Source organism: Arvicola amphibius, chromosome 11, assembly GCF_903992535.2.
Source record: "Arvicola amphibius chromosome 11, mArvAmp1.2, whole genome shotgun sequence".
NCBI classification, from domain to species: Eukaryota; Metazoa; Chordata; class Mammalia; order Rodentia; family Cricetidae; genus Arvicola; species Arvicola amphibius.
The window spans coordinates 15292308-15580665 of NC_052057.2; the positions used below are offsets into that span (position 1 = coordinate 15292308).

General features: G+C 42.8%; 3 protein-coding genes across 10 annotated transcripts in view; 2 read left to right on the forward strand and 1 right to left on the reverse strand.

Moving 5' to 3' along the window:
• The first annotated feature begins 27244 nt into the window (after positions 1-27244).
• On the forward strand, positions 27245-219482 carry Veph1 (ventricular zone expressed PH domain containing 1). Of its 7 annotated transcripts, none has more exons than XM_038347916.1 (15): positions 27245-27567; positions 38994-39276; positions 49688-49903; positions 59207-59381; positions 82654-82820; positions 87254-87379; positions 92419-92628; positions 113207-113427; positions 129092-129298; positions 130194-130591; positions 154335-154474; positions 157861-157995; positions 187661-187778; positions 211066-211202; positions 215064-219482. In XM_038347916.1, the coding sequence occupies exons 2-15, from the start codon at positions 39124-39126 to the stop codon at positions 215298-215300; spliced, it is 2640 nt and encodes an 879-aa protein (XP_038203844.1). In that variant the 5' UTR covers positions 27245-27567; positions 38994-39123; the 3' UTR covers positions 215301-219482. The 7 variants fall into 7 exon arrangements, with proteins under 7 accessions (XP_038203844.1, XP_038203846.1, XP_038203843.1 ...); XM_038347915.1 differs by having other exon boundaries at positions 27246-27567; positions 129089-129298; XM_038347918.1 differs by lacking the exon at positions 49688-49903 and having other exon boundaries at positions 129089-129298.
• On the reverse strand, positions 71546-76738 carry Ptx3 (pentraxin 3). Its single transcript, XM_038347923.1, has 3 exons — positions 76609-76738; positions 75716-76117; positions 71546-72159 (listed from the first exon to the last, which is right to left on the reverse strand). Exons 1-3 carry the CDS (start codon positions 76736-76738, stop codon positions 71546-71548), a joined length of 1146 nt encoding a protein of 381 aa, XP_038203851.1.
• A 68298-nt stretch (positions 219483-287780) lies between the features above and the next one.
• Positions 287781-288358, forward strand: part of Ccnl1 (cyclin L1) — a 12458-nt gene continuing 11880 nt past the window's right edge. For both annotated transcript variants that reach the window (XR_005287391.1, XM_038347398.1), the window contains exon 1: positions 287781-288188. Coding sequence is in view for 1 of the 2 variants with exons in the window: in XM_038347398.1 (XP_038203326.1) it covers positions 287877-288188 (312 nt within the window). In the remaining variant the exon portion in view is untranslated. The remainder of the gene's footprint in view (positions 288189-288358) is intronic.

The following is a 288358-nucleotide window of genomic DNA, read 5'->3' on the forward strand; positions in this document are numbered from 1 at the left end:
ATCCCCCAAGTGCATGAAAAATTAACTAACAAGTTTTGTATCTTGATCAGTTTAATGAGCGAGAAGTCGCTGAACAAGAGTGTCAAATTGTACAGTCTGGCAAGGGGGCAGACGAGTGTCTTAGAACACGGGCAGGGCCAGAGCTAGCATTTGTGGGTTTCAGAATAGAAATCCTGAAAACTCACTGTTGGATAAAGCTGATTGGTATTAAGATGCTGTCCAGCCTGTGTCCAGCAGGATGTGATGCTATGTGGAGCCTTCTGATGCAAATGAAACATTGATTCTCTGTTTCAGGCTTCGCTGGCTCTTAATAGACTCAGCCATGCGAGTGGAAGGGCCTGCCAGTGGCATCATAGACACATGTGGCACTAAAAGCCAGTGGCAGCCTTCGGGAAATACCCAAGCCATCTGACCTTGAAAAGAATGAAGGAAAGAAAAGGATGGGGGTGGGGGAGGAAAGAAAGGCTTCTTTAATCAAACACTGTAAGAAATGCCCCATGCCACTGAGAAGGAATCAGGACTTAATAAACCAAGAATGCCCAAGCTGGAGAGTTGACTAAAGAATATAAATCAATTAAGCCCAAGAGGCAGATGATCACAGATGAGATGTGCAAATTGGATTGTCACAGAAGTCTGCTGTCCCCCTGCTATTGACAAGATGCTGATGGGGAGGTTGACAGCCCACTCTGAATACAGCCACACATGTCCCAGTGGCTTGGCCCATGTACAAGCGGGGACTGGGTACCAGTTGGTAACTCCGTTCAGCTGCTTTCTCTGAGCTGCCCGGCTGGCACTGCAGCTGCGGGAATGCTGCGTTCCCAGGGCATACATTTCCCCACCTTTCAGAGGGAGCCCGGCAATACAAACGATGGCAGTCCCAGACAAAGGCCACAAGCAGACCCAAAAGGGAATGATCTGAAGACAAAGGGGAAGATTGGCAGGCTGGGGAGTGCCGAGGCCGGAGCTGGCTGCCGGCTGCCTTGCCATTCAGTGTTCACTATTGGAGGGCAGGGAACAGGGGGTTTTTGTTTATTTATTTGTTTTGGTTTTGTGTGCATTTATTTATTTATTTATTTATTTATTTATTTATTTATTTATTTTTACTTTCGTCATTCTAATTTTGAGCAGATTCTCTCAAGTTAAATGAGAATGGCTTTGGGTTAAACACGGGACATGAAGAGACTTGACTTTGACGGGCATTCACAGTCCAAGTCTATTTTCAGGAATATTTGATGAACTAGGAATAATGCATCGCACCCCCAACTTCATGAGTATTTCTTTAAGGTTAAGAGAGTAAAACTGAACCAAAAGGACATTAAGAAAAGGTTCTCTATATCTGGCAACACGTATAGTGAATGCATTTGTTGACATTTATCAAGGGGCTTCAAATAACAGCAGCAAAAAAAAAAAAAAAAAATGAAAACCGGGACTAGAATATTTGGATCTGAAAATCTCTACAGTTGAGTCTGTGCACCTATCCTGTATGTGTGTGTATATTGAGATCGAACATTTTAAGCAGAACATGGAGGAATAAAGTGAGAGAGAGAATGGCCATAAGAGAAAGGCCTCAAAATGTGTCTTACATTTCACTCCCCATTTGTCCCATGAGCTGAGAAACGTTGGCCAACATAAGGTCAGGAAGTGAAAACTTCCAGGGTTAATACCTATTATCTTCATACTGCATTTTTAATGTGTGACATATTCTGTCACTCATTGCTGCCATCACGACTAGAGCTAGATTTCTGTGGCACCCTGCAAACCTCCACAGATCTCCCTCTAACGTCAAGAAGAAAGCATTTATTTTAAAAGTCACACTGGAGCAGCAAAGAGCTTGTCACTGGTCTTAGTTCCTCAGCAAACACTGAGATAGGAAATGAGAAACCTGGACTAGCAAGTGCCCTGGGCATGAACAGTCATCAAGCAACCATTGCGAAGCCATAGAAGGGTTTGGATTGCCAAAGCTAGTGTTCAGTTAGGAAAATCTCGATTATATTTGTTGTAAGATTTCATTGCAAAGGATACATATGGAGCACATGCAACTATGCATACATGTATCATATATACACATATATGTACTGCTATTTGTATGTATGCTTAGCTGCTACACCTGAGGTTACTGATATTTTAACTACCATCTGAGTGTCATGGCCCCCAGTCTGCACCCTGCCTGCCCAGATCACCGCATGTTCTCATGTTTAATGTTACAAGTGGTTTCTATTATGTTTCCTGGTGTCATGGAAAGCACTTCCCAGCACACAAGCCAAGAGCTGCCACTGTATGTCCTAAGACTTGCTTCTGCCTGCTTCGATCACAGTACTACCTTGCTTTCAAAGCACTCTGACCAATATACATTCTTGATAGCCACTAAAATGAAGTAACTGGCAAAAAAAAAAAAAAAAAGCAAGCCGCATATGAAAACACCAGTGTATCAGAAAGCTTGAATGAAGACCAAAATAATTTGGAGATTAGGACATGATCAAGGGTAGAGAATTTCAATATTGTAAGGATGTTATTTCTTCCAAAATTATCTGTTAGTTTTATACCATCGCAATAAAAAATTTAGATATTAAAGAAAAAGATCAAGCAAGTTGGCCTATGGACTATGTAAATAAGATGATGTGGCGATGGTGCCAGAGGAGGTTCTAATCCAAAAGAACCAAGCATGGAGCCAGGAACGGAGCATTCCCTGGAAGACACTGGCATGGGTGGAAATGGCGGTGCAGGTAGAGGAGACAAACCCTGAAGTAGATGGTTTTCTGACTAGTGTCGACAATCTAAAGAAATATAAGATAGAACCCTACAACACACCACACATAATTTTGTATAAATTGAAGACTTAAAATAGAAAATGCAAAGCTTAACCATGTCTAGAAGTCAGCAAAGAGAATGCATTTCTGATTTCTGTGTAGGGAAGGATTTCTTAAGAAAAAGAAAATGCAGACTAAAGGAAAAGATTGAGAGTTTTGTCTACCTTAAATCAATGTATCAAAGTACATTGAAAAACATCATGAAAAAGATATATGATCCAAGGCACAAAGTTGAATCACATGTTTGAATCCAACATACTTACACTTGAATGTATTTATTTGGGAAAGAATTCATAAAAAAATATTTGTTTGAAGACCTTTTTGAGGGCTGGAGACATCTCTCAGTTGGTGAAGTGTCCCAGTACAAAACACAGTTCTCCTCAAAGGGGATGAGATATATCCTGAAGTCAAGTGTGAGGGACCATGCTGGGAATATGGGTTGAGGTTAATCCAGTGTCTTAGTTTTTTTCTTGTTGTATGAAATACTCCAACCAAAGCAACTTAAGGGAGAACAGGCTTACTTTGGCTCAGAGTCCAAAGGTAAAGTCTATCACGGTAACAAAGCCACAGCAGCGAGCACTAGAGGAAGCTGGACCCATTGCAAGCACGGACAAGAAACAGGGAAAGAAGAATGCGATGCTCAGCTTTTTCTCTCTATGCTCTACAGACCTGGGTCCCCACTGAGTAGGCGATACTGCTCCCAGGGGGCAGATTTTCCCATCTCAATCATTCAGCCAAGACGATCCTCTTCAGGACGACCAGAGGCCAGGTGATTCTATGTCTCCTAAAACTGATGGCTGAGATGAACCGTCACATCCAAGTTCCCTGTTCCAACGTGGTGGTCCTTTCATGGGGATTTTTATGGTCATAGGACAAAGTCAAAATCGGCATACTTTTCCAACGCACTGATGGATACATCCGGTGGGCTGTGTCTCAGATGCTAGCTGACAACGTTCTCAGCTCTGGGATTGATGGAGACGTGTTCATAGATTCCAAAGGGTTTACCTAACAGTCACAATGTGTCAGGTCACACACTGAACTGGACAGCCAATGGTCATTAAAGGAAAATAGAGAAAGTCCAAGAGAATACATACTTAAGCTATGAAGCAGCAGCGTTCTAACGTCCTCCCGCCCCCCAGACCGTTGCTGTTGTAATCAGCAGATGCATCTTCTCTCTGGGAACTTTGGTTCACCTACCAAGGACCCGCAAATCTCATCACCACCTATCAGAAGTCCATCGACTTTGCCTTCATACACCATCTTGGGCTACGGGAGACTCTGGTTCATTGTTGATTTTAAAAACTCTTTTCAATTCAACAAGAAAAAGGTAAACAACCATGTGGAAGAGTAAGAAAAATACTGAATTTTCACCTTGCAGAGCAAAGCTTTAAGTGACAAATACATGTTAAAAGATGCTTATATGTGTTACCTTTATCATTGTTGGGACAAAGTAACTGACAACAGCTTCTTAAGTGTTTTTGTCTCACCGTTTGAAGGTACAGTTCGTCGTAGCGAGGAAGCCCTGGTGGCTGGCGTGTGGAGCAGCTGGCAAGATTTTGTTCCTGGTCAGGAAGCAGAGCGAGATGAACGCTGCTGCCTTCTCATTTTCATTCAGTCTGGAATCTCAGCGTGTAGATGGTGATGCCCACGTTCAGCGCGAGTCTTGCTTGCTCAGGTAAGCCTTCCTGAACATTCTCACAAATACAGAGTTGTGCTTCTGTGGGGGGTTCTAATCCTGCTGCTTGACTGTAGAGGGTAAGCAATTACCATGCTCACCTTTGATGCGACGAATTGGCATTTCCAAATAGGGCAAGAGCTAGAGAGAAAGGTCGCCGGGAAAAGCGCTTGCCGGGCAAGCATGAGGACCTGGGTTTGATCCTCAGCACCCGTGTAGAAAGTCAGGCTCAGCAGCGGGTGTCTGTCATCCTGACACTGAGAGAACAAAGACAGGTGGGTCTGGGACCCTCATTGGCCCTCTAGCCTTGCTGAGATAGCGATGAGCCCCAGGTTCAGTTAAAGATCTTGCCTCAAGAAACGAGATGGAGAACACTAGAAAAAAAACACCCAATGTTAACCTCGACATTCCCTCCTCCCCACACACACACAGTGGGAGAAGAATCGGGACAGGGAAATGGGAAGAGATCAGAGGATGGGGGTGGGAGAGAGAATTTTATACTCAGTAGACTGGAAAAACTAAAAAGTTAAATAATATTCACTGTGTTTGATGAAGTCAGCTAATGAACTACGACCCATTTTGCAAGGGAAAATCTAAACCAGGCCAATTACTTTGGAATGTAGGTACCTTTTGCTAGTGTGTGGCACCCATATCTCCTATGAATTTAACAATCCCAGTGCCAAGTATAGACCCCATGTCAGACTTTGTGCACATGTGACCCAGGAGAAGGTGGGTGAGCATGCCCAGAGCAGTCTCTCTTTAACAGGAAAATGGCAGCAAGTCGGATTGCTATAGATGGACTAGTAACTAAAGCAGAAGGGGACACACAACAGACACCACATAGCTGCAGCAAGAAAAGCAGTTAGGGGTCCTTGAATGAACCCCAAAGATAAAATGTTGAGCTGGGCACAAGTCAGAGAGTCACAGAATATACTATCTTATCACATTTATATCAACATTTGAAAACACATGAACTAATCAGACGACTGCAGAGACCAGGAACCCATAAAGGAAAGAAAGAGAATAAATGTATACAACAGTCGAAATAGCATGCTATTTCCATGCAGGAGAGACACACATCCCAACTGCGGCCAATGTCCGTTTCCTGGACTGAGTAGTTAACCATTATGAAGATTATTTTACATGCACTTGCATATGAATGAATGTCTGGCATATAGTACTCACAACTAACAGGAAAAAAAATGGAAATTCTACAAGGAAAAATGGCAAACGTTTAAAAAGGTCATTTGATTGACCAAACTAAGGGTCACTGTTGACTAGGATGAAAAAGCAGCTTCAAGTGTGGTGCTGAAAGTCCCCTTCGCTGCTTGGAGCAGCGGTGCAGAGGCGAACAGTTGACACCTGGAAAATAATACTCACTTAATAAATCTGCTGAAAGAGAGAGAGGAAGAAAGCCTTCGAAAGGGCTGGTGGGGCTAGCTGCTCTGCGCTTGCAGATAATTGGTTCTGCACAATAAACAGACTCCTTGCTGTTTGGAAGGAGTTCATGGCTGTCATGACCAAGGGAGAGCACCGTTCTCCTGTGGAATATGGCCTGTTGTGTCTTCCCATGACTAATGTCTGCCCCGACAGCTACAGCACACCGCTGAAAACTGCTTGTCAGACATCAGCCACTCAGTTGTGTGATTATGGATTTTTTTTTCCTGATACAGCAATCATTACTACTTTTGTGGCATGAGAGAAGCTGCCTCATAGCATTTAACCTAATCCAAACGTATGGAAACTAGCCTAGCTGTCTGAGACTTAGACCTCAAAGGGCTTTCCCCCCTGAAGTCAGGACAGGAAGGCGGGCGCTGAGCACGGGACTGAGCTCTGATGGATTATGGCACGTTTGCTTCGCACTGGAATGGATCCTGTAGGTAAATAATCCAATATGTTGACTGCGTGCCTCGGTCTGTGTTTTTCATTAATTTTAAGTTGAATAAATAGGAAAGTATAATATATTTCATTTTTATGTTTTCTTTTATTTTTGAGATTGTGACATAATTACACCATCCCCTCCTTCTTTTCCGACCTCCAAACCCTCCCATAAACCCCTCCTTGCTCTCTTTCAAATTTGAGGCAACTGTCTTCATTAATTATTGATACCTGCTTATTAAAGTACAAAATGATGATTAAAAACCCTATTACACATCACACAGTTTTAAGAAACAAGAGTCTAATGTAATCCGGAAGCTTCTTCTGAAAATTCATTTTCACTATGTGTGTGTGTGTGATTGCATATACAACTTTGGGTGTTTCTCCTCAAGTACTATCTCCCATATTTGAGTCGTGATTTCTCACTTAACTGGAACTCATTAAGTAGTCTGGGCTGCCTGGGTTAGCCAGCCCCAGAGGTCCATCTGTCTCCACCTCCCCGGCATTAAGATTGAAAAGGTGTGCCACTGTGCCTAGCAATTTTTCTTTTCCATTGTGGGTTCTGAGGATTGACCACAGGTCACGGCGTTTGCAAGCCAAGTACTTTACAGAATGAGCTCTGTCCCAAGTCCCCATCTTCACTTTCTCTGCTCAGGAGAAGTAATTTTGTTTAGATCTTCCTATTGTTTTTGTTTTCTCAGTTATCTATTTGCACAGATTTTTAAACACTGAATACTTTGGGACACACTCTTTGTTCATGTAAATACAACCATGCAGCCTCCTCCTGCTGTCCCTTGGTTTTACTTTTTCCTCAGCTGTCTTTGGAGATAGAACCACTCTGTGGACAGCGAGACCTTCATTCATTCATGTTCATTGGCTAGTCCTACAACCCCAATGTATGAATAGCACATTACATGAGACCCTTCCTTAACAGGGGTACTTAGGTTCTTTCTAGCTGGCCCTTATTGCAACAGTGAATTTGGGGATGTGGTGTGTGTGTGTGTGTGTGTGTGTGTGTGTGTGTGTGTTCCTTTCCATGGACAACTTCCTCCAGGGCTTGGCATGGAGTTGTTGGTTTACCTGACAGTTGCAACTTCATTGGGCATTCTGAATTATTTGCTGAATCATTCCATTCATTTCCAGTCCACCAGAATTGACCGAAAGTCCCCTTTGCTCCATACCTTCATCCCCTTTTTAACCCCTCTTATGAACTAGCAGGCACCCCACCCTTTGATGTGTCTGATGTCAACCATACTTGAAGTAACTGTTAACTATGATTTTGTCCTTCTACACCCCACATACTGAGAACCAAGTACACCCACAATTAGAGGTTAGTACCCATGTTGAGTTGGGGCACGGTCTTACTTATCAAAGAGCAGGGCTTACAAAGGCAGATGTCTGCTCCCCAGTAAGCTCATGATGGATGACTATAAGCGGAAAATCATGATGTTAGCAGTAGAGGAGAAATATTACATTTGGCACTATTGGGAAATCACCCAAGTTGTGTGGGTTTCTGACTTTATAACTACAAGATATTCGGATAAAAGCACACTTACTTAAGGTGATATACGAATTCACAATCCAAGGGGAAGGCCTCATAAAACTAGCATAACATTAAATACATCTTACAAGAGGAGCATTTAACTTGGCAAGATTAACAAAATAAAACACATGGGTTAGATTTCCCTTAAAATACACGGCGGAATAAAACGTGCTCAGCAAAATATTCTTCGGCGTTTGCCAAACTAGAAACATCTGAAAATAACCTAAGAGCTTTCCTCAGACCACAGTCCGCCTCCGGCTCTGTCTGCCACCTAATTAAGTGTTGTTTTAATAATGAAGTGCATCAGGGGTGGGGGTTGCATCCAGCCTACTGAGCCACTCATTTTGAGTTAGGATAAAGATAATAGTATTGACATGAAAAAAAAATGCTTGATTTCATGGTCTTGACTTCTTAGCATTCATTTCATATCAGCCTTACTAGCTAATCAGACTCTTATATTTGAATGCTTGATCATTAGAGAGCGGCACTATTAGGAGGCGTGGCCTTATTGGGGTAGGTGTGGCCTTGTCGGAAGAAGTGCTTCAGGGAGGGTGGGCTTTGGGGTTTCAGAAGCTCAATCCAGACCCAGTGTCTCTCTCTTCCTGCTACCTGGAGAGTCAGATGTAGAACTCCTAAGTTTTCCAGCACCATGTCTGCCTGTGTGCTGCCATGCTCCCCACCATAATAACAATGGTAGTAGTACCGATTAGGCAGCAAGAAACTTGTTTAAAAGTTATACCTAGAGCCGGGCAGTGGTGGCGCACGCCTTTAATCCCAGCACTCGGGAGGCAGAGGCAGGCGGATCTCTGTGAGTTCGAGGCCAGCCTGGTCTACAAGAGCTAGTTCCAGGACAGGCTCTCAAAAAAAGCTGCAGAGAAACCCTGTCTCGAAAAACCAAAAAAAAAAAAAAAAAAAAAAAAGTTATACCTAGTACTGGCAAAAATGGGGAAAGGACACACGTCTATGCTGTTGACATAAATGTAAGCACTAGATCCTGGGAAGGACACAGTTTATTTGTCAAACCTCGGGAGAGGGGTTCCCTTTGATCCAGATCTTCAACGGATAGGACTTGGCCGTAAGGATATTGGTTACAGAGTTTTCAGCCTCACATAGTGACACAGGAAAGGGGAAATCCTGCGCCTCCAGAGCTGTTTACCACGACTTGAGGCGGCACGCTGTGAGGGTTTATGGCCTTGCCCCACCTCCAGTTCACCAGCTCTGTTTTCTGTGTGGGACTGGACATGTGGCCGCTCAGCTTCCTGCTCTGGCTGCCTGCTGCCCATGCCCCCATCACCATTATGGGCTCTTCCTCTGGAACCACAGCCAAAATAAACTCATGCTTCCATACATTGCTTTTGATCAGGATGTTTCATCATAGCAACAAAAAGTAACTAGTAATCTGCGTGGCATAGCGGGGTTGGGTGGGAAGGGCGGGCTTCGGCCGGGCTGTCTGGGTTCGCACCCTGATATTTACTAGCCATGTAACTTTGGGCAGTGTTCTTAATTTTTATTCCTTAAATATTTGATGTTTTCAACAGGGTGAAGATTTTAATGGTGCCTGTTTCATAAAGTAGTTAGGATCCTTTGGGGTAATATTTATATGCTTCTTGGAATTATGGCTGGTATGTAGTAAGTGCTGCATGAGTGTTTGTTAAATACACATCAAGAAGAATATCTTTGTGAGTGCTTCCTAGCACACAGTAGCAGGGACTTGTCTACCATTCACACCTAGGAGGGGAATTCTGGGTAGTCAGATATGAAAAACTTCCACTTTATAAAACCCTGGGAAATTTTACTTCAAAATAATAGCACCATTTGGTATAGTCATAAGAAGGACATTTTTCCTTTTTGTCTCACATCCGACTACATTTTTTGAAATGACTTGATTTCCTTTATGGGTAGAGGAACGTGGTCCCTTCTGTGTTCATGAGCCTTTAGGGGTAAGTGATAAGATTAAATGTATTCTAAATTCTGAATATATTTATAAATTATCTTACATGTCAAGTCAAATTTGATTTACTGTCTTGGGAGGTTTGGAGAGATGGCTCAGCCGTTAAGAACACTTTCTGCTCTCAAAGAGGACATGAGTTTGATTCCCAGCACCCACAGGTGATTCAAAACCATACTAATTACAGTTCGGGGGGGTATAAGTACAGATATACATGCAGGCAAAGCACTCATACACATAAAATAAAATAAAAAACAATTTTTAAAAGCTTTCAGTCTTTTCACAATCACACACACACACAATATTCTTTTTTCTTACTGATTTGAGGTAGCATTTTTGCACATTTTTAGATCCCAAGGTTCTGTCAATAACCTATGTTTTAATAGTATTTAGATTGTATGGCAGTCTTAGCTAATGAAAAAGTTATCTTCTATTTTGTAAAACCTTGAGTAATATATTCACATAGTTTAAAAAATTTAAATATGTAAGTTAGAAGGTCCAAAAAGTACAGAGTTATCTAGTCATGACCGCACCCTTCTCCCACCTGCTTGTGTCTGCTTGGCCCTCAGTCATAAGAAGCGGACACCGGTCAAAACCTTCTTAGCTCAAACATAAGCAAATACAGATGTGCAGATCTTACCCCTCCTGTTTAGACTTATGTACATGTGAAAGGATGTACATGTGCCTGCATACCATTAATAAAGTGTTATTTCTCTCTTAATAGTGTCATAAATTTTTTGATAGAGATAGGTGGACCTCAAGTTATTTAATCACAAAAATGTTTTAAATTGCAATTCAAAATTTTAAATAAATAAATAATACAGAATCAGTATGGTTAGTCAGTTTTTTAGAGTTGGGGGAGAGTTCTTTTTTAGATTGGGAGTTTTAATTTAATTAAAACATAATTATAACATTTCTCCTACCTTTATTCTATCTCTCTCATCTCCACTCTCCTCATCCTTCCAAAGTCATGGGCTTCTCTACTTTAACCATATTACATATACATATACGTATACGTATACGTATAGAGTAAACATGCAAGTGACGGAGTCCTTGGGGTGTTGCCTATGTGTGTATGTTTCCGGTTGACCATTGGTGTTAGATAACCAACCCTCATCGTTAGGGAAGACTAATTCTCCCCCTCTCAGCAGTTGCTAATTGCTTGTGGCTCTTCCTCTAGGGGTGGCCTGGTAAGATTTTTCCCATCTGTTTAGGGTATCAGTTGTTGTTGAAATTGTTTGGGTTTTGTTAAAGCAACTATATTGTTGAGATTTTTGTGGGTGTAGCTTCCCTGTCATAGCTAGAAGGCACAATCCAACAGCAGATTTCCTGGTCCTCCAACTCTTACAATCTTTCCACCCCCTTTTCCACATTCCTTGAGCCTTAGTTGTAATACTTGTGTTATAGATGTTTGTAGCATAAATTCTCATTGGTCTTCATAATAAAAACCCAGAGTCAGTTATAGGGGATAATGCTGAAAGATCAGAGGAGTAGAGCAATCACACATTAGAGTTCTTACCTCTACCAATGCTCAGACCAAAGGGGAGATCCTTTCTCTACAAAACCTCAGGCTGCATGCTCGGACTGTATCCTCAGACTGACTGCATCCTCAGACTACATACTGTGATCTAACAAATAAGGCTTGCCTGAAGATCAGAGCACAGAGATAAGCCACTAGTTAGTCATAGAGGCCAAGGGTGTAGCACACACCTTTAATCCCAGCACTTGGGAGGCAGAGGCAGACTGATCTCCATGAGTTCAAGGCCACCCTGGGCTACACAAGATTGATCCAGTCTACAAGAGAAACAGAGCCAGGTAGTGATGGCTCACACCTTTAATCCCAATACTTGGAAGTCATACAACTTTAATCCCAGCACTAGGAAGGTGGAGACAGGAAAGGATATGGCTAGGCAGAGAGAGGAGTATAAGGTGGGAAGAGACAGGAGCTCATTGCATTCAGTCTGAGGACAGGATCACCCCTTTGTTCTGAGCATTGGTAGAGGTAGGAACTCTCTAGTGCGTGGCTGCTCTTCTTCTCTGATCCTTCAGCTTTCACCCCCTGATAGCTGACTCCAAGTTTTTATTATTAAGACCAATTAGAAGTCAGGCTACAGATGTTCCCACTGAGGATGGGCACTCCACAGTTAGTTGTTCTCTGCCCTCTGTTAGTACACAGTTGTGTTCTTCTATGATGGTTTCCTTCTGCTACAAACAGAAGCTCCTCTGATGAGAGGTGAGAGCTGCACATAACAATGGGCATAAGGTTATACATGTTAGGGTGCAGTTAGGGATGATACTGGCTTAGGAAACAGGCAGATGTAGGTTCTCTTCTAATCCAGGACCTCACTAGCCATGCTCATGCAGCTGACAAGGTTTCTGGTAGCAAGGATGATTTCCCTCCTACTAAGAGGACCTTGAGCCCAATCAGACAGCTGTTGTTCACTGCTAAAACATAAGCACTGTTCTTTGAAAAATTTTCATCCTTCAGGGAATTTATCTGTTTCATTTAAATTGTCAATTTTGTTGTTGCTGTTGCTGTTGTTTTTCAAGACAGGGTTTCTCTGCGAAGCTTTGGAGCCTGTCCTGGCACCCGCTCTATAGACAAGGCTATCCTTGAACTCACAGAGATCCGCCTGCCTCTGCCTCCTGAGTACTGAGATGATGTGAGCCCACAAGATTATATAGTAAAAATATAGCTGGCAGACCACTAGACAAACTCACAGGAGTGTATACTCTATACGAGGACACCGATTTGTAGAGCTTTGCGAACACTTGTCTTTCGGATAGTCACTGTCAGTTCTGTAGAAATCTTGTAAAATCATGACTGACGTGTCTCCCTTCCGTAATGGGATTCATCCCAAAATATGCCATTAGTGTATTCTTTAAACATGACCTTTCCTGTACTGGCAACTGGATGACTTTTCCAATACCGTGGAGTCCTGGTGTGAAAACATCCACTCAGCCAAACCTTTGTTGTCATAGTCAAACCTAAGTAAGCTAGTCCTCCACAACTATACTTATTGACAGGACTTTTTGACAAGAAAGGAACCCTCAGAGCAGGAGGCATTGAGCAGAGAGACAATATGTCTGCTCATACTGATAAACAGGTCTGGGTGGCCCTGAATTCTCTAACAGCAGACTCAGGAAGGTGTAATCTATTGGCCTTTTCTCTACCCTAACCAGCTATTAGTATTCTGTATTTACCCTTCACCTTAGTGTCAATTAACATACGATCATAGACCAGGAGATTAACTATTTATGCCTTTACCCCTAGAGACACAGATTTGGGTTGCTAAACCAGCCCCAGAGAAAGAAATTCCTTCTCACCTGGGTGCAGCCGGACACCCTGGTAGAGTTGGAAGCCAAGTCTCCAAAGAATTTCCCTTTAACTCAGCTAGCTAGACACTCATGCAAATCAAGCACTTTTGTCTTTCTCCCAGGCCTGCGGGTTACTATGGTTACCAGGGAAGGAAGTGGAAGTGCTCAGAAAGTGCAATAACACTGCTGTGATTTTCTGCAAGTGTTAATCACAAACTTCTAGCTTAATTAGTTACAGTTGAGGAAGTTGTCAACACACAAAAAGTTCTTTTTAGAATTTTGTATTTGTTTAAAGTCCCATTCTTAATTAATCCTCCCAGTGCTGGGAGTTTTACAGCCACGTCCCTTCTGAGACATATGGTGCCTCCTTTACCTGTGTTTATGTGAAATGTTTATTCTGTGAAATGCATACTTGTTAACTGATGAGCTGGAATCCATGTGGGATGGGTATAGCAGCAAGGAAGAACAGCAAAAGAACAGCACGTAACACTAAAAGAGGAAACATCAAGAGAGCATTAGAGGATCTCTGAGTTCAAGGCCAGCCTGGTCTACAAGAGCTAGTTCCAGGACAGGCTCTAGAAACTACAGGGAAACCCTGTCTCGAAAAACCAAAAGAGAAAGAGAGAGAGAGAGAGAGAGAGAGAGAGAGAGAGAGAGAGAGAGAGAGAGAGAGAGAGAGAGAGAGAGAGAGAGAGAGCATTAGAAAGAGCACAGAAAGAATAAATGAGGCATGGTAAAAAGATTGATTTATGTGGGCTAATTTATTTTATTTACCCTCAGATATCTTAGCCAGTTTTTGCCTGCTATAGCTATCCTTCTGAATCTAGAAAGGTTTAGTGGGGTTTATCATAAACCTCAATACTGGGATGAAAGGCATGTGCCACCACTGCCCAGTTAAGTTGTCAAATTTATTAATAAAAATTTTCTAAAATTTTCTGATGTTTTGGTTGTAAGCCTAATCTTTAAGAGCATAGTTATCTCTCCAATACATAAGGCATTGGTTATACAGAGTCATATTTTTGCTTCCTTATCACCCACAGTTCTCATGATTACACTCTTCCTAGACCCTAGAAATAGCTATTATTTCAGCATGAATTTTCAAGGTTGTTTTAAAATCCATATAAAAGAAAAAACTTGGGGGCTGGAGAGATGGCTCAGTGGTTAAGAGCACTGGCTGCTCTTTCAGAGGTCCTGAGTTCAATTCCCAGCAACCACATGGTGGCTCACAACCATCTGTAATGAGATCTGGCGCCCTCTTCTGGCGTGCGGGCATACATGGACACAGAACGTTGTATACATAATAAATAAATAAAACTTTTAAAAAAAGAAAAAGAAAAGAAAAAACTTGTATATCTATGTCTTGCTTCTCTTACATAATATAAATTCCTACAGCTGTACTTACCTTGTAGAACAAAATAGTGTTTTATTCTTCTTTAGGACTGACTAATATTTCACCATATACATAAATCACATTTTCTTCAACCACTTATCTGTTTATAGGCACCCAGGATGACTCCTTATCTTAGCTATGGATTTCAGTAATAGAGACATTTTGAACATACTAATTCTTCCAGTCACAGTCATGTGTCCAGCTCTTCATGGGTATGCTAGGGATATAAACTGAGGTCCTCATGCTTGTGTAGAAAACACTGTATAAACTGAGCTGCCTCAGATCCCCAGAACTTATTTTATGAAGCAAGAACTCTGAAGGACTGTCTCACCTTCTTTAGGCAATTTCAGCAGTCATTTTTCTATGGGCCCTGAATGTCCAGCTCATACAGTATACTGTCAAGCAGTCCAGGCAAGAGCTGTTTATTGCCCAAAAGGCTTAAAAACTCCATAAGAAGCCTCTTTGATGCCATCATCCTCTTGAAGTAGATTGGTGCTGCTAGGAGCAGATGTGTCTCATTGTCATGAAAAGTTTAAGTTTTTAAAACATTTTCAAGGCCATATCCTGTAGGTCTTTGAAGTGTTGAAGATTATCTATCTGACTAAAATATATCTCTGTATATCTAGAAAACCTAACTAACATGACTTCAAGTATACCAATGTAAAGTATTCATCTCTATATATCATATCCACCTTTAAGTGAAAACAAATATATATCAACAATAATTTTGGGAATTTGGGCAGTTTTCTCCAAGCTATTTCCTGCTGTTTATTAGGTGAAGTATTTTTAAGGTTCACGATGATCTTTGTGGGGGGGCTTGTTCCATCAAACCACATTAGTCTGGAATTAATCCACAGGTTCTCATCTTCTGTGGAAACAAAAGCAGAACATCTTTTCCAAAATAAAATATCCTTAGACTCAAATTTTGAAGTCAACATAACTTAAAATATATATGTTAGTTTAGCTTAGCAATCCATATAATGAAATGTCTCTCTGTGCTTAGCTTATTTATGGTCAAAAATTCAAAGAAAACGCAATAATATATATAATCCAGATACTTTGTGATTTTCCATCTTTTACGTGCTTTCTTTTTTACTCTGTACTCTTTTATATTCTGCTCTCTCCTAAGCCTATGTACATTTTTAGGTTTATTTCTGCTTGTCTTTATTGCATATCTGTAATCATTTTCTGACCAGGAATGCTTTTTTTTAATGCTAAGTGGGCATGGCTAGGACCAACTCCGTGGCCCTGCCTGTTTGCTCTGCCTAGTCCAACATGGCAGAGGCAAGTTCACCAGCTCTGTGAGCCATGCACACCACCCCAGCACCAGGAATGCAGCAGATCTATATAGCCATAAGCAGCTAGTAGCACACTGCTCACAAACCCCACTTTAGTGCAGGACTTCCCAAAACAGCCAGAGACATTTGTGCCACCAGCACAAACCAGAAAGCCAGTTCTTACAGAAACCATGCAGTTTTTGCTACTAACACTAAGTCAAGAAGCCTTCTCTTAAAAGGAGGTGCGCAAACAGAGCCCACTCAAGAAAAAGCTGCTACCAAGAAGCTTAAGTCTGTTCTTTTGTGTCTAGAATTCTTTCCCAAACTCTCTCAGGTTTTATGTGAATGTAGTTGGCCCACGTTGACACCATTTGCAAACAGAGACTGCTCAGTCCTTTCCCAGCAGCCCAGACTAGAATAATCTCACAGAAACTATATTAATTATTACACTGTTTGGCCTATTAGCTCAGACTTCTTATTAACTAACTCTTACATCTTAAATTAACCCATTTCTATTCATCTGTGTATCACCACAAGGCTGTGGCTTACCAGTAAAAGTTCTGAGCATCTGTCTCCTTCAGCAGCTACATGGCATCTCTTTGACTCTGCCTACTCTCTCTCTCTCTCTCTCTCTCTCTCTATATATATATATATATACACACACACACACACACATATATATATATATATAAATATATATATATAAATATATATATATATATATATATATATATATATATATATTCCAGTCTGACTATATTCTGCCCTGCCATAAGCTGAGGCAGTTTCTTTATTAAAACATTCACAGCATACAAAGGGGAATCCCACATCATTCAATGATTCAATATTTCTTACAAACTATGTTGTTCCATCTCTATATGTGCAATTTCTGATGTTTTCTCCCATTGATTTTTAGTTTCAGTGCACTGTGATCATACAGTATACAGTACATGATTTCAAATTTTTTAATTTGCTTACTTGATTTGTGACTCAATTTATGGTCTATTCTAGAGGAAGCTTCATGTGCTGATGAATGAATGAGTATATATTCTGTGAGTGTTGAATGGCATAGTATATAAGTTTCTAAGTCTACTTAGATTTTGTGCCCCAGGACCAGGGAAGAAACCAGAGCCATATGTTAGATGCATGATTATTTTCAATAATAGCACTCACACGAAACATATGTGGGTCATGCCCCTGGTCTCAAAGGAAGGGCTCCCCACTTCTCAAAGGTTGTTGCCTCAATTCATCTTTGTGTTACAATGTTTGTTCTCCATAATAACAGGCCATTCTCTTTCTTGCCCAGATAATGTTATCTTGAATTTAATTCAGAATATTGTGTGGCCTCTTTAAAAGTAATTTTACTATATGTGGTGGTTTCCTCAAGATAATGGGGCCTAATGTATTCAAATGACCTTTGCATATATTAAAGGAGTCGATCTAAATGGATTTTCCATGACTTGCTCTTTTCACTCAGTATTATGATTTTAATATTAACATAAGTTAATGTGTATTCTTAGCCAGTTTGTGTCAGAGTCACTGTATCCAGCCACATCCAGTTCATAAAATACCCCACTGCTAAGTCAGTGCACTGGAATGTGGTGGGGGACCCCTAAAGGTGGGACTAGGTAAGGTGCCCTGAACCCTAGAAGACTCTAAATTCAGGCAGTCGGTCCTTTCTTTACTCAAGGTAGCTCCTGGCTTTGGCACCATGGGTGCTGGCTGGAAAAGGGTATAAATTCCATTTCAAAAACTAGGTGCCATGAAGAGTTTAGGTTAGTTATTTAATAGGCTGCAAGGCCGAAAGAACTACGAAAAGTTTGTTTCACCTTGATGGCCAGTATCCACGCTGACACCTTGTTCTCTTCTTCTACCCGACTCCTCTGTTGGCTGCAGGACCTGGGTGGCAGGTGCTAGGATATTTTGTTTCTCTCCCTGTGCTGTTGTCTCCTCTCTGGATGTCACAAGGTTTCTACTCTCCTCCCGTTGATTCCCAGTCTTCTCTGGAATCATCCATCTTTACACTCAGCTGCACTACCTACAGCTGTAGGTCTTCTTGGAGAAGCAGGCAACTGTGGCTGTCTCCATTATCATCTTGAAGAGCTTTTCATTGCAGGTTTCTCTTTCTATTGACCTAAGGAGAGAGCTGTGCACTCTTTTATCCCTGATGTTGGTCATTTGTGGCTTCTCTCTGATTTTCCAAACTGTCTGCCAAGCAACTTTTTCCTAGCAAAAGTAAATCCTTTTGACTCCAGGGAGCAACTGAAAGATGCAGTTTCTGCCTTCTAAAGATTGTGTTTGTGTGTGCACATGTGTGTGCACGTGCGTGTGTGGAAGCCGGAGGTTAACCTCAGGCGTTGTCAACCTTATTCCTGAGACACTGCCTCCTATTTGTCCCTGGTCTCACTGTTCACGGGAGCTTCTTGGCCAGTTGCTCCAGGATTCTGTCACTACCTCCCTAGTTCCGTGATTACAACTGTGCTCCATCTCAGCTGGTTTTTCCCACAGGTTGTAGGAAACTAGTCCACAGCAAGCACCAATATAAACCAAAGTCTGCGTTCCAGAAGGAACTGTGAGAAAAACAGAGGCAGAGGGGGGGAAGGGGAGGAGAGAAAGAAGGAAAGGGAAAGAAAGAGAGGAGGGAGGAAGAGAGAGAGAGAAAGAGAGAGAGAGAGAGAGAGAGAGAGAGAGAGAGAGAGAGAGTGAGAGTCATGTGTATGGTAACTATTCACCTGCCATAAACCAGAAGCAGAGAAACCAGGCTAAAACCTGAGCAGAGCAGGCTAAGACCCCCCACTAGAGGCCCTACTCACCACCACCTCCTACAGGCTCCAAGGCTTTCAAAACAGTTCCACCAGCTGGGGACCAAGCTGCCCAAATGCAGAAAGATTGTGGCGACCTTCCAGATTAAAAGCCAAAGCAGGAGCAAAACAATGGCCCTCGAGGGGAAGTCTCCTGAGACAGAGGCAGCAGCAAGGGCAGGGGCCTCCTGGGAACAGAGAAGACATTTGTACGCTTTAGCGTAGCCAGAGCAGAGCTACCAAAAGCAAGAGCGATAGGAGACAGCGTGGCGAAGGGGAAGCTGCAGCAGACGGGGTTTTACAGATCACTGACTGGACCTCGGGCATGTGTGGAGGCTGGAGGTCAGCCTCAGGTGTTGCCATGGCAGGGGAAGTCAGTTGTGCATGATAATTTAATAGGATCATTCAGAAGCACCCAGGCGCGTCAACCCTTTGACACTGCAACACAGCTTTTCACCTATAATTCATGCTTGAGAATCATGTCGTTGAGTTAAAAAAAAAAAACTGTAGGGATGAAGAAATGGCTCAGCTATTAAGAATACTTGCTGCTCTTGCAGAGGACCCAAGTTTGGTTCCCAGAACCCACAATGAGAAGCTTACGATCACCTGCAAACCTAGAAACCAGCTCCTAGAAACCTCACACTCTCTCTATCCCCAGGTATGTGCGCATTCGTGCACAGAAATATATACATACCCACAACTTCTTCATTCAAAATAAACCTCTTAAAAGTCACAAAACAAAATGCTGTGAGTGAGCTTACTATTGTTCACTGGGCTGCAATGTGAATATTGGATATGATTCTAAGTATCCTTGGCAGCATGTGGCTACCAAGGATCCTGCAAGAGAATGATCAAGTAAGTGTGTTGGCTGAGCCGAGTTCACACCTAGAAACAGTGCTAGAGATTCTTTCTAGTGAGGGAGGAATTTTCTCTGGGTGTCTATAGGAATGAAATGCCCTTGATTTCTTGTTAGCTTTTGATGAGACCACCCTTAGCTCCTAGAGACCACTCCTAGTTCCTTGTGCAATGTGCCTTTCCGCAGGGACAATTGTGTCTCTGGACCAGAAAGGATGACTTTGAGACTGGGTCTGGCAGCAGGATGGTGTCTCAGATAGAATGATGTTCTAGCCTCCTGACAATGCTCTCTGTGTTAGAAGCAAGTCAGAATCCCCACAGTACTCTACTACTCTAGAGCATGCATCTCTGAGCATCTCTGAGCTTCACTTTAGAAACTATCAGTCCTAGGTCATAAGCAATATTAAGCATCTAAAATAGAGAGACCTTGTGAAAAGCCCTGTCTCGAAATGCCGGTGGGGCAAGAACAGAGAGGAGTATAGGGTGATCCTCTGATTGCCTGGTAAATCGACAGGCTTTTCACACAGAGGAAAATGACTTAAAGTGAGTGAGTCTTCTCCAGCTGGGTAGTAAATGGGATTGCCTTTGCCATTATGTATCTGTTTTTTTATTATTTAGAGTTTTTTCATTTATTTTACATACTGACCACAGTTTACACTTCCTCCTCTCCTTCTGCCCCCCCCACCTCCCATCTACCCACCCTCCCTCACATCCACTTCTCTATCTCCTTTCAGAAAGGGGAGGGCCTCCCATGGGCATCAACAAAGCGTTAGCCATCATTTATAAAAGTAGTTCGTATTATAGTGAAACAAACTAAGTAATGGTTTTATTCCCCAATTCTTAAAAAGCTTAGCCGGCACAGTCTGATCCCCATGCAATTTTGCTAAGCTAAAATGGAGTCTCTGAATATTTTTGCATTTCTGTGACTATAATGTACTCTACCTGCACTGAGAGATTGAACACAGAAATGCTGTACTTGAGGCCGGGCGGTGGTGGCGCACGCCTTTAATCCCAGCACTCGGGAGGCAGAGGCAGGCAGATCTCTGAGTTCTTGAGCCTGGTCTACAAGAGCTAGTTCCAGGACAGGCTCTAGAAACTACAGGGAAACCCTGTCTCGAAAAACCAAAAAAAAAAAAAAAAAATGGTATACTTGACAAAATATAAAAATAAACAAATAAAAAACAAGCTTAATCAGACCAGCGTGGTGGCATATGCCTGTAATCCTATTACTTGTCCTGCTGAAGCAAGAGGATCTCCTTGAGTTCAAGGCAAACCTGAGCTATATAGAGTTCTAGGCTAGTTTGGACTTTACAGTGAGACACTGTCTCTCTCCCACCTAAAGAGTAAAATTATACATAGACAATATTCACTGAGGAATTCTTGATGCTTATATGTACCTCACCAACCTAAGGTTAACTTAGCATTTACCTGGTTTTGTTCGTTTGCTTGTTTTTGTTTGGTTGGGTCTGGAGCTTTGTTTATGTTTTTTTTTCTTTTTGGTTTTTGTTGTTGTTTTTATTTTGGTGGTTTTTTTGTGAAGAAAATATCTTCTTGCTTTATGGTTTAGAGATAATGTTTTTGTTTGTTTTTCAAGTTATACGAGAGTCGAGGGAAGAGCAGAGACATACAAACTGTAAAACCAAACTGATTGCTAAAAACCATGCATAGAAGACTCATGATTGGATCCATTTGGGTTCACACCAGGCACTGGCATCCGAGTCAGGGAGGTTCCATGGAAGTATCAAAGAAGTGAACACGTTGAGGAAAAGCTAATTTGAAAGAGCTGATGTAAGGTCCGCTGAAAGGCTGCATTCCTTTCAAAGCCTTTCCTCTCTGACAGATTGTCAATGAAGGACCATGGCTGTCATCAAGGGACATGTTGTCCCAAATGTGTCCTGGTGAATCTATGGGTCTACTAATGCTCAATGTGTGTTCTCTCAAGAGTCTGCCTGAAAACCCAGCCAGGATGACTCTGTTAGGCAGACTTCCCCCCCCCCCCCAACCACCAATGGAAATAGCAGAAAAGCTAAACCAAAATCACTATCTGACAAGAGCAATATGACTTAGTATCTTCTTGTCATGGAAACCTGCAACAAAGATAATTCCCGCTGAGATCAAACATTTACCTTCGTTCTCTGAATGACTCAGAAGGGTCTATATGTCTTCCCTAAATTAGTCTCTCTTATCAGGGCAATGCGGTTGTCGAGATCAAAGGGCCCATCTTCTGTATGGGCATCAACGCCACCCCCAGTATATGGTTTCCCAAGGGAAGACTGAATGCGATTTTGACTAGACTAACGGGAAAAAGTCATCCACACTCAGTGTGGCTTTTGTATACATGGCAATGACAAAGACATACAATATCTTTGGTTGTGTACCTTACACCTCACTTTCCTCCTCTGCTCTGCCCCAGTGCGCTCACCCTTCTGGCTGAAAGCTCTAGAAAGACGCAGAGATATTCTATGTAGGCAAACCAAACCACAGATCAATAAAGAGAGAAAGCCCTTTTCATACCTTTCAGGAGGGAGAGGAGCCTCCACATGTACCAGTCCTCTGGGCACCACCAATTAATTTATGCATTAGAGGTTTTGAAGTGCATTCTCCTTAAAAGAGAGCGATCTACAGAGACATGGGGCAGCTTGTAAAGAATCCCCTACGCAGTAAGCCTGAACGACAGCTCCGTATTTGGCAGGTAAAGAAAATGAGCTAGCAGTTTCAATGGACACAAGAAAAAGCCCCGACTGGCTTAGAGAATCCCTAGGGCGAGTAGGGATGCTCCAGTCAGTTGCTCAGTGCTTCGGTAGCAATGCTGCTAACGGAGTGGGATGGCTGCTCCTTCGGACGCATTGTGCTTGCTATGTGGTATTTTTCCCCTATGATACTTAGCTAAATACCATCTCATCCCACGACCCCCATCTCTCCCCATCCCTTTCCCCTATGTCATTATGAAAGCCCCACATCTGATATTCATCTAAAACTTCCTTGATTCTTTAATGCGAGTTATTCATTAACAAAACCTAAATGACTGGTTGGTGGCAAATCCAATTCTTTCACACTCCAAACACGCTCAGAGAAGCGGCTGTAAATCTACCAAAGGCATAAGGGAAGCTTTGTGCCGACGGTTAGATCTCAACAGAAGTTCAGAAAAGGGAGAAAAGTTATTCATTCGCCGGATACCACTCTACCACTCGGTGAGTCCCTGGGAGGGACTTTAGTGCAGAGCCAGTTTGACAAGCACACAGGGAGGTGCCAACAGCCACCGACAGGACAGGCAGGCGCTTCGGGGCTGCCTCTGAGCATGGTCCTGGGTCCCAGCTGAAGTGCTCTAAGGACCGAGCCTTTGCCTTCTGTTGCCCGCACCTGCCAGGGTCCTGTATTAGGAGGTATGCCTGTCTTCTCGCCTGTCCTTTTGTTCGGCAGAAACAAAAGCTAACCAAAGCGAAGGCCAGAAACTGCAGGGAGGCAGGAACAGAGGGGCTGGGGAAGCAGGGCAGAGGGAAACTTCCAAGGGCTGGCTGGCTACGCAGACAAAGTGCAGTTAGGAGCTCTGTGTGTGCACATTTTAATCTTTAGGGTATGAACATCCACTTTTCTGTGGGTGATTAAAACATGTCTCTAAGCGCCTAGGGCCAGAGAACCGTGCTAGATTCCTAGTGTGTACATTACTGTTTTACCCCATAGCTATGGTCTCCTTGCCACACATTCAAACCTTAGGGAGCCTTTCGCAATGAGCAGAGGAACCGTCCCTGCTATTACTTTTGCAGAAAGCTAAGAAGCATCATTCCAGTCAGTAGGTTGGACACTCATGGGTGCTGTTCATCATTGGTGCTGTGTGTATCTTACAAATCATGATCTAATCTAGCCACTTCTTTGTTCTTTCAAATGCACGTTTAAATCAGCATAATGATCAACAATTTGGTTCCATGTAATCCTTTTCTTAAATATTGTAAAGACAGGAAATTATTTGTTCAGTAACTGTAATACTGGGAATTTAAATGAAACAATCATATGTTCAACACTGAGTGTTCCTCATGGTTTGAGAGTTTGGACATGCTTCCTGGAAAAAATAAACCATGCAGAATTTGAATTCGGAATTTTAAAACCAAGATATATGTTGTTCTAGAGAAAATATGACCTGCCAAGTCAGAAGCTCCAGGTGAAAATTGATACACTATGAATCCATCCTGAATGACCACAAGGTTTTCGACTTTAAAATGTTTTTTGCTTGCCTCTCATTGCCCATAAAGGGAGATGTTTCCACTTTTCCACTTGTGTTCAAAACTTTCAATCTGTATTTAAAATGACATGCTTGATCTTTTGTCTAAAAAGATGACAAAACTTACATATGTTTGTTCTTATAATATGCTGGCTACAAATTCGGACTTACAAATTTTGGCAAAAACAAAGCAAAACAAAAAAAAACCCTGAGGTCCGGTTCTCTCAGAACTGTTTGGGATAAGCTAGCATTGGAGGCTTCTGGTCCAAGTGAAATGTAGCTATGGGCCACAGCAAAGGGACCCAGAGCTGCCCAGGGAACAATAGCCATCTGTGGGAAGGGCTGAAATATATTCCGGCGATTCCCATGGGAACGCCTGCAGACTTTTCACACTGTGTGGAAAAGATGTTCCCTCAAAAGAATCCTTAATCCTTTCTTTCAAGAGAAAAATCTATCTGGGAAATTTATTCCAAGTTTCTTAGCATCCAAAAGGGCCCAAGTGAGTCAGTAGGCATTTTAAATTCAGGTAAATTAAATAAAAATGTTTTGAGGCAGAATCATGTTGCTCAGAATATAAACCTTGCTGTTCCAGAATTTTCTGGAATAGGAAATCAGGCCTATTCTAACCTGAGTTGTAAGGTAGAAGCTTGAATTCCTCGGGACAAATCGGCTTCCTGAGCATTATGGTTGTCTAAATTGTCTCCTAAAGAACTTTCTGTGTTTGGCAGACACTGCCCCAGTAGTAGAGAGACTGAGTCCTGTGGTTACTTTCATAGAGCAGAATCTACAGACCCGTGAGTGAGTAAATTATTAATGTATTTATAAGTGAACAATGAGTATAGGTCACCTTGAAAAGTCACCAAGAATGTACCTGGCTCTCTGGAATGGCATTCCCTTCTGCCTGGTGAAAAAGAGAGTACATATTATACTAATATGGAAAACACAGGTGTTCAGGTTACCCAGCCATTAAAAAAATCTAAAATACATTGCACCGTAGTCTGTCTCTGGTCTGTAAACAAAACTACTGTTATTATTAAGCCATGGTGGAGGTAAGAAGACCATAGTACAGCTACTTCTCCAAGAAATAAGAGTTGCCCTCAAATCCATAGGGATCCAGTTAAGTTAGTAAAATTTGTGTGATACAAATGGATTATATCCAGATTTAAGACTGGGGAAAAGTATATATATATATATATATATATATATATATATATATAAAACATCAGCAACCATAACAACAACAAAAACCCTAAGTATCTTTACACTAAGAACTGAATTTAGTTAATAGTATTATTTGATATGTAAAAGGTATGTCATAATAAGGAGTTAATCTGTAAGAACAAGGAGTTATCTGTAAGAATAAAAATGCCCAAGATCTGGAGGGATAGAGTTTTAATTCACCTACTCAGGGGCCGAGGCAGAGATATCACAAGTTCAAGACCAACCTGGCTACAGTGCATTCAAAGCCAAGCTGAACATTTTCATGAGAGTAAAAAGATCGCTGAACGGTACAGTGCTGGCCTGACCTACATGAGGCTTCGGGCTTCATTTCTAGTACCGGAGAAACAGAAGTACCTTGTCGAAAAGACAAGGTTGATGCTACTTTTGTTTTATACAGCCTCAAAGAGGCTAATTCCCTGCCCGAGTCTGCACTGCAGCATGGCATAGCTGAGACTGAAGATGGGGTGTCTCTGGGTCCCCACACTCATATGACTGCCTCTCTTGCTGCTGTCTATGGGATGTCAAGTTCCAAACCCTACATGCTTCAAACATTTAAGAACACTGAAAAAAATTTAAGGATTTCAAAATCAACAATCAAGAGAGTGAAGTCTGTAGGACTCTACTCGAGTCCACCCAATTGGGAGACTTCACAGTCATCTTCTAAACTGGAAAATTACTAAGAAAGGATACACTTTGGGGACAAGGGCTGGCATCTCCATTTTATCAAGGAATCTATATGTGGACAGTTCTGCCCGTGAGGACAGTGAAAAAATATGATAGAATGCTGATGTGGGATTCCCCTCTGTATGCTGTGAATATGTTTTATTACCATTGGTTAATAAAAGAGCTCTTTCAGCCAATGGCTTAGCAGAGCACAGCCAGGAGAGAAATCTGAACATATATATATATATATATATATATATATATATATATATATATATGTGTGTGTGTGTGTGTGTGTGTGTGTGTGTGTGTGTGTGTGTGTTATATAATATATATATGTTATATATATACATACATATATATATTATATATATATAATATATATATATAATATATATATATATATATAGAGAGAGAGAGAGAGAGAGAGAGAGTAGGTGGAGTCAGGGGGATGCCATGTAGCTGGATAGACGCCCAGACCCTTTACCGGCAAGCCACAACCTCGTAGCAATACACAGATTAATAGAAATGGGTTAATTCAAGATTTAAGAGCTTGGCCAAGCAGCGTTGTTATTAATATAGTTTCTGTGTGGTCTGAGTGGCCAAGAAGCAAACGAACAGTCTCTGCTTACAGAACGCCAAGTGTCTGTCTGGTGCGATTTATGGCACTATTTCCTCAGAATGTTGTTTGTAGCCCTCGACCTCCCTTTGTGGGAAGCAACTCCAGGGGACTTGGTGTCTGTATCTTTGTCATCCCAAAGATAGGCTTACCTGCAGGAGAGCCGCCTTCATGATCCCACCGGAGGTGGATTAAAAGAATACAGTTCATTTTTTTTTTTTTTTTTTTTTTTAGTTTTAAATGTGTGCCCAGTTGTTTAAACAATTCAGAGGCTGGGTATAGTGCACACATATTTAATCCCAGCACTAAGAAGGCAGAGGTACTCTGTGAGTACAAGGCCAAGCTGGACTACATAAGAAGTCTGGTCTAGGCCAGCCAAGACTTAGATCACACACACACACACACACACACACACACACACACACACACACGAGAGTTTAAGATGTCAGCAGATTAAGCAAGATAAGCGTTTTCCTGGCTCTTGTAGCAATACTTAAAAATACAATCCATAATATTTTATCCATGTAGATCAGGGGTTCTCAACCTGTGGGTGTCGACCCGCTTGGGAGTCAAATGACCTTTTCACAGGGGTCACATTATCAAATATCCTGCACATTAGATACTTACATTATGACTCATAACAGTAGCAAAATTATGGTTATGAAGTCGCAACGAGAATAGTTTTGTGATTGGGGTCACCACAGTAGGAGGAACTGTATTAAAGGGTAGAAACATTAGGAAGGTTGAGAACCGCTGAATGTAGATGATCATGAAGAACTTTGTAAACAGTGGAAAATGAAGGTTTCAGGGAGCGAGTTTTGTTCAGTCCGCTAGCTACTCCCTACATCCTTAAACTTGCTAGAGGACTGGCGAGAAGACCATTTCCCCCAGGCAGTGACTCTACCCAGACAAGGCTGGGTGTTTTGAACTCGCGTGTCTCACTGGGGAGGTGTTTTGAAACTCGTGTGTTCCGCTGGGCCGCGGCCATCCCATCACCTGCTCCAACCTGGCCTGCCTACCAGACCGGCTTCCTGCGTGGCTTCCCCACCCCCACCCAATCTCGGAAGGGAAAGTGTAGATTTCCACGAACACAGGGCGTTCTGTCTTCTCGGTCGGCCACGGCTCGCCCTTCCTGGAGCTGCCTTTGTGCTTGGAGGTAGCTCGCCCTGCGAGCCAGTCACCTGACCCGTCCCGGGAGCAGCCGGTGGCTTCCGCCACATTCCGAGAATTCCTCCTCGCCGCTCCGGAGGGTGGACAGCTGCGGGTTCTCTGAGCTGCGCTGACGCTGACCGTCCGCCTCCCGCTAGAAGCTTTCGGCCAGTGACAGCAAGTGAGCCTTGGAGGAGTAGCACGCAGGTAAACTGAGTTTGCGGGGACAGCTGCGACTCCTGAAATGGGCCGCTCCACACAGAATCATTCCTCTTTTTGTCCCGCTTGTTTTTTTTTTTTTTTTTTTTTGAAAGTTAACTTGTCAACCAACTGGTACCTCCTCAAAAACAAACAAATTTAAAACTAATGAAAGAGCGTAGGTCCCAAGATAGGTTCCCTAAGCCATCGAGGGGAGCAAATGAAGAGAAATGGAAAAAGCAGAGTTAAAAAGACGATTTATAAAACAGATCTCTTCTTGGTTTTGCGTCACCTCAGGCACGGCATTTAAAGAAATGAATGGGCGCTGCTCTCTACCCACCTGCAAGGCTAGTGGGGGTACTGAGAAGTGTCTAGCCCAGAGCTTAGCGCACAGAAGGGACTTGTGTATGCACACATATGCACACGCGTGTTTCATGCGTGCGCATATGTGCCTACGGTGCATGTACATATATGCATATATCTGCTACACAGTACTACAGTTTCTAGAAAGGTAAGTAGTACAGGTGAGGCAGATTCGACCAGGCTCAGGCCATGGGTTCAGCTTCGGTTACAAAATAAACAAGCAAGAGAAACCAGACATCTAAGCAAAACATTGACCAGAAAATAAATAAATGCTTTGCCAAATCCTAACTCAGAAAAAAAAAAAAGACAAAAAAAAAAAAACAAAACAACAAAAAACCCTTCAGTGAAGGGATGGGGAGGCAGCTCAGTCATAATTAACAAGTATGGTAATGCAACCAGAGTGGAACACTCCTTCCTTTGTGAGGGGAATGGGAAGCAGCTCCAACTATGTGTGCTGTCTGTGACTCTATGTGTGGTATCTATGACTGACTTCCAAAGGTCCTGGAAGTGCTTTGTGCCTGGAGACCTATAGATTTCTGTTCTAGCTCCGCAACTGTTCTTGGGGCATCCGAGCTCCTGCTTATCTTTATCTCTTAGCGTCAGGTTTTCATCGCATGGCTTCTCCTAATCACATGACTCAAAACTTGAGAAACACTCAGAATAACGCTCGAACACGGCAGACACCAGCTCCTGGTTCTGTAGGGAGAAAGACGGGGGTTTTATTTCTTGCCTATCGTGTCTGACACCCTTTATCAAAAGACAGGCAAAGGAGGGAGTATTAGATCACCGTTCTATGTAATACAAGAGCTTTCAAGTTGAAGACCCATAAACTCAGAGTGAACTGTTCATTTTTCAAACTTAGGCTCAGTGATGCTCATATAAAGAGCCACATGGAAGTCTGACTGGACGGAAAGGGCCTGATATAACACCAGCAGGCTGACTGGGGAAGCCCAGCAAGGGCTTTCTCTTCAGAGCTTTCTTCACTCCTCTGTGCAGCATGCCTTCTTGGTTACGGGACACAGAAAGTTTTACCATCGGGGAAGCTATGGTAGAGAATGCCAAACCTGGCGCCAACACAGAAAGGCAAGAGAAGACTGGAATGTTGTTCCTTGCCTTTGGGGTTTGCCTTGCGGAAAGGGGTTCTGGTTTCAGAGATCTACCCTAGAGAAGAGAGATTCTAGTTTCTGTGCCTTGCTTTTTCCACGGGGAGGGGGAGGAGAAAAGGAATCAAGGAGGACACAAAGTCATGGTAAAACTTTACTCCAGGCAGCTTCTAGCACCTTCATTTGGGGGTATTATTTTTTTAATCCCAATAGTCTCCTTTAACAAAGGGATCTTTTACACATCATCAACTTTGATCTTTAATATAGCCTGGTAGAATAGTCCCCTTTTTGTAGATGACACAAGGAAAAGTATGCACCTGTGGTCCTACAACAGCCTAGCCAAGAATCCCATCCTCACATAAAAAAGCATCCCTGGCTCTGAGATTAGCACATGCATGTTGAGTGAAATCTGTAAACATCTTGGTGCCCAAAATGATGCTGCTCAAATGCCATTTCCTCTACTGAGCTTTTAGTATAGTCTGCTAAAGGAGGCCTGCCTTTGACCCCCTCACTCTTTCTGGCGGAGGCTTTCTCTAGATCGTCTCCACAGAGCGGACTATTGAGGTCCATCGCCATTTTAAGGAGGAAGGGCTTCTTTCAGCTTACAGCTCCGGGAACACAGTCGAGTATGGCATCAGGAACAGGGGGCAGCAGGTCACGTGGCATGTAGAGGCAGGAAACAGGTTGCTCCGTTGTATTCAGTATGGAACCCCAGCTCAAGGAGTGGGGCCACCCAGATAGAAAATGGGTCGTCTCACCTCGGCTGATCTAGTCTGGGTAATTCCTCAAAGATGTACCCAGAGATTAGTTTCCACGGTGGGTTTCAGTCCCATCAACCTGGTAATCAGTACAAACATCATGGTGCTCAAAATGTTTTCACATGAAGGGGACTTAAGAAGAGTATATCAAGTCGGAAGCACGCCTGTGAGGCTCCAGCACAGGCATCGTGTAGAGTGTAATGGAGCTCAGGGAACCACCACCCTGGGTGCTCCTCTCCATAGGATGTACTTCTGCCCCCTTTCAGATCCCATCTCTGATGTGTCTGTGGCAGCCCAGTCTCTCTATGATGTGCAGACATTGTCTAATGTCTAGAGAAAAAAACTTATTTCTATCTATAATGGATTCAGTAAAAATGCTGTGTGTGGACCCCCAAGTGGTGGCAGTGGGAATGGAGGAAGGCAGAAGCAGCCTCCTGGGGGAGAGAAAAGGGACTGGGGCTGGAGGCTGAAGATCAGCTTGCCTTGGTGGTTGGGGGAGGGAGTGGGCGTGGCTTGTCTCTTAAAGGGACAGAGCAGACCATTACACTATCCCCGTCTATGTTTCTGGCTATTATTTTGTGGAGATTATCTCTTGATATATCTGCAACTGGAAAAAGGATATGTTAAAAGAGAACTAACCTTTTAAGATATTGCAGGTCACTCATTTTTCCAGGGGGCATACTATTTTGGGATACACTCACTCTGCCCTTCCCCTTCCCCTCAAAGTTTCTCCACCACTCCTTATAAATTCCAGAGCTCCTCTTTCTTCTGATTGTCCTGCTCCCTGGCTCTTCTGAACTCCAGGGTATCAATGAGCAAGGATGCAGGAGGGAAGATGCAGTCGTGTTTCTACTCCCTCGCTCTGCCCACACCTTCATTCCCAAATGTTAGCATTATTCTAGAGCAGTGGGTCTCCACCTTCCTAATGATGGGACCCTTTAATACTGTTCCTCATGTTGTGATGACCCCCAACCATAAAATTATTTTCATTGCTACTTCATAACCGTAATTTTGCTACTGTTATGAATCATAATATAAATACTGGTGTTTTGTGATTGTCTTAGGTGACCCCTGTGAAAGGGTCATTCATCCTCAATGGGGTCAAGACCCACAAGTTGAGAATCGCCGCTTTAGGAGAGTTGTTCCTAATAGTGGCCGTATATTTACTTGGCACCAACTCGACTTCTCTGTGTTCAATGAGTTGTGTGGGTGGTGTCTTCAGCAATGGGACCTTGCTGTCAATCTGTGGAGAGCAACCTATTACCTCAGCAACAGCCTGGGTCGTTTGGGAATTCCCATGGGACTACTTTGGCAAATATCTCGATTAGATATAACCCAACCTTGGTACTGGAAGCCTCATTTGGTGACAAGACAGTCAGGTGGGACTCTGTCTCCCTCATTATTTGGGCGATATCATTTATATAGCCTTCATATTTATACACATTTTAAAAAGTTTCTTCTATATTAGGTTGCCATACTGCCCCTCAATGCCCCTTAATTTTAACTACCTCTCACCGTATTCCTTCCCTCAATCCCCTCTCTTCTCCTTTCCCCCAATTTATCCTCCTACACAGCCCCCCATCCATCCACAATTACCTATTTTATTTCCCGTTCCTAACAAGATCTATCTGTACCCTCTAGTCCCTTCCTCTGTACCTAGCCTCTTATAGTACTATGGGTTGCAGCTTTATTATCATTGATTTAATAGCTCATATCCACATATAAGCAAATATACACTGTATTTGTCCTTCTGGTTCTGGGCTATATCACCCAGAATGAACTTTTCTAGTTCCATCCATTTGCCATTAAAATTTCACAATATCACTTTTAAATGGTATTTTTAAATACTCCATTGTGTAAATGTCCATTTTCTTTACCCATTCTTCTGTTGAGGGATACTTAGGTTGTTTCCAGTTTCTGGCTACTGTGAATAGAGCAACGATGAACATAGCTGAGTAAGTGACTTTGTTGTAGGATGAATCCTTTGGGCATATGCCCAAAAGTGGTATAGCTGGATCTTCACATAGATCAATCCCCATCTTCCTGGGGAACCAACACACTAATTTCCATAGTAGCTGTATAAGTTAGCATGCCCACCAGCAATGGACGAGTGTTCCCCTTACTCCATATTCTCCCCTGCATGGGCTGTCACTTGTGTTCTGACAGGCGTTAGATGAAATCTCAAAGAACTTTTGATGCGCATTTCCCTGGTAGCTAAGGATGTTGAAATTGATTTAAGTGTTTCTCAGCCATTTGAGCTTCCTCTATTGAGAATTTTCTCTTTGGATCCGTACCCCATTTTTAACTGGATTATTTGTTTCTTGTTATCTAGTTTCTTAATTTCTTTATATATTTTGAATATTAACTCTCTGTCTTAGGGTTTCTATTGCTGTGAAGAGACATCACGACCATGACAACTCTTTTAAGGAAATCATTGAATTGAGGTGGTGACTTACAGCCTCAGAGGTCCAGGCCATTATCATCATGATGGGGAGCATGGTGCCATGCAGGCGGACATGGTACTGTCTACACCTTGCTGGCAACAGAAAGTGGTCTGTCTCACTGGGAGTAGCTTGAGTACAGGAGACCTCAAAGCCCACTCCTATAGTGACACACTTCCTTTCACAAAACCACGCTTACTCCAACAAAGCCCATCCTCTAAAGTGTCCCTCCCTTTGGGTGCCATTTTCTTTCAAACCACCACACCCTCTATCGTGTGTGCAGTTGTTTGAAACAAAGCAAAATAACAGCAAAACCTGTTTCTATTTTATAGGAGGCTGCTGCTTTGTCCAGCTGATGGTGTTCTTTCGCATGAAGAAGTTTCATGAGGTCCCATTTATTAACTGTTGATATCAGTGCCTGAACTAATGGGGTTCTGTTCAGAAAATATTCTCCTTTGCCAATGAGTTCAAGGCTATGCCCCACTTTCTTTTCCACCGGGTTCTGTGTGTTTTGTTTTACAATATTAAGGTCTTTCATCCATTTGGAGTTGAGTTTCTGCGCAGGGTGAAAAGTATGGTTGTATTTGGATTCTTCTACACGCAGCCATCCGGTTTGACCAGCACCATTTTGTTGAAGACGCTGTCTTTTTTCCAGTGTTCATTTCTGAGTTCTTTATCAAAGATTAGGTGTTTATAGGTTCGGAATTGTGTCTGGGTATTCAATTCTATTTTGTTGATCAATATGTCAATTTTATGCCCATACCATGCTGTTTTCATTATTATAGCTTCGTAGCACAGCTTAAAATTGGGAATGGTGATGTCTTTAGCAGTTCTTTTATTATTCAGGATTGTTTCAGCTATTCTGGGTTTTCTTTTCATTTTTTTTTCTTTGTTGCTGTTGTTTTTGTTTTATCTTCTTTTTGTTTGTATGTTGTATGTGTGTTTCCATACAAAGCTGAAAATACAAAGCTGAAATAGTGGAGAATTGTGTTGGGACTTTGATGAGGATTTCATTAAATGTAGATTGCCTTTGGTAGGATGGCCATTTTTGCTAAGTTAATCCTACTGATCCATGAGCCTGGGAGATCGTTCCATCTTCTGATATCTTCTTTAATTGCTTTCTTCAAAGACTTGAAGTTTTTATATAAGTCTCACTTTCTTGGTATTACCCCAAAACTGTATTATTTGAGGCCATTGTGAAAGATGTTTTCTTTATTTCTTTCTCAGTCCATTTGTCATTTGTATATAGAAGGGTTACTGATTTTTATGAGTTAATTTTATATTCAGTTACTGTACTAAAGTGTTTGTCAACTATAGGAGTTCTCTGGTGGAATTTTTAGGGTTATTTATGCATACTATCATATCATCCACAAATAAAGATACTTTGATGTCTTCCTTTCCAGTTGGTAGCCCCTTGATCTCCTTCAGTTGACTTATTGCTCTAGCTAAGACTTCAAGTACTATATTAAATAGTTATGGAGTATACAAACATGTCTGTTCCTGATTTTAGTGGAATTGCTTTTTCTCTCCATTTAAATTGATGCTAGCTATGAGCTTGCTGTAAACTGTCTTATTATGCTGAGGCATATCCTTTGCATCCCTAATCTCCTCCAGACTTCTCCCTTAAAGAGGGATTGAAAATTTTTGTTAAAAGCCTTTTCTGCTTCTATTGAGATGATCATATGCTTTTGGCCTTTCGGTTTTTTATATATGGTGGAATACCTTGATAAATTTTCATATATTGAATCATTCCTGCATATCTTGATTGAAACCTATTTGATCATGGTGGATGGTCTTTTTGATGTGTTCTTTTATTAGGTTTGCAAGTACTTTATTGAATATTTTTGCATCTGTGTTCATAAAGGAAATAGGTCTATACCTCTTTTTTGTTGGGTCTTTATGTGGTTTGGATATCAGGGTAACTGTGATCTCATAAAAATGAATTAGGAAATGTTTATTCTGAGTTTTTGTGGAATAAATTGAAAAATATTGGCATTTACTCATCTTTGAAACCTTGGTAGATTTCTGCATGAAAACCATCTGGCTCTGGGCATTTTTGTTTTATTTTTGTTGGGAGACTTTGAATGATTGCTTTTATTTCACTCGGGGTTATAGATCTGTTTAAATTGCTTATCTAATCTTGATTTCACTTTGGTGAGAGAGATGCATTGAAAAAGATATCCTGCCGGGCGGTGGTGGCGCACGCCTTTAATCCCAGCACTCGGGAGGCAGAGGCAGGCGGATCTCTGTGAGTTCGAGGCCAGCCTGGTCTACAAGAGCTAGTTCCAGGACAGGCTCTAAAAAAGCTGCAGAGAAACCCTGTCTCGAAAAACCAAAAAAAGAAAAAAAAAAGAAAAAAAAAGATATCCTTTAGATCTTCCAATTTGATAGATTATAGATTTTTTTTTTAAAGCAAGTACTTATGATTCTCTGGATTTCCACAGTGTCTGTTGTTGTGCCTCCCCTTTCATTTCTGGTTTTGTTAATTTGTATATTCTCGCTCTGCCTTTTAGTTAGGGCTTGTCAATTTTACTGATTTTTCTCAAGAATCAACTCTTCATTTCATTGATTCTTTGTATTGGTTTTTTGTTGTTGTTCACCTAGAAGTCTGATTATTTATTACCATCTACTCCTCTTGGATGTGATTTTGTTGCTGTTGTTCTGGAGCTTTTAGATATGTAGTTAAGTTGCTATAAATCTCTCCAGTTGTTTTACGTAGGCACTTACTGCTGTGACCTTGCCTTTTAAGTTTGGGTATGATGTGTACTCATTTCTATTCCATTCTACAGAGTCTTTGATTTCTGTCTTGACCATGTTTTATTCAGTAGAAAGTTGTTCCGTTTCATGATTTTGTAAGCTTTCTGCTGTTGATCTCCAGTTTTAGCACTTGGTGGTCTGATAGGATGCAGGGAGTTATTCCAATTTTCTTGTATCTGTTGAGACTTGGTTTGTGTCTGAGTGTATTGTCAGTTTTGGAGGCAGTTCCATTATGTGTTGAGAAGAAGGTCTATTCTTTTGTGTTTGGGTGAAATGTTCTGTAAATGACTATTAGGTCCATTTGTTTATAACATCAGTTAGCTCCAGCATTTTTCTGTTTAGTTTTAGTCTGGATGACCTGTCTATTGGCAAGACTGAGGTACTGAAGTCTCCCACTATCAATGTGTGAGGGTAAATATGTCATTTAAGCTGTATGAGTATTTCTTTTAAAACCTTGGGTGCCCTTGTGTTTGGAGCATAGATGTTTACATTAGTCAAGGTTATGAGAGAGAGGAGGGGGGATTTGTTAGAATGACTTACACTCTGTGGTCCAGCTAATACAAAAATGGCTACCTATTGACAGAAGGTCGAAGAATCCAGTAACTATTCAGTCCACTAAGATGGCTGTCTTCAAGCTGGTCTTCAGTATATGCTTGAATCCTGGAAAGTAGGATATAATGCCAGTGACAGATGGATTTGCTAGTGAGAGCATGAGCAAGCAGGATAAGAGCTAGGTTTGCTTCTTCCAAGGGTCTATATAGGCTTCCAGCAGAAGGTATAGCCCAGATTAGAGGTGGGTCTTCCCACCTCAAAATATCTGAATTAAAGATACAGCTTCCCACCTCAAAGATCCAGATTAGAAGTGGATCTTCCAACTTCAAATGACTTAGTTATGCAAAAATCCCTCACATGTGTGTGCAGTCATTTGGGGGGTTTCAGCTAATTATAAATTTATTCAAGTTAACAATAAAACTAGTCATCTCAGTGTTACTTGGTCTTTTCCTCTTGATATTACTAATATTCTTTTTTCCTCTGTATGTTTAATGTTTGGAATATCTTTCCCGGTCCAGCCTATTTGGTTTTCTGTAAGCTTCTTGTACCTTGATAGGCCTTTCCTTCTTTAAGTTAGGGAAATTTTTTTTCTATGCTTTTGTTGAAAATATTTTCTCTGCCTTTGACCTGTGTTTCTTCTCCTTCCTTTATTTCTATTGTTCTTAGAGTTGGTGTTTTCATAGTGTCACAGATTTCCTGGATGTTTTATGTCACAGTTCTTTGACCAGAGCATCCATTTCTCCCATTGTATCTTCAGTGCCTGAAATTCCCTCTTCCATCTCTCATAGTCTGTTGGTGAAGCTTGCTTCTTTGTTTTCCATACAAGTTCCTAAACTTTTCATTTCTAGATTTCTCTCAGTTTGGGTTTTCTTTATTGATCTCTTCCCACTTTCAGGTCTTGAACGGTTTCATTCATTTCCTTTCAACTGTTGTTTGTGTTTTTATAGACTTCTCTGGGGAATTTATTCATTTCCTTTTTAAAATATCATATTCATAAAGCCTGTCTTAAGATATTTCTTGTGTGCTTCAGCTATGTCAGATTCTTCAGGGCCTGCTCTGGCAGGATTGCTGGATTCTAGTGAAGACATGTTGTCCTAACTGTTATTGATTGTGCCAGACACTGGAGTCTGGGCATCGGGGGTAGGGAAGATTGTAATTCTAGGTGCTGATATCTGGTCTTGGTTTTGTAGGTGGGACATTTTGTTCCTTGGTTTCTATTGCCCTCTCTGGTCCTTAGGAGAGTGTAGTGGCTGTATGTTGCCTGGCAGAAAATTCTTCTGGGGTCCTCATAGGTGTGGTTACTGGGGGTTCAAGGTAAAATATCTTTCTGGGTGTTGGGAACTGACATTTCAGAATGGGGATAGGTTGGGGTGGGCTGAGGGTGTTCACAGGAGCGAAGAAAGCAGGATACTCCAGCAGGACCTGTTTAGTTAGTCCCCTGGGAACGGGGTCAGAGAGTGAGGAGAGGCCAGAACAGAAGGTCTTCTGTAGAGCTGGGGGTGCTGGGGGTAAGGCTGAGGAATTGGGCTTGGAGAAATGGAAGGAGAGATGAAGATTTTCAGTTAGCCTACCTGCTCACCTCATCCGAGTATCCTGTGGGTTCTCAGGAGTGCCTGCTGGAGTAGGGGCTGGGACAAAGCAAATAGTTTAGAGAGGGAGGTGGAGAGAAGAATAATTATAGGATCTACACAGGAGAGGAGGGAAGAGGGGAAGGGACGCTACAGCAGTGTTCTGTGGCAGGGCTGGGGATGAGGCTGGGGCACTGGGGTTGAAGGAACAGGAGAAGTGATGATCTACAGTTAGCCTACCTGCTTCCCTGAAGCAGTTGGGGAGGGGTGGGGGGTTTAGGAGGGAAACATCTGTGTAGTCCATTGCAGATGAAGGCTCTTAGAAGTGGGGCTTGGTGCTTATCAGGTGGTCTGCTGTAGTGCTCAAGATGAGACTGGGGGATTGGATTTGGAGGAACTGATGGAGAGGTGGGGATCTGGTGTGTTAGTCTACCCGTTTCCCTGGCCAGAGGGAAAGCTGGAAGATAGTATAAAAAATTGTACATCAACAGAGTTATAATGCCATTGAAATTAAAAATGGCCCGTGAATAACTGAAATACCGCATATAGATTGACCTGAACATCCTGTGAACGGTTCGGCTTGTGTCTAGATGCCACAGTAAACAGAGAGTAAGGCTCTTGAACTTAAAGGCTGCATACAGCATAGAGAAGTGTTCCCATAACAGTAGTTCCCAGGGGAGATCTGAGAGTATCCCAGGGACCATTGGGTCCTCTTTCTTCTCCCTCTCATTCCAGGGAACTCATTTGCACTGGAATAATGGCCAGAATCACCCACTGCTCTTGTTAAGTCACTATGGGCTCTTATTCTCTGAGAAAGTGACTGCATTTATAAATTGCTGGCATGCATGAAGGGGTTGCACTTCACTGCAGATGGTGGTGAAAATCCGCTCATCCCAAAACAGGAGATTCGCCCCATAGCGGCTCCTAAGGGACTTTGGGGAAGTCATCAAACACCCCTGGCCTCCAAAGGACAGCTAAAGTATCTGGTAATGCAAACACTCTGTAATTTCATTAGCTTCAGAAGGGAACTGAAGAGAATAACCAGGTACCCAACTTGTCCCCTTGCTCTATTCTCTGTGAACTGTTACGTGGTGGAGAAGTGACACGAAACTATATTAATCCAGCTGAGTAACAGAGGGAAGCTACCTGATCCCAAAGACCTTCCTGTTTAGCCTGCGCTGCAGTGCTATCGTGTTCAATGTCAGCACTCAAGTTCAACTTCAGTAGAAACCTTCCTGACCCACATACCGAGGCCAAGCCCTTTATCTCATTGCTATTTGGCTGGAGAGCGCACAGGCTTGAAGTGGGGAGATAACTTTGTAGACGGAAGCAAGGGGGGATTTCTGTTGCCACATAGCTGGCTCATGCAGCCAAGAGAGAGAACTCATTTCTGTGTCAGGTTCTGGAGGAAGGGGCACCAGGCATGGGTTCTGAAAGGTGTTTCCTATGCTGTCCTCCATTGCGCTTGATTCCCGTGGGCTCTGCTTGCCGAGAATCTAGCCAGCTCTAGACTCGTTCCCTGCTCTTTCACTTCTTTCCCTCCCTCGTGGAGCAAAGCGGGGTGGGGGTGTAGGAAAGGCACACCAGGGGAATGTGTGTGAGTCTTGTGTTGCTCTTTCAAAGCTTCCAATTAAAGTCTGCAGAAACCTGATACTTTCTGAAAGAAAGATTTTTCTGAGATAAAAAGAAAAATAAAGAAAGAGCTCCTTCAAATACCACCGAACAAGAGCTAATTACTCTATGAACGTGTTTCCAATTCTCCTCCCCCCCATTTCCCTCTCCCTCTGCTTTTCCCTCCCCTCCCTGCCCCCCCCCCCACCAAGGTCACACTCTGAGCTCACACCCTCTGCCACTCTGGCACTGTCTACACCCTGTCACTTGTTCCCCTTACAGAGACTGCCAAGGGAGACCCCAAAGTCTGAAGAACAAAGGCCCTTCCTGGGATATGAAGTGTACCTACTGCAACATGGTTGTCTCTCTCTAGCCCTGAGCTGAACATGGCCCTGGGTCCACAGAAAGCCAAATGATCCAACCCACAATGCATCAGCTTTTCAGACTGGTTTTGGGACAAAAGGATCTCTCCAGAGCTGGGGACCTCTTCTCTTTAGATGATGCTGAGATTGAAGACAGCCTGACGGAAGCTTTGGAGCAGATTAAAGTCATTAGCTCATCTTTGGTGAGTAAATTGCTCGGTAGAACAGACCTCTCGGGTGGCCCGTCTCAGAGCCAAAGACTATATGCCTCCCAGCAAAGGGAAGGGGAAAGGCCAGTGGTTTGTGGAATGTGAGGTTTAATTGGTATCTTAGAAAAATAAAACCGAACAAGCCATTATCTTAGGCCAGCTTTCGCCCACTCACAGAGACCCGAATGCTGGAAATGGAAACGAGAGTGGAAGTCTCACAAATGGATTCTTTGGGGGCTATTTTTACATCCTTGAAATGTCACGGAGAAGAGGGGTGGCAACAAATTTAAGGAAAGCAGACCTGCCAAGCTGCACAACTACATCAGCAAACAAAGCAGGGTGGCGGCGGCTGAATAATGAAGGAAGGCAGGTGACACCTCTGGCACACTGGTAATCCGAGACACGGACTGCCGGGGCGCTGCTGCCAGAAATGACAGTCGCCCAGGGCCTGATGATGCTGGTTCTGTTTACTTATGCATCGCCTCGCTCTCTGTAAAAAAAAAAAAAAAAAAAAAAAAAAAAAAAAAAAAAAAAAAAAATCTTTTCTTTGCTTCATTTTCTACCCTCCAGTCTCCATTTAATTCAACTCTGCGATTAGTCCCAAATATGGGCACATACCTTTAAGATCCCAATCGAGCCCTCCCCCCTCCTTTGTTTTGCCTCCGTGTCAAAATCATACATTCTGAAAATGCGTCCAAAAGTAGAGATGTGTGCAATACCTGGTGTGGCTTGGTATTGACCTTCTTGGTTGGGCTCGGACCTTCCTTGAGATTAGTCCTACTTCAAAGACCTCGGACTAAATGCCTGTCATGCCCACATGCTCACAACTCAATAATGTTTGCCCACGCTTAAGCACTGACACCCCTTGGGAGGGAGACGGTGTGGGGTTCGCGACATTGACATGTAGCAGACTCTTCCGTGAGGCTTTTGAAAGGAGCACCGACAAGCCTCAAGGCTTGCTCCACACGCCTGTCATCATATTCATTTGCCCTTCACTCTTTTTTTAAGATATATTTATTCATGTATTTTGTGTGTATGAGTGCTCTATCTTCACACACACTCAAAGAAGGAATCTGATCCCGTTACAGATGGTTGTGAGCCATCATGTGGTTGCTGGGAATTGAACTAGGGTCCTCTGGGAGAGCAGTCAAATGCTTAACCACTGAGCCATCTCTCCAGCCCCTGCTCTTTACTCTTTTAATGTACTAATCCCCCCACTAGCCAATGGGTCATTTCCCTAACATTCTTCTTTGACAGCAATCACTTGTTCATACTTTTCCCAGACCATTAATCAACTTCATCTGACTCAAAACATAGAGTATTGCAAGCACATTTTCACTCTCTGGGTAGTGTTTCTGTGCTGTTTTTGTCCAGTCCTCGTTCACTCTTCTAGAAATAAACTGGCTGAATATGTCATTGCTTTTTGCCTTCCTTGGAAAAACAAACCTACTCAGACTAAGGTCCCGAAAGCCTGTGCTGTTTCCAGCAGAGGTCACTAGTAGCCTATGCTTTCCTTGATTTCCTTCAACCCGCCCTACACATAGATGTCAGATGAAGGACTTTAGGACCGGGCCTGTTATATGTCTCCACTGGTTCAGTGAGGGTGTGACTTGAGTCTAGCAGCACTCTAGTGAACATCCCACCGAGCTGACAGTTCCCAGCTCTTCTTTGTTAACTTCTGTCTCATTGACTCCCTCTACCCATCTCCAAGGAGCAGAAGTAACATGGCGACTTACTGTTTACATGTGTCAAGCTTAGGGGAACTGGTGCCAGTCACCCTTCCCTTGCCTTTCCTGTTAGTCTGCTGTGCCATCTTGGCTGACTTGCCTATTGCCTGTGTTAAATACATTCTCATGATATGGTCCAGGTCTCCCTTGCAGAACCTGGACCTGTCTTGATGACACTGGACCACAGTAATTAATTCTTATTCTCAATTCTTCAAGAATAGAACTAGAAGTTTCCTTCTGAACTGCCTTTTCCCACATCTTTCCGGCACTGATCTCTTTTTTAAGACTCTGGACAAATGGCCACTTCTGCTTGCTCAATAGTGGGGCTGGGAATGCTGTTCTTATGTTATTCTGCCCTCTTAGACTTCTCCTTGTTAACTGTTGTCTCTGTGTCACAAGGCTCTTTGATGGGGCTCTCAGCAAAGCTCCTACCATGGATTGCTCCTACTCTGCTCCCAACAGAAGGATGGGAAAGAGCAAGATCCTTCATCTAAGCTTAGCATTTGGAATTTAGTCCCCCAGTAGTTCTGAGAAAGAAATCAGCAGGGAGCGATTTATCTTGTTGTTAGCAGCCTGAACAGGTAGTACTTGGTTCTATGTTCTCTAAAGCTGTGTCTGTCATGTTCCCTCTTTCTTCTGAAGTTAGGTACTTCCCACTTTGCTTTCAATTATGTGCACCACCACCAATACCAACACCACCACCACCACCATCATCATCCTTTTATGATTATCCAGACTTACACTGCTGCTTAAGACTCAAGAATCTTGACAAAGACCCAGCTCTTCCAACAACTGTTGGAAGATCTGTAATCTTCCGACCTCCAAGCACGCGTGTGAGCTATTTAGATTAGGTTCATTGAGCATGTCTGTGAGGAACTGGCTTGATCAGATGGATTGATGTGGGACAGACCCACCCTAATAATGCTTGTCACCGTTCCCTGGGCTTGGGTTCCCAACTACAAAAAAAAGAAGAAAGCTAGCAGAGCTCACATGTTCATTGTTTTCTCCTTCCCAACTTTGGATACAGCTGGATGACGCTGCTTCAAGTTCCTCCCACCAGAACCCCTCAGCCATGACAAACAGTGCCCTGGAACTGTAAATCAAATTAAACCCTTCTCCCTTAAGTTGCTTTTGCCAGAGGTTTAATCACAGTTACAGGAAAAGGCCCTAAGACATAGCCCTAAGACATACCTCCTTTTACCCAGAAGAAATCCTACTATTCAAATATTTTACTCATTCTTTGTTCTAGTCTCTGTTCTCAGCCATTGAGATCCGGCCTCAGTTCCTATGAGAAAAACCTTCAAACATCTGAAAAACAATTGTCAGGTCTCACCTATGGCTTCTCTTTCCAGCTAAGTATTTTTAGTATCTGTGGGTTTTTCCTATGATAAGGAAGGTGTCTATGTCAGGGAATGGTTCTACCCCTTCACATCCTGCTTAAAACCCGTAACTCTATGGTCAGCAAAACACATTTTTGTATGTATTATGTAGGGAGAGCTATACAAATTGTGCTATCTAAATACAACTTTGATATAAATTACAATAATCATTTATCTATTTATAATAAAATGATAAGTCATACGTCATCATTTGGGGTTGTTCTGCCCAAGTTTCTGCTCTGGCTTTTAGAGAAGGGATATTATTATTATTGGTTATATTCCACCCTCCCCTATTGCTGCCATATCCTAACCTCACTTCCGGGGGCGGGGGGGGGGGGACATCCAGCTCACCTTCACAGTCTCTTCCTGACTGTGTCGCCAAGAGGCCCCTCCTGAGCTCGCTAATCCCATCCATACAAATAGACCTCATTGATTTCATTCTCTGTAGTAGTTATTGTTGTTGTTTGCTTTGTGGCCCACCACCCAGCTTCCAAATAAACACATGAGAAGACTGATTCTTACTTATAAATGCCCAGCCTTAGCCTGGCCTGTTTCTAGCCAGCTTTTCTAACTAAAATTATCCCATTTCTCTTTAACTGCATTTTGCTTCTGGACTTTTTATCCTTCTTTATCTTTTATATCTTTCTTTCCTTCTGATGCTATGGCTGGCTCTGTGCCTAGGTGGCTGGCCCCTGGCATCCTCCTTTGCATCTCCTTTTCTTCCTTCTCTTGTTCTTCTTCCTAGATTTCTCCTCCTATTTATTTTCTTTGCCTGGCAGCCCCACCTATGCCTCTCATGCCTAGATGTTGGCTATTCATCTCTTTATTAGACCAATCAGGTGTTTCAGACAGGCACAGCTTCACAGAGTTAAACAAATGCAACATAAAAGAATGTAACACATCTTTGCATCATTAAACAAATATTCCAGAGCATAAATGAATGTAACACATCTTAAACTAAGAATTCACAACAATTCTCAAAGAGAAATCTTGTGTCCAAGTTCTTGGAGAATACCTCATTGTAGCTCCAAGCACTACCTACGTTCTCAACTGGAATTTCTAGATCCCTGCTTGGGATCATCTTAATTTATTATTGTGATTTATCACGGTTTATACTTGGGCCAGTTGCTCAGAGCCATTGCAAATGCTCATCAGATAAAGTGCTCTGCTCCTAAAATACCATTTTAATAGCAATAGCACACGTTTTCCCATTTATCCTGGGACATTCTAAGACTTTCGGGGTGGTTCAAATCTTATAGCCAGGTCATTTCTTAAGTGGCTTCCATTACATTTAAACCATTGCAAGCACTGTCTTGTGTTCAGACCCTTGTGCTACGAAAACCTGCCTCTTAGACATCATGATTCTGTCAAATATACCTAGCTATCACTCCAAGCATTGTCAGATCAGAGCATCTGCCAGGCAGCCTCAGTTTCTTCCCCTAGAGTTATCAGTCCTTACTGGATTCCAGTCCCCAGTTGGTGGCTAACCAGCCCTAAGTAGATTCCAATCCCCAGTTGGTGGCTAAGCAACCCTTACTGGATTCCAGTCCCCAGTTGGTGGCCGCTTTCCCTACCAATTAGCATATTGCTGTCAACCACTTTGCTTCCTGTTTCTCTTTGAACTCCCCATTGGAATTTCCCACTAAGTTCCCAAACATGCCTTTAATTTTGTCTTTTTATTCCAAATCCTTTCCAGACTACCTTTATAATTAGCTTTCTTTCTTATTAACTTAGCTTTCTTTTCAGATAACTTAAAGTGAGATCATCTCTTTATCCAGTCATCTACTTTTCAGTACCTTCTTGCTCCATGCCCAACGCACCTTCCAGCTCTCTTGAATATTTTAAAACAAAATATTGGGCACACAATATCACCTCATCTAAAATCTTAGACACCTACAAAAATGGTGCGTCTGTATCACCCCACCCCAGACCCCACAGGGCTCAGGAAGAGAGGGGGAAAGATTGTAAGAACCAGGGGTCAGGAAGAATGAGAGCAAAACATCGTCTTGTGGACGTGACCAATCCCTGGGCTCATGAGTTCACAGCAGCTATGATCACCTGCACAAGACCAGTGAAAAGCAAGCCAGTCAACATGAGGAAGGGAGGGGTTCTTAAGCCCCTGACCCTAGCTGAGGAGCTATCTGCAGCTATTGGCTTCTGGGAGAGGGAGACTCAGTTTTTCTTTAAGGGTGCGGTCCCCGGTAGTCCAACCATGCTCCAGTGGCTGGCCCCCACCCATGAGTATGTTGACACCACAGATTCGTCTTAATGATTTTTTAACCTTGATTCATTTTATTATTTATGGTTGTGTATGTTTTGCCTGCATGTATGTGTAACACATGCATGTCCGGTGACTTCAGAGGTAAGAAGACATTAGATGCCTGTGACTCAATTATAGAGGGTTGTAAATCACCCTATGAGTACACGGAATTGCACTTGGGTCCTCTGCAACAGAAACAAGAGGTCTTAACGCTGAGACAAATTACCAGTCCTCAATATGAAGTTATTTTTTTAAAAAAACAATTAAAAATGATAACACAAATTTGGGAGCTGGTGAAGAGGTAAGGATGAGTCTGGGAGAAGTTGGGGGAGACGGAGGAAGTGAAGTGAATATGATCCAAACACAGTGTATTCTAAACGTTGATTAAATATTATATTTAGAAAAAACATAACAATAAAACCGGGAGAGAGAGAGAGAGAGAGAGAGAGAGAGAGAGAGAGAGAGAGAGAGAGAGAGAGAGAGAGAGAGAGAGAAGGAAAGGGAAGAAGGAAGAATTTGGCACAATTGAAATGCTTGCATATATTTCTTTCTAATACAATTCCTTAGCCCCATAAGCTAACCTGTAGTTGGACTGTGGTACTCAATCATGTATTTTTAAGTTCTATATTAGAAATGCTTGACTTAAACATTATTAGTAGAAAGTTTTAAACTTTTATATAAGATTTAAAACCTAGAAAAAAAATTTAAAGTTCTTTGGTGTGTATCACAATATCTGAAATAGATAGATCTCTAAAACCTGTTGTTTCTCTTTATACTGAGAACCTTCAAAGTTTATAAAAACTAGAAAAAAATTAAACTTCATATAAATGCTTTCCTAGCTTTGATGCTGTTTTTAATTTATCCAGCTTGGCACATGCAGTCTCATTTATGTAGTGAATTTTATATGAACATACCACTATTCATTCATTCATTCTTTTGGATTGACCCTCACTACTCAAGTAGTGCTATAGTAAACATTATTGCCATTGATTATTTTGGCGAACATGCACTTCTCAGGTTTTCAGCATGAAGTAAATCAACTGGTGTTAGATTATCTTTGTACGTCCAGTATTATAATCTGCACCAAAGTGCTTTCTAATGTGCAAGGTGTATGACGGCTCCGATTGCTTTCTTCATTAGTTCCCGCATCTATCAAACGTTAAAACCTCTTTTAAATAAGTTTAATGAAGCAGTGTGCAAATGCTAGTTAAATCAGCAACTCCTCATTTGCAAGTGAGGGCAACTATTTTTCATCTGCTCATGTGCCATTCACCTCTTGGGTTTATATAAAGTACTGTTTCTAGTTATTTACTTGCTTTCTCTTTTAATGTGAGGAAGGGTACTGAGGCAGGGCCATACTTTACAGAGTAAGGCTGGCCTAGCCCGGTCTATGTAGTTCAAGTATACTTGAACTAGATTGTGATGTCACAGCCTCTCAGGTTCAAGATTGCAGGTGTGCAGCACCACACCTGCCGCCCCCACCCCCCCCAGGTATTTAATGTCCTTTTCAGTTCTTAGACTGAGTCTTTGTCATTTATCATGTTGTCCGTCTAGTAGTCCAGGAGGAAGTGGGTCCCTTACTGCATAAGCCTGGTAAGACAAGTGTACCCCAAATTGCTCTAGTTTGTTGTTATTCTCTAAGAGTTTTACGTTTAGATACTCATGTTTTGTGAATGCAGTCTGGAAATTCTTTGTATCCATAAACTAATTTGAAAAAATAAAAATAAGAGCACCACAATGGCACCACAATGGCACCACAATGTTTTCTTTTCTGAAGATACAGCCTTACCACCCACTTACTTCAGACTTCTTTAATATCTTCAAAACAAAATTGTGTGGTTTTCTTCTCCTAAGTTTCTCCTCCTGCACATATGTCTGTGCAACACTTTCATGCCTGGTGCTCATGATGGAGAGAGGGGAGCACTGCCTTCTCTGGAACGCAGGTTGTGGGCTCGCACATGCATTCTGGGTACTGAACCCGCTAGAGCCCTGCCCAATAGTATGCATCATCTTCTAAATTAAAGCGCTACATATCCTTAGCTAGGGCTAAAGATGACATTCTTTTTTTTAAAGCCTTTTCTACTTTTTTTTTCCAGGTGAATAAAGCACAATCACTTTATTTGTTATTGGGTGTGTGTGACGGACGTGGGAGGAGTGTGCATGCCGGAGCATGTGTGAAAGGCAGAGGGCAACTTTTTATAATCCGTTCTCTCCTTCCACTTTACGTGAATCCCGGGGATGAACCCAGGTCATTAGTTCATCAAGTGATTTACCGTTTAGCCATCTCTTGAGTCCCTTAATACAACTTATTTTTAGTGATTTTATATCCATCAAACTTAATCAACTATCCTATAATTCTGACAATCTATCTGTGTACATTTCATCATTTGTGAGGGGTGGAGCCAAGTTAAGAGCACTGGCTGCTTTTCCTGAAGGCCCAGGTTCAGGTCCCAGCACCCATGTGGTAGCCCACAACCATCCATGACTCCAATTCCAGAGAATGCAGTGCCTTCCTCTGGCCTCCATGAGCACCAGGCATAGAAGTGTTGCACAAACAATACATGCAGGCAAACTATTCACACACATAAAAAAATTAAAAATAAATTATGTTTAAAATGCAGTTAAAGGATTCACACACAAAGAAGGTGGATGGTTTTTGAGTTGCTGAGGATGACATTGTAAAAACACAGGCACTGGGAACATGTTTCCACTGGAGAAGGGAACTGGGGGCTGAAGGACAGGGCTAACACAGCTTAGGGGGCTCTGCTCTGCAGTGCCAACCTTGTTTTCTCCATCTCTAATATCATAGCTATGCCTTATCTTTGAAATTAATAAAAATTTTTAACTGAATGGCTCACTCATTAACAGCACTTGTTCTTCCAGAAGACTGAGGTTTAAATTCCAGCTCCCATGTGGCAGATTATAGCTATCTATAACTCCAGATTTAGGAGATCTGATACCCTCTCTGTCCTCTTCGGGCACTTGTGTGTTGCACAGATGTACATGCATGCAGAGCACCCACAAACATAAAATAGAAATAAAACTTTTTAAAGATTTAAATCCAAAAATTTAAATAATTTAAGTTTCTAATTTTAGAAGGAAAATGTTGGTGGATTTTTTTTTGTCCCTCCAGCCATCTCTCAAATCATGACACAGAGACTTACTATAAATTATGAAAGCTTGGTCAATTACTTAGCCTTGGTTCTAACTAGCTCTTATAACTTAAATTAACCCATTTTTATTAATTTATGTCTTGCCACGTGGCTTGTGGCTGTTACCTCTCCTCCTATACCTACTACTTTCTCTGCATCTGACTAGCAACCCTGTCTTCTTCCTAGCGTTCTCTCTGCCCTGAAAATCCTGCCTAGCTACTGGCCATTCATCTTTTTATTAAGCCAACCAGAGTGACACATCTTCACAGTGCACAAAAATTATTCCACAATGTTTCCTCTTTTTTTCTAAATAAAAAGGAAAGGTTTTAACTCTGACATTATAAAACTATATACAATAAGAACAACTGTCAAGCAAGAGTTACATTTACAATGTCCGACCTATTTCCATTTGCAAACTTGGAGAAAGTGCTGTATTATTTATCCTACCTTAGTCCAAAGTTTTATACTGAAACCATTTCTGTCATAACTTGTATTACCCTCCTGACTGTTCAGCTTTTTATTAAACCCACCAGAGTGACACATCTTCATAGTATACAAAAAGATTACTATACAACAGGGAAAAAATACACAACTCAAAAGCTTGATTGATTTAACTGTCTAAACTCAGCTTTGAAAAGGAACGATGAAGCATGTGCAGACTTACAGCTCCAGTGTTGCCTTAATATCCTTAGTAGGAAAAATATATTGTTCCAGAGGAGGATCAAAAAGAAAATGAAGTCAACTGAGGAAAAATAGACTTGACACTCTTTGCCCCATTCCCAATGGATGAAAAACAAATGGCCAATAAACACACGGAGATATGTATCCTTACTTTGATTCAAGAAAGTGCCTAACACCAAACAGTAATGAGATACTGTTTTCCACTGATCAAATTAGTAAAAATTAAAAATACTTTGTTCCTGCAAAAGCGCAATGAAGATATTAAATTTCCACCCAGACAACTGGAGTTTAAATTAGTGAGGTCTTTCTGGAAGGTCATTTAGTAGTTTGTAGTGGGAGCCTCAAAATTATTTCTGTCCTTTGCTCCAGAAAATTGCTCTTTCTGGAGGAAAAAAAAATCTGGGTTACAGGTGATTACAGTGTAGATATAGGTCTGAGATGTTTATTGACCTCATTATAACAGTAAAAACTGTGTTAGGAGGGAGAATTCCCACTCGACCAACGGAGCGGGGTGGTGCGGGCCTCTGGATGCTCACCTACTTCTGGTTGCCTGCCCTGTGAGACTCCCATGGTGGTGTTTAGTCAGACCCGGTTTCCAAGCAAACCAATAAAGCATTTTCGCTGTGCACATTTGTGGGGTTTTTTTTCACATTTAAAAATTTTCAGGGATCCTATTCTTCCTTGGTAAAGATGAGGACGTGCCTGTGCCTGGGAGGTAATTAAGACAGGAAGATGGAAGGAAATTTGAGTGGGGAAAACTAGCCCGGGTTTTGTTACTTCTTTGATTTGAAGAGGAAGAAATGAAACACTGTGTTCTACTGGAGTCTGGGAAAGAGCTAATAAGGGAACATTACAAAGTAAAGTGGATTTTTTTCTCATACACTTGACTAAAAAACCATCACTGAAAAAAGTAACTTCTGTCTTGGAGGGACTTGAAACTGAAATGGCCTGAAGAGTCACCTGCTGGCACATTAATGATCCAGCTCCTCTGGCCAGCTGTCACCCTCCATTTTATTACTGACAGCAGGGGCTTGGATGTAGGTTCTGCCTCTTCCACAAGAGGAAGGCCCACCGCAAAAGGCTTTGCAGCCTCACTCCTTAGCACACAGCAACACACAGCATTTCAAAACAACTCCCTACGTAGCTTCCTTTTCAAGGACAACTTTCTCTAGTGCTTGTTAACTTGAAGGTTTTCTTTCTGAATAGGATTACCAAACTAACAATAATGACCAGGCAGTGGTTGAAATCTGTATCACAAGGATCACGACGGCCATCAGAGAGACGGAATCCATTGAAAAGCATGCCAGGGCCCTGGTGGGGCTGTGGGATTCCTGCTTGGAGCACAACCTGAGACCTGCAGGGAAAGACGAAGATACGCCACATGCAAAAATCGCATCTGATATCATGAGCTGCATCTTGCAGGTATGTTGCTGCGCCAGCAGCAGGCAATGTGATACGGAGTTGGCAGCTTACGGTGAACACATGATGTCTCTGAACTGAGAGGCAATTTTTGTGCCTCTTAGATACTGTAAAAAGACACCATAACCCCAGATAGAGTAAACCAGCAGGTGGCTCTCTCATAAACTGAGAAAAATACTACTGAGTTCCTGCTGTGTCCCTGTGAGCTATACTGTAAAGAATGCAAAATAATACCTCAACAAGCATGAAAGCATGCTTGGGGAGGTCAAAGGAGGATAGGGGGCGCTCTTCTCCCTCACTCTCTCGAGACAGGGTCTCTCAGTGAACCCGAAGATCAGTGTTGCAGGCACATTCAGCGATGCTCAGCTCTGTATGTGGGTGCTAGGGGTTTGAACCCAGGCCCTCACGCTTGCACAGCCAACGCTTCTGCCTGCTGAGTTGTCTCTCCAGCCTGTCTAACTCACTTGAGGTCTATTTTCCTGTGTGCTGTGAATACCCATCTGTTCTACATGTGAGAGATTGGCAGGTCCGTGTCTTCCTTTACATCTCTGCTTTGCCCCTTGTAAATTAAGAGCAACAACACCTACTGTCTGAAACTATGGGACGTGGAGGGAACGGGGCATGTGCAGCGCTTACTTTGAACAATTGCAGTTCAGTCAGCAATCAGGAAACATGGCAGTCCGTAGCTAGCAAATAAATCCACAGTCTTGTAGGCCAACAGAAACAAGGTCCCAGATAACTCCCACCAGGACACAAACACATTAAAACCTTATGCTACAGACCGGTGATGGTGGATGAACATGAAGAAGGACCTTCATTACAAAAACTCTCTAGAGGTGCTCTCGACATGATGTGGAGCACCAAATTCAAACCACAACTTACTCAGAACCAGGAGATTCCTCTGACCAAGTTACTAGATGGATTCAGTCATTTCCCATCTCCTGGAGAACCCCTGAAAGAGAGATAAACAAGACATTTTGCTTTCTAAAATAAATACGAACTTGGAGAGGGCGGATGAGGATGAAAACGTGACCCAGGGGTATTATAACTATTGGCGTCACCAATATACTAGAATGAAACTCTAAAGAACTGAGAGTACCTGATTCTAACCTCATCGTACGAGTCGGGGCAATCACTTTTCCTCAACTGCTTGCTTGTAGACCCAATGCCACATGTCAGTCAGCTTCGCATTATCTGTTCTCTCCTCTCAGCTAACACTATGGGAGGACCTATGAAGAGGGAAATAATAAAAGATGTCTGACAAGGAGAACAAAGGGGGCTAGAAAGAATCCATGAATCAGGAAGCGAGTATTTTTCTGCATTGTAAAAGGGCCTAATGTCTAGCCTCATTGCTTGCACACACACTGCTCGTGTAGGCTTCCCCAGTCAGTACCCTGTGAAGACTTTGAGAAACAGGACCCAGGATGGCCCAGCATTTCCTTCAGAATTCTTATGGGGGAAACTGGTTGTATAAAGTTAGAAGGGTCCTCAACAAGCAATCCCCTATTTTTTATCCTTAGGGTGATCTTGTACAAATTAACATTTTTGTGTCTTTATTGCTTCGTCTATTAAGTACACATGATAGGAGTAATTTCCTTGTGGCTTTGTTATGATGAATAAATGACCAGATGGCAAGAAGAAAAATACTCAGGAAGTAAGTAAGAAATGCCGCATGGCCATTAACTCCAGTTGATATTATCATCTGCAGGAGGCCATTCGATACCATGCGATATGCTCTTCTTACTGTTATTTGCCTGTGTGTGTTTTCTGCGGAAGCAAGTGAGAGTGGTTGACCGTAGGCGCCTCCCTCCAGGGCTCTGCACTTTATTTACTGAAGCAGGATCTCTTGATGAAACCAGAGCTAACCAGCTTGCCCCTGTCTCCACCTCCAAGTGCTAGGATCGTAGGCAGGCCGCCACACCTACCTAGCTTTCACGTGGGTCTGATGAGCCCTCAGTAGGGTCCTCACACTTGTGTGGCAAATGATTTACCCACTCAGCCATTATCCAACCCACCATTCAACCCTTTGCAACAAGCTGTTAATTCAGTAATGACACCCATTGGTGATCGTTTGCCTGTCTCTATTCTCCACAAATTATATTTTGTTTTGTTTTTCCATTGAGGTAGTCCCAGCACCTACAATAGCACTTGGCAAACAGTAGGAACTCAGGTAATATCTACTGAATGATGTATTATTTGGGTTCAGGGGCAGTAATGATCCTGTGGTTTCCTTAGCAACTAGACTTCTCTCTAGTGGGCTTCTGGATGTGGTTCTGGGACAGGAGGATGGAGACAATCACCAGACCTGCTCCCTTCTCTCACCTTTCAAGAAACCCACTGGGAAAACCAGATGACGTGTCAATTAGACTTCTAGAGAGCTCCACTGGTAAGAATCAAGCATTCTCCCTGTCTGCTTGATGAGGCTGCATGAACATCCAAGAAGCCCTATTTTAATAGATGAAGTTGAACATCTCTTGAGATTGTTACTTTTCTATGGCTCCAATTGGATTCAATCCCCGGGGGGAGGGCAGAGGAGCCTCTCTGTTCCTGTCACCTGAGATCTGTATCTCGTCACTTTGCTATATCCGTTCCAATTTTAAACCCCTCAGAAAGGTTCCCAGAGTGCATTTTCAAAAGGGGAGTTTCTACCAAGAGCTCAAATGGTGCTAATCAAGTTGAGAAATGAAACCCTTGGCATCGTGGAACAAGGCCCTCTTGTTCGGCGTCTCCAGTGAGGGGTAGCAGTCCTCAGGTGTAGCTTTATTTCCACACTGCCCTGCCCTCCGTTTGTTCCCTGAGCTTGGAACTTGTAAGATAATACTCACACCAGCCCGCTCCCATCTATGCGGAGGGCCAGGCTCTGTCGCAGGCTGCGGCGTTATCAGCGGCTCTTAACGCTGTTTATTTCTTGTCGAATGGTGACCACAGGACTTTTTTTTTCTGCCTGTATCCCATTAGCCGCCCTGTGATCCAAATAGCTCTAAAGATAAAATGCCTTGCTGTGCCCAGTTCTACTGCATTAGATGCCTTTGAAGGGAAAGCTCAGTGCTGGGGCAGAGTTGTTTGTTATCTGGTAGGTCCCTGGGATTCTTCTTTTTCAAAGTCACGCTGGCCTCTAGCCCCTTGCTCACATCCTGTTGTCGTCAGCAGTGCCTGTGGCTTTTGATATGGTAGGGGCTGTCTAGACACTGTTTTGAGCCGGAGTGCTTTTGGTGGTGATCGCTTAGAATTTAGATGAACTGTTTGCTCTTTGCTTAATGTTTTACTTCTTGTTTCATTTGACAGATTTCCAAATTATATGAGTGGGGAGAAGACAGAAAAATTGAGTGTGTCGGAGTTTGCTTTGTTTTTTAGTGATGAAATGATATGCCTGAGGGGAGGGTGTTGTGCTTTTGTGCTGCATCCACACTTCAGAGGCATCCAGAACTGTTCTAAAAAGAAGACAATCTGATTGGCTCAGAAGGCCCACTCTTTCGGTGTTCCTGCCAAGGGCTAGCTCACTCCAGAGCTTAAAACAGAAACTAATGATTTCCATCCATCTGATCCCTCCCTGTGTCTGTCTGTGCTCACCGTTAGCAAGTGCCACTTCCTGTTGCCACCGCCTTTAGTTTTTTTTTTTATGTTTAAATGTGCTTGAGACCATAGCGCACACCTTTAGTCCAGCATTGGGGAGGATGAGGCAGGCACATCCATGTGAGCTTGAGGTCAGCATGGTCTAGATAGTGAGTTCAAGGGCAGCCAGAGCTACATAGTGAGACTCCATCTGAAAAAATAAATAAAAAATTTAAAAGTGCCTGAAGATCTATTCCTCTAGTAGAAGGAATATACCTCTCTACTTTCAAGTTATTCTTGACAGAAAGACTTAGTGTGGAAAAAGTATCTTTGACATGGAGTTCCTTTTGGAATGTTCCCAATGCTAGGGCTTTGACCAGTCATTATAGGGACAAGTTTAACTGTTGAAAGTTTAGCTGTCAGAAGCTTCCATGTGATGGAGAGATTGGGTGGCTATAAACAGAGCCCATGACAAGACTGGGGGTTGGGGTAACATCCAGTGCTATATGGAAGTAACTTGAATGTGAATTCAAAGAAGCAGCCAATGTAGCATAATTGAGAAAAGTGGGGGAAGTCAGTTAACCTTGCTGAACCCCACAGTCTGGAGTGTGTCGGCAAAAGGAAGATGGATCACTCTTTTGGTATGCGTACTCAAGTGTTACTTGGAACAAGTATTAGAGACTGAATGTGGTGGATGGAATGTTCTGGTCATCACAGATGGTTATAGAATAAGCGTGTTATTTTAAGCAGGTTCAACCATGGTCTTGATGGGATAGATCTCAAATTTTCTCAGAGCTCACCTGATCTTGTGCTGTTGAGTGAAGACTCTGGTTTCTGGCCTGTCTTCTTTGTACCTTGATATTGTGAAAGGGATGTTCTGATCTGACCAAAGAGAGTCTCCCACTGTAAATGAGTCCCTTGGCTTCACTATTACATGTCAGTCTTCTAGAAATCTCTTGGTGTGAGTTGACCTTAGTAGATTCTAGCAATTATATGTATATTTTGAGTGCCAGGCCTGGGAGAGAAGAGGAGCCTGTCTTCCAAGGAAGCCTCATAACCTACCACATCAGCAATGGCCAGTCCAATCAGGCCCGTATATACGTGCTAGAGGAGGAGACATGGATCAAGATATTCAGATAAGCCATGAGAGGTCTCAAGGCAGGCCATGGTCCTGATCTATCTGGAAAATTGATGAAAAACAGGAATGAGTTAAAACACATCAGGCATTTTGTTTGTTTGTTTGTGCCTGGTCACTAGGCAACTAGGAACGCTTAAGCAAGAGGTATTTAATTAGCTTGTTTACAGGAATGGAGATGGGCTAAGCACACCTGATATCACGGAGCCCAAATATTAACAGGACCTGACTTTGCCCTGATTGCCTCTCTGACCCCATGCTTCCTCAAGTTTCATTCAGTTTTTTTTCCTGTTTACTGGGGGTCACATGATATTGACACCCATAAACTCTTAACACCTTGAATCCAGCAGGAAAATTACAATCACTGAGCCCTTCAAAGAATCTGTAATTAAATTTGGTGAAGCACTTATTCCTGAATCATCATTTGAACCAGGGAAATGTGGTTCGCTGTCAGGCTGAGACACTCAATCACTCTTGAGACCAAGGGTAGAAATGTCTTCAGCAGAAAACCTGGAAAGCTCCTCAAAGAGGAATAATGTAGAATCTCAGAAGAAGAAGAGCAGGAGCGTGTGCAGGCTCAGTGAGGCTGAGACCTGGAAGAAGAAGGGAAACCATAGCAATTACATTTTCCATCAAATAGGGAGCAGTAGGGACTCAACACCCAGATAGGAGTGTTCCAAAGTCATTGCTCCCAACTCACCGAGTGTCTCAGCTACCCCAGAACATCGCCTTTAGGGGCTCACACACTCAGTGTGAACAGGCGACTCCTCCTCCTGGCATGGACACTGTCGTTAACGTGCTGTTGACTGTCTTGGAGCCACCACTGCACGTCACGGTCATTCACAATATCCTAAAGCGGGTTGCGCATAGAATATCCGGTCCTGTGCTGACACCAAGTTTTAGTCCACATAAGAACTATCTGAAGACTAGATGTGAGAACTTTGCCTCTTTCAGAGACAAAGTCTTACCTTGATGACACCTTGTGGATGGTCCCAGGCCAAAATGAACTTTAACGAAGTGAGCAAGTCTTCATGTGTTCAGTCAATTTCTTTATCCTTGCTGGCGAAGCATCTGCTCAGGTCCTTTGTCTACATTCTCCTTCGGATGTGTCCTTTCTTCTTTCTGATTTGTTTGTATGTGTATTTTCTGGTACTGGTTAGACCTTTGTTGAATACATAGATCACACATATGTGTCCTTTGGATTATTTTTTTTATTCTCTTAGAATATTACCGGATTAGAAGTCCTTATCCACTTTACAGTCCCGGTTTTCTTTTTTTATTTTTATGATGATATTTTAGTTAGATATGAGGAATTGCTCACTGACCCAAAACCACTGGGAACACATCAAATATGTTCTTTTTCCACTTTTACTTTGCTTTTTACTATTAGATATGCAAATTGCCTGGAATTTATTTTTGTTTTGGTTGGCATAAGAGCCAAAATACTTTTCTCCCACCAAGTGTCCTTTTTGACCTAACTGCCCCATATCTACGATGTCTTGATGTTATTCTGAGTCCCTGTTTATCAGTGGTAATCTTGGCCTCATGTTCCTTCTTTGGTCTGTATTATTATAGGGTTTGTTAATATTCCATACTGTCTAAGGAAATAACTTTCCCTTTAAGCTACTGAGGATGCTTCAAGAATGAAAGTGATCCAGGCTTAGCACTGTTCTAGTAAGGATGCAGGCTCAGCTGCAATAACAAAGACCTAAGCAGAACAGTCAGTTAAACTACACAGGACATTTTTGTCTCTCATCGAACCATGAGATGAGATGAGATGTGGAAGCTGCTCTTTTCTCTGTTCTACATAGAGTTTGTAACTCACAGTCATAGACAACTGCTTCAGTCCTTGGTACCAAGTCCTGTTCCACCTAAATTTAAAGGGGAAAATAACTTAAAAAGCAAGTCACATCATGCTAATAGTAGCCTAAAGGTTGAACACAATAAACCTTTTTTATCTCATTGTCCAAAGCTTTGCATGTGGTCACATCTGATTGCAAAGAAGGTGGAAAATTCTGTCTGCAATCATGCGGCTGTCCCCAACAGAAACCCAGAAACTGATTACTAAAGAAAAAAGAAGTACACATTTACTGATGGAGAGGTAGAAGTTGCTATTCCATTACCCTTGCCCACTATCCCCGGCTTCCCTTCAGTGACCATAATCTGATCAGCTTGAACCTAGACGGTTACTCAGTGCGTGCCCTATTTGGAGGGTAGCCATTACTTCTCTCCAAGGTCACTGGTCCTTGAGCAGCCTGGGAAGTCTTCTTCTACCAGTCAGTTGATATTGTGTCTGCCCTGAGACCTATTTATCAGAGACTGCTCAGTGGGAAAATGTGATGACAGTCAGTGTTACAAATATCTGGAGAGTTGGGTGACATCTCTGTGATCAGCCAGCAAGAGGGTGACGAAGCCCAGAGTGGAATCCAGAGTCTGTTTTCTGTCTCCTGCCCTTTCTAACACATTGTGTTTGCAGGGACTACCACCACCATGCATCTATACTATCTTCTTTCTTCCTACATACTCCCTGCTTGTGTTTGTGTGCTATATGCATGTGTACATGTTTGTGTGTGTCTACATTTGTATGTCCGTGTGGGCATCTGCATGTAGAGGCCAGAGGTTGACGTTGAGTGTCTTCCTCTGTTGCTGTGCCCTTAATTTTTGAGACAGGGCCTCTCACTGTCCATGAATCTCACCAATTTGACAGGACTAACAGACAATAAGCCCCAGGGATCCTCTTGTGTCTGCCTTCCCAGTGCTGGGATTACAGGCACATGCCACCATGTCTGCCCTGTTTACATGGGTGGTTGTCAATGGCCATCTCTCAGCCTAATCACATTTTATTCATTTGTTATTCAGTCTGCCATGTTGACTGTGGGTCTACCCTAAGCCCAGAACGCTGCTGGAAGTGGTAGGAAGCATAACCTATGGTTGGAATGACAAGTACCTTTCACACAATATAGCAATATGAACTCAGCTCCCAAACACATTGTATATAAAACAGTTCTGCCTGGAGCAAACCTAAGTGGTTGGGATGGTGGTCATGAATATATACAATTTATCGATAATTGTTTCCTAATTAGTCAATACCCTTAAAGTGAGCCACAGAATAAAGAAGAGAGGATTATTTTAGAATCTAGAATGCCTTTGGGCTTTAGTCTTATATTTATATATATATATATATTTTTTTTTTTTTTTGGTTTTTCGAGACAGGGTTTCTCTGTGGCTTTGGAGCCTGTCCTGGAACTAGCTCTTGTAGACCAGGCGGGTCTCGAACTCACAGAAATCCGCCTGCCTCTGCCTCCCGAGTGCTGGGATTAAAGGCGTGCGCCACCATCGCCCGGCTAATATTTATTTATTTATTATGTATACAATATTCTGTCTGTGTGTATGCCTGAAGGCCAGAAGAGGGCACCAGACCCCATTACAGATGGTTGTGAGCCACCATGTGGTTGCTGGGAATTGAACTCAGGACCTTTGGAAGAGCAGGCAATGCTCTTAACCTCTGAGCCATCTCTCCAGCCCCTTTAATTTTTCTTTTGAATATCATTAGCTAAAATTTCAGCACATATCATGGACACATAGTAGCTGTCCATAGACCTGAGTGGGCTGTGCTTCAGTCAGTTCCTGTAATGTGTCATGATGTCAAGGCAACCAGTGTTCCCTGCCCCTTGGGCTTCTGTCACTGGTCCTGCCAAGCTTTAAATATTAGCACTTGTCCTATGTAAATGTTTTTGGCACCCATCTTCTGCTCTCCTTCAATCCCCTTCCAGTCAGAGGATGTCAAGAAAGACCTCTAGAGGAATGGATGCTTCAGCTGGGGCTGAAGTGATGAGGTCACCTATTGATATGAGATCACCTTTTTAAACTATGCTCGTGAGAACGTGTAAAATCTGCATTTTGTCTTCTAGCTAACTACACGTTCCACAGCTATCCACTTCCTTTCATACTGCTGAAAATGAGATGAGTTCTGTCTTTTTATGAGTCAATAGCATTCATGTGTAAATACTGTTTTCTGCATCTGGCCATCCTTGATTGATTCTCAAAGACAAACATCAAGCTTGTCAACATCCCTTCGATTGTTTTTCTCAAATATACATCTGATGATCTGTACCTCCCCTCATCCCCCGATGGTTTCAACCTCTTCAGCCTCCCTGGATGCCCAGGCCCATTGGCCTTCCCAGTTCCTGCCAATTTTCCTACACATAACACTACAGCCACACTGAATTACGCACAGCGTCCTAGGTTCACTGAGTTCTCCATTGTGCCTTCACAGTGGCTCTTTCTTCTCCAGCCTTTACCTCACCATCACCCAGCTACCCCAATCCATCCCTTCAGTTCCCACTAAGGCACCCCATTCCTCTAGAAGTCCTTCTTTACACCTCCAGGCTGGGTGGGTGCTCCTTAGCTCCCTGTACCTCACAGGTCATACCCCCAGCTAATGCTACCAACTACCCTTAAGTCTTCCTATAAGACCAGGGGGTTATGCATGCTGTGGAAACAGGGCAGGGCTTGTGTTTTCACAGCTGATATCTAGGAGTCCAGCAAATATTTCTGAGGTGATTGGATAGCAAATGAACGATGAGTTACTTGTTTGTTCCCTTCTTATATCTCCTCAGAATTACAACCGGACCCCTGTGATGGTCTTAGCTGTCCCCATTGCAGTGAAATTCCTCCACAGAGGCAGCAAGGAGCTGTGTAGGAACATGTCCAACTACCTGTCCCTGGCTGCCATCACCAAGGCAGATCTCCTGGCTGATCACACCGAGGGGATAATAAAAAGCATTCTCCAAGGTACAGTGCAAGAACTGGGCTGGGGATGGGTTTAGCAGGAACTCAGTGAATTGCTCACGGCTCCTGGGAGTGAGGCCTAACATGCAGAGGGGAGAGTTAGGCTTGGTTTGGTTTGGTTTGGTTTGGTTTGGTTTTCTTTGCTGTGCTGATAGTTTACTCCCAACCATGCCAAAATGCCTCCTGGCCCAACTGAGCAAGTTTCTTTACCTGGCGAATGAAGTATTTAGATTCTCTGAGAAAGTATGAGCTTCCTGCCAATCCTATGATTCTCAGTCCAGAGAGCTGTGTAGCCCACAGTTCCCATCGAAGTGTCCAATTCCCGGCCGAGGAGAGCTCATTCTGCAATAGGTTTTTCAGTGGTTGATGGAAACGCACCTTTCCTTTCATTTCCAAAAGTAAGAAGTATCTTTGGCTATATAAAATACACAGAGCTAGGCACGGTGGCACACACCTTCAATGGCAGCACTTGGGAGGCAGAGGCAGGGGGATCTCTGTGAGTTCAAGGACAGCTGGAGCTACATGGTGAGATTTTGTTTTTAAAGAAAAAAATTCAAAACAAAAGATAAAATACACAGGAAGATATGTGATGACTTCTCTAACTCAAATGTGACTTGAAACTAATTTACAAGTGTATTAAATACCACCTAAATAAATAAATAGATAGATAAATAAATAAGGACATCTTTATTCTTACATTATTTGAATCAAAGAACTCAAACTAGTCCACACATATGTCCTTTTTTCAGCAAAGGAATAGAGGGCAGGCTCCTATCTATCTGAAACTTTGTTTTACTTTTTAATTTTTTTTAAAAAAATAGTATTTCAGGTCAGAGGACACTATATCTAATGCCTTGATATGCATCCAAATAGTCCCAGTTCTCATTGATAAAAATGCATGAGGTCCACAGGCATTTCTGCCCAAAGATTGTTTCTTCAGACCCCACAGACTCAACTTCTTGCAGAGTGCTCCTCTACTCCTAGTCTGAGGGTTTCTTGACATCTCTGAGGATGTCCTAAATGTGCTCTGTGCCCGGCATCCCCAGGTTGGTTCACAGTCTAAGTCCTTTTGACCCAGCTTCCCATCTTAGCACACTGTGCTAGCATTCTCCTCTTGACTCTGCTCCCAGCAGGGTCCACACAAAGGCTCTGTGACACCCTGTCAGAATGGTGGCCTCTGCCCTCAGGTGCCTCCTCCCCTGAAGCTTCAGGAACTTAGAGTTCCACGTGGCAGCTTCTGGCAGTAGAACAGCAATCTTTTCCCCTGATGTTATGCCTTGATTACATCTTGGTAGACATGCCCAAAGCAGGCTGCTTATTTCAGGTACCATAGGTTGTTCTTCTGTGTTTGCAATAAGAGAGGGAGTACACTCTTCCCAGATGTTTGGCTCAGCTATAGACCTCTCGCCCAGATGAGCAAGGCAAGAGGTTCAATCCCCATTGCTGAACAAATAAAATAATAATATAAAAGACAAAGCATTCTCTCTTCTTTCCTGAAATCAGAAACCAACTGTCCCCCTCTGCATACCCCTTGGCCCATGCCATCTTCTCACACCCCCCACCCCACCCTTTTGCACCCCATTCTTAGAATGCCTATGGCCTGCCAAGGACAAAGGTTTTGCCCCACCTCAAGCTCAAATATCAGAGACTCCTAAGGAGACTCCTGGTCAGTCTATCCCACAGTCTGCCAGATGCCCAGATATGTCTGACCACTCGGGACAGGTAGGTGTGTTGCTCAGCCTGGGCTTCTCGGTAAAGATTTGCCACTAGTAATGTGAGTCAGTGGTTTTGTTCCTCATTTCCCTTGGCCACAGGGATCAAATTGCTAATTTTACTTCACATATGATTGATTTTGATGCAAGTCCAGAAATGCAGTCCATCTTTTATTTTTGCCACTTTGAAAACATTTTTTGGAAAAAAAATTTCATAGGAAATACAAATGCACCAAGCATTGTAAAACTATGTGAAGTGGATTTGTGAGCAATAGCTTTATATAAAAGAATGAATCCTCTCTTTAAGGCTGCCAGGAGTTTAGCTCATAATTTTGAGGCTTTTAGAATGTTACTTCAATGACAAAGAGATCTTTGAAACACAAAATCAACTCTAAAATCACTGCAAGCATTTGAAATAAACAAATGATTTGGCTTATTTGATCTGGCACTCTGAAAATGGCCGTAGACTCGGGAGTAACTTGACCTGTGAATGGCTGCGTCTGCGTAGCGAGGGTTTTGATTCGGAGGACTGTCATGACTATAAAGCCCCATCCACAGCGCATGTGGGTTGCAGAGCAGAAAGGATTCTGAGTAGTGAGTTCTTTGCTCTGCAAGTCTTCATTTGATGCTCCCAGTGAGCCGCTTTAGTGAACTCCCTGGGGGTCTTTCTTCATTACATGTAGTTTCTTCTCAACGTCAGGCTGTTGTCTTTGATCTGCGACTGTCTTCTTTGATCTGTAGTATCCTGATCTTTAGACTGTTGTCTTTGATCCGTGACTGTCTTCTTTGATCTGTAGTATCCTGATCTTTAGACTGTTGTCTTTGATCCGTGACTGTCTTCTTTGATCTGAAGTATCCTAATCGTCATTCTCCTGGACTTCGACTCTTACGGAAGGTTAGTGGTCACCTGTTCAATGACAATACTTACAATAACATTATAATAATAAAGTCAGACAATTTTCATGTCAAATGTCGAATTAATCCATTTGTATGAATTAGATCAGCATCACTCATGAGAACTGCAAAGCGGAAATCCTATTATTCCGTTTCACTGGGCAGTAACACTTTAAGTAACAAAAACCTTGGTATAAATGATGGAGAGGATAAAGAAAAGGAGGAGGAGAAAGAAGAGAAGAGGAGGAGAATGGAGATGACAAAGAAGGGGGAGAGGAGGAGGAGAAAGGAATAGGAGAAGAAGAGGGGAGGAGAAACAGGGAGAGGGCAAGGAAGAAAAGAAGTAGGAGGAGGAAGAGGAGGATGAAAAAAAGAGAAATGAAGAGAAAAAAGAAAAAGGAGGGAGGGGAGGAAGAGGGAGAAGGAGGAAGAGAGAAAGAAAGAGAAGGAGTGGGAAGAAGAGGAACAACTCCTTGCTGACACATGAATGGTCCATTGGTGGATTCTTCCCATTGACTTGACGTGGGCCTCAGAGGTGGCCCTGAAAGCTGTGGCTAAGCATCCTTCTGCTGTGTTGCTTTGCCGTTATGTCCCAGAGCATGGGCCTACATACTGTCTGGCTCACATCATTGTGAATACAAATTACACAAAGTCCATATCCAATCTGATTTTCTGTTTTCAACCCAACTCTGGCAACCTGACTGTTTTCTGAACTGACATGTCATACTTGCAGGGAGATACCGAATATCAGTTGTCTGCTGAGACCCCGAGCTACCCCAGAAAAGGAGGTGGCAATGGACTGCCCCAGAACCACATGAGTGGGGAGTTAGGAAGGACTGGGTCTCAGAAAATCTGCTGTGCCAATAAACAGGGCTTTGTGGAAGCCACAAATGCCCACCCTGTCATTTTGCACACAAGTAGCTGACTAGAATTAAATGCTAGCCATTTCACCCCAAAGCAACCTCTGCCGTTGAATCCCAGCTCCACTGAATATTGGTTGTACTTGTATTTTTCTGAGCACCCGCTTTCTTACTGTGTAAATTGAGACATCCGAACAATGGCATAACACCACAGCCTAGTTTGACCTCAGTAAATATGAGCTAAGATGGTGATGGTAACAATTATGACAGCCTGCCTCTATTTGAGTATTTTAATGCCAGGACATAGATGTACTGTTTCTGGTGAAAACTCACATCTTGCGGGCCTATTTGGTTCTTTTGGTGAATTAGATGTTCTTTCCCTGTGTCCTTCCACTTTTGGGTAAAGCCTTCCTCTTGGGCCTCGTCAGTGTGATGAGCTTTCAAAGACAGAGCAGCGTTTCACATGGCTCCTCATGTTTGTACCCTTGTTTTTGTCCCCAGTCATAACAAGCAGTTTCCCTTCTAGTTCACAGACTCAGCCAAAGATGACTTAATTCTGAGTCATTCTGCAAGATGCACCCTGGTCCCTTCCATGTGGCCTGACCTCTTGATTCTCCCTGGTTCTCCTGTCAGCACCGAGCAGTGTATGGCTCATGGCGGAGTGTAATGGTCTGAACTGTCTCTGTCCGGACTAAGTGGATGTCTCTCCCTGCTTAAAAGCTTAATGCAGTCTTAAGATGGAGTTGTTTCTTTTCCTCGGCCAGTCACACAGCCACGTCTTTATTCCTACTGATCTCATCTTCTGCTGTGTCTTCAAAGGTTTTCTTTGTTAAACACACGCACACGCACACGTGCACACATGCATGCAAATTATTTTGTATATTCAGCAATTTCTGCTGTGTTCTGGGTTTTAAGTCTTTCAAGCATCACATAGTGCTTATGTTTTTAACTATTTACTGCTCCCCCATGTGATTCAGCTCAATGCTTTTCTAGGCCAAGGCTTATAAAATATGTTTCTTGCATCTCGATGTGTCTGCAGTTCTTCCAAGGACATTGTCAACTATAAATTTCTTGGACAGTGTCACTCTTTCTTCAAAGTACCAACTCAGATTACCCTCTGAGGTCTAAGGCCTTGTTGTGCCAGTGCTGTCTACCCTTAGATTTGGCTCATCTAATCCATTAATCCTATTTTTCAAAACTGTATTATATATTACAAATCAAATTCCTCATACATGTTTATAATTTAACTCTGAGAAACTATATGAAATGGGGTTGTATATTTACCCCTAAAGGAAAATGTTTGGATATTTCTAAGCCGAGCGTTACAGTTTTTCCTTATTACTCGGTAGATATGTAATGTTTAATTAAATTTAAATGCAAAATTAATTTTCTTCAGGTTGTTTAGATCCCACCTACCTGTTTTGTATCCTATGAATACTTGAAATGAGAAGGAAAATTATAAAAAGGTTCTTTTTTTGGAAGAACTAAAAGTAGAGAGTTTTCGCTGATTGGGCATAGAACAAGCAAACTTGAATACTGGGAAATCAGTCACACTAGTGTTTTTAAGTGAACCACCAGTAAAACCCTGTCCCACTTAGCTTTGTTGGAAAATTTTAACAAATATTACAATGAATAGATCATTAGAATCTTACATTGATTTTTCAGAAAATTGAAAAGGAAGTATATGTTCCACAAACCAACACCAGACAAAGTCATCATCAGAAATGAAAACACACATTCGTCTTAGTCATAGACATAGATGTACACATCACAAATAAACACACTGTAAACACTGTAGGAAAATGACTCTAGTGATGTTTAAGGAAACTGCACAGCATTTACTGAGGGCAGACTTGATCTCAGATTCTTACCTACTGACTCATATACATGTTCCTCTGTGTATTTTATGAGGGAAGAACTGTTGCCATCCCATTTTATAAAATGCATAATGACCCAGTTGGATTTATTCCAGGAATACAAAATAGTTTCCTATTTGAATTACCCCATAGTAAAAACTGAGCGGGGAAGATATCATGCTATTAGTGTAAGTGTCTTATAAGATTAAAAACAAATCAAACTAGAAAATTTTGAGAACTCCCTTAACTTGATCAGGGGGGTATATTTATGTATCTGATTGTGAATGAGTAGAAGCATGCCTTTAAGCTCAGGAAAGAGACAAAGAGACTTGTGTATCATTTCTTTTTACCATGGCACTGAAAAGTGTAGCCTAGACACCAAAATAAATTATAATACTTATCATATAGTCATAAGTGAATGAAAAATATTATATATAATATGATTTGTGCACAACATATAGGAAATTATGTATATATGCCTTTTGAGAATAAAATACAGATCTCTTTGAAAGTACTCAAATGAAGCATAGACATGTGAGGATGCTATACCATCTTTATGGGTGGGAGACACTGGTGTAGCAAAAACGCGATTTTCAATAAATTTCGTGAAATTTTGACAAAATACCAAAGGAAAGTTTGATGAAAGGTGACAATCTGATTTTAAAATTTACAAGTCAGATGAAGCAGTTCCGCAGGAGAACATGACCATGACATCATAGTAATTACTGCTGCCTATAAAAAGATAAAAGTGGTCCTGCAGCAGATCGAGAGGGTGAGAACAAACCTAGGCAACATGGAAATCGAGGGTGTGGTGGGAAGTCTCTGCAACAGAGAAGAGATGAATATTTAGTGAATGTTGCCGAAATAATCGCCCATATCAAAGCACACAGAGATTAATTTCAGACAGAATAAAGACCTAAATGTAGAGTGTGAAAGTTAGTGAAACTGTCGTCTGTCTGTCTGTCTGTCTGTCTCTAGCTCTCTTTTAATGGCTGGGCATCTCTCTAGGGATTACGAACCTCTGTGAATGGATATGGTTCTGCATCCGATATTTTAATATGAACCTGGTACATTGCAGATGCTCAATTAGAGATGGGAAGGATGACACTCGTGACAGGAAGAGGAGTCACGGTGACCAGCGTGCTGAGCGCTGTGCGGGCTGTAGGGTTTTATCTCATTAAGCTCCGTCGGCCACGTGTGGCACATAAAATCCCTGCCATAATACATGGGGAGTCAACTTTCTCTCTCCATTTGTCCGAGACAGCTCAGCATTTAGTGGTTTGGATTCCTGTGTCACGTAGGGAAAGAAATGAGGTAAATTTATCATAATTAGCTGGACAGCCTTTTCCAGGCTGTTGCCAGCAAGTCAGAAAGGAATCTGGACTCTTGCTGAGGCAACACTTTATTCTCTCAAAGATTTTCTACTTAAGTTTCAAATCATTTGAGGTCGTTTTGTGACTTCTGCAAGGGGACGGTATGAAAGGTCTGTGGGCGGAGGCGGGTATTTCCGTCCTTACCTCTGGTTTGGAGAGGGCAGGACAACAGCGCATGCAGATTTAATGGCAGGGACGGGAGCAGCGTGACAGAGTTACAAGTCAACATTTGCAAAGGACTTCCTCTGGGACCCACAACTAACCACGCAAAGTTGAAGACACTCGTTTTATAGGCCTTCTAGAATACATCTTCTGCTTCATGGGTGAAAGATAAGGTAACTCACACTGCTCTGAGCACCGGTTGTGCTTCCGTCTTCTGATCCTGGGCAAGCAGCATGGTCCACTTTCATGGCACAGAACAAGTCTAGAGGATTATTCACAACAAGATTCTGAAGTTGCATAATCTAAAATCACACATGGTGCAACTTAGACAGAAAGTAAATTCACCTTCCGGTGACACGCTCGTCTTCATTTTTAATCCAAGGACCTTGCATTGACTGTTTTTCTTTATTATAATTTAGTCTAGGTTCATTTTGTAGCTGCCCTTTGTTATAATAAGAGCATTCCTAATTAGATGTGTGTGTGTGTGTGTGTGTGTGTGTGTGTGTGTGTGAGAGAGAGAGAGAGAGAGAGAGAGAGAGAGAGAGAGAGAGAGAGAGAGAGGAAGCTTGCTGTATAACCACAAGGACCTGATTTTGGATCCCAGCTCACATATAACAAGCAGACCATGGTCTTTACTCACCTGTAACCTCAGCAGTGTGTGGAGCAGAGAGAGGAGAGAGACTCTCTGAGGCTCGACGGCTGCTAGCCTAGCAGGATAAATTAATAAATGCAAGCTTCATGTTCACACAGAGACAACCCTTATCAAAGGAGAAAGGCAGAGGATGATAAAAGAGAATACCCAATGCCTTCCTCTAGCCTCTACGCATGCACATAGATGCAAGCACCTGCACACACACACACACACACACACACACACACACGCATGCATACACATACACACGCACACACCGCTCACACATGCAAAACCCATGACATCATTTTGCTAAAGGAAAGGTTCTAAGTTTACTATCTCACACACTATTAGGGGAAAGTTGCTAGCCCTACTTCTCACAAGTAGCAAGGTTAACCATAGACATTACTAGATGCTTGTTGCACACACATTTTCATCCTAGTGACCCAAGTCACCTTTGCACAATTATTCTTGTCTTAGTTTCTAATCCAAGGAAGGGTATTCAGTGTTTCTTTATGATTTTTGTAGACATTCTTTGTCTGAATAAGATATCACTAATTTTCCATGATCCCAAGCAGACCGATTTTTACTATGGAAGGAATAAAGTCTCATCCTCTAAATTGAAGTCCTATTACAAATATTCAACCTGAATGTTGACAGGAGTAGTAAAGGATTAGCTATAACATGGTAAGAAGTCAATCCAATCATGGTTTGAGAAATAGAGAGGCCTCCGGAGAGAAAAGGACTTCCCTGTGGCTGTCGGGGCTGGTCCCAGTGTGCTTGTACCTTCCTTGTTTCACCGGCAGGTGTTGCTGTGGGGTAAAGGAAACCTGCACAGCCTGGATGTCTGCGTGCTAATCTTGAAATACCAGCCACAATGTGGAGGAGTCTCTTTGTTACAGTACTGTTCCATTGCTTATTTATGTTTTAGCACATGGGAATAACATCGGGGAATATCTTAAGACATATCTTATTTCAAAAGTGATTTGATGAGGCAGAAAACACTTTTATGTATGATATCTGCTTAGGGATTTTATTTTGTTTATATAATTTGAGATGTGTGGAGATTAGTTGAGTGTGTCTCCTAATTAGTAAGCTAGTATTTGGTGGTGCCAGAGTTTAAACACTGGGTTTCTGGCCTGAAGCCCTTGCAAGCTTTTTTTTTACACATCAGATTGATCAAGCTGCAAGGATAAATAATCTGATACCTTCATATTTATAAATCCCAAGAATACTATAAATCAATACGCACAATTGCTTCAACCAAGGCATTTGCATTTAGGAATTCTGCCTCTTGACTGGCTAAAAAACAATCAAATATTCTGGAAATATTTGATCCTGGTATGTGTCTCAAATAAAGCACTCCCTAATATGTGAATAGAGAAGAAATTAAATAAAAGTTAATCATAAGATCTTCCGGTTTGTCAGTCTTGTTCCCACTAGTGTGAAGTCAATTAAGTGCTAAACTCTAAACCCAAACTCTGACATCCTATAATAGATACTTAAAAATTAAACGTTCTAAATATAAAGTTCTTAATGCTTAAAGGTCAATTGTTGCTGTGATAGGCAAGGAAAACATCAACTATGCTTTGTTCGTGTACACAAAATGTCACCCTACTAATCATATATAAATACACACTAGAGTGACCAACTGTACCAGTTTGCCCAGGAACATGGAAACTTTGAAAAAGCCAGAACAGGTCCAGGAAACTTATTCACTCCACTTTATACCAGTAATAATACTAACCATATATAGATCATATTATGTATTACTGACACATGTGTTTGCATCCTAATGACCTCAGCCACCTTGTACAATTATTCTTTTTTTTTTTTTTTTTTTTGGTTTTTAGAGCCTGTCCTGGAACTAGCTCTTGTAGACCAGGCTGGCCTCGAACTCACAGAGATCCGCCTGCCTCTGCCTCCCGAGTGCTGGGATTAAAGGCGTGCGCCACCACCGCCCGACTCCACCTTGTACAATTATTATGCTACACTGTCACGTGATAACACTCTCAATAACAACATGGTGGACAGAACCATGTGCCACAGTGCTGAACCATGCCAGCAAGCTGGTATTTCTTCAGGGATATTTGATTTCAGTTCTGCAAACTGCTTATTTCTTCTTGCTGATACCCTTACATTCTGAAATTCCTTAAGTATTGGTAGTTAGTTTTTTAGCTAGTGTCCTGGGAATTTGTAAAAAAGAAAACAAAATTCATCTGCACACTGAGAATTTGGAAGAAAATAAAGTGCATTGTCTTTTTAATTTGTTTTTCCTAATTACTGAACCTGGATTAGATTGTGATAACTAATAATGGATTTTAAAAGATTAGCGTATTTTTTTCTGGTGTCAAAGAAGTCCAGGGGAAAGCAGTCCAGAGTTGGCTTCACAATTCCCAGAAACCTCAGCTTCTTCAATATGATTGCTCTAAATCTCATGCTGTAATATAGTTGCTGAAATTCTAGCCACTATTACCACATTCGAAACAGACAAAAACTAGACAACTATTACCACATTGGAAACAGACAAAAACTAGATAGAGAAATCACATAGATTGTGTACAAGAAGTAGTTTATCACCGACCAGAGCTTGGTAAAGTAATGCTGAGAAACACTGGTGTCTTTGTTGCTGTGGATACCACTAATGCTGGAGTTCTGTTACTTCAGAAAAGAGTTAAAGTTGAGATAAGAGAAGAATCAAAAGTCCTTGTATTAATACCCATCCAGTCTCACTTAGCAGATGAAATGTCTCCATTTATAACCCCATGACATCTTTGTTCTCTTCTGCTTGTTTCTTCATTGCCCTCAGTCACAGCTGATTTGGTCAGCATTGACATCCCAAGATACATACTTACTAATCAAATGCTCTTGATAGAAGATAATTAATACATAAAAGCCAGTTTTTGCGATAATAGACAAGGAAAACAGCAACTTGCTTTGTTCATGTACACAAAATGTCACTATGCTAATCCCATATAAATGCTTATTAGAATAACCAGTTAATATTGTCAGCATATGGGTTTGTATTTATCTTGGCCCATACATCTTCTGAGGTGTTTGAAGGGATTTAATTTGTGCAGGCACATGGCTAACTCTCTAAGGGTTGGGTCTAGTATTGCTACCAGATGAGAATTCAGTTAGATAGAAACTACCTAGATAGGACTTAGTATGGGGCCAATGTATCAGAAATGTTGAGTTGTATAATTCTCGAGACTGGAAGACTCACAGGCTCATAGGCCTAACTTTATAGATTTCAAGACCTGGATGAAGCATATGATTCCATGAGCCACCTTCAAACCTTTTAGACTCATGGAGCGGTTTCTAAAAGACCCTGGGTTTGCGTTCCTATCTTTTATGGAGAAGACCAAGGCAAATACGTAAGGAAGCTCAGCTAGAGAGCTACAGAGACGGAGGCCTAACCAGGACTGCTGGAAGTGCAGGGTTGGCTGGCTTTTCCCTTGTAAGGAAGAAGGTGAATAGGCCTTCCTTCTGTTCCAGATTCATGGCTCTTTGATAGTCCTACCATGTGTGTCCCACAGGTGGCCCATAGGCCATACCCACCCCAGCAGATCCATGAATGCACCAAATTCCAACTTACTTAAAGCATGATGAACGCTTTCATTTTTCCATTTTTTTTCTGATAACTTGATTGTTCAACTCTTCACTATGAATTTGGTAGATGACAGCTCTATGTGGCAATGTCAAGAGCTGATGCATGTGTCTTGCTGTCATGTATATGTGGCCTGTCAACCTGGAGAAGTCAAATAATACATGGATGTCTGTGTCGCGATGGGGTAGAAAATTGCACAAGCTCATGGATTCGTTAAATCATTTCTTTCTCAGTTCTGTAGCTGGAAAAAAACTAAAACCTGGATAGATGAATACATTTAGCATTTCTTACAATCTTTGGGACACCAAAGCTTACGGCAGCAGTAGAGTTCGCTTCTAAGCAATGTTAACAATTGCTGCTTTCATAGCAGTCTCTGAAAGCGACTTGCCTACTCCAGATAAAAATAAAATAGGAAAAAAAAACGTGGATTTGCTTCAAAGCAGCTCTTAAACTTCATTAGAGGGTGACACGGGATAGCTTTATAAAATATTTTATTTACAGTAGAGTTTTACAAAAATAAAATTAATACAAACCCATTTCACAATATAAGTTACACAGCTGTCTCTCCCACATGGAACACCAGATGCTAACACGCAGGCTACATTTATGTTTGTTAATAAGTCACTTTGTGGTATAAATATGTTCTTCTTGCCCCCCCCCCCTTGTCACAGGGTACGCCATAAGGAATGAGCAGAGGGCAACAGAGCTTGTTTTGTGATTCTTCCAGCATAAAAAAAATGTCTCTGGCCAAAACAAAATTAACCAAAGCAAAGGAACACAATTGTCCTTCTGTTCAGAGTCCAGTCCTCCTCAGTGATCTGAGGATATCTCTGACAGAGGCAGACATTAATCTGAAGGCACCACAAGCAGAAGGCTTAGTAACAATGTCCCCAAGCCTTCTCCTTGGACTGTTTATTCAGTATTTTGCCAAGATAAATAAAGACAATCTCAAGTCTCTCCTTCATTAGTCTCAAGTGTTCTTAATACGCACCGGAGATTTTAGGCTTTCCCGAGAGGCCTACATTTAAAGTGTGAGTCTCCTTTGGCTTCAAGTAGAGTTTCACAACACTTAGGAAACATACTGAGCTCCTCCGTGTGGCTGGATTTCGGTAACCCCCCACCCGACGACGTTTCCCCTGATGTGGCAAGACTCGGCTCCTCCACTCTCCCGTATCTCCTCCTCACTGAGAACGCGATCCCAGATATTGAAGCCTGTGATTCTTCCAGAAAATGCTAATGTTTCATCAAAGCCCCCACCTACACAGCAGCCATTCTTTTCCTGGCCAATCTGTAGGATTCCACCCTCGGGGACAGGGTGACTCGTGGCCATCTCCTCAGTGGTGGCCACGAGCTCCCCGTTTACCCATAAGGACATGCTCCCCTGCTCTGAACTCCAGGTGCCACAGAGGTGGGTCCACGTCCCCAGGGAAACCACAGCGTCTGCAGCCAGCTTATTCTCTTTTCCACCCACCACAAACACTAGGGACTGGGAGCTGAGGTACAGCTGGATCTCGTAGGGGTTCCACTTTGTGCCATAAGAAAACAGGATGGTTTTGTTTAATACATCCGTGGCTTTAACCCAAATGCAAGCGCTAAAAGATTCAAGCTTCATTGGTCTCACAGGATGCACGCTTCCAAAAATCTTCTTGGACCGCATTGGGAATAAAATTGCTGTTTCACAACCTGGAGTAGCAAGAAAGAACACGAGAAAAAAAGTTCTGATTCATTCGGTTATTTGGTATTTGGTTATGCTAACGTAAGCATGTTAGCTATACTATAAAACTATATACATTAGTGTGTTATGACTTGCGGGACCTCTAGTTTGATCTCTACAGAGCAAGGAGGATAAAAGTGAGGAAGAGTTACTTGGCTTATTCAAAGAAATAACCCAATAAAAGAGTTTGCAAACAGAAAGGAAGCGCCAACTCAACCCACAAATACCAAAAACCATGGTGAATAACCATTCCCTTCCAATCCGATTCTCAGTTTTACTGGCTTTTATTAAAATGTCAAATCACAATGAGTTGGCTTCAGAAGATTTTATTCTCTGCGAGGATTTAAAATCCACCCCATTTCCTTCTTATTTTTGCTGTGATCCTAAAACAATAAACCTATGAAACTTAAAAGACATAGCTCATTCTAGGCAGTTGTTATTAGCATGTCTTTTAGAATAGCAATGTCACCAGGGAATACATTTTCATGTACCATATGATCTTGGATATTGGTAGCTTTGCAGAGTTTACAGAAAACTGCTCTGTTCTTTTACTACTATTATTACTGACCTTTTCAAATAAGGCTTTAAGTAGCCTAAGCTGACCTTAACGTGGGCAGATAGCTAGCAATAATTTCGAACTTCTGCTTCTCCTGTCTCCACCTCCGAGGGACTGAATTCATTGGTGCACATCACCAGGGCCGACTTGCAGAGTGCCCTTGACCAGAAGCACAGCATACAAGGATGACGAATGTTTATCAAGTGCTCGTTGTGTCTCAGACGGTGTTCTAATCAATTTCTTCATCGTCTTAATGCATCCTCCTACTTGCTCTTAAAGTCCCTCTATTCCCACTTCATAGGGATACAACTGAGGCAAGAAGTAACTTACCTATGTTTCTAGAGCTGATACATTCGTAAACTCAGGCTTTAGTTTGGCTAATCTGTTTACAGAGGCCAACACATTCTATTGTCTGTTACTAGAAGCCCTGGATTCCGAGTAATTAACTGCTAGTGGGTATGATCCAGCCTTTTATGAAGGCTATAATATCACCAGGCTTTAGTGTTGTCTATATTTAAAGTGTGCAGGGTGGGGCTGTCTTCTCCAAGTCTGTAAATTAAAGTACATAAGTACTCAAATCCAGGCGGGGCAAGGATTTGCATTAAAACTTAGTTACACCACTATAGAAAACCGTTTAAAAGGAGGGATTCTTCCAAAAGATTTGGTTACAGATTGTTTCTGCTGAGACCATCCAGAAGACAGGGACATTTTGCCACAGGATGAGGACACACCTGCTCTCACCTCCGCTGATCTCAAGGCCATATCGGCAGCTAAGATGTAGATGTGAGGACCTGGGAAAGGCTGAAGCCTTGACCAGGTGGGTTCTGCTTCATGTTATATCTGAAAACACTACAGTAGGCTGGATTTTCATGCTGTAATTACCCAAAGGACATGGTGTGAGATGGCTAGTCAACCCCTCAAGCACTTAAGACTAACTGCTGAATCAACAGAACATATGGGCATTCAATGTTCTGTAAAGTGCAGCAAATTCTGGCTCTGTCCAGGAAACACCAAGCTAACATAGACCATATCTTTTAGTAATAGTCAAAGAAACTTTTGAAATGTAGGAAAATTGTAGAAGAGCAATAAACAATAGCAATGCCCCCAATTAATAGCATCAGATGAACATTCTAAGCATCCATAAAAAAGAATTTTAAATGAAGCATTTTCAAGGTGGAATTATTGCTCTAGCTTCAACAATGAAATCAAATAATGGTTGTGGAAACCAAAGATAACCATTTGTGTACATTTGAAATCCCCTGGCCTCTGTAAGTTTAAGTAAAGTACTGTTCAAGAAGGCACCCGCTACAATCTAATTATCTGCCTTCCTGTTTAAATAAGGTCAGGAAGTGAGGATTGCATTCCACGGCTACCCATGACTATGTCTGGGAGACCCAGAATCCCTGTAGGCTGCGGCAGCTACTTGGGTTCATGCTGCAGAGTAATATGTAGGCAGATTTTGTGGAATTCTTTTTATGAAACAGTGATTGAGTCTCCTGGGACCCCTTTGAAATGTCAGAAACTCTCTCATGAAATGGCTTTTAGCTAATAAGACTTTGTAATTATATTATCAAAGACCAAGTGAAATGAAAACCAGGTTCTTAGGAGGCAGACCACAGCATGATTAGGAACCCTCTGAGAGCCAAGTTGGCAGGACAGCAAGGGAGGGCAAATCAAAGCCCCTGTGTGAAAGTGTTATTGGGTATAACAGACATCAACAGTTTAGAATTGGGAAGTGTATACATCCCTCCTCTGGCATAGGTGAGGATACAAATTAGAGGAATTCTTTCTGGGGTGTGTGTGTGGGGGATACATTGTATGTACATGACTTTACCCAATTTGCAAAACAGCCATGTGTTTAAAGTTGTCGAAGAATTACCACATTCAAAGTTTACTTCAGATTTGACTTTATGCTTTTTCTCCGAAGACCTACTTGGGTTTAAGACCGTAAGCCTCCATACTGACAAACAGTCCTCAAATATTTGGGAAGGTTCTGCAGAGGAATGGACCTTGTCCTGGATTGTCCTTCCTCCTACCTCGTTCAATAAGCTTCGTTTCCTTGGAAATACGGGATAGGTTGACATTGTTTCTGAGACTCATGAGAAGCCCAAGGGATATTTTTCTACCTAAGACACTAATTTCTAGAATAAGCCACAATATATCGCTGCCTCCTCAGAAATTTGACTTTAGGAGCGTGTTCCTGGGCTCCAAGGTTCTGTTTTCTTAACTTTAGAAGTGTGCCGTTGGGGGCCCTACACAATTGGGGATTTTATGGAGTGTGGGCTTTGACAAGTTGCACAATCTGTACAGCCAAGTTCTTGTGTGGCCCTGGGGTCTAGACGGAGGTCATCTACACCCCTGATTCCTGTTCCTGACTTTACAGGATTTATTTCAAAGCCCACACCCCTTGACCTTCACTGTGCAACTGAATGGGCTGAGGAAACCCTGGCGGAATTCTGCTGACTCTGCAGGAGATCCAATTAGGCTCTAGTCTGCTCAGAGGAAGCAGAGGGGGAGGAGTCGGTATAGAGAGGCTGGGAAAGTCGCTGAAGTAAGCCCTGGCCCTGAAATAGTGTGGGAAATCAGAGCTCGCCTAAAGAGAGCGACAGGGTAAAATTAGAAGACGTGGAAATCCCTAACGGAGGGACTCGGGGCAGCAAGTAGGGCCGTAGTTAAACACCTGCCAGTGGAGCTTCTCTAATATCTGGTCGGATCCTGTAACAGGGACCTCTGACGTCTACTTCCAGATTGACGGTTAAATCCACGCTTTCTTTTGCTTCCTCGGGTTGAGAAACACTTTTCAGAGGCAATGTGTTTGTCTTGTGTGGTGTGTCTGAGCTCTGTGAGCGTGCATACGAAAATTTCCAGGGCTCTGAGTTTGAGGGTCCTCACTAAGGCGTGCCTGATGTGATTAAGTGTCGCGGACTCTAGGGACAAAGCCGATGGTGGGTTCCGTGCCCGGCACTTACCTGCTGGCAGCCAGCGGCGGGCGACCCAGCTCTGCACCGCGCTCAGGTCGGCACGCGTCCGCTGCAGTTCCTCCAGCACTGCGCCCAGGCCAGGCACTGCCGCTTGGGGCCGCCGCGCCTCCGCATCCTCCAGGCGTGCCAGCCTGCGGCTCGCATCGCGGCTCTCCTGCAGCAGCGGCTCCAGGGCCCGCGCCAGCCTGGCGTCCGCAGGGCCCCCGGCAGCACATGGCCTCGCCATGCCGCCTGCCAGCCGGCCCAGATCCGCCCGCAGCCGCTGCAGCTCGCCTCGGAGGACGTCGTCGGTAGCCTGCAGCAGCATGCCCTCCCGCATCTGCGAGTTCTCCAGCATGATGAACAGCTTGTCCCACTCCGAGTGCTCTTGGCGGCAATCGCATGGCGTGGCTAGAGCGCGGGACACACACAACGTTACCAGCCTGCCCCAGCCGGTGGGTTGCACCCTCAGTCACCCCAAGTTTCAGCCTGTCCCCAGCAAACCTCCTCCTTCTGAAAACACCGAGCGAGCGTGTTAACTCAAAAATGACACAGGACACAGCAACCTTTTTTTTTTTTTTTTTTTTTTTTAAACGGGAAAAGTTTAACCTAACTCTGGGGAATTGCCATTCATGTAGCTAAAAACAGTTAAAGAACAGTGATTTCATACGCTCTAATTCAATATATATGTTGCAAAAATAATTTAAAACCTCTGGCTTCTCTCAGGTAGTCCTCACTTTTACAAAACAAAGTATGATTTTAACTTGTTTCATTGGCTACTAAGTATATGTATGTCACTTTACACACACACACACACACACACACACACACACACACACACCCGCTGCCCCAAATGTGGGTTGTGTAGTTGGGGTGAGCTGAGAAAGTTTAAATGAACTTACGGTCCTCGGTGGGATGAAGTCCGTTGTCTATTTCGTTGTCCAGATTCACGTACATGAGCTCATAATCGTCAGAGGTCTCAGCCAACACTGCAGACCAGAAAGCACAAAGCAGAATAGCAGGGAGATGCATTGCGGGAGAGATGGAGTTCGCTATGCAGCTGCCTTAGGGGAAGAAGCCAGGCTCTTCAGTGAGCCGAATTTGAGCCCCGGAGAGATAGAGAGAGGCTGGAGAGAAAGCCCTTAATAAAGGCTCCAAAGCCTGAACCGGGATGCATGAGTAATGCTGGTGGCACAGCGCGAGGGAGTTCCCCTGGATTTGGGGGAGGGGGTTGGGTGGGAGGGCAAGGGAGCCGAAGAAGAGATTGCACAATGTTAAACCACAAAGGTCCACACTGAAGGCAGATTAATTAGGGGAGGGGGGAGGGAAGCAGGACTTCGCTGGTCCCCATGAAGTTTAGCTGCTGTAACCTGAATTGGTAGCACTGTGGGGGGTGGGGAACCCAGAGGTGCGAGGCAAATGTTCATTTTGGCACTTTGTGTGAGCTTTGATTGTTCCCTCACCCCTTAAGTTAGAGAAAACTCTTTTCACTTTCCTTTTGGACACTTTCTCAAGTCCGAGGTATTGGAAATGATTCTGTGACTTCACGATAACCTGACACATGAAGAACTTCTGTGACTCTAGGCGTCAAATCCGTCCTGGCTCCCTTGTCTTTACTCCTCTGGAGTTGCAACTAACAAACACAGTACAACTAAGTAAACCTCTAAAAAAATGGGTAACTGGGAGCTGGCTTCACGAGCTTGGGTGTTCTATTTTATATATATACATAATATATATATATATATATAATCTAGCATTGGGTGGAAGTGTCCAATAAAACTCAAAGGCAAAGATCCTGTTTTAAATTTAAATTAGGAACGACTGGTGTGTGTGTGTGTGTGTGTGTGTGTGTGTGTGTGTGTGTGAGGGGGGGGGGAGAACTGGAAGTTCTACCTGTGCTAAATACCTAGATACGCGTTGATGTCATAAGAATAATGATTTAAAACTTAAAGTATTCAGATGACTCTAAATAAAAGCAACAATGTGCAGTGGCCAAAGATCTAGAAGGAGAAAAACCTGGAGGGTCAGCTCCTGAGCTGATATCACTCCCCAGTCCCATGGTGGGGGTGGTTATCAATAACAGCCATCCAAACCAACCAACCATGAGGGTGAGGGGACCCTCAAGTCAGGCCTCTCAGACGACCACCTTTTGGATTTCCATGGGTAAACTCCTATTTCTGCCCCTTGCATGGCTTTCCCTGACTGAGGACCACAAGACCCCTAAGAGTTTGTAAGAAGAGGCTTGCCCTCTTACATCTGGAATGCACATGCATATACCAACCACCACCGTAAAAGTGAATTCACAGCTAAACATATCTAGACATCTGAGGGAATAGTACATCATCAATAACAATCAACAAAAAGTCAAAAGGCATTAAGTCCCTGCTTGAGAGCTTCACTTATTTGAAGTAGCAGCTAAAAACAAGTTATGTTTGAAACCATCCTTAAGGCCTACGAGAAAGAAATGGCAATATGAGACAATAAAATATTGTTTAAAGGGCAATGTAGAAAGCTCATTCAGTAAAGAGCTTCTCTCTTAAGGAGGTAGACATGAATTGGTTTTCCAGAATCTACATCTAAAAGCCTGGTGTGGTGATGCAGGCAGAGTCCTAAGCCAGTGCCAGGGAGAGGGTGCCTGGGACTTCCTGTCTGACAGCTAAAGCCTACTGGGCAAGTTAAGGCCAATGAGAGACCCTGGCTCCAAAATCGGTGTGGAACAGCTGGATAAAAATGCTTACCTTACCTGTCAAAGGACCAGGCTTCAGTTCCGAGGACCCACAGCAGTCAGCTTACAACCATCTGTTCCAGTTCCAGGAGACCCTATGTCCTTTGACCTCCTCAAGTACATGTGATACACATAAATTTATGTTGACTCACATAAAGACATAAAAATAGGTGAATCTTTTTTTAAAAAAATGTATTGGATGATTGTAATTATATCAGACGTTGACTTCCAAGGTGTCTACATACAAACATGTACCTACAGAAATATACATCCACAGGAATGTACACACTCAAAAGGCTGTTGAGGGAAAAAGCTATTTTAAAGAACTATTAGTGATTCCCATAATTCTTTTTTTAAAAAAAATATTTATTTATTATGTATACAATATTCTCTCTGTATGTCTACAGGCCAGAAGAGGGCACCAGACCTCATTACGAATGGTTGTGAGCCACCATGTGGTTGCCAGGAACTGAACTCAGGACCTTTGGAAGAGCAGGCAATGCTCTTAAGCACTGAGCCATCTCTCCAGCCCCAAATTCTTTATAAAGATCAGGCAGGAATGGGTAAAATGGCAATTTAGGCAAAGGTTAAGGAAATGAATTTAAAAGACAGATAAATGTCTTAGTAGAAACAAAAACTGTGAATGGCCAAATGGCAGGACAGGAAGTGACCTGCTGCAAAACTGTGTGTATGTGTGTCACAAGCAATCAAGAAAACGAGACTGGAAACAAAACCTGAGATGTAATCTCACACTCCATCAAATTCGCAAAAGGCAAGGAGAGCCGTGAAGGCCCAGCATAGCAAGGATGTGGGCAGCAGATGCCCTCACGAAGCTGATGGGAGTGTAAGCTCTTACAAGCCTGGACCAGGCACAAAAATGGACCCCAGAAGCTGTTCGTGTTCCAGTCCTTGTAACCTGTGAACATGCGCTATATCACTGCATTCCAGATGGAATGAAAGTCACTACAGAAAAAAATAAGGAAACAACCCTAGGTTATTTAGGTTGGCTCTGTAACCAAGGGGTTCCTAAAAGTCAGAGAGGATTGCAAGTGAGATGGGCCATTGGGTAAAACCTCCTGCTACGCTAGTCTGATGGCTTGGGTTCGGTCCTTGGAGCACGAGGTGGAGGGACAGAATCAACTCTTGAAGGTTGTGTGCTCCAACCTCCAAGTACATGTTTGACCCTTTGGAGGGTCAAACGATCCTTTCACAGAAGTTACCTAAGACAATCAGAAAACACAGATATTTACATTATGATTCGTAACGGTAGCAAAATTAGAATTATAAAGTAACAATGAAAGTTAATTTTGTGGGTGTGTGTTATAGGAGGTTGCTAGTTTGTTTTCCGCTGCTCAGCCCCAAAATAATCATACAGAAACCTTATTATTTGCAATACTGTTTGGCCAATAGTTTAAGCATAGTTCTTGGCTAACTCATATTTTAAATTAACCCATTTCCATTCATCTGTGTATTGCCACGAGGCTGTGGTTTACCAGGTATAGTTTCGGCATTTGTCTCTGGTGGGGCTACATGGCTTCTTCCTGACTTCGCCTTCTTTCTCCCAGCCTTCAGTATAGTTTTCCCCACCTGGCAACATGAGGAACTGTATTAAAGGGTCTCAGCATTAGAATGGCAGAAAACTACTGCTCTAGAAGATAGAACAACCAAAGAAATGGTTCTGGAGAGCCTTCAAGGACCATTGCAGCCTTGCCTTCAGCTTCAGCACTGTGATCAACATGCCAGGCTTTGGAAAATGGAAGATAGCAAATCTGAGTAATTTCAGGCCTTTTCCTGATGATTTCTGGAGAAAATGATGTCTTTCAGCCACAGAGAAGTTAAATCAGTGCCCCTGGGGAGAAGAGCCAGTAGGAAGAATCAAGATACAAGGTCAATTTAAATGAAACCCAGCATAATGTTGAACAGAGCAAAATGGCTTGCCCTGGATTCTGTAGATAATGAACCAATTCATGTAAAATTATAAAGCAGGCAGACAGCTGTAAGACGCTGGTGGAGGCACACATGTAAATGAGCTATAAAAACATTCCAACAATGAAAAGTACTAACTTCAGGGTGATGGTTGCCTCCAAGGAGGAAAAGCAAGTGGTCAGGAAGCACTGTGGCACAAGGTAAAGTTTGGTGAAGCTGGGTGACGGGCACACCATTGCTCCTTTCATTATTTATGCCTACCCGAGGGCTGGAAATACTTAGTATTAAAAAGAATATATAAACCTCCGAGTAAAAATTTTTACAGGATTTCTACATCCAGGTTTCTTTATCAGTTCCTAACTAAAAAGAAAATAAATTATTTTGCACTTACTTTTGTGTTTATTTTATTGAAACTGAAGTCAGTGAAAATGACTAATTTAGGGATTTCCCCTCCAAAGAACCCAGAACCTTTGTTGGAGCCAGTGCTAAAAAGTCATGCAACAGTTTCTGTCCCAGATTCTAAATTTTCCCACCAGCTGACCAGTGTGCATCCACAGCTAAGTTCTATGACCTAAGGGGTTGTCCATCAAGTACTTATTGAATTAGAATTTCCTGCATTTAAGGAGAAGCTATATAAATATTAATAAACAGAAATAAAAAATAAATTGTTTGGTGTCAAAATAGTGATGGGGACAATTTATTTTTAAAACATTATTTTATTATTTAATGTATACAGATGTTTTGTCTGCAATCGCGTGCCAGATGCCCGTGGAAGCCAGAAGAGGGTGTCGGGTCTTCTGTGACTGGAGTTATGGGTGGTTGTGAGCTACCATGCGGGTGCTGGGATTCAAACCCCAGTTCTCTGAAAGGGCAGCCAGTGCTCTTAGATGCTGAGCCATCTCTCTATCCCGGGAAAAACTTCTTTATGCTTTAGCTTTTAGTTTCAGTTTGAGATGAGGTCCTGCTGTATAGCCCAAGCTTGTCTCGGACTCATTTTATAGGCCAGAATGGGCTCAAACTTGTGGTCATCCCCCTGTCTCAGTCTCCCAAGTACTGAAGACAGGCACCATCAAGCCTGGCCCTTACAAATTCTTTTAAAACTTAAAAGCATTTCCAGAATCTTTTGTTCTGTAGACACGTTGCTAAGATATGTTTGAAACTACTTCTATGAAAAATCAGTTCCCAATGCAAGTACATTTTTGTCCATTCTGACTGAACATAAATACGGATATTGTAGAAACCCAAGCTCTCTTTCCTTAACGTTCATAATGAAATGACTTTTGTGTGTTAGCATATCCCCACCAGTTACTGAAGATTTGTATGTGTGTAGTTTCTGCTTGTTTGATTCTTTCTGTGTATATTTTCTGGGAATAAAGCTAACATAAGTAAACCACAAACTGGGTTGGGGTGAGTGTGGCCGTTTGGAGAATGCTTGCCTGGCATGCATAAGGTTCAACCCCAGCACTAATGCTGCAACACAAATTATAAATAGAACCAAGAAAATGTTCTTCTAGAAACCAAATCCTCCGAGACACTTAAATAAGTGCTTGACAGCATTTTGAGAGGGGACTCCATAACAGAAAGTGATAAGCAGCTGTTTCCCGCGTGTCATTGCGGTGAAGCCCCTACAGCTCATGAAATATTTTTTTTCTTCGGGTTTTGCCATTTTGAATCTGGTTGTCACACACGCCTTTGAGGCAAATCACGTGTGACAGACAGGCTGAGTGCAAATTCCCCTTGAAATAGTGCAGAAATTGAGGGTTTAAATTTGCATTGCTACCTTTTAAACTCTTCGTAAAAAAAAAATCAGGCATAGTTTCCATATGTTCATTGTCTGAACCAGGCCTCCCAGCCCTCAGGAATGCGAACGCATTCCTTTCTGCATTTTTTGGGGGGTTCAGCTTCACTTAGGTTCATGCTCCTAACACGGCTCACTTTTCATTTCAATAGCATCCAAGTGTTACTTCTCATCAGGAATTTTTTATCGGAACTGTCTCCTTGGGGTGTGGTCTGGTTGCTGTCAAGTGTGCCTCTAATCCCCATGAAGCATTACTCAGGGAAAAAAATTTCCTTAGCTAATAATGCCGGTCATATCGTAAAATACTCCCTTGTGAAATCAATCGGAATTGTGCTTTAGTGACTAAGTTTCACAGAGAAGCCACTCTGTTAATTTTAATAGAACATTTGGCTGTTGACCCTACTGCTTAAGTGCCCAGATTGTTACATTGACAAGGATGTCATTTCTATGACTCTGAGGTTGATAAGGTCGCTGTTGCCTTTCTTGTTCCCTCAATAGGAAATGTCATGCTGTTGAGGGTGTTACCTGCTGTGTATGAAAAGCAGCCTCAACCGATCAACAGACACCTGGCAGAACTCCTGGCCTTGATGTCTCAATTGGAGCAGACAGAACAGTATCATCTACTCCGGCTTTTGCACGCAGCAGCAAAGAAGAGAGATGTGGAGGTAGAATGTGCATTGCGTCTGCTTGATAAACTCGGTGTATGCTCCGCACTGTGTGATAGCCCACACAGCCAGAGAGACTTTTGGATAATCTGAGCAGTATTAATGTGCTTAGGGTTTCCTTGCACATACATATATAAGCAAAAGCATCTGTCTGTTTTTAATATGTGTGTACAAGAGGTGTGTGTGTGTGGGGGGGTGATGTTGGTTCACACTGCCATGAGGATTGTCATCCGTCCTAGGGACTCAGAAAAGCCAGGGGCACAGTTCTAATTTGTATTTTAAAAATGCTTGAAACTGGGGGCTGGAGAGATGGCTCAGAGGTTAAGAGCATTGCCTGCTCTTCTAAAGGTCCTGAGTTCAATTCCCAGCAACCACATGGTGGCTCACAACCATCTGTAATGGGGTCTAGTGCCCTCTTCTGGCCTGCAGGCATACACACAGACAGAATATTGTATACATAATAAATAAATAAACAAAAAAATGCTTGAAACTGGAGGACAGATGGTCTAAGTTGGCAAATACCAGTACTCTAGCACAAGAGATCACATAGGATGTGTGAATTCTCTCTTCCCTCCCCTCTTCCTTTGGTTTAAGTCTTCAGCAGGGTGACTGGTGCATGTCCGTAGCGAAAGGGAAATCTCCTTCACCCATTCTACCCATTCAAATATTATTCTCACCTAAAAATATATTCAAAGACACCCTGAAATGTTTACCAAGCATCTGGGCACCTTGCGGTCCAATCAAATGGACACACAATTGGCCATCACAGTTACACTGATAAAAAGCAACCAGCATGAATCTACAGCCATTGCAGGGCAACTTCAGTGCAATCTCATGTGTGCACACAGTTCTCAGAATCTATATTCTCACAAGCAGGGCCAAGAGAAAGATTTGCACATGAGTTGACTCATGAGTAAACGTGCCCAGCGTGGGAACCAAAGGTCACTCTCTGGATAGCAAATCAGTTGTCGTTCTTTATATCCAAGTAGCACACTGATATATTGGATACTTGTAATTAGCAAACCACAGTGGTTTCGGTGCTGAAAGGAACTTATAGGCAACATGATAGAAAATAAATAAACAGCAACAACAACAAAAAACTTACATGGAGCTTGGTCTAAAAGACCAAATTATGAGAATGAAATTATATCCCTCTCTTTTTCCATTTCTCAGATAGAAATCAGCTGCTGTGAGGGGAAGGTGGTTGATGGAGATCTCAGAGGGTTATGGATTCTGCCTTGGGAGAAGATGGTACAGTGAAGAACTCTCATGGGAACAGCATCCAGGCTAGAGCCTTAGAAATACATAGTCTGTGCTGCGGGGAACAGAGGGACAATGAATAGGGCTCTAGGAAAAGGAGCAGGGTTAGTAGTTACTAAACTCTAAGTACAGCCTTCATGTGATGCCCCAGGACAGAGACCAGGAAGCTGGCCTTTTCCTCAGTTGTAGGCGCGTAGATCTCTGTTCATTAGATCAGGCTGTTACCACAGGGATCAGATCACAAACTAAAGAACAAGGTCAGAGGCTTGGCAGAGGACTGGGAACTGTCTGATGCCTGTGTGTGGCTTCGCTTTTGTCCTTGGGATAATACTAACAACAGTATGATATTACTATAAATAATTTATTATTATTGTTATAACTTATTGATTGTTATTATTGCTAGTTTCTCTCTTCTAGTCTACTCTAAACTCTTTAAAGACCATAGGGCATGTTGACATATTCACAATTAGTCCCTGACTTCATGCTGGGCAGGAGTAGGGGTTTAATAGGAACTGAAGAGATAGCTTAGCAGGTAAAGCGCTTGTTGAATAAGCATGAGGACCTGAGTTCAATCCCCAGCATCTATAGGAAAAGCCAAGTATAGCAGTGCATGCTTGCAATACCTGTACTGAGAAGGCAGAAACCAAAAAGCCCTGGGGCTCACTGGCCAGTCTTCTTTGTTCAATCCTCAAACCCCAGGTCCCAGTGAGTGACCCTGTCTCAACAAAGAGCGCCAACCACTCCTAGAGAACAACACCTGATGATGACCTCTGGTCTAAGCACACACATGCATGCGAACATACAAGAACATGAACCCTCATGCACATATGCACACACCAAAGTGGTTAGATTAGAGACTATTGAACGAATGAATAAGAAACCAAAGGAAGTAGAAGCCTTAATAAAGCAGGACAGTGGTGGTATGGTCTCTAAAGGGGAAAACACGACTCAAGAGAGCCATGATCCAGAGGAGTAAAGGACTTGAGAAGGGAACTGGGCCTGGATTTGGCAATCTGGACTCACCAGCGACCCCACAGAATCAATGTGTGTGGAGCTGTGGTGAGTGGAGGCAGATTCTTATTGCGGGCTGCATGTAGAAGGAAAAGTTAGGAAGTGACTGTGTGAGTATGGACTGCCAGCTCAGGAAATCCAAAGAGAACAGAAGGATGAATAACACAGCAAGGATGCAGAGATGGAAGGCGTGAGAGGAAGTACGAACAAGATACCCGGGAACCTTGGGCTGTGTAGTCCAGATCGCAAGTGCACAAGTCAATTTCAGCAAAGCTGCAGGGCAGAAAGGCTGGGGAACAGGACTATCATCGATGGGTGAAAAGCACAGCTATGGGGTCAGGGGGCCACCTAATAGCAGGCCCATTCAAGGGACCCAAAGCTCTGCTTTATTTGTGACTGTCACTGCTTTCGGTAAACAGTATAAATTCAGTGATTTCGAACCACACAGATGGGCTTGGGGTTTTTCAGGCCAAAGTCCAAAGTGGGTCATCACGGCTGATTCCCTCTATGGGCTCTAGGAATGAGGCTGTTCCCTTGCCTTTTCTGGCTTCCAGGGCCGATTGTGTTTCCAGACACATGATCCACATCACTCTTGCCTCTCCTTTTCTCTCCATATCTTCTCAGACATTGGTCGGTCCACTGTCTCCTGTATACCCATATAATTCCATTGAGACCACCCATATAATTCAAGAGAATATCCTCATCTCAAGATCACACCAGCAGAGTTGATCACCTCTGGTTCTTTTTGCCACATAAGGTAGCATACTCACTGGCTACCATAAGAAAGGGCATATGCATCCTCTATAGGAAGTCATTGCCATGATTACCAGGGATGGAGCTGGGGCGGAGGTGTTTAGAAGATAGGGAAACTTGGGTGACTAAAAGACTAAACATGGGATTAAAGGCAGTGGTGGCACATGCCTTTAATCCCAGCACTCGGGAGGCAGAGGCAGGCAGATTTTTATGAGTTCGAGGCCAGCTTAATGTTGGTCACAACCAACAGAGGATCCCAGGGCTGGCTTAGCACCTGGTATACAGTAGTGCTTTCATGGCTATTTGTACATGGAGGAGTTAAAGCAAGTCCCTTAGTTTGCAGACAGCTTCATCATTTAAATGGTCCTTTTCACATAGAGTATCTCGCTTAATCCTATAAATTACTCTATGATGTGTTAATGTTCCTCCATCTTACTTTGATCCAAACAGATGCTCTGGGGGAGTTAACTTGCTTGATATCACACAGCTGCTGAAGCACAAGAAAGGCCCAGAGTTTTGAAGCCAGGCTGTCTGAGTTGTACCTCCTTCTTCTCTTGGCCTGAGAGGCTTTCCCTTGGAGAAGGGTACAGAGGAGGATGGTTTCCTCACTCCTGGTCACAGTGGACAAAGGGTGCTAAGAGTGGATGAGCTCACTTACACACCAAGAGCCACTGGCTGGGTGGTATGCAGCCATTCCCTTATTTCATCCCACACAGGGGGATTTTTATAGTTTATAGATGGAAAAGCAAAATTTTGATCATTCACCGTGATGTGGAGCGGCTTGGTAAGGTGACGTTTTACATGGGCTTCATCCCAATCAGCCCCTCCAGCCTTCATCGGCACAAGCTCCGATCTCCCTCTCCAAGTCACAGTCAAACTGCTCTCCCACATACAGATGATCTGAACCGACACTCGTCTGGTTCCAAAGCTTCACTGATAAAGCCAAGCTGTAACGTAAGTCTGATATGCTTCCATCTACGAAATCTTTTGACACTAAATAAATATGAAAAAAAAAATGAGTCTGGAGGCCCATGATGGAAGCAGATGGAGTTCCAGAGGATTCGGCAGAATATGTGGGAAAGACGGCAAGGGATAGAAGTGAATTGATTGAGGAACAAGCTCTAGATGAGGCCACAGGATCTGAGTGTGGACCCTAGAATGAAGAGTAGCAGGCCTGGGAGGCACTGAGAGTGACTGAGTGGCCTTCACTGTCCCCAGATTTTAACCGCTAGAAGAGGGTGTGAGAGAGAGCTGCCCAGCCCAGCTGCTCCCACGCCTGCTCATCCTGTGAAAGCGGCCCCTCTACCTGCCCCTTCATTATTCTCTATGGTTCCCTTAGAAACGACGCTGCCATAGACAGGAACAAACAGAATGCCCACTTCACCTCCTTTCATATGTCTGCTCCTTAGACGGTGTCCCGGGGCCATGATCCTGGAGAGAGGGTTTTCAGAGATGCCTGGAAAGAACAGCAACCAGAAATGCAAACTGCATTTCAACTCAGTTCTGATCCATTTCCTTCCGGACAAAATGAGCAGGTGAACATGGAAAGGTGCAATTTTGCAGCTCAAGCTTGTCATGTGTTACCTGGAGGATATGATAGTTCGGGTCTAAGATGTCCCCCACATGCGCCTACGCTGGAACTCGGCGCTGTTTCAGAATGTGGCAGATATAGACCGCTAAGGACAGACTTTGGGGGGCTCCATCTGCTTCATGGTCTTCCATGATGTGAGAACCCCCAACAGGGATCGAGCCCCACAAGTCATGCTCTCCACGCCATGATATTCTGAAAGCCTTGAAACCACGAGCTAAAACATATCCTTCCCGGCTCAAGCTGCTTCTTTTGGTGTTCTCATTGAAGAAGAGTATCTAAAAACAACATTTATTAGCGATATCCCTAATCAGCGCAGTCACCTGTGAGGTTTCCTGGGTTTCTGTTTGATTGATTGCTTGGGCTTGTCCTGTTTGCTGAATGCTGAGGTTCTGATCACCTACACTTTGTGACCAGTGAGAACATGATTCTCAGGTCCGGTGAGTATAGGCCCATGAAAAACTATTTCTCAGACCATTATATAGCTCGGAGATAAAGTGTTTCCCTTGTTAACCCTTCCCTCCCTGTAAAAGCAGCCCCTTTGAAGACTCTCATTCAAGTCCATATAGAGGCAGACAATTTCTCTACACAAAGCTGATGGTCCATGAGGTCTCAGCATCCACACATCTGTAAGCTCTAAGATACAGATGGCTGGCACATCTCTCCTTCGTCGTTGACATTGGGCACCGTTCTTTACAGGACACTGTTCTTCGCAGAGAGGAAAGCAGTTCCTGGCTGGTGACTCATGGTCAGCGTCCCCAGGGGAATGTCAGGAATCATTTATAGGAAAAGTCTGTGCGGTCAGTTTCCCGAGTTGCCTTTATAAGAATAAAGTCGGTGTTTTCCTGGCTGCCGTGGGACATCCAGCAGTCTAGCTAGCAAACAGAACATAATTTATTAATGTGTATGCATACATGTTATTAGCCCCAGGCATGGGCTTCTGGCCCCAGGCATGGAGAGATGAGTGACAGAGTGTCAAGTGGAACTCTCCCTCCTCAGTGTTCAGGCCCAGAGGAGCTGCGTTTGCGGTCTGCTCCTGAAAGGAGAGTCATTTCCTGGGTTTCACACAACAGAGGAGAACATTCCTCTCCTCCTGCCAAATCTTACAGCACCTAACACATCATCGGCCAGGCCAGTCGCCAGGCCCACAATGCTCAGGGGTCACTTTGCATAAATACTTGCAGTCATTTACAAAACATGGGCGGTGGGATATATATAGTCTATCCAGGGGCAGCCTACACAGCAGAACCTGTTTGCCAGGATCTCGGTGTGCAGTAAATAAGTAATAAACAAAAAAATGACAAGCATTTCTGTAGATTCATGGAAATTAATGAAGTCTTGATGCTAATTAAGTTAGCTAAAATAGAAATATTGCCCAGGGATGAATTTAAGTGGTAACACACACACACACACACACACACACACACACACACACACACACACAGAGACACACACACACACACACACACTTTCCCTTTTTATTTTACACACAGGTCCTGAAATGTCATTTACTACCATCCAAGCAGGGCCTAATTTTCCCATGACTGTATTCTTAAGGTGCCTTGGCTTTGGGGATTTGGGAGAGGTAGCTATAGAATTTCAACTCTGCAATGAGGCTGACATTATGAACTGCTATGTGGGATACAAAGAGAAGAACCAAAGAACCCCCAAGGCTGAGATTCTACCCTGGCTGTTTCCTTTGCAGAGTTCCGTCAAAGCCCCCCCCCCCAACTTGAATTCTATTTTAACCCCATCCCCCACTAAGCACAGCCCAGGGCACTAGGGCCTTGAAATTTTTCTGGATACCTTCGACCTGCCTCTGATGTTTCTTCGGGACAAACTCATGTCAGCACAAGTTTCTCCAAGAGTATGAGGGACTATGGCCCTGCTGAGTCCTTTGCTGGCTTATCTTGCCAGAAAATCATAACTTGGGAATTGAGAAAGAGAAATGGGGTTATTTACAGTTTGGGCCAGGAAAAAAAAAAAAGAGGAAAAATTCTTACTTTTTTCCACCTTTCCTATTGTCGTCGACAATTTATTAGCGGGCAAAGTGGAACAAAAGCCAGAAAGTGCACGTAAGTGGGTTTAGCTGTGAGACAAGCTGTCAGAACTGGGAGGGATTTTCCTGAGGGGGATAGCCTCATGGAAAGAGGGCTTCAAGCTATTCGTATTATTAACATATTTTCTGGAGAAATTTTAATTTTTAAGGGTCCTTGTGACACTGTTAAGTGACCTCATATTCCTGAGAAGTGGCTTAAATAAACCGGAGATAGCCACAGGCAGAACGAAGCAAGGGCAGGAAGAAAAGAGAGGGGGGTGAGGTCATCTCTTCCCTGCTTCCTCTGCACAGGTCACAGACTGCAGGTCAAAATCAAGCCTCGCAGGTTGTTACAAGGCTCGTTTATCAGGTAGGAGGGTTACAGAGTGCTGCTGCGTATTCGGACGTACAATGTGCAGGATCCTCTTGGTGTCCTAGTCCCGGGTCCTCTGTCTGTAGAATGGGCAGCAGAGAAAGTCAAATGTCAAAGCAGAGGCTTCCTCCTGTCACCCGCTGAAGCAGTTGGTACCAGGGAGCTTGGCCACGGGGGAAAAGGAAGCAGAAACACCCTGAAGTGATCACCCTGCAAAGCCACAGTGTGGACTTCGGGCCTTGGGCCTTGAGGGAGTCTTTGAAAGTCCCTAGGAGAAGCTTGCTGTCATCAGATTGGGGTTTTAGGAAAAGGTACCCTGGAGGCAGTGAAAAGACTAACCAGAAGGGACAAAAGAGGCCACTGGGGAATTATTCCAGTGGTCTGGGACAAGAGGGTGAGAGCCACGTCAGCTTCCTCTCTGCCTGCCATCTGCACTGTCTCTGTGACTCTCAGCAGACATAGGACCCGCTCTCAGACATGAAGTCAACCCAACAGGGTGGCACTGGAGACGTGGGTGGGCCCTGCGTGTAGAAAATAAAATTCCTCCTGCCAGGGCATCACTTTGTTTGCAGTGTGTGGGACAAACTTCGAAACATCTTTCTTTTCTCTCACCATCATAATAAACTTCGTATAACAGGAATTCACAGTGAAATACTCAACTTTTGTTTCATGTTTAAAGTCGTCACTGCTGTTTATAGTACTCAAGAGGCCTCTACTTTCTGGGTCTTCTATGGAGTCATCTGTCCCCCTAATGGAGTTGAGAATTCATTTGCCTGGTGTCTGCCTGCCTGCTTCTCTCTCTCTCTCTCTCTCTCTCTCTCTCTCTCTCTCTCTCTCTCTCTCGCTCGCTCGCTCGCTCTCTCGCTCTCTCGCTCTCTCTCTCTCTCTGTCTTCTTTTCTCCTTCTGTCCTTCCCCCATTTCTTTATTTTCCTTTTTGTCTTTGTCTTCATGGAAGAACGGACGGATACAGCATAGCCATGTGAGGCTTGGGCTAGTGGCTGGGGTTTATACTAAAGCTATAAATTGGCCTGTGAAGAACCATGTGTCACAGAGACTTCTGTTCCAGGAGCAGGACCTCAAGAGCAAGGGCTAGAAAATGGAATTTTCTGCAAGGGCCAGGAAATGTGTGAGCATTTTTTTCATTTCCAAATGCCTCAGGTCAGATACGTTGCCCTGACCCAAGCAGTTGGCTGACATTTTTGCTGGATGTGCCAGGGACCTCTCACGGCGTCTCCTGAAGGATGTGCAATCCCTCCCCCAGCGCACAGGCAGCATTTATAGAACTGCAGATGTGTGACTTGCCAGGAGCTAGCCATGCTCTCTCTTCCCAAAGTACTTAAATGGCTATGAAGTTTCAATCTATATGTAGGATGATTTTAGTTATCTCAAGACTACCCTTGGTTTGTTCCTTTTCAAATTCTATATATGCATCCCCTTCCATATCTGTGTGTACTAGTGACTTCATTTCACAGAAAGTCACATTTTTAATGAGAAATTTTGAATTCTTGTCTTCATAAAGCAATGGGAATGTGGGGAATGATGGAGGACTCCCATTGGCTAATAAAGAAACTGCCTGGCCCATTTGATTGGCCAGCCCTTAGGTGGGTGGAGTAGACAGAACAGGAAGAAGGAAGTGAGGTAGATGGCTCAGTCAGATGCCACGCCTCTCCTAAGTTAGTCAGACTGCCGTGCCTCTCCTCAGAGAGATGCCAGACACGATGAAGCTCCAGCCCAAGATGGACGTACGCTAGAATCTTTCCGGTAGGACACCACTTCGTGGTGCTACACAGATTATTAGAAATGGGTTAAAGCAAGTTGTGAGTAAGAGGCTGAAACTAATGAGCCAGGCAGTGTTTAAAAGAATACAGTTTCCATGTAATTATTTCAGGTAAAGCTAACCAAGAGGGAGCCGGGCGGGACGAAAAGCAGGCCTGCCCGCCGAGCTCCACACTACAGGGGAAGATCATTTTGCTTAAAATGATTATACCTTATGATGACATTCTCTGGTAGAACTAGAGATTTGGAACAAGTGAGGAGCTTTCCTGCTTCTTTGTCTCTACTATGAAGCATTTCTAAGTGGGAGTCTCCTAAACCAGAGGCTTTAGTAAAAGTCAACAAAGGTCTCTTCCTCACTGGCCGTCCTTCTGCTGCAGCTCCAGTGGTTGGGGAAGAGGGATGCAGTATCCCTGTAACACGTCAAAGCTTGGCTTGGGCATCAGCGACATGAGAACTTTGTGGGCTTCACTTTCCATAGCAGAGCATGACTTCAAAGAAAAGCACTCAGGGGCAGGTGGTTTATTGTCCATTTTAGATTCCAAAGTCTGGAGATTTGCCGTGAGATTAATAATCCCAGGATGTGTTGTCTCTCTGGTTTAATACTTAATATGTTGCCGTCCTTATGCCTGTAATCCCAGCTCTCAGGAAGCTGAGGCAGGAGGAATGTTTTAAGATGACTACAGACTATGTTACGTATGAGATTGTTACACAAAATTTTCTTTTGAAAGTGATTCTGCGTAGACTAACTCTTCTCTTTGTCTTTTCTTTCTCCTTTCTTCCTCTCCTCTCCCCTTGCAGGTGGTTCAGAAATGTGTTCCTTTCCTCGTCAGGCATTTGAAGGATTCAACCCACAATGACTTCATCCTAAACATCCTCATAGAGATAGCAGGCTATGAACCACTGGCTTTGAGCAATTTTCTACCAATGCTGAAAGAGATTGGGGAGAGATTTCCCTACCTCGCTGGACAAATAGCAAGGATCTTTGGTGCTGTTGGACATGTGGATGAAGTAAGTTTGGTCTCTCTCTCTCTCTCTCTCTCTCTCTCTCTCTCTCTCTCTCTCTCTCTCTCTGTCTCTCTCTGTCTCTCTCTCTTCTTCTTCTTCCTTCCTTCCCTCCCTTCCTCCCTCACTCCTTCTCTCCCTTCCTCCTTCCTTCGTTCCTACCTTTCTATCTCCCTGAGTTATTTAGAAACATCTCTAACCTCTGAAGTTGTCCATGACTTCTTTGAGCTTCCATTTCTCTTTTAAAACTTTTTGTGTCACCAGGGTCTCTGAATCAAGGTAGCAAGAGTCTGTGGAAAGTTCCAGAATTAAGAATTTCATTGCTAGTGTGTCCCTTGAGGTAGAAGAAGAATTAAAATGGAAGACTCTTTTTTTTTTTAGCATATTTAAGACCACCGTGTAATGCAACAGTCTTTAGCAGGGCTCCATCACATGATCTGCTACAGCCGTGCTTAGCCCAGGAGACTGAGAGCAGAGTTAGGTCTCGGAGACAACCTGAGAGCCCATAGCTATCATCAAAGAACACTCTGAGCACTCTGGGAGAGATAAATAAATGTTTGTGGATGTTTAAAAGTTCTAGTGTAAATATTTGCACAAGGGAGTCTGGAAAGTGCAGTGGGACACCATCAGGGGTTGTGGGCATTAAACCAAGAAAGTACATCTAGCAGTTTTCAAAGGCCAGGCATGTGAGGGCACATAGACATTGTGTGTCTCTGCTGATTTTACATAAGGATGCAGAGAAAGTCAATATATAATGGAGGAGGTTTCCACTTAGCAAACTTACATACAACTATCAATTAAATAAATGTAAAATTGCCCAGTATTTTTAAGGAATCTCATAGTTCATCTAAATTTAGTGCCTTAGTTCGGTATAAGATCAAGTTAAAAGTCAGAGAGAGCCTAGAGAGATGGCTTAGTTACTAAGAACACAGGCTATTCTTCCAGAAGACCCAGGTTAGATTCCCAGCACCCACATGGCTGCTCAGAAACATCTATAACTCCAGGTCCAGGGCTTCTGGCTCCTTCTTCTGACTGCATCCCCTGACCTTGTACTTCATTGGAAGCACCAAAAATTATTTAAAAATCTTACCATTCCAAAGCCCTTTATTAGCTTTAAATTGGGGATTTTAACAGTCTAAAGTTCATGTGTCTTAGCGCTGAATGTGAGTGAATTTGTTCTTCCCCATCAAGAAAAGCTTGTAGCGCAACACTGTCAGAGGCTAGAGCCAAGCAGCTGGGTTTATCCGCCTGTGCATTTCTAGCCAGGCTCTATGGAGTGAAACAAGGCATTTCACTGAGGCCCGTGGAGAGTCAGCATGAGGGCCGACATCCAGTGCAGCATCCTGGTTACCTATAAGACTGCAATCCACAGGGAGAAGCAAAAGCTTTGCTCTAAACACCTCTACTGCTCTGTGTGGAGGACTCAGGACATGGGAAACTGGTGGAATGTGGGACTAAATGAGGCATGAGATGACGGCGGGTTTTCTCTATAATGCAGCCATGTGACCTCTGTAAGTCCTGGTCCTTTGAGCCTCTCCTTTATCCTATATTTGATCTTATTTAAAAATTAAATTAATTAGAATTTTTCTCCTTGACACCCAAGCAAACATTCTAGTGATGTTCGGGGCTTCAGCGTATCAGGAATTCAAAAGATTATAGAAACACAGAAATTTCAAACCAAGTTCTGGATCTTGTTCCAAACTTTGAGATATACAAACTGGAGCTGAGTGGAGGGAGCCTCCTGTTAACTGAGTCCCAGAAACAGCATCCTGAGAGTATATGTCGTCATCAGCCTGAGATGGCCAACACATAGAGTCAAGTGTTATTAATTGGCTCATGTCTCCCCTTCCGTGTCTGCATGAAGCCAGGCATAAGATCTGTAGATGACTGCCGGGAAGCAGACCAGATGTGATTGTCTGTGAACTCAGGGCCCATCTGGGTAGGCAAACTGTTTCAGCAGCTTGGTAGCAGCATCCCAATTTTGCCATCTGTATTGACCAGCATGGGAAAGCTGTATGCGTAGAACAAAACACAAAATCCCACAAAGCCTGTTTCCTCTACTCCACAAAGTTAACTCAGAAATCATTTTTGTCTAGATTGAAAAAGGAGTCAAGCTAAATTGCTGTGTTGTGCTTGGGTCATCCTGGGATGCCACGTAATGACTGGTAGGCAATTTCCAAGCACGTACTTGCACCTGAAGCACAATTACTTCCCTGAGAGTTCGAATGGAAAAGGCCAAAGGGCGGAGAAACATGCTTCTGGGACAGCCCTGTTCCATCCAGTAAAGGTCCTATCAGTTCTCTGGGTTCTCTATCAATTGGGGATTTACCCTGCTCTTTGGGGATGCTCATTTGAAGTGAATACACACCACAAGAAACAGTAATTTAATAGGCTCATCCTAACGTAGCACATATGTATGCACATATATATATATATGTACTTATGTATATATATATATATATATATGTATATGTATATATATTCTTTCTCAATGAGGAGATTGAAATGCTTTGCCCCCTAACACCAGACATAACTTCCTAATGACTTCTCGGGGGTCCTACCCCTTGGTGACTTTCAATGGCAACAGCAAAATGGCAACATTAGCAGCATCCTTGCTCAGCCCATGTGGAGAAGGCCAGGGAGGGGGCTTTTGCCCACTCTAATGCGTCTCTCGTGGCGCTATCTGCTTTATTCCCAAAGAGACTGTGGTCCTACTTCTCTTCTCTAGGCTCATCCGCTATTATAGGAAACTATGAGAATATTTGTCTGGGCTCAGCCCACCTCTGCCTTCACCCCTACTTTTCTCCTTTCTCCTGACTTTCCTTCTACTTGGAATTTTAATACTTCCCTGAACACATCTGCTTCAGCATGCATCATGATCTTTACACCCCGTTCTGACCAGATAGTGGTTCCCCCTTCTCCTCCTTACCTTGCCTACCCTAGAGCAAATGCTGTCCCTGGTGTGAATTCTTGCGCGCTTCCTTGAGAAAGTGAGTCACCAGGAGTCTGTACTCCCATAAGGCTTGGGCTGCACCTCGCACCGACTAGCTGTGCCAGGTCAGTTTCTCCTCCCGCATCTGAAATTCCAGAGAATCTGAGTCGCCTCCTGATGAAACACTCTGATCAAAAGGAACTGGGGGAGGAAAGGGGTTAGGTTCTACTCTTCCGGGTCACAACTCATTATTAAGCCAGGGCAGGAACTCCAGGTGGAAACTTATAGTCAGGAATCAAGTAACAGTGCTACCTTCTGGATGGCTTTCTGGCTTACAGGCCCTGCTAGTTTCTTATATAACCAAGTCCAGCTCTCTAGGTTTGGTACCACACACAGTGGGCTGGGCCCTCCTCACCAGTTAATAATCAAGACAATCCCCATCTGATAGGTACAATTACTCAATGGAGCACTTTTTATAGAAGATTCTAGGCTAATTAGGAAAACACCTGAATTCACTTGTGGCCAAAAAACTTAATGAACACTCAGGAGTACTATTAATTAATAACTTGAATGCTGGATTCTTATTTGACAATTTTGTTTGATCACATCACCCTCTAATTCTTCTAAGGGGCATAGTTATAACAAGAGAGGAAAATAATCAAATCACACTGTATCATACACACACACACACATACATATATGTGTATGTTATATATATGCAAACATCAAAAAGTAAGGAGAGGGTTGGGGTAATAGCACAATGTTTAGCATACACGTGATGCACACGGCCCTAGGTTCAATCTCTTGTAATATAGTGATTGATTAAATAAATGAATCAATTAAAGACAGAGGAGGATAAGATACTAATATTTTACAATTTATCTCTGGTATCCAACAAGTGAAAAATGACAAAGAGAAGACCAACATCCAGAAAGCATGTGATGGGGACTTGACCATCTATGATACCAAAGGCCCCTGCTTCCCTGATAGGGGACCTAAATGAAAGATATTTCTGAATGGATCATGAAAATGAGTGGCCAAGAGCCCCAGACTGAAAAGTCTCAGAAGTACAGCTTCAGTAGGGTCCATTCATCTCTCTAGACAATGGGATGGCCACCAGCAAAGATGTCTCACGAATGAGCTTGCTTACTATGGGGTCATCTGCACAGTATCACAATGGCGACCAAAAGCATGGGATCTCATGCCACCCAGCTTTGCTCTCCATCCTAATTCGGTCACCTACGAGCCATGTGGCCTTGGGGTAGTTAATACACACTTTCCTCATCTGCAGGTTGGGAATCAGTGATATTCATCATCTTACACATTTGTTGTGAGTCTGATGAGTTAAAGTGTAAATCCACGGTGTTTAGAAAATAGCAAATAACCAAGAGATGTCAGCACTTTCTGACTGTCCTTGTTGTCTGCTCCTTGTTCATCGGGTTTGTTTGTAGACAGACTGGGCCTAAGAATGAAATTAGGGAAGACAGCAACCATCTAAGTGGCTGGCTTTGCCCTAGGTTCTGCAGTGCTGAATGGATGTGCATATGTGGGTCAGGTCAGAATATAGGTGAAGAGAATTAGAACCAAGCCACCCCAGAGACACCTGCAGGCATCATCAAAGATGTAGGGCAGAGCCAATTACAGTCACCTTTTTGAACAAACAACCGCTCTGTGCAGTGTCTGCTGTATATTGGTATATATAACAATTGACATCGTTCCTGGGAGAAATAAGGGTAACAGGAATTTAAGGGCCTATTTCGTGAGTTTTGCCTTTCGTTCTTGGGACGCTGCAATCATGCTGCTTTCTATAAATGGCAGGTGGTTCCAGCCCCCCACCTGCAAAAACCACTCAGCAGGTTCACAGCAACTTTTATCTTTAAACTCTCATTAGTGAGATGTGAAGGGGGATAAATTGAATCCAAAGTGGGGTGGAGTTCTTGTTCGTAGAGGATAAAAACCGAACGTTGTTCTAGTTTCAAAGGCTTTTGTTTCTTTGTTTGTTTTCGTTTTCTTCCTCATTGGAGTCTTGTCCATGCAATGGATCTCAACACATTTTTAGGGTGTCAAGGTCATCACAGCTCTCTTTTCTAACTAGTAAGCATGGAAAGGATTCCTTCAGAAACCACTTTTTTTTAGAAAGCAACTTGAATCTGTGGGTTCTCTCCACCTATCTAAGTCTTAGATCAATAGACTAAAGGTGTTTTTCTTCACCAGACACATCCTCATTAAAGCCTGGTCTCCTCGGAACGCTGACTCAACATGTGGCATGTCCTCTGAGCCCCTCCCAAACCTAGGAAGCAGCTGTCCTATGCATAAAAACAAAGGTGAAGTGATCTCACAGCCAGAGGAAGGATGCTATGGCCACTTGTTTTCCTGAGCTGTCCGCCACCAGGCTGCACCTGCGAAGAGTTAAGGGGCATGCCCCAGAGTGCAGTCCCTGCCATTATGGGTGTTAGGTCCTGTGCCATCTGTCCTGCTTTCCTAACTGGCTTGAATATGCTGGCCAAGCAATAGAATATGTTTATTACATCCTCTCTGGGCTTAGAGTCATGGACACTCTTCAAATCGAGATATGATACCCATTTTGCCCGGGTTGCATTTCTGTGACATCCGGTGGCCCTACAGAGTTTCAGGAGGGAGAGGAAAATGATGACAAAGGCCCTTGAGAGCCAGATTAGTGTTCTCATCCGGGCTGCTGTAAAGCATCCTGCAGAGCAGAGGTGGCCATTGCGGACACCTTCAGTATTCAAATCAAGACCGAAGAATCTGAGGGGTGTGGTTTTCAACTAGAGGAAGGTGCTGCAGCTAGGAACCTTAGCTTCGCCAGGGATAATGAATTTAATTAAAAGAAGTAGGCTGTTTAAATTTAGAATTTAATTGTTGGTTGGTGCCAGCTGCGTGCTATCCAATTTTACAAAACTATCATCAGTTGAAGAAGATATTTGTTATTCTAAAATGAAAATAACCTTTCTTCCTTCCTTCCTTCCTTCCTTCCTTCCTTCCTTTTCATTTTTCCTGAAGATTTAACCTAACTCCATGCTTGGTAGGTGTTAAGTCAGGGTGCTCTAGAGAAACAGGACTGAGAGAAAAAAAATATATGTGTTCTACAAATATATATGCGCATATATTATATACACATGCACCATACATATATTTTATATGTTTTACAAATATATGCACATGTTATATACACTATACATATAGTATATACACATATACACGTGTATATATGTGTGTATATATATACATATACACACACACACACACACACACACACACACATATATATAAAATGGTCCACCTATTCCCACAATGGCTGTCTCCTAATAGGTAGTCCAAGAATCTAGTAGTTGTTCAATCCACATGGCTAGACATCTCAGCTGGTCTTCAGTGTATGCTAAGATTCCAGAGAAGTAGGCTGTAATGTTAGTGAAGGCATGGGTTTAGCCAGTGAGATCAGGGCAAGCAGGCAGACAGCCAGCACTCCCACCTACCATGGCCTTCATATAGGCTGCCTCCAGAAAGGGTGGCTCAGATTTAAGGTTCAGTTTTCTATCACAGAAGATTTGGATTCAGGGTGGGTCTTCCCACTTCGAACAAGTCAGTCAAGAAAAATCCCTCTTAGGCGTGTCTAGCCACTTGGGTTTAGTTAATTCCTGATGTAGTCAAGTTGACAACCAAGAATAACCACCACCCTAGGTAAACATTCATAGCTCCAGCCTCTGAACACGACTATTATATCTATATTATGAAGAGAACTCATGGTATTGATAATACTAAGTAAACTTGTAGCAGTGTGTAAAAATATTTGTACATATATATGTGTATTATATATTAGACTTTAAAAATAAAAGTGATGCTATTTCTTACTCCCTATTCCGAGGGGTGCAGACAGAGCTGCTGACTGTGCAGGTGATGGAAACCTCGAAAGAAGAGACACAAAGTCCCTGCCCTAGGCCAGTTCATAGGGAATGGGGCAAGAGAGGCATAGACAGAAATCTGGAATTTAATTTGGTACTTTTGCTTTGAAGTTTGTACTGGACAAGGAAAGACAGAGTAACCCCACATGGGGGCTTGGGGAGTTTGTAAGAAGACAAGGTTATGGAGAAAGGGGAAGAAAACGTGCACTGGAAAGCATAGTATGTACAAAAGCACTGGCTGCTGAAAGACCCTGAATGTTCTGGAACCCTGAAGAGTTTCCCTGGCCTGGGGGATGGGATAAATAATGGTCAGGAGGGAGAGAGTTGGGCCGGGGCAGTGGATGGAAGCCAGCTTGTGACAACCCCCCATTAATCAGCAGACCTGTCCTGTGTCCTCTCTCCACTCTGCCCAGGTGATTTGGAACAGTATATTACCTCTGTCCAGAGTATAAACAAGTAAGCCTACATTCCTCCCAGCTCCCAGGGCTGGAGAGTCAGGGAAAGGGCAAACAGTCCTCACAAACAGTTACAAATGTGTCTAGAAAGAAATGATTTCTAAAGTGACAGAGCCACACTAGCAGGGTCTGTTTCAGTGTAACTAACCAATGCCGTTTTAAAGGTTATCCTCTAGGACAGCATTAAAATGCATAGGAACCCGGGGTGGGGAGACCAAGTGTTGCTTACAAAGGACTTTATGAACACTATCACACTCCTGCTCTGAAGAAAGCACTGAACAGTACGAAGTTAAAGAAGATTCTACCCTGTTTTGAGAGGGAGTGGCTTTCTCGATTCCCTTAGGAAGTGTATCTCAGGGGGCGAAATAGTGATGAGTTGGCCCTTCCCAGATAATGTTTTTACAATTCCTTAGTCTGCCTTCCTGCCTGTATAATGGAAGACGGTGTTCTTAATTAACCACCTCAGGGAATATAAATGAGATTTCCCCAGTGCTGGAGTTTTCATTTTGATTTTTAAAATAGCATTTGGTAAATCATATTTCAAGCAAGATCTGGAAGCATTCATAAACCTCCAAGCAGCTTTTTTACATGCAGAATGTGCTGTGTGATAAAAAGTGTTATTAGATTTGTACTCTCAAAATATATGAGGGCACTCGAGAGTAGAGTCTGCTGAAAATCTGCGGCGATGCTGTTCTGAACTGGCATTTACATTTCATCCTTCCTTATTTCTCAAAAAATTTGAGCCTGAATTTATTCCGTTGTGTGTTGAGAAATTGGTACTGGTTCACCAGGTTCCAACGAAAGCCTCGTAAGGAAAGACATACCTTGCAGTTGGCTGACACATGAAATGTTCGCATGCTATTTAAATCATGATATGGTCCAGGATGACTGAGCATACATAGATAAGATACAAGAAGTCACAGGGAAGATTTAAGAAATCAGGTGGAAAGTCTCATTTCTTCACATTAGTTTATTTCTTGTTAAGGAACAGACAAATGGGAGCTGGAGAAATGGCTCAGAGGTTAAGAGCACTGGTTGCTCCTCCAGAGGTCCTGAGTTCAATTCTCAGCTCTCACTAAGTGACTCACGACCAGTTCTTTTTTTGTTTGTTTGTTTTGTTTTTTTGTTTGTTTGTTTGTTTTTTCGAGACAGGGTTTCTCTGCAGCTTTAGAGCCTGTCCTGGAACTAGCTCTTGTAGACCAGGCTGGTCTCGAACTCACAGAGATCCACCTGCCTCTGCCTCCCGAGTGCTGGGATTAAAGGCGTGCGCCACCACCGCCCGGCTCACGACCAATTCTATAATGAGATCTGATGCCCTCTTCCTGCCTGCAAGCATACATGCAGGCAGAATACTGTATATGTAATAAACAAATAAATCTTTTTAAAAAAAGAAATAGATAAATAATGGAGCAATTACTTTTACAGTTTTTGAGATGGATGGAAAGTCAGTGTTTCCCAGGAATTGGAAGCGGAATGGGGAAATTTCCCCCAGGTTTAGAGCTGTGTGGATCCTACTGGTTAAACTGTTAACAGTTCATTCACACCAGAGAAGGGAGTAATTCTCTGTGTCCCATTACTGCGAAGTCTGTTCACTATGATCAACTTGAAGGGTTTTGAATCATCCTGGAGACAAACCCTGGGTGTGTCTGGGCGGTATTATCTAGGCGAGTGTAGGCAGGGAAGACCCACCTAAATGTGATGGGTCTATTTCCAGAGACTGGGTCCTTGGGCTGAATGAAAGCGAGAAAGCAGATTGAGCGCAAATGTTAGTCACTCTCTGCTTCCTGATTGAGGACACAATGTGAGCAGCTGCCTCCTGCTCTTGCCTCCACAACGTTCCTGCCCTGAGAGGACCTATTCCCCGGAACTGCAAGCCCAAACAAACTCTTCTTTAAGTTGTCTTTGTGGGGCACTTCGTAACAGCGGGAAGGCAGGATATAAAGACACCTTATAGAACTGACTTGGCAGATCTCCAGAGCAGGATATACTTGTGCATCTCTCTTTTCCCAGAATTCCTTCCACTACTTCTGTGTCCGAGGGCAAGCTTCCTTCACTAGAAGGCAGGACTCTGTGCTGCTATCCCACTTGGCCTCCCTTTTCTCATCCAAAACAACACCTCCCGGCCCTTTTTTTTTTTTTTTCTATGCCAACTACTTTTTCCTGCCAGTTGCCTTAGCGCTGTAATAGATAGACTATCACAGGCTGGTTAATTTACAATTAACAGAAACTATTGACTCATGGGTCTAGAAGCTAGGAAGCCCAAGAGGCAAAGGTGATTCCTTAGCAAACAGTCTAAAGAGGAACGACAAACAGAGCATCAAAGAGACAAATGGATGTCAAATGATTCCTTCTGTAAGTAACCATTTCCCAGATAATGGCATCACCGTTCCATGGATGGGAGCAGAACCTAACCTCACAGCCTCATCCCCTCCGACAGGTCTCATGCCTTCAAACTTTAAAAGCTATTAAAATGGCAATTGCATTTCAACACACTTTTAGGAGATAAACATTCAAAACATCGGGGCCACCAACTCCTCTCCTTCATGACTGGAAAACACAGATTATACAGCAGGGGCGGAGGGATGATGTGGGAAACAGCAACAGTACAGATGTTTCCTGAAGGCGACAGTTTGCCTCCTCTGTCTTAGGAAGTGAGAAGGAGCACAGAGAGGAGGTGCACGGTCTTTAGTGTTCCTCACAGTAAACACATCGGGGACCGCAGGTACAGGGGTGACTCTGCTCATCCTTGGTGAAGTGATGAGATTAAACACTGCATCCATTGAAGATCTCGGTGCAATGGAACATAGCTTTACCCCACTGCCAAAAGTTTAACATAAAGGTGGTACATAGAAAGCCGTCTGGAAAGCAGTTGTTTGCTTTGGAAGAGAGCTCTTTAAGCCTTTTCCTCCTGGGGTATCGGAGCTACCTTCATGGCTCCATCCTATCAGCTGCAGTTTACTCTCATCTCTCCATCCTTCCATTCATACCCTGCTTAATTCAGTTAGGGCATCTCACCGTGAAAACACAGTTGCTATGAGGCGGGAAACCAAACAAAATTCCTAAACTAAAGCAGACATACTTACATGGATGATGGGCAAGAAGCCAGGATTACAACTGGTGGCGGCGGGGGACGGGGGGGGGGGGGGGGGGATTTGGCTTTTCCATCTCATTCTTGTCTGTAAGCAATAAAAGAGTACTCACCAAATCTTCTAGCGTCTACCTGGAAAGTTACATCCCAACTATTACTGGTAGGATAGCCTGGCTGTTTGTTTTGAAATAAGTACAAAGATAACTAGGTCCCTCGTGTCTCATTATTTAATGGGAACAGTGCATCCTGTGATGAGCTAATTGTGGAAAGTTTTGTTGTAACTGACACAGTTTAACTGAGTTACATTTTTACCGCGTAGTTGCTTGCTTTCCTTGATGAACAAAACCCACATATTTCTTTGACTTAAGAAAACTTTGAAGTACAAGCACGTTTTTCCCTCTCTATCTCTCTCTCTCTCTCTCTCTCTCTCTCTCTCTCTCTCTCTCTCTCCCCTCTCCATCTTTTCTTTCCTTCTTTCCTCTCTTTCTTCTTTTTTTTCCTTTGGATCTACAACAGCATCTTGCCTCCACATGGTTCCCATGATTACTTAATTTCTCTCACTCTTGTTTTGCACCCTCATTTGCCCAGCAGATCCTTGAGGGATTAAAATTGGCCTGTAGCTTTGAGTCCACCAGAAGCTTTTCGGTGCTGTGTCCCCAATGGTCTTTCAGACAGTGTTTCATTAAAGCAAAAGCAATAGTGGACCCATTGTTCAGGATAATCAATGAGAGGTCATTTACATGAGGGGACCCTGTGCTGTGATAGAAGAAACGCTGGCCTGGTTGAACCCATTCTGGGTCTGCACAAAAGGTCTACCTTTCAGAGGCTAAATTCCCAAGCCCCCAGTTTTTAGAGCGCAAATCTCAACTATAGAACGCTTAAATCTTTTATCAATCAAAACATTATGTTTGAAGCTCTAATTAGATGACCTTCTCTAAGGTTTAAGATCTGTAATCATTTAGAGGAGTCAAAGGAATGAAAAGATATTTGTGAATAGACTCCCACCCAACAAGTAGGAGGAGGGTTTTTTCTTTAACAAAAACATGGCCATATCGAGTTCTAGTTGAGGAAAAATAACAATAAATTGGAAAGAGTTACTTGGTGACAGACTATATTCTTGTTTCTTTTTAAAACTCAATCAAAACAAAGACTTAATTTATACAATTACATTATTCTTTGAAATCTCCCAGGCATGTAGTCAAGCTACCTTTCATTTTAAACCCCAAATCATTTTTGTTCAAACAACTTTTTGAGAAAGACTTCATAAGTCCCAGGCTTAAATATATCTAGCCATAATTGCTTTAAAAATGACTTGGTTGATTTTGTTTCCTGAGAGGGTGGAATTCAGCTTAGTATTCTATGCCAAATGCACAGAGTTGAACATGGTCCAATTAGCTTTCATTTTTGCCTTGTGACAAAATTTGAGGTTCATACAAAACAAAGGATGCATCTGTTCTCATCAGCTATTTTTTAACTTTTGTTCCTGAAATTTATGTTCAAAATTGTTTTGCCCAGACAGCATTTTATGCTAGGCATGATTTATTACTCTTTATGTGCTCCAGAAATCATGTTCCTACAGTCATGCAAAACCTGACTCACAAGTAGTAAACATAGACATGTCTTTCTTTTACATTGACTGTGCGATTTTTGAAACCATTAAAATGTTTCTAATTCCTAATGCAATTTTATTTAACAGTGAGTAGAATTTTTGATCACCCCAAGGGAATATATAAGGGAATCCAGTCCTCAAAGTCATTTTCTTTTCATGGCCTAGTGCCACATTTCTCTCATCTGTGTGTGTGTGTGTGTGTGTGTGTGTGTGTGTGTGTGTGTGTGTGTGTGCTCACACATGCATATGTATGTTTGACTTCCTGTTTACTGTATCACTGACGTATATTGCTAACTGCTCTCTAGGGTCCCAAAGTGCAAAGGGGCTGTGATAGACCTTAAAGAGGAAACCCAAATGTTAGATAAAAATCACTCTGCCATAGGTTACACAGCTGTTGACAATGAGTTCAATTTTAAAAATCAATTACCACTGTTAAATAAGATGTTTTTACAACAAACATATAACAGTAAAATGTCTTGTCTTTAGATGAAATATCACAATACAATAACACAAGCTTATGTAGTATTCAGTTGATAGAAATTCCGTTAATCAGAAGCTTGTAGGTACCTAGCCCTCTGTTTCCCTAAAAGAAAGACATTACTGCTCTCCAATTTAGCATTTATGATGACTTCATAGAACAGAGAGCTCTCATGAGTGAGAAAGAATTCTGTATGATACATACATAAACATCTGTGATACATATAATATATACATAGATGTGTTAGATACAGGCACATATATCTGGACAGAAAGAGATATATAACATGACACATCATATTCTACCTACAATGACTTCTGTTAAGCAAGAACCCACTGAGCTCACAAACCCCCATCCCAAGTTGAGGTGCTGCTTTTCTTATTCTTATTATTATTATTAGTAGTAGTAGTATTAAATTTATCTTTTTGAAACAATCTTTTCTCATTTTCTATACTTATCCCAGTTCTCACTCTCTCCCCTCCTTCTGTGCCCCCACACAAAGCCCCCCATCCACTCCTCAGAGAGGGTCAGTCTTCCCAAGGGGAGTCAACAAAGTCTGTCACATCACTTGGATGCAGGACCAAGGCCCTCCCCTCTATATCTAGGCTGAGCAAGATATCCCTCCAAAAAGAGTGGGCTCCAAAATGTCAGTTCAAACACTAGGTATAAATCCTGGTCCCACTGCCAGTGGCCCCACAGACTGCCCAAGTCACACAGCTGTCACCCACATTCAGTGGGCCTAGTTAGGTCCTATGCAGGTTCCCCCACTATTAGTCCAGAGTCAGTGAGCTCCCACTAGCTGGGGTCAGTTGTCTCTGTGGGGATCCCCATTATGGTTATGACCCCTTTGCTCATATTATCGCCCCTCCCTCCTTTGGACTGGTCTTCAGAAGCTCGACCCAGTGCTTAGCTGTGGATTTCTGCCTTTCTTTCCATCAGTTATTGGATGAAGGTTCTATGATGACAATTAAGGTAGTCAGTTATCAAGCTGATTACAAAGGAAGGCCAATTCGGGCATCCTCTCCACTATTGCTTATGGTCTTAACTGAGGTCATCCTTGTGGATTCCTGGGAATTTCCCTAGTGCCATATTTCTTGCTAGCCCCATAATGACTCCTTCAATCAAGATAGCTCTTTCCTTTCTCTCCCTCTCTGTCCTTCCCCATCTCGAGCATCCCATTGCCTCATGTTCTCCTCCTCCCTCTCCTTCTCCCCTCCCATTCCCCTTCCATCCTCCCTTCTCCCCTTTTCCCCCACACTCCCAATTTTCTCAGGAGATCTTGTTTTGTTCCCTTTCCCAGGGGATCCATGTACGTCTGTCTCTCTTAGGGTTCTGCTTATTACCTAGCTTCTCTGGGATCATGGACTGTAGGCTCATTATCCTTTGCTTAATGTTTGGTATCCACTTATGAGTGAGTATATACCATGTTTGTCTTTCTGGGTCTGGGTTACCTCACTTGGGATGGTATTTTTTTTTTTAATTTAATTTAATTTTTTTTAGTTCCATCTATTTGCATGCAAATTTTAAGTTCTCTCTCTCTTTTTTTTTTACTACTGAGTAGTACCAAGTTGAGGTGCCTTTAACAACTGATGGCTCTGGGGGAACAAGAGGACCAGTTTTCTTTAAGGATGAGGGTCGATCCTGCTCCAGTGAATGCCAGCCACTCCACACGGAGTATTTGCACAGCACAAATTATTCCCTGTAGGCTACTTTTGAAAAAGAAAGCATGATGCTGGGAGAAATCGGGGGTGGGAAGTAGATCTGGGACAAGTTGAAGGTAGAAATGGGACATGGATATGGTCAAAATACATCATATGAATGTATGGAATTCTCGACGAATCAATAACGTATACATCTTTAAAAAAAAAATCACCGAGCTGAAGTAGAAGTACTTTGCTATTTCCCCACAGACTGCAGACTTAGATGATAGGTATGGTTTGTGCATTTGAAATATCTTCCAGGGGCTCGTTTTTAGTGCTTGATCCACCTGGCAGCACTATTTTGACACTGATGGAGCCTTTAGGAGGTAGGAGCTAGGCAGGCTGGAGAAGGACAGCAGGGTAGGCCGTTGGCACTTGTGCCTGGTGCTGGGTCCAGCCTGTGCTCATTGTTTTCTGTCTGCAGCTGTGATTGGAGTCATCCTAGCTGCCTGTCTCTCGAACGAATTCCATCACGCTTTTCCTTCTGAACTAAAACTTCAGAAACCAAGTCAAAATAAACCTTTCCTTGGCCCACACCTTTAATCCCAACACTTGGCAGGAGAGGTACACAGATCTCTGTGAGTTTAATGTCAGCCTGGTCTACATAGTGAGTTCCAGGCCAGCCAGGGATACAAAGTTAGACCCTGGCAAAAAAAACGAAAAAAAAGAAAAAAAAAAGAAAAGAAAAAAAGAAAAGAAAAGAAGAAAAAGTAATTAAATAAATAACAAACCTTCCCTCCATTACATTGTTTCTATTTAGATAGTAAAGTAACAAAATTATCAAGTGTCCTTATTTGCTCATGACCAGAGCTAGCTTTCCATCACTAAAACAAAGGACTTAAAGCAGTCAGTTTACAAGGAGAAAAAATTAATTTTGCTTCTAGTTGGGAGGTTCTGTCCATCAACAGTTGTGTCTGCTGCTTTGGCCCTGTGTTAAGGCAGAACATCAGGCTGGTAGATGTTAGAAAAGCAAAGCTGCTTTTGTGTCATGAGCCAAGGAGAACAGAGAAAGATAAATGGACCAGAGACGCCTTTTCCCTTAGCAGGTCAATCGCAGTGTCTAGTAAGTCCCATTTCCTAAGGATTTCATGCTTCCCACAGTTGCCGCTCTTGGGGGCCAAGTTTTAGGACTGGGTTTTGGGATAATGGTCAGCATCTGAATTGAGAAATCTTCTACAGCAAAGACATTTTAGTGTTAAAACCTGAAAACCTTTGGGGACAAACAGAAAACGTTGGGTTCTCAGAGCCAAAGAATTGGGATGGGAAGAGGGGCCAGTACAAATTCTTCCAGCTCTACATCTGGAGTTAAATGTCTTAGCTTCTTAGGGATGCCATTACATGGCATCGTTAAGGACACTGTCATGTAATGGCATCCCTAAGAAGCTAAACACAAGGTCACCCTTGGGCCTCTAAGCATTCCTAAGCAGCATTTTGGATCACCTGGTGAAGTTCCATTGAGAAAGCATTGGCTACACTCTCCTCTACACTACAGTATAATGGTCCTCGCTGCGGTCCCCTTAGTCTACAGGAAGCCTCAAAGAATTGACCTGTGTTTAAATAAATAATGGCAGACAGCGGATATGCAGTGGATAAAGTGATTATTCAAACAACCGAGTTGATTATTTTTATTCCTCCTTTAGACAATGGTAAAAGTTATAAAAGAGGAAAAAGCCAAATACACAAATTTCTAAGTTTCAAATGCCCAAATTTCAGAGCTGCACCCACCAATTCTGATGAAATTGACTAGAAACTGGGAAACGGGAGTCTTCTGGACATTAAATTTGTCCTAATGATATCTCAGACGATTCCAATATACAAGAAGGACAGTGTTGAGGAAGGATCTCTGGAAGGCTGTAGGTCCCATGAGGAAGGACCCTGTGATCCCCTGGCAATTCTTGCTGTGGACACAGGAGAGAAAGCAGTAAGGAAAACTGCTCTGACTTGGCTTTCCTCGGCCCTGGAAACTGGAAACATTCGAACTCCGGAATCAGTCAGCTTTTGACTCAGTAGCAGCTTTGCCCCACCTGTGACTCTGACCAGTGTAATCTCGGTCTTTATTGTCCTTTAGGTACTAATATCCTCATTCTGATAGCCCATTTTATAAATGTAAGTGAACTTTGGGTAACTGTGCCCATCGCCTGGCACATACTGAATGACTACATGGAGTCGAGGAAACCATTCTCAGAACTAAGTCACCACTTTTTCTGTCATTTTCATATTTAAATTCTATCATCTTGATAAGAGATAATAGAAAAGATTTATGAGATAAGAGTTACCACACACACACACACTTGTGCGCACGCGCGCGCGCACACACACACACACATTTAAATTGGTAACACTGATTACAAACAAACAATACAGTCAGTGCAATTTTGCCACATAATCTAGTTCATAGATCAGCAAATTGCTGCCTGTGGCCAAATCCAGTTACATTCAGTCAATGGTATTGTCAATGACTGTTTCTCAAAAACAGAATCCAATGGCTCACTGGGTTAAAAATATTTCCCATCTGCTCCTTACAGAAAATGTTGCCAATGATGACTCTAATTCATCAGTTCTCAGTGTGACCCATGGCTTCTTAGGTCTGTTCGAGGGACCTGTGGTGGGAGAGGTATTTTCACAGTAACACAGCGTTCCTAAGACATTGTCTATTGGGTCTACTGGGTTGACGTCTGCACTCATAGCACAAAGCAAGAGTTTGCAAAACCTCTAGTGATTACCACAAATCAGGACGGTGGCACCAGATTGTATTGACAGTTAGGGGACCGGGGGAAGAGCCAGTTTTCACTTAACTAGGAATTTCTCAGTCTGACACCATCGACGCTTTGGGCTAGATGACCCTTAGCTGGGGGCTATCCTGTGTGCTACGTGATGTTTGACAGCATCTCTGGCCTTTTCCCACTGGATTCTGCCATTCCGCCCTTCCAGCCCCTCAATTATGACAACCCAAAATGTCCCCAGACATTCTCCAAAGGTTCCCCCCTAGCAAACATTCCTCTACTGACTTTCGAGACCCCACCTCCCCATCCTCACAAGGACTCTCTTAGCTTGATGAAACAGTAGAAATAGCTGGTTTTATTAGTACCTCCACCCTGAAGGTTCTTCGTGCTCGGTGTTAATTAGAAATGGGTATTTAAGTATGCATCAGAAATTCTGAGCCAATATCCACCTTTGTCTTTCCAGATCATCTGAATAACTCTTTCGAGGAGTGTTTTTTACTTAAGATAATGGCTTCTAAAGAGCCCGTGGTTATTGCATTTGAATGAGTTGGTAAACGTTAGCTGGAGAGGGGAGGAATGAAGTGAGCTTTCTGCTTTCAGCAAAGCTACAGCTATGACCATAGTTCCCCTGGACGCCTATGAGAGACTGGCTCTAATGTCCCCACATGTTGTGTTTGGGAAGCAAAATGTCCCCCATTGCCTCTTGTTTTTGAATGCTTGGTCCTCGTAATGGTTGTTCTTGCTTGTAAACTTGACCACATCTGGAATTAACTAAAGCTCAAATGACTGGGCACACCTGTGAGAGATTTTTTTTTTTTCGTAATTAAATCATTTGAAGTGGATAGACCCTCTTCTAATCCAGATCTTTGGGGTAGGAAGACAAACGTTTAAATCTGGACCACTCTTTCTGCTGGCAGCCTATGTAAAAGACCTGGAAGATGGGTTCATTCTCTTTGCCTGCTTGCTCTCACTTTCTCTTGCAAGTCTATTCCTTCACAGACATTAGAGTATACTTCTTCATAATTCTAGCATATACCGAAGGGCCCTGTTATGATAGAGTTCAGTCATCAAGCCTAGATGTCTGAACAACTACTAGATTCTTGAACATTCTGTTAATAGGCAGCCATTGTTAGATTAGTTATACCACAACCTCTAAGTGCCAGGAAGAGATGCTGTCTGGAGCTTTTTATCAGGCCCTACAGGTGAATCACAGAAGAGACCTTTGGGATTTTAGAACAAGGTTCTACCATCATCTGCAGGCAGATAGGATAGTTCTTGGCTTGCTATTGGGCCTTCGGAGAAACTGAACACTTGACAACGAGTCACCAAGATACCGTGTGAGCCGAGCCGCCTATCAGGAGCTGGCTGTTCTCTGACCTGCCGAGCCATAAAGTAGGATGTGCACAGCAGCAATCCATTATCAAATGAAGTGGTATATATGCGATCAGGCCCAGCAGGTCCTGAAGGCACAAGCAAGTCACATGAAGAATTTTCACAAATGCCTAGGGTTTTTACTCTTGTTGACAATGCATCTGCTGCCAAACATGTACCTATAGCCTCATTAAAGCATTCTCTAGGATTGGTTGAAAGGAAAAGAAGTCAAGGGTCTAATTTACTGCTAATTGCACATGGCGCAGACAACACCCAGAAGTGGACAACTGCAGCATTACAATCCTTTTCTGGGACACCCCTGAAAGACACCAGTGAAGGGGACCCTCACAGTGGACAGAACCTCTGGCTGAAGTCACAGTCATACATTTTTTCAAAGGAGAAATGGCCAGATGTGTGATTGATCCCTGATTCATGGGCTGTAGTCAATGGATTTGATGGACAGTCAGGGAGCTGTTGGAAGAGCATGGTTGGAAAACTGGTGAGAAAGACATTTGGGGAAGAAGTATTTGAAAAGATCTTTCTTTTTAAATCTCTTTGGGCAAAGGGAGTGAAGTTACTTGTGTCCCACATAGATGCTCATCCAAAGGTGACTGTAGTTAAGGAAGAGTCCCATAGACAAGTAGATAGGATGGCCTCTTCTATGGACAGTTGAGGTGGTTTGAAAGAAAATAGGCCCCCAAGGAAGTGCTGGGAGATGTGACCTTGTGCAGCAGATGTGGTCTCATTAGAGGAAATACGTCACTGTGGAGGCAGGCTTTGAGATCTCATATTCTACCCAGTGTCTCAGACCACTGCATGTTGCCTGTGAGTCAAGATGTAAGAACCCTCAGCCATAGCCAGTGAGGTCAAAATAGTGAGAGACGCTGAGGATATGGGGCTCAGAGCATGGCAGTCTGTCCTCGGTTTCTTCCCCATAAAGTGACGGCAGGCACGTTCCTTACCTCCCAGTGTCATTCAGGGAGTCCCATGGGTACTGAAGAGCATATGGGATAGCCTTGACACATGGCCTAACTGTCCACATGGACTTGTGTCTGAGTGAACAGCAAGCAGCCCACATGATGACACACAGGTGCCGCTGACCCCTACCCGGCTGCAGGAAGACAGCGTGCAGGCTGTGGTCACTAAGCCTCAGAGACAAAATACTTTGGAGCCGAGAAAGAAATCAGAATTCCATAACCCCATTCTTGCCCTAACATTTTACTTTTTGTCCAGAATCACATCTGTTACCCCTGTGAGGAACCTGGATGTGCTCCAAGGTTTCAGAACAAACGATGTGGGCTTGGTGCGGACTCATATGCGGGGTCTCAAGCAGTTAGGATTTTTCTTGTTCCCGAAATGTGATTAATTTCCCCTTCAGCTCGGTTTGGCTGCCAGAGGATCATTCAAAATGAGGCTGGTTTCAGCAAACATCCACACTGTCGCCTTCCCCATCAGGAAGATGAATGCTTCTGAGAAAAGAATGTTCCGGTTTTGTAGGATGAGAAAGGTTTCGAAGGGAGGCGCGGGTGGAGAGAGAATCCCTGGGTCAATCCAGGGCCTCACGCAGGCTACAAAACTGTTTGAGCAGCTGATCTACATCTGCAGCCCGGGAAATCCTCTCCACAGAACCACAGGGACACTTAGGTATTTGTGGAATGACTTTTTAGGATGCTAAGGCAGACTCTGATTCTGAGGCCGAAGAGCGTGCATGAAGTTTGAAGTCACACTGTCAGTGATACAAACAGCAAATAAAATGTCACCTCCCGTTTGGCCTGGCTGCTAGAGCTCCCTGCAACCCTGTATCAAGCAGGATGAATTTCACTCTAATTGTTACTAAGGTTTTTGAACATGCTGGGTTTTGATTGAATTTGAATGTTACTTTCTCTCTAGGATGTGCCCAGTGTACTTTTTAATATTAATTTCCCAAGCTCCCCTCTTCCTGCTTTGTTTCTCTTTTGTGGCACGTGTCTCCATCCAACGTACTATGTATTTCGCGTGGGTATTTTGTTCACTCTGTCTGCTTCATCGTTTCAGTAGGTTTTCACCTGTTTGCTTTTGTGTTGTGATCTTAACTTCTAAGAGAAGCCTGGCATGTGACGAAGCTCCCCCACTTCTATATTCTGGCTCTAAGTCGGGGGTAGACATTGTCCCTGTCATGCACTGTGTCTCATGAATTCACACAGATGTGACGTCTTCAAAAGCGCCTGTATTATTAACCTCGCCCATATTTATTGGAAGGGATCTAGCTCATGGAACTTTGATGCTGTACTGTCCTACAGACTTGTATTGGTCTCATTGTCGTTGGCAGGAAAGAGCCAGGAGCTGCCTCAGCTACCTGGTGAGCCAGCTGGCTAACATGGAGCACTCCTTTCACCATATTCTCCTGATGGAAATTAAGAGCATCACGGATGCCTTCTCCTCCATCCTGGGCCCTCACAGCCGGGACATCTTCCGGATGAGCAACAGCTTCACCAACATCGCCAAGCTGCTCTCCCGACAACTGGAAAACAGCAAGGCTGGGAATGGCAGGTATCTATAGCACCCAAACAGAACCAAAGTTATGAGAAAGAAAGAGGATGCAGTACAAAGGGCAATGCCAAGTGGTGCTCATTTATGTATTCAATAAGCATTTGATGCTTGTTTATTCTGAGCCAGGGATTTAAGCAGAGGGATAGAGGTCACTGTCTGGTAGATTAAATATTTAAATAATTAGAAAATAAAATTAGATGCTAGAGGGGGGTACACTATTAAAGATGGGTTCAAAGAATTTGGAGAACAGTGAGATGGGGTTTACCTGTGTATGGAAGAAGGAGGGGTAAAACTGAGATCAAGAAACATCTCCTCGAGTAAGAGGCATTGTGGACCAAGTCTTGGGAGGTGACCAGATCGCACCAGGCTCTCCTTTGGGTGGCATGCATGTCTTTCCTGAAATGGGCGTCATTTTGCATAAGTGAAGTATATGTTGCAAGAAGAGCGACATTTGGGACGATGATGAAGCACAGGCAGGGAGGAGACACGGTGGGCGTGGCGTACCTTTCTAAGACACGGTGGGCGTGGCATACCTTTCTAAGACACGGTGGGCGTGGCATACCTTTCTAAGACGTTCCCATTTCGTCCTGTAGGAGTCACTGTGGGGATTCGGTACGTGGTGGGGTAAAGCCAGAACCCATTTCAAGGTCACTCTAGTCTCAGTACAGGGACTGTCCCAGCGAGAAGACGACAGGGTCAGATCAAGGAAGGGAAAGACAGTACACGTCAATAAACTGTCACAAGGAAATTATTGGTGATGGTGGCAAATGAGCTGCCAAAATCTGGCTGAGTTGGAAAGAGAGCGATTCTAACTGGAGTAAGAGAGAGTACAGTGGACACAGATAGCCCTTTCTACTCTTGGGGGGCTGTCCTGTGCATTAGAAACTGTGGATCAGAAACTCAAGTCTCTACTTACTAGGTGCCAGCACCAATCTCCTCTCACGGCTGTGACAGTGATCTTGGCTGGGACATTTCTAAATGTCCTCTAGAGGTAAAAGGTGCCCCAATTTAGAACCACTGCCGTGTACATATGCCATTCAAAAAGCACGCCCGTGACTTACGTAGCAATGTCTTTATCACAGTAGCATCCAATAGCTTATGTGAAACCTCAAAGCCACTGTCAGGTAAGTTTCATGATATAGTTTCAGAAATGTGGTTTAGAATCTCTGCAGCTGGTTATCGAAAGTTTTTATACCATGTGCACAGACAAGCTGCTTGTAAACCTCTTCTAGCCGGGATGGACATGCTTGCCAGAAGAAAAACTCATGCACAAGCCCTGGCCATGGGACATGTCCCCAACAAACATCTCTGAGCTTGTGTGTGTGAAAGCTTCCTTAAAAGTGGGAGAAAGTTACAAGGCTGCCGCATTCGGTAATTTAACAGTGAAATGAATCTGTGACAAATAATCCCAGTCCTATTTGCAATAATACTCCCTTTACTGTTTTTTTCTGAGGTGAAAAGGAAAAGGAGAAAGAAGTGATGGGGGAAGGAGGGAGAGGAAGAAGGGACAGTAGGGAGGGAGGGAGGCATGGGGACAGTCGCTAAGTGATAGAGCAGTTTGTCTTATATGTGGGGCCCTGGCTTCACTCTCCAGCATGAAAAACACAAAGAAATAAAGAGTCAGCGTTCACCCCACATATGTCCACCACCTCAGTCTCTCTCAGTTCAAAATATTTCCCCCGGTTCGGCCCTCACTGTCAATCTCCTTCTAACAGATTGTAATTATTCAGTGGGAACCTCAGAAGTGTGGTGTGGACAGCTAGCTCTTTGTGTCCCGGGGTGCATCCTCTCTGGGACGGTTGCTAAGGCTTCTCTCCCAGCATCTTTTCCCTGAATAGTCTTCCTTGGGACCACGTGATTCCACTCATTGGAGTCCATGCCCCCAAAGCAGAAAGGTCTGTACTTTTGTGTAAAGCGAAGACAAAAACCCGATTCTTGCAATTAAAGAGAAAATGAACAAGTGAAGCGATCCTGAAAGAAAATTAAAGATGATGAAGCTCAAAGCAGATGTCAGCTAATTTACAAATGTGACACACAGCTCAGCAGGCCAGATTGTAGACTTCAGGCCAAAACAACAAGACTATCAAAAGAAAAACAATTAGCATCCCAGAGAGAATGAAGAACCAAAGCAGATGAGCCTTCCTCTTGCCAAAAAGATTCTGCATAAATTGGGTGAGTTTTGTAAAGGGCACCAGGTGAGCCTATTTGCATTCTCCCTATTCCTCTGTCTCTAAAATGTGTTTGTATTTAAATAAAAGCCAACAAAGCCTAAATGGCAGAACCAAGCAGAGCATTTAAGTCTTGAAATCAATTCTGGAGAAACAAAAAAGGAGGTACAATGGCAACTCTTGATTGACAAGGTGACGCAAGGCGACTAAGGAGTTAGGAAAAGAGACCTATACTTCTGCAAATGGCGTGTCCTTTGTGGCCTTCTGGGCAGCCCTTAACCGCTGGGCTGCTTGCCTGTCAGACCCAGCAAAAACTGGGGAACGGGAGAGAGTGTGTTCTAGGTGACTGAGCAGTTCCCTAGCAATCACTGAGCTCAGTGTCCACTACAATAGATCACAGTATCCCCTACAGTAGATCACAGCATCCACCACAGTAGATCACAGTGGCCCCTACAGTAGATCGCAGTGTCCACCACAGTAGATCACAGTGGCCCCTACAGTAGATCGCAGCGTCCACCACAGTAGATCACAATGTCTGCTACAGTGGATCACAGCATCTGCTACAGTGATCACAACGTCCCCTACAATAGATCACAGTGTCCTCTACAGTAGATCACAGTGTCCCCTACAGTAGATCACAGCAGCCTTCCCAGATATTGTTGGAAATTCTGTCCAAATATCAAGCCAGAATGTATTGTTTTTTTATGAAACTCATTGGACTTTCAAATAGTAATTTCTAAAACTAAACTTCCCAACACACTGCATTCTAAAGACAGCAATTTGGTAGTTGTATGCAGAGAGATGATGGCAGGAAGACCCTGAACGTCTGTTTCCATAATTAAGCCATTATGTTTATACAAGAACAGAAAACTTTGCGCATAGAATGAAAACATGCCAGAGTCTTGAACCTGAGTTGATCTGTTTTGAGTAGCATTTGCTGGTGGTGTGTGCTGTGATGAACGCACAGAGCAAATGCACATATTGTATGTCCAAAACATACAAGGCTGCTGAGAAGCTGTGCATGCGACCTTGGTAAGCATTGCCGGAGGCGCCTCCATGTGCTGCAGGCTGGATTTTGAATATTTCTGAATATTTTGCCATTGCTCCTTCACCAATTTTTTTCTCCCAACCCTCACATTCAGCTTAAGAAGTCAGGCACTAGCAGATGCCTTCACCGAGCACATGTGGCACCAGAGAGACTTCTCTGATCCAGCATCAGCAGGAGGGGACGGTTCGTCGCGGGCATTCCTGACAGGAGGTCACACTCAGGCCCCTGTTGGACATGGAAACTTTGAGGAAGGAAAATTGTGGAAATAGGGATAGGGAGGTAAATAGGGGAAATGATGGAAGAGGCCAGGATGGTGGCAGTGAGGAAGAGAAATGATAGGAACACAGTCTCCAGCCCAGGATTGGTGTGGGGGGGTGGACTAACTGTTCCCTTGGACGTGACTTTTGGCACCTAGAGCCTAGCCAAAGCCATTGAAGTCATAGAGGGAAAAAAAAGTCGTTTGTAAGAAAAGTTCAATGGCAAAATGAGTCCCTGAGCCTCTTGCTTAGTTAAATAGGTACTCGCTGTCCTGTTGTTTTATTGGCAATGGTGGCAGCTGTCTCTCTTTTGTCTTAAAGTTTAAAATGAGAATGAAGAGAAAACTATAGCCAAAACCAGTTCTTAGGCATCAAACCAATGCAGGACAGATGGCATGGTGGTTAATCTTTTGGGTCAGCTTGGCTGGGTTTTAGATCACCATGCCAATATGTTTCCCGGTAAGTGTATGGTTGTTGAGGAAAAAAAAAAAGTTTGAGAGGAGATACTCCCTGAATGACCTACACATCATCCCAAGAGCTGGAACTCTGGGCTAAAAAGGAGAAACTGATCTGAGACCCAGAATCCAACTCATTTGTCTTGTAACTACAACGGCAGGGTGACTCCTGCCCCGTGCTTCTCTGCCGTGACATTCCCACCACAACGGACTGTACTGCTTCTGAGCCAAAATAAACCCTTCCCGCCTTAAGCTGTTTTTGTTATCCCATCAATGAGATCACTAATACCAGGAACTGGTACCCTGAGTGAAGCTGTTGCTGTGATACACCTTCCTGCAGTTCACGGGCTTCTGGAATTGGTTTGTAGGAGGAATGTGGACGAGCTTAAAGCTATAGAACAGAAAAGCCAAGAATTCCGTAAGCAGAGCTTCATGGGGCATTCAAGCGGGGATTTCAAAGATTACAGTGTCCTGAGGGGTGCAGGCAGTGGAGATGAGGCTCGTGAGATTTCAGAGGCCACGGGGCTCTGCTGGGAATTGAGCTAGAGGCCATGCATGTCGTATCTTAGCAAATAATCTGGCCTTATTCTGTTCTTTCATGACAACGGAAGTGAAGCTGAATGCAAAAGTAATGAATGATTCTTTTTTGGTGGAGAGAATGTCAAGACAGGAGAGCATTCAGGTTTTCCATGGCTGCTGCCCACTATTCTTGTCTACAGTTGAGAGAGTATCAGGCAGAGGAGAAAAATTTGGGAAAACATACGGTTTGGCAAGGAAAATGGCATGAAAGAATTTTAATGTTGCAAATAAGGAGGGTACAAAGAATATACTTAGTTATAATTCCTGGAGGGTTTAGCATGGTGAGAGAACCCCTGAGCTTTGTGCTGGAGAATAGGAGAGATACCAAGAGCAAGCCCTCACTCACTGAAAGTTTCTTGAGTGTGAAGGGCAAATACATTTGAAAGGGCAGAGTCTGAACTTGGGTCTCTAAATGGTCACCTAAGGAAATATTTTTCTACGGTCAGCTTTTCTAGACCAGGCTGGGCTTGAACTGAGAGATCCGCCTGCCTCTACCTCCAGAGTGCTGGGATTAAAGGCGTGCGCCACCACCATCCATCTTAGGCTCAGCTTTGAAGGCACACAAAGGCTTCCAAAGCTGTGATCTAAGAGAGCCAGACTAGATCTTAAACTGGCAACATAACCTGGCAGCATTGTCTAGATGGCATTGGCTTTGCGGGCATGAAGATTACAAGAGAGAAATGAATCATGAGGACATCTTTCAAAATTTCAGAAAGTGACTGAAGTCAGGCAGCGGGTGGCTGAGATCTATCTGTTCTCTGCAAGGAAGCCCTGAGAATGAAGCTGGGAAGGTGAGATCTAAGTTGCAAGGGAGACCACAAGATACTGAGATGCCAGAATGGTGGAACATCTACTAAGGAAAGCTGCACGTGTGAATTGGAACTAGCTAAGAAAGAGGTTGTGTTGTGTTTACCACTGGAAGCAGCTGACAAGATGTGGTTACCCAGGTGATTTCATCGTAAGCCCCAAGTGCCAGATATGGAGGCACAGCGCTTGCTGTTTGCCCTGCTGGATTTTGATCTTGCTGTAGTCTGATATACCCTTCCTGTTCTTTCGTGTGGAATGGAAGTATTTACATTATATACTGGAAGTATGTCACTTTTTATCTTATAAGAGGTCCAGTTCAAGCATCGTCTTGAGCCTTAAAAGAGACTTCAAAAGTTTGGGCTCTTGCCTATGTGAAAACTTTGAAAACTTGAGAGAGATTTTAAAAATAGACTAAATACATTTTGAACGTGAGATTTTAAGGGGGGGGGCATGTGTTATGATTTAAAGTGATGTGTTTGAGTGAACCTGACAAGGGTGGAGTTGGGATGGTTCATCTTCATGGTCAACTTGACTGCGTTTAGAATCTCCACAGGAAAATGCCTATCAGTTTGCCTATGTTGGTAACTCCAGAAAGGTTTAACAGAGATGTAAAAATATGTCCTGGATGTAGGCATGAGCATTCCATGACAAAACTGAGTAGTGAAGAAGAAGAAAATGAGCTGAGCCCGCCATTGGTCTCTCAGCTTCCTGATGGCGATGGAAACGTGACCAGCTGCCTCATGTTTTTGTGTCCCTGATTCTTCCACTACAGCAGACTGTAGCCTCTCGTTGTGAGCCAAAATGAACCCTTCCTTCTTTAAATTGATAATGTCAGGTATTTTTTTATATAAAAAAAAAACTAACATAGGTGGAAAAAAAGGACAAGATAGATTAAATGAAATAAGACCATAACCTGCAGGAAGAATGAAGGGGAAATGGAATGAGATTAAATGCAGACAGATATGACCGCAGATCTTCCTTGGAGTGGTAATGACAAGATGGGCTATAATACACACCAGGGACTTGATTTCCTGTGTGGCCGTAATACGCAGCCAAACAACACAGCTTGTGGAGGTAGACTTATAAGGGCTGGCATCCAGAGTTCCATATCTTGACATCACGGGAGCTACGCCAGAATCTATTCTTGCTGTAATCTGTCTTTTCCCAAGACATGGAGCAACAGCTTGAGAATGAAGATCCTTCACTGACTCCGGGGCAAAAATCACAGAGGACAGAGGACCACTCGTCTGCATCTCTGCCAAGAACGCTGCTGATGGGTCTCATCAACCTCAAACCAATTTCTACCAGGATTATTTTATTTGATCTTTTTTCCTTTGTTTTTTTTTTTATTTTAGTGTGTAACAGTTTTATTTGTGCGTTGTGTGCACACATTGCCCGCTTTCAGAGGACCTGGGTTCAGTTCCCAGCACCCACAAAGCAGCTCACAGCCTTCTGTATTTCCAGCTCTAGGGGATTTGATCCTTTCTTTTGGTCTGCATGCGCTTCTCGGTACACATGGTACACATAAACTCACACGGACTCACACACATACACATAAACAAAGGATAGAAATAAATTAATAACCTAGGATGAAGTTCAAGCCTCTACTCAGCCTCCACTCTCCTTAGGGGCAGTAATTTCTGCATAAATACCAGGCAGTAATTCATGAAACTTGCTTTTGTTTCTTCCTCTTTCTGGGTCTCATCTCAGATTTTAGTGTGGATGAGAGTTCCAATATACACAACTCTTATACCATTTTAAGGAATTGTTCCATGTCATTTCTGCATAGTCAGACCAATTGTATTTACTTTTTCCATCACGTTCTAGAATACCCTCTTCACTCCTCTCTTCCCATGAGAAGACTGCCCTTCCCTACAAGCACAATTTGGCACCACTCCTCAATGAGGTCTTCCACCCATGCTTTCCCTGATCCCACTTTCTCTGACCTTCTATAGTGCCCATCCCTCTCCAGTTCTCCAGCTCCTGAATCATAGGCATCTCTGTGCCCTACTTACATCCAAACCAGAGCGCTAGTATCCAGAAAAAATATATTCTCTAAAGTGCTAAAAACAAACAAAAAGAGCTCCCATTTTTTTTAAAAAAAAAAAAAAAAGGCAAGACATGTTTGTACAACAGGAAAAACTGACTTTTTGAGACCAACTGTTGGCTCAAGGAATGACCACAAGTAGTTTCAGGACATAATTAAACCCATGTGACGTTCTGGGTAGCATTGTCCCTGCTTAGGAAAAGTTGAAGGTACTTCCACCCCACTAAGGTAACATCTAAAGATGAAACTGAAGTCTCAATAAGAAAAAGGTTCATCTTTTCCATCTAGAGATGTCCTGTATCAAAAGAGAGTCTTAACGGCCTTTTGTGGTAGTTGTGTGGTCGCTGTGACCCCTCCATAGGTATGAAGTAATTGCTTCAGGTTTTACCCTGCTTCTTCCCAAAGAGGTTGAAGCTAACATGTGGTACTGTTTATGTCCCATCTGTTGTTCATTTACTTCATTGGTCGTCCTTCCTTAGCCAGTACTTGGGGCCAAGAGAAGGTCTGTAAAGGTATTTCAGGAATTCATTTATTAGCAAGAGACGTAGGTGAGAGACGCCATTATCAGCTTGGAATGGATGGTGCAAAGCCAATGAGGGTAGGACTCCCGCAGAGCTGGCTCTGCAGGGCGTGGACAGGGTGGGGGGGGTGAGAATGGTGGTGACCCCACCTGAACTGTGAGTAACACAGCTGAAGCTTTGCCAGAAGACCTGGGGCTGCAGTATTCAAATCACAGAACACACCACCTAGGCTTTTGTAGAGTGCCTATGCCCTGGTGTTCCGTCTCAAACAAGACAGAGAACACCCAGGTTCTAGCCTGGAAGAGGGAGATGTAATGGAGACTTGACCTTCTCCTACCCATCTGAGGTGCTGGCAGCTCTGCAGGGTCTCAGCTGCAGCCCCTCATACCTAGCTGCTTGATATATTCCGTCAGGAAATGGTCCTTGTTCCTTTGCTACATCCATCAGGTTTGAATTTTAAAGTTATCGTTTGTGTGGTGTTTTCTGAGTCTTGAACATCTTTTTGGTTGGGGCTGAAAGAAGGTTAACACTTATCTTCCCAGTCAGTGTGAAGGTGTCTATATGCATGTGTATAGTAATTAGCCACAGTAAGTGATTAATAACAGTAAATGACTTAATAAAACAGAACAACTATGACGATATAGTATTATAGGTTTTCTCTCACCCTGCCTTTTCACCCATAAGGTGAGCACGAATCACCAACCCATCTCTGGTTTATTCAAACTGTTGAAAGAACTATTCTTGTGCTTTAGGGCCCTTATGAAGTAAAAAGAGAGTTACTTAAACAGAGCATTTTAATAGTACAAGAATTGATATGATAACTAATGGGATAGTATAGCATATACTACATAGTCATGGATACTCTGGGCAGAAGGATAATTTGTCCTGGGTGAAACAGAATGAGATGATATAAAAATTCATCATGCTACTCAGAATGATATCCCAATTACCATTCAACGACTTGTTTGTTTCTGGGATTTTCCATTTGATGTAACAGATAACAACCCTCGTAAAGCAAAGCCGAAGGTAAAAGGGCGTAGACATACCGGATTTAGAGCATCAGTTGCCTGTGGGTAAAAAGCCCACAGTAAACATTAACTAGTGGTGCTCACATTCTGTGCAGGGTGAGCGTTAGCATAGGTGACTTTGGACTACTCGGAGCTGCTGGGAACATGGCCCGCAGATAAGTGCTCACTTGCACACTTTCTTATCAGACCACAGCAAAGTTATTACAGAAATTGAAAGCAGAGCACGGAGCATTTGCAGCAACACGGCATAATTGCAGCAGTCAAGCGCATGGCCAATAGACATTGCGACCTTGGTTTTTCTGTTGCATTTTTGCTGGTACTGTATGGTACTGACGTACAAAAACGTTGGTCCCTGGTTGATGAAAATAAAAACAATGAACAGTTGTTTGCCACAAGTAGTTTGGAAAGAGCTGTGATAGACCCTCAGTGACGCTACCTACACCAATTTGAGGGTGCTTCTTAGTACCCAACAGTTTACTCCTTAGATTTTCTCCTGGGACCCTGAGAACAAAAGACTTACTAATCACACACACACACACACACACACACACACACACACACATTTTCAGTCTTGGGAGACTGGTTGCAACAGTGGTAAACAAGTTCCCAATAGCACTCGTATTTATCCTAAGATGAAAGGAGACCTTTTTTCTTTTAAACTGGCAGCATATATTAGCCAAACTTTCCCATAGGTAAGTACGGAATTCTAAACGAGCTAGAAACTGAGCCCTAGGAGCATGTGAAGTTCTCATCCCAGCCCAGTCAATGACATGTTTTCAACCAATGACATTCGGCTAATGCTGGATAAATATATTTGTCGTGATTTGGATCCCTAAGGCTCGCGTGTTTAACACATCCAGCTGGCAGAACTGCTTGCGAAGTCTATGGAACTTTTAGGAGGCAGAGCCTCGCTGGAGGAAGTGTGTCCCTTGGGGCAGGCCCCAAGGCCCTAGCCAGACCCCAATTGCTGGTCGGCTCTCTCTGCTTCCTGAGTACACAAGTGCCCAGGTGCCCTCAGCTCCTGCCACCACGCCTTCACAGCCATGGCGGACAGTCTCCCCATGAACTTCAAGCCAAAATAAACTTTCTTCTTTTAGTTGACCCGTATTTGGCCACAGCAACAGTAAGTAAACACTGTTCTGCTACCTGTTCAAAATGGGCCATCTGTGATGACTGAGGCATATCAAGAAGGACGTATTGAATATTCTTGCTCTTCCAGTGCCACGTTACTGGTCACTGGTGATGTCTTCACAGTTGGCAGCTCACTGCCAGCCATTGCCTGCTCTGGTTCCAGGGCCTAACAATCTAGAAGATGGGTACCCTTCCCTTCCTCCACAGTTCTGTCCTGACTCAGAGCACTGCCCTGAAGTCGCGGCTGCTCTGCATTCCTTTGAAATTCCACAACTTGGGCCACGATCCAGACAGTCACGTGACAGTCGGGGGCCACCTTCTGTTCTGGGGGCGGGGCCAAGGCTCCTGGTAGGTTCACTCTCAACTCTGGAATCTTGACTGCAGATTTAGGGTGCGTCTGTCTCAGCGTCTGTTGATAGTGAAGGCAAAAACAAACAAACAAACAACTGCACCCTGGAATTTACAGAGACCCCCAAAGGATCGGACAGAAAAGCCTATCAACTCCAAATGACGCACAGACTGTCTTACATCAGGCCTTAATGAGAACTCACTGCTTCTGCCCTGGGCAGCTTCCAATTCTGTTCTTTCTGGGATGGATCTGAACGCTTGGCAGATAACATGGGGTTGGATAGTGGGAACGTGCGCTTGGATTGGTCGATGATCATTCTGACGTTGTTGGTGGGGAGGACACTGTGATTCCCATGAGCTCCAAGATTTGGAGTAGCTGGTCTGAGGTTCCCACTTGAAGAGCGTATAAGAGTGTCTTATACTTTTTCCAGATCCCTTGTTTTCCCACTTCTCCTTGATCCACCAACAGGCTGAGAATATGTAAATGACTGAGCGTCTGTGTTAAGGAGAACGTTTCTTTGTATTGAAGCTTAATATTTTTCTTCTGATTGCAGGGAATTCTTAGTGTCTTCAATTGTTCAGAATCAATGCTCTTCCCCTAGCCTCAATCTCCCAGGTTGGCCTGGAACTTGCTAGTCACCGAGACAGCCTTCTAACTCCTGCCTCAGCCTCCTTAGTGCCGGGATTCCAAGTGTGTGCTACCAGACAGACCTTCAGAACTTGCTCTTGAAGTTCAGAGGTTTTACAAATCCACAATTTCCTTATGCCAGCTCTTGCACGCTCACACTCCGCAAGCCTTACTGTCCGTCGGGGTACATGCTTTAGTATGCTTTCGAGAGAGGGATTGCGCAGTCTTCCCTGGTTTTGAACAGGTATTTGCCTTCAGAATTTAGCACCATTGGCTCAGGTCACCTTCCAGTGTCAAAGTTCACAATGGACAGCAGCACCTAGGGTTTGAACCACAAGTGTTTTTCAAGCCAGTACCGTAAGGGTTCCACTGTCCAACCCATCATTTTATATAGCACTTGGTGACACAGAGCCATTAGTCCCATTTTTGTTTAATAAGATGTGCCTTTGAATGAGAGACTTTGCACATCATTAATTAGGAAGTGGGAAACTGGAGGCATGCCGTAAGGTCATGATCATTCCATGTTTCTATAGCGTCCTTTCTGAAATCCCTCTTAAAGATCTAATGTGAAGGAGCTCAATTGTGGCAGCATCTCTTCTCGGTGGAACTGTTCTGTAGACTTGACGACATATTAATCCCCAGGTAACTGGGCTTTTCCATGCCTCCACATCTGCCCACAAAATAGCTTGGAAGCAGACTTTCCCAGCACCCAGCTGTGCCTCTGAACTTTCATACTCTAACAACATTAGGCACTGAAGTCCCTAAACAGGCAATGGGGACTGTGGGCCCGGGGATTGTCTCTGTCATCCTTTCCCCAGGGATCATCTCTGTCATCTTTCCCAAGGGATGGTCTCCGTCATCCTTTTGGTGACTGATGATGACCCAAGAAATTGCTGAAGGGTAAAATAAATAAATAAATAAATAAATACCCCCCCCCCCCAAATTTAGAATTCTGGTGTGGATCTAGCCTGCTGAGTTCTCCTTCCTCCCTCACAAGAATGTGTCCTGACCACGAAAGCCAAAATCATCAACCATGAGCTAATATTATTCTTCTTTGATTTAAGGGACCAGAAATGGAGCTCGCCAATCTCTCCACCCCTGCCAGCTTATAGTCTCATCACCCCGCACAGAGCGAGCACAACCAGCTGCCCAAGGGCCAATTTGTTTCTTAGCAGAGTCACCATACACACAAGAGGGAGGCAATTAGGCCTCCCCCGGGCATCCCTAGATGGGCTTCTAAAGACTTTTCTTTGGCAGCGGAGACCAGAATCCGTTCAGACGGAATCATCCGAGCCTCTCGTAATGTGGCTTGTTGAGTTAAGGCCAAGTTAATACTTAAGGGACTACAGAATACTGGCAGAGCATTCTGTAAATTACCTCTGGAGTTAAAAGTGACGCATGAAAAAGAAATAGTGATCCCCCTGCAAGAGACCAATCCGTTTGCTCCCATCCCAGAGAAACACCCACCAGATGAGCAGCCTGCAAGACTACTCATATTCATCAATGTGTGTTTCCTGCTTTTGAAGGAAGCTGGGGTGGACTGGGGGATAGGGGCTGCTTATCTGGAAAGGTGTTTTTTGGTTTTTTGTTGTTGTTGTTGTTTTTTAAAAAAGAACATTTTTTCTCTCCCTCCTTTTATATTATATCTTAAAAGAAAGAGGAAGTTAGGGAGCAAGGAATGATATTTTAAGTTCGATCCTTGTAGCTACTCTTTCCTGGCCTTTTAACCTACAGAATGTGAACCTGCTTAGCTCCCTAGTGAAACTGGGCATGTCCAGGTAGAGTGGTAGCCTGTGACCAAAAGTTCCCTTTAACCCATCTTAAGACTTTGATAGAGTCATGGCCCTTTATTATCACCGGCCCCTCACCCCCACCCTGGTTTCTTAACGCCTGTGCACTCCAAGTCTGAAAAGCCCAAAACAGGGGAAGTTGTGCACGGTGAAGAGCCAGTGTTGCCACACAGCTCAGCCCGTGAGCAAATATTCATCAACCTCATATCCGGAGACCATTTCTTCAGTCAGAGAGTTTATCACTGATTGCTGACTCTCCACCGGTCGCTTCCAATGTCCTTGCTGTGTTCCCTCTGAGCTGGGAGACAAGATATAAAATGTCAGACGTGGGGGACTTTTGCTCTCACTCTTCGGTTCTGCCATTGTCTGCACGTCACATCTAACAGATAACACTATGCCTCGCTCTGCGGGGATGAGTCGGTTGAAGCTACCCCGCGTGTGTCCCCTGGGTATCTGGTAGACCTGAGGGCAGCCTGACTTCAGACCCCAGGCATTCCTTGTTCTCTTGCTCTGCAAACCATCTGGATTGTTGTCTGTGCCCTGCGTGTGACTACATGAGAGGGAGCAAAGTACCCGGGTGTAAGGTTTTAAATGCACATGATATCTAGTTGAATTTCAGATAAAAAAAAATTAGGGTTTTTAGTATAATAACTTTAATATAATGACCTACATTTTAGTGATAATGTACAAAAATATAGATGAGTATTATAATAATGAAATGCATGTATATATAAATAAATATGGCATAAAATGTTAAAAACACATAATACTTTCATTTTATAATGTATATGAATATTTAATGTAATCAACATTTTAATAACAAATACTCCTTTCAAATATTCGGTGTTTCTATGAAATTCTTATTTGACCTGATGCTTTTTACTTTACTGGCAACTCTATCCCATTGGTATATATACATGCTTCTTGGAGTTAGGGGGCATCTAAGGACAACTGTAGTCAAAAGTCTTAGCCTTTTAGGCTCTCTTAAGCCTAAAGTCTCCTTTGGTGAATTACTGAACCTTGGGGAAGAGGTGTGTGTGTGTGTGTGTGTGTGTGTGTGTGTGTGTGTGTGTGTGTAAACCCTCTGACTTTGTTCTCAAGTGATTCCGTGTTGTTGACCTGGGACCACATGCTTGGAACTGATAAGGAAGCGTGGAGATCTGTGCAATCTGTGCAGACTGGTGCAGACTCAAGGCAGTTAGTATTGGAAGTGTATAGACCTGTAGGACACCCAGTAGGTGACGGATTATCAGTTCTTATGGGGAAAAGATACATATTTTATGTCAGAAGTGTGGAAACTAAAAACAACTTGTTTGACCATGATTAATATACGAATTAACAGAAATGGGTTTTAATCAATAACCATTATTAAGTAACTCAAATTAAAGTAACTCGAGCTAGATAGATGGTTCAGTGGTTAAGAGAACTTACTGTTCTTGCAGAGGACTGAGATTCAGTCCCCAGCACCTAGCGGCTCACAGCTGTCTGTAACTCCAGTTCCCGGAGATCCAGTGCCCTCTTTTGGATGCTTGGGGCTCCTGCACATACTCCGTGCAAACATATATGCTGGGGCACAAACACATGCACATAAAATAAGTAAGTGTTTTTGAAAGATTAAAGTAACCCTAGGTCATCTAAATATTAGAACGCAGATGAGAGATGGAAATACGTTCTGCCTCCGACTGTCATCATTGTTTAGCTCAGTTAGTATCACAGAGCAGTTTCTTTCTATGGCTTCTCTACAGTACTTAATCCTGTCTAAGGAACTCTTGGCTCTCAGATAATACCACATTTGACTTCTGCCTTAAAAGATAAAGTTTAGTACTCACAAAGTGTTTCATAAACTCTTATAAAATATATTTAGAGACTCAGTAATTAATAGTGCTTGCTGCCTTTCCAGAGGACCCGAGTTTGGTTCCCAGCACTCATGTTAGGCACCCCAAAATCACCTGTACCTCCAATTCTGAAGGAGTCTTATTCCCTCTTCTGGCCTCCACAGGCACCCATGCACATTGCATACACACATATACATGCACATATCCATATAAATAAAAATACAAATGAATCTTTATATTATAAGTATATATAAATCTTATATGTATATATCTTATATATGTACATATACATATAGAGAGAGAGAGCTACTAATATCATTTATTTAAAAAAAGAGAAAAAAATCTCATTTTTTCTATATCTTAAAATTGAGAAGACAGGGTTGGAGAGATGACTCAATGGTTAAGAGCATTGTTTGCTCTTCCAGAAGTCCTGAGTTCAATTCACAGCAGCCCCATGGTGGCTCACAACCATCTATGATGGAATCCAATGCCTTCTTCTGGTGTGCAGATGTACATGAACACAGAGCACTCAAATACAGAAATAAATAAAATTGAGAAGACATACTTTGCTCTGAAAGGGAAAGACTTGGGAGTGATTGCCCTAAAACTGACAAAGCCGTGAGTTTTCAGAAACCGTCAACATCTTCTATCAGTGCATAATCAGCACACGTAAATGTTCTACCAAATGGATGGCATGATTTTTTTTTTTTTACCATACTTCTAGAGTTTCGAAAAAACAATGTGATAAACGTGAGCACAAACTGCTTTTATTCTCCAAGCCCCAGAAAACATTTCTAATACGGAGTTGGCGTGACCACCAACGTTTCTAATCTTCTGGCAAAATGGGCTGTCTAGAAGGAATATCAAAAGACTGTGTCTAAATAGCCAATAAAGGTTTGCTACACAACTAGCCAGAAAATTATCCGGCAGAGTTTTTATTTCCAGATAAAGGTGGTGGAATAAAGTCTCTGTTTCCAAGGACATGGATGACAAGCAGCTCATGGTCTCTGTTCTTTCAGCAGAAAAACCGACGCTGAAGTTGGCTTTCCTGAGAAAGTGGGAGAAGCCAAGACCATGGAGCCTGCAAGGGGAAACCATGAAAAACTCCAAGTTAAAATCCAAGCTTTTGAAGACAAAATAAATGCCGAGGGCAATACTCCTGGTTCTGTCCGGAGATACAGTTTAGGCCACGTCTCTAAGGAAGAACAAAGGAACATTAGATTTGGCAGGTATAACTTTTGTTCAGTCGTCATTTTGAAGTATGAACTCAAATTTGCTATTGCTTTTTTGCTCGTGCTGTTTGGGGGTGTTTTATGTTTTGTTTTGCTTTGGTTTTTTTAACCTATAGCTTCGCGAAGTTCTATCCTTCAATGAATTAAACATTAGCCATGGTGCTCTCATTGTTCAAGTAACCTTACTATTTACCTAGCGCAGTGCTTCTCAACCTTCCTAATTCTGTGACCTTTAACACAGTTCCTCATGTTGTGGTGACTTCCCCCACCATAAATTATTTTCATTGCTACTTCATAACTGTAATTTTCCTACTGTTATGAATCGTAATGTGAATATCTGCTGTGTGACCCCAAAGGGGCCAAGACCCACAGGCTGAGAACCACTGACTCAGGGACTATAAATAGAAGAAGGTAAATATGATCTTCTTTGTCAACATTTTTTTGAAAATAAGCATGTTAATCTTGAGACTGACTGCCAGAGTTACTTCTTACCCTAGTGATTAACTAGAGGCAAAAGCAAGAAAGAATAAAAACTTCTAGTCTACCATTTTGCAGCCAACTTTGCTATGAAATTGATTTATATCTTCTTTTGGAGGAATCTAGACATTCTCTTCTTTCTTCACTGTGGGACTGATGATAAAACCCAGGGTCTTATTCACAGCACACATGTGCAATGGCACTGAACTTCAGCCCTGGCCCTAAGTTTACAGAGCGTTATTTGTCACACGGTTTGTTAGCCCTCGAGTTATCTGGTCTCTTAAGAGCTCTCACTCTGGAGGAGGTAAAGTTTTGTTCTAGCATGTCTGTTTCTAGGAACTGTGTTAAAGGTCACAACATTCATTCTCCTCGCCAGGGAATGAGCTCCCTTAACTCTTCTACCCTTTCCTTATAGGTCCAGAAGTTTGGCTTTGAATACCATCCTCACACACAGCGTGAGAGCCGAAGATGGGGAAGCTGGAGGAAGGGCAGGAATACAAGCCAGCATCTCTCTTTCAGAGATAGACCCACTTAGCATCGGTATGGGCAAGTTGCCCCTTAAGAAAGATACCCACGGATCACAGCTGAGAAATTCCTCAGCTTCACGCCCAAGTATTGTGCATATAGAACCAGAGAATATGCCTGAAACCGTTAGAGAAAACATCCAGGAAGACATTCCGGAGACCGCCTTAAGTCCTGTGGAATACCAAGATAAGCTCTACTTGCATTTAAAGGCAAACCTCAGGAAAGTGAAGGCTTATGCCGTGGAAATCGCAAGAAAGGTGCCAGTCCCAGACCAGTGTGACATTGAAGGTAAGTGCTTTGAAATTCCCACACTCGCGGAATTTGAGATGTCAGAGACAAAATTCTCAAGGCACCTAAATACTCACACTCTTTTATGGACTTTTAAAAAAATAGATCATTTGAAAATATCTTCTAGTATCTTTTTTTTACTTCCCCTTGAGGAAAGTTGACCCAACTATTGGCTTTCGTCATCTTGATTGTACTTAGATGCTTCTATGTCTCCTGAATTTTGCAAACCTTGGTGTTGCTTGATTTCTCATCCCCAATTTATAAAAAGGGAAATGCAGTGACCTTGAAGCAGGCTCCAAGGTCAGGGCATCCAGAGAATGCTTCCAACCATGTAATCAAACAGTGAAGCCTCGTATCTCACTGACCGTAGGAGATTGTCCTTTCTTATTCCACTGCTCTGTGTCCTGCTCTGGCCCAAGATCTGAGAACCAACACAGTCCCTGATTTCCTAGAGAGCAGAGTATGGGAGGAACATAGCGAAGCCATGCCAGGAGGCGGTACAGATGACAAGCCAGCAAAAGTGGGAGACACTGGGACAGCAAAGGACAAAGTAAAGACAGATTATCATAGGCTGACTAGAGGGCGGTGGTGGCGCACGCCTTTAATCCCAGCACTCGGGAGGCAGAGGCAGGCGGATCTCTGTGAGTTCGAGACCAGCCTGGTCTACAAGAGCTAGTTCCAGGACAGGCTCCAAAGCCACAGAGAAACTCTGTCTCGAAAAACCAAAAAAAAAAAAAAAAAAAAAAAAAAAAAAAAAAAAAAAAAAAAAAAAAATCTGACTAGATCTACCACAGGAACACAGTTTAAAGTGTCACCAAAGACACAGTCAAAGTCATGACGGAACCAGTCACAATGTGTAGGATCACACTGTGTAGGATCCTTGGTCCAAAGAAATAATCACCACATCTTGAAGCTTTTCTAATTATAATTTGGACATTTGGGTCATCACAGATTTTTGTGTTATTTTAATCTCTAAAATGTGACTTACACCAGTCAATTCCTGACACTCTTTACATTTTACATCTTTACTCTCTCTCTGAGAAAAGACCCAACATTTCAGACACGAGTGCAGCAGTATCAGAGCTCCGGGGCGGATCACAGACTGAGCTGGCTTGGGTGCCACTGTGGGACTAGAGCTTTTGTGTTTCACCAGCAGTCCTCGGACGGCAGACACCTTCTCTTGGGAGCTAAAGTGAGGTGTCAACATGTCATCTTCCCACAGGAAACAAGCCAGACAGTCCAGTCCCCTAACCATACAGCAGAAAGGTGGGGATCCTCAAGGGTCCACTTCCCCATACTCTACTTTCTCCTGTTTCTCATTTCCAATCAGAGGAAAGATTGTGTTCTCCTAAGTCAAAGGAGGTTCAAATGCAACAGCAGGGTGCGGGGATGCCGAAGATTAGTGACGAGCAATCTGAGCGACCTCTTCAACGCTGCTTTTCCGCTGATAATCTGTGAACACAAGTGACCAAGGTCAACAAAGGGAGAAAAAGAGAATTTCAGAGTGCCACAAAGGGCCTCCGTATCAAAGAGAGAGTTAAACACATTTCACTACATTTCAGTACATGTACATTTCAGTACATGTGTGTGTGTTTAAAACTTGGCATAAATGAGCTCCATAATGAGCTCCAATCATGTTGCGATGTGGAAGAAAACCCACAGAATTACTTCAAACATCCAGTTACAAAGAATTATCACAGGAGTTAAAATTAGTTTTCGACTCAACTAAGTGATCTGGCCTTGCTTATTTCCTAAATGTTGAATGAATCCATTATCTAAAAAAAAAGAAAGAAAGAAAGAAAGAAAGAAAGAAAGAAAGAAAGAAAGAAAGAAAGAAAGGAGAGAAAAAATATATAATCATTTTTGATGGTAAAATTCCCAACCAGGGATAACCTAGAACTGAGTGTATATTTTTTTTTAAGTTGACATTTTGGAATGCATTCACATTTTAGCAATTTCCTGGGGAATTCCTATACAGGGACATGTGTAAGGGATAGAATATTTATATGACTCCCTGGTAATACATCCATAAATGAAGTGCTTGATGAAGTACTTGGCCTGATTGCAGGAGACACCATTTGTATCCCAAAGACCGTGAGCTAGCTAGCCAGTCAGTAGACAGCAGCCGTCCTCTGGCTGACTCTGAGTTCCCTTGCTTCATAAACCTGCCCAGCAAGGCAGTATCCCATTTCTTTCCTTAAGAACTTAGCGACGATTCAGGCTGAGAAACCACGTTATTGTCAAGTGTGTCATTGGCCTAAAAGAAACATTTGGCCTTCCTGAATAAATTATACAAAATAATCAAGAGACAAAGAATAAAAGAAGCCAAAACAAGCAAGAACTTTCTGCAGCACTTAACTGAAGAGACAAACAGTAGGTAACAACAAGAACAGTTAACATTTCGGTGTGCTCCACAAAGCCTACCTTCAAAAATGAGGCGAAACAGCTCCTTCAGGAAATTCTGGACATTAGGTTGGTTCATTGGGGGGAGGAGATGTTCAGCAGTTTTGATCTACAAAAACACCGGTTTCAGGGGTTTCAACCTGATGCTTCAATAATAGCGTAAAAGCATAGCAAAACAGCAGACATCAGTATGAGTTGACTTACAAACACAAATAGCATTTTTAATCCTGACCTTGGTCACACTGGGAACCAACAGTAACGAGAAAGTGACTCTGTATAAATCTAACATCATCTCCGGGAGAAAAAAAAAATGTGTCAAACCTCAGGTCCTACTGAGGTTGGATCATTCTTGATATTGGGTGAGCCAGTTCTCTGATGAGGCTGGATGGCCTTATTTCTGCTTACCAGCCACTAAAAGTTGTGGATCTGTAAACAAACATGACCTAATGTCAGTAGTGGATTATATTTGCGTACAAGACCAGAAAAACTGGACACTAAGTACCGCCGTTGCCTATTAGCTATGCTTTCAAAAGCTTCTGCTTGAGAAGAAAACTGGGTTTTAGGTAATTGGTAGTTAGCCATTTTATACTCTTCCTTGCAAAGCCCGTCTCACCCTGGGACATGAAGTTTATCTACAGTGGAATGAGCATTCGCCCAACTAGGAAATAACATGGAGTCAGCTTGTGGGCAATGGTAACCCTATATAGGCCACTTGTGTGGAGATCCAGAAAGGTTTATCTGCCTGTTGATGAAACCAGACACCCAAAACCTGGAAACAAGCAGTCCTTTTGGTAGCGTTCACCTTGGGCATGCCTCTGGTAGCTTTGGAGGGACCTTGCCAACAAATAATTAGAGGCACGAGGATGCTTTAAAGGAGACAAAAATGTACAGAAATGTATTTCCCACAACTGACCCTGGAGATGGCCCATATTAAAAGGGAAGGTGAGCAGGAATGGTTCGCTACCGTGTGTCTCTGCGTCTTAGCTATAGTCTTCCAAAGGCAGCATCTTTAAGCTAAGTGGTTACGTGGCGGTGTCCTTCCTCATTGGCTGTCAGTCTTTGTATCCTTTCTGCGGAGGAGCTTACACTCGGGTTTTTATTGGTCCTCCACTGCCATGGTTTTGGGACTACTTGCTCTAAAAGATTAAAAAGTGGTGCCAAGATCCTGAGAGTCCCCTGCAGGAGGGCACGCCTGTCCCACGCCGCAGGTTAAATCCCAGTAGAGTGTACCCTGCATTCCACTAACTTCCATGGGGAAACTGCTTCCACAGAGAAGCAGACCGCTTCTGGTTGCCATCAAATCTCATTTCAAAGCAGAACAAGAAGATTGATCTCGGCTGCAGCGGAAACGCTGGTACCCAGGAAACTCAAGAACGTGATAAGGCTGGGCGAGGTGATGGGACGGAGAGAAAGGTGGCTAGCAGAGGAACATGGGTAATTTACCTCCATCGATATCGAATTTCAGAGGATGGAGATTCTTTCAGTGTTTTCGCAAAACGTAGGTAGCCAGGAGTCCAGGTTTTTGATAACGTGTGTTCTGGCTCACTTTTGGAAAGTTACGTGTTCCCAGAAGTAGGTGAGGGGACCCGAGCACCTGTGGGCAGACCTACACGAAATTAGCAGGCAGACACTTAGCAAATCCCTGAATTACTTTTTTGCGCTTTAGGAATGGGGAAGAAGAAAAAAATATCGATTTTTTTTTTTTGGCTTATACAAGTATTCAACAAACATTTAAAAACTATTTTGTGGAAATAATCATATTTTTTGGATGAATATTTTACACAAAGCTTTTTACAGGCATTTCATGTCAACATTAAAATTAAAAACATGAGTTCTCAGAAACTCAGGGAGAATAGATGTCCCTCTTAGAAAAACCTTCTAAGGATGCCTCTCCACATGACAAGCCTGGGGTATTTTCTCATCTGACTTTATAACGGGAAGGATCCCGTTTTAGACCTTGTCTTAATTAGGGTTTCTATTGCTGTGATATGCACCAGGACCAAGCGTCATTTGGGGAGGGAAGAGTTTGTTTCAGCTTTCACTCCCCGGTAACATTTTATTACTGAGGGACACCAGGACAGGAGACATTGTAAACTGTGGAGGGGTGCTGCTTGCTGGATTCCTCCCTGCGGCTTGCTCAGCCTGCTTTCTTTTTTTTAAATATTTAAAAAATATTTAAAATATTTTTTATTTTAAAAAAATGGTGGCCAGAAGAGGGCACCAGATCTCATTACAGATGGTAGTGAGCCACCATGTGGTTGCTGGGAATTGAACTCAGGACCTTCGGAAGAGCAGGCAATGCTCTTAACCACTGAGCCATCTCTCCAGCCCCTCAGCCTGCTTTCTTATACACCCAGGACCAACAGCCCAGGGGTGGCACTTCCCACGGCGAGCTGGGCCCTCCCACGTTAATCATCAATCAAGACAATAATACCCACACAGATGTGCCTACCGGTTAATTTTACAGAGGCATTTTCTCAATTAAGATATGTCTATTTTTGTATCAAGTAGATAAGAATCAACCAGCATGGATGTCATGAGTTTCTCATGTGCAAAATTTAAGTTGAAACTATGTTTCACATATGTCCACATAATTTAGATACTTAAAGAAATGCTCACCTGGGAACAACATCTTACCTGCATGACTAGCAACGAAAGCAGGTGACTATGTCCCACAACACAAAGTTCAAGGCCCCAAGGCCCCAAACCCTTGGCATCTATCTCTTTAGTATGGTGGGTGCTATAAATCAGAACACAGAGGGAATAGAGATGGACATGGTATGGGACCATAGACCAAGTGGTTGAGGAAGTCTCTCCACCCGTGTGGCCTGCAGTGTTGTGGTCTAAAGAGATGAACCAGGGGTGGACAGCAAATTCAAAACTCTGCGAGAGAAGAATCCTTCATTTAGGAAATGGGGATCAGGGTGACTGAGCTGTAGGTGGCAAGAAGTGTCCACACCTTGTATGACACAGAACATAACTGTCAGCAGTGCTGGGTGGGGCGGGGGTCAGGAGACAGGTGGAGGACAAGGGGGCTGGGCCTGAACACCCAAAAGATAAAAGCATCCTTTGCTGAGACAGCCAGACTAGAAAGAGAACAGAAAGAGATAGGAATTAGACATGAGGAGGAAGGAATCAAAGTTTGGTTTTAGGCATGTGAGTTTTAACTATTCGTTTTTAAAAGTAACAAATCTTATTTTTTTTCAAAGTACCTTTAGATTCATAACAAAATTAAAGAAAAGGCGCAGAGTTTCATGGTCATGGTGGTACATTCCTTTAATCCCAACATTCAGAGGCTGGCCTTGAACCCACAGAGACCCTCCTAGGACAGCCAGGACCACATGATTTAATTCATGTTGCGGTGGGTAGTGGTTAATACAAGGACTCATAACTATTCAAAGTCCTGAAAATAAGTACCGTGAGTGAGTGTCCAGCTACAGATGGGACCTCCATGTCAACCCCACCTCTCCCCAGTCCCAGGTTCAGGGGACCTTGTGGAAGAGGGAGCAGAAAAAAAAATGTAAGAGTCAGCTGAAGCTGTTCTCTGGACTGGACATGGTTGCTACACACATGAGCTCAAGCATCTGTGGTTTTTTACACCAAACATCCATAAATATCAAGATTGTTAACTTTTAATTACAGCAAGGGGGTGAGGGAGTTCCCGATGGCCCACCCCTTGCATTAACCACTACCCTCTGCAATAAGACTCTTCTCCAACCAAGGTTGGGAGCAGCACAAATCTATGACTACAAAATATAAATATTTAAAAGGTAGTTTGGCATCATGACAAATTAGCAAAGCAGCATCAGTGAGTTTTCTTCTAGATCTTCTAGATCCAAAAGTTTTGTGCCAGGTGTTAATTCCCACCTGTGGAGCAGGCGTCAAAGAGAGTCATTGGCTACCCTCGTAATCGTCTTGACACTAATACACCAATGAACGCATCTTGCATGGCAGATCACTATTGTAGCATGCGTGATTCAGTGCTAGGTAAGACCATGGGTGTCTTTTCTTCCCAAGCATCTTACATAGCCCCTTCTGGAGCTATGACAGCTAGCCATCAGGGAGAGTTTCATGGTCAGTTCAAGATGAGCTTCTCTATGTCCCACGACTGAAGTATGTGGTATCTTCTGTAACAGTGTCTAACCATCTACTTATGGTGAACCGCCACAAACAATAGCAATAGTGGGCATTGTTCCCATGCCTCTGGGGCTCCTTGACCAGTAATTCATAGGAAAGTAGCCTGTTCCTGGCCCTGAGATTTTCATTTAGTAACCGATGTCTCCTGAGAGCAGCGTTGTTTACCAATGATAGATGCCTCTGTTGAAACACCTTTTTATTTTTAAATATGCTCTGGTTAGTTTACAAGCTAATGGGATTCCATAAGGCTTCTTCATCTCTAGTTTGGGTTAGGCAGCCCCTCTACTCCCTTACTCCCCACCCCCACTTAACCTTCAGCTCTGAGTCATATTACATGTAATATACTAATCCTTTTTAAATTATGTTTTATACTTGGGTTGCAGAATCGTAGATTCCTATGTGGCTTCTTCATGCACACTTCATTTTAACTATTCCCCCGACCCCTTTTCCTGTATCCCCGTGACTCCACTGCTGCTTTAGTTTCTTCCCCAGTCTTCCCCTTTCTACAGAATTAATCTTAATGTGCTGAAACTTCCATGATCTACTTCTTTCCCACTTGTTCCTCGGTTATGTATTCATTCATCAAGATTCTGAGTGTCTGCTGCATGACAGCACCGTTCTAAGTACCTGAAAAGCTTCAGCGCAGTAATCTTGACTTCATTAAGACTGTGCTACTTGGAAAAGACATGAAATAAACAATAAAAATGAGAAATAAGTCATCCTGGCTGGTTTATGTCAACTTGTCACGAGCTAGAGTTACTGAAAGAAGGGAACCTCAGTGGAGAAAATGCCTTCATGAGATTCAGCTGTAAAGCATTTTCTTAATTAGTGATTGATGGGGATACAGCCCATTGTGGGTGGTGCCCTCTGGCTGGTTCTCTAAGAAAGCAAGCTGAGCAAGCCAGGGGAAGCAAACCAGTAAGCAGCTCCTCCCCACGGTGTTTGCATCAGCTCCTGCCTCCGGATTCCTGCCCAGTTTGAGTCCTTCCACTGACTTCCTTCAATGATGAACAGCAATATAGAAATGTAAGCCAAATAAACCCTTTCTTCCCCAAGTTGCTTTGGGTCATGGTGTTTTGTCACCTTGGCTAGGACATAAGCACAGTAGGGAAGATGTTAGAACATAGCAAGTGCTCTGATGAAAGAAGAAAGAGAAGACAAATCCAAACAAAGAACGGAAGGGGTCCTTGTAGGTCTAGAGTTGCACAAAGAGATGGGAGAGCTGCATGCAGCTCTAAAAAGGACACATCAATATGCTGCCATTGCTTTTCTGTGAAGAATCAGGTTTTCAGCGCCAGTTGAAGAGAAAAGGAGAGGGACAGAGAAACTTGAACACTATACCTTTCTTCGAGGTTTGGATTCTTTGGGAACTTGCTGTGTAGACCAGGCAGATCTCCAACTCACAGTGATACACCTGCCTCTGCCTCCTGAGTGCTGGGGTTAATAGTGTGTGACACCATGCCTAACCCAAGGTATTGAATATTTATTTATTTGTCTATTGGTTTGTTTGTTTTAATCCTCAAAGCAGTTTCCCCTCCCTTACTCCTATTCCCTCCCCCACATTCCCTCTGCACACCCCCAATCCACTCCTTCTCTGTTTCTGTTCAGAAAGAGGCAGGCTTTCCATGGATATCAACAAACCATGGCCTATCAAGTTGCAGTAGAACTAAGCACCTCCCCTTAAAGCAGTAATGCTGGGTAAGGTAACCCAGTATGAGGAATAGGTTCCTAAAAGTCAGTCAAAGCATTAGAGACAACCCCTGATCCCACCGTTAGGAGTCCCACAAGTAGAGCAAGCCACACAATCCATAACATAAGTATTTGTAGAGGGCCTAGGTCAGTCCCATGTAGGCTCTTTGGTTGTCAATTCAGTCTCTGTGAGTTCCTATGAGCCTAGGTAGTTGATTCTGTAGATTTTCTTGTGATATTGTAGGACCCTTCTAGCTCCTACAAGCCTTTCTTCCTCTCTTCAACAGGATTCCCTGAGTTCCACCTAATGTTTAACCGTGGGTCTCTGCATCTGTTTCCATCAGTTGTTGGATGAAGCCTCCACAATGACAACTGGGCTAGGCACCAGTCTATGAGGATAGCAGAATATCATTAGGCATCATTACATTGACATTTTTTTTCTCTCCAGTCATGTTTGTTTCTCTCCTAGGTCCCTGGACCATCCAGCCTCTGGGTCCTGGCACTCCAGGCAGTGTCAGGGATGGGCACACTCTTGTGGCATGGGTCTCAGGCTGGACCAATGGCTGGCCACTCCCACAATCTTTGCGCAATCCTTACCCCCAGCATATCTCATAGGCAGGACAGACTGTAGGTTGAATGTTATGTGGTTGGGTTGGAGTCCCAGTCCCTCTACTAGAAGTCTTGCCTGGTCACAGGAGATGACCAGTTCAGGCTACAGATCCACTATGCTAAGAGTCTTAGCTGAGGTCATCTTGGTAGATTCTTGGGAGTTCCCCTTGCACCAGGTTTCTATCTGAACCCAAAATGCCAAAGACTGATATAGAGGTAGCTCAACTCCCAATTTTCTGAGAAACCACCACATTGATGTTCAAAGTGGTTGTACAAGTTTGTACTCCCATGAGCAATGGAGGAGCATTCCCTTTGTTCCCCATCCTCTCCAGCATGAGCTGTCACTTGTGTTTTATGTCTCACCCCTTCAGACAGGTGTAAAATGGAATCTCAGAGTCCTGATGGCTGAAGATGTTGAACATTTCCTTAAGTGCTTTTCAACCTTTTGAGATTCTACTGTTGAGAAATCTGTGTTTAGATCTGTAACCCATTTTTAATTGGATTATTTGTATTTTGAGGTCTAGTTTCTTGAGTTCTTTATATATCTGGAGATTAGATGTGTTACTTGTATTCCTGAGCTCTCCAAGACTTTTATCATGAATGGGTATTGGATTTTGTCAAAGGCTTTTTCAGCATCTAATGAGATGATCATGTGTTTTTTATCTTTTTTCAGTTTGCTTATTTGGAGGATTACATTGACAGATTTTCATGGGTTGAACTATCCCTGAATTTCTGGGATGAAACCTACTTGATCATGGTGGATGATTTTTTTGATGGGTTCTTAGATTCAGTTTTTGAGTATTTATTTGATTTTTTCATCAATGTTCATGAGGAAAGTTGTTCTGTAATTCTCTTTATTTGCTGAGTCTTTGTATGCTTTAGGTATCAGAGTGACTGTAGCCTCATAAAAATAATTTGGCAATGTTCTTTCTCTTTTTATTTTGTGGAATAATGTGAGGAATGTTGATATTAACTCTTCATTGAAAGTCTGGTAGAATTCTGTGCTAAAATTGGTTTTTTGGGGGGAGATTTTTAATGACTGCCTCTATTTCCTTAGATGTTATAAGTATATTTAAATTATTTATCTGATCTTAATTCAATTTTGGTATGTGATACCGATCAAGAAATTTGCCCATTTTTTTTTAGATTTTTCAATTTTTGTGGAGTACAGGTTTTTTGAGTATGACCTAATGATTCTCTGGATTTCCTCAGTGTCCATTGTAATGTCCCCCTTTTTGTTTCTAATTTTGTTGATTTGGGTATTCTCTTTCTGCCATTTCGTTAGTTTGGATAAGAGTTTGTCTATCTTGTTAATCTTATCAAAGAACCAGCTCTTCATTTCATTGATTTTTTTTATTGTTCTCGTTGTTTCTATTTTATTGATTTCAGACCTCAGTTTGATTATTTCCTGCCATATACTCCTCTTTCAGGTGTGCTGTTCAGATGCTAGTGTAGGATTTCTCCAAGTTCTTTATGCAGGCCTTCGTGCTATGAAACTTTGCTCTCAGCACTGCTTTCTTGGAATGTTGTGTCTTCATTTTTGTTGAATTCTGGGAAGTCTTTTAATATTCATCATTATTTCTGCCTTTACCTAGTAGTGATTCAGTATAGAGTGGTTTAGTTTCCATGAGTTTGTAGGCTTTCTGTAGTTTCTGTTGTTATTGAACTCTGGCTTTAATCCGTGGTGATCTGATTAGATATAGGGGTTGGTTTCAGTTTTTTTTTTTTTTTTTCTGTTGAGACTTGCTTTGTGACCAAGTATATGGTCAGTTTTGGAGAAGTTTCCAGGTGGTGTTGAGAAGAAGGTATATTCTTTTGTGTTTGGGTGAAATGTTCTGTAGATATCTATTGGGTCCATTTGGGTCATAATGGCTATTGGTTCCATTATTTCTCTGCTTAGTTTCTGTCTGGATGACATGACCATTGGTGAGACCAGGAAAATGAATTATCCCACTATCAAAATCTGAGAATTAATGTGTGATTTAAGCTTTAGTAATGTTTGTTTTACAAATGTGAATGCCCTTGAATTTGGGGCATAGATATTCAGAATTGAGACATTATCTTGGTGGATTTTTCCTTTGATGAGTATGAAATGTCTTTCTCCGTCTTTTTTGACTAATTTTGGTTTGAAGTCTATTTTCTTAGATATTAGGATAGCTACAGCAGCTTGCTTCTTAGGTCTCTTTGGTTGAAAAATCTTTTTCCAAACCTTTCTATCTTTGATGTTGAGGTGTGTTTGTTGTATGTAGCAGAAGGATGGATCCTGTTTTTATATCCATTCTGTTAGCCTGTCTCCTTTTATTGGCAAATTGATATTAGGAGATATTAATGAGCAGTGATTGTTAATTCCTGTTTGTTTTTTGTAATGGTGGTGGTAGTGTGCGTGCGTGTGTGAGTGCATGCGCGCGCGCGTGTGTGTGTGTGTGTGTGTGTGTGTGTGTGTGTGGTGTCCCTTCTTTGGATTTTGCTGGTGTAAGATTATCTATTGCCTGTGTTTTCAGTGTAGCTAACTTCCTTTGATTGAATTTTTTTTCTAGCACCTTCTACAGGGCTGGATTTGTAGAAAATAATGTGTAAATTTGACTTTTTCATGAAATATATTGTTTTCTCCATCTATGGTGATTGACAGTTTAGTTGGGTATAGTAGTCTGGGTTGGTACCTGAAGAATGGTGCCATCCACAGGGAACTGAGCCCTCTGGATGACTCTAGGCCATGTCAAGTTGACAATTAGGCCTAACCAGGACAGTCCTTGTCAAATCTTCCTGATGAAATTTTATTTTACAATTATGCCACTTTGGGAATTTTGATTTGTTCTTTTATCCAGCCAAGTCTTCAAACTTGTATAAATAATTGAGTCTACTGTAAAAGACTCAAGACCGAGCCGGGCGGTGGTGGTGCACGCCTTTAATCCCAGCACTCGGGAGGCAGAGGCAGGTGGATCTCTGAGTTCGAGGCCAGCCTGGTCTACTAGAGCTAGTTCCAGGACAGACTCTAGAAATTACAGGGAAACCCTGTCTCGAAAAACCAAAAAAAAAAAAAAAGACTCAAGACCGACATTCTTCATATTCATGCAGAATTGTTATTCTCCTTATAGTTCAAGTCTCAATAGATCAAATATCAAATATGTATTAACTATTTAAGGTATGTGTTATTTTTTTAAAAATTGTGTCATGTTTGACTTTGAGTTCCCTGGTTGACTTTTGAACTTATCTACAGCAGGAAGAATTCTTCTATTTCCTTGAAGTAATTCAGCAGTTACATGACTAAAACTTTTTGAGAATTTAAATACTAAAATATAAGGAAAATCCCAAAAGAAAAAAGAAATAGAATAGCATGTTTTCACCCACGGTTGGTTAAATTATTATCTGTAAATACATTGAATGTAATTGATGATGCCCTAATGGTTAAGGAACTATCTAGTTCCAAATCAGAAAGTGAGTTTTCAAACATTTGAGGCTTAAGAAATCCCCAAACGTTTCTTACCAACTATTATTTTTGTCAACTTTTGAACTCAAGCTCATTTTTAAAGCATGTAATCTATATGTTTCAAGTTCATTTTTACTTTATCCATCAAAACTTGGAACACTCTTCTAATCTCCATGGCTTGTTTCCCCAGAGCAGAAATCTTACCAAGAACTGAGTTTGCCCCGGGTTCAGAAGTGCCCAGACCCACAGCCTCAGAATGTAACCATCCTGAAGCAATAGGAATTCTTTTTACTTTTGATCCCTGGCCTCTCCTTCCATCCACTCGAGGCCCAGTCAAATAGTTAGAACTTGACATGGAGTCAGCTGGTCATGGGCATGGTTTGTGTGGGGAGATGAGAACGCTCATTCATCATAGGTGGGGGTGCCTCAGAATACCCACAATAACATATGAAGGGCGTTACATGCAATAAACAAGTCTCAGTGTTGTAGAAAACTTCAATAAGCATTTCTAATCCACCCTGCCATTTCCACTTCTGCAGAAGCCTAAGCCGCTTCTATTCACAATGCAACCTTGTCTCCTCCAGACCCAGAGGCTGAGGTTTTCCACGCAGGTGATGATGATTCTTGGCTCTTGTTGAGTAACTGAACTCCTTTAGCTATTCATGAAAGTGGAGTAGAAACACGGGGTGAGGCAGCTGGGTGGGTGGGAATGCAGGCTCCATAACCATGTGCGCTCCAGAGGTCTCTACTCCCGCTTCACCCCTGCACCCCAGGGCCCTTTTCTACAATAAGAAAGACAGAGATTGAGGTACAAACTCAGAAGGTCATCTCCCCAGGACACTAACACATTATCAACTAATTCTTCAAAACGGGAGCTGCTAGTTTATAAGCACTTGATGCCTTTCATACACAATTTTTATATATAATTTTATCATTATTTATTGTGTGTGTGTGGGGGGGGGGGGGGTTCCTGCATGTGTATCACATGTGAGCAGGATTCTCCCGGAGGCTAGGAGAAGGTATTAGAACAAAGTTGTGAGCTACCATGTGGCTGCTGGGAACCAAACCTGAATCCCTTGGAAGAGCAGCCAGTGATCTTAACTGCTAAGACACCTCTCTAGCTCCCATACACAATCAGTCTCTAAGTATTTTGCATTTCTGATGCTGGTATTACTTGAAATCATTTTACGCATGAAATAAATTTAACTGATGACTAAACCCTTAACACATCAAGTCCACAGTACGTTAACCCAATTCTCATCCAGTTCCTGGTTGAAAAAAATTTCTACTGAAGATAATTTTATTGTTATAAAAACATAATGTTCACTATAAAAATTTGAAAAATCATAGAGAAGGCTTAGAAATTGCTTTAATCTTACCAGTTAACCCATGTTAGGAATTTTACGCATGTCTTCCCAGAACGCTTCTCATTCTTTAAATTTTAGTTACTCTTTGATAATTTCATACACAAATATGATGTATTTAGATCATACACATTCCCCACTCTCCTCTCCAACTTCTCCCAGACTCCTGCACCACTTTCCTCACTCCTCCCGTTCATCCAAACAAGGGATAGCACCAAAGCATCCGCTAGAAAGAAACAGCATTCGCAGACTTAGTACATGCTTCCGGGTGACTCCACCTGTGGTTCATGAGGAGGGTTTCAAAGAGTTCTGTTGAAGCCTTCCAGCGATCACTGGAGGGGTAGAGGGGCAGCCTGCTTCACATGTCCACATGTAATCAGTCTGGGCTGCCACATTTAGTTCATCCACAAAGCTCTAGGTATGTAAATAATGGGGTTGCGGGGGGCGGGTCCTGATGCTAACTAAATACTTTGGTATTCATAACATATGTGGAAAGAAGAGAATAATGCCAACACTAACCAGCAGTTTAGTTTACAATATTCATACTGCCTTTAGGCTGTCCCAAAGCCCGTCTCTTTCTTTCCCCTAATGACCCATGGAAATATTTGTTAATATTTGCACAGACTCAGAATCACTGATAAGAGGTTTTCAAGTGAGGAAGAGACAGAAAGCTAAGAGACCGAAAGTGACAGGAAGGACTTGTGTGGCTAGCCCTCAGTCCACTCAGGGAGTGACCAGATGGAGGGAGGCTGGTGCCTACGGTGCCCGCTGGACTACACAAAACACAGACAAAGCGCTATGTTAGGGACTGGTGTGTTTGGTAGCGAGAGATGCAAACTTGGAGGGTACTGTGGTCTTCACCAACTGAACTTCACTAACAAGCTTCACTAACCAATTCTGGAACTCACATCCCCTTTTCCCAGCATTAGATTTACAGACCTGATGAGAGAAAAGGGAAGTAAACAAATTTGACTGATGGTTTTGTAGAGAGCCTCTACCTTTTGCCTGTTTTCCCCTTTTATCCCTAAGCAGACACTGATTATTTTCCAGCCCAGCGCTCACTATTCAGAAGCAAAGCATCTTAATTTCCAGGTTATTACAACCGCCGGGGCCTGCCTGTCCTGTCTTTGGTTTGACTTCCTTCCTCACAGTGAATCTTCAGTATTCTGCCTCTCTTTGACCTTCTCTGCGTTTCATGGTCTTTGGTCCTTCTTCACATGGTGGCTCTACTTCTTTGGGAAGGTCAAGGAGAAAATACATCCCAGTACTTCACTGCCCACAGACACTGACTTTTCCACAGTGAGCTTTCGGAGATCAGCTCACTGACTCTGAGGGGAAGTTTAGAGCAAATGCCCAGGCTCCTAACAGGCCACTACCCCAATATTCCAGCTGAAGAGAAGGGTAAAGGTGAAAAGGGAAGAAAGGAGATTGGAGCAGTGTGGCGGCCCTGTTGGGAAGTACAGATTAAAGGGCTCAGGGGCTCCAAGTCCATGGTCGGGGCACTGATGTAGCTTTAAACAGAGAGGCAAGGACAGGGACTGTGTATAAATCCGCAGCCTTTGGCATTGCTTTATGGAGCTTCTGATTCCCAAGGTGGCTAGAGATGGCCCTCGTTGCCTGAAGGGGGCAGTGTGGTTCCCACAAGTGATACTGCCACTCCAGGATGCTGATGCTGCACTGATATCATAGACAATTGCTCACCATTGTTTGGGGTACCCTACACATTGTTGTGTGGGGCAATTTTCAGTCTCTTGCAGTAAAGATTTCTATTGATCTGACCTGGTGCCAATGGTATCCAAGGAAGCTACAGGCTTGGATGCCATTGGGGATCAAAAAAAAAAAAAAAAAAAAAAAAAAAAAAAAAAAAAAAAAACCAGACGCTGTAAGTGGTGCATTTGAGAAACTAAAGGTAATAGGTACAAATGAAGGTGGAGAGGTCTGACTTTTATATTGTGTTTAGTTGCTTTGAGGCCTCCAGTGCCTATCATAATAACACTAATGAAGGTGATTGGGTGAAGAAGTTGCTTACCGATTTTATAGGGTGTGTGTGTGTGTGCGTGTGCGTGTGTGTGTGTGCGTGTGTGCATGTGTGTGTGTGTGTGTGTGTGTGTGTACATAAGTGCAGGTGTCCATGGAAGCCAGAGGCATCAGATCCCCCTAGAGCTGGAGTTACAGACAGTTGGTGCTGGGAACCAAACGTGGGTCCACTGGAAGAGTGGCACGGTGCCCCCATAACTATTGAGCCATCTCTCCAGCCCTCTGATTTCAGTTTTGACAGAACAGCAAATCAAATCAAACTCAGAAGCCCTTGCTCCCCAAATGGATTAGGGGAGGCAGGAAATAAACTGTGCCATTCCTCAATAGAAAGCAGGTGCCATCACTCATCCACAGAGGTTCCTGTTCGTCACGGCACCTCCGGCTCCAGGCAGTGGGATTTTGTATCAGTGCAGATCATGAAGGTCCCAGCACACTCTGAACCCTCTGTAAGAACATCCACAGCCAGCCTCAGCTGTTAATCTTTGGATTTATACTTTGTGATACTTACATTGGGAGAAACATCAGCTCCCCAAGTCAGAAGGGGATGATATAGTGGGCATTTGCCATATGAGGCCTGCAGGAAGAATTCTGAGAGCCTCACTCAGAATAAGGGCCCCCAGTTCACGTGGACAAATAAAAAGAGAAGCAAAATCAGTTTACATTGCTGGCTTCTCAAAAACTCAAAAATAGAACTACCGCATGACCCCGTTACATCACTCCTGGATTTCTACTCGAAGGACTCTGTATCAGACCCCAGAGATACCGTCACATCCATATTCCTTGCTGCTCTGTTCACGGCGGGGAAGGAGTGCGATCAGCCTGGATGTCCAGCAATGGATGAGTGGGTAATGAAGACGTGGCACATCTGTGTACATAATTGAATTTTATTTAGTCATAAAGAAAAAAGTAAAATCATGAAATATGCAGGGAAATGGGTAGAACTGGGAAGAATTACATCGTGAAGTAACCCAGACTGAAATGTGCAAAACCCACACATCCTCTCTCCTGTGTGGACGCTAGATTATATTTGTATGCATGTTTACAAGTGAAGGGCAGTGCAGTCTAGGCTATGACACCAGAAAGGAGACCACCATGAGGGGGAACGGGACGTGTGAGACACGAAACTGAGGAAAAGGACATTATGGAGTACGGAGACACACAGGGGAGTCAGGAGCAGGAGAGAGGAGACAGGGAAAGAAAATCCACAAAATCAAATTTTATTTCAAAATTCTACAATGAAACCCATACTGTGTGTTAGGAAAAATCTTAAGACAGGCCTCTCCACCAATGCAAAATAACCCCAATTAGACCAGGTTAGACCAAATCAAAGATGCCCACTTTTAATGAATGCAACACTCTTGAGTGGCCAGGAGCATAGGGTGGGGGGCTGGGGGCTGGGGACTGGACGGCAGAGGGGGAGAGCACACACATGTTCCTTTTTTCCAGCACAAGCCTAAATAGCCTGTGGGAGTGGTCCTGACCCTCCCTGGGGAGGGGTCAGCGTTTGGCAGGCTTTCCTGGAGGTGGAGCCCAGCTCAAGGCAACTCCCAAGGGGAGGGGTCTGAGATGGAGCTTTCTGCTCCATTGGCACTCCATTGGCGCCCCAAGGATGAATGCCAGGGCCTGCGGTGACGCCCCCCTACTTAGTATTACACTGTGCATGCTAATTAAAATTAAGATTTATTTTAGTTGGAAAGTTCTGGCGCAGGATTTTAATCCCAGCGCTCTGGAGGCAGAGGCCAGCCTGGTCTACAGAGCCAGTTACAGGATAGCCAAAGAAATTGAAAAGCAAACAAACAAGCAAACAAAAGATTTACTTTAAAAAAGAAGTAAAACTACATCTATAAGATTTTGCTCCCTTCCTTCCCGCATACAACATAGACCCGCAGTTCCCGGATCTGTTTGGGTTCAGCAGCTTTCTGGCGACTATGACATCTGAAAGCTAGGGAGTCTTTTGCATAGCAGCTGGGACACAGCCTACCCTGTCGCCAGAGGTAGTTTTCAGTGCTCTGTTCTGGAAGATGCTAGAAGACCTCAGCAGTCACATGGCCTAACCTGACTTTGAGTCATCCAGCAGAGACATGGGTTATATGGATTTACAAAGGCAGGGGGGAATGAAGGAAAAGGAGAGAGAGGGAGACGGAGATGAAAGCCAATAGGTTTGATGTAGTTGTTAAGGGCTGCGTGACTCGGGGCCAGCCCCTTCCTTCCCTCACATGATCCATTATAAATCATTTTCCAGGGTCCACTTCCAGCCCAGATCCAGATCCAGATGGCCTTGTGTCTATGTGGTATGCTTATTAGTAGCAAAAACAATTAATTTCAGTTTATGGTACATGGTGAATAGTAATTGAATGAGATAACAAATTATTTTTTCCCCTTTTGGTGTTTTGAGACAGGGTTTCTTTGTAGCCTTGGCTGTCCTAGAACTGGGTCTGTAGAACAGGCTGATCTTGAACTCACAAAGATCCACCTGCCTCTGCAACCCAGGGTGCTGCGATTAAAGGCATTCACCACCGCAGCCTGGCTGGAATAACTTTTATTTGATCCTGATGACAAGTTTTTAGTGTAGCTGTTGCTGCCTGGTTTCATTTGACAAAACAGACTCTGAAAGTCAATCCACCCGCCCCAAGATCAGGTAGCCAGTAGGTGGCACAATTAGGACTTGCTCCTGACTCATAGCTACACCCCTGCCTCTGGTTCCCACACTTTCTCAGACATGTGTTCTCATCCCTGTCTGATGCCTGTGACCAGGCTGTTGATCCTTGAAAGCCCTTAGTTCTAACCCCTCTGCCTGCAGTGATACCCACGTGTGTATCCTCGTCCCTGCACCAATGCTGGTCCCAGGGTGTGGCTCCTTTAGGGCCCTCAGCTTCAGTCACCCAGGCTAACTCCTCTGCTATCAGTGATTGCTAGGACTCTTTATTTCATGCTAACCCTCATATTGTTCACTTTTTTATATCCATACACTTCAAATATACACATTTTTATAGTGTGACCTTTTGTTTTGAGACAGGGCTTCTAAATTTGGTGTGCAAATTCACAGTATGTCTCCAGAATTGGCTGCACAGGGTTAGTTCCTTTCTGTCCACTGAGCCTTAGTTAGCAGCATTTACTTGAACAAGAGGCTGCCTAACTTTCTCTTGACAGCCACATCATTATTAGGTCAACACAGAAGTAGTGACTGTCGTAGGAAAGCCGGGCTCCTTAGGACTCAAAGGGCAAGCGCTAACAAGAGCATCAGAGTTTGACATGCACTCTGTGGAGGTACAACAGACTTCCCAACACTGTCAGTCCCTTGGCCAAGACACCTCTGTGCAACCGCTGGGACACGAGGTCTTAATTCAGAGCGTCCAGCTGGAGACAGAGGAGGAAGACGAACCACACCCAGCCTTCCTTACGCTTGTCCCATCCTCCTCAGGAAAAAAACGTCAAAGAGGCTCGTTTTAGTGGAGTCTAATCATAAAATTTTCTAAAATATTCCCTTCCTCAAATCTGCTTGCTGTTACGTATTATACAGAATTGCAAAGTAATTGGTAGCACGTGGACAGTGCCTGCAGGAGTCGCAACGTGGGCCGTTGCCTGCAGGGGATCCCCACTTGCCAACCTCGTTTGCCTCCACATGACTTTTGATAAGCTTCTGCTTGATAGAGCCAAATATTTATTTATGACATATGGCCTCCCACTGACGCACTGTAACCACAGAGAGACTCTGTGTCATTGCCAGAAATCAACTGTATTAGTATTATGTGGGGGGGAAAGGCATGGATTTGATTTAAAGTTCATATAAATTCCAGAAGTACTTTCATGTCTGCAAACTCTGAAAGCTCCTATGAAAATATCCTAAATCTATCTCTGATTTTGTTTGATGTGGACTTTTTCTCTTGCATCTTTATGTTTGGAGACCTAACTCGTATTTGGCAAACATCGGGAGGGTACGGCAGGACAATATTGCATTCTTTCGAATGCTCCGCCCTGAGGGGTTTTATGGATGGGCAAGGAAAACCCAGGTTCCCCAACAGCTGTTGGTGGGACTGGAGTTAGAAGATGCACGTGTGCTTTACTCTAGTGGATAGGAAAAGCAAGTGTAATGCAGTCATTCCGTAACAAGTTCAATTGGAAATAATCTTTATAGCTTACAGTTGGATTAATCATACTTCGGAGATTATTAGCAATGTTCCTGAAGTTAGCCTAAAAATGTTTCTGAGAGGATCAATGGTTAAGTCATTTCATTAGAACAGTCATAGTTTGAGAGCCATTTGCTTAAGACTGTTCTCCCCTGGTATAATCTGGAATCCAGGGAAGGTACAATACTCTTCAAACACTTCTCCTTCACACTAGGACAGCTGCATTTTCAAATGTGGACATTATAAGAATGAGGAAATCACTGTTTGGAAAATATATGAATATTCCTCAGCACGAAATTACCATATGGTCCAGAAATTCCATAACTGCCTATGTGTGTATATACATATAAATATACATACATATATACACTCTAGAAAACTTATAGAGTAGCCTAGCTAACCCTTCATGCTGAGTAGGTGCCATATGCTACATACAATTCCTTTTTTGAAGATATTATCCAAAATAAGATAAATGTCTTATTATTGGCATAAATATGTATGTGTGTATGAATATATGTATGTTCAGAGAACTGAAAACAAACATTCAAACAAAAAGTGCTTATACGTGTTCATAGAAGTACTACTGTTCATCACAACCAACAGGTAGAAATAGCATATTCCCATCAGTAGATAAATGGGTATCAAAATGTATATATCTACACACTGTACTACATCCACACAATGGGATGTTATTTGCCCTTAAAAACGAAAGAGAATTGTAAATGGAGACTGTGTGCTGGTTCCCGGCTGCCCATACTCAAATAATCACACAGAAACTATATTAATTACAAAACTGTTTTGCCGAAGGCTCAGGCATATTCCTAGCTAGCTCTTATATCTAAATTAACCCATTTCTATTAATCTATGTAACACCACAAGGCAGTGGCCTACTGGTAAGGTTCTGGCATCTTTCTCCTTCAATAGCTACATGGCTTCTGTCTAACTCTGCCTTCTTTCTCCCTGCATTCAGTTTAGTTTTTCCTGCCTAGCTCTATTCTGCTCTGCCATAGATCAAAATTGCCTCTTTATTAACCAATAGTAATAAAGCATATTCATAACATATAAAGGGGAATCCCACATCAGAAAAGGTTGATGTGTGCTTCCATATGGATGACTTTGAAGACATATGTTAAATGAAGAAGCAATACTCAAAAGGCCAGTTAGTATAGATTCCCTTTATATGAAATAGCCAGAATAGGCAAATGTACAGAGAAAAAACTTCAGATTTGTGGTTGCCAAGAGCTAGGGGGAGGTTTGAGAATGACTAATAATTATCTAATGTGTATAAAAGAAACTCCAATCCATTTCTACTTTTACAAGTAGGACATAATGAATCTGATAATTTTCAAAATGTTTCTCTTTAAAAGTCAGATTAAATCTGAGACAATAAATTCTTGGTGAGTCAGCAATATGACTCCACAGATTTACATGTCCCTGTAGTCTATAGAGCTTAATGTATTTCATCATGGTGTGAGCCCTGATTGGTTCAAATCCTGGCTCAAAGTGATATAGGGTTAAAAAAATTGAACAATTTTTTTCTGGATCCCTGAACATCATTCATCTTTCTAAACACAATCAATCTATCAATCCATAGTGTACAAGGTCATGAGGTGAACAAGGTGATCTCAGCAGCTCTCTAAACTTTCTAATGTACTGAGTCCTCACTTTTAAAGGAGAAATAGTAACATCTGCACCAGTTAGCTTTTAATTGCTATGATAAATGCCAGTAGGAACTAACAAAAGAAGGAAAAGCTTTCTGGCTCATGGTTTCCAAGGTTCCGTCCATGATAACCTGGCTCTGTGGCTTCTACCTGAGGTAATATAGAATATCCTGGCAGCTGAATATGTGAAAGAGAAAGATAGTCTCCTCATGGCAACTGGGTGAGCAGAGGAAGCAGCGGGGGTTACAGCAGGTGACAACCCACCAGGGGAGTGACTCTCCAATGGAGGGAAATCCCATCCAGGCAAGGCCTGTGGGACCACTGACTCTGGAAACTGTTGCTCCTGTCTGTAATTTCGCATGTGCAAAAGCAGCTATGGTGTCTCCTCAATACCTATACTGTAGTGCATAATCTCATGTGATATGTAATCTTATGATAGCATCTCAAGCTTATGGGCACATATATCCATGGATGGTCAGGAAGATGACTTTTCATTAAGCTGTATGATTCTGCCATATAGAAAATATACTAGGATAGTCTTCATAACAAGATCTATTGTCCCATGAGAACTATAAGACACTTGGAAGCATGCTTTGTCCCTTTTACTCAAATTATAGACAATTAGCTCATTTTCATCTCAGACCAAGTTCAAAATAGACTGAATGTTCCTGTAAATGAATCATAAGTTAAAAACTTTACAGATATTTGCAAGTCAGAGTTACAGATGTCTAACCAAGGTTATTAACACAAAGCAACCCTAAAAATCATGCCAATTCTTCACTTGCCACGTCTGTCTGGTAAAGACCTAGGTCTCGCAGCTTGTCTCACTGGGCACGGTGCCCCCAGCCTCTGGTCACAGTCTTACACCAGAAATCTTGAAACCTTGTGTTGCCATGGTAACGGCTCTGCCATTATTGTTTACCCAAGAAATGTGCTGTGACCAATGAGATGTAACTCTTGTAGCCTTTTTTCTTACTGCCTCAAGCCTCCTGTAAAATGTATATTTAAGTTAGGTGAACAAAGACGCAAGGAAGAATTGAAACAGAGAATTGGAACTAAAGAGAATTGGAGATAATTAGAGCAAGGGAAATTAGAGCTTCAGAATAATAAATAAAATAATTCTCCAATCTTGTGTGAGGTTATTATAGAAATTTTTAATCCTCGCTCCTGAGAAGTCTTCTCTGACGTATCCTGGGTAGTGGCTTGGGAACTGGGCTGTCAGGCCACTAAAGGTGAGGGAGTGGACAGAGGCTGGGTCATGATATACATATACAGTTCCAGGGCGTGCCTACTACTACCAATATGTCTCACTTTCTAGATCCCACAACTTCCAATAATGCCATCATATTATGAGCCTATTAGTAAATTAATCCACCGATGGAGCGAGCATCCTCATGACTAGTCACCTTCATCCTCAAAGTCCACCAGTTGGCAACCAAGCTTCTAACATAAGAGATGTTGGGTAGCGTTTAAGATTCCAGAAATAATACCTTTCATCTGATAGGATTGGAAAAACTAAATAGAATCCAGCATGTAAAAATGTAGAAGTCAATCCATGATTGCCATTACTGTCTAGCACTGTATGTGCTAGCACATACAGTCTCAACCTATACCTACAACGGCCATTCCTCCATTTATTCTTGAGTGCATAAATGTATGATTTTCCACTGTTTCATCCCCATATCACCCTCCTACCACGTTTTTGTCCTTAAGGAACGATCTCATGAATCTACAGGTAATTGATTTTCACGTTGAGATTGCCTCTCAAATCAGACCAGGTCAGAGCACAGGAGCCTACATTTCTGACAGGAGTTTATTGGAAGCTATCTTTATGACTCACACACAGCCAAAAAGACAGCATCAACAGTCGGGGGCTCCCTACCCACTGCCGGTAGATTCTGCATGTCCTCTGTTGACTCATTAGTTTATCCTCTGAAATCGCCGCTTCAATGTTTCCAATGAGATGACCATGGCATGGTGACATGCAGACCTTTGTATTAGCTTCGTTGCTTCCATGTCTCTGGAACTTGCTTGATCTTTTTATCAATGCACGGTACTTAAAAGAAGATAAAAGTTGACAGGATACAACCTGTTACACCAAATTCATTTATATTACATTCCACTTACATACACTTAAAATATGTACCCTCCATGAAATGGATCCACTCTAAAATACAGAGTTGTTTGGAGTCATTAGCTCACGGTCTGAAAACTCAAGAACTGTTCCTAAAGGTGCTTATGTGTTGGATCATAAAGCATAACAAATGTTTAATGCTATATTATTTCTAGATACCATGAAAAGTTGTGTGGCAAAGCTGTTCTTTACCTGTTCCTTAAAGGGTCAGTACTGCCTGTACAGCAAGTCCAGCTTCACCCTCGTCAGCCAACTCCCCCAGCCATGGATCCAGATCATGTTTCTCTTCCAACAGGTGTGTATGATTCATGCTCACTGGGCTCCTGAAGGAGCTTCTAGGATGTGTGGTTACAACCGTATTTATTGCATTATTAATAATTCTGCCAAAAATGGTGTGTAGATAACAATACATTTACATTCATTCTTAGGATATAGTTTTTTTATATTTTAATACCACTTCCTTAAAAAAGATACTGGATCATTAATCAGGAAGTCAAACCTATTCTCATCTTTCATACCTTAGCTTTAATAGAGAAGCGGGAGGGAAAGTGAAGGGAAGAAGGGGTGTGCACCACAGTACAGCATTTACCTGCATCATGCAAGCCTTAGGCTCTCAACCCTCCAAACTGAAGTTTTAAGAAAATTACTTCATGTTGAGGGGTGGTAAAAGTAGCTTATTTGGGAGGATGCCTACCATCTGTAGAGTAACTCTTTACCTTCTGCTAAAATCCAGTTAATTTTAGTGTAAGTATATCAGTTTTGACATTGATAAGATTCTAATATCCACTTTCTCCTGGTGAATATCTGTATACAGAAGAAATTACACGAAGAAATATTTTCAACTTAACAATAAAGAATTTTATGACAAAATGGCAACATGAAAAGAGACTCTTATTTAGAAATGCTCTCAATAACATTAAATTTACACTTAAAATGTAAGTGTAGGTTGTGAGATGTCAGCACCTGACTAGATCTTAAACATTATTTTTATTGATTAAGGAAACTGAAGGGCAGAACTCAGATCATTGGATCTCTAATACAGTGAGCATTTCATTTTTGTCTGTGTGTTGTAAAAGATTAGTTAAAGGTGTATTACATTTGTGTATACTTTGGAACATTTGTTTAATGATGCAAAGATGTGTTGCATTCTTTTATGTTGCATTTGTTTAACTCCGTGAAGCTGTGTTACTTTGCCTGTCTGAAACACCTGAGTGGTCTAATAAAGAGCTGAACAGCTAAGAGCTAAGCAGGAGAAAGGATAGGTGGGGCTGGCAGGCAGGAAAAAAAGACAGGAAGAGAAATCTGGGAAGAGAAGATCTAGGAGGAAGAGAAGAAGGAAGACTCTAGGGACCAACCACCCAGCTACACAGCAAGCCACAGACTAAGAAGTAAAGAAAGGTATGCAAACTAGAGATAAAAGCCGAGAGACAAAAAGCTGACAGGACAAATTAAGCTAGAAAAGCTGGCTAGAAATAAACCAAGCGAAGACCAGGCATTTCTAAGAACAGACCTCCGTGTACTTATTTGAGAGCTGGGTGGCAGGCCCCCCCAAAGAGTCAAACAGTAAAAAATGACTAACTCCTGTGTTTTGAAAACAAAATGGGAAATCTTTGCAGGGTGGGAAGAAGTTGAAAATGCAGGATTTGAGTCTTATAATATGATTGAAAATTAAGCCAAGTGATTCAACCATATAATTACTTCAGTTAATAAAATAAGTCTATAATAGTACCTACAAAAGTCACCTGTGGTGGTGAGGTGGCACTGGTGACCCGAGTTTCATTCATTGGATCCATGTGGAAGAAGACCAACTTCCACAGGTTTTCTTTTGACGTGCACATCTGTATAACATAATATGTGCATGCCTGTAAACACACATGCAGACACATAAATAATAAATAAAGAATTTTTTTAATTTAATAAAATATTTGAAAATTACATGTGGACGATGCCTTTTGTAGACATCATAGATTATCAAATATAAAGTCCACAGCCCAATATAGGTTACCTCTTTTCAAATTATTGGCCAGTGAGGTCTCAAAGACTCCTAAACATTACAAGCTATTGCTATTACTTGTGTTTCCCTCTAAAACAATGGTTTTCAATCTTTCTCATGCTGCGACCCTTTAATACAGTTTCTCATGTTGGGGTGACTTCCAGCCATAAAATTATTTTTGTTGCCACTTCATAACTATAATTTTTCTACTTTTATGAATCATAATGCAAACAAAGGGGCTGCAACCCACATGTTGAGAACAGCATTCAGACATCATACACTCAACTTCAAGAATATGGAGAAATCAGACTGGTACCAACTCAGAGACTTTGTCCCTGCTGGTTAGCTTTCCCAGTGCTGAAAGACAGTCTACGTGTCACCTGGGGGAAAATCATCATCAACCTTACCCAACTAAGTTCTGCAAGCTACAGAAGCTGGCCTGCAAAGATTACACACTGATGCAATAGTGGCACAAATATCGGAACAACCAAACGTTTTCTGATTGGATTTAGGGCCACTCCACAAGATGGAACTCATGCATCATTAGCAGGGTCAAAACCCACGGTTTGGTAAATAACAGGCTCTCAGGGAGAAAAGTACTATGGTTTTTCTGCTAAAGTGGCATAGCATTAAACTGTCTCTTAATGACTTATTGTGATACCAATAGAATAGTGTGTCATCCAACCCTTATCTAAGAAGCTTCTTTTTACAGTAGATGACAACTAACAGCTGACACAAAGACTCACAATTGACCAACATGTAAAACTTAAAAGCCTGGGATGCTCAGCCCTAAATGGGACATTTATATCTGTACTGGGTGGTTTTGTGTGTCAACTTGACACAAGCTATAGCGTCATCAAAGAGGAAGGAGCCTCAGTTGAGCAAATGCCTCCGTGAGATCCAGCTGTAAGGCATTTTGTCATTTAGTGATCAATGGGGAAGGGTCCAGCCCATGGTGGGTGGTGCCATCCCTGGGCTGCTAGTCCTGGGTTCTCTAAGAAGAAGGCTGAGCAAGCCATGGGGAGCAGGCCAGTAAGCAGCTTTCCTCCATGACTTCGGCCTCAGCTCCTGCCTCCGGGATCCTTCCCTACATGCCCATTGAAAAGCTGATTCTAACTGACTGTACTGGATTCTATTTAAATGTCTTTTTAAATGTAGTGTCTCATTGACAACACAAAGAAGTTAAAGCTTAAGAATATTCACCCATTTCACACTTTCGAATGAAGAATGTGTTATTTGTCTCATGCTCATTCAGAATGTTCATATTGCATAATTATATAATGAACTCTTTAATAACTGTTTGATCTCTATTCTTCCTAGTCCCACTCTATATATAGACTCTTATGAACTCTGGTTTTAATGTTATGCCTTCATTCTCAGATCTTTGGTAAATTCAACATGAATATTTATATTTACAACGTTCCAATTAAGGAATGCTATTGGGAAATCATTAAGATAGCATTATATTACAAGATTTAGGCACATATACAGCCAAGAACATAAAACTTTATTAATTAAAATTTTCTTTTAGAAACTCAGAAGTATGACCCAAATCATAGAACTGTTCTTTAGTATAGATTTCTGGTGTACTACTTAATTACATCATGTTCACATTCAAGTACTCTCTTGTCAGATTGTACCATTGGGTCAAGAGGTGATGGGATGTCTCCATCCTTATGCCCATACAGAGCCTGTTTCCTGAGCCCCTGTCCATTCAGAGTGGGTCTGTGCAGTTCCTCAAAGCCCTATGGGAGAAGACACAGGCCAGGGGAACCCACAGCTTTGAAGACGCCATGACAGAGTCCACATTTCTGCAGCAGAAGGTCAGTGCTTTTTCTCCTCACACATGTTATTTTAAACCAAGATTCAACATTGTGTTTAAATGGTTTGCCTTTTTTTCTTAACTGTTCAATTTTCCCTTCTCTGTTTCCCTTCTCTTATTAAAGAGTGACTTTTGGAATTTAGTCTTGTGTGCATACTTATAATCCTAGCACTCAGGAAGCCGGAGCAGGATTACAAGTTCAAGGCCAAGCTGGGGTATATAGTGAGGCCTTGTGTCAATGATAGCAATCACCCTCATGGTGAGCAGGCAGCTGTACCAGAAAATGATCATGGGCCAGAATAGAACTGACTTTTGGATAGAGAAAAAGTGTGGTACAAAGGCTCTGGTGAGCTCAGTTTCCTGTGAGAAAAGCCATGGGGCTGTATGGAGCAGGGAATGATTACTGACAGCCTGACCAAGGCCAGAAACCATACTTGGAAAGCTGGGTTGATTTGGGGTTGATGAAGGTGCCATGGTCCCACACCACCATGGTTCGAGGTAGTCTGGACACATTCAAATCTCCAAATGTCATTAACCCTATTTAATGCATTGAGAAATTAAGTCATGGAGTAAAACCTTTGTAAATGCCGTCAATGGCATTGTAGAAGAAGGGAGAAGAAGAACCAGCTGAGCCCATCTCTCCTTTGGCCATCCACGGAGGAAACAGAGTTCAGTATGAATGCAGAGCAGTGACCAAGCTCTTACACACATCACAGCTTCCAGGGCCTTGGGCTTAGGTGGCCTGTCTTCAAGACAAGAAATTCTGCAAGTGTCTAAGCCTCGGGTATTTTGTTAACACCAGCAGATTAAGACAGGAAGGGTGCCATGTCTGTGAATTTGGGTGGTTAAAATGTTAGTGTGGTCATCACAATGGAAGGCGTGACTGCAGGTGTGGGTTGTGGACTCACAAGGCAACACTTGATATCATTACAGTAGACGGGGTCGCTCAAGAGGCGATGTGCGTGCAAATAGAGACAGACGGCTGCTGGGAGCTGCTCTGGCCATGACCAGCGGTCCACAGTAAACCCTGTCTAGATCTGAGGACTCTGATTACTGTTTTGTTTTTTAAAAATTCCCAGGGGACCTCATTTGATATTGTCTCTGACCTCATTTTACTGATTTTTCTTTTAAAAACTGTACATTTTAGAGGGAGGGAGGGGAGGTATGGGTGGAGGGGAGGGGAGGGAAGGGGGAGAAGGAGAGGAGGAAAGGGGGAGGAGGGGAGGAGGAAGGGGGGAGGAGGAGAGGAGGAGATGGAAATTTTTTAAATATAAAAAAATAAACCATGAGAAAAAAAACTGTACATTTTCATGGAGTATTATGGGATATTTAAATAGATGTATCTCTAATATATATTCAAATTAGGATAAATATCTCAATTTCAAGCATTTAGTAGTTTGGTGAAAAAAATCAAACTGTTATTACAGCTCTTTGAAATATATATATTAATTGTTACTATCTATAGTCACTTTATTGAACAATAGAATATCATGTCTGTCTCTTGTCTCTCTTGTCTTGGTACCATCTGACCAACCTTTCTCCCTCTCTCCCTTCACTCATTTTGTTTATGAGAAAAGAAATAAGCATGTCAGTATTAAGTAAAGTCAAACAAGAGCTTAAGAAGTGTCTCATTGGATAAGGGCTCTTGCTCTGCAAACAAGAAAGCCTAATTTCAAATCCCCAACACGCACATTTTTCAAAAGGCATGGCTTCATGTGCTTATAATCCCAGCACTGGGATCCTGGAGGGCAGGTACAGGGAGCAGATCCTCAGAGCTTGCCGACAGCCAGCCTAGCAGAAACAGTAAGGGGGTCATTGAGGGATCCTGTCTCTGGAATGAAACAGAAAGCAAGAGGGAAAGACAACGATGTTCTCCTCTGTCGCCTGCATGTGTGTGCACTTGCATGTGCACACATACAATGCATGTACACAATAAGGAAGTAGAAACAAGTTACAAATTAACCAAAACCTGATACATTGTGAAAATGTCTCTTAAAGGAAGAACAGCAACAGGATGAGAACTGTAACTAATCAGAATTGTTATTTATAAGAGTTTATAAAAAGCAGAGGAATATTCAACTTATGTTTCCCTGTCCTTTGGCCTTGGCTCAAGAATATGACGCTTGGTATTAAAAGAAAAAGGAAATCCCACAATCACGTCAGCAGAAAGTTAATGGCATTCTTTGCATATTTCTCCCTAGTTTTCAGTTGTTACATTATGCTTTAAAAATTGCATCAAATTCTTATAAAAATTTTAAACTTAACTGGAGACAACAAAAAATTAAAACTTGGCACTTACTTCAAGTTCTAAGAGATTAAAAAAGTAACTTGGCAATCAGTTTCGTACTTGCTATTACTGTTATTCCTTTTCTTACTTCATGCCAATAAATATCCCTTCAGGGAAAAGGTAACTGTAAAGCCAATTTTTGGAAATATCCTAAGTTTCATAATTTGGTTTATTCATGAGAATAGAAAAAAGTTGGTGTCTGGGATGTGCATTTTGTGGCTCCCCAAATTTCTCAATCACACTTTCTTGCTATCGTCTTTTATGAAGTGTTCTCCATATTAAGTTCAAAATAGCTGAGACTCTGTGGGGACTTCTTTATGTCCACAGTATATCCCAGAATACACACACACACACACACTACATGCACACACATACACACCCCACATGCACATACATACACACATGTGTACACACACCTCACATGCACATATATACACACATGTGTGTGCACACACCTACCACATGCATGCACATACATACACACATGTATACACAGTCACACACATATGCACAGTGGTATGAAAGTGATGGCATTTGTCTCTCTGTGTCTTAACTTTCACTTCAGTCTAGAGAATTCTCAAGAGAAGCAGGAGCTCGGGAGACACATCTGAGAGAATTCTTGAGGGTCCAGACTATGACTCTGAAGTGTTTTTAAATAGAAACTTTGAGTTTTGGAGCCAAAGCCTGTCACTAAGACTCATTAAATTAAGGCCATGTATGATGGTGTATACATGTTATCCTGTCACTTACCCAGAACCAGAGACAATAGCAAGTACCCAAGAGCAGAGATTTCCTCAAATCTACCATTTTATTTCCATGCAGCATTTGGCCCAAACGAGTTAAATGTTAAAATTGGGAGCCAGGGGACCTGTTGGAAGTCAGTGGCAGAACGAGAGCTAGACTGCACACCATGGTGACATCAGGGCTGTCACGAATGTGTCTGGTTCTTCTCTCTCAATGTCTCAATGCGTCCGGACACAGGCAAGCATCACGTTCTTGAAGCACGGCTTGGCCTTGAGACTTGCCTCAGCCCATGAAACACGAGAGGAGTTCTGTGTTGCCCCAGCCCTAGACCGGGTGTGAGTGTCTGTGTTTTCTCTCTTCTCCGACCATGGGGGCCAGAAACAATTGCTGATACTGGGTTGACAGAGTGGAAACAGCCTGGAATTCTGAGCTCCCACGTGGGGGACTGCAGCTCTGAAAAGCTAGCTGATCCCATCACTTGTGTTGCAGGCGAAAGGACCAACATTTTGTTCTGTCAGAAACTGAAATTTCATATTGGCTAGAGCCACATTCCTTATCTTTCTTTCCCTACACACATACCTGAGTAGCATGTCCTGGGGTTAAAGCCTGCCTTTGCCACTCACTGAGGCCTTTGTCTCTGTACCCCAGTTTCCTTGTGTCACGCCCCCAAACCTCCCACTGCTGGCTCTCTCTCCCTTCCCTCCTCCCTCCTCTCTCCTCCTGTACCCCCTCCCTCTTATTCTATCCCTGTCCCTGTCCCTGTCACTCTCCCCTACACAACACAATTCAAACCTGCCTTCCATGCACTGAGAAAAATTCAGACTGGAGACATAAAGATGAACTTCAAGGATAATCTCTTACAGTTTTAGAATTTAATCAGACAAAAATTATCAGAGTGCCTTCACCATATTTCTGTAGATTTTCAATGTAAAATTCATTGCATTTATCATTTGCAAATTCTTGCCAATCTCACAGAAGAACTGAAGTGTGACATCTTTATTTAATCTTATACTTCAAGGTTACAAAACTACGAGAGAAAGTTAGTTTTATTTGTATAATGCATATGTTCACTGGTTCAAGTGAAAAAAATATCATCTCTAGATACTCACAGCATAAAAAATTTGGATGAGATCCAAACTTTTATTAACCACACATTTTGTATCAAATGTTATTGTCTGTGCCTCGGTTCTTCTAGACCATGACCAAGGCAACTTACTGAAGAGAGAGCTTATGAAAGGGCTTAAAGTTCCAGAGGGTTAGAGTCCCTGGTCTTCATGGCAGAGAGCACAGCATCGGGCAGACAGGCAGGCATGGTGCTGGGGCAGTAGTGGAGAGCTTCTTATTCTTACCCACAAGTAGGCAGCAGAGACAGAGGCACTGGGAATGGAGAGGGCTTTTGAAACCTCAAAGCCCACCCCTAGTGACCCACCTCCTCCAATAAAGCCACATCTCCTAATCCTTCCCAAACAGTTCCACCAACTAGAGTCCAAGCATTTAAGCATATGTGCCCTTGGGGCCATTCTCATTCGAACCACCACAATCTGTCTCCCTAATGATGTTTGCCTTACCCAAGAAGTACGCTTTGTACCCAAAGAATCACAAACACATAAAGTCATTCAAAGATATGTGCTGATCAAATAAAATAAACAAACAGTGTCACTAACTAGAAATAGAAATAGTTTTAGAACTATGCACATTTGCCTAATGAAAGGAAATTATGCTTAGTGATGAAATATAAAAGATGTTTTTATTTAATTTTCAAATAAAGCCAGAATATACACTGTCATTTATTATTTAGTGTTGTTTGAAAGCATGGGACAATATGAAAGCAGGGATTTTGTCTGGCAGTTCATGGGATCTGAGTATCTAAAGAGCATGCCTGGATGAAGGTGACCAAGAAAAGGAACAATGGCTACTGAGCGAGTAGAACACAGAGTAGAAATAACAAATAGACTCTTGCAAATAAGGAGTTAAAACCAACATTATCCTGACACAGTGTAGAGGTAAAGAATCTTTTCAGAGTGGGTGGCAGATGTTCTTGATCCCAGCACTCGGGAGTCTAAGGGACCCCATTGCAAGTTCAAAACCAGTCTGGGCTGCTTTGTTCTGTCTTACGAAAACAAAAGGCAAAAAAAAGCTGAAAAGATAAAAAGGAAAGGAGGAACCAAAAAAAATCCTATCGAAGTAGATAATACTAACGACAATAATAGTGACCTCTTACTGAGCATTCAGGATGTACCAACCACTGCATGTTCTTTGTAACTGAGAAATTCACACATATAGGTAAGTACAGTAGCACTGGGTTGAAGTCTCAGTCTTCAGTTCTAGCACTATGAGATAAATGCATTGTCTTCCCTGTTTTGCAGGGGAGTAATAATTATGTAGGATAAAAGAAGCCAGTGCTCTTAACCTCAGAGCCATCTCTCCCACCCTCTTAAGATTTTAAGATTAAAAAAAAACTGAAAGAGGACTACCCTAAATATTAAAATATAATTCTAAAATGTAATTACGAAATCATTCCACTTCCACAAAAAAAAAAAGAAATAACATACAAACAAATAGAACAAAGTGTTAGTCTAGAAATCACCAAGAATATGTATACACAGCTAAGGGGTAAAGATATAATCACATGTAAAGGAATTTAAATATTTTCTTTAAAATTTACAAGAAAGAGAATAAATATCAAAGCCCTAGAACTAATTTTAAACATACAGAAAAAGGTAAGGACATTTGGTGCAATTAAAAATTAATGGTATATTATTTACTGCTGCAGCTGGTGGTGTGAACCTGGGAGAGCAGAACTTAAAAATGAGGCGAACTAAAGTCTCATGCAATCGCCAGCTTTCCTCAGAGCATCAGACAATTTATACTCTGAGGGTTAAGAGTAAAGTGTACAGTCATAAGGACAAGACAAGCCGCATGTAACCGAAACATCTTTTTCCACAGACGCGTGTAAATAACAATAGGCAGCTGTACTAAGTAATCTGAAGTAAGCTCACTCCTATCTGCTACACCTGGGAGGGGCTCACAACATAGTCCAAGAACGACCCTTTTACGGGCCAACAGAGATCACAAGACTCCTGTGTTTACTTGGAGTTTTCTCATAAGGTCTCAGCAATCTCCTCACACAGCTTCCTTCATTCACTGAAGATTAAATCAGGATGCAGAGAGCAAAAAGAAAGTGGGGCTGGGATTTCAAACCTCAAGGCCCATATGCCCTGACCCACTTCTACCAAGGCTCCCCCTCCTAAATGTTTGGCAACACTCTCTTCCCATATTTCTCCTTCTATTTATTTTCTGTTCCTGCCAATCCTGCATATCTGTTCTCCTGCCTCACTATTGACCATTCAGCTTTTTATTAGATCAATCAGGTGTTTTAGGCAGGCAAAGTCACACAACTTCACAGAGTTAAACAAATGCAATATAAAAGAACGCAACACATCTTTGCATCATTAAACAAATGTTCCACAGCATAAATGAATTTAACACACCCTCAACTAATATTCCACAGCGCTAAAAAGACTTGCCATTCACAGCAAGCATTTTCTAAGATGAAAATATGAATACAATGCTCTTCCTGAGAATAGTAGAATACAGCAGTAGAATTTCTTCACTCTGATTTTGTTATTGTTGCTGGCTTGTTTTCATTTGGGTTCATCTAGAACTGAAGTCTGAGCAAAAGCCTGATGTGTGCTAGATAAGTCCTCTAACACTAAACTACATGCATCCCCAGCCTTCTTCCTACTTCTTGAGATAGGATCTCACCAAATTGGCCCAGAATCATCTTAAACTCATAAGTTCTCCCTACTTGAGAATCCTGAGTATCTAGGCTGGCAGGCCTATGCCTCTAGGCTCAGCCTCTTTGTGCTGTTTAACAAACTGATCCTAGATTGTAAATGAACATAAGAATTATAAGAAAGGAAAGCAAGGAGGAAATTTCTTTCTGTTACGAAGAGAAAGCTCATTCTAACCCATGATTGTTCTTTTTTTCTTTTTTTTTTTTTTTTGGTTTTTTGAGACAGGGTTTCTCTGTGGCTTTAGAGCCTGTCCTGGAACTAGCTCTTGTAGACCAGGCTGGTCTCGAACTCACAGAGATCCGCCTGCCTCTGCCTCCTGAGTGCTGGGATTAAAGGCGTGCGCCACCATCGCCCGGTCCCATGATTGTTCTTATTGCTTCAGAAATAAGTCAGCGATAAAGAGTCAAGTCTGAAGCCTGGCACAGTGGCACACACCTTTAATCCCAGCACTCAGGAAGCAAGGCATGTGGATCTCTGATTTCAAGTCCAACCTGTTCTATACAGAGTGAGTTCCAGGACAGCCAGGGCTACACAGAGAAAGCCTGTCTCAACCCCCTACAACCACTGAAAACAAGAATAGAGTCTGAACCAAACATGGTGACACCACTATAATCTCAACACTTGAGAGACTGAAGCAGGAGAATATTCAAAATGTTTGAAATCACACAGGACTACTATATCTCAAAGCAAAAAGAAATAAAAGAGCAGAGTTCATAGCCAGTCTTGTTTTTTTTTTTTTTTTTTTTTTTTTTTTTTTTTTTTTCTTTTTTTGGTTTTTCGAGACAGGGTTTCTCTGTAGCTTTAGAGCCTGTCCTGGAGCTAGCTCTTGTAGACCAGGCTGGTCTCGAACTCACAGAGATCCGCCTGCCTCTGCCTCCCGAGTGCTGGGATTAAAGGCGTGCGCCACCACCGCCAGTCTTGGTTAAGAGAGATTTCTGCCCCACCAGGTCCCACATTGTTGTCTGAGGTTTCTGTCCCACCCAGTCCCTCAGTCATTAGCTCAGAAATAAACACACAGAGGTCTACATTAATTATAAACTGATTGGCCTATTAACTCAGGCTTCTTATTAACTCTTGTAACTTATATTAGCTCATAATTCTTGTCTGTGTTAGCCACATGGCTTGGTACCTTTTTCAGTAAGGCAGTATATCTTGCTTGCTCTGTGTCTGGGTGACAACTGACAATTGAAACGTTCCTCTTCCCATAATTCTCATTGCCATGCCTCTACTTCCTGCCTGGCTACTGGTCAGTCAATATTTTAATACAAATAAAAATAATACAAGTGACAGGATAAAAGACCATTGTCCCACAGCAAGTCTTGAGTTCATATGGAATATCATAGGTAACGGAAGGAAGATTTCAGGTCCTCTATGACAAAGTAAAGCATTTGTAAAACAATGTGAGGACCTGTGACTTTACAGACTTAGAAGGCAGAGTTAGATCCTCAAACACTGTGGAAAGAAATTAAAGACCTAAATATAACTAGTAAACGTTTACACTAATTAGAAGAAAATATCAAAAGTCATCTGACAATGTAAGGTCAAGAAAAAAAATTAGGGCATAAATGAGCAAAAATCGTAAAGGAAATATGAATGGATTTAACCACCTAAAAAGTTTAACTTCTGTCTGGCTAAATACACTGTAACAAAGTTAAGATATACACAAGCTGGGAAAAAATATTTGAAATACTTACAATGAACCTCAAATTACCAAATTAGGAAGGACAAGACATTCAGACACAATGTCACTGAGATGACTGATTTAAATGGTTTTAATGTTATGCAATTTTATAATGGCCAGATTGACAAAAATAAAATCTTGTGATAATATAAGATGTCCAAGCTAACAATAATATGAAAAAATGAAGATTTCATACACTATTAATATCAAAGCAGGTAGACCCAATTAAAAATACTTAAGAAAAATCTGTATAATCATAAGTTGTACAGTCAGAGTGAATGAGGAACTGTCTTTCCAAAAGTCTTAATTATAGTTAAGCTTATCAGAAAAATAATTCTTAAGCATAAGGAGATTTTTCATTATAATATGAAAATATTCTATCTTTAACAAGGCCTAAGGCCATTTTCTCAGTTACGGCCTTCATTAAAAGGCAAGGTGAACCAGATCTGGTGACACAGGCCTGTCACAGCTTCTTGGGAAGATCACTAGTTCAAGGCCAGCATGGACCACAGAATGAGTGCTAGGCCCACCTTGTCAAATGAGCAATATCTTGACTCAAAATTAGAAAGCAAACCAAGGAACTACACCTTTGTGGTAAAACACCTGCCTAGCACACAAGAGGCTCTCAATCCAACCCAAAACAGCTCTTGTGTCCCCCCAAAACATGATCTGGCAATAGCTGGTTATAGATTATTCATGTGTGCTAGTACCATGTGATTCCACCTCTAGGCACAGCTTTCACACACCTGCCACAGGAAACACAGGCAGAGATGTGAACTCCAGGGCCGTCGGCACCAGCACCTCTGGGAGCAGCACAAACCTCCAGCGAAAGACTGAAGAAAAGTGTGGTTGCAATGCTGGGATAATGAGATGCACAGGAAACAATGGGGCCATGTTTTGAAATATAAGATTTCAATAAGCCAACTGCAAAACTTAGGTGAGCACTACGATAGCTTGCATAAATTTTTAAAAGACACCAAGCAGCCTTAGCTTGCTATAAAAATGCACTTCATTCAGAATCGGGCTACAGTTTTGATGGGGTTGCTTTTGGGTAAACAAGATTGAGAAAAGCAGGGAGCGTATTGCTGGTGGGAGGAATTAAGGAGATCTCAATTTCACCTGTGATTATATCTTATTTTATTTACATTGTGATTCTTGAGGTGAGGTCTCTAATGTCACTATGTAATCTACCCTGGCTCCAGACTCCTTATCCCTTTGCCTCTGCTGGGATCACAGGCATGGGCCACAACAAACAGCCCTAATTTTTTATTTAAATAATCAGGAAAAATACCATTCTTCCCATTTAGCTGACAAACTCATGACCACTCATTGCATTATTCTTTGTACATGTTTTTCTGTCTCCTTTTAATTTAAACTTATAAATTTAATCTGTCAAGGACTAGAGAATTACACAAAATTCAAAGGTTTAAAAAAAACAAAAAACTATCATACATAATAATGTAAAATATAATATTTGTACCAAACATGAAGGAGCAGGTTTAATATTCTTAAGATAAAACTCTATTTCAAAGGAATAATATAAATGTATACAGAACAAAAGCTATACACACAAAAAAATGTGAAATAATTTGTAACTTGTTTTAATGGTTGAAGACAAGATTCTAAAAATTATTATCTATATAAAGGAAAGCTAAGAAAGCACGATTGTATAAAATTTTTATTGGTATGAAGCAATATCGGTAAGTGCCATAGTTCAGGTCACAAGATCACTTACAGGAAAAGTACTAATAGGGGTTCACCTGTTAGGGGAACCAGGGAGACCTGGACAAGTGCCTGCCTGTAAGGCACCAACCTCACAAGCTAAGACCAAAGTTCAGATTCCAAGAATCTACATAAAAAGTTGGGCAAAGTAGCACATGCTTGTAGTCCCAGGGATGAAGAACTGGGAGGCAAGACTGCTGGGTCCCTGGAGCTTGCTGGCCAGCTAGCTTCACCTCCTTGGTAATGTTCCAAGCCAGAGAGAGACCCTGTCTCAAAGAAAAAGTGGGAGATCTCTGTCTTCATTTGCTTTTTCTTTCTGCGATAAAAACCAAGGCCAAAAGCACCCTGCGTAGGAAAGGGCTTTTTGGGCTTACACTGAGGGAAACCAGGGCAGGAACTCAAGGCAGAAACCTGAAAGCAGGAACCAAAGCAGAGGCCATAGAAGAAAGCTGCTGCCTCTGTTGTTACTGGCTTGCTCCCTGTGGTGTTCCTAGCTTACTTGCTTGCTTCTAATCTTCCTTCTTTCCTTCCTTCTACCCTCTCTCTCCCCCTTTCTTTCTTCCTTTCTTCCTTCCTTCCTTCCTTCCTTTCTTCCTTCCTTCCTTTGTTCCTTCCTTCCTTCCTTCCTTCGTTCCTTTTTCCTTTTTTCACTTTCTTATTTTTCTTTTAAACATATTTTTATTTCTTGAAAACTTCCTACACTATATTGTGATCACATTCCCTCCCCTCCACCAACTCATGTCAGATGCCCCACCCACACACCAAACTTCAAGTCTTTCTCTTAAAAAAAAATAAATAAAAACAAAAATAACCCGGGACTATCTGCTTGGGGAAGACACCACTCTCATCAGGCTCAGCCCTCCCACATTAAATGCCGCCAAGAAGATGCCCCACAGACTTGCATACAGACCAATTTGATGGAGGCTTTTTCCCAGTTGAGATTTCCTCTTCCAGATGACACTAGCATGTGTCAAGTTGTTAAAATCTAACCAGCACCATGCCTGAGGAACAATTAATTAAAGCAAGCTTCTTTATTCATGTATATAGGTTTTCTGGCCCTAAGTTGGGGTTCAAGAGGTCAGCATTGAATTGGATGTGAGGAAGACAAGATTTTTATAGTTCAGGGGTACGGGGTTTTCAAATAAAGAATTTGACAGACAAATCTGGGTTACAGGAGCAGAAGAATAAGCGTAACAAGTTAGTCATAATGACAGGTAGTTATAAAAACCCCTTTGACAAAAATGGTAAGGTTACAAGATGGTTTTGACACAAAAGCATGGTTGAATAGGCAGTACAGAATCATTTGTAGTTAAGGTTACAGGAGGAGTATAACCCAATCCTTGAGAAACAGATTTAAACAGGAATGAGCCTAATTTATCTTTACTCTAAGATGGCTTTTCAGCCATGGAGGCTGGCTGGTTCATCAGAACTAGAAGAGGGAATGAAGAAAATGTGTGTGTGTGTGCGCGCATATGTGCATGATAAACTATTACTCGGCCATGGAAGAATGCAGTAAAGCTGCTGGGCACTGAAGAGCAACTATGTGGGTCTAAGGTAACAGTTTGCCCAGCTATGATGAGATAGTTGGGTGCTGAGGTGTAGTTCATCTCAAGCTAAGAGACATGGGTTTTTTCTTGTTTGTTTGGTATGGTTTGGTTTTGATTTTTTTTCAAGACAGGATTTTTCAGTGTAATAACCCTGACTGTCCTAGAAACCACTTTGCAGACCAGGTTGGCCTCAAACTCACAGAGATCCACCTGCTTCTGCCTCCCAAGTGCTAGGTTTAAAGTTGTGTGCTACCACCACCTGACGAGAGATGTCTTTTTGAGGTGATCAAGGGTAAATCCTAAAACTGAAAGTTCAAACTACCAAAAAGGAAGGATTTTCTTTTTTGTTTTGTTTTGTTTTATTTTGTTTTTTGAGACAGGGTTTCCCTGTAGTTTCTAGAGCCTGTCCTGGAACTAGCTCTTGTAGACCAGGCTGGCCTCGAAGTCAGAGATCCACCTGCCTCTGCCTCCCGAGTGCTGGGATTAAAGGCGATCGCCACCACCACCCGGCTAGAAAGGATTTTCTTATCTGCAAGCAAGTTTGGGAAATGCATATATCGTCTTTAGATCCAGGGTGGGGAATCCATTATTTTCTGAGGGAGAAGATAGTGAATCTGTGCTATGTTTCTCTTCACAAGAATTCTTGGTTCCTCCTCCCAGGTTCAGCAAATACTCTGCAGTTGACTTTGGAAGCAACCACAAAAGTAGGATGGTCAAGATTTACAAAGATAGGCAGGGTAGATGAAGCTACCTTACCACAATGTGTTCTCACCACACTCTATGAATAGGGCTCCCTATGCAAAGTCATAGTGAAAGAGCTATCGTTTGATACAAGCTAGGTCTTACCGTGGTGAGTATAGCATCTCTAACTCTCCACAATCACAGCCAAATGCTCATTCATCTCCAATTAACGTGACTGACACAGAAAGAGAGGTTCGAAGGTGAGGAGCCCTTGAAAGGAATAATGCAGCCCTTAGACATTTCTACACGCATGCCTGTTCTGGATGCCTTGGGACCACTGAGTTTGGAAGCCCAGCCAGATTCTGAATCTTGCCTCCCTAAACAACATCCCAACCTTCAGCTGGAATCATTCTTTTCCCTTAGCAGCTATCCTTCAGGGCCCCTACTAAACAATTCTGTCCCCATAACACATTATGCTAAGTGATTACATATGATTTTGTAGCCACAAAAAAACCCTAACTAAATGGGAATTTATTCACCATCCAAAAGCAAATTTCTTTAATTGTTACACACTGATCTGTTGTTTTACTATCCTCGTATTTGAATATTCAGTTCCCTAGGAAAGTCTTTATCCTTACACGAGTCTAATAAAATGGACTATCATTTCTCTCTACCCACTGTCCACACACACTTTACTTACCCTGTGAATTGGCTTTAAATTTTATTTAAGTTAGCATAGAAGTGTTTCTTCTGTTAGCTGCTATTCAGGTCTATCATTGTATCATATTTCCTCCATGTTTCTCAAGTCAGACTGACAATGAAGCATGCCGATTTAACTACTGCCGCGAGCATTCCTTCACAGGCCTCCAGATGTTCTGCATCAGGCAAGGGATTCTTTTCTAACTTTCACAAATAGTTAACAAAATAACTCTATTCCTAGGGGGACTGAGGTATGCAGTCCCTCTGAAATGTCTGTTCTAAATCCAAAGGAGCGTTGCACCGTTTCTGAGTGATCGGTGCAAGCATAAAGTTTCTCGGCTTTATGAGAACAGAGGAGAATCTCCCCACTGCCCTCATGGGGAGCATTAGTTCCTGCAGACACTAGCACTAACTGGTTTTTATGCAACATCCTAGTGTGGTTGCTGAAAATGTAGCACCAGGGCTTGACTCCCGTCCCTCCCATTTACTTGCCTGCTCTTTTATTGCCCTGGGCCTTGGCTTCTTCACATGCCAAGTGCAGAAAACCACAGGGACATTACAGATTTAGGAGACAATGTGTACAAAATCCTTGCAAAGCGAGTGGCAGATAGAGCCCAATAAATGGCAGGGGGTGCTGTTATCACAACTCCCCTGTAAATCCCCTCCGAACAAACTGATCCCCCCAGCCGTGTCCCCATAACCTTACACACGTCAGCAAAGCAATCAACATACTCCAGGATCACTTCATTTTCATCTCTGTGCCTCTCCTAACCTGTGGGATAGAGGTCCTCCCATTCATGTCTGCATTCCCCAACACCCACAATCACTGTATATTCTTAATTGTAGCAAAAGTTTCGCCATATGGAAATGAGTTTGATTTTCACAAAGAATCCAAGATTTATCTGTGCCCAGATACATTATAGAAGGAAACTGCTCGATTTGAATATGTCTCAGTAAAAACTCAACTGCAGTCTTAAAAACTAAAGTGCTGTCTTGGAAAAGTACTTGAGCCTGAGTTCAATTCCCAGAGCCCACATTTTTAAGAAGTGGGTGTGGAAGCATAGACTCATGATCCCAGCCTTGGGAAGGCAGAAGGAGATGGAACCTCAAAGTTCCCTGGCCGGCCAGCCTCGCCTACTTGGCAAATTTGGGGCCAGTGAGAGATCTTGTCTCCAGGTAAAGGTAGACAGCACCAGAGAAAGAACATCCCAGATTGTCCTCTGAACTCTACCCGCTCCCACAGGCACGAGTACATCCACACACAAAAGCATACACACACACACTCACATGTATACCCATACACATACCAAAGAACAAACCAAGGTTTCATGGAAGCTGTGGAACTTGCCTCTTATATTCTCTTATTACCTGATGAAAAGTTCCTCTGAGAACAGTTCTAGGGCACTCCTGAAAAGGTTTTGAGGAAAGGCTCCAAAGATTTGATTTTTTTTTTTAGACCCTGTGCCCCTAATTAGGAATAGCCATTCGGGTTTAACACTCACTTCGAAATACAAATTCTGGTTTGTCCCTGCAAGATCAGACCAGTCTATGTCTCTTGATGACAGACACGTGAGGAAGGAGAACAGTCGGTGGCGTTTGTTTTCGTGGTTAGAATTCTGAGTTAACTGAGACTTGGTAAATGTGGTTGTAAGAACATATCATTCCTTTCCCACTGCAATTGTATGAGTTCAGAGTGATCTCTGTTTTATTTAAATTCAGGAAATCAATAGTTTTCAGAATCTAACTATTTTTCGGTACATTTTGATTTTTATATTCAAATTATATTCAATTTGGTGTTTCTGTTGAGTATCCATCTAAAGGATACCTGTTTTAAAGAAAAAAAGAAACTTGCATGATGAATGACAGTCCCTGGAATTACCCAACGCCTCATCTAGATAGAATCTGGTGACTCCTGTCAAAACAGTGCTCGTTGGAATGGACCCAAATGTCACATATTCACATATCCGCCTCCTGCCTGGAACCAAGGAGAGCACCAGGTCAGCACACAAAACAGCACTGGTTTCCCTGAGTACTTCCTGTGCTTGGAGAGTGACTTCTAGTGCCAGGTCTAGGCTAGAGCTGGAGCTCAGTTGGTCAAGCCCCTGACTAGCATGCAAGAGACTCTGCTTCAGTTCTCATACCACATAAAGCAGCAGGCATGGCAATGTTTGCCTGGACCCAGCACTCTGGAGATGGCAAGTGGGGAATCAGAAGTCCAAGGTCATCCTTGGCTACATAAGAAGTTCAAGACCAGCCTGAGACACCATAGACTCTGTCTCCAAAACAAACAAAATCCAGATTTACCAGTTCCTGGAGCTTCTGCAAGCTTGGCACATGGTACTCTTGCTGGGGTGGACTTGTGTCACTGCAGTCCTTCCAGGTGTGGCGGGATGAATGAGATGGTCCCATCGGCTCCTATGTCCCCAGTTGGTGGGCAACAAAAGGAGATCAAGGGGATACAAATCAGAAAGGAAGAAGTCAAACTCTCGCTATTTGCTGATGTTATGATAGTTTACATAAGTGACCCCAAAAATTCTACCAAGGTACTTCTATAAGTCATAAATACCTTCAACAATGTAGCAGGATACAAGATTAGCTCAAAAAAATCAGTAACCCTACTGTACACAGATGATAAATGGGCTGAGAAAGAAATCAGAGAAACATCACCCTTCACAATAGCCACAAATAGCATAAATATCTCAGAGTGACTCTAACCAAACAGTGGAAGACTTGTATGACAAGACCTTTAAATCTTTGAAGAAAGTAATTGAAGAAGACACCAAAAATGGAAAGATTGCCCATGCTCTTGGGTAGGTAGAATTAACATAGTAAAAATAGCAATCTTACCAAAAGCAATCTACAGATTCAAAGCAATACCCATCAAAATCCCAGCAAAATTCTTCACAGACCTTGAAAGAACAATAATCAACTTCATATGGAAAAGCAAAACCCCAGAATAGCCAAAACAATCCTATACAATAAAAGAACTTCTGGAGGCATCTCAATCCCTGACTTCAAACTCTACTACAGGGCTACAGTACTGAAAACAGCCTGGTATTGGCATAAAAAACAGACAGGAGGACCAATGGAACCTAATCGAAGACCCACACCTATGAATACCTGATTTTTGACAAAGAAGCAAAAAATATAAAATGGATAAAGAAAGCATATTCAACAAATGGTGCTGACATAAATGGACATCAACATGTAGAAGAAAGAAAATATATTCATATCTATTGCCATGCACAAAACTCAAGTCCAAATGAATCAAAGACCTCAACATAAAACCAACCACACTAAACCTCATAGAAGAGAAAGTGGAAAGTACACTTGAACCCATTGGCACAGGAGACCACTTCCTAAATATAACCCCAGTATCACAGACTTTGAGAGAAACAATTAATAAATGGGACCTCCTGAAACTAAGAAGTTTCTATAAAGCAAAGGACACAGTTAATAAGACAAAATGGCAGCCTACCAAATGGGAAAATATCTTCACCAACCCCACATTGGACAGAGGGGTGATCTCCAAAATATACAAAGAACTCAAAAATTGATCATCAAAAAAATAATCCAGTAAAAATGGGGTACAGACCTAAATTTTACAGAGAACTCTCAACAGAGGAATCTAAAATGGCTGAAAGACACTTAAGGAATTCTCAACATCCTTAGCCATCAGAGAAATGCAAATCAAAACAACTCTGAGATTCCATCTCACACCTGTAAGAATGGCCAAGATCAAAAACACTGATGACAGCTTATGATGGAGAGGTTGTGGGGTAAAGAGAACACTTCTGCATTGCTAGTGGGGATGCAAACTGGTACAGTCCCTTTGGATATCAGTTTGGTGGTTTCTCAGAAAATTAGGAAACAACCTTCCTCAAGACCTAGCAATGCCACTTTTGGGTATATACCTAAAGTATGCTCAATTGTACCACAAGGACATGTGCTTAACTATGTTCATAACAGCATTGTCTGTCATAGCCAGAACTTGGAAACAACCTAAATGCTCCTCGACTGAAGAATGGATAAGGAAAATGTGGTACATTTACACGATGGAGTACTACACAGCAGAAAAAAGTAATGACATCTTGAAATTTGCAGGCAAATGGATGGAGCTAGAAAACATCATATTGAGTGAGGTAACCCAAACCCAGAAAGACAATTATCATATGTACTCACTCATAAGTTGCTTTTAGAGATAAAGCAGAGAAAAACCAGCCTACAATTCACAATCCCAGAGAACCTAGACAACAATGAGGACCCTAAGAGAGACATACATGGATCTAATCTACATGGGAAGTAGAAAAAGACAAGATCTCCTGAGTAAATTAGGAGCATGGGGACCAGGGGAGAGGAAGGGAGGCAAGTGGAGAAAAAAATAGATAGCTCAATAAAAACAATTTTAAAATTTTTGCTTAAAAGAATTAAATAACGGGTGTGGCCTTGTGGAAGGAGTCGTCCCTGGGGGTGGGCTATTTCCAGTTAGCTCTCTGCCTCCTCCTTTCAGGTAAGGATAAAGTTCTCAGCTACCACTCCAGGGCCCTTCCTGCTGCCGCGTTCCCTACCACAATGGCCATAGACTCTAACCCTCTGCAGCCAATGAGCCTCAAACGAAACGTTTTCGTTTATCAGTTGCCTAGGTCGTGATATCTTATCACAGCAATAGAAAAGCAGCCAAGATAATTTAGGCCATGAGATCTCCCAAGACACCAACATGGAGGCAAAGGCTATAGCAACCCAGCTGATGGGACTCCCATATCAACCACCCAGGTGTTATTCCCCAAACCACAGCTCTTTTTTTGTTTTCAATCTAGAAATGAGCCCTTCCCTTACAAGCTTCTTAGGACGGGGCGATGAGCCCATGGAGCATCTTAAAAACTGAGCAGGGTGCCTGGTATGGAGCAAATCCCTGTACACAGCAGGGATAACCCGGCCTCATCGCAGACCTTGAGGCCGTCTTTAAAATTACCTGCTTTGTTATCTCTTTTCTGATCTAAATACTTTTGTGGCCACTTCTAGATTTTTTTTTCCTTCAGTTTTTTGCTGCCTTAGCAAGAGCTGAATTCTCTGATCTGTGTCCCATCAGAACCTGAGTCCTTCCCTGCCCTCCTATGTGGGTGTCTAATTATTCCCTAAATGGACACACCTCATTGCACCCCTTCATGTCGGCATCTCATTAGAGTGCTAATTGGCTCATCTCGCGATCGCTTTTCTCCGCACCTCCTTTCGGTCCCCGCGCCTCTCTCTGCCCCCTTCTTTCTTCTTGGTATTAAACCCTTCCTTTCATTCCTCCCTTTCCACGCAGCTCATTACACCCCTCCATCTGGGAACTTCATGATCCCATCCCATTTTCATCTCATTACCTCCTCATCATGCACATGTGATTAGCTCCTCCATTCATGTGCGGCACAGTATTCTTTCCCTCTGCAGCTCGCCGTGGGCCACCCTTCCCACCCTTCCCATTTAAAGCTCCCACTTACAAATCGCATCATGCCCCCCCCGTGCCTTCATCATTATGCTCATCCATTTATGCATCTCGTTACATCATTGCCGATGTGTATCTCTGGGTGCGTTCCTATTTGTCTGCCTCATTATGGTCCCATCAAGCAGGTGCATGTCATTACCGCCCCTTGAAACATTCATGTTCCTTCTATGTTGGCAATCCCCTTACATCCATGGCTCCCAGATTTGACATCCAACTAACAAAAGCAGGCAGATAAGTATGTCTTGCTTTTAGAAAATTAAATATGCTTCTCAGGCACCTAACACCGGTGTTTCTGATACAAGTCATTCATTTCAGAAAAAAAAAATTGCATCCTTATCTAGCTCAAAAATACAAAGCATTATATTTTATATATGTGAAAAGAGGCTTGGGCTCATTTTTAGACGTCATGGTTACCACTTTTATTGTTTCTCTACGGTTTTCAAGATGGTGTAATTACCCATGAAGGCTGTGGCAGCTCCTCCCTGAAGTTCAGGGGTCACAGTGTTTTGCAATTGGAGCAGCTCATTGGAAGTCTAGAGGAGGTAAGGGTGTCTTTGCCAGAGTGCTAGTGAATGGCAGGAGCGTGACCTCCGATCCACGCGCTTCAAGTCTGTCCTTTAGGCTGTAGCATGTGATGGGCGTCCCCCCAAAAGTCCTATGTGAAGTAACCCCTGTGTCATTCAATAGATATGCACATACATCATGCACACATACTGCTAACAATAATGATGATGATGATGATTTCAAGTCTATTCATGAATGTACCTCACCTCATTTAGCATCCATATAAGCTCGCATTGTGTAAGTAGACCACAGTATGCTGTATCCGTTTCTCACACACAGAGTAGCTATCCTGCTGATGGCATCTACCTCAATCACTGTTACTTCGCTGATGCTTAACTCTGAGCTTCGTCTGTGGGATGATTAAATAAAGACTTTATAATTCCAACTGCATGGATGCAGTACCTTCTGTCCAAGGAGCACATGACCCTTTCTCTTGCAGTTCAGAATGCTCCTGATAGCCAGTGTCCCCTGCATTCTGCACTTGGGTTCAAAACATGCAAGCCTCCACACACACCTCTCTGGGGTCTTCCACTTTTCATGGAAATAGACCAAGGTTGCCCACCATGGCCACTCTGCTTCTCTCATTATGCAGCTCTCCTTGGACATGCAGAGAATCCTTTCCCTTTGTGTACTTGTGGGGTTGTGTTTGTCGCATATCTGGCAGTGTTCTATGTGTTTGCACAAGTGCTCTCAGTACTGAAACTAAGTGGATCTTTATTTTGTTTTTAAGGTCTCTCCCTCTCTCCCTCCTTCCCTCCCTCCCTCCTCCCTTCTTCTTCCTCTCTCTCTCTCTCTTTCTCTCTCTCTCTCTCTCTCTCTCTCTCTCTCTCTCTCTCTCTCTCTCTCTCTCTCTCTCTCTCTCTCTCTCTCTGTCTCTCATGTGTCTGTTTATGCAAGCATGCCACATGTGTGCAGGTTCCAGTGGAGGCCACAAGAGCATGACCAGTGTGAATACTGGGAACCAGACTCTGTGCTGTGGCAGAGCAGCAAGTGCTTTCCCATCTCTCTCACCCACTAGAATCAGTTTTACCTCCTTTTCCACTACTTCAAGTAGTTAACACAGCAACAAAACAATTCTTTTTTGTTTTGTTTTCTTTTTTTTTTTTTTTTTTGAGACAAGTTTTCTCTCTGTAGCCCTGCCTGTCCTGGAACTTGCTCTATACAGAAGGCTAACCTCAGAGATCCACCTGCTTCTACCTCCCGACTGCTGGGATTAAATACGTGCCCCAGCAACAAAATAATTCTTAAAGCTAAATTTTGACATGCATTGACATATTGAGATAATTGGCGCCTAAAAATGGTTGCTCTGATCCCCAGAACGTGGACCACTTCTCACCATCAAGAGCAATCACTTCTCCCTAGAAATGTGACTGGTTTTTAAGAAGCAGCCACTTAAGATGCCCCTGCAGATTCTTGCAAACACCTATTCAGACACAAGAAAAAGCTTCCATTCTAAATTTTCCCAGAGAACTTTGAGCCTAGCAAGGTTTCCCAATAGGAGGTGGAAGAAGAAACCCTGGTGTTCAGCTGGTGGAAATGTAAGCTCAAAGGTCATTCTGGAAAGCGCTTTGGCAGAACCCAAAGACATGCATGACACAAAATGTTTAATATCTCATGAAACCAAGTTCCTGGCGTTGAGAAGATTATTGTTTTCTGAGAGCAAATAACCTTGCCAGTTCCCTTTGGCTTCTGTTGTTTAGCTCTGAGGCAACACAATGAGAACCAGATGTCATCTAACACATTATTGGGTCTGTGCTACAGGCAAAGAACCCTGGAAAGATGAATGTGGTCATTTATGTAGGGGAGGGACAGCAACCTCCTCCTCACCTTCTGATAGAAGGGAAGAAAGAATCTATGCTCCTTGGGAAGAGGCCTGGATTTCTACTTTTGCCCTTTGGAATACATAACTCTCTTCAGGGGAAAGATAAGACCAAATTCTCCAATGGACACCCAAACAGTCTTGAATTTCCCCAGAATCTTTGGTCTCAAGTCCCCACACTGAATCATAAACGCTTCAAAGAAAATAAATCTCTCTGGATGGTTATCTCACTTTCTAGTCAGCCATAAAATGAGTTCCCACCATTCACTAAAAATTTCTCAGTAAGCCCTAATGCTGTTGAAACATACACACAAAAACATACACACACAAATCTCCACAGTCCAACATGAACTTCTTATGACCCAGGAATTCCATTCTGAAGGAATTGTCCCAGAACCATCCCTGCTCATACCACAAAGAGATAGGTGAGGTTATTAATTTTCTCATGTTTCGTGTGAATACAAAGGTTATATACTCCTTGGTACCTATTACCAAGGAAATGTTTAGAAATATGGCTGGTGGGCGTGACTCTATGGAGAGGCATGTGCGCGCACACACACACACACGTTTGTGTGTGTGTGTGTGTGTGTGTGTGTGTGTGTGTATATATATACATACATGTTTGTGCATGTAGAGGTACTCTCACCCATGCTTACACATATGGACAAGCCACTCTCAAATGTCTTCCTCCATCAGTCCATCATCATCATCATTATTAGGATACACTGGGTGTCTCACTGATCCTGGATCTTACAGTTTCAGCTAGAAAGGTTTAACAGAGACCGACCTAGATCAATTGTCTCTGTTCCTAAATGACATACAACATTTTGCTGGCTTTTATATGGGTTCTGAGGAACCAAATTCAGGTACTCATACATGTGTCGCTAACACTCTACCCACCAAGCCATATTCCCAACCCTCGTGGAGAGATCTTGAGTAAAACAAACAGAATGAAGTCTACAGTTTAATGGCCACTGTGAATCTGAAAGTACTAGATATTGGTCCCAAGATAGAAATCCAAAGGTAAATGTTTATATAAATGAACCTCATTTCACCATGACTTGACTTAAAAATCTCTCAAACTTTTGGTGATGTGAAAGTCTGTCCAAAGGCAGTGACTTCACACACATCCTTAAGAAAGCACTCTCAGGGTATGCACATTCCCGAGCTTGCTCAGTTTAAGGGCACAGTTAGAGGATAGGTGGCAAACACATTTTTGTGCATGCTTAGGTCAAGGTCATGTATATGTGTTCAAGGTTAAGAAGCTGGTCAGGAACACTTTAAGCATGCTCAACTGCATCAGAAAGATGGAGTCCAGGAACGCTTCTGAGCAGGCCGAGTTTTCTCCCAAATTTACAGCTGAAAAAAAAAAATACCAGGGCTATTTTAAAGGTCTATTCATTAAGAGTTCAAGCCTGCCTTGCCTAGCATCATTGAAATTATATGCCTTGAAAAGAGATTGTAATTCAAATTTTGAGTTTTGGGTGATCTATAGCAGAGTACTTGCCTGGCATGCTCAAAGTTCTGGGCTCCACTCTCAGCACCATATAAAACCTGGACATGGTGGTACACATCTGGAATCACAGCACCTGGCAGACAGGAACACGAAGATCAGAGGTTCCAGATGCTCCTCAGCTATGGAACAAGTTCAAGGCTAGCCTGGAACCCCTAAGAAAAAAACATGTTTAGCAAATATTGGTGAAGCCTGTGTAGCATGGACCCAAATTGCCGTCTTCATTTTCTACTTGGTCCCATACTCTTCTGTGATCTTTTCTGTCAACTTTTTGTTTAAATTCTTAAGTCATTAACCTATATTCTCTGCTCATATTCTTGTTTGCCTTATCTTTAGGTGAATGTGAATATTTGTCTCCTGATCTAAATCAAATAGACCATCATTTTTATTCATTGAAAATTTTTTATTTTACTTACCAACAACAGTTTCCCCTCCCTCCTCTCCTCTCGTTCTCTAGCATCCCCCCTCTTTTCTACCTGCATCCTCCCCCCTCCCCCGCCGCATCCACTCCTCAGAAAGAGGAAGCCTCCCATGGGCGTCAACAAAGCCTGGCTTATCAAGTTGAGGCAGAACCGAGCTCCTCTGTCATGCATCGTATTATGCCATCTTTATTAGTTCTTACGTAAAGGTGTTCTCCAGAATCTTCTCTACCAAGAACCACATGTGGGAGTTCTGACCCAGCCACAACCAGAGTCACAACTGCCCTGATCTGCCAGACACAGAATCCCAAAGTCTGTGGTCTCTGTTGACAGAGGAAAGCATGCCACCAGGACCTCATTGGTTATGCATCCCTAGACTTCCCTTATTAATTTAGCTACAAAAATGAGAGCCAATGGAACCCATCTCACATGTGGCATCCCTGTTCAAGATAGAGATACCGAATCCTAGATGTCCAGGTTGACTCCATGCTGCCACTGCTAAGTGTCTGTCTCCTACCTGGTGCTCACCTTCTTCCCCAAGCACTAAAAACATTTACCAAAGTCTAAACTAGGCCTGGTGATTTGCACAGCTCACCTCTGCCTTCCATACTGAACAATTTGGAAAATGACGTGTTCTGATTTTAAAATATGACAATTCTGCTTTGGTGACCAGACTACATACTTTGTCACATGAAACCAAATACTGAGGAAACATATGAGCAGATGTACCAGGAAATTGACAAATTCCTCAAATACCGATTCATAGACGCAGGTCAGCCATCTCCACATCTGTTCCCAAAGGTGTAGAATTTCCCAGGCGGTGTACATCGGAATAGCTCGGAAGGCTTGTTGAAAAGCCCAGGCTCCCAGACCTGACCACAGGCTGACACTGGGCTGTCACAGATGAGAACTACATACAGTGCTAAGAGCAGGTCTCCCAGGATTCCTGATGTTGAATCCAGCTGAGAGCTAATGATTTGGGGAAATAACCAGTGGGCCACGAATCCAGACTCCTACACGTCTCCAGTTACGGATTCTCTTCTAAACACTTGTTGAACAAAATGAATTCCTGCAATGCTCACAGAGATGTGTGATGGAGGAGGGTCATCTGTCTATGTGTTACTTTCATTGGTTAATAAAGAAACTGCCTTGGCCCTTTGATAGGACAGGAAATTAGGTAGGCAGAAAAACAGAACAGGATGCTGGGAAGAAGGCAATGAGTCAGACACCATGCCTCTCCTCTCTGAGACGGATGCAGGTTAAGATCTTTCCCGGTAAGCCACCACCTCGTGGTGCTACACAGATTACTAAATGTGGGTTAAAACAAGATGTGAGAATTAGCCAATAAGAGGCTGAAACTAATGGGCCAAGCAGTATTTAAATGAATACAGTTTATATGTTGTTATTTCGGGTGTAAAGCTAGCCGTGCAGGAGCCGAGCAAGATGAAAAGCAGGCCTGCTCGCCTCATTACTACAGATGTGGGTGTATTGTATTGTGTTGTATTTGCACAGTTGGGGTTTAAGCTCCAAGGCATTGCACATGCTAGGCAAGTATTCTACCATTGAACTATATCCTCCCCTCCCAGATAGAGACTCGAAGAGATGCTCTCTAGATGAATATGGTAGCTCGCACCTCTTGTCCCAGCCAAAGAGGTAGTTTCGAGAGCACACGAGTCTAGGCCAACCTGGGCAACGTAGCAACACCAGTTTCTTAAAAGGGAGGGGGGGTAGAAGTACTCTGTACATGTTTAATGAGCATACTCAAATAAACATGGAAATAAAAACCCCAAATGTTATCAATGGCATAATTTAGAAATAAGATCTATGTCCCTCACGTAGTAAAATAACAATTTGACTATGGGCAAAGCACTATTTGTTGTGTTTCCAAAACTGACAAAAGAGCATAAAAGCCAATCTTCCTGTGAAGGAGGTTTGTTCAGCAGAGGGTCAAAGGTCACATAGTAAGCCGCTTACCGCACACATATGGAGGGCATCTTCCAGTGTCCCCTCCCACTTCCTGGGACTGCAGAACTATGGCACCTCCGTCCCTTTATCCACAGTTCCCAGACACACCAGCTGCTCTAACGCTGTTTTTTTTAATTGAATTCAACAGCAGTATTTTTCAGTAGCTGAAAGAATAAAAAGGTTAAGTTAGAGGGTGGACAATCTTTAAAGTTCTTTGCTAATCCATGCACTCAACATAGTGTTTCTTACATTGTGCCTGTCCAATGACAGATGAATTATTGATTATAATCCATCTGTAAATTCATTTCGCGCCTGGGACCTCATATAATTAAGGTGTGTACTCTAGAAATAACTATTAAGGCATGGAGTCCTTATTAAGGCGCAAGAACATCCGAGACTTGTTGAAAATTTTTATTTCTATTTCTTATAAGATACTTAAGTTTTGGGCCAGTTCTTTTAAGCAGAAGCACACACGCCACACGAGGCAAGCCCGTGTTTTCTTTCTGTGCATGGAGAGCTTTAGAACAGAATTTAAATGTGCCGGAAGCCAAAGCTCTTCCAGATGTGTGCTCTGGCGGATTTCTAGAAAACTTTTCACGGTTCCCAATCAATACATAGACCACGATGTGAGCTCGAGCCCACTGCACGCTTTAGAAACAACTATTACATGTTTGTATTACTTAGAGGAGGGCATGGCATGGACGTCATGTGCACATGTGGAGGGGTTGAGAGGGGTTGGTTATGTCTTTCCACCATGGAATCCAAGAATTGAACTCAGATCATCGAGTTTGGTCGAAAGCCCCTTACCCAAGTATCTTTGCATGCCGAGCTACCTGTTTCCCTTGTTACACACACACACACACACACACACACACACGTACACACGCACACACGCACGTGCACACACACACACACACATACACAGAGTTTTATACAACATAATGAAATAATATTGTAAATGTCCACCAGCTTTCGCCACTGCCTCGTTTATTTTCCCTTAAGTGGATTTACAAGAGCTTTCTTTACGGTTTTCCAGGTTCTTAGCTTCGTTAATTGCTTCTTCCTAAAGTTGGAGAGAAACTTACCTAAGCAACTGTTTTACAAGACCATTTTCCCTTGAGTGATTTCTTAACCTTTTTAATTAGGTGAAACTTGCTAGAGAAATCCTTCTCAGAACATGTTTACTGGTATTATTACGTAACTCTTTCCCACATAAACAATGTGAGCTCATTGTCACTCGGGTTTCTCTGAGACCTGATTGAAGGACACCGGAGAGACTGTCTCTTCCAAAGAGGACCATCCTTCTTGAGAATAGCCAAAAGGCCAGGGTGTTGGCAGAAGCCATTTATTTGTTGTTGGATAAGCACAGTTCTTGATCTTTTTCTGGCTACCAGAAGTTGCTCATAGTTCCCTCGTGTTTGTTTCTTCTAGGCCAGTAGGAAGGCCTTCCTTTGCAGGTGTGTGCTAATGATGGATCTTACGTATGTAAGCCTGTGTGTGTTATGAAATTGATATTCTGTCATCTTTGCCATCATCTAAAAAGACACAGGAGCCTCCAATGCCCATGGTAAAGGAGTATACAAGCAGCTGAACCCTGAGAGGTGAAAATTGCTAGTAGGCCATCTGAAGGCCCGCCGATCTGCCACGATCACATTAAAACCGAAACACCTGGAGAGGGATGGAGAACTGGATGTGAACTATCTTAACCGTCTTCCGTAGTCTAGATATCTAAAAGGAAGTGTGTAATCTTCTAAACTAGCTTTCAAAACAGGGTCTCTTGTTTGGAAGATGAAAGGAGTGGTGGAGGAGGAGATGTGATCATATATCATTTCTGGGGCAAAACTGCGGATTCAGAAGGTAAAGATAAGTTTAAAAAATGAGCCCAGGCACAGTTGAGAAGTACAAATCCCCAGACTTATCAGTGGTCGTCTGCACTCACATGTTCTATGACTTACCTTGATTTTTCCACCGATAGTTGAAATTGCATGTGTTTCATCTGTCTGTTGAAAGCTGGTTATCGCTGCCAACTGCAATAGTTCCTCTGACCATGGTCTGTCCTCCTCTGATCCTTTGCACAGCACCTCAGTCCTCCTGAGGGCTAAACCTGCTTTTGGCTTCAGTACTGGAGCACTGGGATGCGGCCCACCATCTGTCTTAAACCTCTCAAGGAACTTTTTGCCAAAGCAAGTGTGGATCACAGGCAACAACCTGGGACATTCCTGGTCTCAGGGCGGAAGAAAATAAAGGAAGCTCTACGTATTATTTAAGTCCTTTGTTTGCTAGTATTGTTTGCAGGGGAATGAAGACTTGGATCTCTAATTGTGTGAGAAACAGAGACTCATCTGCATGCCGATGGCCAAGGACAGACTTCAGAGACCTTGCAGTTTTGAAACAGATATTTATGAACATCTGCTTTCTCCCCATAAATTTTAATATGGATTTTTATCCCTTGAAACCTACAAAGTTCCCAGGTGCTTCTTTGGTCTTTATCTTGGGGAACATTCTTTTTTTAAAAAAATCTCTTTTTTGCAATAAACACATTCTAAATCATTTTGCTAAAACAGCATTCATTCGTGAATGTGAGTGAGCACACTCGTGTGTTCACGCACGTGTGCTCGTACACACACACGTAGGGCCTATTGAAGTGCCTCTAACGTCAAGAATCCAAAATACTATGTTCAGCATATTAAACCTCCAAAATGTCTACCCACAGATTGTAAAGCACGGTTCTGAATAAAGAAAGGCCTGATCTGTGGTTTTCTTTAGAAGGGGTTAGTTTAACACTTGTTTGTGTGATACGCACTTTCAGAGGCTGGAGTTTCAAACATTCCGTTCAACAAAGTCCCTGTCCTCATTGGGTTTATCTTCTGATGAGCATGGATGTTCTCTAAAAAGAATTCTTAAATTGCCATCGTGCCTTTTATATATTCCTTTGGCAAATGGAATTTGTACTGGCATACAAACCAATGATGCCATTCCATTACAGGGCTATAATAGATACTTGGGATGCAGCTGTTATCAAAGCAGATTGGATTCCAATCAAATGGCTCAGAGTCTAGTGCGCTTCGCATCTGTGTCTACAAATGGAGGAGCCATTGCTCTGGGATGGGATTTGCAGAACCCATTGCCTGTTCTCTACCCAGGTCCATCTGAAGCCGTGCAATCATCACTTGGCCTTTCTGAATTATTACAGTTGTTACTATAAGTAGGGAAGGCAAAAGTACAGGACCAAAGGCAAGAAAGTGAAGTCACAGTACACCAGTGCTCACACGCAGAGTACGTTTAAGGAGTGCATACAAGCAAAGCTAGCAAGAACGCAAGTCTTTCTTAGGAGGATCAGACTCTCAAGAGTGCGGTCCCGCTGCCTGATAACTCAGGATAGAGGTTATTTACATAACTGGAAAGGCCCTGGATGACGTAGAGAAATTTCATTTGGTTAGGCTAATGGCTTCCCATCTGCTTACAGTCTAAGGGACCATCTTTCTGCTCTGCCTCCTAAAGAAGAACACACAGGCAGGGTGCCACAGGCCATTGAAAAATGAACCATCTTACTCTGTCAAATTATACTCTTCTACTCAAAAAATGCTTAATTTACTGATGAACAATTTCAGAGATGATTCGCCACTAAAACCAACAGCACTACGTTGAGGAATAGAAGACAATATCTACATATAGATCTAAGATAACCATAAGGCTAAACCATATGGGAGATGAGGGCAAATGAGTCCATCCCTATATTTTCCATCTCTAAAAAGCCAACCTTATGAAAATGGTATTTGGGGTATGAATAATGAGTTCTTGGTTTTATATGTAACTTAAATGTAAAGCCATCAGACCAGGCAGTGGTTGTGTATGCGTTTAATCCCAGCATTTCAGAGGCAGAGGCAAGTGGATCTCTGTGAGTTTGAGGCCAGCCTGGTCTACAAAGTAAGTTCCAGGACAGCCAGGTCTGTTAGACAGAGAAATACTGCCTCAAAAAAACAAAACAAAACAAACAAGATAGACATAGAAAGTAAGATGATGATGATAGATAGATAGATGATAGATAGATGATAGATAGATAGATAGATGATGGATAGATAGATAGATAGATAGATAGATAGATAGATAGATAGATGATAGATAGATGATAGATAGATAGATGATAGATAGATAGACAGACAGACAGACAGACAGACAGACAGACAGACAGATAGATAGATGACAGATAGATAGATAGATAGATGATAGATAGATAGATAGATAGATAGATAGATAGACAGACAGACAGATAGATGATAGAGAGAGAGAGAGATAGATAGATAGATAGATGATAGAGATAGATAGATAGATAGATAGATAGATAGATAGATAGATAGATAGATAGATAGATAGATAGATAGATAATAGATCCTCCAGCAGCATTTCCTTCAACCACAGTACCACTCTGATGTCCTTTCTTTCTTTATGGAAATTTTGGAGATACTTAAATGCAGGAAAATTCTGAGCCATTTCAGGTCCTGGTGTCTCTTCTTGCACCCAAAGCCTTGGGCCTGAGGCTGTGTTCTCTCACTCTGCAGTGAAGAGTCATCCTATGAAAGAAACTCAGCTAAGCGCTATGTTCCAAGACTGGCCAAGAGAAGTCCCTTTCAACGCTCTCTTGGTCCTAGCATTGTGGTTGAGCATTGACCATTCCACCTCCATGTCCCCTTCTTCTGGTGTCAGGCGCTCATTTCTTTGTGCTCTGTGTCCCTGAAACAGGATCTGGACCAGGTTCAGCTCCATCTGGAAGAAGTGAGGTTCTTTGACGTGTTCGGCTTCAGTGAAACAGCAGGGGCGTGGCAATGCTTCATGTGCAACAACCCCGAAAAAGCAACCGGTGAGTGCCCCCCTCCTTGTTACAAAGAACCAGTTGTATACCTTCAGATGTACAGGGGTCGATGTACAGTTGCCCTTCTGCATGGTAACGGCCCCACGTTATACTAATTTACAGAGTACTTAGTGGCTGATCTCTGCCTCATTCTATGAAAGGTTTCTCACTGGAGTGGTTGTGCAAAAAAGATGCTGGAAAGGAGAGATACAGAAACAGAAAGGAGAGAGAAGAGTCTTTGGTCAGTTTGTGGTTATCAAAAGAGAAAGGTTGGGATGGGTTTGTGGTAGAGCACTTGCAAGGCTCTGGGTCCAATCTCCAGTTTAATTATTTTAAGGCAGGACAGAAGGAGGGAGGAGAAGGGAGAGGGAGGGAGGGAGTAAGGAGGAGGGAGGGAGGGAGGGAGGGAGGGAGGGAGGGAGGGAAGGAAGGAAGGAAGGAAGGAAGGAAGGAAGGAAGGAAGGAAGGAAGGAAGGAAGAGACGTTTCACTCTGAAAGTATCTTTATTTCACACAAATGACCCTGAAGCTTAGGGAAAACATCTGCCCAGCTGTGTTCCAGAGCCTCTCAGAGCTGAGGCCACACTGAATGAGGGAATGAGCACCCAGTCCACTTTGTCTTGTAGTTATTCCTTATGGTGCTGCTAGACGAATGAACCATGCCCCCTGCTAATTGGCAGCAACCAGTTGACGAACCATTCAGTGTTCACCACTCCTCACCCTTTCCGCTGCCCAAGGAATTTGGTCCACCAACCTTACTAAAATAATTGCTAGCGGATCCGAGCAAAGCGCCGTGCTAAGCATGCCAGATGCCTGCTTTCATTTAGTCAATACAATATTGAGGTAAATGCTTTGTCTCCTGCATCTTCTCTTCCTCAGTTTGGGGATTTTTAACATCTTAAAGATAACCGATCGTGGCACGTTTATCCTCCTGTTAACTGCCAAGATGTTAGGGCGGAATCTTTTAAAAAAGAAAGTGTTTATTTGACCAGACGGAGACGTAAGGGGCTCACAGAGAGGTACCAATTAAAATGGATTACCCCACGGAAAAAGTATGGAAAGAAGAAGCTGGCGGTGGGGGACACCAGCCTTTGTGAGGCACAGATTGTGGGCTGATTACACAGTCTGGATTAAGCCCATGCCGGAGTGAACACCTCAGCTTATAAAAAGTTAATTCAAGCAAATAAGAAATTGGGGAATTGCCTGCCTCCATTATAAAACTTTCTAATTAGAGCTTTACCACACATATGCAAAAAGACAGCGCATAAAAGAAACTTCGTTTGAGAGTGTGGTGAAATAAAGTACTTATCTCAGGTGACTCTGAGAGGGACCTCAGAGTGTTCACGCCCAGTGAGCTAAGTCCTTAATACAATAAATATTGAATCAAGCTGACTGAGGGCGGCCTCAGGAAAGGGGCTAAACATATACAAGACATTCCTTTAATATGTGCTTTCTCAAGTTCACTGCCACACGCTTGAAAAGAACGTTTTGCCCATCACCATCGTACTTAATTTTCTCACCCTGAAGCACAGACTGGGAATATGGAGCGAGAAACACTCTAACAAGGCCAAATACTTGAGAGCAGAACATATTGACTCAAAATGTTCAGCCCTAAAACCTTCTGTGGGTTTGGAATTTTTTTCCTCATTTCCTTGGGCTGCATGAAAGAGGATCTGAGCCAAAGAGGAGTCTTCTTTGAAGCTGTTATTTTCACCCTCAGGAATCCCAGGAGAGTTTCTATTTGTTGTTGATTTCATCTTCTTTTTATATAGGTGCATGAATTATATATTTAATCTAACTGAAAGGTCTAACATCATCCCGCAGCCAAATGTCTTCCTTGGGAGAAAGCATTTGCATTCTCGTGCTGAAATTCCAACTTGAAAGACGACTAAGACATACAAATGAATATCTGGGTTATGGGCATGAAGAGCTGGCCTGGTTGCAGCCTGTTCTCATGTATGTAGTGTGTGCCTTTTGCATGGGCTAAATGTCTTCTACAGGATACCTGGAGGCAGAAAGATGAAGAAGGCACAGTCCCTCTGCTTTAGAAGGGATTCACAGTCCAGTTAGGGCCAGAAGACTTCTATGAGAAAACCTTACACTCTTCTTCATACATTCTTTAGCATACAATAAATACTTATTGAATGAGTGAATGTGCCTATGATATTTAAAAATCACCAAGTCGCCAGACATAGTGGCACATGCCTTTAATCCCAGCACTCAAGAGGCAGAGGCAGGCAGATCTCTGTGAGTTCAAGGCCAGCCTGGCCTACAAGGGGAGTTCCAGAACAGGCACGGCTACACAGAGAAACCCTAACTCAAAACACAAAACAAAAAAAAATGGCCAAGTCAAATATTCCTTAATATTAAAATGTGACGGGGCTGGAGAGATAGCTCAGAAGTGAAGAACATTGGCTGCTCTTTCAGAGGTCTTGAGTTCAATTCTCTGCAACCACATGGTGGCTCACAACCATCTATAATGAAATCCAGTGCCCTCTTCCGGTGTGCAGGCAGACATGTAGGCAGAACATTGTGTGCATAATAAATAAATAAATCTTTTTTTAAAAAATGAAAATGTGATGCCTCAAGCCCATGATGATGTGTTAGCCATCTCAAATATGTATCACCATACCATCCTTAGGGCATTGTGAACCTGCTAAGAGAAGTCTGGTCCTGTTCCCTCCCTAAGAGAACTCATCACATAGAAACCAAATGGGCACCCTCACACCTGGCTGTATTCTGCCCAGCTGTGTCGTGTGCACAGCCTTGGACTCCACTTGTGCCTGCACTGGGTCAGATGGCCTGCCAGCTGTGGCAGGACGACTTGACAGAAGTAGCACCTGTCTCTCACAGGAAAGACTGGATAGCCTGATTGTCCCCAGCCCCAGGGACGACCAGTTGTTCTCATATAGTCTGTGTTTGGGTGTTTTTTTTTTTAAACTACTATCCAGTCTGTGTAACTGGGTAACAAACCATGATGCAATTACACAACAGGAAGTAAAGACAGAAATATAGACTGTTTCTTAGAATGTTCAGGCTACGGCTCTAGGAGCCCCTTCGAAGTCAGCAGTAATCAACCAGCTTGTATCATGGCCTCACATACATCCCCACCCAGGGAATAATCTCACCTCTGGCTTCTTTCACCTTCACACAGAGGCTCACTGCCGTTTGGTATCTAGTGATCAATACCATTGCATTGAAAACAACTAGAAAAAAACCCCTAAATGCTAGAGCAGCAGAGAGGCCCTGAGATCGTGATAATTTACTAATGTGTTGTTTCATGTTGTGCATGTGTTTTCTTCCTTTATTGCCATTATTGACTCCGTGTTCCAAAAAGAAGAAGAAAGCACAGATTTATTCCTTTCCTCTAAGGTTACACAGCTTTCCACTTGTGGAACCAGCATTTTCTTCACAACAAGCTAATTTCAGAATCTGAGATTTCAACCTCTTAGGGCCCGTCCAAATTAAAAACATGGAATTTTAGAGACTTCAATAAAAATTATTCCACAATGTTAAAGTGTGTTGTAAAGACCAAAGGGAAGTTTAATTGTTCCGATGTAATCTGCCTCTTTGATTTATTTCGAAAAAAGGGAACTTTGATATGGTAATAAGTGGGTGATCATTAACTGTAGCCAGTGATTATAACAGAAACTATTTCCAGGCCAATTGCTGATTCAGTTCCAATAGTTATTTTACAAAGGTACAAGGCAGATGATTTCAAAATCCTAGAAATAACTAGAAACCCCTGAGAGCTGTCTGGTGAGAGTCCACGTGAATGAGACAATAGAGGGTGAGCGAGATGATCCAGCCAGACATAGCCGACTTCTGGGAAACAAAGCACAGCCTTCTTATCAGCTGCCTGGGAGTCTTGGAACCCGCAGGGCCCCTGACAGTAAGGAAGTCAGAGGGCTGCCCTGGGGCTCTTCAGGACTTCTAGTCTGCCCCATTTTTCTTAAGGAGGAGAAGTAGGCCTTGACTTTCACTTTTGCTGCCTGAAGCACAAGGAGCGACTTGGTTCTTGTAACCTAAAAACAGGGAGACAGGAAGGCAGGACAGCTCAGAATTTTGGCTCATGTTGGCTCGCGTGCCCTCTGTTGAGTAATCTCCAACATAGTCACTGGCTGAGTCATTTGATATTTAGAGTCTGAATGTGGTTGTCTGTAGGAGGTCTCCACGGACTCTAAAAGAAAGTGCAAGAATTCTCTTTGAATAATGTTCTATCATTATGAGTCCTCTGTAGAACTGATTTTAAATATTTGCTGGATGAGAGTGTGCTGCCCTTTCTATCACACAAACAAAGGGAAGCGGGTTCTAAATAAAATCAGTGTGGAATGGCCTCCTCGGTGACAAGATTATCTCCAGACCCTAAAGACAATGGTGGCTATGGTGCGGCTCTCCTTCAGTACATACCATTCCTGTGGGCTAGATGCCTTTCTGTGCCAAATGCCAACACAAACTTGAGCTAAGTGACCCTAGAAAACCAACTCACAGGCCACAAATAGCTTGTGAGTCCACTGGCAGGAAAATTTTCCATATAATTTCAATGTCACTTCCATAGAACTTCAAACATAAAGAAAACATTCGCTTTGGACTTACGCAATGGCTAGGTGGTCTTATATACCATACATAAGCACGGGCTTATCTGATAAATATTGCTAGCGTCCCCAAAACAGCGCAAGATGGCTGTTCACAACTTCACAGCTCATATTTACACACCATGACTATTGCCTGTGTATTAATTACATAAAATTGAGCCCAGCTTGTTGTTCAGATACTCCGAATTATTAGTAATTATATAAACATGTACCCATCAACTCAGATGATTTATCGTCTTGAAATTCTTTTCCTTTTGTCCTTCTCATCTGCTGAATTCTGTCTAGTTCAATGCATAGTGCAGCAGCATCACCCCCACACACATACACACACACACACACACACACACACACACACACACACCCCTCTGTTCTAAGGCAAAATAGCTTTCCATCACTTTGTTCTTTCTGTCTTCTGCCTACATATCTGCATTGCATGAGACATGTTGACATCAGACAGTCAAGTGAGAGAGGAACTTGTCCACGTTGGGTTTCATGGTCAAAGTTGATGAGAGCAACTGACCAGGTCTCTTCCTCAAGAGGGCACCAGACCTCATGACAGATGGTTGTGAGCCACCATGAGGCTGCTGGGAATGGAACTCAGGACCTTTGGAAGAACAGGCACTGCTCTTAACAGCTGAGCCATCTCTCCAGCCCAAAGTGAGATAGGAACCATACATTCTTCTAGCCTAGCACACAGCCATGCTCAGGAATCACTGACAAGCAGATGGGAGATTAAACAACCTGTGAATCCTGCCAGTGGCAGCACAGCCAGGATAGAAAGTTGGCTTTGTTTTTGAATTACAAAGTTAAAAAGGCCCCAGCACTTGCAAGACTGAAGCAGGAGGATCATGGGCTGTAGGCTAGCCAGGACTACATAGTGAGACTCTGGCTCAGAAACAAAGTCTGATGTTTTATCGACTTTTAAATTAACTATTTTTGGTTCGTATACAAAATAACGGATCTCATCATGACATTTTCAAACATACACATCATTGTAACTTGTTTATGCTAACTCTTCTTACCTCCCATCACCCCTTCTGTGTGTATGTATGTGTGCGTGTGTGTTTGTGCACGTGTACTGTGTGCGTGTGCATGCATGTGTGTGTTTGCATGTAGGTCTGAGAAACCTAGATTCTATATGTGACAGAAGATAAGCAATATTTTGTCTGTTTTTCTCTCGTTCTTCCCTCTCCTTCATTTTACATCTCTTCTTCCCCTTCTAACTATATGTCACATGTATAATGCATATATCCAAATCCATGATAATGTAACAGGAGAGAAGTCATTAAATGTTTATTTTTCTAGGTCTGGCTTATTTGTCTTAACGTGACTCTTTTCAGTTCCACCCACTTTTTTGAAAACGAAATATCTTCCTTCTCCTTTATGTCTGAATAAAACTCTGCTGTGTGTAGACACCACATTTCTTCATCCCTTCATTGAGGCCATCCAGGCTGGTTCCACAGCTTGGCAGTTGGGAACAGTGCAGTACTGAGCATGGCTGTGTGATATCTCTGAAGTATGCTGACTTAGCTTCCCCAGAGTGGGGTAACCAGACCACATAGTTTTATTTGGGGATCTTCTTAATGGTCAACCTTCCCTTGAGGGTTCAGCCTTAGTACCACTTAGAGAAGATAAAATAAACCACTGCAACAACACCCCCGACTGAGCAAGACAGACGAATATACTTGAAATCAATGTGAGCCCACTCATGATCACAAGGCAGAAAATAGCAAAAATCATGCCAAATGTGCTGTAAGATAAAAGCTATGTAGGGGAAATGTAGAAATAGCACATTAATGAGATAAAAGAAAGTGAAAGAGGCAAAATTTAACAAGGGTAAAGGAAATGAAGGGGGAAGATAGTAAAAGGGAAGGATTTACCTAATGAGGAAAAATTTAATAAATATGATAATGCTATGATGTGATTCATTATTTGCATACTAACCTAAAATAATAATTTAAAACAATGAGAAAAATAGATAAGTATAGGAAAGGGAACAAAAACTAGAAGCATAAAGCTTAAAAAATAAGATAAAATAAAACTCTATCAAAAGTATAAGTAAAGAGAAAGATGGGGTGCACAAAGGGAAGGAAGAACTCACCCAATAGTTATGAAAAATAAACACAACTAAATAAGTAAAAGAGGACAAAACCTTTCTTTTTAAAAAAAAAAAAACAGGGGGGGATGGGGTATTATCATTTATAAAGGCAACACAGGTGACCTGAGGCCGGTCCCACCAGGGGTGGTGGGTCCCCTTGGCAGGTGGGAGACAATGGTGGGTGAGAGACAGATGTGCCATGTGGAGTTTGGGTTTATTTAATGGGTTATGGAGAGAAAAGGGAAGGGGGAAAGGGAAGAATGAGGAAGGAGAAAGAGAAAGAGAGGGAGGGAGTAGTTACCTCCTCAGAATAGGAACAGGAGAGAGAGAGCAGGCTGGAGAAGAAGCAGGAGATCCACTTGCCTGGGTGGAAGGGGGGTTAGGAGAGGGAAGGGTTTGTCTCTTAAAGGGACAGGGAGTCCAGGTGGTGGACCAGGCCAGCAGATCATAACATTCCCATCTTTTTCTTATAATAAAAAGGCGGGAAGTTAGGCACAACAGGTTAAAGGAATTGGGATGGCAGATTCTTAAGACTGCTTCTTGCTTATTTGTGGGCATCATCTTTGGGGGGGTCCTGAGAAAACTGGGTGCTGGTTACATTCTGGGGTAGCTGGGCTCTTTACTCCTGTCCAGGATTTGTGGTGTGGAACTGTCCGGTGTCTCTGGGACCTGGCAAGGTGTTGACAGAGCCAAGGACAAAGTTAAGCTTAAGAAGAAAAATAATTTCAGGACCAGGGAATTGAGAAGGGGTATATCTGACCAGTTTAAGGTGAATCCTTTCATTGGGCTCCCTGGAACTAACAAGAATTTTTTGAGTTTGTGAAAACGTAAGTTTTAGACACATATATTGTATAAATAGCAGCATATTTATGCCAGAAGGACTGTGTCAGATGCTTTTGCACAATGGAAAGTATCTTTAAGACTATGGAAGGCAGTGTGAGAGAGAGATTTGATAACTTGTCCTCAGACCTTTATAACTAGCTGGCACACACCTTAATAACTTGCATTTGTATATCTTTAAAAAACCTTTTATTTAGAACATGTTAAGAAATTATACTGAAATTTGTTTGGTGCTTTTGTCATTTTAAGCTGATAAAATCTCTCAGCTGTAAAACTGCATCAGAGATCTTTGAGAAGGATAAAATTTTACTTGAGGAGTGATTGATTAAAAAATGACAGAGAACTTACTCAGACTGTCTACCTAGAGCCTCTCCTCAGGGTCCTCCATGGTCGTTGAGGGTCGTATTTGCCTTTTGCTGTTTAGTGCAGGGCCTGCCAGGTTTTAGAAGATTCTGTGGGTTAGAAAATCTGCAGGAAGACAAGCCTACCTTGACCTGAACAATTAGGCTGTCAATTCTATTTGATTCTCTATGCACGTCTGGAGATCTTCAGTTTAGGTGAGCAACAGTTTTTCTCAGTGGTCAGCACTGGCAGTTGATGAAGCAGATTGCAGATGGACGTTGTTCTGTGCCCATGTGTCTTCTTCTTCTTTGGAGGAAATAGAGTGCTGCTGCCAGGAGCCAACCTGTCTCTGTTATAAAACGTCTTTTAATAATAAAACATTTAAATGCCATATTCCCCAGATCTCTGAGCAGTTGAGGGCTGTTTATTGGGCATAGATAAGTTATAACTACAGCATAGGATCTGCCTGAGGATCTGGGTCCAAGCTTGACTGTACTGGTTTTTAATAGGTAAGATTTATGCTTGTGGAAGACAAAGAAGAAAAAAACTGTTTGCAATAGAAGTTTAACAGTAAAATTGACAATAGCGGAGAACAGCTTAATATATTTTAGAGCAGGGTAGGATACAGTATTTTTGTAAGAGATTTAAGAGTACATACTAATTTAAAACACAAGATTTAATTGTTTTCTTAGTCTGGAATGAGATACAATGAACAATTAAAGCACTTAACAGTAAATATACACCCAGTTGAATTTAAGTTTTATACACAGAGTTAAAGGTAACTTATGTTTATACATAGTTAACTCAAATCACATGCATACACACACACACACACACACACATTAAACAGAAGTTGAGCAAAGTGGATGCTTTAGTGGGCCCTACTAAAAGCATGCCACTGCACAAAACACACATGTAATAGAGTCAGTAAGAGGAATTTAGAGACAAAAACATAAGTAAACCGTGAGACTAGGCAAAAAAAATACCTCGGTAAAGATGGTGAGACTTGGTCACCTGATCTTCCCTTAGTCAAGATAGTGGTGAGGTCACCTGATCTTAATCAAAATGGTGGCAGTCACATGTTGTATGGAGAAACATACAACAGAGCCGCGGAGGAAATTTTAAACAGATATAAATAACAAGAGAGACATAGAGGCCGTGTAGAACATATATTTAAAACAAATTACATCTGTGTGACCACACCATTCATACATTCTTTCACACATGAAGTAGACAGGAAAATTACTCAGCACCATGAGCTGCCATGTCTCTGAGCCACCGCGCCACCAGCCTCGGGCCCCATGTCGTTATAAATGATAACATGGAGTAGATCTCACTCGGTGGAGTGTTTGCCTAGCATGGGATGACCCTGGGTTTGATCACAGCACTACATTAAAATGAGTCATGGAGGCACATTCCTGTAATCCCGTCATTGAGGAAGTGGAAGCAGGAAGACCAAAAGTTCAAAGTCATCTTCCATTACCTGGTAGGTAGTTCAAGGCCAGGAAAACTATTACTGAAAGTATAGCACAATGGGAAGTAGGGGTGGGGGACACAAAGACAAGGCAGAGAAAGACGAAGGCGTTGGGACAGCATCTTTGTGGGTTTCTGTACTCCAAAACTGAAGTCTTCCGGGCACAATAGGGTCCATGGGACTTGCAGATTCATGTACTTCCTATGGTTTACCAGACTTCTGTTGAGCTTATTTCCCGTCTCGGCGTACCTACACCCTCTGCTGGCTGTGACTATCTTTGCAGTCTGTGGATGCAGGTCCTCAAAGCCGCCTGAGACTCCCCACTTCACACTTCCTGGGGTGACTAGTGCTTCATGGAGAGAAGCTTGAGAGAAGCATGCACAGCACTGAGAAATACGCAGGCAAACTTGCCTCTGTACTTTGTTTGACAAACAGCCCAATTAAAAAGGAGCCAATGGAAATGTTTGGGCCCATGGGACTAGAGTTCTCAAAAGAAGAAACACACTGGCTAGGACCAGTTTTGTTTTTTTTGTTTGTTTGTTTGTTTTTTAGTTTTACAAACTGATAGGTATATAAGCAAAAGATTGCTTACAACATGGAGCCTGGATGACTTAAAAGCAATTTGCATCACTAAAAGCCCCTTCGACCTGAGTGAGGGCTCATGAAGGCTGTATCTCAGAGCTCTCTCTGCTTGATTGTAGGCAGCTGGAGAGATTAGAGGACCTTCCCAGCAGTTCAGCTGGCTTTGGAGTGGGGGTCGGGAGGGTATCTCTACCCTTTGCATATAGGTTTAGTGTTTGCGTAGCCTTGGGGAAGGAGCCTTGTGAATCTTGTTAATTTTAGGAACTTCTTGTGATTTGTTAGTTGTTTCTTTCCTGAATGGCCGAACCTCCCCATCCTTCCTGAAGGTAACGTTTCAATTTGAAGATAATTATTACATAACCTCCAAAACTTGTATCTCAGAACAATTTCAGTATTAAAAAAAAAAAATTTTGGTCAATAGTAAGAAAGCACAAGTATTTATTTTAGAAGGAAAAAAATGTAGAAATTCAGTCGGGCAGTGGTGGCACACACCTTTAATCCCAGTACTCAGGAGGCAGAGACAGGCAGATCCCTGTGAGTTCGAGGCCAGCCTGGTCTACTGTGAGTTCCAGGACAGGCTCCAAAAGCCACAGAGAAACTTTGTCTCAAAAAAACGAAAGAAAAAAAATGTAGAAACTAATTTACATGTGCAGTATCACAGACACTATTTAAACCATTTTTCATAGACAAGTTCTTTTTAGCATGATTATAAACAGATTGTTTTATTTAACCGGATGTATGAGGGTTTTAAGTATGTATGTTCAAAACATATGTGCTTATATATACCTAAATATGTGTACACATATGCTTGTGTGTGTATAGCACATGATGGTGTATATGTTATAACTAATGCTTCTAACATAGACATATTAAATTCTGGCTTATTGTCCAAAAGTTTGAGGTCAAATGTTGAACTATAGAAGATGGAAATTGTTGGGATCTTTTTTAAAAATCATGTGAAAGCATTATGGGTAATGCTTGAAAGTAGAATACCATATGTGTTCAGAAAGGACAGTGGTTAGAACACACTCCACAGGTGGACGGACCCTTTCTATCATAAACTTTGCACAAGTATTTCATGTTCATATATCCCAACCCTGGGCCAGCTCTACCACATCCTGACAGTAGGAGAAAGTATTCAACATTTAAGACTATCTCCCAGCCTGTGGCCAAGCTGTTTCTGAATATTCAGGTCCACAACCCACCAGCTATCCCAAAAGAAGTTAAAAAACAGAAAGTAAAGCTCCCGTGGGGAGTCAATAAAGTCTGACACTGCCTCAGACTCTTGGCTTTAAATACTGGCACAGCGATTTGTCTTTGTTGATGTCTCTAGAATTCACACTCAGCCTCGGATCGTACATCCTTTCAATTCTACTTCTTCCTTTGCTCTGTGTATTTTTAAGACACTGCTGCTTCCCTGTCTGTCATTGCCAGGATAAAATTCTTTCCCTTGGTATCTGATCTGGTCCCATACCAGGAAGGAAGAGGCAGGAGCAGTCAAAGGTCAAATTAAAGCCACAGACATCTAGAAATAAGGGCTCTTAAACAGCGTTCACCTCACATCTAGTCTTAGATTCTTAAATATTTTGCATCTCGGGTGGGAAAATGTCCCATTATTACCCCCCCTTTTGGGAGCTCTTTGTCTCCACGTCCATTTGTGTTCTGCCTTTCTCGTCCTCGGCTATTGGGTTCCCCTTGCCCTTCTGTCTGAGGTCAGCTTTAACCTCAGTCTCCTGATAATTCCTATGTAAAACGCTAGCTTTGTAATTGAAATCCGCAACTGTTTTGTTCTTTCTTTTGTAACAGAAAATATGAGCTATAAAACATGAAAAGCAAGCTATAAAAACAAAACCCCAAAGGGCCTAGGGATGTATGAACGGTCTCATTGTCCCACTGGGCACAGCATTGCACAGGGGACTCCGCAGGACCAATATCTAAGCCTGTCAGCTACTAAACTGGATCTGCTTAGAATGGGGAGTGCTTGAGTGTATTTCATTGTCTGTGCCTCAAATGATGGCCATAGTAGAATTGGAAACATACATATTAAAAATTATCATTATTGGTAATTTGGGGAGTTTTGTTTGTTGTTTGTTTTTATTGGTTTTTCAAGGCAGGGTTTCTCTGTGTAACAGTCCTGGAAACTATCTGTGTTCTGGAACTCTCTCTGTAGACCAGGCTAATATCAAACCCAGAGACTGACCTGCAACTGCTGCCCAAGTGCTGGGATTAAAGGTGTACACCACCACTGACTGGCAATAATTTTACCTCTGATGATACCAGCTTGGTAAGCATTTATGGGCTTTACATTCTAAATGAGTTGCATCCCAGGGGACCACAGACATAGATAAAGAAAACAGCACCATAGTTGAACAGATGCTTTTATTTTAAGATTTTTCATACATATTTGAAAACAGTACCAAGATCAGAGTGGCCTGGTACACAAACGCAACTCCATGCCTATTTAGCCAGAACGATAATGTGGCAGCTGAGATGGTTTCAGCTCAAAGAGAAATTTAAATGAACCCAACTCTGCTAAACACCTAATAAAATTAAATATTAAATATTTTACTTTTGTCTTTAAGTTAGCCCCTTTATAAACTGTACTAAAATTGGATCCATAGTCTAAGAAAGTGGGGTTGCTTTGAATACAAAAAACTAGAAAACTGTCTAAAGAACTCATTGGTTACAACCAACCTAGCTGCACGTAAATTTTGCCTAGTAGGAGATTTCTCTTTTCAAATGTTATGCGACTACAGGAAACGCTTTAACTCACATGGATTTGATTGTTTAGCATCGTCTTTAGACAGCTGAGATAATGTTATCTCAGAAATCAGAAACCATATATGTGCTAAAGTCACCTGTTTTCTTTTTAAAAATTTGGCTTGAGATAAGAAAAAGAAATGTCAAATGAAAAATAGACCTGATGCATCTGAGAATTCTGATATTATGTCTTAAATAACAATTAATTATAAAAGTCCTTAGAATTTTAGTTCCTATCTAGACTTATCCCAGAGCATCAGTGGTAGCTTTCTAAATATTTGTCAGTTAATTTTTTTCTGTAAACTCATACGTATATTCCAGACAATTGCCATGAAAGGACTAGTCACCCAGAATTCTTCCCGAAGTCACCAAGATAGCATCATTTCTCTTGTTTACACCAATTGCAACAGAGACTTTAAAAACAAAAAAACCTCAAATGCAGACAACTGTCCTGGGAATCTTAGCCTTCTGATCTTCATCTCATAAGAGCAGAACTCAACAAACAAACAAAAAACCCACAACATAGTTATTCCAGCTTCAGACACTTGAGCTTCCTTCACGTCAAGTGGCATTGCAAAGTGACCAAGGGGAGTCCAAATGGCAGTCGCACCTCATATGCAGAGACAAAGAGTAAACCAAAATCAAAGCCCACCAGTGACAAAGCCAACTGTATAGATGGCGGCACCCAGACAAAATGGACTGCCTTGCCAAATAAAGGCCTGCCTACGCCGGGCCTTGTGGTTCACTCATGCCGAATCTGGCGACAGAAATGCAGGGCAGAATCAGAAATTCCCTATCAAACAAATGGGCGACTCATCAGCAAATGGCTCTGATGAGCCTTCAGCTTGATGAGAACATCAAACGTGCCCGGTGTCACTCCAGATTCTCCTTACAAGTTGCTCAAGAGCACAAAACAAAGTCTCGACCACAGGAGTTTATCCTAAAGCTTTCCAAATCATAATGCCAAACGACCCCCAGAAAGATCTTCTAAAGTAAGACCAGGCCAAAAACAAAAGCCTTTTCTGTTACCCATTCACCAATAAGTGTTCACAGGTGGCCAGCACCTACTGTGGGTGAAGAGGGGTTGGCAGAAAGTTCTGAGCAATTGAGCTTTCTCTCCCCTGTGGTTTAAATTTAAGGATTGGATGGCCACAAGTTTCTTCCTAGATAGCTGAGCCAAAATGATGACCAGATATACAGGTCCATGACGTGCCATCTTTGTTTCTGTATTCCCAAGCAAATTAGGAAACAGAAATCAGTAAAGGCAAATGGATTTATTTACAGTTTAGCCAACCCAAGGGGGGGGGGATCAAATTTCTTTCCACCAGGCCTGTGACAGCCTTACATTTTGTAAAATAAATAAATAAAGATAAAAGCCAAAGAATATGTAGATTTTGCTGTCCTACGGTTTGATCAGTTCTTTCCTGGGAGGATGTAAATCAGCCCCAAGTCAGCTTTCCTCCCTGCAGGTTATATCCACGCTCAGTTCTCAGCGGGAAGAGGCTGCTATAGTTCACAAATTACAGTTACAAGATGTTGCCAATGATATCTTATCATAAGATCTCATTAATGAGACCACGTGGGACCTACGTGGGATATTGTATGAAACTCTTTCTTGTTAAAAGTTTAATCCTAAGATTGAACAATTACCTCCATTCCTTTCTGCCTCCTGATCCTTTCCCATTGGTTCCTCTCAGTCATGATTCATCAAGCCCAAGCCAATCTCTATTATGGAGCTCTCAGAAGAGTACACAGCCAGCCATACATGCCCCTCAGAATGGTTAAAAAGGCCGTCTTCTAGATGCTGTTTGTTTCACCAGATGGGGGTGGTGGTTCAGTAAGTAAAGCACTTGTTTTGCAAGTGTGCGAATCTGAGTTCAGATCCCCAAAATGCACATGAAAAGCTAGACCAATCAATGACATGCATTTATTACCCCAACAATGCACGATGAGAGGTGGAGGTAGAAACAGACAAACAGGAGGCTCGCTGACCAGCTGGTCTCCCTGCTACAAAATGTTCTAGGTCAATGAGCCAAAGAGACCCTGTGATATGAAACCCAAGGTTGTCCTCTGACCTACATACACACATGCACGCATGTGTACCCACACACATATGTATTATGCACGAACACACACACACACAAAAATCTGTTTCGTTAATAACATAATAATTCAAATTCTAGAAACAATGATTTTCTTTAAGCACTTTCTCTGTAACTTTAATGAACAGAGCCACCAATGTGTCTCTGGTCATACTGTGATTCTCTTCATTCTGTAGGAAAATCATAACCATCTTCCTCCAGCTGTCTTTTGCTTGACTCTTTTTGCATGTCACTTGACAATTGTTCTCATCCACCGTGACAAAACTGAAAACTGCCCGAGTTCTTGAGCAACACAGAACACATAGACTTTTACTCTCCATAGCCTGGAGACCTCGTTAAAATGCCTGAGTCCCCCACTTCACCCCAAAAATCCGTGGATTTGGAACAGTGCTTTAGAAAGCACTAGAAGTAGATGATTCTGAAGTCGGTGGTCCCAGAGCAATGTAGGAAATATCATCAAAGGCTTTGGAAAGTGTAACTCTGACAACCTGGCAGGTTGATTCTCAGTGGCTGTCAGATATTTATCTATCTAAATTATCTAAAAACTGAGCTATGTCTTGGTTTATTATGAAACTACAGAGCAATGAGACCATGCAGTAATGTGGTAGTACCCTCGAAAGGCTACTCTCTCACTTTCCTATTTTGGTTCCCACAGCATATTGGAGGGACAGCTGATTATTTTGTGTTTGTATTTATTTATTTATTCACCCAAATAAGGAAATGTAGACTCTGAAGCACAAAAGAAACATGGCATTTGTTTATGGATACTTAGTGATTTCAAAAACCGCATTCAGTCTATGTGGCTCCTAAGACCCCACAGTTAATGCTTCCATCCCTCTGTGATTACTTTGGCTTTATTAGAACTGGCACGCACACTCTCAAAAAAGGCAAATTTGAGACTCTCAATCCATACAAAGACATTCCCTAAAGACAGCAGGGAAGCCACAGCTCCCATCAGCAGTCATCTCAAGGACAACTGTATCCTTTCTCTCAGCTCTTACTTTAAAACTTTTATTTTGAAACTCAGCATTTGGGAATTACAGATTTTCTCCCAGAATATGCCTTCTTTTAAAGTCATTTACCTATAAGAAATAAGAGAAGAATGTATGATAATTCAGATATCACAAACAAACTTAATGATGGCCTCAAATATGGGTTGTTTATATGCAGTGAGGTAGGGTTGTCCATGTGCAGTGATGTGTGGTTGTTCACATGCAATGAGGTATGGTTGTCCCTGTGCAGTGAGGTATGATGGTCCACATGCAGTGATGTATGGTTCTCCATATGCAGTGAGGTATGGTTGTCCCTGTGCAGTGAGGTGTGGTTGTCCACATGCAATGAGGTATGGTTGTCCACGTGCAGTGAGGTGTGGTTGTCCACATGCAGTGAGGTATGGTTGTCCATATGTAGTGAGGTGTGGTTGTCCATGTGCAGTGATGTGTGGTTGTCCACATGCAGTGAGGTATGGTTGTCCATGTGCAGTGAGGTATGGTTGTCCATGTGCAGTGAGGTGTGGTTGTCCATATGCAGTGAGGTATGGTTGTCCCTGTGCAGTGAGGTGTGGTTGTCCACATGCAATGAGGTATGGTTGTCCCTGTGCAGTGAGGTATGATGGTCCACATGCAGTGAGGTATGGTTGTCCCTGTGCAGTGAGGTGTGGTTGTCCAATGCAATGAGGTATGGTTGTCCATGTGCAGTGAGGTGTGGTTGTCCACATGCAATGAGGTATGGTTGTCCACGTGCAGTGAGGTGTGGTTGTCCACATGCAGTGACGTATGGTTGTCCATATGTAGTGAGGTGTGGTTGTCCATGTGCAGTGATGTGTGGTTGTCCACATGCAGTGAGGTATGGTTGTCCATGTGCAGTGAGGTGTGGTTGTCCAATGCAATGAGGTATGGTTGTCCACATGCAGTGAGGTGTGGTTGTCCACATGCAGTGAGGTATGGTTGTCCATATGCAGTGAGGTGTGGTTGTCCACATGCAGTAAGGTGTGGTTGTCCACATGCAGTGATGTGTGGCTGTCCACATGCAGTGAGGTATGGTTGTCCACGTGCAGTGAGGTGTGGTTGTCCACATGTAGTGAGGTGTGGTTGTCCATGTGCAGTGAGGTATGGTTGTCCATATGCAGTGTTATGATTGCCCACACGCAGTGAGGTGTTTCAAGATGAGAAAAGCCTGCAAAACAAGGAGCTTCTAAGTCTGAATGGAAGTCAGTGCCTGGGGATTAGCAACTATACAGACATTACTGTCTACTTATTCTTTCCAGTATATTACAAAGACATGGGTGCAGTCTAGAAGAAAAGTGAATATCCACAGATGTCATTGAAGATGCTCCCATTGAACCTCTGTGACTGATGTGGGATTCCCCTCTGTATACTGTGAATACCACTGATTAATAAAGAAACTGTTTTGGACCTATAGCAGGGCAGAACAGAGGTAGGTGGGGAAAACTAAACTGAATGCTGGGAGAAAGAAGGGTGGAGTCAGTGAGAAGCCATGTAGCCCTGCTGGAGACATACACCAGAACTTTGTCTGGTAAACCATAGCCACGTAGCAATACACAGATTAATAGAAATGGGTTAAATTAATATGTAAGAGATGGCCAATGAGAAGCTAGAGCTAATAGGCCAAGCAGTGATTTAATTAATACAGTTTTCTGTGTGGTTATTTTGAGTCTGAAAGACTGGAGCAAACAAGCAGACCTCCTACTACAGGTAACAACAGTCTTTGTGAATAAGTCAATCAGTTATTCAAAAAGTGCAGAGAGCCACTGGCCCCCTGTGTCAGAAAAGAAGAAGGAGAAGGAGAAGGAAGAGGAGGAGGAGGAGGAGGAGGAGGAGGAGGAGGAGGAGGAAGAGCAGGAAAGGTACAATGTACACTCCTTTCTTTTCAGACTGAATGACTTCTTGCACCTATCATGGCAACCTTGAAAGGATTTCCTGTCTCGCTTTGATTTGTCACTACTTTTAATAATTATACATAAGTTATTGGAATAAATTAAAGGCCATAGAAATGGCTCAACAGGTAATGGCACCAAGCCTGAGTATCTGAGTTCCATCTCTGAATTCTACATGATGGAAGGGAGAGAACTGACCACAAGTTGTCCTCTGATTTCCACTCGTGTGCTGTGTTTGTTATGTGAACATGTGATACACTCCCCTAACACACATAGAGAATAAATGTCTTTAAAGCTGTTTATGTTTCATTACTTTGTTAATAAATGGAGGGAGACACTCTTCTCCTGATGCCATTAAGATATGACATTTCTAAAGCGCATCTCTTCATCATGATTAAATGATGGAGGGGGTTGCATCATGTTCTGGATTGTGATGGTCCTGATGATAATTACTGAGGATCAGGTCTTGGTTAGCAAGGCCACTGTTAGCCCTCATGGCACATTTATATTTGTAGTGGATGTAATTAATGTAATCAGGATGTTTGGCCCAAGGAGTAAAATTCAGGCTGGATATCAGCCCCAACTCCCACCTTGACCAAGTCTTCTTTTTTTCTCCTTTTTATTTTTTATTGTTTTTGTTGAGTTATACATTTTTCTTCACTCTTCTCCCTTCCTCCCCTCTCCCCTTCCACCACACACACCTTTCTACACTTTCTAGAGAGTTCTTTCCCCCTTCTTCATCAAGGCCCAACTCCTCTATCATCTCTACTCAGCTAAAGCAGGATTTCCTTTTGGGTGCTGGAACACTTAGCTACCTACTCTGACATCACTCACTCACCTCTGTGTTGAGCCGTGTGGGTTTTTAAGTATTTACTTATCCTATACCATAGCTTCAGCTCCCTGGAAGATAGATTCTACAGCCCCTCAAACCAAACATGGTACCTCATACTGTCTGTGCTCGGAAGTACTTGTAGCATGGATGGATACGGATGGATATTCTTTCTTGCTTCATTCTCTCCTCTGGCTGGAGAGCTTCTTTCATTCTTATTCACCAACCTCATTAGAATAAAGTAGCACCATCAGTATCTTATCAAGTACTTTCAACTCTTGGAGCACAAAAGGAGCTAATGATAACAGTTAATGATAGCATATAAATATTTGAATTAACATTCCAAAAAATGTATAATTAATAAACAGGGCAATACATAGGATTATAAGTACACTAAAAATTTTAATTTATTACTCTGTCTCTTCAGCCTTTTGATATTTAAAGGAGAAGAACAGATCTGGGTTGTTAGAGAATGCCCTAATTAAATTGTGCTGCTTTGGGTAAAGTAATGTGTTCATTAGAAGGGAGAAATTCTTTGAATATCCTCTTGTATTGCAGACACTAGTTGTCCATCCTATTATTCTATGTTATAGTTTTAAATAAAATATGATAATCTTTAGGAAAAATTAGTTCAGCATTTTGGCTATAAAGACAAAGTATTGTCACGTTTTACTTGTTTATGAGGAAATTCTGCGGGTGAAAAAACTTATTAAAATATATTTGTCCCATAATTTATAGACTATACACATTAGAAACAAAAATGTCTCCAAGATAAGAGTTAGCAACTGGAAAAGAATTAAGTCTCTTCGCTATTTCCTCCCTCCTCTGCTCCCTCACTTTTTCTCCCTACTTCTTTCTCTTGATTACTAGGCTCTTACTAAATTCTCTGACACTGATTTTGATGCCTAAATTTGGTTTCTAACATTCAACTATTTTAATGTCCTTCTAACATTTCCTTCCTAAAATTCTCCTCATGGACTTCCTCTCTTTTTTATTAGACTCCAGTGAGACCTTGGGGTATCAGCAGATTTCTGAAACCCTTCACTCTTGGTTCCGGATAGAGCCATGGATTTATGTTGCCCCTCTCTTGGGTTTTGTGGGTATCTGATCTTGCTGGCTGATCTCTAATGGCTCCTCTCTTTCAGCAGTGTAAACAATGTAGTAAGCTTCCGACAAATAGGCCCTTCAAGTAAACCACTGGTTCTACCTTGAGGAGAAATACAGTGACAAATCCTGTGTCATAGCCACGCACTGAGATGACATCTGTTGTGGTCCAGCCTCAATGGGGTTTGCACACTCCAGGGAGATATTAATTAGCACTGGCGGTTTCTCACTCTTACATTGTGGCCAATGCTCCCAGTCAGATTCCTTGTTGGTAACCCACATCTCACAGAATGGTAGATTCATGGAAATAGTAGCATTAATCTCCTATCCTTTAAAACCAGATGCTTGATGCATATAAAACTTACGATAATCTTGGGTAGCATTGACTATGGATAGCCATCCTTGAGAGGGTATATTAGACACTGAATTCCATTTCTCATGCAGATAGAAATTCCTTATACTCCCACGGTGCCGTTTTCAATCACTCTCCCCTCCTCATTGGCTGAGCAGGACCTCAGTAGTCATAAGGAACAAGTAGACAAGAAGATTCATTAACCGCTACAGGAATATCCATATCTCCCCAACTCACTGCTAGGTTAACTGGAGGATTGGGGATAAACGCCCAGCAATGATGATCATCCCTTTTACCTGTACCAATACCACAGAAAGCATGGCAAGAAATAGGTTTGTAGCACTCAAAGGTTTATCACCTCTCCTCTGTCACACAAATTCTTCAGCTCTCCCCAGATGGGAGGGTCAGTTGTATGGTCCAAAGGTCTCCTGTGTCTCATCTTTCACAGAGGCGTCTCTGCAGCTGCAGCATTGGGGTGATGGCTCTTGCTCATGCTGAATTATTACCAGTTTTGACGGGATCCACAATCTTTTATCTCCTGTGGAAACATAGCAAAACTTCAGCCCTAACTTATCTCTTTCCCTGGTTTTACACAGGCTGACCTAATTCCCACAATCCAATGTCTTTAAGCAGCTGTCATCTTATTTCATTAGCATTTAAATTTTTTTAAATTTAAAGTTAGTAGCCGGGACTCAGGAGGCAGAGTTTAAGGCCAACCTGGTCTGCAAGAGCGAGTTCCAGGACAGGCTGTAAAGCTACAACAGAATGCTGTCTCGAAAAACAAACAACAACAACAAAAATTAGTAAAGCATTATGCAGTCTATCTTTAGGAGGTCCTCCTATCCCCTTCTGTTAACAAGCATCTCCTTTGAAGTGTGATTAGATCCTTTAACAATTGCTTGTCCTGTAGACTATACATGGTATATATGATGTTGTAACGTGCAAAAAAAAAAAAAAAGGTTTCCTTTTATTGGAAACATAAGCTGGGGCATTATCAGTTTTAATTTGTATCAGTATGCTCATTACTGCCATTGTTTCTAATAAATGTGTAATTATAGAATCTGCCCTTTTAGTACTTAAGGCAGATGCCCAGTGAAACCCAAAACATTTATCAATGGTATGATGAATATATTTTAATTTTCCAAATTCTGCTAAATGAAATTCATCCATTTGCCAAATTTCATTCCTTTGTGTACCTTTAGGATTAGTTCCTGCAGGTAAAGGAACTTGATTATACAAAGAACAAGCAGGACCGGTTTTTTTTTATTATTTCCTTAGCTTGTTGCCAAGTAATGGGAAATTTTTTCTTTAAGCCTTTACTATTAACATGGTGTTTCTTATGAAATTCTGAGACTTCCAATGATTCCCATAATAGCTGATCAATCTCCTCATTTCCTTTTGCTAAAAGTCCAGGCAACGCAGTATGGGATTGAATATGGGTAATAGAAAGTGAGCAATTCCTTTCTTGAATTTCCTGTTGTAATGAACAGCAAAGTCAATTCTGAATTATCAGGAATACGTTCAGCGGTTTCTAGATGCAATACAACCCTTCCTGCATACTGAGAATCAGTAATTATATTTAGAGATTCATTAAAGTCTAATAAAACTATCAGAATGGTATATAATTCAGAGATACCTCTGGGAAGCAAAAGATGGATTGGGGCTAGGTGCTAGCACTCTGGGGCCAGACCAGGTGTAGCCCAGTGGGAATTCTCCCACACCTGCCTCATAAAGCTTTCAGATGAATGAGGAATAGAGGCATTAAATAGGTAAGCACCAATAGCCATGTAGGAATGGTGGTGCCAGGCATAAAGGAAACTCTGGGGGCTCTGAGGACAGACACATGGAGGCCATTCTGTCTTGAGCTTGGGGAAAGTCTCAAAAGAAGCATTTTGAGTTGGAATAAAAAAAATGACCACGTGCTAGCTAGGGGTAATGGCTATCTCTGTTGTCAGCTTGACACACAGAGAAGAGGGAACTCTATTGAGAAACTGCTTCCATTCGATTGGCCTGTAGGCACAGCTATGGGATGTTTTCTTGCTTAATAATTGACTTGGGAGGGCCCAGCCCACCTTGGAGGGTGTAAACCCTAGGCAGGTGGACCTGGGCTCCGGAAGACAGGTAGCTGAGAAACTGGTAATCAGGCGCTTGGTTGAGTGCTTGCCCTGACTTCCTTCAATGATGGACTGTCACCCATGAGATAAAATAAACCCTTCCCTCCCCAGACTGTGTTCTGTCAGAGAGTTCATCACAACAGGAAAGCCACCTAAAACACTGGAGGGTGGCGGAGAGGAGAAAGCGAGGATGTGTGCCAGAAAACTAATCAGCTACGTAGAGCAGCCCCAGGGAAACCCCCTCCAGATCACAGAGTTGATTTCTTGCTGAAATGGCTTAAGCATACTTGGCTCACAGATAGTTGTAAGTAGTTTGTGTGACATGAAACCTGAATATTGTTTAACTTCCTAGATATGAGTGGGCAAAATGAACAATAGAAAATAAACTTATGACATTATTAGATACTGTAGGCTAAAATTTCAAATTTGGGCATTCTGGTCTAATCTACAGAACTGAAGACTATAAACAAAGCTGTCCAGAAGCATGGGAACTGGGTGTCAGGAGTTAAATACCACTAACTAGACTGTCTTATCATGACTTAATTCTTTTAAAACATCTCATTAAAGGGAGCTGAAGAAACAGCTCAATAGTTAAGAGCACTACTCATTGATCTGCCAAAGGACATATTTCCAATTTTAGGCAGTTTTGGTACCCTCCTCTGACCTCCATGGGCATTGTACTTATCTGCACAAACAAACACATATATAATTAAAAATGAAAATAAAATCTTATATTAAAAAAAACTCATTGAAGGCTTTCAACACTTTCTCGTTATTGTGTCCAAAATGATCTTTCTGGCCCAAAGCAGAAAAATGTAATTAAATTGACAAGTTATTGGCACTCATCTTTTTCAAAATTCTTTTATTATTTATTCATTTATTATTTCTGTATATGTATTTGGATGTGCCTGGGTGAGTTTATGTGTACTGTGTGTTTATAGGTACTGTCAGATGCCAGAAGAAAGCATGGATTCCCCTAGAACTGGAGTTACAGGGGGTTGTGAGGCACAGTGTGGGTGCTGGGAGCCAACCCCAGGTCCTCCACAAGAGCAGCAAGCACTCTTAGCTACGGAGTGATCTCTCCGGCCACACTGGCTGCTTTTCAGATATGCTCACCAGGATCTGGTTCATTTGGCATCTCTGACTTTGGACAAATCGCCGAATCGATAAAGGAAAATAAACGCCTGATCAGTCTGTTTCCCTCCACAGTTGTAAACCAGGATGGCCAACCCCTCATTGAAGGGAAACTCAAAGAGAAACAAGTGAGATGGAAGCTCATCAAGAGGTGGAAAACTCGCTATTTCACACTGGCCGGAAACCAACTTCTGTTCCAGAAAGGGAAATCTGTGAGTTTTTAACACATTTTAAAACTCGAATTGTTTTTCTTTCTTTCAAAACCCACCAAAATACTATCGATACTATCGATGATGTGCTAATTATGATGTGCTAATTAGGGTTTCTATTGCTGTGTGTGAAGAGACACCATGACCATGCCAATTCTTTTATTTTTCTTTCGAGAAAGGGTTTCTCCGTAGCTTTGGGGCCTGTCCTGGAACTAGCTCTTGTAGACCAGGCTGGCCTCAAACTCACAGAGATCTGCCTGCCTCTGCCTCCCGAATGCTGGGATTAATGGGGTGCGCCACCACCGCCCGGCTCTCTTTTCTTTTAATAATTTATTTTTACTTTTATGTGCGTTGGTGTGCGTGTATGTCTTGTGAGGGTGTCAGATCTCAGAGCTACAGACAGTTGTGAAATGCCATGTGGGTGCTGGGAATTGAACTTGGGTCCTCTAAGGAGAACAACCAGTTCTCTCAACCACTAAGCCATCTCTCCAGCTCGACCACACCAACTCTTATAAGGAAAGATGGAATTGGGGCTGTCTTACAGTTAAGAGGTTAGTCCACTGTCGTCATGGCAGGGAGCATGGCGGCATGCAGGCAGACATGGTGCTGAGAGTTCTACCTCTGGATCGTGGGCAAATAGCAGGAAGAGCACACTTCCCCTAACAAGGTCAAACCTACTCTAACAAGGTCACGCCTCCTGATCCCACCTCTCCCTGTGAGCCTATGAGGGCCATTGTCATTCAAACCACCACAGATAACTATTGTAAAAACACAGTTGTAAGCCTCAGAAGCCCACACCCATGCTTTCAGGTAGCTTACCTGCTGAGTGCCTCATGCTGAAGGCTATCTTAAAATCTTTATTCAACACAACTCTACATCAGAGTGGCTAGGCCTACAATTCTTTGCTCTATGGAAGCCATGAGTCCCAGTTGGGCCTGATTCAGGGTCTCTAAGAGATTAGAAAAATCCCCCAAAGCTGCTGAGGATGACAGTAAAACTGTGCTCCTGCCTCTGTTTCCCCAGACACTGACGCCTTGGGGGGAGGTGTTGAGACAGGCTCTTATTATGTAGCGTTGACTGGCCTTGAACTTAGGGTGATCATCTTGCCTCTGCCTCCAGAGTGTTTGGATGTGCCACCCCACACAGGTACCAGTGTGTGGTAGTGGCAATGATGGTGATGGTGATGGTGGTGGTGGTGGTACTGGTGGTGGTGGTGGTGATGGTGGTGATGGTGATGGTGGTGGTGGTGGTACTGGTGGTGGTGGTGGTGGTGGTGATGGTGGTGGTGGTGGTGGTGGTGATGGTGCTGCTGGTGGTGGTGGTGGTAGTGGTGATAATGGTAGTGATATTCTTGAGGGACGGTCTCACTATGTAGCCCTGACTGGCCTCAAACTCAAGAGTTCTGCCTGTTTAGATGGAGCATGCCATTATATTTACACACTGAAAAGATCATTAGGGTAACACTGATTGCCCCTCCTCTGTCATTTGTTCTGTGGTGTATGGATGGGGCGATGCCACCCACAATGGAGGGGGCAGATTGTTTTTACCACTGACTCAGGTATTGGTCTTTTCTGAAAACACACAGGAGCACTAAGAAGCGGGTTTTCACAGCTCTCTGGAAACCCATTAGCTCAGTCAGTTTGCCCTATATCTCTAACCATCACATAAACTAAACTATTGCCTTATTAATAAATTAAAGGGGTTAAAGTACTTACAACTTAACAATTCTCTGTGGATAAATGCACTATATCTTTAGAATTCTCTCTATAGACATTACTGGAATATTTTACTTATTTTACTTTATATTATTAATAAAATAGCTCTTCTCCCTCGGTTATGGTATATCAATTTCCATGCTATAGACTGGCCTCAACACACTTTATTATCATCAGATACTTACCATAAACCAATTTAGGCTAATAAAGTATATAGTGCAGATATTTTAAATTTTTGTCCTGTGTAGTCCCTTAAAGGATTTTTTCAGAAAAAAATCCATGTAATAACTTGAAATTTTTAAATATAATCAACACATTTATCCTAAGATTAAATAGTTATAATTTTTGTTGAGCTATAAAAATTGACATTTTAAGATAAAAAGAACATATTTTCCCTTTAAATGTGATTCTAGAATAAAGTAAAATACAACAGTGCTTTAATTCAATATCATCCATCTTTTTAAAAAATACATAGTTAAAGTCTTTAGTGGGGATATTTGCATTGCTTCTGCTTCCCTTCCGCTCATATTTCTATTCTACCTCCCCCTACTTATTTATCCCAATTGCCCTACCATTTTTAAGAATTCTTTTACTTTTAATTCTTTGTGTCTGTGTATGGATATGTCCACATATACATAAATATAGGTCCCCCATGGAGGCCAGAAAATGGTAGCAGATCACCTGGAATTGTACTTACAGGCGGTTGTAAGCATCTTAATGTGGATGGTGGGAACCGAACTCAGATCCTCAGCAAGAGCAGGACATGCTCTTAACCCTTAACCATTGGGCTGTCTCTCTAGTCTTCCCCTGCCGCTTTCAATATAAAGGAAATCATGTGCATAAATTGAAACTTAATTGTTCTAACTTCTGTGATCAACTTTGGAGTATTCATTTTTTTAAGTTATATCATTTATGACTGCGTTTAAGTATAATTCCACATGTAATAAGTATTAAGAAGGAAATTCTAGACCAGGAAGATGGCTTAATAGGCAAAATGCTTGCAGTACGAGCATAAACTTGAGTTTGGCTCCCAGCACCCCTGTAAAAGCAGACACAGTGACTCTTGGACTCTTGTCTCTAACCCCAGACATTGGAAAGGTAGATCCTGGGTGCTTCCTCTCAGTCATTCTAACCAAAACGAGAGGTTTAGGTTTAGTGAGAGACCCTGTCTCAAAGAATGGAGAGCGACAGCGGAGGACATCCAATGCTGGCCTCTGACTTCCACACACACACATGGATACACAGAATAGAGCGGGCTATCTAGTCATGAAATTGATGTAGAAAGGTGATGTGGTCTGGGTTGGTCAAGACTTCCCTAACATCAGTGTTCAATTGTGGGCTTTTTCGTTCGGTGCTCCTGCGTCTTTTCCAAGCTGCACATACACAATAGAAAGTTTGTGGCAAGGAGGAAGAGTGCTTTTTCCTTGCAAAGCAGGGGGAGGTGATGTCATAGAGGGAGTGGGAAAGAGCGACTGGCAAGATGCCCAACCACAGGTACATTTTCCAGTGGGTGAAATTTGTTCCATGCTTTTAGACATCTTTAATTGTCCTAAAACCATTCATGCTAGCCCAACATGATGGCTCTGCTATCACAAGAGATCCCTAAACCTTCCTAAATCCTCTGCCTTCCTAAAACACACATCTAATAAAGTTTATAGGCAGAGTTTCCTTCCAGTGCAGAGATTCCAAAAGCTACTCAGGCACCAGAATCCTGTTTCTCAATTCAGGATGAGCATACCTATTCCCAGAAGTATCACAAAGGAAAACTCAACACTATGCCTCCTCCCCTAGCAGAAAACGTGAGTAAAAGTATTCCAGATTCCACTGATGTCTTTTGCTTTATTAATAGTGTTACTATAACTAGAAAGTGACAGAAAAATCAAAGAATCATGAGTTAAACATTTTCCTGCTTTCACTGATAATAACTTTCAGTAAATTGGTTATCTTGTGCTGGCTTATGGTACTATACTAGAAGTCAAATGTTTGTCTTCGGTTGTCCTAATGACTCTTTGATGCCTTAGCACCCAAAACAGAAAGGTCATGAGTCATAGGATGTGAAAGGACCCAGCCCTCCTGGAAGATTGCAAGCGCCAGGGGCCGAGGCGTCAGCAGGAACCATCTCACGATCTTCCCTTTCCCTTCATTTCAGAAAGATGATCCTGATGATTCCCCAATAGAACTCAGCAAAGTACAGAGTGTGAAGGCTGTGGCTAAGAAACGCCGGGACCGCTCTCTCCCCCGGGCTTTTGAAATCTTCACAGATAATAAGACCTATGTTTTCAAAGCCAAGGACGAGAAGAATGCAGAAGCGTGGCTGCAGTGCATCAACGTGGCGCTTGCCCAGGCAAAAGAGAGGGAAAGTAGAGAAGTGACCACGTATCTGTAGAGACATGAACACCACCTCCTATGACCACGCATGATAGGCATTGGCAATGCCAACAAAAAGAGAAATCCACCATGGCATATTGGGTTTCACTGAAAAACCAATGAAACCATTATCTGGAAGAAGGGCCTATGAGCTGGAGTGATGGCTCAGTGGTTAAGAGCATGCTGCTCTTCCAGAGGCCCCGGGTTCAATTCCCAGCACCACGTGTTCCCCCAAAGCTGTCTGAAACTCCAGTTCCAGGGCATCTGACATCTTCACACCAATGCATACAAAATAAAGTCTAATGAGTTATTTCTTTTTAAAGCAGGACCTCAAATGACAGGGCTCTCAGTAAACCCCATGCCCTCACAGCTCTTATATTAGCTACAAGATATCTTCCTGAAGCACATGAGAAAAAGAAGCCATAGAGTTCATACTGGAACGTGTAGAGGGCTAGGAAGGGAAAGTTATGAATGAAGGAGCGTCTGTAACTGTGTTATTTAAGACTGTAAAAAAACATTAAATGGGACCAGTGAGAGAGAAGGCTCAGCAGGTGGAAGGCATTTGCTGCCAAGCCTCATGGCCTGAGTTCTAGCACCATAACTGACCTAGTAGAAAGAAAGAACTCCCAACTTCTGGGAGTTATCCTCTGCTCTCCACATAGCATGGCACATATGTACCCCAGATAGATAGATAGATAGATAGATAGATAGATAGATAGATAGATAGATAGATAGATAGATAGATAGGCTCTAACCAGTTCCTTTATTAACTAATGATATTCACAGCATACAGAGGGGAATTCCACATCACATAATACAATGATTGTTAATCCAACTGCATAATTAAATTTAGGCTCTAATTAGAGCATAAGTGAATTTTCATGTTTAAACACACAGTTATATCTACTGTCCAGGCAGTAGGTATAGACAGAATAGGCATGGAAAAATACCTTTCTAATGTGCATCACCTCCCTTAAACTTGAAGGTTTTTAATTGAAATTCTAAGTGTTTCTTCTCTGTAGTGTGCCTTGTATTGTCCAAACTGTAAGCACGTATAGGTTTTTTGCCATTATCCAGATATAATTTTGAATTAAGCCATCATAGGCAGCTTAGATGACTTCCAGTGATTCAGGCCTCAGGGAAATGTCCTACCCCTTGAGTGGTAGAATGTGGGACCTGAAGCTTGCTTCTCACTTACATAATTGAACAAAGGTGGTAATATAGTCTCTCCCATAATTGTGTTACATTACAACAGACCTCTGACCCTGAGATAATACAGAGCCTCTCAGGATGTAGCCCACCACCACTGTAATGGCAGCCATAACATATGTTCTCTCTAGCCCAACCACCACCTGATGGCAGCCGTGACATACCCTGATCAGAGGTACCAAGATGGGCACGTGCCCCAACAGAGACTGTGCCATAATAACTCTATTCTTCTTTAAATGCAAACCATGTGGTGATTTGTTAGGCACTGATTAATTCATATAAAAGCCTCCTGGTCATATATCAAAGATAACTTTTTTCTGTAAAGATGATTTATTATGTATTTTAGTATAGTGCCTGGAAAAAGCCTTAAGTTGTCACCACACTGACACTACTGTTAACTCACAGGCATAAGAAATATTAAAGGGGTCATACTTGAGCAAAGAAACTCAATTCGATTTTACCATGTAAAGTTTGAGGAGATTATGAGCCACAGAGTTATTACACATTGGAAATAGAGTTCAAGAGGTTAAAATTTGGGTCCACTGTATATGTAGGTAATTGTGAAAGATGTGGAACTGGCTGAAATTACTGAATGAAAATAAGAAATGGAAGAATTGATGGGGGCCTCTTGGGGTACCAATATCTAAAATTGGTGAGGACCTCTTGGGGTACCAATATCAAGAATTGATGAGAGCCTCTTGAAGTACCAATATCTAGAATTAATTAGGGCCTCTTGGGGCACCATTATCTAGAACTAATGAGGACCTCTTGGGGTACCAATCTAGAATTGATGAGGACCTCTTGGGGTACCAGTATCTAAAATTGATGAGGACCTCTTGGGATACCAATATCTAGATTGATAAGGACCTCTTGAGGTACCAATATCTAGGCAAAAACAGGTTGTAGCTGATCAGTATTCAAAGATGATGTTGCCCAGGAGACATGCTATTACAAAAGCTAAATTAAGGACTTTCAGGATGTCAACAATTTGAAGACCTGAAGATAAAGCTTGACTTTTGTAATCAGGAAGGAATTAATGTCACTGGGAAGAACAATTTCATTTGAATGATGGAGTAAAAGTTAACTTTCAATGTGTTATAGTAATTGACTGTCATATTTCAAATTTTTTAAAGCGTGAAGTTAAGGTGAAAGAGCACAGATTGATAAATGATTTCTTACTTTGTTTGTAGGTAAAGTCATCTTAAGAGGGAAAACAGTTTAATAAATATAGACAAGAGTAAAGTTACTAGATGTAATAGAAAGCAATTTTTCAAGTTCTGCATCAAGGAGCCAGGGAAATGTCTTAGCCATAAGCTACAATCGTAAGCTGCTGAAGTCAAATCCCCAGCACATAAATAAAAAGCCCAGCATGGCTTTGTGGGCCTGTAACCCTGTCCTGGGAGTTGGAGACAAGTGAGTCCTAAGGGCTCCTTGGCCTGCCAGTCCAGCTGAAATGGTGAGTGTCTGGCTCAGTGAGCAACCCTGTATGGTGGTTTGAATGAGAATGGCCCACACAGGTTATATATATTTGACTACATGCCCCCCACCAGTTGGTGGAACTATTCAGGAAGGATTAGGAGGTGTAGCCTTGTTGGAGGAGGTGTGTAACTAGACCTGGGCTTTGAGGTTTCAAAAGCCAATGCCATTCCACGTTGACCCCCTCATACTCTGCTACATGGTTGTTGTCACAAGACATGAGCTCTCGACTACTGCTTCAGCACCATGCCTGACTGCTGCCATGCTTCCTGCCATGATGGAAGCATATTCACCCTCTGAAACTGTGAGTCCCTGATAAACTCGCCTATAGCTGCCTTGGTCTTGGGTGTTCGGTCATAGCAATAGAGAAGTGACTAAGACCCTGTCTCAAGGCAAAAAGACAGAGAGCTGTGGAAAAAGATAGCTGACATCCTGCTCTAACCCCACACTCATGAGCCCTCAGAAACTCACATGCATATGCCATACACATGAAACACACAGACACAAGCATGCATGCACAATCTGTATTAAGCAGCAGTTTTATGAGTACCTGCTAAGTAACAGGGATCAAACCTGGCCTGAAGATTCCAAGATAACAAGACAACCACTCTTGTCCCCTCCAGCCCTCAGCTAGAATTTTATTGACAACAGAAGCATACACACAGAGTAAAGCACATGAAGAGATTGACTGCCCCATTGGAGGAATTCAGGGTTGTGTTTTCTGGTGTGTTTAAAATCAATTACAGAGGGGTGGGGGCTATTTCTTTCTCCAAGAAGTTTAATGTATAGTGAAGGAGACAGACACGTACAACAGAAGTTCACATGCTTTATGTCTAGTGCCTTGATGAAGCTGTGCACACAGTCCTACGGCAACAGAAGAGATGACGCCATAATAATACACTCCCTCGCTGCTTCCCTGAGAGCAAAATAACAGGAGAGGGAACAGCCCTGCAGATGTAAAGGGGCTCACAGTCTCTTCCAGAGATGGAGATTCTTAAGACGGTGTAGCACCATGACAAGGTGTTAAGCAGATCCACATTTAGAAAGATAGCCTTTATAGTACTGCAGTTCATGGAATACAGATCAGAAATTGGAGGGAAGTCTGTAGGACATGCTAGCCTAGGGGCAGAGTGCATTCCTAGTATGCATGAAGAACTAGGTTCAATTCCCCCAAACTGCATAGGAGAAAAAAAAAAAACCTACCAAAACAGTTGGAAGGCACTTCTAAGGAGATGCCAGCCTGGACTGATGAAGTAGCCAACACAACAGAGAAAAATGATGCAATCGTTTGGATATGGTTTCTGAGTTTCCCCCAAGGGTTCACATAGGAATGTTGTTCTCAGATGGAGACACTGAGAGTTGGTGAGGCCTAATAAGGAGAAATCAGATCATGTTCTTAAGAGATGACTGTTTAAAAAAAGAAAAAAGAAAAGCACACCTGACCCCCCCACCCTGGCTTCCTGTTTTGCCAGATGTTCTCTTCTCCTTACACATGCTGCCATCATTCCGATTTCATCTGCTGTTGGAGGCCAGGCCAGGCCAGCGTCCTATCTTTGAAGAACTACGATTTAAAGATATCTCTTCTTTACAAAGTTATCAAGACTCAGATATTTTGTTGCACTAATAGGAAACAGACTAAAGCAAATAGTCTGGCAGGAGAATTAGTAAAATGAGTAATTACTCAAATGAATGAGGACTGGTGTCCAGCTGGAGGACAGGGATGGAAAAGATTGGATGTGCCTGTGCCTAGGCACTTACCTGGGAAACTGTGTGGGTAGTAGTGGCATTCTCTGAGATAAATAAAAACATAGGAACAACAATTTGAGAAGCAAGACAAATGCTAAATTTGATTTTTTGCCATCTACAAGAGATTATAAAATTTAAGTTTATTTTAACTAATACATAGATGTATAAAGTAATGCATATAAATCATGAATATTAACAGAATGTAATACGATGCCTTGGCACATGTCACACTCTGGTGTCTACAGAGGTCAGAAAGGGTGTCAGATCTCCTAGAACTGGAACTATAGATGAGCCACAATGTAGGTGTTGAGAATCAAGGCCAGGTCCGCTGGAAGAGCATCAAGTATTTTAAAGCTCTGAGCTGCCCCCATGCCCTCCCAACCCCTTCTTAAAATCCAGAGAAAAACTCGAGCTGCTTTAATGAAATAGTCACAAAGTGCTAGTTGGCGTGGTGACAGTTACTAAGGTGAATGCCATCAATGCACGCACACCCCTCACAGTGAGAGAGCCTAATAAAACAATGGTAGAAACCTGGAGACGTACATTAGGGGTCAAGAGACTTCCTGGTCTCTCAAAGGACTGAAGTGTGGTTCCCTTACCCACATAGATGTCCCCTGTAACTCCACCTCATGGGGATCTAACACCCTCTGTGGGCCTCCATGGGCACCACACAAATGTGCACATACGCACACATAAAATAACATACGCACACAAATACATAATAAAATAAATTGTTCTTTAAAATGGTCAAGTGAAGTTTCTTTTATTCACTGAATATTTAGCCTAAAAAGAGCATGGTCCTACCAGCTCTATGAGGGGTGAGCAGTTACTTTTCCTATTTATTACAGAGTCTTTGTGATTAGGTTGACCAGATGGCTCTTGGGGCCTGTGAACCAAACCCCTCTGGTTTCATTCCATGGTGTAATGTCAAAGGCCAGGAAGCTCCCTGGTTTTTGAACCAGTCTGCATCAGAATCACCCCCCCAAAGGACATTTCTGTCACGTCCACAGTTGTCGCCTCAGGCACACCACAGACAGGCCTTCCCAGACTGAGAAAGAAACCACTTTGCCAAATATGCTGAAACCTTAAAAAAAAATCTTATTAAATTGGTAATTGTGAGCAGAAATTCAATTTTTCATTTTTACTTCACTGATTCCTTTTTTTGCAGAAAGCCTTAAAACATAAATATTTATATGTGAAAGCTTCATGTGGTTATTCTTGAGAACTTTTAATTTAGCAAAAAATAAATGCTCATGCCGGGCGGCGGTGGCGCACGCCTTTAATCCCAGCACTCGGGAGGCAGAGGCAGGCGGATCTCTGTGAGTTAGAGATCAGCCTGGTCTACAAGAGCTAGTTCCAGGACAGGCTCCAAAGCTACAGAGAAACCCTGTCTCGAAAAACCAAAATAAATAAATAAATAAATAAATAAATAAATGCTCAATAATATTCTAATACTAACCCTGGTTGGTCATGTCAAAATACACTGATAACTGGTTTACCTTCTATCTCCCTACTTCCCATCAGAGCCAAGGGCATACCTGTGACATTGACAGGAATAAAGGAGAAATGAAAGGAGATGGGAAGAGAGATTTGGGCAAAATCTAAGGGGCATGGCAGAGGAATAAGTGCTGTGATCTAAGAACCCGAAAAGGGATGTCCTCTTCTTTGAGTTTTCACATACAGAAAAGAAATGAAAATAACTTAAGATGCATTGTTCCATTAATCTCCAGAGATGTTGAAAGACAAAGGAGCTGGGAAATGCCTAATCCTCTGAGAATGGAGTCATGGGAATTTGACTTATTCGCCTATGAAAGGAATTACTAACTAAAGCAACTTACTCCTCTTCTGTCTCTAGATTGGGCAGACCAGTGTACGATCAGATCTGATGCAAGCCGTGTTCCACGTGACAATATTCTGCAGGATCTCTACCTCAATAGAAACTTAAGAATGCCACTCCATTTAATTTACCAATAAGAGATAAAAAAAAATCTTACCAATGAAACTGCATTACATTGTACTGATGATCATTCTGAGCGATGGTCTTACTGCAAAACATTTTAAATTTGTTCTGAGAGATTTAGCCATTACCTTACTCTGGGTGCAAGACTTGGTATGTCATTCTTTCCTGTCTCTTTTAGGAAGAAAATAAAGCACAACTGTATTTGTGGGCAGATGTTTCCCTTCCTTAGGATTGCTGATTGCTTTGCAAGACCGCGTGAAACTATGGTCACTGCTCCTGTGATGGCTCATTGGTTCCCTGATGCACGATTAATAAAAACTCAGAGACCGAAATTGGAGTTCAACCTGAAAGTCACAAAAGCAAAAAGCAGCCAGCCACTGGCTCTTACCTCGACCTCAGTCCAAAATGCAATCCTGCCTCCAGGAATCTCAGAATGAGACTGTGCCTGAGATCTGTTTCCTCCCATTTTATAATCCTTTCTAGTTCTGGGGTTAAAGGCGTATACCACTACTGCCTGGTTTCTATGGCAAGCGAGTGTGTCTACTGAAATTAAAGGTGTGTGTTATTGCTGCCTGGTCTGTAAGGCTGGTCAGTGTGGCTGTTCTACTTTTCTGATCCTCGGGCAAGTTTTATTTATTAAAACGCAAGTGAAATGCTCCTACAATTCCCATTATGGTTAAAATCTGACAAGCTCACAGTCTTGGCCATCAGCCTGTGGTATAAGCTTGGGAGACAGTGTAGCCGTTATCAGGAGGAGTATAGGTGGTGGGACTGTGTCTCAGGTGCTGGGGAAGGTAAGCCTTTGAAGGTTTTATTACCCCTGATTTCAGCTTTCCTTATCTGATTCCTGGTCTGCCACGATGCAGGAAAGGCATTTCCAGAAGATACCTTCAAAATAAACCTACTAGAAACAAAACAGAGAGGCAAAGTTGGCACCAAGCACCAGAAGCATAGACTAGCAGGGATAGCTGGGTGGTTGACTGTATGACCCTCAAGGATGCTACACGGGTCTGAGGACCAGTTTCTATACGCACTTGCTGACCTGTGACTTTCCACCAAATGAGCTGTGATGACAGATTCCCACAGCCATGTGCGCAGCCTTCTAGTGCCAGGTTTTGCAAGGCCCTACAGTCATGTATTAGTACAGCGTCACACAGACCTGGCAAGAAACTTAGCTCCCCAGTCCTAACATGAGAACCCCATCCTTGGCAAAGCACATTCCAGATCAAAATCTTTCATTCCTTCCCCAACCCCATCCACAGCACATACTGAATGTGTTTACTTTAGAGAAAATTTCTCTGGAGGTGGGGGGACCTATGTGGGTGAGAAACCCCGGCTGGTTTGTGTGTTTGTCTGTAAAATGATCTGTGCCTGCATAGTTCCTTTATGCCTCTTTATATTAACCTTCATGCTTCCATCAAGCAGAAAGAAAATGAATTACGTTGTTTTTCAATCAATAAATTCCACTAAATTCCACTTTGGTACCGAGAATCTGGAAAAGTCACAAGTAGTCAATTAATGTCAAAAGACAAAGCACTTAGGCGGCAGACTTGCTGACTCAGCAATGACAGAACCCTGCGGTGGCGGGGGAGGGGTCCCATTAGAAACCCAGAGTGACAGCTCCTGACAATCAGAAGTCTGAATTTCTCTTATTTTGAGTTAATTTAGAATTCCTTCTCGCCTTGTTTTATTTTCAGTTGTCAGCTCGCTCATTTCGGTAGGACTGCCCACGATGTAAAGCCGCACACACGTTACTTTCAGACGTTTAAGGAAGGACACAATCACTGCTTTTTGCTTCGGAGAAATTGGCCTTGTTTCATATTGTCTTATATTAAATTTATATCTTTGACCTCTCCACCATCGCCATGATTACCACCAGACTGGGATTTCATGTGGTCAGAAGGGAGCTCACAAATGCCCCCCGGTGGTCACCAGGACCTCCACACACCGACGTCCTTGGGCAGTGTTCTGTTCCCTCTCGATTCAGATCACTGTAATGTGGAAGAAATGATAGAAGTATCTTTTCTCTTACAGAACAAAAACAATAACTTGGTTTTCTCGACTGACTCACATACTCCTAAATCAGGATAAAGCACATCTTTTTACTAGCCAAAACCACTGCTTGGATATGTCTATCTTGGAAAATTAACTGTAATACTGGGAATGTACACACATGAGATGCTCAATTAAGGACAGTTTAGCCACTTGTCACTCGGCTATCTCACACTGGGCACATCGCATGCTTTTCAGAGCACCTCTCCCATGTTTCCATGGATCACTATAATATCACCATCTCTTGAGCCCATTTCGGTTGGATAAATTAAATTCTATTGCAGTTGCTACTGCCAATGTAATGGAGCCACTAGCAGAACATGAGCCGCCAAGTAAGCTAGGCCACCTTTTTCCAAGGAAGGTACTCTGTGTTTACCATTGAGTAATCAGTGTCTTGGGCTATTGAAGTTGAGAGGTTGGAGCTTGCTGACTTCTTAGCTTCCTCTGTGGAGTTTCAAGGTCTCTGTCACCACCAAGAAGCCTGCTGTTGGCTGCTCATAAACACCATTTAAGTGTTTGGTGGCAAGGCCTCTTAAAAGAGTTATGAGGGTTTTTGCCACTAAAACTGAGTCAGGAAGCCTCTCTGTCTCTCTGTCTCTCTGTCTGTCTCTCTGTCTCTGTGTGTGTGTGTGTGTGTGTGTGTGTGTGTGTGTGTGGTTGGTTGGTTGGTTTTGGTTTTTTGAATCAGGGTTTCTCTGTAGCTTTGGAGTCTACCCTGGAACTAGGTCTTATAGATTAGGCTCGCCTCGAACTCACAGAGATCTGCCTGCCTCTGCCTAGTGCTGAGATTAAAGATGTGTGCCACCACTGCACGGCTAGGAAGCCTCTCTTAAAGGAGCCATGCCTCTGCTTGCCTCTGGCAAACAGAGCCCACCCAAGAAAATGCTGCTACCAAGAATCCATGCTTGATTCTGCTCTTTTGTGTCTATAATCACTTCCCAAGCTCTCTCAGGTTTTATGTGGATGTAGTTGCCGAACATTGGGTGTCATTTGTAGATGCAAGTTTCTGTCCAACCTGGTCCCATAGCCATTCAGTCTCAATAAACACACAGAGGCTTATACTAATTATAAGCTGTTTGGCCTATTGCTCAGGCTTATTGCTAACTAGCTTTTACAACTTAAATTAACCCATAATTTTTATCTATGTTTGGTCACATGGCTTGTCACCATTTTTCAGTGAGATGTTCTCATCTTGCTTCCTCTGCATCTGGTTTGCATCTACATCTCTGCCTTTCCTCTTCCTAGAATTCTCCTAGTCTGGTTGCCCCACCTAGACTTCCTGCCTGTCTACTGGCCAGTCAGCGTTTTATTAAACCATTCAAATGACAAATCTTTGAGTGTACAAGAACATTCTAACACAGCAAGGTCATTCTGTTTCCAAGCTATTATGAAGAGAGTGGCAATGAACATTGCTAAGCAAATATCCATGGAGCAGGATTTTTAAGTCCTTTGTATACATACTAGGGATTAGTATATCTGGGTTATATAATAGATCTGCTCTTAGGTTTTTGAGAATTCTCCACACTGATTTACACAGTGGCTACATCAGTTTGCAATCCCACCAGTGGTTAATGAAGTCTTCTCTGTCTCCTCATCCTCACCAGCATTTTTTAGGTAAGATGAAGACTCAAGGTATTTTCATGTGAATTTTCCTAATTGCTACAGATATCAAACATTTTTAAGTTACTTGTTATTTTTATTTCTGCTTTTGAGAACACCCTGTTCCAATCAGTTGACTGTTTTTAACTGGTTTGTTTTCTTGATTATTTGTTTTTTGTGTATTCTGGATGTTAATCCTCTATCAGAAGTACAACTGGTGAAGATCGTCTCCCACTCTGTGGACCTTCTCATCGCTGCACTGACTGTTTCCTTCGCTGTACAGAAGCTTTTCAGTTCTATGAGGTCCCATTTGCCAGTTGCTGACCTTAATTCCTGAGTGAATGGGGTCCTATTCTGGGGGGGGGGGGCATGAGGGACACTAAATACAGAAGGAGGAAATAGAAATAACTCTAAGGATATTTGAAAAAGTCATAAATAAACATCATTTTGTCAGCTTAATTAAACACACATATACACATGTGTGTATACAGATACATATATGATATGTATATATATATATGAATTGAAGGATGAGAAGGAGAATAAGATTGCCTACCTGACTCCCTGATGGCTGTGGTCAGCAGGTCTCCAGGGAGAGCACCTCAGGTGTTGGTGGGAAAGACAAAGGCCACAGAGGTATTTTTTTTTTTATTTCTCAATTCTATTCTCTAGTGTGGTATCATTAACTACAACTCATTTAATGCAAAGTTCCTTGGCATTCACAATCAGTTTTAAAATTTTTCAATCCAAGCAGTAAGATACCTTAGTGGTTAAAGGTTCCTCCTGGGACCCACAAGGTTCCTGCTGCCAAATCTAACAACCTGAGTTGATTCCTGAGACCCACGTGATAGGAGAGAATGAACTCCCACAAATGAGTTGTCCTCTGACCTCCACCTGTGCGCCGTGGTGCACATAACAAAATAAAATGTAATAAAAGTGTTTCTAATTTAAAAGTATCTTCAGGGCGGAGGACGTAGTTCAGCTGGTAGAGCACTTGCCCCGAGTTCCAAGGCCAGCACTGACTGATCCGACTGTGGTGGCTCATGCTTGTAATCTCAGCGCTCAGGAGGTAGTGACAGAAGAAATCACTTAGGATACGAAAGCATAAGAACGTGCGACCTAAGGTATATCCAGGAATGGAGCTGACAGGCTTCCTTCGCCTTCTAGTTCCAAATTGTTCTTCTCCAAAATGAGTGTTCTAATCTCAACCCTCACCTGCAGTGTGTGGCAATGTCTATCATTCTCCAGTTCTGTCAGTCTTTTAGAACTGGTTTAGACCTAAACTCTGCTTACGAGTGATAAGTGCCAATATTGCGGTATTTGAATTTGCATGTCTCTACTTACTAGTGAAATTGTGCTTCTTTCTATGTGTTTACTGACTAATTTTCCTTTCCTTGAATTCCTACTTATATTTTATTTCTCTAATGAATTATTTTGTCTTTTTACTTCAATTTAAATTTTTACTTTCAGTTTTTACTTCAATTAAGGAATAGGTTGTGAGGAGCAAGAGAGATGGCTCAGCAGGTAGGGAATATGTTTCGTGTATGTACCTTTTGCTTCTCTCTAATACTTTAATTTTTACCTACTGGGGAAGTATAATTTACCAGCAATAAAATAGATACAGCACACAGGTTCAGCTATGAGCGTTGACAGTTTCATAAACCCATATTATTAACAAACAAAGGAAAACATAGACTATCATTCCAGAAAGTTCCTCAAGCCTTTCCCCAGAGGCCCCAGATTAAATTGGATCCAACAAATAGGATTATAGCGCACGTGTTCCTTTAGGTATTACTTCTTTCACTCTATGTCACAGCTCCGCCTTCGTGACTAAGGGTAATTAGCACTTCTTCTATGACTGGAGTGGAAGAAATACCTACTCGCTAGCAGGTAGTCATTTGTGATGTTTCTAGCTTGGGCTATTGTGAGTGAGACCCGCCATAAGAAGTCTTAGATGCTTTGTGATATGTTCTTGTTCCTGTTGGCTGAAATGCCTAGGGATGAAATACCTTCTAAATGTATGTTTGGTCTTCTCTCCGGATGCTCTGGCCTCTACTGTGTCTTTTCATCTCTTCATGCCACGTTCTATATAACTGTCTTAGCTCCGCCTCTTTTCTCCAGTTGTATCCTGACCTCCACACACCAAGCTTTCCTTGTAGCTGTTGGATGTCTGTTCCTGGAATTCCTACTCTTCTCCTCTTCTGAGTGCTTTAAGAGTATCCTATCCCTCTGTCTCTAATTAGTGTATATTTTATTTCTTTAAGTGCATGAAATAAACTATTTAATATCAGCGTCTTCATTGTCTGCCGACTGAGGAACTCCAATCACATTGCTTCTTGCTTGTTTGTAATAATTCATTTCCTCAGGGTTTTTTTTAGCTAATTTACAACTTTATGTTGGTGAAGTTTTATGCTGTGAGGGTTATTTAGGCTGGATCATAATATAATATAGTATAAATTTTTTTCAAGTTAGGGTTTCTCTGTGTAACAGCCCTGGCTGTACTAGAACTCGTATTATAGACCTCAAACTGGCCTCAAACTCATAGAGATCCACCTGTCTCTGCCTCCCGAGGGCTGGGATTAAAGGCATGCGCCACCGTCTCCCAACATTTTTTTTTAAATTAACTTTCTAACCAGATGTGGTGTTGCATGCCTTCAATCCTAGCACTAGTGAGCAGGGGGATTGCAGGTTGATCTCTGTGAGTCTGAGGCCAGCCTGATCTACATAATGAGTTCCGGAACAGCCAGAGATACATAGTGAGAGTCTGTCCCCAAAAAGAAACAACTGACTTCCTGATTCCCCTAGGACCTGTGGGTGATGAGTGAGATATAAGGACTTATAGCAGGAAGGATGCAATTTGAATTAAAGTCATTAACTGTAGAAATATACTGACATGATTATCCTAAAAGAAGCCCAGGCTAGACCTTTCAGCAAGTCTGGCCTCCACTGAGAAACTTCATGATACTTATTTGTGGCAGTCTACCTCCTGAACACACTGCCTTCTTTGAAGTAACTCTATTTTGTGCCTGCCTCTCCACCCACCATGCACCCTGCCTCCCCATACAGACAGAGAGGCTGGGTGATGCAGGTAACACTGTAGGGAGAGTCAACAGTTATAACAGAGACAAGCAGAAAACTGTATCAAGAGATTCCTGGAGGAGACAGGAGGCAAAGGCTTGAAATGCAGACAGCTTGACACTCAAAACAACGGTCTAGCTAGCAGAAGTAAGTTCTGAGATGCTGCTCTCCGGAAGGTTTAGAAGTGGGAGAAACCAAGCAAACCTTTGCTCAGAAAACAACAGGCGTGGAGAAGAGGGAGTCCTTACAAACTATCGGTGAGAACATAAATCAGCATAGTCATTATGGAGAAGTGTATAGAAATTCCTCAAAACATAAAAAAGTAGAATTATCTTACGAGCCAGCATTCCACTTCCAGGTATTTATCCGAAAGATTTGTAGCTGGCGTGCTGAAGAGCTGTCTGCATTCCCATGTCTATTGAAGCAGTGTTCCTAATAGTGAAGTTATGCAATCCACCTAAATGTCCGTAGAGGACGAGGAAAGAAAATGTGGTGAGTCCATGCACAACATACCATTCGGCTTTGTAACATAAGGAGATTCTGTCATTGAAACAACATGTGTGGAAGGGGAAAGCATTAGAGTCACTGAAACATCCAGGCACAGAAGGACGAACGCCGGGTGTTCTCACTTACGGAATCTAAAGCCACTGAGCTCAGCTGAGACAGAACAGCACTGGCGACCAGAGGCTAAGGAATGCAGGAATCGGGAGTAGATATTCAAAGTCTTACAAAACCCAATTTAGACAGCAGAAATAAGTTAGAGGGGCTTCCTTTCTCCAGGTCTACTACCTAGCGTGGTAGATGCAGTTAACAGTACACTCTATGTTCAAAATCGGTGCCCTCCCCACAAAAATGGTAGGTATTTGAATAATGGATATGTTAATCAGTTTGATTGAATTATTCTATATTGTACCCATAAATCACCATCATTTTCTTCCCTATAACTATATAAAACTGTAATTTGCCAGTTTACTATTATAAATGTTTTAGACAGCAGGAACAAAGCAAAAGACAAAGACTAAGAGCATCCGAGAGCTGCTAGGCAACCGGGACGCTAAGACCAAGGAACTGAGCATGAGACAAAGCAGGAATCCACTGCAGATAAGTTTTGAGATATTGAAAACGTCTCCTCTCGTGCGTCCTTGACCCAGGGCTTCTCTGTGCCCAGTATGCTTCTGAGGCAGCAAGGACAAAGAATTACACTCCGAGCCACGAGTTCCAAACTAGACTCCTAACCATCATCACCTGTTAAAGACTGAAATAATTATTTGTAGATAAGGTTTTGAGAGACAAATGGGAGTTTGGGATCCATGATCCCAGTCACAGTTGGTACTGTAAACAGTGGGCTGAAGTACTCAAGGTCATGGAAAGGTCACTTTCTTCCTCCCAGCCCAAACACTGCCACCTGCTCAAGACCAGAGAAAAATCTCACTTGAGGGAGCATGGAATTAAAGAAAAAAAAGGAGGGATTGTGCATAAATCAAGGTGTCATACTGTAAGTTACAAATATGCAGTAATACTCTCTGTTGACAAAAGTAAACTAAACTGAGTAATTTACATGGATCACAGAGAAAGGAGCCTACTAAATCTCTGTATCAGGGTCCAAATCTATGGAGTGAGGCATTCAAAATAACACATCCAATAGAGGACTAATACCCAAAATATATAAAGAACACAAGGAAGCAAATAACCCAATTAAAAAGTAAGGCACAGATATAAGCAGAGAATTCTCTACAGAGGAAACTCCAATGACTGAGACACACAAATGTTCAACATCCTTCACCATCAGAGAACTGCAAATCAAAATTGCTTTGAGATTTCATCTTACATCTGTCAGAATGGCTAAGAAAAATAAAGCAAGTGATAGGTCATGCTGGCAAGGATGTGGAGTAAAGGAAGCACTCCTCCACTGCTGGTGGGAGTGCAAACTTGTATAGCCACTGTGGAAATCAGTGAGGCAGTTTGTCAGGAATCTCTCTACCTCAGGACCCAGCTATACCAATGGACTCTTCAACCCACCCCAGAGACACTTGTTCAATGCTGGAACGCCAGAAGCTGGAAAGAGCCTAGATATTCCTCAACAGAAGAACAAATAAAGAAAACGTGCCACATTTCAATAAGGGAGTGTCACTCAGCCATCAAAAAAAAAAAAAAATGACATCATGAAATTTGCAGGCAAATGGATGGAACTAGAAAAAAAAAATCATCCTGAGTGAGTTAATCCACACACAGAAAGACAAGTTTGGGAAGTATTTGTTTATATTTGGATATTAACTGTGAAGAGAGTGACAACCAAGCTACAATCCCTAGAACCACAGGGGGCAGATGTAGAGCAAGAGAATATTGGGGAAAGATTCATCCCATTTGGAAAGAAACGGAAATAGAATAGATAGTTATGGACGGATTGGGGGCTAGAATGGGAGGGGAAGAGGAAAGGTGACTGAGGGAGGGGATACAGGGAAAGATGGCCAAAGGGGCACATGAATGAATGAATGCATGCATGCATGAATGAATGAATGAATGAATGAATGAAATCTAGCCACTAGGGTAAAAGTTAACAACTGAATTGTCACTCATAGCTTCTGGGAAAGCAAAAATCCATTTTCTCTGATAGAGTGACACTGGGTATAACAACCACTCCATGACAGCCCTCATATTCAGGAGTAGTTGACCAATACATAATGGACTACATGGGTTTGTGTGTGTGTGTGTGTGTGTGTGTGTGTGTGTGTGTGTATATGTGTGTGTGCGCCTTTATTTTATTGTTTGTATTTTGTGTGCCTTTATTTTATTGTGTGTATTAACTTTTAAGTACAATTTAGGTGGGGTGTTTGTTTTGTTTTTTTTTTCTTTTGGGGGGAGTGTGATTTTATTTTGTTTTCTTCATTTTGGGGAGTTTGTTGGGTTTTTTTGTTGTTGTTGTTTTTGTTTTCCTTTGTTTATTGAAAAAGAACCTAAAGTTGGGTGAGTAAGGAGAGAGAGAATATCTGAAAGGAGTTGTAGGATAAAAAGAATATGAGAAAAATAGATTTATGATTAAAAATTATTTCAAATCACAAAAAAATATTTTGTAAATGACTTCAGGGAACTCCCATCTAAGAGAGAGGCAGGGGTGTAGCCCAGAGGCACCATACAGCCCTGTAGAAATGCCACATCATCATTAGGTCTACCTGTGACAAAAGCCCAAAACACATGAAAATATGCTCAGAGTACCTGTCAATAACCAAGGAAATGAGGATGTTTGGAGTACACAATGGGTAAAAATCTAAGTTTGATGATACTCACTTTTGATAAGCACAGGAAACCTGGGCATCTTCAAGATCTTTGGGCTAGTTACTAAATTAGAGTAGTTACTAAAATTTTCCAACTTAAATCAAATAGTTTAATTCATCTTTCTTTTTATTCAACAATTTCCTTGCTAGAAACTTAAAATTACAGATGTACTTTAAAAAATAAGTCCACAAAATATGTTCATAGCAAAGTGATTTTCTAATACATATTTTATAATGTGTTCTATATATACAGAAATTCTTTTTAAGTAGGGGCATAGAGAAGAATTATCCAAGGCTGACCATACCAATGGCAGGAACTTGGGGACAAGGGTCAGGAATAGTGGACAGTTGTAGACCGAGACTGCTTGTTTGTTTCCTGGCCCTCTAGACCCAACATAACCACATAAAAACTGTATTAATTAAAACACTGCTTGGCCAGTCACTTAAGCATATTGCTAGCTAGCTCTTATATCTTAAATTAACCCGTTTCTATTATTTTATATTTTACCATGAGTTTCGTGGCCGGTTACCTCACTAACTCCTCCTACTTTCTCCCAGCATTCAGTTAACTTTTCCCGCTGACTCTATTCTGCCCTGCCACAAACCAAAGCAGCTTCTTTATTAACCAATGATAACAAAACATATCACAGCACACAGAGAAGAATTCCACATCAGACAGTTATGTGGTATATTCTTGATTCCCAATGATACTTCTCAGCCAATAAAATAATCCCCCATACTTTATTTGAACCATGAAGTTTTAAATTTTTATTTCAACTAAACTCAATCTAAAATTAATCTTGAGCCCTGCTCTGTTCTAAACATACTCTGATACATGATTCTGATGGGTTGGGTTTAGAAGTGCTATTGTAATCTGGCTACGCAGAATGATGTGACGGAAGGACAAACAAGCATGAGGCCATGGAAGTGCGTGATGCTTCAGAGGAGCGGAACACAGCACAGCTGGACTGCAGCTCAGGGTGGGGAGAAGCTGCGGTGGGAACGGAAAACGATGTTACCATTGAACATGCCGCAGAAGTCATTGATTTCTTAGCAAAACATCTCCAGAACTCCCGCTGCCATCTGCAGCGTGAAATAGAGACGGTAGGGACCTCTTACCTCAGTAGGTGATAAAAACAGAATGGCAGCAGAAAGAGATAAGATGAAGGGGGTGTGGCTGAGAAGAATGAAGGGGGCGGGGCTGAGAACGTTGTAGGGAGGGTCTTAGCAAAGCACGGGGAGATATGGAGGGGATGTCATGGTAGACAACCTTCTCTAGATATAGTCGTTGTCCTTATGTGAAAGATGAAGAAAGCAAAAACACTTCTAGGCTCATTAACTATGAGAAGATGATGCTGTCAACTGAAATAGCAATCAAAGAGAGACATCCCAAAGAACAATATTTACTTGGAAATCCAGACCACTGAAATGGGAATACTTGGGCCACTGGAAAGGATGATCACACTCAATGACATTGAGGCAAGGGTGAAATTTTCAAATGCAAGGAGAGGATTACGTAAGATATTTTGAAACAATAGTCCTTGGCTTCAAGATCAGTAAAAAAGGGTGGGGCCCAACTGGGGTTGAACAGGCAGTTAGTTGGCAAGCATATGTCCTCGCAGAAGTGGTTTTGGGGTGATATTGTGGTGGCCTTTGTGAAAAGTCGCAAAGTCTGCAGTGGTTATCAGGGAACTGTGTATGAGAACCCTTCCTTTAGGATCTTCTGGCTTTATCTTTGTGTTAAGGTTGTCTCAAGTCACTCCTGGTTCTGCAAAGTTTTCACAACTAACAGAAAGGGGAGTAGGCTGGAGGATTCACTTCCTGCTGGAGAGCTTAGGTTTAAGGTAGCGGGGATGTTCCAGCACTCAAATCCGGGAAAACAGAAGCGTGGGAGGGGAAGAGGCAATTCCAGCGCACCGCAAGTCGAGAAGAGGAAAGGGAGCGGTGAGCAGAGCCTTGGAGCGGCACTCTGTGCTTTCTAACAAGCGAGGGGTATAATCTTCTTCATCCTAGTCCCTTGGAAATATAAAAAGATCAAGCCCGTTTCCTCCACGCTGCTTCGCAAATCAAGGTCAATGAAGCTCGGAGGTTTCTGGGCTCAGTCCAGAAGCTCAACAGCCAAAACCCTCCAAGAAAATAAACAAGCAAAAGCAGCAAAATGAACCAGAGTTGACAATAAGTCACATAAATTTAATTACATGGACTTTTTTTTCCAGTTTCATGAGGAAACTTGCTCTTGACAAGAATATTGAGTTCATTTCTGCTGAGCAACAGGGTGTTCTTGATTCTGCATCACTCTCCAAAGAATTTCCCAACAATCTTCCAGTTCCTCAGACCCTAGCAAAGCTGAGGACATTCCCAAAGGCTGGATTCATTTAGGATACTCATGTAACAATTTCTGCTCATTTTACTACATTAACATTTAGGGGTGCTCCTACATATTTACACATGTAATTAATCAGAAAGCACTTCTGATTTTGTTTGCTCAGGGAAGAAAACCGATTCTGATCGCAAAGACCGACTATTGGACACAGTTTGGAACTGACATCAAAACCAGTGAATTATCACAGAAATGATCCCAGCGTGTACTGGGGCTTCAAGGCTGCCAAAGCAAATAAGTCAAAGACGCAAAAAGTGGCTTTAATAATAAAAAAAAATATTTAAACAAGCTGTAGAAGCTGTTCTCCCAAATATGGCTATTTTATTAAATAGCACTTTTTAGAGTCAAAATGCAAAGCAGGCACTGGAATTGAGCTCAGCAGATGAGTGGTAGATGCCCCCTAAAATAAAGTACTGTGGACTCAGGAATGTAACATGAAAGAATCATAATACTTTTCTTATAGATCCAATCTTGTAATTCAGGCATTAAACTATCCTTGAATTTTCAAACACTCAGAAGGTGGAGAAGCCAACTTCAGGGTAGGCTGAATGGAAGGGCCAAAACCTTGCTTCCCTATGGGGACAACACCAGACTCCAGAGTGCCTAGTTCAGCTCTCTAGAGGTAGAAAGTTGTTGGGCTCAACTGGGCACCTGTACATTCAAACATCTGTGATCTTACATATCCACAAACCTTTGGCTGGGTGTATAACCATGCATCAAATCATTATATGAGGTCTGCCAAATGTCTGAGACACAACTCAAAATTGTATCTGCCAACCTTAACTTCACACAGGGATTATCCAGAAACCTTTTGTAGCTCTGCACTCATGAGCCATCTGTGGTGAGTAATTCTGGGTTTTTAGTAGTAAATTAATCAGTTTCTACATTAGTTCATCATAAATGTGACTTTTTCCATTATTGTAATTGTTTTCTATATTTATTTGCCAATACTTAGTCCGCTACTTATTTTGTAGGCTTTTTTGTTTTGTTTTGTTTTTCCTTGCTCATGGGAATGCTCTTTCTGCTTTGTCATAAAATACTAATGATAGATTATTAGTATCTTATCAGTACCTGTTCTACTACTGTGAAAAGACATTATGGCCAAGGCCACACCTCCAAAAGAAACCACTAAATTAGGACTGGCTTACAGTTTCAGCAGTTCAGTCCATTCTCATCATGGCAGGGAGTTGGGCAGCAGGTAGGCAGGTGCCGGAGCAGTAGCTGAGAGCTACGTCCTGCTCTGTAGGCAGAGAAGAGAGACTGGGCCTGGAATGGGTTTTGGAAACCTGAAAACCCACCCAGTGACAAAAACACACCTCCTAACCTTTCTAATCCTACTAAGGAGTACCACCCCCTGGTGACTAAGCACTCCAATATGGGAGCCTAAGAGGGACATTCTGAAACCCAGCACGGTATGTTTCAGTTTAGTTCTACAAGGTCAAGAAAAATCTCAAAATACATAAGGAATAGAACTTCTCGAGGTGAAAGGCACATGTAAGCCAAATATACTTCTGATCTTAAATATTAATTCTTCTCCAAGGCAACAAAATGGTGGTAGGAGATAAAGCCTACTCTCCTAGGGCTGGCAGGAATGAGTTAACACCACAGTGAAAGAGCATGGATTGTGTTTTCTCTAATTTTCCAGAATCGTCATATAGTCTTCCAGAAGTCTGGTAAGCCTCTCCAACAAGTTCAAGAGGTTTCAGAAGAGAAGAATATTAATATGTGGCCTAGAGGTCATTCACATGATACTTTGGTGAAGAAAGTGACTGTCTTTTACCCTTGTCCAAAGAGTCCACCTGAAGCTAAAGTGAAGAGTTTTGGATAGTTCCATTGGCAGAAGAAATCTCAAAGAAGCCTAGAATAGATTCTGTCATGAGGTTATTAGTAGTAACTCTAAAGAAGATTTATAATGAAAAGGAGCAAGCTGAGCAGGGTAAATTACAAAATGCAAAATGTAAGGAGAAAAGGAACACTAAAAAGTGGAATGAAGCTAAATCCTGTGTTTGAGGAAATGAACAGATTAAGAATTGGAATAAATGGAGCGGTGACAACAGGCTGGATGCCACCCAGCTACATGTCATACTTGCGAAAGGGAATTAAAGTAAAGCTTAGACCCAGGTGTGGTGGTAAATGCTTTGAATCCCACCACTCAGAAGGCAGAGGCTGGCAGATCTCTGAGTTTGAGACCAGCCTGATCTACAGATCCAGTTTCAGAACAGCCAAGCAGTGAAGGTGGAAAACAGAAAGCAGGTGAAGATGTAATTGAATGAGGGGGACATATTCTAGTCTCAGCAAGTAGCAGAACTTGGCAGCTTCCGCCACATGGTTCTGGCTTCAGAGTTAATGACAGAAGAAAGGGGTTATAGAACTTGCCCCCATGACTAAGGAAAGCCACTGAGGCCAGACATGTGTCAGGGGTGTCCCTGAATGGAGGCCTAGAGAGGTCATTGTGTGAAGCTGTGAAGTTGAAGCTTGGATTGCCTTGGAGATTTCAAGATGTTGGAGATGCCAGAGTCATGGACCAGTGCCAGCCTCTCTTCCTGCTGCCTGCAGATCCAGATGTTGAACTCTCACCTCCTTTTCCAGCACCATGTCTGCCTGTGTGCCACCGTGCTCCCCACCATGATGACAATGGATTAAACCTCCAACACTGTAAGCCAACAACAGTGAAATGCTCTCCTTTATAATAGTTGCCATGGTTATGGTGTCTCTTCACAGCTTTATAGGCGTCCAACTATGGTCACTGTTCTCATTGCTTCTAGGCCTATCATGATATAAAGAATCATGGTAGTGGGCCAGGCAGTGGTGGTGCACACCTTTAATCCCAGCACTCAGGAGGCAGAGACAGGTGGACCTCTGTGAGTTCAAGGTCAGCCTGGTCTACAGAGCTTGATCTAGGACCGGCTCCAAAGCTATAGAGAAACCCTGTCTCAAAAAACCAGAAAGAAAGAGAGAGTGAAAGAGAGAGAGAGAGAGAGAGAGAGAGAGAGAGAGAGAGAGAGAGAGAGAGAAGAATCATTGAAGCAAGTGTGTAGTGGGGCAAAACTGTTCCTTTCACAATGTTCGGGAAGCACAGAGATAGAGGAAGAACCTGAGAACCAAATCCAGCCTTCAAATGCACACATCTGGTGACCCACCTTCCTCAAATGGGTCACACCTGCCAAAGTTTTCACCCCCTGGCAATAGCGCAATTAGTTACGAATCTGTAAATGGATTAATCTACTGATGAGAGCAGAGACCTCGGGATCCCCTTCCTCTCCAAAGGCTTCCCATGAGCTGTGAGAGGACGTTCCAGACCCAAACCATTACTCTGATATTTCCCACTTTCTGACAGAGCACCATGAGAAAAGAACAATGCCACGGTACAGCCTGGTGCTGGGTGGGGCCTCAGAAGTTATGGGGGTGCGGCTGCTACAGGCCTGAGTCAAAGACGGGGTGGGGAAGGAAAAGGCCACTCTTTCTACCAACCACAGAAGAGTCCAAATGAAGACAGAGGACACAGGAGGTGGCCAGATGGAAGCAGTGACACAATGACATTTCAGATCATTAGGAGACAGAAGCAATGGGTTTTGCTTATTTGATGGAAAATAAAGGGAACAAGTGCACCTGGGGGACACCTAGGTTTTGATCTGAGGCACCTGGTTAAAGAGAATTACCATATTAGCAAACAGAAAGCTAGCGGAACAAGTACAGAAATTAAGAGTTTGGCTTTGAATGTTTAAGATGCTTACTAAATGGGTAAATGTGGGTATGAGATTAGAGCATAAAAGATAGAAATTGGGGGGTCATTTGTAAACTGATGAACATGGAGCTGGTTAGAGTATTTTTAAAAGGTATTAAAGATGCTCGAAGAGGGTCAAAGATGCTGCGTCCGGAGCAGTCCAACATTTAGAGGTTTATGAGACCAGATGCAGAGGACAGAGAAACCAGCCAAGTCATAGAGAATTTTACAGAAGGGTGAGCAATCAATGCTGTTGGCCACGGTGTTTGACAAAACAGAAGTTCTGAGAGACCCTGATGAGAATTGTTTTATTGAAGCAGCAGGTTTGAAAACCTGGTTTCAAAGTGAGTTACAGAAAAAGGATGAGAGGTGAAGAAATGGAGGGAAAAATATAAACAAATGCTTTAGGGCTGTTTGGTACAAAAAATGTTTTATACATTTTATGTTATCCAGTGTAATAGTTGTTTGTGTATGTGTGTGTGTGTGTGAGAGAGAGAGAGAGAGAGAGAGAGAGAGAGAGAGAGGTGAATAACCTCATAAAAATATGGAAGTTGATGGTACAATAAAAGAGAAAAATGTCTTAGGCGGCTTCATACTATTATAACAAAATCAGTAAAGCAATTAACTTAGAAAATGTTGAATTTTTTTCTCATAATTATAGAGTTTTTAATCACTCCTACCCACCTTCCACTGGCCAAAGGAGCTCATGTGGTTAGTTTTAACATAAATAAGGCAAGCATAGCCTCTTTGCACAGTTGGGAAGCATTTCAAATTTCCAGAGATGAGGCTGTGTCATTTTATTATTGGGCTGAATGAAGACCTGGAAACAGTAATACTGATCGCCACAGATGGACTTCTAGTCAGACCGATGCCACGTGCCTGTACTTCGCGCTGAAGGATCACAGTTTGAAGCTAGCCTGGGCTACATAGTGAGACCTTATCTCAGAAGAGAAAAGAGAGGGAGTGTAAACCTGTGTGCTTACTTACCTGGTCAAGGTCACCTGATACGGCCGAGGAATAAAATCAGGCCTGTTGGAGGGGCCCCAGACAACTGAGGCTGTTACAGTTTTATTAAGAGCAATCAAACTTTTTATACCTTTATCAGAAACAGAATATAATGGCGATTGCCAGGATCAATGCAGTGGCAGTTGCCAGGGTACAGTGACATTTGCAAGCTATACAGGGCACACGAGATTAATGTCCAAGACCAAGTGTTCTGTCAAGCTTCTATGCTTCCTTGACTTCCAGGGGAACATACAGAGAAACACAAAGAGACCTGGACACATTACTGCCTGAGGGAGTCTACCGGTCTCTCAGGAAAAGGAAGGCACACAGTGTCCCAGGAGCCATGAACACTAACCTATTACACATGCCTCTCACGGCAACTAGGACAAGATAACTCCATGGCTCCCTACATGGGTTCTGGATGGAAATGTCACTCAGTGGTAGAGTAGTTGCTTAGCATATACAACAAGGCCATAACTTTGGTTTCTAATACACACGCACACATTCTTAACATCATTAGAAGTTATAGGCATGAGAATAACTGCCATAGGTTCATATATTTGAATACAGTTGATGGAACTGTTTGGGAAGGATTGGGAAGCGTTGACCTTGTTGGAGGAGGTGTGTGGGGAAGAGGGTCTTTGAGGTTTTAAAGACTTCATGTGATTTCCAATGTGCTCTCTCTCTCCCTCTCCCTCTCCCTCTCCATCTCCCTCTCCCTCTCCCTCTCCCTCTCCCTCTCCCTCTCTCTCTCTCTCCTTCCCTCCCTCCCTCCCCCCTCCCTCTCTCTCTCCCTCCCTCTCTCTCCCTCTCGCTCTCTCTCTCTCTCTTCCCCCTTCCCTCTCCCTCTCCCTCTCCCTTTCCCTCTCCCTCTCCCTCCCCCTCTCCTTCTCTCTGTCTTGTAGCTGTGAATCAACATGTGAACTCTCAGCCATTCCTTCATGGATTTCAGTCATTTAAAACCATAAGTCAAATAATCAAATGCTCTCCTTTAACTTGCCCTTGGCGGTGGTGTTTTACCACAGCAAAAGAAAAGTAACTAAGACAATAAGTGATTTGGGTTTTGTGTGCTTGAGAATTTTATATCTAGTGCAATGCACTATTTGTAGCCTCAGATACTCTCTGGACTTCTGTATTCAAAATTATTTCCACAGTCTTTTTTTTACATTCTTTTTTCTTTTTTATTATTTTTTTGATATTTATTGAGCTTTACATTTTTCTCTGCTCCCTTCCCTGCCTCTTCCCTCCCCAATTCAGCCCTCCCCCCAAGGTCCCCATGCTCCCAATTTACTCAGGAGGTCTTGCCTTTTTATATTTTCTACTTCCCATGTAGATTAGATCTATGTAAGTCTCTCTTAATGTCTGCATTGTTTTCTAAATTCTCTGGGATTGTGATTTGTAGGCTGGCTTTCTTTGCTTTGTGTTTAAAAACACCTATGAGTGAGTACATGTGATAATTGTCTTTCTGTGTCTGGGTTACCTCACTCAAAATAATTTTTTCTAACTCTATTTTCCTGCAAAATTCAAGCTGTCATTATTTTTTCTGCTATGTAGTACTCCATTGTGTAAATGTACCACATTTTCCTTATCCATTCTTTGGTTGAGGGGCATTTAGGTTGTTTCCAGGTTCTGGCTATGATAAACAATGTTGCTATGAACATAGATGAGTACATGTCCTTGTGGCATGATTGAGCATCCTTTGGATATATACCCAAAAGTGGTATTGCTGGGTCATGAGGAAGGTTGTTTCCTAATTTTCTGTGAAATAACCATACTGATCTCCAAAGAGGCTGTGCCAGCTTGCATTCCCACCAGCAATGCAGGAGTGATCCCTTTACCCCACAACCTCTCCAGCATAAGTTGTCATCAATGTTTTTGATCTTGGCCATTCTTACAGGTGTAATATGGAATCTCAGGGTTGTTTTGATTTGCATTTCTCTGATGACTAGGGATATTGAACATTTCCTTAAGTGTCTTTCAGTATTTTAGATTCCTCTGCTGAGATTTCTCTGTTTAGATCTGTACCCCATTTTTATTGGATTATTATTCCTTTTAATGATCAATTTCTTGAGTTCTTTATATACTTTGGAGATCAGCCCTCTGTACAATGTGGGGTTGGTGAAAATCTTTTCCCATTCTGTAGGCTGCTCCTGAAGCTTTTCAGTTTCAGGAGGTCCCATTTATTAATTATTTCTCTCAGTGTCTGTGCCGCTGGGGTTATATTTAGGAAGTGGTTCCCTGTGCCAATGTGTTCAAGTGTACTTCCCACTTTCTCTTCTATAAGGTTCAGTGTAGCTGGCTTTATGTTGAGGTCTTTGATCCATTTGGACTTGAGTTTTGTATTTGCACAGTCTTTAATCCCAGTGCTTGGAAGGCAGAAGTAAGTAGATTTCTGTGCTCAAGGCAAGCCTGGTTTATATAGCTAGCTTTAGAACTGGTAGCACTGCATTAGTGAGACCCCATCTAAAAAAGAAAAATATAAAATGATTTTTCAGTGGGTCTGGAGAGATAGTTCATCAGTTAAGAGTTCTTGCTGCTCTTGCAAAGGACTGAATTTGATTCCCAGCACCCACATGGTGGTTTACAAGCATCCTTAGTTCCAGTTCCAGCAGATCTGACCTCCTTCCCTGACCTCCACAAGCAGCACACACACACTGCTGCACAGACATACGCAAAGACAAAACACACATATGAAATAAAAATAAAGAAAACCTTTTTAAAAAGATTAGTTGGTAGTGTGAGCTCTCCACCCATGCCTCGCCTAACCTCTTAGATGGTGTTGCGTGCATTAGATGCCCTGCAGATGTAGCAAGTGAACAGAGGCTAGCCCCTTGGAAAGGCAGCCCCTCATTTCCTCCTTAGCTACAGAATTTAGTGTCAGGAAAGTCTCCTGTTAGAGACTACTAAACTCTAACAATTCCAAAGGACCCTATTTCCTCAGGCACACTTCTTTCAAATGTGGTTTCAGAATAGGGTCTTCTGGGACAGGAGAGATGGTCTCTGGGGTAGGGAGACGGAAGAAGGTAAGAACTTACCTGAAGTGCTGCAACTGGCCAGCTTAAGATACCTGGCACGAGTCAATGCTTCAGAGAGTACTTCATTAACCCAATATCAAAGTCGATTCTGACACATATCTTAAAGGTGTAAACGAAAAGAAATGAAAAAGAAAACAGAAGCTTTGTTTCATTTTTTTTCTTTTGAGGTTTTCTCTGAAGAGTCGACATTTGCAACTGGGAACACAGGTGCTGCGCTTGCCCCTCAGCAAAGCGCTTTTGCGGTTGGTTGGTCTCCTTGCTGCCGTTTTATCTTCTCAGGACTGTGTGAGGGTCTCAGTCGGTGGTCAGTGGTCCTTTTATTGGCTGTTTCGGGGGCCTTTCTCTTTTTATCCTTGTTCACGGTTTCCTTCATTACCTTTCCTCTGACTCTGTTATTTGACGATCTTTGTGATCGTTGAATCCTTGCAGCTGTATTCTGAGTCTGCTTCATGCTTTAGAATACACCAACACATTGTTATGTTAGCAAAAAGGTGAAATGTATCTTGAAGGTCATGATGAACCATGAAGTATCTCGCTGGATATTTTGCTCATCGTTCCTTTCCAGTGAGAACCCTTAGCGCCCGGATCCTGAATATTCTGAAGACCTGCTTAACCTACTTCTAGTAAATGCTTCAAAATGCCCTCACTGTGCTGCCAAGCGGAAAACATCTTTTGATTATTTTTCATTGCTGCTTATCAAAGCCGGTGTCTCACTTGCGCTCCCGCAGTGTCCATCATGAGCTCCACCCATTTCGTTGTCTGTGGATGCAGGAAGCTGTTCCAAAGCTGGCACTTGCACTGAGGGCCTACAACTCGTCACATTGTGGTTGGGGAGACTCCCGAGCTGGAATGAGGGACCAATACAAAGGTCAGACACAGGAAGCTGGCATGCTCCGCTCTGTGATGACGACCTACCAGACCTCTTGGGATTTAAAAGACCAAGAATGGCATGGGTGTGGGGACAGTTTTAAGACTTAAGATATTTATTTTGATTTAACTGGACCTTGTTATTAAATTATATATAAGAAGGAAATAATTGACCACATAGAGTGCTTTTTAAATATAGTTTATTAATTAGATATAAAAATCCTCAGAGAAGCACTAGATTTTATAAATTTGTAGATTCATTTGGTATGATTGCTATATTAAGAATTTGCATAGAAAAAATTGCTATTTCTCTTCCCTGGGCCATGCCAGTTCTTAAATATTAGGGGAAATATAATTTAATGGGTGATTATTAAGAGCTTTTTTACCTAAATGGGAAAGCTTGTCCCTGTTCTCATATATCCCTCAGGGTATAACTTCTTGAAGGTAGATGTATTCAATTGATTTCTGGTATAATATCCTAGGACAGTTTTATTAACTCCATGGTTATTCAATTAATAATAATTAAATGCGTTTTTCAGACTCAATCACTGATCGATTCATTGTAATTACCTCAATGGGACCACAAAATGGAGTCTGAAATCACGGTTTGACTTCATCTGCATTAAATTACTAGGGTAGGCTTTACAATGAAATTCAATGGGTAATGACAAAGATAAATGCCTGGGGGTGGGAATTGCATGAAGTGATTAAAGAGAGAGCAATGTTGACCTTTACTTTAAACTATAATCATTTTACGGCCTTGTCTCCTCACCGATAATTATTAATTCCCAATATTTTCCAATCCTTCTGGGCATGGTAAAAAGAGAAAGATTGCATATTAAAAGAGACTTTTTTCTGGCCCCAGCTAGGAATAAATACCAAATCTGAATCTAATTATCCAGCATCACATTAGTCTCCTAAGGAAAAAAAATATAATGTATAAAAAACATGTTTAATATTTTAGTCTGTTTAATATTAATAGAAAGCCTTATTTCTCATTAACACAGGAAATAAACATACAACGTACATTGTTATTTCTTTTAATTTCCAGAATGTAAACTAGACCTTCCTCCTCCTTTTTTCCTTGCATTCTCTTCAAAACAATGGAGCTTGAGACCCACCAGTTCAAGCACAGTCAGATACACATCTGTCCCCAGCAGAAGCAGTTTCCTAGATAGAGTTCATTTAGGGAAGAAGACTGCCCACCCATGATGGATATCCTGAAGCTGATGCTCCAGCGTGAGCTGGGGAGGACGGGCAGCTACAAAGAGGTCCAGCCTATTCAGAGCTCAAACAGGGTGTGAGGCTCCAGATGTGGTGGTGTGTATTTCTAATGCAAACACTCTGGGAGGCAGATGCAGTTGCATCTTGTGAATTCAAGGCCAGGCTGGTCTACAGAGTGAGTTCCAGACTAGCCAGGGTCACATAATAAAGTCCTGTCTCAAAAAGCACACACACACACACACACACACACACACACACACACACTCACATTTGGTAAGGAGAATGGTGAGCAGGCAATCATAGTGGCCTCATAGCATGGAGTATAAACACCAAGCCTGGTAAGAGGGCATCCAAGATAGCACAGCGCAGGGCATCTCATTATCAAGTAGGAATTGTTAGAACTAACTGTATTGCTCTACTTTTCTAGGCTGGTAGTAGCTTTATTTACACCACAAACCCTTAAGTGCTGTTCTGAACTACACCATCAGATGTCCACACCTGTCACTAGAAACAGAAAGTCCCATCTCCATTACAATCCTACTCTCCCTTAATCCAGGTAGCTCACACCTACATTAACCATCATGTGTACCAAAGACGCATGGCCTGAGGTGTAATCAAGAAGAAACACAGACAATTTCACGTTAACACACATTTTACACAATAAACGGCCAGTGGAAAGCATAGTCCTGAGAGCCAAAGGTACACACACTTAGGCTTCCCAGACACGGAAATTAAAGCCGCGAGCGCACTGCTTCTGAGAAGGCCCCTTGCTACCAGGCAAACAGGGAAACTGCACTTGGGCCTGAGGCTCCGAAAGGCAGAGCTTCTGAGTGAGCGTCCTGGTGTGGATGCCCCTTGCGCTGATGTAGACTACTTGTGTGGAAACACACACTAAGGCTTCAGAGTCCTTAAAGCTAAAGGCACAGGGTCAAACTTACTCTCTAATTGCCAGGAAAGCAAAAGCATTTCCATCTTGTGCTATGCTTGCAACTTCCCTGAAAGTTTCCCATAGTTCTAAAATTTAAAATACATTTTTTTCCTTTTTTGTTGAAAATTCCTACGTGCCATCTATTTCGATCATATTTTCCCTCCCCCCAACTCCTCCCAGATCTTCCCCACCTCCCTTACCCACCCAATTTTATGTCTCTCCCTCTCTCAAAAGCAAAGAGAATCAAAACAAAAGCCATTAAGACAAAAAGTACATATGCACTCACAAAGACTGTGCATGCATAAGACCCATGAAGGTTCAAATCAGACAAAAAAAAAAAAATCCCAGCATGGAGAAGGAAATGAGACACAAAGCACCGTACCTAACCAAGAAGCCATTTGCAATTGATAGCAGCTGAGAAAAGGGAACCAGATTTCTCCAATGCAGAGTCACTGGGTGTATCAACCACACCCAAGGCAGACCCCACACCCAGGTGGAGTTGACCAAGACACAAAAAACTCCTTAGTTTTGTTACTGCTGCTGCTGCTGTTGTGGGCTTTTTGCTTCATTTTGCTTTGTTTTGATATTTTTTTAAACATAGTTTTAGAATACATATTGAGAGGCAGGGAGATCTCTGAGGTCAAGGCCAGTCTGGTCTTACAGAGCTAGTTCCAAGACAGCCAGGGCTACACAGAGAAACCCTGACTCAAAAAGCCAATAACAATGGTGATGACTAATAAACAATATTCAGTTTGGAGTGGTCCCAGGTTTGGGTTCTGATAATTCCAGTATCGTGTAGCACGCATCTGGAAGTCCTCGAGTACAGAAGTGTCAATTGTCTGGGTGCATTCACACAGCCAGAACACATCGGCACTCAGCGGCGCTGCTTGCCTGAGCTAACACGCATGTGTTGGTCTCCTTACTCATCTACTCAGTTGTTGCTTCTTCCAATCAACGTTAAGGATACTGGATTAGTTTGGTTTCTAAGATTGTGATACCGTGTGATACCATGACACCATGACCAAGACGACTTTTATAAGACAGAGTTATGCGGGCTTACAGTTCCAGGGGACTGTGGTCCACGAGGGCAGAGTGAAGGCCTTATAACAGGAACAGGAAGATCCGAGCTCACACCTTGAACTGCAAGGGTGAAGCAAAGAGTGTGCACAAGAAATGGCAGGAGTCTTTAAACTCTCAGACACCACTTCCAGTGAGGTACGCCTCCTGAGCCTCCCCCAAAAACAGCACCTCCAACTGGGGGTCAAGCTCTCAAATATCCAAAACTATGGAAGACATTTCTTATTCGAGCCACAACAAAGGCCTCTATCAAAATGGCAATGCCCCAGTAATTTTTCTCATTCTTATCCCTCAACTCAAATCTGACCTACACCTACTCCCCAAGTTAAATGAAATAATACATGTCCTCAACCATTCCTCATTTAGGTTTTGCCTGTTATTGTTTTCTTCCCTGTCCAGCATCTTATACACATAGACCTCTGTATACCTGAATTCAGCTTCCATATAACTGTTTTATATGCACATTATACATTAGGATACATTTTGAATTTTTTTCTTCCCTTGGCATCCAGACAAACATCTTGAGCCATGATATGGGGAGTTGCCTGAGGTAAGGCAGCCTCTTGCTTTGCCAGCACAGCCGTCTATATGCGGGCGGTTTCGGGGGAAGAGCCAGCCATCTGTATGCGGGCGGTTTCGGGGGAAGAGCTAGACAGCTTCACTGTATTTCCATCAGTGTTTTATATTTTTAAGTAGTGGAAAATAAGAAGATGGAGTGGCTGGTTCTATGAAAAATATAGGTTCCACAAAAATAACAATATTGAGAGAAAGATGGAAATCATCAGACATGCCAAAAGCTATAGTTGTTCTGTGTTTTTTTTTTCTTTTTGGCTCTTCTTTGGGCTTCACCTGGGCAAAGCCTGTTCTGATGAAGGAAGAGTCTCAGAACTAAAGAGCATAAAAGACATGTGAGAAGTATGCTCCAAACCTCTGCTTGTTCATGTGATTAAGATCTCCCTTACCAGCGAAGGGAAACTGGCTGGTATGTAGAGTAAATGACAGAAAAGTGTTATTTAAATAAAAGCAAAAAGATCTTCCTTATAAATAGACTGGATATTCAAGTTTCACATGTTTTGAGGAAGGCAAGACAGAGGCGTTTGCAAATGCACAGCCCTGAGCACACAGGCAGACATGGACAGCCACCAGCAGTGGCGCTCACACCACACTCAGACACAGGAGCCAGCTCAGGCACAGGGGTGGGAACAGGGCCAGACCCAGGTGCAGGCACAGGGCAAGACCCAGTTGCAGGCCCTGAGCCCAGGCTGGGCACACACCAGCAGAGGCGCACACACAGGAACACCATGATCTATGAAGTGCAAATTGCCCACAAGCTTCCTGAGAGAAACAATGCACTCTTTGCTTAAGGTTCCAGGGTGATCATTTTCGGCAGCCACGGCCGGAGATAGGAGGAGTTTTGGGAACTTGTACTTGCCACACAAGCACCCTCACCTCAGCAAAGATGTTAAATTACAGACCCGCCAGGGAGCCTCGTAAATCTTATAGAGAAAGAGCTATCCTTTTTGGCTGTAGTTCTGGTGAAAGCCAAGACTACCATAAAGGTTTTTTGCTTTGTTTATTTTTGTTTTTTTTTGAGACAGAGCTTCACTGTGTAGCTAGACCAGGCGGGCCTCAAACTCACAGAGGTTCGCCTGCCTCTGCCTTCCAAGTACTGGAATTAAAGCATGTGCCACCACCACCCTGCTAAAGATCTAAAGACAGAAATTGTATGCCATGTTGCATAATGGCACATGCCTTTTTTATGATTTATTTATTTTTATTTTATGTGCTTTGGTGTTTTCCCTGCATATATGTCTGTGTGAGGGTGTTGGAACCCCTGGAACTGGAGCTACAGATAGTTGTGGGCTGCCTGGAAATTGAACCAGGATCCTCTGGAAGAGCAGCCAGTGCTCTTAACCACTCGGCCGTTTCTCTAATCCCATAAATTCTTATGGGAGTTTTTTACTTGGGATCAAAATCCAAACTCAATTCTAAACTTTGTATCTTGCCTTTCTTTTTGCATTTTAACATGAAACATCTAAAAAACAGGTCAACCGAAGATGGAAAATGTAAAACAGAAGGAAGGAGGAAGAACTAAAGGGTGTGAGGAGGGCACTAAGACAATAATGAGGAGCAAAAGAAGAGACAAGAAAGAGCCAAGGAGGGGCTGGAGAGATGGCTCAGAGGTTAAGAGCATTGCCTGCTCTTCCAAAGGTCCTGAGTTCGATTCCCAGCAACCACATGGTGGCTCACAACCATCTCTAATGGGGTCTGGTGCCCTCTTCTGGCATGCAGGCATACACACAGACAGAATATTGTATACATAATAAATAAATAAATAAATAAATAAATAAATAAATAAATAAATAAATAAATATTTTTTTAAAAAAAGAAAGAGCCAAGGATAGAGTGGAGGAACGGAGAAGATAACAAAGGCCGGACATGACGGCATGCACCTAGAACCCTGGCACTTGGGAGCCAGAGGCAGGAGGATTGCTGTGAGTGCGAGGCCAGCATGGTCTACACAGTTCGCACAGTTCGCTTAGTTGTATGTTAAACTTATTAAACTTCTTTAAATGACCATGTACTACCTCTGTAAATAAATGCATTTTTAGTCTAAAGCAACAACAAGAATATAAAATTGTTCAGTTGGTTAAAACACTTATTGGCAAGTCTGACAACCTGGGTTTGATTCCTGGGACCCATATAGTAAGAGGAGACAAGCAATCCCTGTAAGTTGTCCTCTGACCTCTAAGTGTGCTAAGTGTGCTCCTAAACACACACACACACACACACACAAAGATAATGAAAAAAATCTAACTAAATATGTAAAAAGGGGGGCAACTTAAGAAAGAAAAAATTAAAAACCTTTAACATCTGCAATGTTTCCTTTATACAAATAGAAGTTATAGATATCATATTTAAATAATAGTTATCAAAATGCAAAATTAATAATGACATCATAGTGCATGCCTATTACAGCACTCTAGAGAAGGAGGGAGGAGCTCATGGTCAGCCTGGGTGATATAACGATGTTAAGAGAAATCTTATTTACTTCTAGGGTAAAAACAAATTGGCAAGTTTTCAGATTATATATCAACTATCCTAGACCATCACTGCATTATCGCTTCCTTTAATCTAGAAAAATCTTAATACTACTTTTGCTATCCTCCCCTTAAAGATCTGCAAGGCTTGGTAAGCCATCAGCAGCTCCACACATCCAGCCTGTCTGCTTCTGGAGGGACCGGCTACGGCAAGGCACTCTGGTGAGGACAACAGCTAAGTAACATTCAATCCCATTGACTCAGGGGAGGTTACTGAGGATTTCACAGCACTCTTTTGAGGAGAGATTCCTTGCTGGCCTTAGGAATAGTTTTTATTCCATCAGTTTGGAGCTTGTATCCCTCTAGACATCATGTTGGAGGGTTTAGAGCTATCTCCAGCCAATGTGAGCAAGGCGGTGCATCCTTACAGCCTATTTCATATAACAGCATGATTCATGTTTCACACCGCAGGGCTTCACTGTGGTAGCTTGAATGAAAACGGGCCCCATAGACTCATATATTTGAGCACTTGGTCTCCGGTTGGTGTTACTGTTTGGGAAGGATTAGGAGGTGTGGCCTTGTTGGAGGAGGTGTGTCACTAGGGGCCAACTTTGAGGCTTCAAAGGCCTGCACCCGCTGGGCGGTGGTGGCGCACGCCTTTAATCCCAGCACTCGGGAGGCAGAGGTAGGCAGATCTCTGTGAGTTCGAGGCCAGCCTGGTCTACAAGAGCTAGTTCCAGGACAGGCTCCAAAGCTACAGAGAAACCCTGTCTCAAAAAACCAAAACAAACAAAAAAAACGAAAAAAAAAACAACAACAACAACAAAGGCCTGCACCCTTCCCAGTAAGTGCTCTCTGCTTCATGGTCACTTCTAAAGATGTAAGCTATCAGCTAGTGCCTTAGCACCATGGCTGCCTGCTTGCTACTATGTCATGATGGCTGTGGATTATAACCTTTTAAAACAAACAAACTTTTCCTTTCATAGGTTGCTTTGGCCATGGTGTCTTATCATAGCTAAGACATTCCCCCTACATTCTTCTTCCTCGTTTAAGTTTCTCATATGTTGGGGGAAGGGTCGCTTGTTCATCCTGGCTGCCCAGCCATGAAATAACCGCTCAGAAAACCATATTATTTGCAATAATGTTTGGCCAATACCTTTCTGGCTAAACACATATCCTAAACTAACCCATTTCTATTATTCTGTATATCGCCACGTGGCTGTGGCTTACCATCAAAAGTTCCCAGCGTCTGTCTCAGGTGGCGGATTCATGGCTTCTCCTAACTTCGCCTTCCTCCTCCCATGCTATAGGCCAAGTCAGTTTTCTTTATTCATTCACCAATAAAATCAACACATAGACAGAAAGACCTCCCACACCACTCATATGCTTAGCTTTTTTTCAGCTGTATTTATTTATCTTTTCATATCATGTAAATTATAGTAAATATGAAATATTAAATCCTTTCCTGGGGCAAGAAATACCATTAACAAGTACATGCATTTCTACATCTTTACATAAATACATGTTTTCCACCCACATATAAAATATGTTGTAAGTGCAAAAGCCTAAAGTAATGTTCTTTGGGCATATTAGTTACTATGACCTTAATGTGCTTAAACAATTAGTGAAAAAGGTTTTATCCAAAGCATCTATTTCAGGATCTGAGTTCAACCCTGTGATCCTTTTGGCCTCACTATGATGCTCCACACCTTAGCATGTCGGCAGAATTTGCCACTACTCTCAGGAGGAAGCAGAAATATTTCCTCCTGCAAGGTTCTCTCCCTCCAATGGTAAAACCCCTGATAGTTTGATTCCAGAGTTAGAGGCGGGAGAAGACAGGAGTCAGACAGAGGAAAGCGAAGAGAGAATAATTGTAACCCAGTTCTACCTGGACGTACAAAGAGTTGTAACTGCCTCCCGTTTTTAAACATAAAATCAGAAGCAGGTTAAGTTGATGGCAAAGCTATGCAGCATTATTGGCTGCATTGGGGCATCACCAAATGCTGGTGTGGGCTCTGACCACAGGGAGGCCGAATTTGTTGATTCCAACGGAAAACAAACAAAATGGGTGTGTGAAATGAAGTGGAGACAGAAGAAATAAGGACCACAAGACAGTGTCAAAATGCATTGTAACGCAGTCTTCCTTTTGATTACAAACAACATCAAAACAGTCTTGCTTTGAATGTGATCACGTCAGCTTGATAGTCACACACACACACACACACACACACAAGATGCTTTCTAAGAAAACGTGCTTTTGGTTTCGGAGCTTTGATGACTATGACTGCGTGAAGCTAACGCTGGACATAAGCGTTTCTAACCAGCCGCTGTGGTGACAGCATATTATTGAAATGATTCTGTTCAAAAGGCATATAAATTTTTTGATCCAGAACCTCTCTTAGAGATTTGACGTAGGAAGGACTCTGAGGAAAGCCGCTGGTGCCGCTGGCAGAAGCTTCTGCTTACACCTCAGAGCTTCAGGGGCAGCTTTTGGGGGAAGACTTTTACTGGAGTGGGAACTCCGGAGCAGGCAGCTTACAGTGAAAGCTCAGCTTGGCACGAAAGTTTAGACATTTTTTTGCAGACCTTGACTCAGCACAGCTAAATCGTTCTTCCTGGAATCACAAACAACACAGCACAGGGGAGAACTGAAATCCCAGAATTCCCATTGAGACATTCAAAGAAATTGTGAAAATAGCTTAGATGTTAAGATCACAGACCATACACTGCTCAGGTCGTGCCAACATGCAGTTATGTCTCTCTCCCTCCTTACAACTCATTTGTGCACAGCTAACAGACTCTAAGCCATCCAAGGCTACCAGTGACCCAGCTAACAGACTCTAAGCTATCCAAGGCTACCAGTGACCCAGCTAATGGACTCTAAGCTATCCAAGGCTACCAGTGACCCAGCTAACAGACTCTAAACTATCCGAGGCTACCAGTGACACGCTCACATGATAGATATGCACTGACTAAATGACCCCCCACATCCTTGAGGTTACGCATCCCTCCCTTGGAATACAAGACCCTCCTCCTTTCCCCTGCCACCCAGGGATCAGAAACCACCTATACATTTGGCCTGTCCTCAAGCATGAGGCAAAGACCCTTCCCTTTCATCCAAGCCTAGTAAGAAGGGTCCTCCACTCTACCATGCAGGCTGATCTCTCCTCAGAACGCTCACGATGCTATCGTCTGCCTTTCTATAATTAACTAACTCTCTAAATCTCTTACCCAAAAGGACACTCCATCTCAGTTCCTTCTGAGCCCCAAACTCAAAAATCTTTCTCTAAGACACTGTATAAAGTTGTTTTTCTTTTCAAAGAATGATTTCACAACTGGTCGCACAAAGCACATAATGAAATGAACTTCAAATGTTTCTGCTAACTCTGTCCATAAGGAATGCGACAATGCCAGACTCAGAAGTATCCTCAAGCCTCCCGAGAGCTGAAGCAAAAGGATCAAGAGCTCAAAGCTAGTCTGGGCTACACAGCAAGGCCCTGTAAAGGGGGAGGAGGAAGAGGGGAAATGAGAGGAAGGTACAGAGCTACTGAACTACATAATGCAAGTACACAATCTTAACCTCCCTACCACCCTGTTGAGAAGACTACCTCTGTTGCAGAGGAGCCAATGTTTTCACATTTGTGTGCTTCTCCTTGAGTTTTATGCCTCCTAGCAACTACCAGCTTCATCTAGCACAGGAAGTATAAGACACCCTGTGCTGTCCTCTAAAACTGTGAAAATCCATCATTTCTGCTTGCACAGAAGCAGGACTATAATAGAAACACTACTTTCCAGACTGATTTATGTTATGTGTCCGAGTGTTTTGTAGTATGCACATTTGTATACCTCATGTGTCTCCGGTGCCCACAGAAGTAAGGAACAAGTGCCAGGTTCTCTGGAACTGGAGGTTCAGATGGTTGTGGGTCACCATGACGTACTTAGAATCGAACCCAGGACCTCTGTGAGAGCAACAGGTGCTCTTAACCACTGAGCCATCTCTTCAAACCCCTAGCGATACTATTTTTAAATGTAAAGATGCTGGAATGGAGAGAGTTATTGAAAATGTCCGATAGTATAGTGATGTGCATATTGTGACATGACCTGTTCTGTTGATGTGAATTCTTGATAGAGGTCAAACTCCCCTTGAATTTGCTTTCCCCTGACATCTGGCTCAGCTTCCCAAACCCATGTGGTATGGTCCACATCAGTGCTCATTAATCACACCAATTGCTCTCTCAAATGTGCTGTCACTTCTGCTTTGTCTTCAGGGGCAGAAAAAAATGCATTACATTATATGGGGCAGGATGAGTCAGGATAGGTGAGCTGTATCTATTTTCTATTTTTCATAATTTATCCTTGTCTTCGTCACTCTTCCATTGCTGTCAGCAAACACTATGACCATGGCAATTTATAAAAGGAAACATTTAATTAGGGACTTGCTTACAGTTTCAGAACATTAATGCATTATCATAATGACTGGGAGCATGGTGCTGGAGAGCTCAGATCTGACTTGCAAGTTGCAAGCAGAGAGAAGTAGCTAGACTAGACCTGGAGAGCTTTTGAAACCCCAAAGCCTACTCGCATTGACACACCTCCTCTAACAAGGCCACACCTGTTAATCCTTCCTAAACAGTTCCACTGACTCGGGACCAAGGAAACATACCTGAGCCTCTGGGGGCCATTCTCACCCAAACCATCACAATCCTTGGGTGACATCATGCCTTAGGGACTGAATATGATCAAATGTGCTTGCTGTGTGTGGTCTGAGCATGCTAACCTTGCTGGTTTCGTCTACAGTAACTCCAGGTACGCTAAAAACTACATCTTTCCCATGATCCCTTTGTTCCCTTTGGTTTTATCCAAGTCCTCTCACCAAGAGCTCCATTATGGTTAATGAGTTCACTAACTGAAAATCAATGTGCTCACTTGAGAACTAAGGCCATCTCGCAGTGCTCTCTTTCCATTTTGAGCAAGAGAATTAATGGACACAACAGAATAATAGGTCTTCTTTATTTTTAAGACACTATGATAACATTTTTAAGGATCTTTTATTTCTATGCTTGTGTATTTCCTTCATGCATCTACATGTACCACATGTGTCCAGGGCCCACAGAGGCTCAAAGAGGCCACTGAATCCCTGGAACTGGAGTTACAAGAAGTTGTGAGCCACCTTGCTGGTGGTGGGAACCAAACCCAGGTCCTCTGGCAGAGCATTAAGTGTTTTGAACGACTGAGCTATCTCTCCAGCCCCCAAGGTGGATGCTTAAAGCAGACGTTTTCTACTGGATAGGTACCGGAAAGGGAGTGCAAAATAATGAGCTACCAAAACAATACGCACAAGAAACTCAATCATAAAGCAAACACGTTCTTGTCAGACTAGGTGGTGCCCCTCTGTAATGCCAGTGCTGGGGAAGCTGAGGTAGAATTGATAGTTTGAGGCCAGCCTAGGTTACATAGAAAAACTGTCTCAGAAGGGAAAAAAACCTTCTAATCTCATCACTTTCCAATTTTGAGACTAGTTCTTTATAAAGAGAACAAAGTCAACTCACTAAAGATTTAACACAAAATCTCTTTTGACTCTAAATAAACTTTTCATGCATTCCTTTTTAAAATGTCTAAGTAATCGCTTCAAATTTCCATTTCTTTGACCATAAAATGTATTCTTAAGCATAGGTTTGCTTTTCTGTTCATGGAGTCAAAATCAAACTAACGTGCTTGAAGAGCCAGATCTGGTGATGGGAGCTTGTAATCCCAGGTACTGGGAGGGAGTGCGGGAGGATTTCAAGTGCAAAGGCTGCTTTGGCTAGTGAGTAAACTCCAGACCAGCCTAATCAACTTAAGAAGAAAACAAAAGAAAAGCAGGCCCGGGTATACAGCCTGGGAATAGAGGACAGGACCAACAGACCCTGGAAGATTCCCAGTACAGCTAATACAGCGACAATAATAGCAATGTACTTTGATGTTTCAAAATACCCTTGGCCGTGTTCAAAAAAATGTAAACACGGCCTCTAAAACTATATTCAATCAATGTGTGTCTAAGATCATGAATACTGAAGTCTTTAGTAATATTTCTAAATCCCATAGGACCTAAAAAGTATTTAATAACATTTCTGAATCCCCATAGGGCCTATCCCAAGGAACATGGACGATGAAAGATGTCCTTTGAAATAAACAGGGCTGGAGAGCTGGTGCAGGCACTCAGATCACTTGCTGCTCTCGCTAACGACCAGAATTTGGTTCCTAGCACCCACACCCGGTGGTCACAGCTACTTGTAACTCCAGCCCCAGGGGACCTAGTGTCCTCTTCTGGCCTCTTCAGGCACTTGCATGTGCACATTCATATTCTGACATACACATAAGTAAATAAATAAATCTTGAGTTGGCGGCAGGGTGGGGGGGGGGGTGAGGGATGCCCTCAAGATAATTCACTCAGGGGCCAGAAAGAGGGCTCTGCAGTTAACAGCTGGCTGCTCTTCCAGAGGGCCTGGTCCAATTCCCAGCCCCCACATGATGACTTTTAACTATCTGTAACTCTACTGCCAGGGGATCTGACCCCTCTTCTGGCATCTTTTAGGCAACAGACACGCACAGGGTGAATATACATACATGCAAGCCAAACACTCATACACATAAAATAAATAAACCCTTAAAAGGCACTTTTGAATGGGACTGGGGGCTGTAAGAGGTATCAGTGGGTAAAGGCCTTGCAGCCAAGCTTGATGACCCCAATTCAATCCCTGGAATCTACATGGTGGAAGAGAACCAACTTCCAAAAGTTGTTCTTTGACTTCCACACATGTGTTGTGACATGCATGCACTCATGTGCATGTACACACACACACACACACACACACACACAACAAAACTATGTTTGAAAGAAAGAGGAAAGAGAATAAGAGAAAGAGACACCACTTCCAAGCCAGGCTTACCAAGCATCATCCATCACTCAGGAGGCTGAAGCAGGTATTTTGTCAAGTTGAGGCCAGCCTGGCTACATAGTGAGTTCCAGATCTGCTTAACTACAATGTGACACATTGTCTCAAAAAGATGTACTCAAGTAGATAACAAAAAGCACTATTATTTTCAAATCTGTGAGTGAACTTCAGAACTTAAGGCAAGAGGCAATATATGTTAGAAATTCTGGACCGGTCTCCCCCTCTCTTCTACACAGGAAAGAAAAAATTCCCAGAGAATTATAAACTTACCATTTCCTACTTTTCATAATTATATGACATTTTCTCATTGCCTGGTTCTGAAATTCAATCTTCCAGAATTCCTAGTCTGTCCCACATGGTTGAAAGGAATGTTCAGCATTTTTTTTATATTATGCCTCATTAGGCAAGAAATCAACCAAAATAGACATTTATGGTAGACTCAAAGTTCTCTTGTTTTAAGTAAATACACACACTAACCATTTTAATAAACCAAACTTCTAAGCACAGCCATTCCAGCATAACCACGAGGGATTGGTTCCAGGATCCCTGTGGAGTCCAGAGGCCATAGATTCTCAGGCTCTGGACATAAAATGCTGTAGAGTTTGAACAGAATCAACGCACCTCTTCCTGCCTACTTTAAATCATCCCCAGGTTCCTTCTGATACCTAATGCAATGTAAGCCATCCGTTATGCTGTATTCTTTAGGGAGTAATGATGAAGAAATGTCTATACATGTTTAGTGCAGGCACAACCGTAGCAGGCCATAACTACACAGTACCCAAGCCAGAGCTGATGGAAGCTGCAGATATGGAAACCCATTTAAACAACCATGGAACACCTGATGTCACTGCGCTGCAAAAAGGTAGTGAGACCTAAATCTGAAGACAAATAAGTAGGAGGCAATTAAGGTTGGCTTTCTGTTTAACGAAGTAAATTGTCTGAAGAAACAAATGGAACACAGTAAGAGAGAACATGACTCATGAATACTCACACCAGCCACTGCTTGTGGTGTTTGCTAGTTCACTGAAGACTTAGGTAGCAAATCCCAGGGAAGCTGAAGATGATTAAATCGTTCAGGAGAACTGCCTATTTATAACAAAAGACAAAAGAAACGGGTGTTCTCCCATCAAGGAAAAAAAAGCTAGAGGGTGATTCATAGTAAATTTCAATTTACAATAGCTGTTGAGTGGTCAGGGACAAACTGTTCTCCAGTGGGACCAACAGGAAGGGTGTCATAAGCTTTAACACGAGAAACTAGACTCAAAACAGACTTCATAATAATGAGAATCTGTGAAGCTTCAGACTGGGTGACTGGAGTGTGCCCACTTGAAGCCAGCTCCAGGACAGAAAGAAAACTGGAAAGCAAGTCCAAAGGGGTAGAAGAGGAATGTGTTCCCTGGTAGAAGGTCTCAGGAGGAGATCAGGAGGGTGTCTCCTGGCACAACACAGAGCGAGAAACTTTCTGAGATGCCTCCTGACTCCACTGGGTCCTTCCAAAGACAAGGCTCCAAGCGAGCTGCTCTGCCCCAGTGGGTGGCATTCTCTCCTCTCCTCTTTCTTCTGCCCATTCAAACACACGCTTTCAGCCTCCCACACGGCACTATCATGAGATGTAGACATACAAACACTTATGATAAGATTTTATGACACGCTGTAACTTGGGTACACTCAAAGGATGGTAACTGTGCTGGCTAGTTTGATGTTAACTTTTTTTTTTTTTTTTTTTTTTGATTTTTCGAGACAGGGTTTCCCTGTAGTTTCTAGAGCCTGTCCTGGACCTAGCTCTTGTAGACCAGGCTGGTCTCGAACTCACAGAGATCCACCTGCCTCTGCCTCCTGAGTGCTGGGATTAAAGGCGTGCGCCACCACCGCCCGGCTGTTTGATGTTAACTTGACACAAGCTAGAGTCATCTGTGAAAGGAAAACTCCAGTTGAGAAGATGTCTCTGTAAGATCTGGCTATAGGCAGGCCTGTAGGCCATTTTCTTGATTAGTGATGCATGAGGGACGGCCCAGCCTATTGTGAGTAGTACCACAATAGTGATCTACAGGAAAGCAGGCTAGGCAAGCTGTGAGGAGCAAGTCAGTAAGCAGTATTCCTCCATGACCTCTGCATCAGTTCCCACCTCCAGCTTCCTGCCCTGTTTGAATCCCTGTCCTTCCTTCAGTGATCAACAGTAATGTGAAAGTCTAACCCAAATAAACCCTTTCCTTCCCAAATTGCTTTGGTCATGGTGTTTCAGCACAGCAATGATAATGGTAGAGATATTTTGTTTATAATCTAATAAGAAAAGCTTGCCTAAAGATCAGAGCACAGAGCTAAGCCACCAATTATCCCCGGAGGTCAGGCAGTGGTGGCACACACCTTTAAATCTCAGTACTCGGGAAACAGAGGCAGATGGATCTCTATGAGTTTCAAGTCACCCTGGGCTACACAACATTGAATCTGTCTAAAGGAGAAACAGAGCTCACACAAAGGTGATTCCGTCCATTGGGATCACATGCTTTTAATCCCAGCACAAGGGAGGTGGAGACAGGAGTGATGTGTCTGGGCAGAGAGAGGACTATAAGGCGGGAGGAGACAGGAGCTGAGATGCAGTCTGAGGATTCTGTCTGAGCTGGCAGTCTGCGGTTTGGTAGGAACAGCAGACAGTCTGAGGTTTCATCCAGACAGACGTAGTCTGAGGTTTCATAGAGGATTTGGAGAGACAGGATCGCCCCTTTGGTCTGAGCATTTGTAGAGGTAAGAACTCTCTAGTGTCTGGCCTCTCTGCTTCTCAGATCCTTCAGCTTTCAGTTGACTCCAGGTTTTTATTAGTAAGACCAATTAGAATTTGTGTTACAGATCACTCCAACTAAAACAGTAACGACATGTATTCCTATAAATGATATAAACTCCCATGCAACCTCCCGTTCCCACCTTTGGAGACAGTGGAACCCAGTGGGCTAAGAGAAGAATAAACTCCTCGGGAAGGAATCAACTGGTGCCAGGCATAGTGGCACACACATAAATCCAGCACTCAGGAGACTTGAGCAAGATCTTAAATTCTAGGCCAGTCTAGACTGTGTAACAAGGCCCTGTCTTTTTAAAAAAAAAAAAATGTTAATTTCTTTCATTTAAACATCCTCAGACTGTGTAACAAGGCCCTGTCTTTTAAAAAAAAAAAAAAAAAAGTTAATTTCTTTCATTTAAACATCCTCTTCCAGACATAGACACAGCCAAATCACAGCTTAAACTCCCTCTAAGGGGCTGGAGAGATGGCATAGAGGTTAAGAGCATTGCCTGCTCTTCCAAAGGTCCTGAGTTCAATTCCCAGCAACCACATGGTGGCTCAATACCATCTGTAATGGGGTCTGGTGCCCTCTTCTGGTCTTCAGGCATACACATAGACAGAATATTGTATACATAAAAAAATAAATTTAAAAAAAAGATTGGCTTTTAAAAAAATAAATAAATAAACTCCCTCTAAGGCTCTTCTCTTTGTCTTCAAACATAAGGGCTGTTGGATGTGGAAGGGTTACATATCTCAGATGAAGTGACTAAGGGGAGCGATTGATCCTAGTGTTATTAGAGATGTACTTGATAGCACCCTGCTGGTAACATTGTGGTAAGTTCCTTTTTGAAAAACCGGGGGGGGGGGGGGGGGGAGGGGCGGGGCTTGGGGAGTCTTTGCTTTCCCTTAGCCCAGGCTGACCCTGATAGTCCCTGGCATCTGTCTCCTCTTACCTTCCAAAAGTACCTGGCAGGTTGCAAATGGGGAAAGGGGCTTGTCCCCCCTGTGCCTCCCGAATGGTTTCAATCCTTGCCTTGATACACGGAAGAAGTTCCAGGAAGCTGGAGAAGCGTCACAGTGGTTGAGGGTACTTGCTGCCCCTTCACGGTCCAGGTTCAGCTCCCAGAACCCACATAGGCGTGTACAACCATATCCTATACCAGCTCTAGGCCTCTGGGGGCACCAACAGTGCACACGGTGAACTTACACACATACAGGCAAAGACAGCTATACGCATAAATAATTTTAGGACGTATAAATAATCTGTAAAAAGCCATTGTGAACCAAAGGATTCTCAAGGCTCTGTTTGGACCCTCTCTCTGCTTCTGTGCTTCCTTCAACCAGGTCCAGCTCACCCCCGGAGTGCTGCATTTTGGGTAATGTGAGCACTTTGAAAGGCTTTAACTTTCCCTAAACTGTATCATGGCATACTAGAAACAGACATCTTTGTTCTCTGAGCAGGCAATCCAAGGGTCCCACAGCAACCTTTCTCTCTGGTCCAGCTCTCTTCAGCTTATCTTCTGTTCTCTGGAAAGATGAAGTACAGTGGAAAGTGAAGGGAAGATGGTTTTGCTCTTACTGACTTGGAGGCTTTAAATAATCACATGCCTAAGATGAAAGAATAGAAAATCTGTGACGAAGAAGAAAAAACGGTTCAGTCTACTGCTGAGCAGGAGACAAGCAGGGCCTGTCCCCAGGGCTGTCACAATGGGACCCACGGAATCACAAGCAACCCTGCTCCAGGAGGGAAGAAACCTCCACACTGCTTCCTCCAGAATCCTTCTGTGCAGCACATGTCAACTGTCAATTACAGTTTTTCGTACTAGCCGTGTGTCAAATGCAAGGTGACAGAAAATTTCTCTGATGCCATCTTGAAGCGTGTGTGTGTGTGTGTGTGTGTGTGTGTGTGTGTGTGTGATCCTCTGTGTGGGGATGTGTGTGTGCAAGCATGCAAGCTGCTCCAGGTTGACGTCTTCAGGTCCCTCGTTGAATCAGAGCTCATCATTTCGGCTGACTAGCTAGCTTGTCTCAGGCTCCTGTGTGCTGGGATCACAGGTGGGCCACACCCACCTAACTGTTCACAGGGCTTCTGGGGATCTCAGCTCCAGACCTCATGCCTGTGCAACAAGAGCCTTACCCACTGAGCCCTTTCCCCAGATCCTCCATACAGTTACGCATCTGTCTCCTCCTTCTAAGTGTTTGGAAGCAGAGAGAGCCAGGTCTGGTGTCACACATCTGAAATCTCAGGCCTTGGAAGGTCAAGGCAGAAGGACTCATGCAGACTTGAAGACAGCTTGGTCTACATAGTGAGTGTCAGGGCAGCCGGGGCTGCATACTGGGATCCTGCCTCAAATGGATTGGCATTTCCCTATATGGATGAAAAGAGCTGATGAGAGGCCACTGACAGGCAGCACCATGTGACCTTCTAGGTTAATTCAAAAGAGCCTGTGACTCTGTCAGAACGAGAAACAGGAAGTTATATTTGTTTATCTACTAATTAATATTCTTATATTTTAGCGAATCAGATTTATTTATCCTAAGTGTTGCTCTCTTGCTGACCAAATGAGTTGAGTTCGTTTCTACACGTTAGAAACATCCAAGCCCCGTCCCTTCCTTTGGCTTCATCTTCTGTTCCTTTCTTTATCATTCTGATCAGTATTTCTGCCTCAGAGACAGTCCCGGGAAATGAATGCAGCTACCACACATGTGATTTGTAATATTAGCTGCATTTAATCTGAGCAAGATTTGGGTTTTATTACTTCCTCAATATGCAAAGTTCTAATGGTATCCTAAATCTTTGCCCTGGAAGGTTTTTGGTAATGTGTATTTAGTAGACTTTGTCTTTATTTTTTTTTTTTAAAAAAAAAAAAAAAGTTTTTAAGAGAGAAAACTTGTATGAAGTGCTGCAGAAGCATCAATTTAATAGTAAAATGCTGCCTCCTTCTGGATAAGTTGAATTATACATGAGAAACCTGTAAAACTGCCACCGAGATATATTGTCTTAGATGAAGGGGGGAGAGGAGACATTTTTTAAAGAATTTTTAATGTAAAGAAAATAGAGGAAGAAGAGTTGACTTGAAAAATTACCTAAGTCGGTCTTGGAAGTAATGAAGCACCTAGACCATGTATCTCATGCATGAGGGTTGGTTATCAAAGAAATGGGGGCTGTTAATCTCTCTGATAAAAGAATTTCAGAACAGACCAAAGGAAGCTTGAAGACAACTTTATTAGAGTTTAAAAAAAAAAAAAAAAAACAGAGCAGACAAGCTGTAAATCTTGGCAGCTGCCTGGTGGAGGAAGATGGAGCAGAAAGAGAGAAGCACACGCTGTTTGAGTTAAGCTGATGTGTGGGTCTGCCATGTGGTTGGTAGATGAGCAGCCACACAGTACAGAGGGGAGCATTAGAAAAAGAGTAAATCCCAGGGACTAGGGAGATGGCTCTATGGTTAAGAGCACTGCTTGCTCTTCCAGAGGACTCAGGTTTAATTCCTGGCAACCTCATGGCAGCTCTCAACCTGTAACTCCAGTTCTGGAGGATCCAACACCTTCCTACAGCCTTCCTGGTCACTGGGGAAGGTGGTGCACAGACGTCCATGCCGGCAAAACAACCATACATACAGAAAATAAATTTTATTTTTCAAATGAATTCCAGAGCATAGGGAAATGATGCTTAGAAAAGGGAAAGAAAGAAGAGAAGGAAAAATTCCACCTTTCCGAGTATAGGGCCCACACAGATCTAGCCCTCCTCCTGTGGTTCATATTGAGGATAGCTTGTAGTTTCTGGCCAACATCTTGTTGCAGTTTCCAGCTAAATATCCTGTTTATTCCTGTTGTAGTCTGCCAGGAGGCAAGGAATCATAATTTCCCATTTTGGAAAAACATCAGGATTGAACTGTTCACACCAGTGAGGACTGCTGTATGAAGCTGCCATATCGCCCGTTAGGTTACAGGACTCTCCTGGGCATGAAGATCTAGACGTGCTCCCTGTTTGCAGGAGTGAGGGCAGAGGTCAAAGTGATGTAGATGCAATGTCAGGTAAGGTCAAAGGTCTGAGGAAAACATTGAAATTCCCTGTGATAGGCACTGGGGTCAGGGACAAAGGTTTTTTTTTTTTTTTTTTTTTTTTTTTTGCTAGATCAGCAAAGGAAGAAAGACACGGATATACATGGGGCTTTCAGGGGACCTATTACACTTGAGAAGTGGAAGAATGGAGTAGCATTGGGTGGGAGAAATAGCAGACCAAGAATGAGTACATAGTGGGGAAGGCCGAGACAGGCAGACGCTTGGTGGCAACAGGAGAAGGGGTGGAAAGAAGCTTGAGGTGGGAAGAGGCTTGAGGTGGGAAGAGGCTTGAGGTGGGAAGAGGCTTGGGGTGGGAAGAGGCTTGAGGTGGGAAGAGGCTTGGGGTGGGAAGAGGCTTGGGGTGGGAAGAGGCTTGGGGTGGGAAGAGGCTTGGGGTGGGAAGAGGCTTGGGGTGGGAAGAGGTTTAGTGGCAAAGGAAGGGTGGGGAGAAGCTAGGTAGCAAAGAGAAGGGGTTGGTAGAGGCTTTATGGAGGAACAAGAGGCGACTCAAAAGTTGGGGCTAGGGGCTGGAGAGATGGCTCAGAGGTTAAGAGCATTGCCTGCTCTTCCAAAGGTCCTGAGTTCAATTCCCAGCAACCACATGGTAGCTCACAACCATTTGTAATGGGGTATGATGCCCTCTTCTGGCCTGCAGGCACACACACAGACAGAATATTGTATACATAATAAAAATAAATATTAAAAAAAAGTTGGGGCTAGGTCTGGGGAGGATGGAGGTCTAGCTGGATAAGGAGGAGGATCAGTGGGAGGAGCAGAGAGGAGGGAAGAGGGGACTTGTCTGTTGTATGGAAGTCCCAGGAAGAAAACCTATCAGGAGAAGGCTCCGCTCTGAGAGAGAGGAAGCTGGTGGGGAGGATCAAAGAGGAGGAGGTTAGAAGTGAAGACAGACAGAAGCCTGGATACAGGCAACTGTCACCAACTTTCCGTTACACTGGAAGAAGAGCATGAGGTCCCTTTGAATTTTATAGTGGCCAGGCCATGTTTCAGTAAAACATGAGACATTTTGATTTAATTCAGAGCTGATAAATTTTTGAAGAGACATACCAGAGAAAGTCTCTAGCTGGATTAGAGGATTCTTGGCCCATGGCCACAGGAAGAGATGAGAAAGGAGACTTTTTTCCCCCAAAAGAAAGCAAGCCAGGGACTAGAGAGATGGCTCAGAGGTTAAGAGCACTTGTTGCTCTTGCAGAAGACTCAGGTTTGATTCCCAACACCCATGTGGTGGCTCACAGCCACTCATAACTCTAGATCCAGGAGATCTAATGCCCTCTTCCAAACGCCACACTGGGAATGCCCATGGTGTGTATACATACACACAAGGGGGGAAAACAACAAAACCTCATATTCCAAGAAATAAACTCTTTAGTAAAGAAAAAAAGCAGGCCGACCAGAAAGAAAAGCAGCCCTCTCCTTGAGGACCCCTGCTTGCTAATAGCACATCCCTAAGGACCACACCAGCGAATCCTCTGAAGTCGAGAGAGACTGACAATGGGACCCTATCTGAGAGGAAGCTCTCCACATGGTGCTGGGGTTTCTGGGGGCTCTGCCCTCAGATGGTCAAAAAGGAAGGGCCTCTGGAAGAGAAAAAATTCTCAAAACTTACCCAAGTTTGAATCAGCCAGGGATAGAAGCAAGGAGCGAAGTGGGAGACAGTCCCTGTTGGAGTAGGTCACTGGAGAAAAAAGAGGGGCTTGAGGAGTTGGGAGGAATGAAGAGTACCCACATTGGAGAGCCTGCACCCTGACTCCCTGGAAAGACTACCAAGCAAAAGGTCAACAGAAAGACAGAGAAGAAAATGAGTATTCTCAACAACAGACATCTTTAATCCAAGGAAGGTAAAACTGCAGCAGGGGGGTTTCTAGACCTTGAAACCAGGAAGTCGCTGTCCATTGACAGACTAGGGATAGCTATGGGAGAAAGTGGAAGGATGGGGAAGTGGGGAGCATCAAGTAAGAGAATGGCAGGCGATAAACAGCCCTTGTGGCCAGCGGTAACTTGGGGTCAGTAGGATGGGGAGAGGAGGAATCTAGGAGAACACGTTACTTTAGTTCTGAGGATGCTAATCACTGTTTCAGGAAGTTGTCCACATTTAACCAGAATGGAGCTCTACATAATGGCCTGTCCCTGGTTACTGAGTCGAAGATAGAAGGGGTACAGGGCGCAGCATGCAGGTGGAGGGTGGAGGACAGCTCTGGGGACTTTCTTTCCAGGATCCTTCATCACTGAGCCGGCTTCCTGGCCCCACTACTGCATCAGAATCTTTAACAATAAATGCAGAAGCTGTGGTGGCCGCATTCACGGCAGTTTAACCAGATACTCGCACATCCTGTTATAATCTGGGCAAGGCAGACACTTGTTCTTTTACTCCATTCTTAATTACTAATATTAACTCTCAGATCATATCCTACATGCCGTACGGGAGATTATCTGGGGCAAGGGGCCTTACAGAATGGCTATAAGGGGCTATAAGAGTTTCCAGGAGTCCTGTCTAAGAAAACATCTGAAAACCTGAGTTTTCAAACATCTCTTTATTGATAAGACAACAAGCCAGCCTGGAGAGACCACTGTCGTGAGCTGCTGCCACGGCCACAAGTTTGGGAGTCAAACTGCAGGCTGCTGGGGCAAAAGAGTGGGGCTGGATCCAGAGTAAGGAATGGGTAGAGAGATGGTCAGGCAAACATGGGGACAGATGGATAACAACTGAACACGCTGTGCCAAGAGTAGAGACTGAAGGCCAGGCATGGAGGCACACACCTTTAATTCTAGCACTTGGAGGCGGAGGCGGGTGAATCTGAGATGAAGGACAATGAGCTCACCCATGACCACACAGGGACCCTGGATGGGGGGGCGGGGTAGATACTGAGTGACAGTGAAACCCCTGGGCAGTCAGGAGTCCTCTGTGTCCTTTGCCTGGCCATCCTTCTTATGACAGCAAACAGTCAGATGTCAGGAGGCTGTTGACATCACAGTGTGAAGTCCTCACCTCTTTGCGGGATTCAGATGACGAAATTATCCTCTCTTGCTTCGTGCATTGAGCCTCACAGGTTCTTGGGCCTGCTTTTCCTGACCTAATTTTAATACCCCCATGGGCCCTTACAGTCTTAACTCACCGTGATAAATTTACAGCGTGGCATTCTTTTCATTTAGGAGTTACTTTATGTTTTATTTTATTATTTTATGTTATGATGTTTATTGGCCTGAGTGTATGTATGTGCACCATGGACAGGCAGGTATCCCAGGAGGTCAGAAGAGGGCATCGGGTACCCTAGAACTACAGTTACAGGGAGTTGTGATCCACCTAATGTGGGTGCTGGAAACTGAACCAGTGTCCTTTACAAGAACAATGAGTGTTCTTAGCCACTGAGCCATCTCCCCAGCCCCATGGTGTGACACTCTTTCTACTCCCAGGAATAAGTCACAAATCAGACTGTGGCCTGGGTGGGGCCACCCAGATGGCGTGGTTTACAAGGGCTCCTTGGGTTCCAGTCATCCTTCTACCTCAAAATGGACTCCACAGCTGCTTGTAAAATGGAATCTCTCAAAGGTAGGCACAGTCCGAAAAACAAAAACCAAAACCAATGCTGCTTTATAGACTATGGAGTAACTAGAGCGGTCACAGCCTGATATCAGCACACGGTCATGCAATTTAACTCTGTGAGTTTGAGGCCAGCCTGATCTACAGAGCAAGTTCTAGGACACCCAGAGCTACATAGAGAAACACTGTCTCAAAAGCAGCATCAACAAAACAAACAAACAAACCAGCATCTCTTTCATTAGGTTGTTGAGACGGTGAGATGAGTCAGAACAGCTCGGTACCGAAGTGCTCTGTGCGTGCTGCTCTGACAGCCGCCATCATTGCTGTCACACTAAGGTGCCATCCGTGGTGGGCAGACGACAGGCATGCTTCCCATGCACTTTAATTTTCTGAGACAGAAGCTTGATCCTTAGAGCTCGTGATCACCTGTGTGCATAGCTGTGCCCGTGAGCTAGTTAGCTCGTGACCACCCGTGTGTGGAGCTGTGTCCGTGAGCTAGTTAGCTCGTGACCACCCGTGTGTGGAGCTATGTTCGTGAGCTAGTTAGCTGGTGACCACCCGTGTGCGGAGCTGTGTCCGTGAGCTAGTTAGCTCGTGACCACCTGTGTGCAGAGCTGTGCCCGTGAGCTAGTTAGCTCGTGACCACCCGTGTGTGGAGCTGTGCCCGTGAGCTAGTTAGCTCACCCGTGTGCGGAGCTGTGCCCGTGAGCTAGTTAGCTCGTGACCACCCGTGTGCGGAGCTGTGTCCGTGAGCTAGTTAGCTACATGGACTTCCTGTACACATGCCCTACTTATTTTCAGTTACGCAGTAAGAAAGTAAAATAGCTGCTGGTGCTGTCTGAGGCTTTATCAGTCAGTTCCACGAGCAGATGCCCTGGAATAACAGCTGAGTGATGTGCACTCTTCAAGCTGCTAAGCACTTTCTACTGTGAGGAAATATTCCAGTTCTCCCTTACTCAAAAACAGACTCAACGCTCTCTGGTAAATCAGTCTTTAAACAAAAGAGAGAAAATACCAAAATCACCTTGAGGACTAAAGGTTACTTACTACATGGCACTTAAGTCATGGGGCAGGTTTTAGCTCCCCTTTAACCCATCTAAAACCTTGATCAATTTGCACTTGGTCCAAGCACTGGCGATTCGCACACAGCCCAATATTTTAACACTGTGGGAACTCTCAGGAGTTGGCTGGGTTGAGACTTAGAAATACCCACTGCTGGTTCTGCAGGTACCAACAAAATCCTTTTGATGTCTTTCAAAAACAAAAGCATTTTAAATTTCTGCCTGAAACCTTTAGATCCATTAAAAAATAATTAAATGGGGCCAGACAGTGTTGGCATGTGCCTTTAATCTCAGCACTCAGGAGGTGAAGGCAAGTAGATCTCTGAGTTCGAGGCCAGCCTGCCTAGTCTACAGAGTGAGTTCCAGAACAGCCAGGGATACAGAGTGAAAACCTGCCTCAAAATAAACAAATAAATAAATAAATAAAAATTAGTGGCTGGGGCTGAAGAGATGGCTCAGTGGTTAAGAGTGCTTATTGCTCTTCCAGAGAACCAAGGTCCAGTTTCCAGTGTCCACTTGGTGGCTCACTGCCATTCCTATTCTTTGTCCAAGGGCTTCTGGCACCCTCTTCTGGCTGTTCAGGCACCAGGCACACACAGAATGCACAGACATATGTGTAGACAAAGCACTAAAACACATAAAATAAAATAATAAAAATAATTAAACTGAATGTCTGAGACTAAGATTGAGAGGTTGGGTAACTTGTATGACATGCAGTTAATAACCGCACAGCCGCGTTATTTACTAGCAACCTGCCTCAGCCGTGGCTGCTCTTGAGCCTCCAACATTTCACCAAGTCCAGCAACCTAACCACATCTGCCATCTTCCCTTCAGTTTATCCCTATGGCAGGCCAGTGGAGCATCCCAAAGGAAGCAAGCACATGACACAATCATCCTTGAATAACAAGGCAGCTGTGAAGAAGAGGCCCATTCTTCCACTCGCAAGAGAATATTCAAATAGTCTTGCTATGCCTCAACAGTAATATTTTTCAGATATCCATTAAGCTAAATGAAGCTAGACACAGTGGCACATGCCCTTCACGCTGACACTCAAGAGGCAGAAGCATATGGGTTGCAAGTTCCAGACTAACCTGAGCTACGCATACAGACTTAGTCTCAAAGCAAGAGATAAAATTAAACAGATGCTAAAATAAGCCACAAAATAAAGGTGAGTGTAGGTTTCATAGACTAGAGATGATATTCTTTTGGTTCTGCTTGCTTGCTTGTTTGCTTGCTTTCTTGGGGGTTTGAGGTTTAGAGACAGGGTCTCACTGTACAGTTCACTTTGACCTGGAACTTGGGGATCCTTCTGTCTCCACCTCTCAGTTCTGGTAGAACAGGTGTGTGTCACCACACTTAGATCTGAAGACATTCTTCTACTTGGGAAGATTTCTCACAGAGACACCAAGGAGGTAACTAACTATGCTTTCGCTTTCTAATTCTAGCACGTTTCCAAAGACTTCCTGTCAGAGTCAAAGCTAGTGAGGCTAAAATCAGATAGTCCACTAGATGTCGCTAGTATGTTACATACTAATACCCTTAACAAGCAGACCATTTATTCCCATAATAAAATAAAATAAGACATATTTAAGACAATGTGGTTGAAGTAAAGCTCCTTCTAAAAACATCTGATTAATCATTAAAAATGTTAATAAAAATCATTAATTACTTAGCAAGATAGAGTCTTGAACACAAACTTTAATTTTCACTCTACCCCAACCCAGAAAGCAAGGACAAGTGATAAAGTCGTCCTGCATTCTGCGCGGCTCCAGTGATGGACCTAACGGGGAGATAAGGGGGTGAAGAAAGGACAGACATACAGACACATGCACATAAAAGCTGGGCTTTCTGCAAGTAGCAATGGGAGGATGTTTTATATCCAAATTAGGAAGTAAATCAAGAAGGAAGCCTGAGTTCCAGGGCAGAGTTCGCTATGTAGGAGGGAAGGAGAGGATGGGCGTGAGTGGGGAAGCTATTGGTGAGGCACAGGACGTGCACTGTGTGTGAACGGGGAACTGCTAACAGCAGCGCCGGGAGCAAAGGAAAAACAAAAACACAGACCTGCGGATTCTTCTGGTTGCAACAACCTCACTCACTGGGTTTTATTATTCTCTTGGAGATTTTAGGCACAAATTAGTGATAGATACATATATTTTAAAACTATGAAATTTTTGGCCAAGCAGTGGTGGCACACGCCTTTAATCCCAGCACTCAGGAGGCAGAGGCAGGCAGATCTCTGTGAGTTCGAGGCCAGCCTGGTCTACAGAGCTAGTTCCAGGACAGCCAATGCTGTTACACAGAGAAACCCTGTCTCAAAAAACAAACAAACAACAAAAAAAAACCTATGCAATTTATTTTGTTTTGTTTTTATTTTGATAAATGGTCTCTCTACATAGCCCTGGTTGTCCTGGAACTCTCTGTGTAGATCAAGTTGACCCTGAACTCACAGAGATCTGCCTGCCTCTACCTCTTGAGTGTTCTGCCTGCCTCTACCTCTTGAGTGCTCTGATTAAATGTGTACACTACCATACCCAGCCAAAGTTAGGCGGTTTTTAAAAACAAGATCACATGTAATCCTTGATAGAATCTTGGATGTAAACTTTTAACACTATATTTTATGGAGACAGTTAGAGAAAATCAAATGGGGAGTAAATATTTTAAAATATTGTGGCAATATTCAAGTTTTAGAGATGATAAAATATTGTAGTTAGTGTATTTAAAATTGCCAGCAACTTTCTAAGCCAATAATGAGAGCGTGTTTGGAGGGTCTAGCAGAGGAGTGCAGCTACTCGTATACCCTTGACCGAAGATGGTCCTTCTTAATTCGGGGAAAGGTGTCCTCTTCTGCCAAGCATGCATCTTTGGCAGGGACTCACATGGGGCAGTGATGAGGGAGGAAGGGGACACCAGCCTAGCCAGCCAGAGTAGCCGAGTAAACCCTGGTGACCAATGGGATGATTAGATGGTAGAGCTAGCTCACCCTCAGATCCCTCCCTAATTATGACTTTACTGATGGTGTGTAAATTTTATGAAAACGCCCTCTAAGTTGAAGCTGGAAATAGGATGAGCTCTTACCAATAGCATCATCACCCAGGTGTTGTAATTTAATTAAAAACTCTGCAAAGAGAAGTCACGCCACGCAACAGGGATCACATGGGAGGTTTACTGGAGGAGAGAGAAGGGGCAGAGAAGGGTGCAGACAGGGGGCAGAGACAGGTCCCTGGGAACAAAAACTAGTCCCCGGGGATGAGAGAAGCAGATGAGAAAGAGACAAAGAGGGATGGTAGGGGAAGAAAGAGAGATGGGAGGTGGGCAGGCCCACCTTTTATAAGAGAACATAGTGAATGTGCACAGGAAGTGCTCCTAGTGTCTGCAGCTGAGGACGTATCCTGTCAGGCCCCTACGGACAGGCCAGTACAGATGCCTGAACACTAACACCTGGGACGCTGGTGTGACGAAGTCCACTACTACCAGACATCTGATGGATGACTGTAGAACTCTGTGGAAGCCACACAGTGAATGTGTGATTCGTGTCGATGCCCGCCGCGAAGAGACTTCACCCAAACTACGGCACAGCAGGCAATCTTCGACTATGTTGCTGTTACTTCTGGTCTAGGTGAATTTGAAACTGGAATGTCTAAGAATGAGTGGACTTGTGTCAACATCCTTCTGGCTTATGCACTGGATGGGAAACAATTAAGTACCAATGTAAACAAAACGAATTCAATAGAGTCACCTTTCATCCTGAAAGATAATGACATTGTTCAGGAAGTCAGGGACTAGACAAAGACACTCACTACAACCTTGACCCAATAGCTTTTGTGTCCATGTCTGCTTGGAACAGAGTCAACATGCTGAAGCCAAGTGCCAGTCAGTATGCCTTGTCCCAAGAGCTGAAAGTCACCCATAATGATGGCAATGCCAGTGGACTCCCATTGCACAAAGCTTTGGATTATATTCTACTGCCAACTCACCCAATAGTTAAGCCTTTGAATCTGGCTCTCCACACTGTTTACAAATTGATGGTGTCCACGCAGTCCCTTTAGACCACATGGAGACCAGCACTCTCAAACCCAGCATAGGTTTGCTGCTTTGCTCCAGGTAATGCCTCTGTTTCCCAGGTGTTGGAAAAAGAAAAGCTCGGGGAAAGACTAAGACACTCATCCAAGGATGGGTGTGGGTGTCAAGGGGCACTCACAGCTAAGTCTCTTGGTATTAGTCTCACTACTGTTTTGATAGCTTTCAAAGGGTTCCTAAGAAACTTCATTTTCCATTTGTTTTTTTTTTTGATAAATGATATTATAAGGTGACTCCAGTAGTGACTCAAATAGGATTATTATTTGATAAGGAAATATCAGGAGTCACCGGGGTTTCATACAAAGTTTATGACATCTTTTAAGGTAAATGATCCGATTCCCAAGAAAGTTGTATGCTTATAGTTGGGAAAGGGGGAAAGGCCTTGAGCAAATGTTGTGAATTTTGTTGGAATTCTTGGTTCTCAGCTAGTGAGAAGCTTCAACCAGACTCTGAGATGAAGGGCTCCTTTCCACGTCTCCACAATTTTCCACAGCTTCTCCCCTGTCTCATTATCAGTAAACGTGACCCATCAATGGAGGCAGCAGTGTTCACTGCTTGCATTATCTTGATTCATCCAGGCCGCTTCGATGCTACCAACGCCCACACACTCAGTGCATTTACAGTCACACTGCTTGCAAGTCTGCTGAGCTGAAGAAAAACAGCAGTCACTCCGGTGAGATGCTAGAAGGTAGCTCTGCGGTTTTGAAATGTGGGTGCTTCTACCATCGTCCCAGGCGAGCCCATGTGTCTTGAGAACTAATGTTCTCCTCTGAGTCATTTTGTAGTTTATGGTATAAGACGGACAACTGTTGTGCATGGCATCAGAGCATGAAGAGGCAAGCCAACGGAGTCAGCAGTACTTCCCGGAAAGCTCAGGAGGCTATGCTAATACTCTCCCTAACGCCTGCCACCACAGTGTTAATCAGCAATAGAACCATCTCAGAACTGTTGCTCTTAACTTGCCATCTAAGTAACGAACCTGTTAATGGTCATAACACATCCAAAAGCCGCCCAGCACGGGTGCTGGAAACTGAGTTTTGGTCCTCTGCAAGGGCAGTAAGCAGTCTTAACCACTGAGCCATCATCTCTCCAGACCCTTAATAGGTATTTTCAATGGAAACCACTTGATCAAAAATCTGTCCCAGAACTTTGAGGTCCAGTAATACAAAGTTTAATGGGAGAAAAATGTAAGCATGCATGGTCAAGAAGAAAGAATGCCTAAAAAGAAAGACTGCTGGGTGAGGGTGGAGGAGAAGAGCCTGGAGAAATGAGTCCCCTTCCAGTGATGTCCAGGCCAAAGCCATACAGAAGGTGAAAAAGCAAAGGCCAAGGCACAAAGCCATTTTCCCAATCACTCAACAAACATTAGATCAGGGTGGCCCAGCACACAGAGTCAGTCTCCCTGCCTTAGGGCCTTTACTTTCTGGGCTACAGAGGCAACTGCAGAAATGCCCTAAGGCAACTGGGGGTAGCTCAGTGGTGAGGTTGTGATTAGTACACCCACTGCCCTGGATTCAGCACCCAGCACAAAGTGAAAACCACAGAGAGGTAAAAGGGAAAAATGCTTTGAAGTGAAGCACACACAGGTGAGATGAACAGCAGCTGGGAAGCCAGTGTCTGTACGGTCTGCCTATGAGAAAGCAGCAGCAGAGAAGGCTCCAGGGCTAGAGAAGGGTCTTTACGACACGGATAGCATTTCAGCTTTTATTTTTAATTTATTGAGCAGAGGAATGAGATGAACTGTTGTGGAATATTACTTTATACTGTGTGAAGATGCATCACTGCGATCCGTTTAACAAAAAGCTAAACAGCCAATAGGATGCAGAAGGTATAGTTGGGACTTCTAGACAGACTTCTGGACTTCTGGGAAGAAGAAAAGGAGAGTTGCCAACCAGACACAGAGAAAATCAGGACATGTAGGAAAAAAGGTAAAAGTCATAAGCCATGTGGCAGCACACAGATGAATAGAAATGTGTTAAGTTATAAGAGTTAGCTAGAAAAAAGCCTAAGCTAAGGCTGAGCTTTCATAATAAGAAGTTACCATGTCGTCATTGGGAGCTGACAGTACAGAAAAAGACTCACTACATTTGGTGTCCACTGCATAGCATGTTAATCCACATAAGGTCTGAGAAAGCTGGGGGAAAATAATCCGAGTAGGCTTGGCGTTTACAGCATACACAGGCACGGTTCTTTTTTTTAAAGGCCCTGCTACCAAGCACTTGAATGGGGTTTATGAGCAGTGGGCAGCACACTACTCAATTGCCAGAAACTAGCCAGAGACTAGGTAGGAGCACCTACTTGAACCAGGGTAGACAGACCAGCTACAGGCTGGGGCCTGAAGACATGAAGCTCTGCTCTCACCTACCTGAAGGGGGTAAATTAGGTACAAAACTTTGGATTCATCAAGAGAAGATAGATAATGGAGTATTTTCTTTGAATTCGCCAAATGCAAATGGACTAGAAATTATAAATATAATTCTTACCTGATAATTGTTCTTATTACTTATAGTTTTATTATGTTAGAGTTAAAAAGCCATTCCTTTTTATTTACACAAAAGGGGGAAGTGTTGTGGAATATTCCTTTACACTGTAAAGATGTGTCACTGTGGTTGGCTTAACAAAGAGCTAAATGACTAATAGCTACGCAGGCAGAGGCTTCTGGGGACAGAGAGGTTGGGGGAAGAAGAAACGTAGGGTCACCAGCCAGATGCAGAAGAACCAAGACACGCAGGAGGAGAGGTAGAAGCCATGAGTCACATGACAGCACATAGATTAATAGAAATGGGTTAATTTAAGTTATAAGAGCTAAGTTAGAAACAAGCCTAAGCTAAGGTCAAGCTTTCATAATTAATAATAAGTCTCCATGTCATTTTTTGTGGGCCGGCAGCCCAAAGGAAAAAACCCATCTACAATGAACTGAACCAGGTATTAAAGGATTGTTTTGGCGTTTGTGTTTAGAACAGAGTGTGAGAGACACAGGGAAAAGCAGGTAAGCCGATTAGGAGGTCACTGGATCACAGCTGCTAGTGGATAGAGAAAGATGACGCATAAGGGTTGCCCTTGTCAGGAGCAGATCTGAGGGCTCTGAAAAGGTGAGACCTGGCTGGAGTGAGTCTAACAAAGAGCAACTGGGAAGACAGAAAATTGGGCTGTGAAGGAGAGAAAATAGACAGTAGCTGAAGGAGATGCAATTACAATGTGTGCTGACTGTCGGGGTCCTTGGGAGCCCGGACCGTAAATTATTTCTCTGGAAAAGACCCCAACATAAACTATCTCTCTCTGGACCCGCGTGGAAATGTGGGAATAAAGACACAACTCACATGGCTTTATCGGGAAGGAGATTCTCCATTAATGAACTTACATTATGAACTTACATTATTATGAACTTACATTAATGAACTTACATTGTTACTTATATTGTTAAGAATTTACATGTCTTACATTAATCTCTTCAGGTCAGGCTAAGCGTGTCTTATCCCAGCCTTCATATGGAAAGCTTCCACACTATCTGCAGCTCACCGAGGGAAGGCACAAATGCAGCTCAAAGCTTCCAGACAAATCTAATTGACCTATTTTGTAGTTGTTTCCTTTTAACAGAACCTTCCAGCTTGGAAGGTGATTAATTATAGTTTCACTCAAGAAATGGGTACATTTAAAATTTGAAGAAACTAACAACAGATGTTCATTTAAGTGCTTTGAGGCCAAAGCACAGGAGGAGTGACAGGCCACTCACCCCACCCCCGAGGACCAACGCACAGATAGGACAGGGGATTCGGCTGTTGGCGCCACCTAAGGCTGGCGCTGCAGGGGACCAGAGGCGCCGCTGTCGGTGTCACCCTGGCCGGGACCGAAGGCTGGCGACCGAGTTAGAACCGCCTACAGAAGGAGTGGCGAAGGGAATGGGCGCCCGAGCGGGCCTAGTGACGACTTCCGGCTTGTGCACGCTCTTCCGGTCCGCCCCGTCCCTCCTCCCCTGCCCCCGCGCGGCGGCCATCTGGCTTTCCCAGAAATGAAGTAGTGGGCCTTTCACGGGGTCTGACGGTCGGGACGGGGTCCAGCCCTGACAACTTGGTAGGCCCAGAGCATGCTCTCTGACGGAAAAGCCCGCGGCTTTTTCTGGCCGAGGCTGGGGACGCTAACATTGCTTTTCTGCCCTGCTGTGCTACCATGTGGTCAGCGAGTTGGGTGGAGGAGAAAGGTTCCCTCCCGCACTGCGCGGCTGTCCAGGGTCATGATCTCTTCTCGAGTGTCTATCGGGGTGGTAAAAGTGTTACCATAGTCCTGTAAAATTGGAGCTGCCGTAGTACTATCTGTTTACAAAACTCACTTGCCCCAGAACATTCACTAGTTTTCCTATCAAGAGCATGTGATGTCATGGCCTTGGCATTTTTAAAGTTCCTGAAGACTAATGGAGGGCAGAAACAGCTTCCTCTCCCGTTGACTCATTGAAACCCCAGGGATGGTTCACGTTGGGACTGTAAAGCTGAGCCGGACTGACTACCCATAGTAAAACTGACATGAACGAGTCAATACAGCGCCTAGAATTATTTCTCTAATTTTATATTCTTTTATTGTTTGTTTGTTTTTCGAGACAGGGTTTCTTTGTGTAGCTCTGGCTGTCCTGGAACTTGCTCTGTAAACCAGGCTGGCCTGGAACTCACAGATCCAGCCTGCCTCTGCCTCCCAAGTACCACCACCAGCCATCTGAAATTCTAAAAAACGAGGTGTAGACTGTTCTTGTATCTAAGTACAAATCTAGCCAGCACTTCTCTGATCCCTGGGGGCCACTGTAACTAGTAACTTGGTTGCTTTTGAAAGTCAACTGTATGCATGAAAACACTGTGAACTATAAAAGCAATTCTGCACCTACTCCACTGTACTCTTGTAAAGCTCCTGAAAGCTCAGGAATGTAAATGCCTCAGAATTGTTTATTGATTGGTGAAAGAAATCATTTTTGTGTTGTTTTGGAGTTGTAGCAAACAAACAACTTCTGCTTCTGTGCTCTGTGCATGGCACTATAAAGAAAAACAGCTGGGCGGTGGTGGTGCACACCTTTAATCCCAGCACTTGGGAGGCAGAGGCAGACCGATCTTTGTGAGTTCAAGACCAGCCTAGTCTACAGCTCGAGAGCAAGTTCCAGGACAGCCTAGGCTACACAGAGAAACGTTTTCAAAAATGAATCAAAAGAGGAAAGATAAAAAGAAATGATCAGAGAAAAAGGAATGACAAGAATTAGGCTTTTTGGCATGTTTCTTCATTTTCTTACTGGAAATAATAATTGTGAAAATCTAATGAACATAATTTTGAGCATTTAAACATAAAACCAGAAATAATGAACTCTTCAAGTTTTCCATGTGTCACTTTAGAAGAGTTTGCTAGGTTTTTGTGTTATTTTGGTATCTTTCATGAACTATGAAAAAAATCCATTTTTAATATATCTGCAGCACTATCAATTTGGATTTAGTTTATTATCTTTCTGTGATTAGATTTAGATCAAGCATATTTTTTTTCAGGACTACTCCAAAGATGTTGTTCCCATTTACATGGTTTTCATCAGAGGTCACATGCTGCCCAAACACTGTCTAATTTTGTTCATTTAAGTAATTTTTATCATTTGGTCAAGGTGATGTCCAATAGACTTGTTCACTGCAAAGGGACCTTTACATTCTGATGCCACCACCACCCAGCCTGATTTCCTTTTTCCTTCAGGGAAATTCTGCTTGTGTTGAATGTGGATTCAAACTAGGAAACCTAGGCTAGTAAAATGACTCAGTGAGTGAAGGTGCCTGCCACAAATGCCTCACTCTCTGAGTTCAATCCCTGGAACCCACGTAAAGACAGGAGTGAACCAATTGCACAAAGCTGTGCTCTGAAGTCCACACACATGCCATGGCATGTCCATGCACAACACGCACACGACACACGCCAGCACACTAATAATAATTATTATTTTGATATTGTTTTCTTATTATTAAAAGATATAAAAAATGACTGACAGGGGCCAAAATCAGACAACTCATTCTCTAAGAGGAAAATGTCATTTTTAAAATGTCATTTTCAGAAACTTGCCAAGTCCTTTCTGCTTGTTTTCTAGGGCCATTTCTAGTAAGCCTCCTTACTATACATGGTGGTTTGAATGAGAATAGGCTCCTGTTTGAATACTTGGTCCCCAGGTGGGAAAGATGAAGCGGTGTGAATTTGTTGAAGGAGGTGCGCCACTGGGAGTCGCTTTGAGATTTCCAAAGCCCTTGCCACGTCCTGTTAGCCCTCTCTGCCTTATGGTTGTATCTCAAGCTATGAGCGCTCAGCTACTGCTTCAGTATCATGTCTGCCTGCCTGTTGCCATGCTCCCCACCGTGATGGTCATGGACTCTAATACCAAAACTGTAAGTCCCAAATAAACACTTTAGTAAGTCACCTTGGCCATGCTGTCTTATTGCAGCAATAGGAAAATAATAAGAGACAATACGAAAACCTAATTCTTGCTCCGGGAGTCACAACCATTGGCTGGGTACTTATCAGAAGGTCTTCATAGCTGATACAATGGCATGACTATAATCCTGGCATTTAAGAGTTTAAGGCAGGAGATATAAATTTGAGACCAGCATGACCCTTACCAAAACAAACATCAAAAATAGTTAAGTTGCTACAGGGAAACCCTGTCTCGAAAAACCAAAAAAAAATAAAAAATAAAAAAAAAATAGTTAAGTTGTAAATGTGTATCTTTTGCAGCTTAGAAACATCTTTCCAAGAACTGAGAACCATCCCCAAGAATGTTGCCATCAAGACCCTGTCTTACCCTGTGGTGGTGAAGCATGCCTTTAATACCAGCACTTGGGAAGCAGAGTGCTCCCAGCCTGGTCTACAGAGCCAGTTCCAGGACAACCAGGGCCACACAGAAAAACCAAAGTTTTTTAACTCTGATAAGGAGCATCCAGCACACACAGATGACCTACTCTTACTTATCCTAGTCAGCTTTTCAAACACCCACTTAGCTGTTTCTAATTGGATTTTGAAACAAGCTCTAGAGGTCACAGCTGACATATGTATTATGCATCTCCCACAGGCTTCGCTGCAGGCGGACAGCACCTCTGGTATGCAGGTGGAAATGCCAACTGCTACCCAGATTACCTTTCAGGAGCTTAACGTTTGCTTTTGTTGAAGTGATCTGACTCTTTTTGATCCCACAGAGGTTCTGTTCTGTGTCCCCTTTTTATCTGTTCTGTGTCGGAGAGCCCCCCAACTCCACATTTATACCATGCTAGCCATCTTCTGGGCAGGTGCTTTTTTTAAATAAGTAGATAGATGATAGATAGATAGATAGATAGATAGATAGATAGATAGATAGATAGATATAGATATATAGATAGATAGATTTTTATTGAGTTCTACATTTTTCTCTGCTCCCCTCCCTGCCTCTCCTCTCCCCTTCAACCCTCTCCCAAGATCCCCATGCTCCCAATTTACTCAGGAGATCTTTTCTTTTTATACTTCCCATGTAGATTAGATCTATGTAAGTCTTTCTTAGAGTGTTCATTGTTGTCTAGGTTCTCTGGGATTGTGGTTTGTAGGCTGGTTTTCTTTGCTTTATGTTTAAAAACCACTTTGAGTGTGTACATGTGATAATTGTCTTTCTGGGTCTGGGTTACCTCACTCAACATGATGTTTTCTACTTCCATCCATTTGCCTGCAAATTTCAAGATGTCATTATTTATCTCTGCTGTGTAGTACTCCATTGTGTAAATGTACCACATTTTCCTTATCCATTCTTTGGTCAAGGGGCATTTAGGTTGTTTCCAGGTTCTGGCTATGACAAACAATGCTGCTATGAACATAGTTGAGCACATGCCCTTGTGGCACTGTTGAGCATCCTTTGGCTATAGACCCAAAAGTGGAATTATTGGGTCTTGAGGAAGCTTGTTTCCTAATTTTCTGAGAAATCGCTGGGCATGTGCTATAAGGTTCTCTGCTAGGTTATTCCATAAACAACCCTAAACCCTGTTCTCTAGAAAGAGTTTTGGGGATTCTCCCCTCCACGCTTGGCCCCTCACAAATAACTCATTTGTCAGACTTGCTTCCATGATCGTTGGAATGGTGCGCAACACACTGGTCGGAGGACAGGGCTCTAGTGCAGTCTTATCCCTAGCCCTTCTTCCCAGCTGGAAAAGTTTGTAATTACCAGAGGGAATCCGAACAACAGACGTGAAAACCTCACCAAAGGATGAGGAACTAAATGTTCCTAGAAGCAAGTTTCTGGTTCATGAGGGTTTGTTGGGGATAATGTCACTTTAACCCCTTCATAGAGACACAATAAAGATCTATTCCAGTCCCTACCCATCTCTACAGTCACACCAGTCCAAAGTATAACACACTATGTATGTCATGGCAAACCATAATACTTTGTGTCAGTCTTTCTGTTAAAATGGATTTCAGATTAAATAAGCAAAAACAATAAAGTGTCTGGACAACCTAGGTATGGAAAATAGGGAGCTTCTACACTCAGAGTCATAAATGAACTCGTGGGTATCTGTTTCTAGTCCTGGTCTCTGCTTTTGCTGGCTCCATTCTCAAGCTGGTTCATCTCTCATATCAACATAACAGAGCAAAGAATGTTACGGAGGAGCAGACAGACTATGTTTAGTACTTCAAAGCTCTGGGTTCAAGTTCCAGCAGCATACAGTCAGTAGCTCTGGGCTCACCCTCCTCTCCACAATCCAGAATAAGAACTTCTCTCTTGGGGGCTGGAGAGATGGCTCTGCAGTTATGAGCACTGGCTGCTCTTCCAGTGACCATATGGTGGCTCACAATCATCTGTAATGAGATCTGGTGCCCTGTTCTGGTCTGCAGACAGACATGCAGGTAGAACACTGTATACATAATAAATAAATCTTTTAAAAAAAAATTCTTTCCTCTCCCTTCCCCTCATCATGGCTCCAGAGAAAGTCCTGAGGCTGACACACATTCTGAATTAATCACTGTGGGGAAATGAAGGGCAGGAAGTAGGAACTGGGGAAGATGTGAGCTTCACCCAAACCACATTCACTAAGAACAGAGATACTGGGTGACCCTGAAGGGAAAGTGATGAAGGAAGACGGGATTCTGGGCAGGAAAAATGACAGATGTCCACTCTGTTTCTCCACACACCCAGCAATAGTTACCTCTTCAACTCTGCTTATGCCTAAAATGCTCCATACTTAGCCTTATGACAAATGCCTTAAAAAAAAAAAAGCCAAACGGTGGTGGCGCACGCCTCTCCCAGCACCCGAGAGGCAGAGGCAGGTAGGTCTCTGTCAGTTTGAGGCCATCCTGGTCCACAAGAGCTAGTTTCAGAACCGACTCCAAAGCTACAGAGAAACTGTCTCGAAAAACCAAAAAATAAAAACAGATCACATAGTACCTTTCTAACACATTTGCTTTTCACCAAAATACTTTATCCTTTGAGACATTTCATGTCTTTTACTAATGTCTATTAGACCACTTTGAAAATTTTTCAGAACAATTAATTTATCCCCCCCCCCTCTACACACACACACACACGACTCCCAAGTAGAATACTGGCTGACACTTGTCCTTTGGCCAATACCAGCACACACTATGGCACCACACACATACCCCCCAAAATGTTTATTTTTCTTGGAGATTGAATGCAGGTCATCAAATTTAGTCGCAAGTGGCATTACCCCAAGCCATCTTATAGCCCTGGCAATTCTTTAAATCATGTATTTTCATACATGATTCATAATGAGCTGTGGTGTGCAGACAGTGAACATCAGATTTTTTCTTTTTCTTTTTAAGCAGTACAGGAACTGAAAGTAAATGTTTAGAAACTGTTTAAACTGAAGTTCCCAAAAGAGAGACAAACCACACCTGTTAGACTCTAAAGGGGTAAATGATGGACTAGAACTTGTGATTTTTGAAAATTAGAATGTTGTGGATCCAGAGACAAATTATCTCAAGCTATCCTTAGCCACTTAATAGCCATTCTTTGCTCGACTATCCGACCTAACATTTTTAAGATTTATGTTTGTGAATGGTTGGCTGCATGTATATGTGCGCACCACATGTGCATCTGGTGCCTGCAGAGGTCAAGTGTGAGATTCCCTACAACTAGAATTACAGGCAGTTATGAGATATGTGGTGGGGGCTGGGAACTGAACCTGGGTCCGCTGCAAGAGCAGCCAGTGCTCCCAAACACACAACCATACACAAGCTGTGGTTATCTGAGAAGAGGGAAACCTCAAATGAGAGAATGCCTCCCGAAAATCTGTCTGTAGGTAAACCTGTAGGGCAAGTTTTGAATTAGGGACCACTGTTGGTGGGCCCATATCATTGTGGGTGGTGCCACCCATGGTCTGGTGGTCCTAGATCCTATGAGAGCGCAGGCTGGGGAACACAGCCAGAAGCGCCAAGACACTGGGCCACCCAAAGCGCTGGAAGTGAGCAAGTTTGTGTGCTATGAAGAGAGGCAGAACTGGAAACTCGAAGGCAGTGAGGAACAGCCTGATGTGGAAGCTGTGTACCGCCACCAGAGGCCATGATGATGTCTGGGCTGTGCTGCAGATGTGGGCCAAGTCTGGGTCCATGGTCTGTACTGCAGTCTGAAGCCTTGTTGATGTTCAAAGAATACGCTGAACTGTTTGTCCCTAACTGGCCACCACAGTGGTGACAATAGTGACATGGGCACGGGAAAGCTGGTCCCGCTGTCTTGCCAGGTGGCACAGAAGAGCTGGTGGGTTGACCAACTCAGCTACCACCTTGGCCCACATCCATGACTTTGAGTTGGCCCATCCCAGTACCGAGCCCATCTATGAGATGCTGGGGTGCACAAAGTGGCCAGTCCTGCTGGATCTCTATGATGGGGGCAACAGCAGGATATCCAAGAGTCTCTATGAGGGCCCAGTATTAATGGGGTAGCAAAAGCCAGAAGCCTTGACTTAAGACTAATGACTCATTGCAATGAATATTTGCAAGTAAAGCTGTTGGGACAAAAGGGTATAGACTATGTACACGCCACAACTTCCAGTGCCATATGGTGAATGAATATGTGATAGAGGTGGGAAAGACGGAGGAGCACGCTCATACAGCTGTGCTTCGTAGAGGGCTTCTTAAACTTTCTTTTGTGGGAAGGTTACAAGAGTAGAGGGCAGATATGAAAGGACTGGGAGATTAATGGGATTGGGTGCATGACGTGAAATTCCCAGATTAAAAAAATATGTTAAGGAAAAAGAAAGCAGGTTGAGCAAGTCATGAGGAACAAGTCAGTAAGCAGCACTTCTCCATGGTCTCTGCATCAGCTCCTGCCTCCAGGTTCCTGCCCTGTTTGAGTGCCCATCCTCACGGCTTTTAATGATGAACTCTTATGAGAAAGAACTCTTTTAATGATGAACTCTTATAAGAAACTCTTATAAGGAAGTATGAGTAAAATAAATCCTTTCTCCCACAAGTTGATTTTAGTCATGGTGTTTCATCACAGCAGAGGTAATGGGCACCTATCTCCAGCCCCTGGCCTGACATACTTTTGACAATCAAGTAAAACTTTAAAAATGTATTCTTAGCAACCACTAACTTATACCATTCAAAAGAAAAGAATATTAGACATCCCAGATTACCTGCAACCTATAACCATTTTCCCTTCTGGAGAGCAACCCACCTACCTGCAGTCCCTACCTGCAGTCTTTATTATGTAACTACTAAAATCTAATGTACCAGTTTCCATGGTGGAACATATTAATCTGTGTTCCTGGGTGTCTTAGTAGTATAATTGCTACGACGCAGTGAGGACAGTAACTCAAATGGGTGAGAACCTGGAGGTAGGAGTTGTTGTTGTTTGTGGAGGCTGTTTATTGGCTTGCAACACACAGCTTGCTTTTTATACAACCCAGGGCTCAGCCTGCGTTTTTTTTTTTTTTAAATATATTATATAGAACCCAGGACCACCAGCTCAGATGTGTCACCATCTAGAATGGCTGGGCCCTCCCCAACCAAAAACTAAGAAAATGCCTACAGTCTGACCTTATGGAGGTCTTTTCTCAATTGAGGGTCCCTTCTCTCAGATAACTATAGCTTGTGTCAAGCTGACATAAAACTAGTCAGCACACTGGGTCACGGGCACTCATATTTGGCTCAGAATAAACTAAACTATCTCTTACAACTTTGGAGTCTGGAGTTGTGTTTTGCACTGACAATGTCATGTTGACCGAATATCTCTGCTTAGGCTAATGATAACTCAGGCTTGCATTTTATGTCTTGAAGTTTCATCTGACTAGTAATTCATCCTTACCAGTTTTTATTATCTTTTATACCAAGTTGAAAGAATTGTTTCTTCACTATAGAAAGGTTAAGAATTGTACCGCTCTTGGCCTTTGGGCTAAGACCAAGGGTAGCATTGTATAAAGTATACAAAGAGAACCAGGAACGCCTCCTACCCACCCACCTCCATTCCAACATATTGGTTTTGTTTTGAAGATTAAATCCAGGCCTCTTGCTATTCTTGTTTGTGCGTGTTCTTACCAACAAGCCACACTTCTGTTCCTATTCAGCGTATAATTTAATTTCATGTACAGGGGGTCATATATATTACACTGGAACTTCATTTCACTACTTATTTTTATGCATGTGTATGCTTGCCTGAATTCATATCCACCTGTGTGCAGAAACCTACAGAGGCCGGAAGAGGGCATCAGATCTTCTGGAATAGGATGGCTATGACCCACCAATGTGGGCTGTGGGAATCGAACCCAAGTTCTCTGTGAGAACAGTAAGCACTCTTGAATTGCTGAGACGTCTCTCCAGTCCTGGAACTTCCTTTTATTCACTTGGTAATGTATGGCAGAGGTCCTTCAAACCTTCTTAGACAAAGCCTTATCCAACTTTGTCCCATTTTGGAGGCAGGTGTGGTGAGATATGCCTGTAGTTTTACCACGTGGAAGCTAAGACAAACAGATCTGAGTTACAAACTAGACTAATATACATAGGATGATCCTTTCCCCCAACTCAAACAACTAATTTATCACATTTTTAGTTTGTATTGAATCGTAGGCTTACTATGACTTGATGAAACACCATAAACAAGCAACTTGGGAAAGACTTGTATTTCTACATTAGAGTCCACCAATGAAGGAAATCAGGAACTCCAAACAGAGCAGGAACCTGGAGGCAGGAGCTGATGAAAAGGCCATAGAGAGGAGCTGCTATTGGCTTGCTCCCCATGACTTGCGCTCAGTCTGCTTTTCTTATAGAACCCAGGACCACCAGCCCAGGGATGTCACCATGCAGTGGGCAGGACCCTCCCCTATCAATCACTGAATAAGAAAATGCCTATAGGCTTGCCTAAAGCTGCCTTTTCCTCCTGTTTGTTTTTCAAGACAGAGTTTCTCAATAGTTTTGTGACTTACTGAGGAGCAGGTCTATATAACATGTTAAGCCATCTCTTCCTGTGGGAAGAATTAGGCTCATAGGTAAGCAAAAGGGGTACCAGGAATATCTCCCCTCCCTCACCGCAGACAGGGTCTCTGTAGCCCTGGCTGTCATGGAACCCATCTGTAGACTAGGTTGGCCTGTGAACTCAGAGATCCAGACTGCCTCTGCTTCCAGAGTGCTGTGATTAACTCCAGGTTAGGATCTAGGAATGTTAAACACAGGTCCATTCCTTCAAAGGAAGGGCTGCATTACCTGTTAACCACCCCAGATGGCTGGGAGCAGACTTGGTTAATTACCTGGTGACCTTTTCAGTTGTGTGGCCCAAAGACATCACGAGTGTGTCAATCTATACAATCTATCATTACAGAAGGTGTCACATGTAATCAATCTATAGAACCCATCTTTATGGACGATGTCACATGTACATTACAAAGAGTTTCCATAAAGTCACATGTTGTTTTATTGTTCAAGATTGAGTTATCCCCAGGAAAAATTTCATCAAGTTGTGCTGAACCTAAAATACACCTAAACTTGAGTCATTTCTGCTCCTGAAAACAAACACGTCACCAATACTCCTTTAACACCAACAAAACTCATTGGTTCACCAAGTTGGACTTTGGTTTGGTCTGTGGTGGGTTCCCCATCTGGGGTGAGTAGACACTGTGGGTAGTATCTTACCAGGAAAAGTTCTGTTGAACAACACAGTTCTTCCCTGGATGTGTCTCTCATGTTTGCACAAAAGGTTTGGATATGAAATGTCTGCCACAGATCCTGTTTGAGGATCATCTCCTTAGGTAGTGGCAGTGAGAGGTGATTATTTTTTCTTTTTGAGGCAGGGTCTCTCTGTGTAACAGCCCTGGATGTCCTGAAACTCACTCGGTAGACCAGGCTGGCCTCACACTCACAGAAATCCACCTGCCACTGCCTCCCAAGTGCTGGGATTAAAGGCGTGCGCCACCACCGCCCGGCAGTGAGAGGTGACTTCATCACAAAGCCACACACCTCATAAATGGGTTAATCCACTGATGAGATCATAGCTGGACAAGCAATTAGGACTTGGGGATTTTCCCTTTGTGGGTGGTGAGGGTTGCTTTCACCAAATTCTCACAGCACAAACTTCTGCCTGGACAAAGGCCCACAGGATATAGGGCCATCTAACTGTAACCTCAAACATCTGAAACCATAAAACCAAAATAAAGCTTCACTGTGAATTTTCTTAAGAATCATTCAGTGACAAAAAGCTATCAGAATTGTTGGTCAGTGGTGGCACATGCACTCAGGAGGCAAAGGCAGGCAGATCTCTGTGAGTTCAAGGCCAGTCTGATCTACAGAGTGAGTTCCAGGATAGTCAGGACTACAAAGAGAAACACTGTCTCAAAAAAAAAAAAAATAAAAAAAAAATAAAGTAAAATAAGCCACTATTGAAATCATGGACTGATGAGGCTTTTGTTGAGTGCTGAGATTAAAGACCTAATGTCACCACTTCCAGCCCTATACAAAGTTTTGGTTTTTTTTAAGGGGTTTGCTTTGAAAAGCTTATTATGTAGCTCTGACTTGGAACTCCATATGTAGACCTGGCTGAGCCTGAACTCAGAGATCCACCTGCCTTTGTCTCCAGAGTGCTTGTCCAAACACAACCATAAAAAAAAAAAAAAAAAAAAAAAAAAAAAAAAAAAAAAAAAAAAAAAAGCTGTAAAAACGTCTTACTTCGACAGGCGGTGGTGGTGCACACCTTTGCAGCCAGCCTGGCCTACAGAGTTAATTCCAGGACAGCCAAGGCTACACAGAGAAACCCTGTCTCGAACCTCACCAAAAATCTTATTTTGGTGACATCACTGACAAACAGTATCTAAACAATAATAAATATCTAAATTCCTCATACTCGTACAAATTTAAGGCACTTTTCATCGAGAAATTAAGCCTTAAGAAAACAAAACAATCCCCAAGATGTGTACTAAGACAGATTTTTCCTTCTCTCTAGAGAAGGCAATCAGAGGGTTGAACTAGACTATAAAGACCATTAGGTATCCAGACGGGCTCCAGAGATGGCGGCAGGAGGATCAGCTGTTCCGAAGTCGGCCTCAGCTATTTGGGAGTTTTAGTGGAGACGTAAAAACTACAGCTCTCAGCTCTAAGGGAATTAAGAAATGGGTTATGCCGGGGCGCTGATGGCGCACGCCTTTAATCCCAGCACTGGGGAGGCAGAGGCAGGTGGATCTCTGTGAGTTCGAGGTCAGCCTGGTCTACAAGAGCTAGTTCCAGGAGAGCTAGGGCTATTACACAGAGAAACCAAAAAAGGAAAATAAAGAAATGGTTTATCCTGGAGCCATTTTGCTCCCTGGTCCGGAGAACACAATTGTAAGTTACCTCAAGTCCCATGTAAAGAAGGCGAGAGCTGTGATTTTTAAGTTGGCACAGGGATAGTGTAATCAAGCCGTCACTTTCCTAGTAGGAACCATCTGGGATCAGACTCCCTCGTGCCGTGAAGTCGCGGGCGTAACGTTCTCAGCCTACATCTATTTCTGGAGCCAGGGATTTTCCAGATTACCGTAAAGCCGGCGAGGTGAGGTCAGGGGCCAGGCCTACTTTTCCAGGGGCCTACACCCCGACACCGACGCGCGCTTGCTCGGAGTTTCCCGGAACCCCGCGCGCGCCCCCCCCCCCCCCCTGAAACTCTGAAGCCACCCAGTCCGGAGTCACTTCGCACACCGGTGTCGCCGCCGGCCAGAAGCCGACCCGCCAGGGGAGACAACGGATCACCCGGTGCCTGAAGGGACCGCCTAACCCGCAGCCCCCCGCCGCCGCGGTCTGCGAGGCTCCACGCCCACCTCCGAAACCGGGAGGAACTCGTTGGCGCTCCCCGGGGCCGCGCGGGGCGGAGCGGGGCGGCGGCGGCGTGGTGACGTCAGGGCGGAAGCGCACGCTGCGTGCGGCGGCCTGGAAGCCGGCGGTCACGGGCACATCCGCCGCGCCGAGGACTCTGGTTAGTCTCGCTCTGGGTTCCGGCTGCGTCGGCCTTGCGTGCAGCTCGCTGGCACCATGGCGTCCGGGCCTCACCCGACCTCGACCGCCGCTGCCGCCGCCGCCTCGGCAGCCTCCGCCGCCCCTAGCGCCGGCGGCTCCAGCTCGGGCACGACGACCACGACGACGACGACGACCGGAGGGATCCTGATCGGCGACCGCCTGTATTCGGAGGTGTCGCTCACCATCGACCACTCGCTGATCCCGGAGGAGCGGCTGTCGCCGACGCCGTCCATGCAGGACGGCCTGGACCTGCCCAGCGAGACGGACCTGCGCATCCTGGGCTGCGAGCTCATCCAGGCCGCCGGCATTCTCCTCCGGCTGCCTCAGGTGAGCGGCACCGGGTGGTGGCCGCGGCCGGGTCTCTCGGGAGCCGGGGTCGGGGTGGTGGTGGTGGTGGCGGCGGCGGCGGCGGGAGCTCGGGGCGGCCGGGGAGGGGGCCGGGGGCCGGCGGCGCCGCGCGGCCCGGGCGGGGGAAGGGGAGCGGCGAGAGGCCGCAC

Coding starts and splice junctions, on each gene's coding strand:
- Ptx3 (XM_038347923.1), bottom strand. CDS start 76,738: ATGCATCTCCCTGCTATTCTGCTTTGTGCTTTCTGGTCTGCAGTGTTG. Junction 76,118..76,608: donor ACTTCATCCCACCGAGGACC/GTAAGTTCATTT, acceptor CCCGCGCTCTAG/CCACGCCATGCGATTGCCGC. Junction 72,160..75,715: donor CCGCCGCTGGCTGCCAGCAG/GTAAGTGCCGGG, acceptor TTGCTACTCCAG/GTTGTGAAACAGCAATTTTA.
- Veph1 (XM_038347915.1), top strand. CDS start 39,124: ATGATCCAACCCACAATGCATCAGCTTTTCAGACTGGTTTTGGGACAA. Junction 92,629..113,206: donor CTGTTGGACATGTGGATGAA/GTAAGTTTGGTC, acceptor TGTCGTTGGCAG/GAAAGAGCCAGGAGCTGCCT. Junction 129,299..130,193: donor AGGAACATTAGATTTGGCAG/GTATAACTTTTG, acceptor CTTTCCTTATAG/GTCCAGAAGTTTGGCTTTGA.